The 288,358-nt window shown below is 42.0% G+C and overlaps 2 protein-coding genes and 1 pseudogene across 2 annotated transcripts; 2 read left to right on the forward strand and 1 right to left on the reverse strand.

The window, feature by feature from the left end:
* Positions 1-33,471: 33,471 nt before the first annotated feature.
* Positions 33,472-228,930, forward strand: LOC126169189 (protein couch potato-like). Its single transcript, XM_049920621.1, has 8 exons — positions 33,472-33,545; positions 39,281-39,334; positions 45,467-45,529; positions 65,265-65,406; positions 149,759-149,925; positions 172,630-172,841; positions 213,515-213,692; positions 219,816-228,930. The coding sequence occupies exons 1-8, from the start codon at positions 33,498-33,500 to the stop codon at positions 219,846-219,848; spliced, it is 897 nt and encodes a 298-aa protein (XP_049776578.1). The 5' UTR covers positions 33,472-33,497; the 3' UTR covers positions 219,849-228,930.
* LOC126099870 (5S ribosomal RNA) lies at positions 96,307-96,424 on the reverse strand (annotated as a pseudogene).
* An 18,478-nt stretch (positions 228,931-247,408) lies between the features above and the next one.
* On the forward strand, positions 247,409-248,230 carry LOC126164975 (uncharacterized). Its single transcript, XM_049920286.1, has one exon. It carries the CDS (start codon positions 247,409-247,411, stop codon positions 248,228-248,230), a length of 822 nt encoding a protein of 273 aa, XP_049776243.1.
* Positions 248,231-288,358: the final 40,128 nt, after the last annotated feature.

The raw sequence follows: 288,358 nt of genomic DNA on the forward strand, positions 1-288,358 counted from the left end.
GATGGTTAAGTAGTTAAGATAGTTGCAATAAGCGCAGAAGTCTGGTGTGGAAAGCAGGCCAGAATGCCATACACAGTCACACGCTTTCTCAAGATAAAGGTATATAGAAATTGCGGATTGTTAGTTGTTAAGCTGCTAGGATATGAGATGGATGAAGCATAGGACATCATCATCGTTGGAGAAACTGGGGTGGAAGCGACAATAATAACATTTAAAGGTTGCTCGTGGTTCAGGTGTTCATGGACGTGTGAAGAGAGGATGGATTCAAAGACCTTGCTAAACACTGAGTATACGGAGACAAATCAAGAAATTAAAAATGGCCACTAGAGACCGAAGTAGGCCAGCAGTGGCTTCAGCGATGCCATCTGTGCGTAACGAGACGAGGACGTTCTTTCAGCTCGTGGAGACGGAGACGGCAGTTCCCTGCTGCTCCTCCACCATCCCCCCTGGCAGCCGGGCGCCGTAATCCCGCACAGTTTATCTCGCTGTAAATGGGCGCCCGGCAGACGTCAGCGCCGCGCCGCGGCCGGCTGCGGAATTAAAAGCGGGCGATGGCGCCGGAATCGCTGATGGCTGCGATAAGGCCGCGGCTTTACCGGCTCAGCTCTCGGCAGTGCGACTGCCGACACATTACCCCGCCCCTCACCCCTTCACCACCTCACCCATTCCATCCCATCCCCTCCCCACTCCTACTTCTCAAGACTTACATCTACTTTCACGTCATTTCCGGGCCGCTGTCACCTCCCTGTTGAAACAATTACCGACACCGGAAATAAGGCACACCAACTCTTCCCTCCACGTGTGCGCCGTACAGTCTGACGCTGTTCCACGGACAACATAGCAACCATATTGAGCCTTTAGCGGCATGTAAATATCAAAACAGTAAAGTTTACTGCCTAGGAGAGATTGACGTCATTTTAGTAGTGTGTAACAATTAACTGTAGGGTTGAAAATACTGTAGGATTACCTTATTTTGTTCTGGTCTTCTAGCACAATTATTTCCACCAGTGGTGCAGAAATCAGCGATAGTGGGCTTTTACATTACTGCTTGTTACAACAGTTACATACTTATACGCAAAAACACAAACTACTGACGTTGTGCAACCCTGTATTTTTCTCGTTAAGCTGTTTTCGCCTCACAGGATCTTTATCATACAACTGACTGACGGATTGTAGTTAAACTTAATCGCTATATTCGATAGTGCAACCATAATAACGAAGAAATTGTAAAAATATTAACAATGATTGAGCTGTGTAGATGTGAGACAAAATTGCGTGTCAGTTACATTCTGTTCAATTAAATTAAATTTTTGCAGTAAGAAATAATTTTCATCGGACCAGGGTTGCACATGTACATTATCTATTATGTCATAGTTATCTAGAAAATAATAGTTTTACTGTGACAATACAGTATTAAATGATATGAGTGTCTCTAGTGGCGGTGTGAATAAATTATACTATGAAATAATAAATTTAGTACTGGTAGTACTAGTACTACTGTAGCCGCTGCTGCTGAAAGTGATAATAACAGTAATAATAATAATAATAATAGTGATAGCAATGATATTCGTAACAATAATTATAGTGGCAGATTTAAAAAGAGTTTATAGATGCCCAAAAGACTGTATCAGCTAAGAATATTGGAAGATGAAGAAGATCGGATTGGAAAGAGGGATGTACAAGGGTTAAGAGTGCGTGCAGGGCAATGGTAATTCTTATTGTCGCTTTAGTAGATATGTCATTATGCTGAAACGCGGTGGCAGATTAAAACTGTGTGCCGGGCCGAGACTCGAACTCGGAACCTTTGCCTTTCGCGGGAAAGTGGTCTACCATCTGCGCTACCCAAGCACGACTCACGCCCCCTCACCACAGCTTCAATTCCGACAGTACCTCGTCTCCTACATTCCAGACTTCACAGAAGCTCTCCTGCACTTTCCCGCGAAAGGCAAAGGTCCCGAGTTCGAGTCTCGGTCCGACACACAGTTTTGATCTGCCAGGAAGTTTCATATCAGCGCACACGCCGCTGCATAGTGAAACTCTCATTATCTCATTACCCTACTTCTGAAGCTGGAAATTACCTGCTCTCATAAATTTTAAGTTCGTTGGAGAACAATTTTTAACCAGGAATGTAATTAGTTTCATCTGTTTGGACGCTCACGTACATACAGGGTGATAATTATTGAACTATATAAAATAAAATCGTCATAACGTCTCAACACTTCGCGTGAGGACGTTCAAACTGCACTGTTGGCCGCGGGGCATGATGGGAATTAGTATGCGCATATGGTTTGGTTTAGCGACGAAGCCCATTATCATTTGAATTTGGGGGACTGAAACTCTGCATTTCGCGATCGAGAAGTCTCTACACCCTCAACAGGTGACTGTGTGGTGTACAATGTCCATTCATGGAATAATCGGTGCGGATATTCCTTGATGACACGATGACTACCGAAAGGTACGTGTAGGTTTTGCAAGACGATTTAATATCCATTATCAAAGTGACACTGATTTCGACAACATGTGGTTCGTGCAAGACGGAGCTCGACCCCATCTAAACAGTAGAGTGATGTTCTGGAGGAGCATTTTGCGGACCACACTCTGGCTCTTGGGTACCCAGAGATCACTGGCAAGGGCCACGATTGGCCGCCATATCCTCGCGATCTGAACACATGAGACTCTTTTTGTGGAGCTATGTTAAAGTTGTATCTTGAAAGGAGGATATAAGATGAACATCAACAAAAGCAAAACGAGCATAATGGAATGTAGTCGAATTAAGTCGGGTGATGCTGAGGAAAATAGATTAGGAAATGAGAAATTAAAGTAGTAAAGGAGTTTTGCTATTTGGGGAGCAAAATAACTGATGATGGTCGAAGTAGAGAGGATATAAAATGTAGACTGGCAATGGCAAGGAAAGCGTTTCCGAAGAAGAGAAATTTGTTAGCATAGAGTATAGTGTCAGGAAGTCATTTCTGAAAGTATTTGTATGGAGTGTAGCCATGTATGGAAGTGAAACATGGACGATAAATAGTTTGGACAAGAAGAGAATAGAAGCTTTCGAAATGTGGTGCTACAGAAGAATGTTGAAGATTAGGTGGGTAGATCACGTAACTAATGAGGAGGCATTGAATAGGATTGGGGAGAAGAGAAGTTTGTGGCACAACTTGACTAGAAGAAGGGATCGGTTGGTAGGACATGTCCTGAGGCATTGGAGGGCAGCGCGGAGGGTAAAATTCGTAGAGGGAGACCAAGGGATGAATACACTAAGCAGATTCAGAAGGATGTAGGTTGCAGTAGGTACTGGGAGATGAAGGAGCTTGCACAGGATAGATTAGCATGGAGAACTGCATCAAACCAGTCTCAGGACTGAAGACCACAACAACAACAACGTGTTAAAGGTGTACAGCAATAATACCAAAACCGTTGCTGAGCTGGAAACAGCCGTTCAGGTGGTCATCGATAGCATCGGAGTTCCAACGCTTCAGCGGGTCATGCAGAATTTCGCTAATCGTCTGCGCCACATCGTCGCCAATGTTGGCAGGGATATCGAACATTTCATAACCTAAATCCTAATACCTGTAGTGACGTTTACATGTTGAATCAACTGTATACACGCTGTAGTTTGTAACTAATTCACGGTTTTTTTCATAGAGTTCAATAATTAACATCCTGTATGTACACAAACGCTTTTTGTTGCTGTTACAGTTGTTTCACCAAGATAATTCTTACTCCGAAAAATTCGTCAAGACATCTCTCAGCTGTACTAATTTGACCACTATTGTCCATCAGCATTCCGTCAAGTCTGTATCCAAAAGTCAGTCTTTATCTAAAAATGGCCTTGTAACGAAGACTAATTAAGACCCAAACCCATTGTTGTTCGCTATTCATACTTTGTTTTCATTCATTTATATTATGGATACTGAGATCAAGAAAAAACAGTTCTGTTGTAATCTTTATATTGACAAACCTTAATTATAGTAACCAAGTCTGTAGACAGAAGATAGCGTGATCGTTATGACATACTTGTGTCTAACGTCCATACTATGGTGTCTAAAAACGGGAGGTAATTAGCTTTTACATTAAGACAACAGATTTTTGTATCACCCTCTGATGGCATGCGTACGACACATACCGGAGAGGTTAATTCTCCACAGTAGATTTTCTTTCTGAAGAAACAACTTCATAATTATCATAAATAGGTAAGAAAGAAAATATTATGTTTGGAATGTCACGTACTGGTGAGATTTCTCTATGAAATGTCACTAGGTGAGGCAGAAAACGTCGCGTCTCCAGTCTGTGCTCAGACTTTTAAAACATGGAAAGAGGAACGGCTCTTCTCTTTCCGCACAGGAAGCGAAAAATGACGATTTCACATGAAAAACGAACACCGGATAATTTCAATAGGCCTTCCACAATAATTACTACACATTTAGTATGGCTGAAAATGCGGATCAGAACTTTTTCATTCTTTTTACTTCGATGTGCAGCAGCGTGTGATTAAAAATGAACGCCAGGAAGAATTTCGTTCGTTTGTATCAGTCTAAGTATCGATTGATAGCGACGACTGGTATTTGCGCATATTAATTCATCCATCAAACGCGTTCTGAATTACATCGCAGGCCTGATAGCGATTGATAATGAATGATGGGACCCGTTTTGTGCGCAGTCGAGACAAAAGGGCAGGCCGGTCTTTCCGCGATGAATCTGTCCCACAGGCAGTCAACGCAACCGCGGCAGCGAGCGAGCACTGCGGGCAAGCATACCTCCCAGGCGCGCAAAAACATGGGCTTGCATTCCGTCAGTGGGCCTTTTGAATGACGCGTGCTAGCGCGCTCGGTTAAACCAGATCACGTGAACACTTTATGGTGTATAATGAACAATTGCCATACTTTTCCATCAAAATCAGTATTTTGCACACCGCAGATGTAGGTGAACATAGAACATCCCTGTCCAGTACTGCAATGTAATATACAAACCCGTTACCTATTATTATGTTGCGACCGGCGAGAGGTTAAAATGTTCTCCTGAAATCGGCACCCACTTAAAATTGCCTCAGTTTCGTATTTAATTATTTGGTATCTGAATGAAAATGGCTACGTCAATTGTATAAATCAGGGAACGGGTTTTATTCTCCCAAATACAGAAATGGCTTAGTTCCCTGTCTTGTTTTTGCGTCAGTGCAGTCAATGCCACAGCAAGAGCAAACGTGAACCTTATCTTTCATCTTCATTTTAGTAAGCTCGGAAGTACTTTTTGATCGCTGGCATAAGTCGGCTACGTAGATAAAATGAAAGAGACCTCCGCTTCCGCTGCTGCTTTCCTTCCTTTTAGGGGCCTTATCCCGTTATCTTCACTGGGTCCCATCCTTTCCCTATCGGTATGAAGTTTACGTACGTCCTCTGCCTGCCTGTACTGGTGTCTCATCTGAAAGTGTGAGAAGGTTTCCGAAGCGCTTGTGAATCGTAAAACTGAGGCGGGATGTGAGTACCAACACAGATGTGGAATACCGCGTAAAATCCACATCCAAGCTGACCGACGCACCTGTGCTCGTCGTTAATTCGTTTCGGCGTTGGCACATCTTCCCAAATCCCAGAAGCGGTGAGTTAACGCACCTGGCTATCTAGGCTGATCACAAAACTCAATGGACCTCATCGACTGCAATAGTAAAACAAGCACAAAGACTTTACTGACGCGAAACTGTGATTTTCACCTTACTTCGTCCACCCCGCACTCTCTCCTGCAATGCGTAGTAGCTTCGCAGATGAGTATTTGGCTTGCAGAACTCAGTAAGTTATACTAAATGGCGCATATTCGACAGGAACAAAAATAAAATCCAGCGAAGTCCGATGAAGTGTGCTGGGACGCATCATGCCCTGAATATAATAAAACATCTACCAATAGGACCAGTAAAAGTGTCACATTCATCGCTGAGAATATTGCTGTCTACAGAATAGTATGGTCGTTGGACGGTGGTGAGGAAATGCATCTGGACAGAACTGTCATTTCGTACAATCCAGCGAAACTTCAGGTTGGATATTCGATTCTGGCAATTATTTCAACTGCTGCTTTAAATCGACGCCATTTTTGCTGTAAATAACAGTTCTAAAGTAAATCTTTGCTGTAGTGTTTCATATATGTATATTTATGTCGGTTTATAGGCACTTCCCGCCCTCTTCTTTAGGTTTGGCCGTGATGTGCCTCGAAGGCAAATGGTAGTTTTGTTCCTATGAAAAGAGTGGGGCAACTTTTTTCCACGTCCTTCCTCAGTGCGAGATGTTACTCAGTCTCTATTGACGTCATCGCCGACGGGACGCAAAACTATTTTCTTCCTTTATTTGCGATTTATGGGTAGAAAATATAGTAAATAAAAGTAAGACTGCAGTAAATATGTAATTAACGCCAAAATAGTGTTGCCAACAGGCAGTTAAATGAGAGACATTGTAAAGACAAGATGACTGTGCCCTGATAGCTCAGGGACTAACGTAATGTGCAGAACAACAAAAGAAAATTTATCTACTATAGTGTTAGAAGCTATCTGTAGGCTTCATTCCCCTAAACGAATGCAGACGTAAAATTACACGTGATTACAAATTTTATCACCTATGTTGTGAAGAGAAACTAGCACAATAAATAAATGCTGTAATCCTCATCTTGTTGTATTCGCAGCATTCTTCTAATTGATCTTTTAATCATTCCTAAGTTCGTATCCTCATATTATAAAACAAGATGCCATTTGATAATCTCCTGTTTATTTTGTTTTGACACATATTAAGGTAAATATTAATCCCATCTTTTTTATATATGCTGCCTCTCGATGAATTTGACATCACAGCTTTGGAAAATTCTACACTACGAATTATACATTAAAGATTTTCACCACGGGCTCTTCTTAAAAGCTCTCAGAAGTGTTTTCTAGAGATGATCTTCAACATTGTTCGTGACAAGAAAAGAATACAATACAATATTTAATGTGACGTTCGTATATAAAATTTCAAACTCTCGGTGCCATTATATTGTTATTTTATATTAGAATATTTTTAAATCAATGATCGTTTCAGCTGGAACAGAGGACACAGTCCATTCTATTCAAACACCGCTCACACCGTTATGGATCCACCACCATCTTTCACAGTGCGTTGTTGACACCTTGGGTCCATGGCTTCTTGGGGTCTGCCATCAGCTCTTACCAACTGTACTATCAGCTCTTATCAACTGAAATCGGGACCCATCTGACCAGGCGACAGTTTTCCAGTTCTCTAGGGTCCAACCGATATGGTCACGAGCCTAGGAGAGGTGCAGCAGTCGATGTCGGCTGCCAGCAAACCCACTCGCGTCGGATGTCTACTGGCACAGCCGATCAGCGCCAAATTCTGCCGTACTGTCTTAATTGGTACGTTCGTCGTACGTCTCACATTGATTTCACACGATTGCGCTTGTCTCTTAGCGCTGACAACCCCACGCAAACGCCACGCTCTCGGTCGTTAAGAGATGGCTGTCGACCACTGCGCAGTGCGTTGTTCGTGGTGACAGGTAATGCCTGAAATCTGATATTCTCGCCACGCTCTTGATATTGTGTATCTCGTAATATTGAATTAACACCGACTTCCTAAATAGAATAGCCCATGTGTCTACTCCAACTACCATTCCGCGTTAAAAATCTGTTAATCCCCGTCGTGGGACCTTAATCACTTGGGAAACATTTTCACATGGATCCCGCGAGTACAGAAGACAGCTGCGCCAATGTATTGCCCTTTTACACCTAGTGCACGTAATACTGGCGCCATTTGTATATGTGCTTATAGCTATCTCATGATTTTTATCACCTTAGTGTAAAGCAAGCTGAAATGCCCTGCTTAACCAGCATGACAGGACAGATAGAAAAAACTGCGGAAAGGGCCCAAAATAAGGGGCTGTCAGTTACACTCGAACATACAACTTTATTACTTGATCAAACATTACAAGAGCCCAAAAATACTTTTTAAACACACAGCTTTAACCTTTGGGACTTAATTACCGTCTGAAAACCACTTTAATTTAAAAACGGCTGAAGGCCAATAACTTAAAACGCAAACATAATCAGAAATTTAAAAGGCAAGCCTTATCTTAAAACAGTTCTTTAGTTATGCTGAAGTAAACAAGTTAAATTCAAACCGGCTGAAGGCAAAGACTTAAAACTTCAGTAGGTTGAAATAAACAAGTTAAATTCAAGTCGGCTGAAGACCGAAGGCCTAAAAATTCAATTTTTTTAAAATACAAAAAGCTTACATGAAACAGTACTTTAAACTAGGCTGAATGCCTAAAGAGTAAAACAACTCTAATTTAAAACACAAAACCGGCTAGAAGCCATACAAGTACCAAAAAAAAGAACAAACTAAAAAAAAATAAAGCGGTCCACACAAGGGCGCCCATATGTTCGAGGGTCGACCTATAATTCAAACACAAACGCTCGGTTAGGTGAGACAGGCAGTCGCGCTAGCCATTCACGATCCGACGACAACCCAACCGACAGTCAGCGGACCCACCGACAAAGTAACTTCCACTTCACCCACCCAGGGCACAACAGGGAGTTCAATGGAACAACGTAGAAGATATTGGCGCCCACAACCAATCATACACGAAGCTGTCAAACTACACACCGTGCTGGACATCAACAACAAGACGAGGAAACTACACTGCCTGAAATTTACGTCAACGCCCAGGGCAGGTAACCGGAACGTTAACTGCCACAAGGCAGAAGATTCCGCTGATGCACTTCAATTCAGATAACCGTATATAGTGAAACTCCACCGGAGGGTGGCTAGAATTTTCCAACTTGAAAATCATGTTGTTGCTCGCGGAAATATCCCAACAGCTGACAACGAGCTCCAAACGACACAATGTGAACAGTCTTGACTTGCTGGTAGGTTAAATCCAAACTCAACTTTCGTGTCCAGGATCGGTGAGCCACGGATCTCGTAGCAATGGGAATAGCGCCACACTCTCCGACACTGCGTAGAGACCCTCAGCAGGTCCTGGCCAAACTAGGATTCCCCGAGAATTCCTCACTGCTCCACGCCAACCGACCGATTCCTCGCACACCACCCAGCCGGAAACTATAAGCGCCAGCTCAAAGAAAGTCCAAAGTGCGAATATCGATACATACCGCTGCTGCCACCCGCGGAAGGAGAGGATAACTGGATAATCGCCACAACCGCGAGAGACTAAAGACAGAATCGTAATGAACGTTTAATCCAGGGCATAGCATGACCCAGCTACGGCTCATTAGCGTAGCCATATGAAAATGGGTATAATGGCCCTGAACCGGTCATATCTGTAAAATAAAGCTTCTTCAGAACAATCCCCACTTTTGAAGCAGTAGATGAATCGCCTAATTACACAAGTGGGGAACGTTCAGTGGCATGCACCAGGCACTGCAGTTGCTGTGTGGAATGCAGCGACAGGTGCGCAACGAGTCGGCCGCTGTATTTTTGGAGCGAGCACAGTGGATTCCCCATCTGCAGTCGGCAGCCATTATTCATCTTTCAGCACAGCGGAGCGGACGTCTGCGTTACAAAGAAAGGCAGCGCCGGAAGAGGGGCCACCGGGAGAGAGAGAGAGAGAGAGAGAAATTCTACTCCGCCCCGCCTGGCACAGCACCGCGATATTGCGTCGAAGAAACCCTGCCGCGGCAACTTCGCTACAGTCTGTCGCCCCACTAGCTGCTCCCCGGCTCACACATCGTGTGCCACATAGGGCCGGCGTTTGCCTCAGAAGCCAATAATGGCGCGGGATGGCGAAAATCCCTCTCTCTCCACCCGGCTGCTAGCGTTCGACCCCACCCGCCGAGATATTAACGGCATAAAATTTCGCGGTATTTGCCTCTCTTATGTGCTCCTGCACGGACCTCGCCGAGCTGAAACGAAGGAATCGCCAAAGAAAGAGGAGGACGAGCTGCGCCAGTGTATAAAGAGGGGCGACATCTCCCTTGCGACACCTGTTTCGTCTCGCTGCTGGTTGCGCTTTCCACCTAGTCACTGTAAGCATTTGTCAGTTCTTTCGCTTCTACAGTACAGCCTCTTTTTTTCCACGGGTTTTTCATCATCGCTTTAAGGTTACGAGCTCATTTCACGTGCTACCGCGGTTCAGCTCACGGTTAGCATTACCTGGTGGTACCAGCCGGTAAAGTACAGCTAGCGTCAGAGCCATTGCGAAGTTGGTTTTCACGACAGAAATACTGGTTTATGAGGTGTCAGGTCGGAGGGGTGTTTTGAACACAATTTCGACACAAAGCACGTCAATAGGCTGTGGAGTGGGAGGGGTAGGCTAGCAATAGAACAGTGCATCACCATTGACTAGACACTCATTTACTGAACACATAAGTCAGGTATTACCCAAAAGGAACAATCAGTACAAATTACAAAATAATATTCTTTTCCTTTAAGTCACTCAAACATTTAAACAGGCAAATAGCAACCATTTAACTGATAGCCTTTTAAGAAAGCAAGACAAGAAAATTTGAATGATGAATTAAAATCATATTTAAATAGGCTCTGACCGAGCACATATTTTAAAACGAAATACTTCCTTTAAGGAACCAGCGATCAAAATTAAGTACATAATCCTCAACAACCATATTACATCCAAGACATTTAAGATTAAACAGTAATATATAACATCAGACAGCTGCAGTCACAAGTTTTTAGCAGCACGTTTCAGATGGACTGCACTGCAACAGTACAATACAAGTCCCTCAGAGGATCTCCCCACACAGGAAGTTATTGCCGCAATCGACAAAATATCAACATCATTCCATGTACAGACCTAAAACAAACTAAAAGCTCTCTTAAGTTTGGTACAGTTAATTCCTTTCAACATAACATACACCACAAGTCTAGCCCTAGGACGGCACCGACACCCCGCAATTTAGCACACGAAAGACTACAGCGATGCACTCATCACGTATGCTTATAAAATCCAAGAACAGAGAGCCGGCTCCCCAATAGCGGAACATTTAACCACGCGCAGCGTGCTGGTTTGCGGGATGCTGATCTCGCCCTTAACCTCAACACCAGTTCAAATACTAGTCAGCCTACAATCTTGAACCACCATACACATTCCTTCAGTTACTGCATAGGAAGCCAATGTAATAGGCAAACAGACCAGCATATGATAAAAGCTTAAGCAATTTGCTTTACTAGACAACCCTTATGAATAGTAGCCGTAATTTTTTTTAAACGTGAGCACACCCACAACCAAAAGAAAAACAACACCAATCATAAGGACAGTAGCACATAATCAAATAGCAATGGTGTAGCTTAGATTCGCTACAAAATCACATCGCGATTACGGGCAGCATGGGGTTCACGCCTTAGCCTCACGACGTGCGCTAGCAGCGCATGTCGGGTGTTTCAATCGTCAACTTCGCGTCTCAATATCTCGGGATGTAATGGGAATATTGCGATGCAATCAACGCCGTTGTGTATGTGCTTTGTCATGCTATGGATTGCTGAAGAAAAAATATAGGAGGTCCATTTAAAAAAACATAAGTTTGTGTTAAAAAACACATATGCTTTCGTTTTAGAATGTTTCCAAATATGTACATTCATGGGCCCCAGCCCTACGTTGATACCGGTGAAAGTCGTTTTCCAATAGCTGTTATTGTTCCAGAGATATTTTGGGCGGACAAGATAGCTGGGACACCCTGTATACCAGTATTCCACGAAGAATTGCAGCCGTACTACGAGCAAATGGGAGTCGAACCCCTTTTTAATAAACAATTCCCAAGTAATTACAGGTGTTCACATTAGTTTACCTATCCCCCGCATGTGTTCCATTCCAACGTGATCACTAATCAATTTGTTCATTTTCCAGTCTCCTAGTAACCTCTAACGTGCTAGCTGGGAAATCCTCAGTTTTCGACTACTTTTCGTCTTTGAGGCTCGACTGGCATTAAGTCAAAATTGATAGTACACACTGATTGAAAGCTACAATAGCTATGTAGTGGACGGAAACGTGAAGGCGTCATAACAGAAAAGTAGTAGAAAGTGGATGAAGATGAGATGAATGAAACGATACTTCGAGACGAATTTGAGAGGGAACTGAAAGACTTAAGTCGAAGCTATACCCATGAAATATCTTAAATTTACTCGTAACTATTAAGATCCTCCTGAGAACCAATCACTGGAATTTTGTCATGTGCAGCCACACGATGAAAGATGAGATGAAAAGAATGGATAGAGTCTTGAAAAGAAATTATACCATGTAAAGCAGGAAATGCCGCGAGCATTAGATTAGGAACTGAGACATTGGAAGTTTTAGGTGTGTTTTGTTATTCGGAGAGCAAAATAAACGACGGCAGAGGAAGTATAAATAATGTAAGATGGACTCAGGTAATCCCGAAGCCTGCTTTTCCGAAAAAATAGAAAATTTTAAGATCCAACGAAAACCTAAGATTTATAAAGACCGTTTTGAAAGCCTTCGTCTGGAGTGGAGCCTTAAATGAAGCCGAGCGATTCTAGGCGCTTCCGTCCGGAACCGCGCTGCTGCTACTGTCGCAGGTTCGAATCCTGCCTCGGGCATGGATGTGTGTGATGCTCTTAGGTTAGTTAGGTTTAAGTAGTTCTAAGTCTAGGGGACTGATGACCTCAGATGTTAACTCCCGTAGTACTTGGTGCCATTTGAACCTTAAATGGAAATTGTTGCTGTTGTGGTCTTCAGTCCTGAGACTGGTTTGATGCATCTCTCCCATGCTACTCTATTCTGTGCAAGCTGCTTCATCTCCCAGCACGTACTGCAGCCTGCATCCTTCTGAATCTGCTTAGTGTATTCATCCCTTTGTCTCCCTCTACGATTTTTACCCTCCACGCTGCCCTCCAATACTAAATTGGTGATTCCTTGATGCCTCAGAACATGTCCTACCAACCGATCCCTTCTTCTAGTCAAGCTGTGCCACAAATTAAATATGGATGATAAACAGTGAAGAAAAAAGAGCATTTGAGATTTTTAAATGTGGTTTCACAGAAGAATGCTAAAGACTGAGTGGACAGATCTAGTAAGTAATGAAGAAGCACTGTGCTGAATAGTGCAGTAGGGAGCAGTGTGATACTACTTAAGTAAAATAAGACGTCAGGGAACATTTAATTTGGTAATTGATTGAAGGATTGGCTCGGAGGGGACGGGGTGTCAAACTTGTAGATCAATACATGTCTACATTTAGCACGTTCAAATGGATGTGGCCTGCAGGATTCATGCGCATATGAAATGTTTGTCACAGGCCAGGTTAGTGAGTACAGCTGCATTAAGCCAGTACTCGAAATGAAGACCACAACAAGAATGCATTTTTCGAATTAGCAGTTGTAGAGATAACGAACGTGGGAAATGGACCGAAAACAAAAATTATATTGTCGCACATTTCTATAATCCAGTCTCCTGCAATCCATTCCAGTCGAAAAACAAAGCCAACATTCCCATGCTACGCGGTCGAATCCTCTCGGAATACCGGTGATAGCTTATTGCTCGTTGATCGTACCGGAATGATGCGGCATTTCTCTCAGTGGGTAGGCTTTTATTACTAATCCCCGATATCAGGTGAGGCGACGATACCCAACCCATCCGGGCAGTAATGGCGGCCCGCGAATTACTCCCACTGTGTAGAGGACGTTTTAAATTGCTCGCAAATGAGAGCGCAATTTTCTTTATTGAGATAGTCCCCACTCGGTGGTAGTATTTCCTTACCTGTTCCGTTCCGCCCTCGGCGCCTTCCTTTCTGTTTTCCAGTCTCTCTCTCTCTCTCTCTCTCTCTCTCTCTCTCTCTCTCTCTGCGTCACTCTCGACTTCGCCTCTCCTTTCTCTGTTTTCGCGCGCTTTGCCTGCGCAAATAAAACGCCGAAATAACATTTCTGCGAGCGCAGCAGGGCGATGTCTGCAAAGAGGTTTAAAAATGGGAGTGGAAATGTCCATTACGTTAAAGCCGGCGATAAAAGTCCAATGCGTTAGTCTGAGTCTTGTTTCCACGTAGATCTCTCGCTGCAGCCACTCGCTCCTCGATATAATGACGTCACCATTCTTACTCCGTAGCTTTCAATGCTGAGTCTCTAGTGTATAAAGCGTATGCGCGCACGTCACTCCTGGCCTTTACAAAAGCCCGCGAGTTCGTCTGACAGGTCTCCAGCAGTGCCAACGAAACTATTACGTGTCGGTGTCTATTATTAGGACAATTTTTTGTGACGCAAATCTTCTTTTCACGGAATTAATAAGCATGCTTCCGCGACCATATTACTTTGCTCTATGTAAGCCCTTATGTCATTTTTTATGCATCCACCATTTCATGGAAGCTGAAATTGGTTTTCTCAATAGATCAAGATTTTTTTCTTAAATGACCACGTCTGTATTTTAGATAAGTTGCACACTTCATGTTTCTTTGAATGGAAACTGTACTATATACAGGGTGTCACAAAAATATTGCGACGGACACCGAGGGATTGTTGAGGGAATCTTGAGGAATAAATCGAGGATAGGAAACCCTGCCCAGAAACGTCTAGTTACAGGCTCCGCCCCTTGCCACCTCTACGTCAGAAAGCGAGACTTTGTACGCTGACGGACCGTAGGCGGAACGTTTGCTTCTGCATCTACATGACACTCCGCAAGCCACCTAATGATGTGTGGCGGAGGGTACTTTCGGTACAACTATCTGATCCCTCCAACCGTGTTCCACTCGCGAATAGTGCGTGGGAAGAGATACTGAAGACTAAATCTGTCGTGAAGAATTAGAACTTTAATAAATGGAGAAGTACTAGCACAGGCACCCAGCGGAACTTGGCTATTTGAAACCTTTGCAATAAGAAGACAGGTTAGTAGAATATGTGATACGTTTTCTAAGCTCACTGCTACCGGGTTCCAAGACTACTCAGACCCATTTAAAAAGCCCAGTGAGCTGAGACAGCAACGAAAATCTGACCATGTTACAGAAACCAGTCAAGAGGAAGCGTCGCAGGAAACTATCCTACATGATGCTTTCACTCCACGGCAAACCCCCAGCTTATTCAGCCCAAGACACAGTCACATATACTGCTTATTCAGCCTATCAAATTGTGCCTCAAATTCCCCCCCCCCTCCCCCCCGCCGCGCTCCACACATGTTTTCCAAACATGACAGGAAATGACTTTGGTCACTTCTTCTTTCCTCTGATGAAGAAACCACACATGTCAGACATTTCCAGACTGTAAACGATAGGACTCGAAGTCGACAAAGGATGATCTAAGGGACTCCTTATGTTATGAAGAAATCTACTATACCAGTAGCTGAATACTGCCACCGTGCCTGGACAAGAGGTGGGATTCTTCCTGCACTCAAGTCAGAGGTTCTGAAGTTTGCGTAGTGTAGCGCTCAAAGTGGTTGCAGAAATACGAGGTGCATTCAAGTTCTCAGGCCTCCGATTTTTTTTCTAATTAACTACTCACCCGAAATCGATGAAACTGGCGTTACTTCTCGACGTAATCGCCCTTCAGACGTACACATTTTTCACAACGCTGACGCCATGATTCCATGGCAGCGGCGAAGGCTTCTTTAGGAGTCTGTTTTGACCACTGGAAAATCGCTGAGGCAATAGCAGCACGGCTGGTCAATGTGCGGCCATGGAGAGTGTCTTTCACTGTTGGAAAAAGCCAAAAGTCACTAGGAGCCAGGTCAGGTGAGTAGGGAGCATGAGGAATCACTTCAAAGTTGTTATCACGAAGAAACTGTTGCGTAACGTTAGCTCGATGTGCAGGTGCGTTGTCTTGGTGAAACAGCACACGCGCAGCCCTTACCGGACGTTTTTGTTGCAGTGCAGGAAGGAATTTGTTCTTCAAAACATTTTCGTAGGATGCACCTGTTACGCAATGGGTAAGGGTTACGCCCTCGCTGTCCCAGAACATGAACACCATCATTTTTTCAGCACTGGCGGTTACCCGAAATTTTTTGGTGGCGGTGAATCTGTGTGCTTCCATTGAGCTGACTGGCGCTTTGTTTCTGGACTGAAAAATGGCATCCATGTCTAATCCATTGTCATAACCGACGAAAAGAAAGTCCCATTCATGCTGTCATTGCGCGTCAACATTGCTTGGCAACATGCCACACGGGCAGCCATGTGGTCGTCCGTCAACATTCGTGGCACCCACCTGGATGACACTTTTCGCATTTTCAGGTCGTCATGCAGGAATGTGTGCACAGAACTCACAGAAATGCCAACTCTAGAGGCGATCTGTTCAACAGTCATTCGGCGATCCCCCAAAACAATTGTCTCCACTTTCTCGATCATGTCGTCAGACCGGCTTGTGCAAGCCCGAGGTTGTTTCGGTTTGTTGTCACACGATGTTCTGTCGCACCCACGAACGCACTTTCGACACATCCATAACTCCCATCACCACATGTCTCCTTCAACTGTCGATGAATTTCAATTGGTTTCACACCATGCAAATTCAGAAAACGATTGATTGCACGCTGTTCAAGTAAGGAAAACGTCTCCATTTTAAGTATTTAAAACAGTTCTCATTCTCGCCGCTGGCGGTAAAATTCCATCTGCCGTACGGTGCTGCCATCTCTGGGACGTATTGACAATGAACGCGGCCTCATTTTAAAACAATGCGCATGTTTCTATCTCTTTCCAGTCCGGAGAAAAAAACATCGGAGGCCTTAGAACTTGAATGCACCTCGTAAAACTGGAAATTTAAACGCCGAAAGGTGTTTTGATTTGACATTTTAATTAGAAGTTCTGTCATCGTGTATCCTTGTGCTGTCACTCAACGATGATACTTCCGCGTATACTACAGCGTCATCAACAAACAGTCACAGATTCCTGCTCAGATCATTTATGTAGGCTTGTATAGAAAACAAGAGCTGTCCCACCACACCACCCAGGAGCACTCTTGACGATATCCTTGTCTCTGATGAACACTCGCCGTCGAGGACAACATACTGGATTCAATTATTTAAGAATTCTCACAGCCACTCACGTATCTGAGAATGTGTGCCGCATGTTCGGACCTTCTTCAACAGTCTGCAGCGGGGCGTCGTGTCAAACGCTTTCCGGAAATTTTGGAGTATGGAATCGGCTTGTTGCCATTCGTCCGTGGTTGACAGAATATCATGCGAGAAGATGGCAAGCTGAGCGTATCACGAGCGATACTTTCTAAATCCGTGCTGATTTGTGAACGGAAGCTGTTAGTTGTCAAGGAAATTCATTATATTCGAACTCAGAATAAGTTCAACTAATCTGCAGCATGCCGATGTCAAGGATATTGGTCTCTTTTATTTTGCTGGTCCGTTCTTTTACGCATCTTGTATACTTCAGTCGCCCGTTGTTCTTTACAGACAAAAAAAATGGCTCTGAGCACTATGGTCATCAGTCCACTACAACTTAGAACTATTTAAACCTAAGGACATCACACACATACATGCCCGAGGCAGGATTCGAACCTGCTACCTCAGCGGTCGCGCGGTTCCAGACTGTAGCGCCTAGAACCACTCGGCCACCCCGGCCGGCTCTTTACAGTCGCTTGAGAGTTTGCGCTGAGCGAGGAACTCGCGATAAATGCAAGCTAAGAGGCCAATTCAGTAGATTACTCTCTCTAAAAACGATTATGGATTCCGTAAGCACTTGGCGACATACCGGGTGATCAAAAAGTGAGTATAAATTTTAAAACTTAATAAACCACGAAATAATGTAGACATAGAGGTAAAAATAGCCACACATGCTTGGAATGAGATGGGGTTTTATCTACATCTACATCCATACTCTGCAAGCCACCTGACGGTGTGTGGCGGAGGGTACCCTGAGTACCTCTATCGGTTCTCCCTTCTATTTCAGTCTCGTATTGTTCGTGGAAAGAAGGATTGTCGGTATGCTTCTGTGTGGGCTCTAATCTCTCTGATTTTATCCTCGTGGTCTCTTCGCGAGATATACGTAGGAGGGAGCAATATACTGCTTGACTCTTCGGTGAAGGTATGTTCTCGAAACTTCAACAAAAGCCTGTACCGAGCTACTGAGCGTCTCTCCTGCAGAGTCTTCCACTGGAGTTTATCTATCATCTCCGTAACGCTTTCGCGATTACTAAATGATCCTGTAACGAAGCGCGCTGCTCTCCGTTGGATCTTCTCTATCTCTTCTATCAACCCTATCTGGTACGGATCCCACACTGGTGAGCAGTATTCAAGCAGTGGGCGAACAAGCGTACTGTAACCTACTTCCTTTGTTTTCGGATTGCATTTCCTTAGGATTCTTCCAATGAATCTCAGTCTGGCATCTGTTTTACCAACGATCAACTTTATATGATCATTCCATTTTAAATCACTCCTAATGCGTACTCCCAGATAATTTATGGAATTAACTGCTTCCAGTTGCTGACCTGCTATTTTGTCGCTAAATGATAAGGGATCTATCTTTCTATGTATTCGCAGCACATTACACTTGTCTACATTGAGATTCAATTGCCATTCACTGCACCATGCGTCAATTCGCTGCAGATCCTCCTGCATTTCAGTACAATTTTTCATTGTTACAACCTCTCGATACACCACAGCATCATCTGCAAAAAGCCTCAGTGAACTTCCGATGTCATCCACAAGATCATTTATGTATATTGTGAATAGCAACGGTCCTACGACACTCCCCTGCGGCACACCTGAAATCACTCTTACTTCGGAAGACTTCTCTCCACTGAGAATGACATGCTGCGTTCTATTATCTAGGAACTCCTCAATCCAATCACACAATTGGTCTGATAGTCCATTTGTTCTTACTTTGTCCATTAAACGACTGTGGGGAACTGTATCGAACGCCTTGCGGAAGTCAAGAAACACGGCATCTACCTGTGAACCCGTGTCTATGGCCCTCTGAGTCTCGTGGACGAATAGCGCGAGCTGGGTTTCACACGACCCTCTTTTTCGAAACCCATGCAGATTCCTACAGAGTAGATTTCTAATCTCCAGAAAAGTCATTATATTCGCAGATAATAAGTGTTCCAAAATTCTACAACTGATCGACGTTAGAGATATAGGTCTATAGTTCTGCACATCTGTTCGACGTCCCTTCTTGAAAACGGGGATGACCTGTGCCCTTTTCCAAACCTTTGGAACGCTACGCTCTTCTAGAGACCTACGGTACACCGCTGCAAGAAGGGGGGCAAGTTCCTTCGCGTACTCTGTTTATTAGAACAAAAAAAAACAACGTTCACAAAATGTCCGACAGATGGCGCTGGACAGCAAAACGTCAGTGACTGCGCATGACAATCGTGTATTAAAGGAGCTGTAATGAGAGAGAGAATCAGATGCGCCAGCAGTCGCAGCATGTCGACGTCACCTGAAAAGGCGCCTTTAGTGACGCTGTATTATCAGAATGGGGAATGTGCTAGTTCAGCGTTACGATCCTATCGCCATAGGAAAGGTTTGAACGGGTAAAGGTCTGTTGACAAATGCAGCTGTGGCGAGAATGATTTCGAAGTTCGAAGCCACGGGTTATTTAGACGATAGACTCCGTAGTGTCCGACCGAGCACAAGGCGTAATGCTTCTGAGACAGTTCAGGAAGAAATGGAGACAGCAGCGGGTTCGTCTATGCACGGGGAAGTCAGCGTTCGTGCACTCGCACCTCGCACCGGCATTCCATACGCTACTGTTTGGTTGGCACTTAGGCGTACCCTCTGATGCTATCCGTACAAAATCCATCGCCATGATGAACTGTTACCTGGCGTTTTAGTGAAGCGGAGGGCATTTGCGGTGTGGGCGTTTCGAAAGATGGCAGAAGATGACGATTGGTTGAGTAACGTGTTGTGGACCGACGAAGCTCATTGCACGCTCAGAGGGTCTGTCAACGCCCACAACTGCAGAATTTGTGCTACCGAAAATCCTAGAACTGTCGTGAAAACTCCATTGCACGACGAGAAAGTCAAGGTATGGGTTGGATGTACCACATCTACCGTTATCGGGCCTTTTTTCTTTGAGGAAATGCGTGATTTTGGTTTTGTAACTGCTACCATGATGGGTGAGAGGTACACCGATATGTTACAGAATCGCATCATCCCCAGCCTGGCTGATAAACACCTGCTGTAACGTACGATGTTTATGCAGGATGGCGCTCCACCCCATATTGCTAGAGGCGTGAAAGATCTCTTGCGCCCGTCGTTTGGTGATGATCGTGTGCTAAGCCGCCACTGTCGTCATGCTTGGCCTCCCAGGTCCCCAGACCTCAGTCGGTGCGATTGTTGGCTTTGGGGTTACCTGAAATCGCAAGCGTATCGTGATCGACCGACATCTCTAGCGATGCTGAAAAACAACATCCGACGCCAATGCCTCAGCATAACTCCTGACATGCTTTACATTGCTGTTCACAACATTATTCCTCGACTAAAGCTATTTTTGAGGAATGATGGTGGACATATTGAGCATTTCCTGTAAAGAACATCATCTTTGCTTTGTCTTACTTTGTTATGCTAATTATTGCTATTCTGATCAGCTGAAGCGCTAGCTGTCGGACATTTTTTGAACTTTTGTGTTCTTTTTTGGTTCTAATAAAACCCCATGTGATTCCAAGCATGTGTGTCAATTTGTACCTCTCTATCTACATTATTCCGTGATTTATTCAGTTTTCAAATTTATACTGACTTTTTGATCATCCGGTAACTCAAGTCTTTCAGTAACTTCTCAGTGCCAGGGATGCTTGTTACTGTGATCCTGGTCAATGAGTTGTCTCAAGGAGTTCTCATGCAAGCGTTTCCGCTGTCCTATTAGCTTTGTGTTGATGCGTAGACAGAGAGATGTCTCCGGGCAGTATACTGAGAGGTCGGCTGCTTACCTGTTGGCTGTGTCACGTGTAGGGCTTGCTCATCTCTGTGAAGCCACATCGCGGCGCATGCTGAAGCCCCGCTCATCTCATCAATGCCGGGATTACCTCATAGAGCTGCAGGGACGAGCCCCGACTGCCCCTCTATGTCCTGGTAGCCCTCCAAGGCAACCGATTATTCACCAGTGCACTACGTCTGTGGAAATACAATAGTACAATACAATACAATATAATACAATACAAATAAAATAGTCCGTGTCTACAACAAAGTAATGTTACATCCTCTTAAAAATATCGCTTGTTTTAAGTTTTGGAGGGTCTGGAGCTCAACGCACGATTGATTCCCGTAAGTCTTTGGGTCCGTCCACTTGTCTGCCTATCTTCGTACGGTTATACAGTGATGATAAGTACGAGAAGTGGTTATCAAGTTTAATTTATTACCTCGAAATGATCATACTGCAGACATGAAACTTGGCGTTGCTCTCCTCTACATATGCGTCCTTCAGTGCGGCACATCTTTACCAAAGCTGAATTATTAATGACTTGGCGTGCGCTTTGGTGGCACATTACTGCATTTAGATTGTCCAGAAACGTCGATCTCTTTAATAATACGAGTAAAATACTGTATCGCATTTTTGTCTCGCATCGCATATTACGAAACTGAGAACCACATCTGAGTGATGTGGCGCTCCGTTTAAGTCACTGGACTTGCATCATGGAGAATCAGAGCTCAACTTTCCAGTTGACGAAATTACTTCAGGCAAATTAAGGATGGTTCATTAGAAAACGTCACAGCTGATTTCCTTCCCCATTCACCCCTTACTTCCAACTTATCTTGTGTCTCTAATACTATGTTTGAATTCTGATGAGCAGGGACGTCCGCAAAAATTTATCTAAGGAAGGGCACTGTGGGAAAATAGCCAATTTTTATATTGCTAATTCCTATCTCAAGAAAATTAATTTGACAGGAAAGCTATTTTATCTCAAACATTTGACAGTGATCCACTCAATATTTTTTGCTTCATACTTTTTTCTCTCTCTTTATAAAGCAGAAAGTAATATTTCCTCTTTGCGGCTAATGTATCTAGGTCCATAGACGAAGCCAGGTACAGTGTCATATGGCAGTGTTCTTGTGTGCCTATTGAAATCGCTCTGCCATGTACAAGGGCACAGTTTCAAGAAGGTTGGGAAGTCTTTCGTGCCTGCAAACAAATGGTAACCTACAGCTGTGATTGAGTTGTGGAGCCGGGAAAGAGGGTGCCCTTGTACGAACTGGAGATTTATTTCGGGCTGGTTCAGTTACGTTACTGTAGTGGTATTTATGTTGTATTGGTTGTTGCAACTGTTCTTCCTGGAGCTCTGTAAGAGGAGATGGGCGGAGCGACAGAGAACAGACTGGCACTCTGTACTGCCAATGTTGTGTAAAGGTTCGCATCCGCCAGGACTGCGAAACAGCGCCAAAAGAGCTCCAGAGAAAACGTATAATTCAGTGTTGAAAGAGTGAGAAGCAAAGAAGGCCAATCTATATACTGCTTTCTAAGGCCACTGGGTTTTGACAGTACTAAAGTTGAAGTTTAGTGGAATCACAGGCATCATTTCTAAAAATGTGTGAGAGTTTGTATACAAAGTCCGTGCCTCAGATTCCAGGAAGGGGCCAAGTGTCAGTTCGCCCCTCCCCCCCCCCCCCCCCCGTCCCCACCACCTAATGAACGTTTCTGACGATACAACGGGACCAAGACTAGCGTCATGCACAGAAATCTTTCCTTATATCCAGTGAAATTCTCCCGCGTTTTTATCACCTTATAGGGGATCGTTCAGATTTGTCTCTTGTTTTGATATTTTTCTTTTTTCGTTCTTTCTGTACGAGTTTCTGACGTGAATTTAGCTGCTGACATGAAGTAAAAATTACTAAAAAGTATTAAAAATTACTTTTCCGCTTCGTTTCTGCACTTGAAACTGCGTAATGTATGGCCATGAATTGTAGTGGAACGCAACACGCCATTCTGTTGTCACTGTTTCCATTGGCTTACGAGACGAGCACTGAATAACGTAATGAAACCTATTTAGATGTTACTAAACATTCGTAGAGAACTACAACTTTTATTTTATCCAGGAAGTTCTTTCTAAATTGGTAAGAGATAGACACAAATAAAGACGAGATTTCCAGTATGTGATCAATAACTATTATAAACATATGAAATATTCATAAACGCTGCTAATATATATGACATAACCTGAATTAGGGGTGACATTTGATTGCTCTTTGAGTCGCAGACACATTTCGACGGTTTTCCACAAAATGGGGGAGTTACGAATGAGGTCTGTAGCATATCAGCACGTTTGGAATTGTACTACACGTTTTAAACGCATATATGCCCAGAGGATCGATAACAACCCAGCTGCAACCCGACAAGGTCAACGAATTATTCTCAGTGGTCAGTCACAGAAGATGTGAGTTTTACAAAACTAAACATGTGAAAATGCGCTGCAAATGTAACGTTCATTGCATGACAAATGCTTTGCAGAGTTTCAAGCATAATGGTAACATGTTTCATATTCCAGAATGAGATTTTCACTGTGATGCGGAGTGTATGCTGACATGAAACTTCCTGGTAGATTAAAACTGTGTGCCGGACCGGGACCTTTGCCTTTTGCGGGCAAGTGCTCTACCAACTGAGCTATCCAAGAACGATTCACGCCCCGTCCTCACACCTGTACTTCTGCCAGTATCTCGTCTCCTACCTTCCAAAATTCCCTTTAGGCTGTGGCTAAGTCATGTCTCCGCAATATCCTTTCTTTCAGGCGTGCTAGTTCTGCAACGTTTGCAGGAGAGCTACTGTAAAGTTAATAGTTCATAACTTGTTATAATGAAGACTGGTTATCAAATTCATGTTAATAAACACTGACTAGCGTCCAACATGTTTTATTTTGATTATTCCTATACCAAATTAGCATACGACCTTATGTGCCCATAGGGTCATTGTCAACCCGCTGAACAAAACCCTTTCAGAACTCACAACTACAAATTACTTCTGCAACTGTTGGCTGTGGTCACTAACAAATGACACATGTGAAAATCATAAAACCCTATGTTAAAGAAAGTTCTGGGCATATGTGGATTGATCACAATTTATTGCAACTTAAGAAAACTGTCACTATGGTTCAAATGGCTCTGACGACAATTGGACGTAAATTCTGAGGTCATCAGTCCCCTAGAACTTAGTACTACTTAAACCTAACTAACCTAAGGACATCACACACATCCATGCCCGAGGCAGGATTCGAACCTGCGACCGTAGCGACCGTAGCGATCGCGCGGTTCCAGACTGTAGCGCCTAGAACCGCCCGGCCACTTCGGCCGGCAACTCTCAATATGCTAGGCTGGTAAATACAATCTGACCATCCTCCATCCTTTGTTAGTACTACCAAACCAACAAGCAAACATGCCGTCAAACAGAAAGCCAGATTCTGACACGCACGAAAAAATTTTCCACCACTGTGTCGAATTAATCTCCCAGGCGAGAACTTAATTATAGAAGCTCTTCCATAAGTCGGCGTAATCAGCTGAATCCTTAACGGTGGAGACATCTGTCGGGAGGTGCATGGCTGCCGCTCGCTAATTGGGTGCCGGCGCTGACGTCACGGGAGTTCGCGTCGCTAATTGGCTGCCGGACAATGGCGCGACCGCTGCGCCGCCGGTGGCAGGGCTATGAAGCAGCCGCAGTATTAATTATGCGCGGTGCCTAATCCGGCCAATTGGGCGGCGGGCGTCGGCCGAGGCGGCGGAATCCTGTCCCCTTGGCTTGCTGCTGCGAATCCCAGCGCGCCGCTTCTACCGCACACACCGCTACGCCGCTGTCCACGAGTTTACCCAACTGTCACGGAGTGCTGCAGGCCGCAGACGTCCCCCGGCAAGAGCCGCTGCTTGCTCTAGTGCTTGCACTATCTGAGGCCTTCCATGCGGAACCCGAGGTCTCCAACGACCCTCTTTCCTCGTCTACGGCGCAAAACACATACAGGCTTCTCATTACTTCAAGGGCCGAGGATAGTAGCGGGAGAGGCGGAAGAATGGAGGCAGGGAGAGATCACAAGTCCATCTGGCTACCTATCTCGTAAGGTTTCTCTGCGCCATTGTTGTGAAATGTGAACGTGATCAGAAAATGGATAGCCGGCCGGAGTGGCCGTGCGGTTCTAGGCGCTGCAGTCTGGAACCGAGCGACCGCTACAGTCGCAGGTTCGAATCCTGCCTCGGGCATGGATGTGTGTGATATCCTTAGGTTAGTTATGTTTAATTAGTTCTAGGTGACTGATGGCCTCAGAAGTTAAGTCGCATAGTGCTCAGAGCCATTTGAACCAGAAAATGGATAAGCATCGTTTCATTTAGGAGAACCAGTTTCTTAGCGTCTTTTTTTCCGAAACCGGCATCTGCTCATTTTCTCAACCCTGTGCTTTCCACTACAGAAACGAGGTTCTTACCTGCTAGTCAAGGGAAGGCAGGATTCGGTTACGATTGCGGACGGGGCTTTAATCAGTTACAATTGGTTGCATTTTACAGTCACACACAATTTATTTTAAACCAGTAACTCCAGACTCAGCAATAAATAAAAATACCACATGTTATTAATGAAGGAATAAACAACGTTTAGCCTTCTGTAGGGAGGGAGAGGGAGGGATGGAGAGGGAGGGAGGGAGAGGGAGCGAGGGGGAGGGAGGGGGAGGGAGAGAGGGAGAGACGTGCTGAAACATTAGCTACGTTCAACACTTGTAAACTGTTTGTTCTCAAGTGCAAATCTGCAGTTTGGATCCTCAGGGTCTTTGTTATAAGATGTTCGTGTATTCAGTCATAATAATATACGTCGTATAGTGAATTAATAAAATTTTCTCGGGCTTCCAGCCGCGTCTTCTTCTTCAGTAGCGCTACAGCCCTTGGTGAGCCTTGGCTTCTTCAACAATCTTCCTCCACACTTCTCGGTTATTTGCTGCTCCTTTCCACCCCCGGACTCCCATATTGGTAGTATCCATTATTACCGCGTCGATCCATCTTCTTCTAGGTCTCCCTTTTCGCATAACTGAATGGATCATACCTTTCATCATTTTCTTTGGAATTCTATCCTCCGCCATTCTCTCCAAGTGTCCTACCCATCGTATTCGCTGTGATTTCACAAATTTTGGTATGTCCCTGCTTTGTATTAACTCTTGTATTTCGGCATTGTAGCGTATTCTCCAGCCTTCTTCCTCCCTTATTGGCCCATAGATTTTGCGTAGTATTTTCTGCTCAATGCTTCTTAGTGCATTTTTATCGTGTTCTGTCAACGTCCATACCTCTGAGCCGCATGTGATAACTGGGTGGACTAGGGAATTATATATTAGCAGTTTAGTTTTTCTTGTAACAAGGCTATTTTTGAAAAGCTGCGTTTTTGCAAAGTAAGCTCTGTTTCCTGCTTGTATTCTTTCCCTTATAGCTTTTCCAATACTGTTATCATTTGTTATTAGGGCTCCCAAGTAGTTAAAAGAGGACACTCCATTGAAGCATTACCCATTGAAGTTTAGAATTTTAGGGGTTCTTCTAGCCACAGATTGTGACATTACCATATATTTTGTTTTGTTTTCATTTACTATGAGACCAATTTTTAAGGCTTCTGTTTCCATTGCCCGGTATGTTTCTAGGAGTGTATTGGTATTTATTCCCACTATAGCAATGTCATCAGCGTATGCACGTATCTGGTTAGTTTTCATAAAAATGGTGTCTCTTCCAGCCGCGTCAGGTGGTTGAAATCCCACGAGCTTTCGACCGAGCTCTCCCCGGTCATTGTCAAGCGGTAAGACTGACTGCTGTGTCCCCGTGGCCGCGTCGTTATACAGCCGCACTGCTGGCTGTGACGTCACTAGTGCTCTCTTCCTCGCCATATATGGTAATGTTTTCATTCCGCGTCCGTCGCGCCCGTTTTAACATCGCGATAGCCGGGTCCCAGGCTGTGCTGAGCTGCAAACCTCCGTTCTTGTTGATGGTGTTATCAGAGGTTTTTATTTCAGTGGCTTCTTTGATGACGCTATCCCAAAATCTCTTCGTCTTCATAACGACAGGTGTTTCGTCGGATAGAATTCGGTGTCTATTTTCTAAGGCGTGTTCTGCCACGGCTGATTTTTCTGGATAGCGTAGGCGTAAGCACCTCTCGTGTTCCGTCCGGCGTTGCTCCACTGTGCGTACTGTTTGCTCAACGTAGTAACAGCCACACTGACATCTTGTACACTCCAGGCGTTCTAAACCCTAGATCGTCCTACACAAGCCTCATGCGCTGACGCGGCTGGAAGCTCAAGAAAATTTTATTAATTCATATCGCCGCGAAACCATGCATTCATATATACATTTATAGTGATTATTTCCAAGAGGGAATAATAAGAGTGGACGATCAAGAACGCAGTGCTCGTATTAAGAAGGGTGTAAGACAAGGCTGTAGCCTTTCGCCCCTACTCTTCAATCTGTACGTCGAGGAAGCAATGATGGAAATAAAAGAAAGGTTCAGGAGTGGAATAAAATACAAGGTGAAAGGATATCAATGATACGATTCGCTGATCCTGGGTGAAAGTGAAGAAGAATTAAATGATCTGCTGAACGGAATGAACAGTCTAATGAGTACACAGTATGGTTTGAGAGTAAATCGGAGAAAGACGAAGGCAATGAGAAGTAGTAGAAATGTGAACAGTGAGAAACTTAACATCAGGATTGATGGTCACGAAGTCAATGAAGTTAAGGAATTCTGCTACCTAGGCAGTAAAATAACCAATGACGGACGGAGCAAGGAGGACATCAAAAGCAGACTCGCTATGGCAAAAAAGGCATTTCTGGCCAAGAGAAGTCTACTAATATCAAATACCGGCCTTAATTTGACGAAGAAATTTCTGAGGATGTACGTCTGGAGTACAGCATTGTATGGTAGTGAAACATGGACTGTGAGAAAACCGGAACAGAAGAGAATCGAAGCATTTGAGATGTGGTGCTATAGACGAATGTTGAAAATTAGGTGGACTGATAAGGTAAGGAATGAGGAAAATGGCTCTGAGCACTATGGGACTTAACAGCTGTGGTCATCAGTCCCCTAGAACTTAGAACTACTTAAACCTAACTAACCTAAGGACACCACACACATACATGCCCGAGGCAGGATTCGAACCTGCGACCGTAGCAGTCGCGCGGTTCCGGACTGCGCGCCTAGAACCGCGAGACCACCGCGGCCGGCAGGAATGAGGAGTTTCTACGCAGAATCGGAGAGGAAAGGAGTATGTGGAAAACACTGATAAGGAGAAGGGACAGGATGATAGGACATCTGCTAAGACATGGTACTAGAGGGAACTGTAGAGGGTAAAAACTGTAGAGGAAGATAATTGAGGACGTAGGTTGCAAGTGCTACTCTGAGATGAAGAGGTTAGCACAGGAAAGGAATTCGTGGCGGGCCGCATCAAACCAGTCAGTAGACTGATGACCAAAAAAGAAAAGTGATTATTTCCTAGTTTCGTTGTCACATACTCGCCCCTTTCGTTTGTACGTACAACAATCAAACAGTCTGTACATTTCCGGTCGCAACCGACGATAAATACCTGTATTGTTCCCTAACTTTAAGAAGTAATCAGTTTCACCTCACTTTAGTGTCAACCCACTACTGCAGCTTTCGCCCAAGACGTTAGAGCGCTAGTAGTCTCCAAGTCTGGAGGCTGTACAGGAAGACGAATGGTAAAATCAACTGCTGTTATACACGAATGCACGAGACTAACGAGGAAATTGTTACTGCAAATTCTCACTTTCGGCTAGCTGACAGATTGCTGGAGAGCACGGTGTGCGACCAAAGGGACTTGCCACCACAGTGGGTGTCAAATGCTAATGTTCAGACGAAAGCAAGTTGCAGTACTGTGAGGAGTTCCCCGAAAGCGGTGGGTGTCAGCTGTCTCAGGGTCCCGCGGGCCACTGCAGCTCCCCGAGAGGCCGTGTACTGTGTCTGCGAATCCCAGGGGCTGCAACTGACGCCTGACGACACGACACTCGGCACTCTCAGTAAGGCTCCCCTCTTTACGCACTGTTCTGTGGTATGGGAGCCTGCAACAGAGGTGACCTGTTACAAATACACTACTGTTCGTAAATAATTTGTACCATCGCGATACAAGACGTATAAAAAGCCTACTGGAGAAAAATTGGTCAACCACAGGAAACATCGCGCTAATACCACAGTCTAACAGATACAGCCACGACACTCTTGCTCCATCTTTGTCATTCACAGCGACAGGAGCGCTCCATGCGGACAGAAAGTTACACTTCTGAAAACAATATCGGATGAGTGCGAATAGTATCGTTTATAATCATTAATCACAGTTTTTACAACAGGGACCTATGTAGTGGCATAACAATCGGCACTGATTAAGAAGTAACACCACGTTAGTCTTGCCTTAGTTTCATAGGGACCACGGGACGGGTAACACGGTACATTACAGGAAAGGTTATTTACGATTCCATTACTCGTATTAGTTCAGAATTTGGTTTTCTTTTAAGAACGGAGTAATAGTTTTCAAAAAGAAGAAGACTTGGACTTTGGCAGAAAGACGTTACATGTCTACTGGACAACGTGAAATTATTCTCACTACACTTCCAATCAAATCAGTAAAGTTGGAACGTAAGAAACTTCTGCGGAATGCAAGACCTACATTATGTAACCTGACAAATAAGCCACCAAAAATTGAAGCTGAAGGGAAAAACCAAACAGATGTGATGATAAAACGTATATAGCAATAAAACTATTTCCCAGCACAGAAGAAATCAGTTCCTCATTTGTTGCTATATCTGAAACACAACTGGCAAGAGCATTTGCACATTAGACTCTGAAGAAAAAGAATTACACTTACAAAAATATTAGTGATTAGAAATTGGAGTGACATGTACGCACGTGCGAATCATTACATTCCACTCAAAACTGTTACGTATCACGTGAAGCGCATATGATAATAAGAACAGATAACAACAAAAGTGTATATTTTTCATACACAATTTCTTTTTATTCTCTTGCTTTCACTGGAATAAGGTGTATATTCATAGTCGAAAGTACTTCTTCATGAATAACTTGCAGCTTATGTCATTGAATCAGTTTCTATATTTATTTCACAATCATTCATGTCTTTTGATCATTTCTTAATGGATGGGACGCAAAAATATAATGACAGTTTCGGCAGCTAAGTAGAAAAACATTTAAGAATAAATATTAATCTTACGGCTGGTTTTCTCATCGCTAGGGGCGTTAGTGTTGTTCCAGCGATCAGAGGGTAGCAACTATGGCGCCGGTGACCGACGCTACTGTTTATGTTAGACTGTGCTTATACCGTGTAACATCGGCTGAAGCCTTGATAATGCTTTCTCTTTCGAGAGAAAGATGGTCAACAAGAGTCTTCAAGCTGTGACAACCAACTGAAGCTATCCGTTGATGGTTGAATCCCGTAGAATATCCAAATTTCCAAGATGTTGATTGTTACGTTTCACCTGCTGTTTCCAAAGACTCCCAGAATTTTTTGTCGTGTTAAGATCGACTGATTAAGTGTACCAGCGGAGGTTCAATACTGTGCCTCAGTGCTCAGCATATTAGAACCGTGTGTATTCGACCATACATGGCGGTCCTCTTCACATGTTATCGATTACGGGTGTGAAGTAACGGTTGCTATGTTTCAATTAGTTCCACTCAACCGTAATGTTTGTCCTAGACAAAACTTAACAACGCGTTTCGAGAGGTAATGCTCTAATCATCAGGTAAAAAAAAAGGGTTCAAATGTGTGTGAATTCCTAAGGGACCAAACTGCTGAGGTCATCGGTCCCTAGACTTACACACTACTTAAACGAACTTAAACTAACTTATGCCAACAACGACACACACACCCATGCCCAAGGGAGGACTCTAACTGTTTAGTTTCTGCTCAAATCGTTCAAACGGCTCTAAACACTATGGGACTTCACACCTGAGGTTATCAGTCCCCTATAGCACTACTAAACCTAACTAACTAGGACATCACACATATCCATGCCCGAGGCAGGATTCGAACCTGCGACCGTAATGGTCGAGCGATTACAGACTGAAACGCCTAGAACCGCTCGGCCACAGCGTTAGTTTCCGTTATCTGCGCCCATTCAAGACCGGTCTCTGAGAGCAATGCTTTGCGAGGTGCCGGAATCCACACGTGTACTGCATCCAGTTCCCTTTACAGTATTCCCTCCCAAACAGACTGATGTGGAATATGTTGGAAGGCTTCCATTGTTGGTATAATGTTGGATATTGTGCTGCGACATTGTAAACTACTAAAACAACTAATCTGCCGAAGTTCCGAACCACTTGCTGCTGTGCTCTTCAGGACTGTTCAGTGCTGTATACTGGTGAATGTCTTCCTTTATATATTGTGATTTTTGATTTTGTGGTGGCTACGGACGTCACATATCTGAAATGTCATTGAACAATTTGAAGAGGTTGTTACGGAGGGGTGACTGTACGGTAGGCTATTACCTGGACTACCCTGGTGGCTGACTGGAAGGCAGAAGGTAAAGTTCGGTTTTATGCTGCCTGTGCGACCCTTGTAAGTGATTGGTAGGTAAAATCTCGTTGGTGATTGGAAGGCAATGGCAAATCGGCATGGTGTTCTGCTACGTTGGTGAATCCGCGAGACCCATTAGCACTCGCGTTTTGTAGCATGAACGTTACGTACGACTCGGACAGAAAAATAAGTCAGCGGTAGCAGAACACCACCAGGAATGTGGCCGTGCTACCAATTTTCAAGAAAGTCGCGTGCCTGCTGGGCAGCCGTGGATGCAGAAACGGAAAATAAGAGAGAAGGAGGAGGAGATTAGTGTTTAACGTCCCGTCGACAACGAGGTCATTAGAGACGGAGCGCAAGCTGGGATGAGGGAAGGATGGGGAAGGAAATCGGCCGTGCCCTTTCAAAGGAACCATCCCGGCATTTACCTGAAGCGATTTAGGGAAATCACGGAAAACCTAAATCAGGATGGCCGGAGACGGGATTGAACCGTCGTCCTCCCGAATGCGAGTCCAGTGTGCTAACCACTGCGCCACCTCTCTCGGTGGAAAATAAGAGAGGCTACTAACAATATGAGCTGGGAACATGGCTACAAGTTACCAAGACCTGGTTGCTAGCGATTCCAGCACGGCGGACCGCGTGTTTTGACAACCAGCAGCACCACTTGACCCGAGTGTAACAATATAAACAGCGACCGAGAGAGAACTTTAGTGCGGCCCTAACACCTTCTTGCGGGAAAACTGTACCGTCTGGATATGAGCAGCCGATTTGCTATTTTCTTCATTCCAGTCCCCTACGAGATGTTGCCTGCCGGTCACTTATCAGAGTGGTACAAGCAACAGACAACCGATACGCTACCTCCCAACTATCACCTACTAGAGTTTCTTTCCTATCAGCCACAGACAACAACCTACCGTACAGCCTCCCCTCCATTACAGCCTCTCCAAACTGACCAATGACATCTCAGATTTGAAGCGTCGGTAGCCACTACATAATCGAAAATGACTGTATTTAAAGAAAAACATTCACCAGTACTCAACAACGAACCTCACTGAAGTCGACAATTTACTTGTTTTAGTGCCGCGCGGAGTAGCCGCGCGGCTAGAGGCCCCACGTTACGGATTACGCTGGCCCTCCCGCCGGACGTTGGAGTGTTCCCTCTGGCACTGGTGTGTATGTGTGTGTGTGTGTGTGTGTGTGTGTGTGTGTGTGTGTGTGTGTGTGTGTGTCGTTCTTAGCATAAGTTAGTTCAAGTAGTGTGTTGTAAGTCTAGGGACCGAAGACCTCAGCAGTTTGGTCCCTTAGAAATTCACAGACATTTGAATATTTTTTTGAAATTGTTTTAATGGTTTACAACGACACATCCCAATAGTCAAAATGACTGGTGTTACCCTGCATTCACTGAAACCAGCAGTTACTTTGTAGTACGAAACTGATTGTCACTGACAAAAAGTGAGACGAATCTCCGGTTCCTTCGCTTAGAATCACTTTACGACCACTGTTCTTACGCTGATTTACAAGGCTGCGTGTCGACATCAACAATACCTTCTGCTTCAGTTCTATATTATATTCCAGCAATTGAAGCTTCAAGTCTAGCGGTGCAGCAGATTCGTGTGCTCAATTGGTATGAGCATGTCCTGTAATTATGAGCAATAGTATTTAGTAAGAGACCTGCATGCATGAAGTTCCCGTTGTTCTGAAAAAGTCTTTTACACTTTCTAATAGCTTACATCTATACGACAGCTAGGTTAACTATACGCTTCGAACAGACAGATCGCTATTAGCAATACTTACCACTACGGATCTACACGATACTCCATCAGGTTGCTATGCATTAAAATAATATAGTAGCGCACAGTCGGCTAAATAAAAATTTTGCGTCGCAAGTTTATATCCTTGTTCGCAAAATTCTGGTGAAGAACATTTTATCCCACAATGGTTTTAATCGGTTATCTCTGCCATTGCGCTTCCATAATGGATATGGAGCAAATAATGATAAAAATATATTTCCATCACTTATTATATCGTTTCAGTATTCTTGGATCACTTTGCATTCATTCTGCGGATGATGTACTAACAAAAGGTTATCCGAAGAAAGTCTGACTGAGGGTTTATTGTTTGCAGGTGCGCACGCTGTTCGTGAGCGGCCTGCCGATGGATGCCAAGCCAAGGGAACTGTACTTACTCTTCAGGGCCTATGAGGTGAGTCTGCTGTCGCATGAATTCCACACTTTTACCTAGCTCAATTGCCGAGTATTCTTCCTAGTGCTTTGAAATTGTAAATAAATTAGTCTTGTCTGATTATTGATCACACTCTCCGATGTTTTACTTGAAAAAAGGCAAAGAAAGGTATTCCCATTAGAAGAATATTATCACATACACCGAAGCATATATCGAGTGAAAGAAAAAGACACGACCAAGAATCGAACACGGACCGGTAGTTTAGTAGTCTAACGCTTTAACAGCTGGACCACCTACCTCGCACTGCTGGTTGCTCAGAATGACGCGTAACCTAGCTACAGCATGACAAAATACGAATATTAATAAGTTCAACATTATTAACTTTGGCTCCCATATTACATTTAAATGTTTATTTAGACGATTGTACAGCACTGATAATACTATTTTTGGTAGACATCGACCTCGACTGTCTGAAAAACAAGGGAGTCTCTAGCAATAAGCCCGAAATAGGTGTCTCTTTGTTTTCAATGAAGATCGTCCTTGCTAAACTTGATTAAAATGTGTTACCCACACGTTAGACCCCTCACTGAGAGACTCCTCAGCGCTTAGTCGGCCTGGTTTGGCGGACAAGAAATGTTCGCGTAGATTGTTGGTACAAAGTTTATTTAACATGAGAGAGTACGTCTTATCCGATGTGTGTTTTAGTACATCGTAAGAATTAATCTCTTGCCAAAGACAACTACTTCATGAATAAGGAATAAACAGTATTGAAAAGAAACTCTCTTCTCAAGTAATGAAATTACGGTATCATCATCAGAGAGATCAAAGGCGCGAACAAAAACAGTCACTTTTTGGAAGAACGAATAAACATCAATATGGTTTGAAGACTGAAGGCCTTTTGGTAGGAAACAAACAGTGCTAGGAAACGTTCTAACTAGTAAATACACAATACACTTCGCTAGCCAAATTTCAGGTCCTGACGGGACAGTCCAAAATTTTGTACATTCAGACACGGTTCTAGTTAGTCTCAGAAGGACCAGTTTCTAAGTCCCAGCATGTGAAACACAGTCAAGAAATCTTCAAGTCCACTAGCTGACCACTGACATGAAACGTGGCGTCGTCACTGCGGTGGCTCCAAGGTGAGTTCCTGATTGATGGAATTCGGCACCTAGCCCAGTAAGTGCTGTCGAAATGAACTGCTCGTCGTCACTCCAGCTCCGGGATACCAAAGACACTGACCTGCAGAGGAGAACAGGACCGTGGTGTCAGCGATCTCTATAGGCGTTTGGGATGCCATCTGGTGACCGAGCGAACCACGGTCGAGTTGCGTCTGTCCGCAGGAAGGCTGGCCCCTGCGAGTTATGTGACCGCATTCCTCTGATGTAATGTTGGTGGCTGCCTGCGTAGGAGCAATGCCTACACACACCACTCAGAAAATATCTATCTACGCAGGCGGTAGCTTGTAAAACCCTTCTTAGGACGATGCTGGTCAGTTGGAGACCCTTGGCAGGTATTGTTCATAGGGAAATAGAGAAGTTCCAGAGAAGGTCAGCACGTTTCATCACGGGTTTCTTTACAAGGTTCGAAACCGTCACAGACATCCTCATCCAACTTCAGTGGCAGACCCTACAAGAGTATATCACAGAGTTGCTTGCTGCTGAAATTCTGAGAGCATATGTTCTTCGAAGAGTCAATCAGCACGTTGCTCCTACCACGTAAATCTCGCGAAAAGACTATGAATGTAAAATTGGAGAGTTTCTAGGGCATATGAAGGGCTACCGACTCTCGTTCTCCCCGCCTACCATTCCCGACTGTTACGGAAAAAGGGCGGAAGTGACAGTGAAACACGAAGTGCCCTCCTCCACACATTATAAGATGGCTTGTGGGATAAATGTAGATTTAGATGACAACCTTCACTGATTCGCTTAAGCAATCTCGTTCCTCGCCTTGCATATAGGAATGGAGCGGAAAGGAACCCTAATATTTAGTACAATTGGAAGTTCCCTCCGCCATGCACTTCACAGCAATGTACAAAGTATGACTGTAGATATAGACCTGACTTCAGACTCACCTGTGATTATCACCACATTTCCCCTTTCCCTGAGGCAGACAGGTAGCGAAGTTCCGCGATTGTACCCGCCACGAGCGTCACATCCCTCTTCTTTCCCTTCGGGTTATTACCGAAAGCTCAAGTGTTTCACTACGAACGTGCAGAACAGGGCGGCGGTGGAAGCGGAAGTTTCCGGTGCCTGCAGCCGAGGCAAGTTATGTGGGAAAATATTTACGGTTTGGTAGATCCCTTCTGCTGCGGCCAAGTTATGAAACAATCCGCAAGTTTCGGATTTCCATCTTCAGCTGGCGCAGGGGTGGGGCGGCAGAAGTTTATCATCGCCCAGATGCCGCTCTGTCCCCGTGTTTTGTAAGCGTCTCGGTCTGCCTGCAGCGCACAAGTTGCGCCGCCCAGCGGGAAACGAAATGGATAAGGAAAAAAGAAGTTCATCTTGACAAATGCCTTTTAAAAAAGCTGTTCCGACAAGAAAGAAGTGAAACACGTAACGCTATACCTTGGTTCCTTTTTTAAGAAAGATGTTAGGATCAGTATTTGTTCAACATGGTGGGATCTCTGGAAAACTCTGAATTGAGAGTCAAACGACAAGAAAATCTCTGCACCTACTGCAAAGACAGATGCATTTCAAATATAAAGTTACCTGTTAAGTCCACGCCTAATTCGGCTCAAATATTACCCATGGCCCATGGGTAATGAATTTGGTAAACGCGTGATGGTACCACGGAACATTTTTCTGACTATGTGGGTCACTGTGGGCCAAGATGGTTAAAGCCAGCTGGGCATGTGCCTTGGCCTACAATTTCACCTGACTTCAACCCTCTGGATTTTTCTGTCTGAGGCCACCTCAGACCTGCAGTCTTGTTGATGCGGTTGTAAAATGTGGAGCAGTGAGTTGTACAGCCCAGTCAAGATTCACAAGATTATATGGAAATGTTTTAAAGAGTCGGTATTTCACTGCAGATACGAGTGCAGTATTACATTGAACTGCGAGAGATACGTGAAGCAGTTCCTTTAATGGGTCCCAGTGTACAGTAAACTGTAATACGTCAAGTGCTGTAGTACTATCGTATTTATTGTTACAGGAGACTGTGGGTCAAATTCCAGCCCAATTAAATGGGAACTTAATGCAGAAGTTTTCATTTCATATCATTTTTACTACACTGTCCAGTCACATTAATGTCACCATTTGTAAAAAGCCTGAATAAAAACCTTTTACAGCGCATGTTGGTGCGAGACGTGCAGGTAGGAAGTCAGTGAGGTTCTGGAAGCACCAAAAGGGATGTGGAGCCAGCCGACCCCAGTGCCTTGTCTAGCTGCACCAGGATTTTCGGTTAACGATTCATGGCGCGAACTGCCCGATTGAGTTGGCCTCACTGATTTTAAATGCGGGGAGTTTGGTGACAAGGGGAGTACGTTAAACTTCTCCTGGACTTTTTCAAGCCACCTCGTCCCTGCGAACTATATGACACGTTGTATTGTCCTGTTAGTTGATGCCATCGTGATGACGTATAACAAACTGCATATGTTGTTGTTGTGGTCTTCGGTCCTGAGACTGGTTTGATGCAGCTCTCCATGCTACCCTATCTTGTGCAAGCTTCTTCATCTCCCAATACTGCAACCTACATCTTTCTGAATCTACTTAGTGTATTCATCTCTTGGTCTCCACGCTGCCCTCTAACGCTAAATTTGTGATCCCTTGATGCCTCAGAACATGTCCTACTAACCGGTCCCTTCTTTTTGTCAAGTTGTGCCACAAACTCCTCTTCTCCCCAATTCTATTCAATACTTCATACTTTAATACCTACTCCGAATTTTTCTTTTGTTTCCTTTACTGCTTGCTCAATATACAGATTGAATAACATCGGGGAGAGGCTACGACCCTGTCTCACTCCCTTCCCAACCACTGCTTCCCTTTCATGCCCCTCGACTCTTATAACTGCCATCTGCTTTCTGTACAAATTGTAAATAGCCTTTCGATACTTGTATTTTACCACTGCCACCTTTAGAATTTGAAAGAGAGTATTCCAGTCAACATTGTCAAAAGCTTTCTTTAAGTCTACAAATGCTAGAAACGTAGGTTTGCCTTTCCTTAATCTTTCTTCTAAGATAAGTCGTAAGGTCAGTATTGCCTCACGTGTTCCAATATTTCTACGGAATCCAAACTGATCCTTCCCCGAGGTCGGCTTCTACGAGTTTTTCTATTCGTCTGTAAAGAATTCGTGTTAGTATTTTGCAGCTGTGACTTATTAAACTGATAGTTCGGTAATTTTCACATCTGTCAACACCTGCTTTCTTTGGAATTGGAATTATTATATTCTTCTTGAATTCTGAGGGTATTTCACCTGTCTCATACATCTTGCTCACCAGATGGTAGAGTTTTGTCATATAGGGGTGGACATAGTCCACAATGGTCGATGCATACTTCCGGCGAGATAACCCAGAGAAACTGGCTATTGTTGAAGTACAAGTCAAGAAACAACAGCAGCGGCAAAACAGAATGCCACAGTAGGTTAAGTTGCGAAAGGTTTTATTTTATACTAAATAAAATATATTATAAACACTTTTTGCGTCAGATTTAAGCGTGATTTGGAACCAGATGGTAGGCGAAAGCTCGAAACATTTGTATCGAAAGCATGAAAATAAAAAAAAAATAAAAAATACGTATTTTACTCGTTACAGCCACAGATATAGATGCAGATAATTTATTCTGATAACTTCTAACTACCTATTAATTTCCTTCATATTGTTTCATATTTTCTCGTTATGAAAACCAGGAAAAATAATACATCTGATTAAGCTGTGGTGTTTGGGTTTAAGAGGGCACTGCATGTGCATATCATTTTTATAATTACTTCGAAAGCGTATAATCCTACCAATAAAATCGTTTCAATTTTATATCGCGGACGAAACGTGTATAATGCGACACACGGATAAACCAGGGTATTTTTTTTACTTTATTTGCTAAGTATGTGGTTCCCAGATTCTGAAACTAACTGTTCATTACATGTACAATGGTAATCTGATGCAGACAGAATTATATATTTAGCTATGTATTTCAACGTAATGGTACGTGACTCTCTGAAATCATGAAATCACTTGTCTGTACACAGTTTTATTCAGGAAGGGGTTTCTGTCAAATCTCAATGGTATATGATCTGATTAAACGATATAAGTACTAAACTGTGTGAAACTTAAATCAGAGATTTTTATTTCTTTGTTTACTGACTACAATATAGTGTTTTCCATGCTGACAGCACACACAAGGTTGATGTGTTATATATAAGATTCCATATTTGATAATGTGTGTAAAAATGATTGTAAGCGATTTTTCAAAATGATGTAACTGCCTGTCTTTATATAGAGGACACTTAAAATAAAACCTGGCTGAAAAGTGTCTCCATCATTTTGTGACAACGTAATGTTAACAGCAAAGAAACTAATCATCCAAATGTGGCCATTTTCAGACTCTCTGTAAAACGCAGGGTACCTTATTTCATTTCGGATTTCCGAAAATTTCTTGGTAAGTTTTGTGTTGCCTTGGGGTAGCTTAAGTACTTGATTAATGGGCATTGTACGTGTTACTCCTCCTACAAAACCTACGTCTAATTCCTTTTAAATAGAGTATATGTATTACGTATTATAGCATACCTTCTTTTGCTGTTGGTAAATGTTGAATACGTTGTTTCAGGGTTACGAGGGTTCACTGCTAAAAGTCACAAGCAAGAACGGGAAGACAGCTTCGGTAAGCTACTTATTTTAACTGATTGTTTTACATTAGTTCTGATGATGCGTTAGTTTAAATTCATCAGTACCTGTAAACGTCTCATATGGTTTTTTTGAAAGATGACCAAAACTTCCTTATCGAATCTGATTTCGTATTTAACACAACTAAAGTGCTTTGCCAAACTTCAAGAATTGCTGTATTATTAGAAATGCGTATGTCGTTTTTTAGGCATTAATCAAGATATTGTAGGGTGAGTGGTGTGAACTACGTTCGAAGTAACTCCAGGTTCTTCACATTTGCTCAGTTTTCATACTTTTCCGACAGTATAATGCAACTTACAACACTAAACTCTCACATTTCTGTAAATAAAATACAGACGTCAGGAACCTACTGTTGACTGCTGGTTGACTTTCGACAATAATGCTGGCACTAATTATAGTTCTGTAGATTAATTAAACTGTTTACAGCGGCAGATGTTCCTTCGTACTTAAGATGTCGAATGAATGTTCATTTGTTTCATTTTTGTGTCCACCCCATTCTACATAGGTATTTGTCCTCCCATTCAGCTACCTGCACCACGATGAGTGCTAAAAACAAGGTAATTTTTTCGATTTTCTTGTTCTTAACAAACATCATACTTTCATAATTAATCTTATAATTTTGGTCTAATTATGCATTCATAGTAACGCACGGAAAAATGTGAGATGGAAAACATCGAAATTTGGAACGATGCAATCGATTCGCGGAAGGGAAGAAATCTTTCTTTTACAGTAGCTTCCCTGTTAACAAATACTGAAATAAAATTGAGGAAGAAGTTTCTGTGGATAAAAACAGTCATCGAACTCCTTCACTTACCATTATAGGTTCGGAATCCGAATGCTCCGGTACTAGATAATTAGCGGGTTCTTGCATTAGATTTATCTGACAGTGAAATTTGTCACACAAAAGCTCCAGTGGAGTTGCCTAGACAGGTACAGATCCAAATAAAATTAGCTGATACAAGGAATTCACACTCTCTGTAGTACAGCCGCATCTATCTTACTGCCTTGTATCGCAGTACGTCATTAAATGTTCGAGAAGCTTTTTGTGTTTATTTCAATATTTACTTGTTTTAGCTATAAGTGTTGGTGACATGAGACTCCTTTTCGTTTTTAAAAACACATTCCCTTAACATGAAATGAGAAACGTGGCAATGTCACCAACAAACAGTCAAGAGAAAATTGGTATGGACGCTAATAAAGTCGTAATAATAATGTTAGTGGTAATCATAGTAAGGATATGGCATAGACGATTTGAGGCGTCACTTAGATTTAGAGTGTGGAATAATAATAATAATTATTATTATAGTAATGGGGCACGAAAGGTATATTTGAATTATGGACTGCTTGAGGAGTGAGTATGAAAAACCAAGAAGAAATGGTCAAGACAGAAGGATGTTAGAATATATGCGATGAGAGACAGAAAAAAAAGAGAGAAATTGACGAAACAGGATGAAAGCCCAGCGATCAGTATAGAAGATAGAAGAATTATGAGAGTATGAATACGGATTTCCTAATCTAGTGACTTAGAGAAGAAAACGTTTTGACGTTGTTCTGACTAAGCTACTGTCATTACAAGAGAAAGAATTTCAGGTTTTTTTATTAAATGTGACATTCCACTGTAAAACCCTCGACCTGTACAGATTTGACAGTACATAGTGTAGGTAGAATTCGTGGTAGTGTCTCAGATACATACCACAAGGGGACATCGTCCAGTGACTAAATGTCTTTTGTGAAAGTACAATCAGTCGCTTGTGCGTCTTATTGCTCCACTGAATAAATGTGGCACTTAAGTCTAACGGATGTATTATTGGAACTTTAATAGTAATGTTTCGGACGTATGGTTCTTGTGAAAACTAGTTAGGAACATTTCGAGAAGTGATATTGAATGTTCACTGCACAAAAAATTCTTCTCCTTCCATATATATCGCAGGAGTCAGAAAAATAAGATACGAGAGATCCTGGCACGCTTACATATAGATAAATGTTTTACCCTCTCTCAGTTCTCGAAAGGAATATGAAAGAAAGGCTTTTTCTGAAGGCCAAAATCAGTTTGTGGATCACAGGCTGTTTAGTTTATTGGAACAAGCTGAATGTTTACTTCAACATTTATTTTCCACTACCTCTCTCTTCTCTTAATGCATGCCCTACCATCCTTTGCTCCTTCTTGTCAATTCCTTCCTCGCCGATCCTACGGAGAACCTCCTCATTCCTTTCATTTTTAGTCCACCTAATTTTCAACGTTCTTTGTAGCACCACGTTGAAATTCTTCGATTGTCTTCTGTTCCGGTTTCCCCACAGTCCAAGTCACACCGCCATAGAACGCTGTACTCTAAACGTACTTCGTCAGAAACTGCTTCGTCAAAGTAAGGCTTATGTTTGATAGTAGTACATTTCTATTGATCAGCTGTCACAATATTCTCGTTAAAAGGTATAGTCTTACGTTAAAAGTGTCACACAATAATTTAAGTATTCAGTTTAGAAATTGTGTCTTCTGGGAACATAGCTTACGACGAGCTAATTACTCAGACGATACTCATCCAGTATCGTATTTAAGAATGTGAACACTTATCGACTTTGAGCAAACCTCCCTAATTTCAAACCTTTCCTAAACTTTTCCTTACTGAAGCCCTCCAGAAAATAATGAAAGCAAAAATATTATCGTCTACTACATTTTCGGTGTTCATGCAGCAGAACTTCAACATCAGGTATTACGTTTTAGGCTACTATTCCTTTACTACTAACTCCATTCGTAAAATATTTCTCAGACTGTATGCACTCATACCACTGAATGTATTGCAACAAAATTGTATCATTATACGCCACATAGTTCACTAGACATGACGTCATAAACTTTGAGATGCGTGAAATACTAGCTTACAGATTAGCACGACTACACCTATTCAGTATTTGATAACGACAGAACTTAACGACTTACGAAAACTTTAAACGTAATTTCAAAACTTTTTTCGATTACAGCCTCACGAAATAATGAAAGGAAAACAGTTTACATTACTAAATGTTTGCTGTCCAACTATAAAGGTCTTACATGCTCAACATTCAAACTAAACGATTGTCGGCTAAGATCACGAAAGTTGCGACAGCAAACAACACGTCAAAAAGAGAGCGGGAAAGCCTGTTGATGTTGGATAAAATCGTAATTTTTATCAGTATGCTGACGTTGAATATTACAGCTGCGTTTGGCAAAGGAACAAAACTAACTATGAATGCAAAGCAAGCTCCGAAATAAAAGTCCAGCTTGTTCTAATAAATTAAACACCCTGTGTTGCAAAATGTGATAGTGGCTAATATTGATATCAAGTACCCACCAACATGGGGTACGGAGTACACTGGGTGAAAAGAGGTAGAATACAAAATTTTACAGTGTTCAAAGGAAGTAAAAACATCACCTTTTTATATGACAAAAATGTCAGAGATGCATCGTTTCCCCCTTATGGTTCCATGAAGGCTTTGGCGCTAGTGATGTTCATAGCTGGTTTTCGCACTCCCGTGTCTCGAATATTGTCTTAGAGATGTTGCTGACCTCCTATAGAATTTTTATGGGAGCAGATGAAGCGTTTGATGTACGAGATACCGACACACCCTCCAGAAGTTCAGTTTGCCGCTTGGCTGAAGCAGCAGCCATTATTCGTAAAATACCAGCTTGTTTAGGGCGTATTAAGTAGTCATCAGCACGCAGATGCCAGTTCTACACCAATGTGAACGGATGACATTTTCAGCAACTTCTCTGAAACTATACTCATCACAAGGGCGTTTGAACACCATCTCTGAACATCACTAGGGTCGAAACCTCCACCTATTCCTAGCGGGGATAAGATGCATCGGTGACATTTTTCTCACATAATAATGTATTTCTTTTTTTCTCTTCCAAATACCTTGATATTTTGTATATTCTACACAGTGTATATGTAGACAAAGCAAGAACGTTATTCCATCATGTGAGACTGTTCTGCCCAAAAAGAGAAAATAATCTTCACACGCTATTCGAAAAGCATTTCTGATACACACCTTGTTTCGTGTATTTGTCCTAACGTCTTCAGTAAATTGTAGCACCATCAGTAAGTTATTTTATTTCTTCGTTTCAGAGTTTTTGCATTGTTTCCTGCAGCTAAGCTGCAGGATGGGCAAAATAAAACAGGCCCGAAATATACTTAATACGCCTGAAGATAGGCAACCCAACTTACTTCATGTGACTTCAATGCAGATGTTAAATTCTGGTGGCTATCTTAAGCTGAACAACGTGACAAAAAAGTGAAGCAACCAGACGGGGAGGAGGAAAGTAATTGAAACTTCATAGATTGATTATAAATCTAGTCAAATTTATAGAAAATTTGGCAGTATGAGCCCAGTAGTCAGAATGACGTTGCACTCCCTTGGCCTGAATGCACAAAGTGACTCGGTTAGGATAAGTGTTATAAAGCCTTTGTATCTTCTCCTAAGGAATGCTGGCCTTTGTATCTTCTCCTAAGGAATGCTGGCCCACAACTGTTGTATCTGGTCCTTGATACCCTGGATGTTGGCACTGGGACACAGTCGACGACCAAGCTGGTCCCATACATGTTTTATGAGAGACAGATCTTGAGATCTTACTGTCCGTTGGAGTACCTCAGCAATATGTAAACAGTTCCTGGAGACATACCTCATGTTTGTAAGAGCATTGTCCTGTTGAACATGGCATCACAACTCTGTCGCATATGAGGTAACATGCGTACTCTTGTGCTGTCATGGTTCCCTCAATCACTACCAGACGTGACCCGAATTAATACCCGAGGTCACTCCACGCTATGACGTGAAGACCTCTGTGCATCTCCAAAACAATGGAAGAATGGGACGCCTCCCCAGGCCGCTCCTATATTTTCTAACGATGGTCATTCAGGGTAGTGAAGAACCGCGAGTCCTCGCTGTTCACAATGCGACACCAGTCATCAGCAATGTAGGCTTCCCTATCATGGCGTCACTCCAAACACAGCCAATTGTCCTGTGGGGATAACGGCAAACCACACATGGAATAGTAATTCACTATTCCGGCTACTGCTTTGCCCCTACTGAAGGTACAGGATGACACAAAATATTGCAGAAAGTCCATTACTTGTTCTTGGATGGCAGTCACAGATGTCTAGAGGTTATGATGTGTTGGTGCTCAATAGGCTGATCTTTCCTTGTGGCGTTCAGACGTGGTCGATCTGAACCTCGAGGATGTGCAATCCAACATCGAGCCACAATCACATGTGAATGCCCCGCAAATCTGGATTCCAACCGTCCAAAAGGAGCCTCATAATGAGGCACCTCTCAAACACTGTCAGACGCTGATAACGCTGTCTCACACGACTACGCGGCATTTCCGTGTCGTTCACAGTGATCATTCTACATCTGACTCTGTCTGTCCGTCTTACACGCGTATACAACACCGGGTCAGATAACAGCAGTAAAGACGAACAAGACTTATGCATTCTGGTAGCCTTTCCTACTGTCACCGAGAATCGCAACTCCAATCATTTACATACACGGTGACTATGTTTGCGTGTACCACGCTCCGTTGACACCCGACCGAATGTACTGGGTGCTTCACATATAATATCAAGAAGTGTGATTTTTTGAGCCAGTTTTATTTTGCCCACCCCGGAAAACCTGGAATTCTCAGGGAATTACATTTTACCTGGTAAGAATCAGTGAAATCTCAGAGAGTTTCAGGAATTCCAGAGAATGTCAGGTAATTCTCTGTTTTTAACTTGGCATTGAAATTTATTTTTATTGAGTTTTATAAATCACAAAATTTCAAAGCATGTTAATTATGTGAATATATACCATATAAATTATAGATGCCTAGAAAATACTGTCAAACTTATGCTAAGGGTAGTATAAGCTGAGCGGCTGAGAGAAAAGGAAAGTTGTTATTGTGATATCCCCCTCCCCATCCGCTCACCGTTAATTTATCCTTCCAGTAATGAAAGTTTGAGTAGCCACTAGCAACCCTCTAAATAGTCACGATTTTTTGCGCCTCGTTAAGTGCTGCAGTTAGTCTAGTGAATATCAACGAGTGCTGTGAAGCTCGCTGTTGAGCTGTTGGTATATGTAACGTGTTCTGTTGCAGCCGGTGGGCTTCGTGACGTTCAACACACGAGCCGGAGCAGAGGCGGCGAAGCAGGACCTGCAGGTGCGGACCTCCAACTGCCACGACGCCGCCTTCCAAGAGGCATACCATTCCACAACCCTCACACCTAACCTCCCTCCCTATCTCACATTGTTGACGGAGCGACCTAGTCCTGTCGTGTAGCGACTACGTAGGAAGGATTGATCTAGACATATCATCAATCTGAAGCTCGGTTCCGTGTGTCTCAAAGCAATATAAAAGATCTTAGTTCGATTCCCCGAAACACGCAACAGAGAACTCACCTAAGCGTAGGAGATCAAGACATTCACTGAATTTGTAAAAAAATGAACAATGATACGTTAATTATAAGGAAAATGAAATATCTGAGAATAGGCCACACCTAATCTGTTTCGTCTGGCAGGTGGCAATTATCGGTCATCTGTTCAGATCCACAGTAATCGAGTAGTCGTCAAAGTTGATCTGCCGACGACAACTATATTACTATCGCTTGTAGCTGATAGCGCCATTATACATTAACACATACAGGGTGAGTCACCTAACATTACCGCTGGATATATTTCGTAAACCACATCACATACTGACGAATCGATTCCACAGACCGAACGTGAGGAGAGGGGCTAGTGTAATTGGTTAATACAAACAATAAAAAAATGCACGGAAGTATGTTTTTTAACACAAACCTACGTTTTTTTAAATGCAACCCCGTTAGTTTTGTTAGCACATCTGAACATATAAACAAATACGTAATCAGTGCCGTTTGTTGCATTGTAAAATGTTAATTACATCCGGAGATATTGTAACCGAAAGTTGACGCTTGAGTACCACTCCTCCGCTGTTCGATCGTGCATATCGGAGAGCACCGAATTACGTAGGGATCCAAAGGGAACGGTGATGGACCTTAGGTATAGAAGAGACTGGAGCAGCACATTACGTCCACATGCTAACACCTTCTTATTGGTCTTTCTCGCTGACGCACATGTACATTACCATGAGGGGTGAGGTACACGTACACACGTGGTTTCCGTTTTCAATTACGGAGTGGATAAGAGTGTGTCCCGACATGTCAGGCCAATAGATGTTCAATGTGGTGGCCATCATTTGCTGCACACAATTGCAATCTCTGGCGTAATGAATGTCGTACACGCCGCAGTACATCTGGTGTAATGTCGCCGCAGGCAGCCACAATACGTTGTTTCATATCCTCTGGGGTTGTAGGCACATCACGGTACACATTCTCCTTTAACGTACCCCACAGAAAGAAGTCCAGAGGTGTAAGATCAGGAGAACGGGCTGGCCAATTTATGCGTCCTTCACGTCCTATGAAACGCCCGTGGCCCGTGTTTGTTACAACACGCAACTGAACGTCGGAGGTTTCAAGCGTCAAATTTAGGTTACAATATCTCCGGATGTAATTAACATTTTACAGTGCAACAAACGGCACTGATTATGTATTTGTTTATATGTTCAGATGTGCTAACAAAACTAACGTGGTTCCATTTAAAAAAACCTAGGTTTGTGTTAAAAAACATACTTTCGTGCATTTTTGTATGATTTGTATTAAAAAATTACACTAGCCCCTCTCCTCACGTTCGGTCTGTGGAATCGGTTCGTCAGTATTTGATGTGGTTTACGAAATATATCCAGCGGTAACGTTAGGTGCCTCACCCTGTATAACTAAGCTCACCGGACAAAATATCACTCAACCCTCTTAAAAGAGCGCATTAGTCGTTTCGGAGCGCTATAAATGATGTAAAACTGGTACCATGAGATCATGATTGGTGACGTAAGTCATGGTAATGAGCTAATGTGTATGTGCCAGTCGGTTGTATGAAATCAGCGCGCTAAGATTAGAAAAGACCTATCGTGTTTGGATACGCCCATGATCACAGGGCGAATGAAATTATCCCATTTGACGTACAAATGCTGACTGGCCGACATGTCTGCGACGAATGGTGCATCACTCGGAACCATGCATCGCGGCGTAAAAACAGTACTCGTAAAAACATCCTAACCGACAGTGGCTGGAGACAATTGTCTAGCCTTGACGGTGACAATCGGTTTCAAACATAACGGCGATTGCTGCTATCAGTGAACGGAGGCCCATCGCAGTCAAATCAAACATTGCAAAGTGGTATTTCCAATGGGAATTTGCAATTAACTCACGAAAGGCCACACATACTGCTGCACATATTAAGTGGACCAGATAACACTGATTCTGGAAGGGAACTGACTGAAGGCGTGTAGCGTCATCTAACGATTAGCGGTTTTGCTTCTTTCCAAATGCTGCAAGGTTTCGAGTGCGCTGACTACACAATGAAACGTTTAACTCCTCACTAACTGGTACATTCATTTCATGCTGGATATCGTTCTGCGATGCTTTGGAAGTGTTTTTCGAACCGTTACTTGTGCTCACATTGGTTACCGTAATCATGAAACAGGCTGTTTATTCCAACATTGTCGGTGACCAAGTGTTGCCTTTCCTACCACACCATCAGGATGCGTATGCTGTGGACTGTCCTGTACTCCTAGATGACAACAGCCGCGTTCACAGGGCTGTTCGCTTAGACTATAGATGTAGCTATGGTCCAAGGCTGCACCCATACCCACCGTATCGCACCTTGACTGGCCCTCAAAATCACACAATATTAATCCCACAGAAAAAGTTTGTGCTCATTTGGAACAGCGAGTCAAACGTAATCATCAGCATCCCCGCAGTGTGGTAGCGGTGCGATGTCTAATCATCAGTGAAAGACTTCATCTGAGGATGACATATCTGAAGAAACGTGTAGACACTCTTCCTCGGCAAGCTGAGTTCACTGTCAGTACTAGATGGGCCTTTTGTCCAGTCCTTTTATGAATACTACCCTACGAAATGTCTCATTGGTCTACCTCCGCAGCTGAATGGTTAAGCACCCACCACGCGAAGGGCCCTCTAGTGCCAGGGATTTTTCCCTGCAGGGCGGACTACAATGGCGTCTTCTCAGACTTGTGATGCCAGTTGAGGAGCTACATGAATGAGAAATACCGACTTCAAGATTTCAAAAGCCGACAGCAATCGAGAGAAGGAGTTAGCTAATGGCAAGCACCTCCTTACCGCATTCAAATGACGTCATATGGCCAACGAGACATACGGGTTCTGTGACGTGTACCACAGCACGAGACGCTACAGGTCTTACCGGCTGCAGTGATCGCCTCTGGCGGGGAACGAGATGCTATTTCGCACCAATTTAACGGGTCATAATTTTAAATGCAGTCAAGCACTGGATAACAAATGACAAAGGTTAGGCTATTGGTCGCTACCTTATCATTCACATACTGATTTCCCTCCTGGCCCCAGGCGTATCCAAGCATTCACGACGTACGTCGGGCAAGGCAACTAGTGTGACGTCACAAGTTCGGTGAGGGGGAGGGGGGCGCATTCCTTATGGGCCTCGGTAGAGGATGACACGTCGAACAGTCGGAATCGTGCGATGCTTGGGTATGTTTGCAGAGGTTCTTTTGGATTCTGTACCACAAATGATAGCAACGGAACCCTTATACAATCAATTTATTGTCTATTTGTCTGTCCCTCTGTTAACACATGCCCACCTTTCTCGGGAACGGTTAGATCGATCAAGCTGAAATTTATTTCTGTTACTAAAATCTACGGTCCTAGACAGTGTAAAAGTTTTTAGCTGTGCAATCAGTACAGTCAGAAGATACAGTCATTTATGTCGTATATTTTGATGCTCGAAAACTCATTTATCGAAACCTAAAGGGTGCTTCATGTTGACCTAGAACCATAGAATTCGCCAAGAAGTAAGCTTTCACAGTAAAAATAAATGGCAAATTCGTAAATTATTAATTTGTAATCATATCATATAAAATTATTTTTTTGCCATTTTGTCCATCTGTCTTTCTGTCCGTCTATAAAGATCCATTTTCTCAGAAATGGGTAGAGGTAGCAAATTGAAATTTGTGTCAAATGCTAGTGTCTGTGGTACCTTGATGATGTAAAGCATTAAAACAATGTAATCAAAAGATACGGCGTCTTTCAAGACCCCTTTTTATCAGGAACGGGTAGGGGTATAAGGGTGAAATTAATGTCAATACTAAGGTCTACGTTCCCATGGCGGTGCAGAAAATTTAATATTCTATGTCAATGTAATCGAAAGTACGGTATTTATGTCAACTCACTCATCGAAACGTGTAGATGAACTCTCTGTATACACCATTAGGTTTACACGAAATTCTGAAAGCGCGAGCCATGCAGGCATATGTCCGCTCTTTTTATTTTTTTTATGAGTTTCGTAGAATAATCTGCCGTCTCACACGGGAAGCAGGTCAGTATTTGTACTGCCTTAGCGTTCTGTTACTGTAGAGAATGAACTTTTCGTCTATAAGTAGTCACAGAAAGACGTAGCTACGCTTTCTAACTGTGCACACACTCGTAATAGTTTAGATTGTAACACGGAAGTAAGTCCGCAGAAAAAAAATTAGCTACACGCTGTGTCGCTCCGTCACGTTATACTCCTAGACTCCTTTACTTAACCCGTAACTTCACTTTCATAACGATTTGGTATTTCATATTATCGTATTAATAACTCATAAAGAGATAATGTTTCATCCAGTAAGTTAGTCAGCATAAATTCTGGCAGATAATCAAGTATATTTATTTACGGCAATAACGCTGGAAAAAATTATGAGTTTGATGTATAAGACAGCCGCTTCATATGAAGTGACAACATTGAGAGCGGGTCCTCATATGAGGTGGTGTGTGGGCTGGCGCCGTGGAGTGTGCAAGAGGCCACTGGGTAAGTGACACAACATGGAGCGGCCTTCCTCCGCATGGTCCTCACAACGAGCTACTCCCGCTCTCACCAGATTTTTTGCAGCACCTTCTCAGAGAACAAAAGTGCACCTCGTTGAGGAAACGGTCGCCGGAGAAGCTTCGTAGGCACTTGTCAAGGCTGCAAGGCACTCTCTACCTCACTGATCTCCTTTCTGCGTCACGCCCTCGCGTTTCAACCCAACCGCGCCACAGAAGCAACTTCCATGAAATGGGATTCGTCACTACGAGTCAAAAATAAACCTCCAGCTCATAACTGACCACGGTCAAGAATAAAAAGTGAATTCAGCTCTTTGAAATGTAAAACTGCTCTTAACACACAAAGACGAGCATTGTTCATAGGATTTTGTTCTTCCCGTTTTTACATTTGTGGCTGATTTTTTCCTGTCAGTCATGCTAAATGTAATCTAACTAGAAAGTAACATTCTTAATGTAGGTTCAGAAACACTTTGTTTTACAACAAAGAAAAAGAACTTAATGTTAAACTTAATGTTTTTTATGTAGAAGCAAGGACTTCATTAAAACTTACTGGCAAATTAAAACTGTTTGCTGGACCGAGACTCTGACTCGGAAACTTTGCCTTTCAGGCAGGCTGTGCCTAAGCCATGTCTCCGCAATATCCTTTCTTCCAGAAGTACTAGTTTTGCTAGATCTGCAGGAGAGGTTTCCTGAAGTTTGGAAGGTAGGAGACGAGGTTCTGGCGGGTTCTGAGTCGTGCTTGGGTAGCTCAGATGGTAGAGCACATTAATGTGAAAGCCAAAAGTCCCACATTCGAGTCTCGGTCAGGCGCACAGTTTTAATCTGCCAGTAAGTTTCATATCAGCGCACACTCCGCTGCAGAGTGAAAATTTCATCAAGAACCCAAGAATGGGATTTAATCCAATCAGAATTTTTAATATTCATTAAGAAGAACCTTTTTCATGCTTCGAGAAAAGAGAACCATTGTGGGTTTAGTAGGTCAAATGATTATTTCAGTTTCTAGAAAAGAATATTTCTCGTTATTTATTTTTCTTTTGTTTTTAATTCCCATTACATAAGAACTTTTAATGTAAAACAAAAAGAAGTCGAGTTAGTAAAAAAATGAGTCATTAAAAAGTAGCTTTTCCATTATTCTTTCGTTGCACCAAGAGACGTATTCTGTTTTCATACACAGTGTGATAGAGAAGATGTCACACTACTTAATGAAAAAATACAGAAGAAAAAAATGCATAGGCAGCAGGGCTAAGTGAGAGTGAGGGCTATAAGTGGAGATGGAGGGAACCTTAAAAAAGAATGGTCAAGCAAACAGGAAGGAAGGAAATCTAACGCTCAGCGCGCTAATGAGGCTTTGAGCCATACCTGAATCGAATCTGTGCAGTGAATCTGTTAGAAGAGCCAGATTGAGTATGGTTTTAGGTGCTTTTCCAAATTCAGTTTTGCAAAAGATAGGTTAGTTCCCATTCTCCGCCTCAGAAAATAAGTCACACAAGTAGTTAAATTACGATAACACACAGAATGAAGGTTACACGATTTACTAATGGAGGGGCACTCGATTTTCTCCCTTACATTAAATCATGACTGAGGCTACAACAAGCGCATCTGAACACGAAGAAAGTAAGAAAAAAAGTTAGGTAAATCGTGATAGCATCAGACACCGTACGATCGAATAACCACTAGGAAAAAGAAAGTTAGGAAAGACTGAGTTAAGTGGGAAAAATGATTACAATAACAATCCTCAGCAGTTCCAAAACCCTTCTCATGGAGGGATTGCTGCAATTTTTGGAGAAAATGTAAGTGGACAGGGTTGGTAATTACTGCACTCGCATTGATTTAAATTTGGTTAGGCTACATTAGCAGTACGTGGTCATGGTGGTCTAAGGGGCAGAGTACAAAGACTCCTACCCTAGAGACACCGGGTTCAATAGTGGAGTGGTTCCGTGATTTTGCTCGTTCCAGTCTCTCCAAGACGGCACCAGGTCCACTCATCCTGCCATCAAATGAGTGCGGAATACCTCTCCCGAGGATAAAAGGCGGCCGGTAGGATGGGCTGTGCATTCAGACTGGCCAAGAGACCGGTCACAAGCTTCTGCCACAAATTTTACCTTTCCCTCTGCATCAGCACTATACCAAACTAAATTACTCTGGTAAGAAGTACATAAGTCGTTACATTCATCAATCTAGCACACACAACTTTGCTCACGCTACGTCCGCAGCCGACCATGTTACACACATTGCCGAACATACACTGTTGCTGTAGTGCTCGGGTACCATTCATCATTTTTTATAACAAAGTTTTCGTCCGGAGCAAGTTATTTCCTGATTCTCCTTAACGCGAGTCATCAAACCACCTAGGGGAAAAATAGGAACTGACAGTCTAATGCGGCTCACGTGTCCTTTCGTGGACGAAAAGAGGTAATATTCTGCAGGATACGTAAAGTCTGTGGCGCAAGCACGTGATCTGACTGCAGGCTGATTGCTGCTTTTCTTCACGGCGGAATTCGGAGGCGCGGGTGGCGCCCCTATCGCCCCAGTCTCCTTTTAACACGAGAAGCACCTGCGGTACTCGTTTGATAGCAGACTGAGTGGATCTAGAGCCAACTTGGAGAGACTAGAACAAGGAAGCTACTCTCTCGGGATCGAAAGCGTATGTTCCACGCTCGAAGTGCAATGCTCTACCCACTGGACCACCACGACCACCTTGTTATACAGGGTGTCCCAGCTATCTTGTCCACCCAAAATATCTCTGGAACAATAACAGCTATTGGAAAACTACTTTCACCGGTATCAATGTAGGGCTGGAGCCCATGAATGTACATATTTGGAAACATTCTAAAACGAAAGAATATGTGTTTTTTAACACAAACTTGTGTTTTTTTAAATGGACCTCCTATATTTTTTCTTCAGCAATCAATAGCATGACAAAGCACATACACAATGGCGTTGATTGCATCGCAATATTCCCATTACATCCCGAGATATTAAGACGTGAAGTTGACGCTTGAAACACCCGACATGCGCTGGTAGCGCACGTCCTGAGGCTCAGGGGTGAACCCCATGCTGCCCGTAATCGCGATGTGATTGACATGCGTAATCACACTTCCATACTTATCAAGAGGTCCGAAACGAATAATACGGTCTGCTGCGCGATTACGGGCAGCATGGGGTTCACGCCTGAGCCTCAGGAAGTGCGCTAGCAGCGCATGTCGGGTGTTTCAAGCGTCAACTTCGCTTCTCAATATCTCAGGATGTAATGGGAATATTGCGATGCAATCAACGCCATTGTGTATGTGCTTTGTCATGCTATGGATTGCTGAAGAAAAAATATAGGAGGTCCATTTAAAAAAAACATAAGTTTGTGTTAAAAAACACATATGCTTTCGTTTTAGAATGTTTCCAAATATGTAGATTCATGGGCCCCAGCCCTACATTCTCACCGGTGAAAGTCGTTTTCCAATAACTGTTATTGTTCCAGAGATATTTTGGGTGGACAAGATAGCTGGGACACCCTGTATACAAGGGGCAATCAAAAACTTTCCTTTCGAAGGCCGTACAGTCCAGAATCGGTATGACAATCAGGCAAAATCACCGGAGCATTGAAAGAATAATCCTGCCGACGCACCAGGTCGTTTGATAGTCTTGCTGCGTGAATAAGTCCGTAGCTGCCTGCTGCAAGTCCAGGTCCAACAGGAACTGCCGAAACTTTAAGGCGTAATAATCGCATGGAGAGAGATCAGCACAATAGGGCAGATACTCAAGTGTCTTCCACTTGAGTTGGATTAACTTCTGCTTTAAGACGTTTGTAATATGAGGACGTGTGTTATCATGGAGCAGCAGCACCCTTTGGCCAAGCATTACACAACGGCCTTCCCACACAAATTCAGTCTCCGATGGATATCTGTTGGTGTTTGTGCTTCAGCGGCTAAGAAAACCATAACAGCACATTGGTCCTGTTTGGAAGCATTTGGTAATAAGATCGGCACAGTTTACGTTTCCGCATTTACAGCATGCACATCGGAAACATACAAATGCCACACTAATTCCTCGCCTACCTGACGTTGCTTCAAGTGCCCCTTCTGCTGTGTTTTATATACCCCGCAACACCTCCAAAAACCACAAGCCAGATTTTCTTACTCTCTCAGTCGCTACGTGGTACAATAAGTACATAAGTACCCTCCGCCACACACCGTAAGGTGGCTCGCGGAGTATAGATGTAGATGTAGATGTAACTATTAGTCCTACAGAAAAAAATGTACAAGACATTTCTGAAGGAAATTTAATGTAATTAAATTTTGTAATTAAAGTTTGTACTGCTATATGTTTTTACAGGAGGCCACGGTTTTCGATTATTCAAGAAAAACACATTTGAATGTCGCTTTTGTACATCTTCCTTCAATAACTCGATAACTACAGCATCTGTTGAAAACATCTCCGATTACAGAATTTAACTACATTACATTTCCTACATAAAGGTCCTGTTCATTTTTTCTATTGGACTAATAGTTTGCATGTAGCCAGCGAGAGAGAGTAACAAAATTTTGCCCATGGTATTTGAAGGCTTTGCAGGTTGCATAAAACTCATAGGCAGGGGCAGCTGACTCAACCTGAGTTCCCACATCGGAGTTGAGCTACGTTGCTCATAACGCTGCAGCAGTGTCCTCAAAAGAAAACCTTTTGTTGCAAAGAACTCATGATAGTACATTTACTGGATTTTATTACTACTACTGGTTTCGGCATAATCCATCATCTGGTGCCTAACAACACAACATTCCAGTTTGCAGAACAGCATTAAGACAACACAAATTGGCGCCTAGTAGTCATTTAATAATATACTTACGAAAATCACATAAAACATTTCATTTGTCATGAATATTGAAACACAAAACACTGAATATTTTAATCCACATGAAACACGTAATAAAAACTCATTCAGAGCATTTACAATTGCAACAATCGTCCTATTCATAAGAGATTATAACAACAAATACAAAATGACTTGGCATCGCAGGCCAAAAAACTCGTTATGCTGAAGATGTACCTATGAAGATATATCGACATGTACATTATTCAATTACAAAACGTGACAAATAATGTAAAGGAAGCTAAATCTTGTCTAAAGTATCGTCATGCAGCATAGTAATTCTTTTAAATACATTTATGCCATCCTAACAAACAGAAAAAGACATAATGAAAAGCATACGTGAAGGTCTCAATTGACCTGGTCACTACGTAAAGACTGAGAATGAAAATTGTCTGAATTTCAGTATTACATTATTTCAAAAACCTAACATAAAAATGACCCAATAACAATCACGTACTTCAACTTAGTGATAGGATAAGGTGATATCTTGTAATTTTGTGGCTCATCCAAATTATTACAGATCCTGTCCGTAAGTTTTTCCAGCTGTATATAACTTACTGATGACGTAGATGACGTATACAAGATTCATTATTCTGTTAACGTACAGTAAAAGTACAGAGAGTGAAGAACTAGGATACTGGAATTGCTGAACCCATGGTAATAAGGTCAACAAACCACACCTATCTCCAAAGTATGTTCAAATATTAAAAATCTATCTTGATGACTAACCATTTGAGCGACATCTTGACGATATTTATCAAACTATCCGCACTCAAATACAGTAATTCAAAGAATAAAAATCTACCTATATTAAAAACTGACATTAGATACATTTATGTAAAAAGCATAATTTACCATACCTCAAACCAATTTTATTCATACTCTGAAATTTAATACGAGTGGACTATTACAGCTCACTGTATAAACCACTTCTGCATTTAGGATGTCATGATTGTATTAAAGAAAAAATTACTATGCTAATGACGATACTGGATGACATTTAGATATCTCTTCATAGTTATATCTTCAGCATAATAACATCTTTGGACTGTGGCGCCAAGTCACTTCGTATTTGTTGTTGCCATCTCATATGACTAGGACGATTGCAGAAGTTGTAAATGCTATGAATGACCTTTTTATTACGTGTTTCAAGTTGATTAAAATATTCAGTGCCTTGTGTTTCAATATTCATGACAAATGAAATGTTTTAATTATTTTCGTAAGTATGTGATTGCTAGGCGCCCATTTTTATTTTCTTAATGTTGTTCTACAAATTGGAATGTTGTTCTGTTCGGTACCAGATGATGGCTTACAGACGAAACAGGTAGTACTCATAAAATCCAGTAATTGCAGTTCAGTGTCGTTAGTTTTTTGAAACATATATCGACTGATGTAAATTGCGTTAAAAAAACGATATTCTTTTTATCGGCCCAGCCCTCTCACAAATATTACAGAATAAAGAACATTGGAGTATATAGCTCCTTTTCATGTATGTTTGCAAGCTTTCGTGGCCGTTGTCATTGAAGGTAAAATTGTCTAGGATGTAAGGACATGTCATATTGCTCTTCAAATTTCGTATCCAATAGTCAGCGTCTCATACAGTCGAGGACACTGGAACAGTCCTGAAGGAGACACCAGCAGAAGGGCTGAAACGTCAACAGTTGGAGAAGAAATTGAAGACGACCATGACGCAGCCTTACAACACAGATATTAACTCGAACCTTCTTTACATCTTAGTGAAACGGCCGCCCGCTGAAACACTTGTTGCTTGTTCCGATACCTTTAGAGACAACTACTATGAAGCAGCAGGTTTTGTCCAGAGTCGGGCAGGAAGCGTCTCGCATCGGCCACAGTCCGGGGTAAGAGGCTTTATCGAGCGCGGTCACACCTCTGCCGGCGGGAGCACCGGCCGTGATGTATGCGTCTCCGGAGCACCATCCCTCAGCCGTCGCCCTCTCGAGGCTGCGGAACGGAATACAGCGCCGCCCTCTCTCTACAACCAGCACCTCCGCAGCCCGGCCGGGGCTTAATGGTTTCCACACGCAACGGCCACTCGGCCAAGTTTTCTGCCCTCAACCCGTTCTCCACAACACGCGCCAGCTCTGGGTTTGCCACGAATCGTGAAAACTTTTATTGAACTGGGAACAACGTTGCCTGTGGACAGGTGGTCGGAAACAGTGTCTCACATTCTTTAAAGAAATATTAAGGGTCATCACCATAAAAATTATTACAAACGTATGTACAGGAACACTTGTTCAGATTGTTGTAGTGGTGGTTTTTCACTCTACAGACCGGTTTTATGAAGCTCTCCACACTAGTTCACCCTCATCTCTGCATAAGTACTGCAGTTTATAAGAGACGATCCAAAATGATCCATCTGAGGGCGTTGCCCCAGTGTATATGCAACATAGTGCGACTGAGCAGTGATGGTAGGCAAGGGATTAGTGTCTTTTCGACATGTGTACAGCAAATGAGAAAAATTGATGTATGGCGACGTTATTACCAAATGCGTCCAGACATGACCAACATGCAGTTTCTTTTTTTTTTTTTTTTTTTTCCTTGGATGCCGAAGGACAAACAGCGGTAGATATTCATCGGAGAATGGAGAATGTTGAAACATGGGACTTAGGGAACGACAGGATTCGGTGTGGATGGGGCCTTTACACAGTTATCGTTGGTCGCTCAGCTTTTTTTCTAACTCACGTACACTTTATTTGGAACCAATTGCAAATGAGGTTGACAATAAGGAACAATTATCAAATTTGACTATCAAGACACAATGTCTAATAAAAAAATTCCTAAGCAAGTTGCACTCACGGCTGAAGGCCTTATTAACAATCATCACAATGTGATTAAATCAAGATAGAAGTGGGCCTCAGACAGTGCTCCAAAGATCGACCCGGGAAAGCCGCTCAACTTCGTAAACGATGAGACAGGCAGCCAAGAGTTATATTCACTGGACTAGATGGCAAACAAACTAGTGACAGTTTAAACGCAGACCAACACTCTTACGAAATCTACCTAACGTCTGGTATCCGACACAACGATGGAATAACCCAGGCAAGGTGGAACTGGTAGACAGCACTCCGTCTTCAGAATCCAGTGTTTAGAACACCCAGGAGCAGAAGGAACCACTACGACCAAAGCAGTCCAACAGAAACGACATATCCGAACCACAATCAAGGAGGGTGTCTAACTACGCGCCTTACCGGACAGCAGCGGCAAGGCAAAGAAAGGTACACTGCCGCGAAAATACGCTAACCTGCAGGGCAGGTAACTGGGGCGTTAGCGACCACTAGGCAGAAAAATACCGCTGGTTGAACTTCACCAATAAAGGAATTCAATGACTAATAATAAGAAGCGGAGGATGGCTAACTAATTTCGCCAAATCCAAACACTCCACTTGTTGCTCTTCGTCTCAGCGACCCTGCAAGCAGCAACGCTCGAGGAAACGGCGTGATGTCAAAATAGTGAAGGTTTCACCACTGGGTTAATGTTTACTCAGCTCAAACGTCCTGGGTCTGGTGGATAACGAGGTTGTGGCCCTCGCAACTATAGCCCCTCGATCTGGCAGTGCCTGCGTGCCACCAACACTCCCGGCCTGTCTTCGCACTTCCGGACCTCACTGCTGCTCCATCCCAACGGCAACTCCCGTCACACTCGGATCCGGAAAACACTTTACGTCCCTCCCAAGATAGTACCACGGTACTAAATATCGATAACCGCTGCGTCTGCTGCTGCCACTCACGGATAACTCTAGCAATCGTCGAGTCGCCAGTAAACACAAGAAGGAAACGAGACGCCACTATCGCTATTACACGATGCCAACCTACCAACGGCACCAACGCGAGCCGCAACATGGCTCAAAAGTGTATGGGGCAGAATGTCTGTCGAAAACCAACTTTGTGGAATGGTGCACCAAGCTCCGTGATGGTCGCAGTTCGATACAAGACGCCTGTCGATCTGAGAAGCAAGCCTCATCCAACGCCGTATCAAGTGGGAGACACTGAAGCGCCTGCCCTATGCTCCTGATCTCTCCCCATGCGATATTCACGCCTTTGGTCACTTAAAAAACCGCCCTGAAGGGTCGACGATTCCTGTCGGGCAAGGATGTGCAGCAAGTAGTTACGGACAGGATAAGGTGCTGTACCAGACTGGTACCTTCAACCTGTTGAGTCGTTGGGATGATTACATCAATGCTCACTGCGATTTTTCCTGGTTGGCGTAACTATCTGGACTGTACAGCCTTCTAGCGGAAACTTTTTGATCGCCCTCGTATACCAACCTGAACCTGCATACTACAGTGAAGTCTTTAGTCTCCTCCAACTATTTTTAACCCTCACGCTTTCCTCCACTGCCAAACTGACGATTCCTTCTTGATGCTTCTGAACGTAAACTTCAACCTTTCAATTATTTAGCCGAGTTATGCCAAAAATTACTTTTTTCCCAAATTACATTCAGTGCCTCTTCGTCAGTCAACATTCTTCTGCTGCACCACATTTCAAAAGCTTCTGTTCTCTTCTTGTCCACGTTCACGTTGGTATAAGACTACACTTCAGAAAAACAACATGACAAAACACTTTCTAACATTTAAATTTAATTTCGATATTCCGAAATTTCTCCTTTTCCGAAATGTTTTTCAAGCTATTGCCAATCTGCATGTTATATCCTCTCTACTTTGGCTTTCGTCAGTCATTTTACTATCCAAATAACAAAACATGTCAACTGATTTTAATGTCTCATTTACTAGTTTAGCTTCCTCAGTATCACCTAGATTCCATTACGCTTGTTTCTGTTTTGTTGATGATAGTCTTAGAACTTCTTCAAGACGCTATCCATTCCAATCAACTGATCTTGCTAGTTCTTAGCTGTATGACAGAATTACAGCGTCATCGCCAAACCTCCAAGATTCATTTCTTCGTACTAAACTTTAGTACCCTTCCCTAAAATTCTCCTTGGTTTCTTTCACAGCTTACTCAATGCACAGATTGAATAACATCGGGGATAAGCTGTAACCATGTCCCACTTCCTCCTCAACTCCCTCCGCTCTTTCATGTCGTACGACCCTTATATTGCAGTCTGGTTTCTGTAAAAGCTGTAGACGAAATCTCATTCACTATATTTTATCCCCCCTACCTTCAGACTTTCCAAGAATGTATTCCAGTCAACATTGGCAAAAGACTGAACGAGGAGGACCAAATTTCTGGTGATAATGACTCATTGATTGTGTTCACTCATTACAGGAATCTATATATCATGTACGTGACCAAATCAGAAGGCAGTCAGGTGTGTTCGCATGAGTTAGTGAATTTTTTAAAAGGATGCTGGTGTGACTTATTCTTGAGTGCTGCTGAAGTGTTTGGGATCCGCACCGCTCGGAAGACATCGAAACAATTTAGAGGCGAGCTGCTAGATTTGTTACCGATGGGTTCGAACTCAAATGGTAATCACTGGAGGAAAGGCGACATTCTTTTCGAGTAACACTAGTGAGAAAATTCAGAGAACCAGCAGTTCAAGCTGACTGCAGAACGATTCTACTACAGCGAGCTCATATTTCGCCTAAGGACCACAAAGATAAGAAAGGAGAAATTAGAGCTGAAACGGAGACTTACAGACAGTCGCTTGTCCCTCGCTCTGTTTGTGAGTGGACCTTGAAAGGAAATAACTAGTAGTTGTATGGGGTACTCTCCGCCATGCACCGTAAGGTAGCTTGCGGAGTATGCATGTAGATGTAGATATTCATGTTTACAGTGGGTACTAACCACGCTGAGCAACCGAGTTTTGGCCTCTTTGGCTTTCGCAACAACAGAGTTATGGCTCTTATTTTAGCATTAAACCCATAAAGATAAAATTAACACTTAGTTCATTTTTGAATGAATTTTAAGAACACCCTTATAAGCCGTCATTATACAGGGTGTTACAAAAAGGTACGGCCAAACTTTCAGGAAACATTCCTCACACACAAATAAAGAAAAGATGTTATGTGTACATGTGTCCGGAAACGCTTAATTTCCATGTTAGAGCTCATTTTAGTTTCGTCCGCCTACGCTCAATGGAGCACGTTATCATGATTTCATACGGGGTACTCTACCGTTGCTGCTAGAACATGTGCCTTTACAAGTACGACACAACATGTGGTTCATGCGCGATGGAGCTCCTGCACATTTAAGTCGAAGTGTTCGTACGCTTCTCAACAACAGATCCGGTGACCGATGGGTGGGTAGAGGCCGACCAATTCCATGGCCTCCACGCTCTCCTGACCTCAACCCTCTTGACTTGTATTTATGGGGGCATTTGAAAGCTCTTGTCAACGCAACCCCAGTACCAAATGTAGAGACTCTTCGTGCTCGTATTGTGGACGGCTGTGATACAATACGCCATTCTCCAGGGCTGCATCAGCGCATCAGGGATTCCATGCGACGGACGGTGGATGCATGTATCCTCGCTAACGGAGGACATTTTGAACATTTCCTGTAACAAAGTGTTTGAAGTCACGCTGGTACGTTCTGTTGCTGTGTGTTTCCATTCCATGATTAATGTGATTTGAAGAAAAGTAATAAAATGAGCTCTAACATGGAAAATAAGTGTTTCCGGACACATGTCCATATAACATATTTTCTTTCTTTGTGTGTGAGGAATGTTTCCTGAAAGTTTGGCCGTACCTTTTTGTAACACCCTGTATAATCGTCATAGACTAATAAGCCCATTATCTCATAATTTTTCCCGTATAATACATTATGAAAACTACTACGTCATTAACATGCCACAATTTCTGCCATAAAAGTTTACTTTGTGTTGGTGAAAAAGGTATGACTATCCAAAACTTAGTTAATCTACAGAGAAGCAAAACAACATACGTTTAGCAATGTAACAAAGGAAAATAAACTTCTTGACCTGAGCATAACACAGAAAGTGAGAAACCATATCTCCATTTCTCCACGGTCGCTGTTCTTAAACGTTAGAGTTGGTGTAGTATTCGTGTTTCAGCGCCTTTGACGCACTACCGTGGAAGTCATAGTTAGGTTTTGATAGAAAGTTGTATAAACATACAGAACAAGCTTGTTACTTTCTGGCATTAGTTAACAGTACAAACTGAGATATCAAGATGTATTTGAAACAAGGGCTCAAATGACGCAGAGAGGAGACAATTTCTTAAAACTTTTTAAAAGTTGCTTCACGAAGTAATTAAAAAGTTCTTCAGCCTCTTTCTTTTCCCAGAACACCCTTGCACACTTTACAAAACTAGCCTGTACTAACAATGTATTTTTTGTATATAGAGCTACAGAGACCATAACGTTTTTTGATTTTTTTGTTGTGTTGTGTTGTGTAAGCAACCGACCGCTCACCAGTCCCACGCAGTGCTTTAAATGACCGCCGAATCTGGGTGCCACAACGACCACCACAGCACGCATGCTGGCCGGGACGAGCTCTCGCTGACCTCTGGAAGTATCCGTAGAGACCTCAGCACCGCAGCTTTCCAGAGGGCAAATCACTTGTGTCTGGCATTTAAGACTTCCGCGGAAACAAATCAGCACTGTCCGACCTAATCTCGCGCACAAAAATTATTTCAAAACGTTCTCGCCTATAAATGTGAACTGAAATTACACAAACCACAATAACTAATCCACTGAATTTTTTAATCCCAGAGTTCTACCCATTGCGTGAAGGTGACATATTCTTTTGTTGCCCAGCAACATTAACAACTCAGTTTTATCGACAATAGTCTGACAAGTGATCTGTTCATCTTCATTACACGCAGCTAGCGATGTTCTTGCAGCATTTGTTTATATTACAGTGCAAATAGTTATCTATTGGATAAACACAACAACCATATCCTAGATAATTATCACTTTATGGCGATATTCTAGACGCCTAATTGTATCGTAGAGATATTATTCAAGTACACGAGTGTTATACTATGTATGGAACTCTCTTGTACATTTTATGCCAGATGCTACACTGACTGAATAATGAGCGCAAAAAAGTTCTGTTGATGACTTAACGAAGTCGAGATTGTATATAAGCATACAATAGATAGTTATCTGGAACGCGCTGAAATGAAATACTATATTATTATTGATACCTGTAGGCTCCACTACACATTTAACTAAAAACTATTGACGTTCCTAAATGTGCTCGTTGCTTGGACTTCAAACGGACATGTCCTGCTTGTTTCACACACCACATTCACTAAGTTGCGATATAATGTGTCAACCAATTTACAGAAATAAACTGTTTGCTAGGTGACTCTGCAGTTACCCTTTACTTGAGTGACCTGTATTTAAAAGAAAACCACTCACCAGCTCTACGAGGAGGAGGAGTTCTAAAGTTTTTAATGACAACCTCGAAAAAAAATCCTGTCGACACAGTACCAAAGTATGGTACTAAAGGAGCCCACAAAAAAGGCTCAGCGTTTTTCCACTTTTTGTTGATATGAAATTGGCTTTCGGGACGTGTCTATACAGTCATTTCAACGGAGGAAGATACAACAGTGTAATTCGTAGGCTTTCGCGGCCGTGGTCATTTTGGACAAAATAATATTAGGTCACTGAACCGCTCTGAAGAGCACCGCAGCAACTCGGTTGAAACATAGTCGGTTTGGTTGTTTTAGTAATTTACAATGATGTGACCCAATATCCAAAATTACTTTATCCAAACACGAGAGTGGATTTCAAAAATTTAGAACATTCTCTAGCGCAAAGCCGCGCCAAGCTACAAAGTCACATTGGTTGAGACGTGTCATATGACATCATGCAAGCGATTTCGTGTCTGTTATGACGGTACGACAACACGACACCCAGTCAATCCTTTTCTTTTCTTTTTTTTTTTGGCACCTAAAACGCCGTGCAATGGTACTGTGTCAGGACGATTTCCGTTTGTTCCAGGAGGACTACAGACGGACAAAAACTTCACTGCATAAGTTTATTTTTCCTAGGATATAATTAAAACCTTTACGAATTCTCCTCGTGGAGTTGATGACGACGATATTTGGTTTGTGGGGCTTTCAAGAGCGCGGTCATCAGCGCCCGTACAAAGTCTCAGTCTTTACACAGTCCAATCTAGCTACTTTCACGAATTATGATGAAATGATGAGGACAGCACAAACCCCCAGTCCCTGGGCAGAGAAAAATGCCCGACGCTGGCGGGAATCGAAGCCGGGATCCTTTGATCCAGACCACGAGCTGCGGACTCCTCGTGGAGTTGAACAGACAGACTTTACTAGGCATGCTCCAATTCTAGATAGTATATATTTATCGTCCTCGGACCTTAACACTGGTCCATCCAGCGGACGCAAAGATTAATTTGTAATGCAAAATATGGTGCAATTCCTTCTTTTTCACGTACACAAGTCTCGGACGGGTGTGAATTTGGCATGAAGAGAGGGGAAAAGCCTAGTGCTGATCGGGAAGTGAAGCCTAAAACTCACACACACACACACACACACACACACACATATGGAATAAGAAACGTTCTCAAGCAATAATTAGAGCACCTAGTTTCCAGGTTGTTGTTTTTTTAATCTATCACCACCCTTAACTTAGTAACCACAACTTAATAACTGATAATTTACGGTTGCACCACACAGGTGTGATCAGAGTCAATGCAACGAGCACGACTTAAAGCATCCTTCACAACACCAGACGGAAACGGCTTGATTAGATTTCGCATATCGTCAACTGGTTGGACACAAGAAAATACATATTTTATAAACAGATTTGCACTGTCCTCTAAATCCTTGGCAGCTTTATTTCATATTAAACTCACTTCAAATTTTTCTCTTTACTCATTTCCCTACTGATAAAGAGGACCGCACTCACTTGTAAGTTTCCCCGTAATATAGCTCCTGTTGCTTAAATATTTCATTGTCAAACAAATATTAATAAAATAAACTGCACTGATTGGCTGTTAGAACACGCTATATTACATTACCACCCTGCTAAACACGTACCGAACGTCCTGACACCCATCTCGCTGTACTGTACTTAAACCCGCGACCCCGACAACTGGTGAACACTTGGCCGGAGTCCGGAGTCATTAAAAGCACTGCTTCCTGCCAGTAATTTTCTCTCTCTCTTCTTTTTGTTTCCTTCTCCACACAACTTTGTTTGCAGCAGGGCGTACGGTTCGACCCCGACATGCCCCAAACGATCCGCCTCGAGTTTGCCAAAAGTAACACGAAGGTTAGCAAGCCGAAGCAGCAGGCCGCGACCGCTGCGGGCACCCACCCGACTCTCATGCACCCACTCACAGGACGTAAGTAGCTAGAGCAGCTCATCACATCACATCTCACCTCACCTCACCTCACCACACCACACCAGCCCCGTCCCAACCCACTGACTCACTCGAGCACCAACTCTTCACCGCTAACCGCTCGATTGCCGTCGCCGAACGCACCTCGTCGCCAACTGTCACGCCTGCCACCTGGTGGTCAACTCGTTAACTCGTTGTCGCGACTACGTGTTGATTGGCGACATCCCTATCACAAGTGGGGCACTTGTTTGATTTTGTGACGAGTCAAAGGAGCAACTGGCTGTGAAGAAGCATCCCTGCATTCCTATAGTGCTATTTTGTGATCAGAGGGAGGATATTTAGAGGTATCAACATTGAGATTTTGTGAGACAGACGAGTTCACTTCGACGAGGACGGTCGCCTGAGACTTTGGTGTACTTACCATAAGCGTTTATGTAAACCACGGAAAATCGAAATAAATGTAGCTGGACGAGTGTTTGAAACACAGCCCTTCTGAATACATCACATTAACAACTGTGCCACCTCACTCTGTACAAAACTGAGAGCCATCTCAATGCAAAATAATGCAGCTGCCATCCTTAAAATTAGAGTTGTACCAGCTGGCGCAGTGACAGAAAAATGCTTCCAATCCATACATTCGAGTTGCTTGGGTCAGCAAATACGTTTTATCAACAATATTCAGTAAATGTTTCTGTGCATTTGCTAGGATTTTTAATGCAGATCCTAGTATCATCAGTTCTGAGCCAAACGTACCGCAATGTTTTCTAAATCAAAAGAACCATTGAAAATAAAGGTGGTTGCCTACATCCCTGACAAACCACTTTCAGATATTCTATGAACGAATCTGAAAGTGCTTGCACAAGCCTTTACTGCAGTAACATGGGTAAAGTCTTACGTCACCAATATCTGAGGCTTCCTTCTATTCACAATGGGCATTAGGTAGCATTAAGTATCAGTTTAAAACCTCACGCTAATGTATTAGTTTGTACAAGTTTATTTGAACGCTACTGTCCCTCACTGGATATGATCGTTAGCTTGGTTTGAGCTATGAAAATGAAATGAGCGTTTGGCGTCATTGGCCCGGCCGCCTTGGTGCAGGTCTTTTTACATTCGACGCTGCATTGGGCGACCTGCACACCGGATGGGGATGATATGATGATGAAGATAACACCCTGTCCCTGATCGGAGAAAATCCCCGATTGAGCCGGGAATCGAACCTGGGCTCCTGAGGACGGCAGTCTGTCACGCTGACCATTCAGCTATCGGGGCGGACGGTTTGATCTATGAAATGATTTCTCCCAACTGATGCGGGTGGACCTGTAATGTTAACCAACCCAGAATCAAAGTGGAGCGGTGGCAGAAATAATTAACTGTTAGCGATATCCTAGGACCCACCAGAAGTCTAATCGCGAACTTTTATTTTGTATTCTTACAAGAGACGCCACTATATCTACTGCATGGGGTACAAGAACGCAAACCAAAGAGGAGGGATGTTAAATTTATTTTGTAATATATAACAGACATCAGCAAGAATGACCATTACCATGAGGAGACACACATCCGTAAATCTGTGTTAAAGGATGGTCGTCCAATTGAAAAAGCTTTTTGAATATCGTACTAGTCTTTTACTTGGAAAGATGTGACATCAAACATATTCCACAGAGAACATTGTCCGTGGTTTTCATAAGTTACATGACATGAATGCTCGGATGTTTGCTCCAAGACCAATGGTTAGCTCATTTGTCCTTTCTTGTCTGACAACCTATCTCTCTGCGATATTTCAGTGCCTGTGTTACTCCGAATTACGACGCAAAGTTTCGTCGAACATGCATTTATGTCCGAAGAAACAGGCACTGCGGCTACTACTGCCGTTACTCGTATATCCATTATGTACACAGGTACAGAAATATCGTATTTATCCGCCGATACCGGGCAAGCCATGTCCTGCCTGTAGGGGAATATACGTAATGGATGCACGAATACAGGTTGCAGACGCGTGGTTGACGATATATTGAAGTTGAGGTCTGGCCATGAGCTGTGCTTTAATAGCCAAATGGTAAGAAGACCGCTCGCGATAAACGAGAAATTCCATTATACAGCTGACGGTTGACCATATTCGCAATGCGAATATATTTCATGTACTCCACTCTCTGTCTCTCTGTCTCTCTCTCTCTCTCTCTCTCTCTCTCTCTCTCTCTCTCTCTCTCTCTCTCTCTCTCGTGACCACCCTGAAAAGGAATTGTATACTCACAATTGAAAAACACGTACTTTTAAGTACAAAAAGGGCATTAAAATGCTGCTAGATTACCATCTTCCCTCACGTTACAGTTACAAGGTAAAGTGAAGTGTTTCCTCCTTTATCATGACAGATCATTTTGCAATGTGTGAAAGATATGATGAGGTGCGTTGGACGGCGATGCAATCACATCTCACCCCCATTTCATCCAACCCGCATTGTACAGTACCATTGTAGCTTAAGAATACTAGTGTAGCGCTGGGTTTTGTTGTATAGCATTTGTAAAACTAATCAAACTGTAGACACTGCAGCCTTTTGGATTACGTAGTGTATAATCTAATTCCATTTAATTTTAGAATGTCCGTCGTGCTACGGGGAGAAGGTAGGTGAACTCTGTCTATGACAAATGATGCCTAACTATGTGAATATGCCTGTATTGTTCCTTTACAAAAATTTGAACTTCCAGGGAATGATTTGTTAGTTTATGTTCGTGTATATGTACAGAGAAGATGTAACCGAATAAGGTGAGTGGTCTATATGTACACGTTAATTAGCTTTCTCGATGTAAATAGACTTAAGACTTTTGTAAATTGCAAATTAGTGTGGATTGACAGGTAGACCAACAGCAATCAGATAAGATAATTGCGCTTCTAATTTCTTCATTTCGCAGGTACCTCCTCGAGTGCTTCGATGACTACGATTTTTGTTATGTAACATTTAATAGAGACACTATGTAAACATGATGTGTCCTCGCCATAATTGTGGAGAAAATATTTCACACAGCCAAAAAACAGAAGTTACTCTTCCTTTCAAAAGGAAAACAATAAGCATTTTTTCATATGTTCAATCTATATCTATATATTCTTTCCTCTACTGATAACAAAACTGTAAAATCGATGTTTCCATTTGTTTGATTGAACTAGACGAATTTTTCTTTTTTTTTGGGGGGGGGGGGGGGGGCTTTCACAGGCAACATGATCGTACCCTGAGGCAGCGCATAGGCTTTATTTCATCAAAATCAGGTCACGAGAAGAAAAGAGATCGTGATCTATAGTTTCATCGAAATCGGTCGTGTCTGTCTGGCTGTTGGAACACGCTGATCTCCATAACTAAAAGACTAATTTTCGTGGGGCTGTCACAGGTAACTTGAGCATAGCTTGGGGCTCTACATCTTTAGTTTATGAAAATCAAATCATGGAAAAATGATATCCCAATTTAAAGTTGTATACATGCTAATGTTATAAATGCGAAAATAGGTCTGTTACGTTTTGACGACAAAGCCGCTGAACCGATTTCGAAGAAATTTGGTATGGAGGTAGTCTGAACCCTGAAGAAGAACACAGGCTATTTTAGAAAGTAAAACAAAAAAGAAACGACGACCTTTCATAAGATGGAGAGGGGAATGGAATATATTTTCAGACATCAGTAACAGAAACCATGTTAAAAATTATTAAATTTGTTACATAATATACACGTTATATGATGTATAGCTACTTCAATAGCACTATGCGTACATGTGCACTTCTGCCTATGCCCGCGTGTGTTCACTACTCGACAGTGACACAGCGCATGATGCTGCATCATGTAATGAGCGTATGGCGTTGGTGGCCGGGAGACCCCTCGCGGGGCGGTTCGGCCGGCGCTCCAAAAGTTCTTTAACGCCACTACGGCGACTTGCGAGTGAATGAGGATGGAAGACACACAATACCCAGTCATCTCGAGGCAGAGAAAATCCCTGACCCCGCTGGGAATCGAACTCGGGACCCCGTGCGCGGGAAGCGAGAACGCTACCGCTGCATCCCGTGTTAGGACAGCTGTGGACGGGGCAGGGCGGGGTGCTCGTCACGAGCTTCGCTTAATCGAACAGACAGACACATGGGTGGAGCTGATGTTATTGCAGCGTACAGTAGCTTACGTACTTACCATCACTTATCACAACAAAACTACCCGTATGTGATTGCAGCCGGCCGCGGTGGTGTAACGGTTCTGGCGCTGCAGTCCGGAACCGCGGGACTGCTACGGTCGCAGGTTCGAATCCTGCCTCGGGCATGGGTGTGTGTGATGTCCTTAGGTTAGTTAGGTTTAAGTAGTTCTAAGTTCTAGGGGACTTATGACCTAAAATCTTGTGTCCCATAGTGCTCAGAGCCATTTTTTTTGTGATTGCAGCTGTGGGTAACAGCTAGTTAATACGTAAGTATGTTGGCCGTTTCTTAAAAGCTAGAGCGGACGAAATACATCTTACTTCCAGTAACACATGGTACACAAATTCGCATGCTGAATACGGAACCAATCTCTAAGGCTGTTTGTAAGAATCTCTTCAAAGAGTATGAAACATAAATTTATATACAATATTGAGTACAGTGAATATTCTTATCTCCCCATGGCAAAAATTAGCAATGCAATAAAAAAATGGTTCAAATGGCTCTGAGCACTATGGGACTTAACTTCTGAGGTCATCAGTCCCCTAGAACTTAGAACTACTTAAACCTAACTAACCTAAGGACATCACACACATCCATGCCCGAGGCAGGATTCGAACCTGCGACCGTAGCGGTCGCGCTGTTACAGACTGTAGCGCCTAGAACGGCACGGCCACTCCGGCCGGCCAATGCAATAAAGTTAAAAGATTCATGTATTTAGTATAAGCGTAAACATGTTCGTTCAAATATTTGGACTATGAAATGTTGTCCCATTCGAAAATGTGTCTCGCACGGTGCCAGACTGTTGCTGCTGGATGCGGCCGTGTGGCACGAGTGTAGCCACAGTATTTGGGCATTTGTTACAGACGGGTGTGTATTGAACATATCAGAACAAGGCGAGTTAATAGACTATGAAAGTGGGATGATAATCGGTCAAGACACAAGGGTCATGTTACAAGATGTTTATAATTAAAGTTTTGAACATGACTGCGTGGTCAGCGACCGTTTACAAAGTAAAATTAAAGCAAGAAGCAGAAGAACCTTGTATTTCACTTTCTTGCTTAGGCCTTGTCTCTTGAATGTAAAGTCTGGCCTTTAGCGTATCTAAAGTTAATCAAAGGAGGTCGATTAAAGTTTTGGGTGTTTTGCATCCTTGTGTGATATTCTGCGTTGATAAATAAAGTTTGTATGTTGAGTGCAACTGACAGCAACAATTTTTGGCCCCTTTCCACAACTTAATCCGCTAGCTCAGGCATTTCAGAGATATTTTCATGAAATTTCGATCCCATTTTTTTTCCTTCGAATGCCAAAATTGCCTTCGTAATAAAATAAGAGAAATCGGAGCTCGTAGTAAAAGATTTAAGTGTTCGTTTTTGTACCGTGCTTTTTGTGAGTGGAAAGATTAAGAAATAGTCCCCAAACAGGTAAGTGTGAGCAGTAGAGTTATCACGTAGATGCAGATGTAAATGTGAAGTCTGGATGACCGGAGGAGGAGATTAGTGTTTAACGTCCCGTCGACAACGAGGTCATTAGAGACGGAGCGCAAGCTCGGGTGAGGGAAGGATGGGGAAGGAAATCGGCCGTGCCCTTTCAAAGGAACCATCCCGGCATTTGCCTGTAGCGATTTAGGGAAATCACGGAAAACCTAAATCAAAATGGCCGGAGACGGGATTGAACCGTCGTCCTCCCGAATGCGAGTCCAGTGTGCTAACCACTGCGCCACCTCGCTTGGATGATCGGAGTGCAATGTGTACCGTCCTCATCTCAAACGCCTGCCCACATTCTCAAGCACTGCTCAGTTGGCTCGGTGAAAGAAGGAGATACCTTACGCAACAGAAGCAGCACAAGTTGAAACTGTCGGGACTGCATTATGTTCTGAATCTCCCATTTACTTACACTTTGGAAATAAAGCAAAAGCTCAGATAGTTTCCTGCCTTAGAAGACTACCCTTTAACTCAGCTGCAAATTACACTACTGGCCATTAAAATTGCTACACCACGAAGATGACATGCTACAGACGCGAAATTTAATCGACAGGAAGAAGATGCTGTGATATGTAAATGATTAGGTTTTCAGAGCATTCACACAAGGTTGGCGCCGGTGGCGACAACTACAACGTGCTGATATGAGGAAAGTTTCCAACAGATTACTCATACACAAACAGCAGTTGACCGGCGTTGCCTGGTGAAACGTTGTTGTGATGCCTCGTGTAAGGAGGAGAAATGCGTACCATCACGTTTCCGACTTTGATAAAGGTCGGATTGTAGCGTATCGATATTGCAGTTTATCGTATCGCAACATTGCTGCTCGCATTGTTCGAGATCCAACGACTGTTTGCAGAATATGGAATCGGTGGGTTCGGGAGGGTAATACGGGACGCCTTGCTGGATCCCAACGGCCTAGTATCACTAGCAGTCGAGATGACTGGCATCTTATCCGCATGGCTGTAACGGATCGTGCAGCCACGTCTCGATCCCGAACAGATAGAGGCATTTGCAAGACAACAACCATCTACACGAACAGTTCGACGACGTTCGAAGCAGCGTGTACTATCAGCTCGGAGACCGTGGCTGCGGTTACTCTTGACGCTGCATCACAGACAGGAGTGCCTGCGATGGTGTACTCAACGACGAACCCGGGTGCACGAATGGCAAAACGTCGTTATTTCGGATGAATCCAGGTTCTGTTTACAGCATCACGATGGTCGCATCCGTGTTTGGCGACATCGCGGTGAACGCACATTGTAAGCGTGTATTCGTCATCGCCATACTGGCTTATGGTACGGGGTGCCATTGGTTACACGTCTCGGTCACCTCTTGTTCGCTTTGACGGCACTTAGAACAGTGGACGTTACATTTCAGATGTGTTACGACCCGTGGCTCTACCCTTTGATCCATGCGAAACCCTACATTTCAGCAGGATAATGCACGACCGCATGTTGCAGGTTCTGTACGGGCCTTTCTGGATACAGAAAATGTTCGACTGCTGCCCTGGCCAGCACATTCTCCAGATCTCTCACCAATTGAAAACGTCAGGTCAATGGTGGCCGAGCAACTGGCTCGTCACAATACGCCAGTCACTACTCTTGATGAACTGTGTAATCGTGTTTCGCTGTATTGGCAGCTGTACCTGTACACGCCATCCAAGCTCTGTTTGAATCAATGTCCAGGCATATCAAGGCCGTCATTACGGCCAGAGGTAGTTGTTCTGGGTACTGATTTCTCAGGATCTATGCACCCAAATTGCGTGAAAATGTAATCACATGTCAGTTCTAGTATAATATATTTGTCCAATGAATAGCTATTTATCATCTGCATTTCTTCTTGGTGTAGCAATTTGAATGGCCAGTAGTGTATTTCATACACTGCTTCTTCCGCCGCGAGTTTGCGAAAACTTTGGGCAAATTTTGCAGCCGATTTCCCGACAGTACTCAGCCCGCAGACTTAGCGCTCACAATTCGAGTCGGCCTCGTTCCATTTTCGCCGAGAAAAAAAAAGCTTACGAACTTGCAAGCTTCTGTCTCTCTCTCTCTCTCTCTCTCTCGTTCTCGTTAATTCACAATCTGCATTTTTTTCCATGCATCCCGGAAAGGCGCAAGTTTATCTCGAAAGTAAATTTAATTTTTCCGCCTGCAGGGCTGTGTCACCGGCACAAAGGAGCGGCGCGAGCAAATAGCGTTAGGCTTAATTATTACTTCTAGGCGAAGGTGAGGAAAAGGGTAAAAAGTTCTTTTGCCGTAGTGGGCGCAGTCAGGGATTCCTTCTTCCCCGCTGGCTCCGAGGCGAAGAGACTGCGTGGGTGGCGCTTCCGGCCCGGCAGATGGAGGGTGCAGAACTGTGGGGCGGTCTTCCCCCCCCCCCCCCCCCGCCGCCTTTATCCGGGGGCAGGCGAGCCGACCTCTCGTTTATTACTCGGGCTGTGAAAACTTGGCAACTAATCTCACGGGAGCGCTGGGGTTCGGAGCTGGTGGGGAGTGGGTGGGTGGCAGCACCTCGTCTGGACTCACATTGCTCATTAAAAGCCAGAATTACGATTACGCTAAATAATGTGCGGGAAGCGTGTTATGGCAGCGTTAATGAGGCGCTTGTGCGGGCGCAGAATTACTTGGGGGATGCGCCCTTTGTCGAGACCACCGACTGCACGCTGCAGCGTCCCGCCGTTCACCAGCGGTATCGCCTCGCAGCTCACTCCCCTAACCTACCAGTCCGTCACCCTGCGTTTCTTTGAACTCACCTGGAAAATTTATCTCCCGCCAAAAAGCATACTGGATCCGCTGAGAATAAACAAGCCTGAACCTTTCGGCTCAGTGACCGTGAATAGCGTTCAGCGACCGCGAGGCTATTACGGCATCTTTGATCACTGTCGTTGGACAAGAAGTCAATAAATATGGAAACATTTTTTCGTCAATCTTCTGACAAGTTTGATGCGGCCACAGTTGCTCTGTTGTGTCAAATCCCTCACAAGGGACACCTATGACTGCGAACACTCGGAACCGCACTAAACCATGCTTACATCAGTTTCGAGCATAAAAAAGCAGTGGTTGCATTCTACCACAAGTGACATTTTAATAGAGGAAAACAAAGTAACAAGATATGTGTACCACAGTAGGGAAATTATACGTAATTCAATGATGTCAGTGTACCATTACATTCTCAATCAACAATGCCAAATACAACAGCGCAAAATACACATATCCTACACACCCGATAGTACTTATATTAGCCCTCGTAGTTCAGATGCGGGATTTCGATGAAGTGGTTAAAGCAAACTGGAACGGACAATGTGCTCACCTCAGTAAAGACACGTTTCTACATTTAAAATCTCTTTCGCATTCAAGCAGTCCAATATGAAAAGCCACACTAGTTACATTTACTGATGATCATATTGGTATATCAATGTCATATCCTGCCTTTCGCCAAGGATATTGCAACACAGGCGTATATTTCGGTGCAGAATATTGATTGCAAATTACATAGTGAAGTTTGATAATGAAATAACGATCATGTCTCTTTTCACTTGTAGTTTGGCACATTGTATTCTTATAAAGTCAGCAATCCTTCTGATATATAGCTTATATTCCCTAAATAAATAAGCATCAGTGTGTTGGCAACATTTTTTTTTTCTTTTCGGTGGCAATATCTTCAGCATAAATTGGAAATTTGTGGTAAGATCCTGTGAGACCAAACTGCTGAGGTCATCGGTCCCTAACCTTACACACTACTTAACCTAACTTATGCTATGGACAACACACACACCCATGCCCGAGGGAGGACTCGAACTTCCGACGGTCTTCAGCATAACATCTTTGGAGAACGAGCATCTAGAAGGGTGCGATCTGTATGACCTGACCAGAAATCACCAACAGGCTACTTTCACTTGTCACATGTTCACCAAGGAGTTAAGTTATACAATGTTTCATGTGTTCTTTAGTTATTTTTGCATTTCGCTTGCTTCCACACGAATGTTTTGTGGGTAGGCTGTTTCAAGTTTCTGGAAACATTTGGGCCAAAAGTGTCTTGTACCTCTTGAAAACAGACGTAAAAATGGTTTGCTAGTCTGCCTATCATTAACAAAGTCACATCAATTGTGTAGCTGTGGGTAGAGCTATGTGCAGACTGAGATACATTAGCTATAGTTTTTTCTCCTCTGTGAGACTGTATTAATGATGAAGACAGTTCATACTGGAACCGACTCTTGGTCACTGTTCCGAAGACTTCCTTTCTCCACATCCCGCTGTGTCATAAACAGGCTCACTTTCTCCTCAGACTGCTGTGCCTTCGGAGTATACTATTACCGTCTTCCGTGCCCATAGGTGTGACAAGTGCAGTAACATGCCCGGATGAAATGCCATATTCAGCCTGAAGATTGTCGATAAAAGAAATCGAAGCTTTGATTGTCCAAAACAACCATTTTTGGCGCTTCTAGTGACCACATTTGCAGATTCCATAGGAAACTTTAGATCCATACGATCTTGCTCAGTAAAATTAATAATATTACATGCTCTTTTGTAGTCTGTAGTTGCGACAGTCTGTTTCTTTTAAAACGAGCTCCTGCTTGCCTTTTGTTACACACATAATTTTGAATTAATCTGCAATTTGATTTACTTTTAATGATCTTATAGTGCCACATTATTTTGCTAAAGTATCCAAAGCTACGATTGTAATAGTCATCATAAATGTTCGCTAGTACGCTGTCATCAATATCTTCTAAAGACTTATCTTCGAAAAGACTGGGTGGAGATAGTTCGCATTCACTTTGACTGGACTGTTTCTGTTGTTCTGGAGATGACCGTTGTGTGCTACTTGAACAACGATCTTCAGATACACGCTCTTCCTGTTCTTCAAAAACAGTATATCTATCCAGCGTAAAGTCATGCATTTCTCTGTCATCCCTATTATATCTCTGAATTATTATATTATTCATATATCCCTGAACTCTCTATCCTCGACCCCGATTTCATTTCGATATTCAAAACGTCGCAGCTTTGTCCCTCATATTTGGAACACAATGGTAGGATTAATTCTCTTCATGACATCGCTGTACATAACACAAATGCGAACACTCCAAGAGACATTCGCACTGCAGCTATACCATTCACGCAGCTCGAGCACTTGATAGTGCAGCTACAACATCTACATCTACACGATTATTCTGCAATTCACATTTAAGTGCTTGGCAGAGGGTTCATCGAACCACAATCATAATATCTCCCTACCATTCCACTCCCGAACAGCACGCGGGAAAAACGAACACCTAAACCTTTCTGTTCGAGCTCTGATTTCTCTTATTTTATTTTGATGATCATTCCTACCTATGTAGGTTGGGCTCAACAAAATATTTTCGCATTCGGAAGAGAAAGTTGGTGACTGAAATTTCGTAAATAGATCTCGCTGCGACGAAAAACGTCTTTGCTTTAATGACTTCCATCCCAACTCGCGTATCATATCTGCCACACTCTCTCCCCTATTACGTGATAATACAAAACGAGCTGCCCTTTTTTTCACCCTTTTGGTATCCTCCGTCAATCCCACCTGGTAAGGATCCCACACCGCGCAGCAATATTCTAACAGAGGACGAACGAGTGTAGTGTAAGCTGTCTCTTTAGTGGACTTGTTGCATCTTCTAAGTATCCTGCCAATGAAACGCAACCTTTGGCTTGCCTTCCCCACAATATTGTCTATGTGGTCTTTCCAACTGAAGTTGTTCGTAATTTTTACACCCAGGTTCTTAGTTGAATTGACAGCCTTGAGAATTGTACTATTTATCGAGTAAACGAATTCCAACGGATTTCTTTTGGAACTCATGTGGATCAGCTCATACTTTTCGTTATTTAGCGTCAACTGCCACCTGCCACACCATACAGCAATCTTTTCTAAATCGCTTTGCAACTGATACTGGTCTTCGGATGACCTTCCTAGACGATAAATTACAGCAAAATCTGCGAACAACATAAGAGAACTGCTCAGGTTGTCACCCAGGTCATTTATATAGATCAGGAACAGCAGAGGTCCCAGGACGCTTCCCTGGGGAACACCTGATATCACTTCAGTTTTACTCGATGATTTGCCGTCTATTACTACGAACTGCGACCTTCCTGACAGGAAATCACGAATCCAGTCGCACAACTGAGACGATACCCCATAGGCCCGCAGCTTGATTAGAAGTCGCTTGTGAGGAACGGTTTCAAAAGCTTTCCGGAAATCTAGAAATACGGGATCAACTTGAGATCCCCTGTCGATAGCGGCCATTACTTTGTGCGAATAAAGAGCTAGCTGCGTTGCACAAGAACAATGTTTTCTAAAACCATGCTGATTACGTATCAATAGATCGTTCCCTTCGAGGTGATTCATAATGTTTGAATACAGTATATGCTCCAAAACCCTACTGCAAACCGACGTCAACGATATAGGTCTATAGTTAGATGGAGAACTCCTACTACCCTTCTTAAACGCTGGTGCGACCTGCGCAATTTTCCAATCTGCAGGTACAGGTCTATCGGTGAGCGAGCGGTTGTATATGATTGCTAAGTAGGGAGCTATTGTATCAGCGTAATCTGAAAGGAACCTAATCGATATACAATCTGGACCTGAAGACTTGCCCGTATCAAGCGATTTGAGTTGCTTCGCAACCCCTAAGGTATCTGCTTCTAAGAAACTCATGCTAGCAGCTGTTCGTGTTTCAAATTCTGGAACATTCCATTCGTCTTCCCTGGTGAAGGAATTTCGGAAAACTGCGTTCAATAACTCCGCTTTAGCGGCACAGTCGTCGGTAACAGTACCATCGGCACTGCGCAGCGAAGGTATTGACTGCGTCTTGCCGCTTGTGTACTTTACATACGACCAGGATTTCTTCGGATTTTCTACCAAATTTCGAGACAATTTTTCGTTGTGGAACCTATTAAAGGCATGTCTCATTGAAGTCCGTGCCAAATTTCGCGCGTCTGTAAATTTTAGCCAATCTTCGGGATTTCGCGTTCTTCTGAACTTCGCATGCTTTTTCCGTTGCCTCTGCAACAGCGTTCGGACCTGTTTTGTGTACCATGGGGGATCAGTTCCATTTCTTACCAATTTATGAGGTATGAATCTTTCAATTGCTGTTGCTACTATATCTTTGAATTTGAGCCACATCTCGTCTACATTTGCATAGTCAGTTCGGAAGGAATGGAGACTGTCTCTTAGGAAGGCTTCTAGTGACACTTTATCCGCTTTTTTAAATAAAATTATTTTGCGTTTGTTTCTGATGGATTTGGAAGAAACGGTATTGAGCCTAGCTACAACGACCTTGTGATCACAAATCCCTGTATAATTCTTGATGCTCTCTATTAGCTCTGGATTGTTTGTGGCTAAGAGGTCAAGTGTGTTTCGCAACCATTTACAATTCGCCACTGTCTGATGGCGTAAGCAGGCAACTGCAGAGTTTTGCATGAAAATGACGCAAATCACTGAGGTTTTTATGATATAACATTAGTCTAAGTATAATTTCGTGCGGTTCCGAGGGTTCGAGGGTAAAGCCCTTATCAGAGTAGTACTTTCACTCAACGTCCTCAATTATTTGTTGAATACATTCTGTATTTTTCTTTCCGCTACAGCCTTCAAACTATCTGGCACTGTCTGGTGACACAGAATATATCTCCTGTCAAATGCAGACGTTTCGTGGTGCCACTCAACCTGTAATCTCTTCCCGGATTTCCATATTCTCGCCAGAGCCCGTCAAAAAACCCTCATAATAATTTGAACTTTCTCAAAGTCGAAAAGAAGGCGGTACGTTGCACAGTACGTCCTCTGGACATGTTACATTGCGATCTCCATCTTGTAAGCTGTAGTAACAATACACTTACTCAATAGCCACTTTTCATCTCTACAATTTTTTTCTATATTGAAGATACTGGAAATAATCTCATATGAGAACGAAAGCTCAAAACGTAAGATGGATCACGGAATATCAGCACGACTTAGTTAAGTGCTTCGTTGACTACACCACTTCTACTACTTGTATTCGCTCCTTGGCCAGCAAGGTCGCCGGATCTCTCCCTAATGGAGAACGTTTGGATCATTCGGCCAAGGCCCTTCAACCATGCCAGGATTTTGAAGATCTAACACGCCAACTGGCCTGAATCTGGCACGATTTCCCTCAGGGAGACATCCAATAACTATAAATTAACACCAAGTCTAACAACTGCTTGAATAACGGCCAGAGATGGACCAACACGTTATCGAATTGCTAATATCGTGAGGCTCTTTCTCTCGAATGTTGTTGTTGTGTCTTCGGTCCAGAGACTGGTTTGATGCAGCTCTCCATGCTACTCTATCCTGTGCAAGATTCTTCATATCCCAGTACCTCCTCCAACCTACATCCTTCTGAATCTGTTTAGTGTATTTATCTCTTGGTCTCCCTCTACGATTTTCACCCTCCATGCTGCCCTCCAGTACTAGATTGGTGATCCCTTGATGCCTCAGAACATGTCCTGCCAACCGATCCCTTCTTCTAGTCAAGTTGTGCCACAAAATTCTCTTCTCCCCAATTCTATTCATTAGTTACATGATGTACCCATCTAATCTTCAGCGTGCTTCTGAATCACCACATTTCGAAAGCTATTCTCTTCTTATCTCAACTATTTATCGTCCACGGTTCACTTCCATAAATGGCTACACTCCGTACAAATACTTACAGAAACAACTTCGTGACACTCAAATCTATACTCGATGTTAACAAATTTCGCTTCTTCAGAAACGCTTTCCTTGCCATCACCAGTCTGAATTTTATATCTTCTCTACTTCAGCCATTATCAGTTATTTTGCTCCCCAAATACCAAAACTCATTTACTACTTTAACTGTCTCATTTCCTAATCTAATTTCCTCAGCATCCCCTGATTTAGTTCGACTACATTCCATTATTCTTGTTTTGCTTTTGTTGTTCATCTTCATCTTATATCCTCCTTTCAAGACTCTGTCCATTCCATTCAACTGCTCTTCCAGGTCCTATGCAGTCTCTGGCAGAATTACTATGTCATAGGCGAACCTCAAAGTTTTTTTTTTCTCTCCACGGATTTTAATTCCTACTCCAAATTTTTCTTTTGTTTCGTTTACTGCTTGCCCAATATACAGATTGAATAAAATCGGGGATAGGCTACAACCCTGTCTCACTCCCTTCCCAGCCACTGCTTCCCTTTCATGCCCCTCGACTCTTATAACGGCCATCTGGTTTCTGTACAAATTGTAAATAACTTTTGATCCCTGTATTTTACCCCTGCCACCTTCAGAATTTGAAAGAGAGTATTCCAGTCAACACTGTTAAAAGCTTTCTCTAAACTTACAAATGCTAGAAAAGTAGGTTTGCCTTTCCTTAATGTATCTTCTAAGATAAGTCGTAGGGTCAGTATTACCTAACGTGTTCCAACACGTCTACGGAATCCAAACTTATCCCCGAGGTTGGCTTCTACCAGTTTCTTCATTCGTCTGTAAAGAATTCGCGTTAGTATTTTGCAGCCGTGACTTATTAAACTGATAGTTCGGTAATTTTCACATCTGTCAACACCTGCTTTCTTTGGGATTGGAATTATTATATTCTTCCTGAAGTCTGAGTGTATTTCGCCTGTCTCATACATCTTGCTCACCAGATGGTAGTTTTGTCAGGGCTGGCCCTTCCAAGGCTAGCAGTAGTTCTAATGGAATGTTGTCTACTCCTGGGGCCTTGTTTCGACTTAGGTCTTTCAGTGCTCTGTCAAACTCTTGCCCAGTATCGTATCTCCCATTTCAACTCCATCTACATCCTCTTCCATTTCCATAATGTCCTCAAGTACATCGCCCTTGTGTAGACCCTCTATATACTCCGTCCATCTTTCTGGCTCAAATGGCTCTGAGCAATATGGGACGTAACTTCTGAGGTCATCAGTCTCCTAGAACTTAGAACTACTTAAACCTAACTAACCTAAGGACATCACACACATCCGTGCCCAAGGCAGGATTCGAACCTGCGACGGTAGCGGTCGCGCGGTTCCAGACTGCAGCGCCTAGAACCGCTTGGCCACCCCGGCCGGGCCATCTTTCTGCTTTCCCTTCTTGGCTTAGAACTGGTTTTCCATCTGAGGTCTTTATATTCATACAAGTAGTTTTCTCTTGAATAAAGCACCCAATTTTTCTGAAATTGTAATAATTTGTTTGTCTGTACAAGTACATCGTATCTACTGACAATTCCTTCGTGGTGTGTCATTTTTCTTTCTTTCATCATTCCCTCCTTTCTTTCCTTCCTTCCTTAGAGTGTATAGGAGGATACTACGAGATGCATTCAAGTTCTAAGGCCTCCGATTTTTTTTCTAATTAACTACTCACCCGAAATCGATGAAACTTGCGTTACTTCACGACGTAATCGCCCTACAGACGCACACATTTTTCACAACGCTGACGTCATGATTCCATGGCAGCGGCGATGGCTTCTTTAGGAGTCTGTTTTGACCACTGGAAAATCGCTGAGGCAATAGCAGCACGGCTGGTGAATGTGCGGCCACGGAGAGTGTCTTTCATTGTTGGAAAAAGCCAAAAGTCACTAGGACCCAGCTCAGGTGAGTAGGGAGCATGAGGAATCACTTCAAAGTTGTTATCACGAAGAAACTGTTGCGTAACGTTAGGTCGATGTGCGGGTGCGTTGTCTTGGTGAAACAGCACACGTGCAGCCCTTCCCAGACGTTTTTGTTGCAGTGCAGGAAGGAATTTGTTCTTCAAAACATTTTCGTAGGATGCACCTATTACCGTAGTGCCCTTTGGAACGCAATGGGTAAGGATTACGCCCTCGCTGTCCCAGAACATGGACACTATCATTTCTTCAGCACTGGCGGTTACCCGAAATTTTTTTGGTGGCGGTGCGTCTGTGTGCTTCCATTGAGCTGACTGGCGCTTTGTTTCTGGATTCAAAAATGGCATCCACGTCTCATCCATTGTCACAACCGACAAAAAGAAAGTCCCATTCATGCTGTCGTTGCGCGTCAACATTGCTTGGCAACATGCCACACGAGCAGCCATGTGGACGTCTGTCAGCATTCGTGGCACCCACCTGGATGACACTTTTCGCATTTTCAGGTCGTCATGCAGTATTGTGTGCACAGAACCCACAGAAATGCCAAATCTGGAAGCGATCTGTTCAACAGTCATTCGGCGATCCCCCAAAACAATTCTCTCCACTTTCTCGATCATGTCGTCAGACCTGCTTGTGCGAGCCCGAGGTTGTTTCAGTTTGTTGTCACACGATGTTCTGCCTTCATTAAACTGTCGCACCCACGAACGCACTTCCGACTCATCCATAACTCCATCACCACATGTCTCCTTCAACTGTCGATGAATTTCAATTGGTTTCACACCACGCAAATTCAGAAAACGAATGATTGCACGCTGTTCAAGTAAGGAAAACGTCGCCATTTTAAGTATTTAAAACAGTTCTCATTCTCGCCGCTGGCGGTAAAATTCCATCTGCCGTACGGTGCTGCTAACTCTGGGACGTATTGACAATGAACGCGGCCTCATTTTAAAACAATGCGCATGTTTCTATCTCTTTCCAGTACGGAGAAAAAAAAATCGGAGGCCTTAGAACTTGAATGCACCTCGTATAGCGGTAACAGCTCGTCTGCTGCAGTTCCACATCGCCCCAGTCGCTCAGCCGCGCGCCCCAAGATAGCTCCCGTAGCTCCTCGTGCGGCCCTGGGGACTCGCCTGCCAGTATGAACGGAGGCGGTGTCGGGCGGGCCTCGCCAGCTGCCAGCGAGGCGATCGTTATTGGCTGACGGCGATCTGTGACGTCAGTAAGCCCCTTAGGCAAGTGCCGGATCAGGCAGCAGCCAGGTGGCGGCGGCAGAATTCCTCCCGCGAGGCCGGCCGCCTGCCTCTCCCGAAGCCGCAGCCCCCTAGCAACCCTTCCCCGCTTCTCTCCTCTCCGTCTTCAAGCACCCATCCCTGTTTCTGTTGCCATTATGTCCCGTTAATATGTTGCTCTCGTCTCACGTGTAATTAAGAGCTGCGCCAACACCAGTCGAGCAACATCTAACAAGGGGAAGCCACGACGTTTGGAACGCCGATTTACTGTAAACTTCGTACACTCGTAGTACTCCATGAGGACAACAAAATGTGTCAGCAGTAGCACGTACTTCTCAAGCGTTACTGAGAAAATCGCAAGATAGTTTCGGTCGTCGAATATACAGGGTGAGTCACCTAACGTTACCGCTGGATATATTTCGTAAACCACACCAAATTCTGACGAACCGATTCCACAGACCGAACGTGAGGAGAGGGGCTAGTGCAATTGTTTAATACAAACCATACAAAAATGCACGGAAGTACGTTTTTTAACACAAACCTACGTTTTTTTAAAATGGAACCACGTTAGTTTTGTTAGCACATCTGAACATATAAACAAATATGTAATCAGTGTCGTTTGTTGCATTGTAAAATGTTAATTACATCCAGAGATACTGTAACCTAAATTTGACGCTTGAGACCTCCGACATTCAGTTGCGTGTTGTAACAAACAGCTGCAACATACATCGCGTTTCTACAGAATGATCTGCCAACGTCGCTCTAAAATGTCCCACTGGAAACGCGTCGACGTATGTGGTATCAGCATGATGGTGCACCTGCACATTCCGCAATTAACACTAGGCTGACCCTTGACAGGATGTTCGACGGGAGTTTCATAGGACGTGGAGGACGCATAAATATGGCTAGCCCGTTCTCCTGATCTTACACCTCTGGACTTCTTTCTGTGGGGTACGTTAAAGGAGAATGTGTACCGTGATGTTCCTACAATCCCAGAGGATATGAAACAACGTATTGTGGCAGCCTGCGGCGACATTACACCAGATGTACTGCGGCGTGTACGACATTCATTACGCCAGAGATTGCAGTTGTGTGCAGCAAATGATGGCCACCATATTGAACATCTATTGGCCTGACATGTCGGGACACACTCTGTTCCACTCCGTAATTCAAAACGGAAACCACGTGTGTACGTGTACCTCACCCCTCATGGTAATGTACATGTGCGTCAGTGGAACAGACCAATAAAAAGGTGTTAGCATGTGGACGTAATGTGCTGTTCCAGTCTTTTCTGTACCTAAGGTCCATCACCGTTCCCTTTGGATCCCTACGTAATTCAGTGCTCTCCGATACACACGATCGAACAGCGTTGTGCCGGTCAAAACTTGGAGGTAACAAGTCGTTTCGGGCTCCTTCCAGGTATAAGGGATTTCTCAAATCAAGGACAAGCGTACATTTTCAGTATGACTTTATGCATTTGGTCGTTTACTAGTCGATATGAATATTATATTATTTGTGATAATAAAAATTAGTACACTGCGAAATAACATAAATTTAATAAAATTTCATCCGATTACACGTATTTTCCCCATTATATAAATTGTAATATAAATAATAAAGAAAATGACTTTGTTGAAAATAAAAAAAACTGACCAACGGAACTCGATCCAGCGATTCAGCGGCTTGAACGCCAAACACTTTTTTTTTTTTTAAATTGTTCTATATTGTTCGTTGAATTTGTTCAGGGCGGACGTCCGATGACACCCGTTCAGTTTGTTCGATGATCTGTTCGCACAGTTATTTTACTATAAAGGGTAGCTAACGCTCTGGCCAAACACGCTGCGCTACCGTGCCGTTATCATTCGGCTGCAGCCGCTTCATGGTTAAAATGGCCACGCACAAATATATATTCGACGACCGAAATTATCTTGTGATTTTCTGAATAACGCTTGAGAAGTACGCGCTACTGCTTACACATTTTGTTGTCCTCATGGAGTACTACGAGTGTACGAAGTTTGCAGTAAATCCGCGTTCCAAACCTCGTGGCCTCCCTTTGTAAGTTTGCCAACGCATGCTTCTCTGACAAACAGTAGCGCTTTTCAACTGTATTAGCGAATAATAAAATAATAAGCTGAACATCAACAAAAGCAAAACGAGCATAATGGAATGTCGTCGAATTGAGTCAGGTGATGCTGAGGGAATTAGATTAGGAAACGAGACACTTAAAGCAGTAAACGAGTTTCGCTATTTGGGGAGCAAAATAACTGATGATGATCGAAGTAGAGAGGATATAAAATGTAGACTGTCAATGGCAAGGAAAGCGTTTCTGAATAAGAGGAATTTGTTAACATCGAGTATAGATTTAAGTAAGTCGTTTCTGAAAGTTTTGTATGGAGTGTAGCCATGTATGGAAGTGAAACATGGACGATAAACAGTTGCACAAGAAGAGAATAGAAACTTTCGAAATGTGGTGCTACAGAAGAATGCTGAAGATTAGATGGGTAGAATAGGGGAGAAGAGGAGTTTGTGGCACAACTTGACAAGAAGAAGGGACCGGTTGGTATGGCATGTTCTGAGGCATCAAGGGATCACAAATTTAGCGTTGGAGGGCAGCGTGGAGGGTAAAAATCGTAGAGGGAGACCAAGAGATGAATACACTAAGCAGATTCAGAAGGATGTAGGTTGCAGTAAGTACTGGGAGATGAAGAAGCTTGTACAGGATAGAGTAGCATGGACAGCTGCATCAAACCAGTCTCAGGACTGAAGACGACAACAACAACATGCCAAATACGGGCAAACTGACGATAAAAACATTGTCTCTCCCTGTGCATGTCTCACACGAACGGTGTGCAATCGCTACGGGACGTAGACACTATTACGTACGGAAGCTTGGATCGGTCGGGGAGGTGAGCACGGATATCCGAAGTGGTTAAGCTGAAAGCTCGCGGTAAACGGGAAACACAAGTCCGAGTCCGGTTCCGCACTGTCGGCGGAGAAGCAGGCAAATCTACGTTTATAACATTTGTAGATTTAAAGAATGCTTTTGATAATGTTGTCTAGAATATGCTCTTTGAAATTCTGAAAGCAGAACGAATAAAGTATAGGGAATGAAAGTTTACTGAAACTTTCTGCGTCAGCCAAATTGCAGTTATAGTAGCCGAAGGGCATGAGAGTGGTTGAGAAGAAAGTGAGACAGGGTTTTAGCCTATAATCGCTGAGGCTGTACATTGATCAGACAGTGAAAGAAACCAGGGAGAGATTTGGAAAGGGATTAAATTCGAAGGTGTAGAAATCAAAACAACTAGATTTGCTGCTGAAAATGGTTCTGAGCACTATGCGACTTAACTTCTGAGGTCATCAGTCGCCTAGAACTTAGAACTAATTAAACCTAACTAACCTAAGGACATCACACACATCCATGCCCGAGGTAGGATTCGAACCTGCGACCGTAGCGGTCACGCGGTGCCAGACTGAAGCGCCTTTAACCGCACGGCCACACCGGCCGGCGTTTGCTGCTGACATTTTAACTCTCTTAGAGACAGCAAATAATATGGAAGCTCAGCTGAACGTCATGAATAGTGTCTTCAAAACAGAATGAATAGAAGTAAAACATGGTTTACTGAATGGCGGTGAATAAAATCTGGTGATGCTGGAGGCATTGTGCTAGGGAACGATACACAATATGTAGTAGATAACTTTCGCTAATTATTCAGCAAATGATGGCCGAAATAGAGAGGATAGAAGATGCAACGGGAAGCAAGAAAAGAATTTCTAAAAAAGATAAATCTGTTAACATCGAATACACATTTAAATACCAGAAAGTCTTTTCTGAAGAATTTGCCTAGAATGTAAGCTCGTACGGAAGTGGAACGTGGTCGATTAATAGTTCAGACAAGAAGAAAACAGAAGTTTTTGAAATGTGGCGTTACAGAGGAATGTTGAAGATAAGTAGAACGAATTAATGTTAAGTACATTTTAATTTGAAGATTTTTACAGTTAGCCCAGCTCCAGTGGTAATGTTTATAATGGATTTTACGTGGTTTTACTGCTGGTCACACACACCATCTTACTTCATATCTTCTCTGCTCCGAAATTTATCGTCACCAATATGTGATTTTTCGTGTACATATCTGTTCAACAGTAGCCGAACACCCCCACAAACATACGTCTTTCATATTAGGTGTATTGTGCTACCACCTACTGCCAGGTACTCCGTATCAGCGACCTCAGTAGTCAGTAGACATCGTGAGAGAATAGAATGGGGCGCTCCGCGGAACTCACGGACTTCGAACGTGATCAGGTGATTGGGTGTCACTTGTGTCATACGTATGTGCGCGAGATTTCCACTCTCCTAAACATCCCTAAGACCACTGTTTCCGATGTGATATTGAAGAGGAAACGTGAAGGGGCACATACAGCACAAAGGGGTACAGGTCGACCTCGTCTGTTGACTGACAGAGACCGCCGACAGTTGAAGAGGGTCGTAATGAGTAATAGGCAGACATCTACCCAGACCATCACACAGAAATTCCAAACTGCATCAGGATCCATTGCACGTACTATCACAGTTAGGCGAAAGGTGAGAAAACTTCGATTTCATGGTCGAGCGGCTGCTCATAAGCCACACATCATGCCGGTAAATGCCAAACGACGCCTCGCTTGGAGTAAGGTGCGTAAACATTGGTGAAAAAGCGTTGTGTGGAGTGGCGAATCACGGCACACAATGTAGCGATCCGATGGCAGGGTGTGGGTATAGCGAATTTCCGGTGAACATCATCTGCCAGCGCGTATCGTGCCAACAATAAAATTCGGAGGCGGTGGTGTTATGGTGTGGTCGTGTTTTTCATGGAGGAGACTTGAACCCCCTTGTTTTGCGTGGCACTATCAAAGCACAGGCCTACATTGATTTTTTACGCCCATTCCTCCTCCTCACTGATTAAGAGCAATTAGGGGATGGCGGTTGCATCTTTCAACACAATCGAGCACCTGTTCATAATGTCTGTGGCGAAGTGGTTACACGATAATAACATCCGTTTAATGGACTGGCCTGCACAGAGTCCTGACCTGAATACTACAGAACACCTTTGGAATGTTTTACAACGCCAACTTCGTGTCAGGCCTCCCCGACCGACATCGATACCCCTCCTCAGTGCAGCACTGCGTGAAGAATGGGCTGCCATTCCCCAAGAAACCTTTCAATAACTGATTGAACGTATGCCTGTTAGAGTCGAAGCCGTCATCAAGGCAAAGGGTAGGCCAACAACACACTAAATTCCAGCATTACCGATGGATCTCGCCACGAACTTGTAAGTCGTTTTCATCAGGGTGTCCGGATACTTTTGATCGCGTAGTGTAAGTAATTTTAATCTATTTTTTTTAATCTTATGGGACTTAACTGCTAAGGTCATCAGTCCCTAAACTTACACACTACTTAACCTAAATTATCCTAAGGACAAACACACACACCCATGCCCGAGGGAGGACTCGAACCTCCGCCGGGACCAGCCGCAGAATATATTTTATTTTTATCCAGTGACTTTGTACATCTCCAGAATATTTTTTCATCTATGATGTAAAAAGTTTGCTCTATAGATCTATGTATTCCTGAAGAAGACGATTTTACAATTGTTGAAACCATAGCCAAGGGTTGTCATAAACCTTCGCATATGCAACTGGTTGGCTGATTATTTCTAATATTTCATCAACTTTCACCGCTGCTGAACGTCAGCTATGTTCAAAATTTTAAAGTCAAATAGCATGTAAAATTAAGATCCAGTCTGATTAGTTAGTTTTTTTTATAGTAGTACCGGTCTGACTTTTTTGAAAAAAATGTGGTCGGTTAGTTGAAGAATATACCACAGCAAGATGTTTCAACATTTTCCCCCAACGGAAACTAAGACATCTGAGAGTCTTTAGAATTAACTTTTTCTGTTGCGAGAATCAAAACTTTGAACCTTAACCCTCGTTAGTCGTAAGACTCGCTCGTTAGAAGTTTGTTTCCTCTTAATAACAAAGTTTATCTCGTCGTTACTTTTTTTTTTTTTTTGCCCTCTACTTACTTCGCTTCTCTGTGTTGGGATCTGAAGGATGGAGTAGTGGGATGGCTTAGAGACAGCGAACAGGCAGGAGAAGTTCAAGATACAAGCAGAGAAAGACGACCACGGCCGAGCTGAAATACACTTTCTGATTAGTTCGTCAGTCCTCTTTAAGAAGAGCGTAACACGTGCGTCTTTTACGAGCCGCTGAACAGGTGACGATGTCTTCGCGTCTGGGAAAAAAGCTTCCGGTTCACTAGCGACAGATGTTATTCGGCAGAGTCGGCTTCGTGATGGCGGCAAAAGAAAAGATTTGACTGTCTCAGAGGAGCATGAAAGGGCTTCCTCTTGAATAACGCTCCGGTTGTCACAGGCAGTGGGGGAGAGGAGAGGGCGCTTCTGCAAAGCCAGCATCTTCCACGATTGAAAGTTCTGCTCCGACTTGTGACGCATCGAGCCATCTTCCTCCAACGCTTTTCCTTTCTCGTAACTCGAGCACTACTTGACTTCTTGAACACTTTTCTGCTGTGGTTAACCGCTCCATAATGCTTTGGGAATATCTAAATCGAGGTTAGTTATAAGACACCGCTTATTAAATACGAGTAGTAGTGGCTAGACCGATAGTCGAACTGCGGTACGCTTGGTTCTTATCATTTACTATCTACACATACTAATTTAAAACCGAATCACTAGCAACTTATAAATTTAGGAAATAATCGTGTTCGATATAAATGAAGATATCTACATTTATAAATGGCTCACACTCTCATGAATCTTCTTTAGCTGTATGGCTTGCAGTTGTGCCTTTTTTCACTAAACCCAGTCTCCTCGCAGAAAGCCACTGTGGATTTCGGAAAGATCGCAACACTACGACAGCTGTCACAAAATCTTTGCACCAAGTCTGTAGCTATCCAGATGAACGAAAGAATATTGTAGGCACGTTTCTAGATCTCACAAACGCTTCTGACCTGGCCAGCCATGCTCTTCTGTTGCAAAAACTGAGGGCATGCAATATCACACACACACATCTCTTGAATGCAAAACATCTTAATGTTGTCAGAAAAATCATCATTCACTATATGACTGAAACAGTAATGCGGGGTATGCCGCAGGATTCAATATTGGGACGATTTGTTTTTCTTGTGTATTTAAATGTGATTATACATCCTTCTAATTCCCATACTTATGCTGATCACATCTCTCTACCGTTTCATGTTGACAATGAGGAGAATATCGCATATTTTTCAACGTATGGGATATCTGAGGTGACTAAATATTTTAGCGATCAAGGCCTAAAAATAAATACCACAATATCACACTTACTGGATTACAAAGCAGGCAACTCAAGCCACAGATGTGTAGCAGGTATTTGTGGAATTTCGTCTACAGACAATGTAGATTATACATTTGTTGGTCTGCACTTGCATGGCATTCTTTGGTGGGAAAACCGTGTTAACTATGAAAGCAAGAAAATAAGCAGTGTATTTTATTTGTTTCACCAAATGTCCAAAACTGCGTGTAATAAAATACTAAAAACGGTGTACTATGGAACAATTTTCCCATTTATAAGTTATGTAACAGAGCTGTGGGGCATGTTGCTGGTGTGCACTTGAAAATAATACTGGTGCAACAAAAGAGAACTGTTAGGCTGATTGGCTGGTTTAGGAAAAACGGAAACCTAACGTAATGCTCTCATCAAAATAAATATCTCACTGTAAATTCGTTTATAAATATATATAACCACATTTTTTTCGTGCGGTAGCGTTCTCGCTTCCCACGCCCGGGTTCCCGGGTTCGATTCCCGGCGGGATCAGGGATTTTCTCTGCCTCGTGATGGCTGGGTGTTGTGTGCTGTCCTTAGGTTAGTTAGGTTTAAGTAGTTCTAAGTTCTAGGGGACTTATGACCACAGCAGTTGAGTCCCATAGTGCTCAGAGCCAGCCAACCACATTTTTGTAAACCGTCAGGATCCAGACCCAAATGCTACAATGTTCATAATCACAACAAAGGAAATAAGAAGGCCCGCATCTCGTGATCGTGCGGTAGCGTTCTCGCTTCCCACGCCCGGGTTCCCGGGTTCGATTCCCGGTGGGGTCAGGGTTTTTTCTGCCTCGTGATGGCTGGGTGTTGTGTGCTGTCCTTAGGTTAGTTAGGTTTAAGTAGTTCTAAGTTCTAGGGGACTGATGACCATAGATGTTAAGTCCCATAGTGCTCAGAGCCATTTGAACCATTTTTTTAAAAATAAGAACAGCTATTACAGAAAAAGAAAAAATTAAAAGTAACAGACGACAATCGATAGATCAGTGGCTCAGTGGGGTGCAACAAATTGCCAAAATCAATAAAAGTATGTACTGAGGATCCATTTAAAACAAAATTAAAACTTTTCTTAATAATTGTATGTATTCACTAAAAGAATTCTAAGCTGTATATTTTATATATTAACCTTTTTAATTAAATATCTTACGTGTTAAACCTTTGTAAATAAATATGATACATACTAAATCTTTGCAACAATATTACGTTTGCAAAAGCCATCATTTGACGACTACATGCTAAAAGAAATACAAATTAAATAAAAGTAAAGAGATAAGTAAATAAAAAATCATCGACAAGCATGACGAATCGCAAGAGGCACTTCACGGCACCACTGGTAATTATAAGACGTTTAATGGCTGCGTTATTGTCAAAGGAGCTTCATCTAAAGTAAGTTCACGGCACGAAACATTGGTCACTCTCTTAAAAAAGGACTCGGGTCACCTTAGCGCTCTATGGCAGTAAATTGGTATGCATGCACCAAGCATCAGCGCAGTAAAATGAGTCGACGCATAAAAGCGATATAATGCAACGATTTTCCGAGCGGACTTTTGGAAGGGAATCGCATGCGATAGACATTTGGAGTACGGCACCTCGCAAGAGGTAGTTGCTAATATTAGCACATAGAGTTGCTTTTCTTCAGTAGGGCAGATAACATCGAATTGGGGCAGCAAATGTGGTCCTATGAGATGCGGCTTTGCCTCCACTCAGTCATCGAGTGCGCCCATGGTCGAATGAGACGTTTAACCTGCAAGATGTGTAGATGTATTTCAGACAGGCTGTGGCACTGTGAAGTTTTGGAGAATGTTTTCCGTTCTAATTTATGTTACCGTGAACTTGAACGAAGATGTGTATTTCAACATTCCCGATGCGCAAGTGTTGCTCTTTCTTCCGTATCTTCGTGGTGACTGCGCTGTGATTACTCCATCTTCCAAGATGACAAGAGCGGCATTCACATTGATGCACGCATACGTTGTCGGTTCGACGAACAGCCAAGCACCCCATCGCATCTCGGCTGACCCGCTACGCCACCTGATTTTAATGACACGGAGATTGTTTGGGGCTATTAGGAACTGCGGCTGAAAAGTAGCAATCAATGTCCATATAATGTTATAGCTCTGCATGATCCAGTCATCAGTGAGTGGATCCAACTTGATACGGAATACGAGAGGAAACTCCATCGCCCAACTGAGACGATTATTAAGGATACAGGCGGTGACACCTCAAGGTGACTAATTTTTTTTCGAAAGTGCTAATGATGCTTGTAGGATAGCAAAGCCAACCAAGAACAGGTACTGATGGACAATTACAAATGAGTCTAAGCGTATAGGAAATAATTTGTAATCTTCATTGAAATATTTTTGCGGAAGAGACTAGCGGTTCTAATGTCTGCGTAGGAATCCCTCGATCGAAGGTTTAAGACGGACATTGATCGGAAGAATGCTATAGACAGGAGATAAAAGGTTGCATCGGTGTTCTTGGAAAGGAGAACGGAAAACATACCGAAGGAAGTGTTGCAGCAATTGCTATGGAGACATCTTGAAGAAAACTTTGACTGTGACCCCTAATAATATAAATTTTCGAAGAACATTAGAAAAATTATCTGAGCGTTCAACGTATGTAGCGAGAAGACAGAGACTGCTCGTCATCATCGATTTCGTTAAAATTTAGGGTGTATGCGAGGCTTGGCCAGAAATGAAAGTAAACAGAAGTGGGATCTCAGATGGCCAAGCGTTTAGAAAAACAATTTACGCTCCATGAAATAACAGCACATGCCCTCTCACCCTGTGAAGTTCCACTAAGTTTCCTCCTCCCGTTCAGGCTGCTCCACCTTTTTTGTCAAGCAGTGTTTGAGGCTTTTTCTGTTTTACTCAGGTATTTCTCGTGAATGTTTTAAGCTCGTGTTTTCTGTTCGTATGAAATTAATATATTTTAATTATTTTGTAGTTTGTTGGTTACGAGATACTCATTGTCTATCTGTTGTATTCGGTTTACCTTTGGTATGAAGCAAGGATTTAGGTCGAGCGGAAAGCGCCTCAACCACGAAAATATTTAACAAAAGTAAACAGTCTCGTTATTGATACCTGAGGATATTTAATACACCTAGGACAAGTGAACCAGTGAACAAAGAGAAGAACATCTCATTACCAAATTTAGTATTCCATAACAGGATGGAAGTTTGAAGTTTAATTTTACAATTGTGCAGTTCCGACCCACAGGGAACGGATGCTCAGATTGGCCCCTCGGACAATTAAAGCAACACTAAAAGAGAGGAAACGTGCACTGTATAAGGTGCATAACATAAAATCTTAAGGCCATCCACAATCGGCCACAAGTAACCTAGATAATTAAATTCTAAGGATGCCTTTTAACAACCAAGCAACAAGATCTTAAATAATGAAACCTTTAAGTTTACTTCGGATAGAAAAAAAATGTTAATACTAGGAACCTTAAAAGAAATTAAACAACAAGTAAAATTTAAGACTTGTGGTATTAACTGTGGGAAATGACCGCTTTAAGGACATTTAAATAACAGTGACCTACTGCAAAAATTCAACTTCACGAATATAACTAAGCTAAACTTTAAACCAAACTCAGTAACTCTGTTGCTACACCGCATCATACAAATGTTTTATAAAAAACAGCTTACGTACTTTTGATAGTGCACTAGAGTTCACAATGAGATATAGAAGTAGTCTGAGTTCCACAACTTACAGTTCCTGGTAATATTAGTGTTCAACAACTTAGAAATTAAGGAGAGAGCAAATAGTCTTCATAAACTAATAACTAAAACCCAAATAAAATACATGAACGATATTTAAGGTGAGTCCTTAGGACAATAACACGCGGAGCAAGTGGCTCAGGCAAACAGCTCGTTTTCAACGGGAAAAAAATGGTTCAAATGGAACTGAGCACTATGGGACTTAAAATCTGAGGTCATCAGTCCCCAAGGACTTAGAACTACTTAAACCTAACTAAGCTAAGGACATCACACACATCCATGCCCGAGGCAGGATTCGAACCTGCGACCGTAGCGGTCGCGCGCTTCCAGACTGAAGCGCTTAGAACCGCTCGGCCACAACGGCTGGCTTTTCAAAGGAAACACCTCACACATCGAACAAACGCGATGCTCACCTTTTGAAAACAGCGTCCAGCCGTTTGGGTCTACAGTTTCTGCAAACGATCCCCTCATCTGCTGCGGCCACCATACCGCAGAGTATACCAGGTCATACCTCGTTCCAAAATAACCAACTACGTTCGACGTCCGACAAATGACTCAGGTATACCAAGGCACCATCCCATCACGTAAATCACAAGTGATGCCTGAGTGAGAAAGATGTTTAACCCTTGCACGTAGCCCTTACGGACTTCGCTCCCGACTACGTAAGTAAACATTGACTTACGCCGACATCAAGGCGCAGACAAGGGGCAGAACCTTATTGCTTCGTTTACGGGGCCGACTTCTCGTAAGCGTCCCGGCTCAGTCTAGAAGGAGCCTCACCAAAACCCACGGTAGGCCACCAGAGTGGCCGCTGCAAACTTAGGCGAATGACAGCACATGTAAAATGAAATCGAACTGTCGCACTCGAGATCGAACCAGCACCAAACTAGCTCAGTCTTCTCCTGGCAGACCCGAAGATGGAGCGAAATCGATAGTCCGACGCTAGTTTGTTTCTCATCATTGACTGGAATTACGGAAAGAAGCTTTAAATTAAATTTTGTAATTTGAAATCACTAATATGTGTAAGTTTTAATAATCCTATCGTCGCATACAAAAAGGTAACTTGTGTGTCTACGTGTCCTTGTGTATGTGTTTCTCTCTCTCTCTCTCTCTCTCTCTCTGTGTGTGTGTGTGTGTGTGTGTGTGTGTGTGTGTGTGTGTTTATTCGAAATTTGGCAGTGGGGGAAGAGAAGACACGCTGATAAAATGAAAATGATACGGCATCGGAGAACTTACATGAGACAAAACTGGGGACCGGGAGGAATGACTCTTATTTCAATTCGCTACCGTCGTGCAGGGAGGCGGAATGGGAGGGGAAAGGGGCGGGGCCAGAGGACGTGCCGCTGCAGACGACGCAGCCCGCGGGGCCTTCTGCGGTCCCAGCCATCCGCCCCCAAACAATATCTCCGCTGCGACGCTTTCTGCAAGCGTCGGCCCCAAATTTATACGCGTCCCGTCGTGGCACAGCGAGCAACGACGCGTCTCACTCGATATCGTACCGTCCCCCCCTCTCCCCCACCCCCCACCACTACTACCGTCAGGCTCGTCCTCCACAAACGCCGCGACGCGTTTCTGTGGTACGCACCATCTGACCTGGAAACATTGCTCGAATTTTCTAAATAAAATTTCTTTGCCAGCATAATGCGTTCTCCCTCTCTTTCTCTCTCTCTCTCTCTCTCTCTCTCTCTCTCTCTCTGTGTGTGTGTGTGTGTGTGTGTGTGTGTGTGTGTGTGTGTGTGTGTGTCGCCCCCCCCCCCCTCTCTCTCCCTTTCCCTGACTAGAAACTGGAATTTTCGTTATTCTTAGAGTGATTAATATTTTCCTTCCTTCAACAGAAAAGTCAGATTGTTGCAGTTTCATTGAGAGGGAAAGCAGGAAGCAGAAAAAATTTGCTAATTGAAATATAGTGACGGAAAAAAATTTCAGTTCCAAAAATTAATTAATGTAGAGTAATGACGTTTCGACAATACATTTGTCTAGGTACTATATGTCAGTGATTAACATTGCAAGATCGATGTGAATGTAACCACGAGATAAGCCATTGCAAATGTGAAATGCAGCTACATTAATAACCGGTGTAACGGCCTGAATGTTGAATGCAAGCATGCAATCTTGTATGCTCTGTGTTGTACAGGTGCCGAGTGTCATTTTATGCCATGCCTGTTGCACTTGGTCAACATGCACTCCGTCTTCAGGCCACGAGTGGCCTACCGGGAGCATCCGACAGCCGTGTCATCCACAGAGGAGGATGCGGATAGGACGGGCGTGGGGTCAGCACACCGCTCTCCCTGTCGTTATGGTGGTATTCTTGACCGAAGCCGCTACTATTCGGTCGAGTAGTTCCTCAGTTGGCATCACGAGGCTGAGTGCACCCCGAAAAATGGCATCAGTACATGGCGGCCTGGATGGTCACCCATCCAAGTGCCGACCACGCCCGACAGCGCTTAACTTCGGTGATCTTACGGGAACCGGTGTAGCCACTGCGGCAAGGCCGTTGCCTACTTGGTCAACATGGGGGTGGTTAATGTTGGTTGCGCATAATGCTAGAGTCGTCGTCCGACAATGTCCCATATGTACAGGGTTATTACAAATGACTGAAGCGATTTCACAGCTCTACAATTATTATTTGAGATATTTTCACAATGCTTTGCACACACATACAAAAACTCAAAAAGATTTTTTAGGCATTCACAAATGTTCGATATGTGCCCCTTTAGTGATTCGGCAGACATCAAGCCGATAATCAAGTTCCTACCACACTCGGTGCAGCATGTCCCCATCAATGAGTTCGAAAGCATCGTTGATGCGAACTCGCAGTTCTGGCACGTTTCTTGGTAGAGGAGGTTTAAACACTGAATCTTTCACATAACTCCACAGAAAGAAATCGCATGGGGTTAAGTCGGGAGAGCGTGGAGGCCATGACATCAATTGCTGATCATGATCTCCACCACGACCGATCCATCGGTTTTCCAGTCTCCTGTTTAAGAAATGCCGAACATCATGATGGAAGTGCGGTGGAGCACCATCCTGTTGAAAGATGAAGTCGGCGCTGTCGGTCTCCAGTTGTGGCATGAGCCAATTTTCCACCATGTCCAGATACACGTGTCCTGTAACGTATTTTTCGCAGAAGAAAAAGGGGCCGTAAACTTTAAACCGTGAGATTGCACAAAACACGTTAACTTTTGGTGAATTGCGAATTTGCTGCACGAATGTGTGAGGATTCTCTACCGCCCAGATTCGCACATTGTGTCTGTTCACTTCACCATTAAAAAAAAATATTGCTTCATCACTGAAAACAAGTTTCGCACTGAACGCATCCTCTTTCATGAGCTGTTGCAACCGCGCCGAAAATTCAAAGCGTTTGACTTTGTCATCGGGTGTCAGGGCTTGTAGCAATTGTAAACGGTAAGGCTTCTGCTTCAGCCTTTTCCGTACGATTTTCCAAACCGTCGGCTGTGGTACGTTTAGCTCCCTGCTTGCTTTATTCGTCGACTTCCGCGGGCTACGCGTGAAACTTGCCCTCACGCGTTCAACCGTTTCTTCGCTCACTGCAGGCCGACCCGTTGATTTCCCCTTACAGAGGCATCCAGAAGGTTTAAACTGCGCATACCATCGCCGAATGGAGTTAGCAGTTGGTGGATCTTTGTTGAACTTCGTCCTGAAGTGTCGTTGCACTGTTATGACTGACTGATGTGAGTGCATTTCACGCACGACATACGCTTTCTCGGCTCCTGTCGCCATTTTGTCTCACTGCGCTCTCGAGCGCTCTGGCGGCAGAAACCTGAAGTGCGGCTTCACCCAAACAAAACTTTATGAGTTTTTCTACGTATCTGTAGTGTGTCGTGACCATATGTCAATGAATGGAGCTACAGTGAATTTATGAAATCGCTTCAATCATTTGTAATAGCCCTGTACTTGATGGGAGACAGATCTGGCGACCGAGCAGGCCATGTCAACACTCTGTATATATTGGGTTACAATAGCAGTATTTGGGCGAGCGTCATCCTGTTGGAAAACACCACCCGGCTTTTCCTCAACTGGATTCCTTCTAACCAACACAGGGCCTCAATGGCACCGAGGCAAAACCAAGTTTCATCAGAAAACACAACAGATCTCCACCCTGCCCTCCGCTAAGCTTTTGCTTGACACCACTAAAGTCGCAGATGGCATTAGTTTGGGGCATCTGACTCGTGGCTGTCCTTGAAGTAAACCATTTGTAACAGTTCGTTGTGTCACTATGGTACCAACTGCAGTTCAGATTGCTACTGCAGAAGCTATAAGGTGCGACAGAGCCAAACATCGAACACGCCGGTCTTCCCTCTCGGCAGTGCCATGTGGCTGCCCGGAGCTCGGTCTTCTAGCGAGCGTACCTTCTCATGACCACCGCTGCCAACAACCTTGTACAGTGGCTACATTGCTGCCTAGTCTTTCTGCAGTATCGCAGAAGGAATATGCAGCTTCTCGTAGGCCTGTTACGCGACCTTATTCAAGCTCAGTGAGATACTGATAATGGCGTCTTTATTGCCTTAAAGGCATTGTTGACTAACATCAACTCACAAGTCCAATCTCAAACGTAACTATCAAATTTCATTTACGTCGCACAACCCCTACGCCGTGTTCCGTTATTTATTTCGATAGTGTATATGCCAAAAGGTGTATTGGTTGTCGTGAAATGATGCTTACCGTTGTATAACCTCGTCCGCTCCTGTAGTCAAGTCGTCGGTGTAGATGTCTGACATGCGGAGAATCCGCGTTCGATTCCTGGTACTACCGGGCATCTCTCCTCGATGGGAGATCTGAAAGGCGGTACACTCCACCTCGTGATGCCAATATAGGTACTACGTGAGTGAGAAAGAGCTGCTCCGAGGTCTGCAAAACCGACGACAGTGGCCGGGAGAACGGTCAGCTGACCACTTGTCCGTCCAGACCGCACACAATGACGCCATTGGCTGATGGATGACACAGGAGCTTTCCTTTTATTGTGTCCGTTCTGGCGGATTCATAAATAAATGACAAAGTGTTATCGTTATTAATAATTTTTGAGAACGTTCGTCGTGGAGAAACAGTGGTCTGGGTAAAAGTACATTTAAAATGGGTTAAAAACTTTCCCGACTGCAATAATACATTTATTGACAGTGGTTACCAGCTTCGATCATAATGTGACCATCGTCAGACCACAGACACGGTAGGCAGTGCCGGTGAACGGAGCAGGTGCTCGGCTCCAAGAATCTCAGCTGCAGCAGCTGATGTTCCTGCCACTTTGCCTATTATGTATACATTGTCCCCATTTTCATCCAGATTTTTTCGTTAATTATGTTTCTGTTGCTGTGCAGTTCTTCCGCATTTCTGTGTTCAGTGTACTCATCCTATTCTACATGTGCTGTAATCCTTCCTCATTGTCACTGAGGATAGAAATGTCATCAGCAAATAGTTTAATTTATATCTGTACAGTCTTAATTTCAATCTCACTACTCAGATTCTTTCTTTTTTTTAATTTCAGTCATTGCTTCTTCAATATACTGGTTGAATAGCACAAATGCTCCATCCTTGCCTTTCACCCTGTGTCATCCGAATACTTTTGTTTTGGCGCCGTCGTACAACTGTCTCATGAGTCGGTACTGAGAATGTAACACACCAGTTATTAAACTTGTGATTTTCTACCACATTGTGTTTCTGGACTACGTTATCCCATGGTCAGATGTTATAAAACAAGCTTCCATGCCATTATCCACCGTCTAAAGTAGAAACCCAGCAACTAATAGGCATTGTCAAACATAAAACTCTTCCTAGAAAATCCATGCTGGAGTGTTACACTCATACGCCACAGTTGTAAACTAAAGACAGCTGCTTTTTTTGCTACTGAAGCCAGTACTTTCCTGAAAAGCATATGTAAATTCTACCATAAAATCTGTGAACATTATATGTCAAATCCTAGTAATTTCTAAAAACCAAAACTACATCTATGTTACATATAGAACGACCAACCGATGACGTTAAACTTGCCGCCGCTAATTCGATAAGTTGGTGGCTGCTTCCCAAGGAGGACATCGCTAAAGTGAGTCCAGAAATGCCTCTTGGACACATCCGTCTTCTCATATCAAACGCTTGCACACTGCTTTCTTAACGCGCACGAAAAAAATAATTTTGACAACCATGACCCTTTATCCTCAAAGTGAAATACCTCATACTGTCTGTGATGTTACTCAACGTATGCTGCTCATTATTGAGATGCTTCGCTACCGCCGATGCTGTCATATTCAGAGGATGTGGAGATTTTTTGGACTTTAGGTAAGGAATGCGTCAACGTGTGAAATTATAAGACAGTAGGGTCCAAAGGGCACCTCTGGGCCCACTTTAGCCTTGTCCTTCTTGGAAAGCAGCTACCAACTTATTCAAATTAGCGGCGGTAAGTTTAATGTCTCAGTTGATCATTCTATATGGATGCACACGATTCAGCATAGGTGTACTTTTGGTTTTCACAATTTGCTAGGATTTGTTATATAATGCTGACAGATTTTATGATAGACAGAAGCACTTGTTGGGGGCTGTGATGTTGGCATCCTTGGTAGGTGGAAGCCACTGCCATTAGCTTACAACTGTGCTATGAGAGTGTAACACGCCAACGCAAGATGTTCTAAGAAGAGTTTTATGTATGATAATTTACTTTTGGCGTTGCCTAATGGCATAGAAGCTATAAGGTATGTTATATACAAGACGATACAAATATTGTTATATGATTATCAGTACGTGTAGTACTGCGGTGAAGTGACTTGTTTCCTTGTTTTATAACGCTTGATAATGAGATAACGTAGCCAATCACTTAACTGTGAATCGAAAAGTAATCATGTAAGATGCCCATGCAGTAGAGAACCATGTTGTAATAAAAAAAAAAAAAAACTCACACGTTTGACAACTGATCCTTAGCATTCTCAGTACCACTTATCTTTTGGACTTTTTCGTTTTAATTGAGGATATAAGTGTCAACAGCGAATCTTATAATTTATATTCTTTCATCCGGAAATTTTAGTCCTGGTCTGCCTCGGTAGCTGCGCAGTCATTGCGGCTGATTGCTAAATGACTGGGCACGGATTCGATTCCCGGCCGGGTCGGAGATTTCCTCCGCCGGGGAAGTATGTTTTGTGATGTCCTCACTTTCGTATCCTCAGAATTGACAAAACAACAACAAGGATAAATTGCGTATTTATCTTAGTTCACTAACAACTAACACATACCTATTCTTTTGTGCATACCTCAAGGAAATGAAGGAGAAAAGAAAGGTGAATTCGTTGGTCCCAACCAAAATCAGTCAGTAACCGAAAAGTACGAAACACGACAGCAAAATATAAAGAGGTGCAATAATCGTAGACAAATACGATATACGAAAGGGTCTGAGGGAATTGAAGGGCCTTCGTGATGCCGAGAGTCGACGGCACAGGTATCCCGTACCAGGCGGGACGCGACAGGGCGTTCTGTTCACGGTATCACGTTACCCTCGGCGCTGGCAGCTCGACGGAATCCTCCATGCCGAGTCAGGGACAAATTAAACGGGAGACGCGACCCACCGCTGCTGGGGTCGACTCTACGATGCAATCTTGTCCCCGCCCGCTCCGGCTTTGAACAGCGTTCCGTGTAGGACAGGATAGGACAGAATAGGGCAGCGAGCTCTAGGCGACCAGCAAGCCTTCCACTACTAACTGGTGACCTGCTCTGAAACGCTGCATCGTATTTGCGTACCCCCAGTGCTCGTTCACGTGTAGAAAGCCTAGAGCTGAATAGTAATAGGGGAGAATGTTTCACCCAGACAACAGCGTACGTAGGAACTCACTATGTTTTCTGGCAGTTACTTCAGTATACTGATTGAATGAATGCTCATCAGAGACCACCATAAGCAGTTTCCACCATTTTCTACAGACTTTGTCGTGACACTTGTGGCAGTGTTTTGTGTAGCGTTTCAAAATATACTTCTGGCCATTAAAATTGCTACACCACGAAGATGACGTGCTACAGACGCGAAATTTAACCGACAGGAAGAAGATGCTGTGATATGCAAATGATTAGCTTTTCAGAGCATTCACACAAGGGTGGCACCGGTCGCGACACCTACAAAGTGCTGACATGAGGAAAGTTTCCAACCGATTTCTCATACACAAACAGCAGTTGACCGGCGTTGCCTGGTGAACCGTTGTTGTGATGCATCGTGTAAGGAGGAGTAATGCGTACCATCACGTTTCCGACTTTGATAAAGGTCAGATTGTAGCCTATCGCGATTGCGGTTTATCGTATCGCGACTCTACTGCTCGCGTTGGTCGAGATCCAATGACTGTTAGCAGAATATGAAATCGGTGGGTTCAGGAGGGTAATACCGAACGCCGTGCTGGATTCCAACGGCCTCGTATCGCTAGCAGTCGAGATGACAGGCATCTTATCCGCATGGCTGTAACGGATCGTGCAGCCACGTCTCGATCCCTAAGTCAACAGATGCGGACGTTTGCCAGACAACAACCATCGGCACGAACAGTTCGATGACGTTTGCAGCAGCATGGACTATCAGCTCGGAGACCATGGCTGCGGTTACCCTTGACGCTGCATCACAGACAGGAGCGCCTGCGATGGTGTACTCAACGACGAACCTGGGTGCAAGAATGGCGAAACGTAATTTTTTCGGATGAATCCAGGTTCTGTTTACAGCATCATGATGGTCACACCCTTGTTTGGCGACATCGCGTTGAACGCACAATGGAAGCGTGTATTCGTCATCGCCATACTGGCGTATCACCCAGCGTGATGGTATGGGGTGCCATTGGTTACACGTCTCGGTCACCTCTTCTTCGCACTGACGGCACTTTTAACAGTGGACGTTACATTTCAGGTTTGTTACGACCCGTGGCTCTACCCTTCATTCGATCCCTGCGAAACCCTACATTTCAGCAGGATAATGCACGACCGCATGTTGCTGGTCCTGTACGGGCCTTTATGGATACAGAAAATGTTCGACTGCTGCCCTGGCCAGCACATTCTCCAGATCTCTCACCAATTGAAAACGTCTGGTCAATGGTGGCCGAGCAACTGGCTCGTCACAATACGCCAGTCACAACTCTTGATGAACTGTGGTATCGTGCTGAAACTGCATGGGCAGCTGTATCTGTACACGCCATCCAAGCTCTGTTTCACTCAATCCCCAGGCGTATCAAGGCCGTTATTGTGGCCAGAGGTGGTTGTTTTGGGTACTGATTTCTCAGCATCTGTGCACCCAAATTGAGTGAAAATGTAATCACATGTCAGTGCTAGTATAATATATTTGTCCAATGAATACCCGTTTATCATCTGCATTTCTTCTTGGTGTAGCAATTTTAATGGCCAGCAGTGTAATTTAACTTCTGCACCATACATGGTGATTCAGATGCTCTTGCCGATGTTGTTATATGCAACCCCTAATTTTGCACTGAGATGACAGAAGTCATGTGATCATTCCTAACAATGTGTCGGACCTTCTTTTGCTCAGAGTAGTGTAGCAACTCGACGTGGTATGGACACAAGTCGTTGGAAGTCTTCTGCAGAAATATTGAGCCATGCTACCTCTGTAGCCGACCATAATGGCGGAAGTGTTGCCAGTGCAGGATCTTCTGCACGAACTGACCTCTCGGTGATGTCCCATAAATGTTCGATGGGATTCGCGTCCGGCGATCTGGATTGGCAGATCATTAATTGGAATTGCCCAGAATGTTCTTGAAACCAGTAGCGAAAAGTTGTGCTCTGGTGACATGGCGCAGTATCATCCATAAAAATTCTGTCTTTCTTTGAGATCATTAAGTCCACGAATAGCTGCAAATAATTTCGAAGCAGCCGAGCATAATCATTTCCAGTCGGCGCTGAATGTAAACACAGCCCACACCATTATGGAGCCACCACCAGCTTCCAGAATGAGATTTTCACTCTGCAGCGGAGTGTGCGCTGATATGAAACTTCCTGGCAGATTAAAACTGAGCTTCTGTAAAGTTTGGAATGTAGGAGACGAGATACTGGCAGAAGTAAAGCTGTGAGGACCGGCCGTGAGTCGTGCTTCGGTAGCTCAGATGGTAGAGCACTTGCCCGCGAAAGCAAAGGTGTCGAGTTCGAGTCTCGGTCGGGCACACAGTTTTAATCCGCCAGGAAGTTTCATATCAGCGCACACTCCGCTGCAGAGTGAAAATCTCATTCTGGAAACATCCCCCAGGCTGTGGCTAAGCCATGTCTCCGCAGTATCCTTTCTTTCAGGAGTGCTAGTTCTGCAAGGTTTGCAGGAGAGCATCTGTAAAGTTTGGAATGTAGGAGACGAAATACTGGCAGAAGTAAAGCTGTGAGGACCGGGCGTGAGTCGTGCTTCGGTAGCTCAGATAGTAGATCACTTGCCCGCGAAAGGCAAAGGTCCCGAGTTCGAGTCTCGGTCGGGCACACAGTTTTAATCTGCCAGGAAGTTTCACCACCAGCTTGCTCAGCGCCCTGTTGACAGCTCGGGTCTGTGGCTTCGTGGGATCTGCACCACTCGAGAATCGTATCAGTCAACTCTTACCGAGTGAAATTAAGACTTATCTGACCAGGTCACGGTTTTCCAGTCGTCTAGGACCCAACCGGTACGGTCACGAGCCTAGGACATGCGCTGCAAGCAATGTCGTGCTGTTAGCAAAGGCACTCGCGTCGGTCGTCTGCTGCCATTGTCACTTAAAGCCAAATTTCGCCTCTCTGCCGTAACAGATACATACGTGGTACGTTGTACATTGGTTTCTCCTGTTATTTCGCGCAGAATTGCTTGGCTCTTAGCACAGACAACTGTATGCAAACGTAGCTGCTCTTGGTCGTTAAGTGAAGGCTGTCGGCCACTGCGTTGTTCGTGGTGAGAGGTAATGCCTGAAATTTGTTAATCTCGGCACACTCTTGACACTGCGGATCTCGGAATATTGAATTCCTTAACGATTTTCCTATTGGAATGCCCCATACGCCTAGCTCCAATTACCATTCCGCATTCAAAACTGGTAATTCCCGTCGTGCGGCCATAATCACATCGGACCATTTTCACATAAATCACCACAATACAAATGACTGCTCCGCCAATGCACAGCCCTTTCATCCCTTGTGTACGCAGTACCATCGCCACTCTGTATATGTGCATATCGCTATCACATGATTTTTTTTCACTTTAGTGTATACTGTACCTGCCCTTCGAAAAACATTCGCAAGATTTTCATATTCTGTCGTTCGCTACGCGCAAACTGTTTGTCCTACAGAAAAATGAACAAGACCTCTTTGTAGAAAATTTAATGTAGTTAAACTTTGTACTGAAATGCGTTTTCGCAGGAGGCTGTAGTTATCGAACAGAAAAACGTACGAAACTGACCTTCAAACGCATTCTCACTCTCACATTCAGCCCCCACTGGTTCATGGTACTCCCTCCTACCAGTATTCAGAAATTTCCGACAGCGCGAATTATTTCTCACATTTGATCTTCTTTGGTCTTCATTGACTGTCGTCATTACGCCACCGGCTTAGTCGAGCTCTTACAAATTGTAAAATTCGATGTTTGTGCAAATTTTATCTAGCAATTTTCGTGATTTTTAACAGCATTAAATGAACAATTGCCTCCGACTAGGAAACTACTGTGCTTGTAAGGATTAAGTTTGACTCGAATAGTCAACGTAATTAGTTTTATCGTAATTTTTACAAAAGTCGTTTTTCTTTCATTACTCTCACAGGCACGTTTAAATTAATAATGTTGACGAAATATCCGACTAGGCTGGTGGCGTAATAGCCCAGTCAATAGGCGCCGAAAAAGTTCGAATATCGAGACTACTTCATGTAGTCGGAAATTTTTGTACATTGGTAGCAGGGAGTGGCATGAACAAAGAAATCCTGACTGATGAGGGCTGAGTAAATCCTGACTGGAGAGGAATGAGTGTAGGTGTTGAGGTGCGTCTGAAGATAACTTTTATAAGTTTATTTCGAATAACTCAAAAACCGTAAAATTTCCTACACGAATGTTCTGTTCATTTTTCCTTAGGACTAATAGTTAGCGCGTAGCGAGTGAGAGATTATGAAAATCTCGTGCATGGTTTTCGAAGGCAACATATAGAATTGCGAATTGCATAAAACGACATCGGTGGAGGCCACTGTATCACCCTGTATATTATAGCTTTTGGAATATATTGTTTATTCTTCTGTGGCAGAATTTTGCGGGAATTAAAATTTCATCTATTTCTGGAACTAGTTATATAACCTGGGGGCGGTAAAGTCATATTTCGGCGGTCGTGCATTGTCTTGTGGTTCAAATGGCTCTGAGCACTATGGGACTTAACTTCTGAGGTCATCAGTCCCCTAGAACTGAGAACTACGTAAACCTAACTAACCTAAGGACATCACACACATCCATGTCCGAGGCTGGATTCGAACCTGCGACCGTAGCGGTCGCGCTGTTCCAGACGGTAGCGCCTAGAACCGCTCGGCCACCCCGGCCGGCCATTGTCTTGTACCTCGAGAAAAAGGAGATCTTTTACCATGGAACATTGGATATATCCATATCAACTTAGTTTAGTTAATCTCTTAACAAGTTTGTCTTCACAATGAAAATTTGTGTTAGTTTCCAATAGCTTCTATTTAAAAACGTACTTAACTTGTAACTGGTTTTCGATAGTGCTTCTGCGTAAGTTCATTCCACTTTTTAATTTTTGGTGTGTAATAGACAAATATTGTAACAGGTAGACGATTAAGTACAGTACTGACAAGATTTTCTCGATTACAACGCTTTTAAATTTCTATAGAATATTTGTTCCAAGGTACATGGCCTTCAAACATGTTTTCACATTTGAAACAACCTTAATTTTCTTGTGCAGTTTTTGTAATACTGTATCAAAAAAATTATGCAGCGCATAAAAAGTTAAAGCCATCATTTAAAAATGCAACAAGAAAATTTGTCAGTCCTCTATTACAGAGTTGGATAGGGTGAAAGACTGGAAGGTGTTCAAAGGTGTAACACTCTCCCCTACATTTATCTATATTCACATCTGTTTGGTGCGAATCACTGTGAAGTGTGTGATTGAGGGTACTTTTTATTGTGTCATACACAAGGGCATGTCAATATCAAAAGGTAATTTTTTTTCTACTCTATAGTTTCATGGCATTGACTCAATAATAACCTCGCTATTATTCTCGAACGTTATCTGTGTTGGTTCAGTGAACAGCTCCATTCTTAGTGATCTCAAGACTCTTTATTATGAGTGCCCCATTTGTTCGTGTGCACCAGGGAAAGAATAAGAAGAGTGTTTTCTGTACTCTGAAGAGATTGACGATGCGGAGATTATGGGCAGAATTTAGCGGCAGAAAATTGGAATAGAGATCAACATAAACATCATTTCCGCTCTTTTTATTGCTCGTGAAATCCACAATTTGCATGTTATACACCATACAGCGAGACCTTGGGAGGTGGCTGTCTAGATTGCTATACATACCGGTACCTCTAATACCCAGTAGCACGTCCTCTTGCATTGATGCATGCCTGTATTCGTCGTACCATACTATGCACAAGTTCTTCAAGGCACTGATGGTCCAGATTGTACTACTCCTCAACGGCGATTTAGCGTGGATCTCTTAGAGTGGTTGGTGGGTCACGTCGTCCATTAACAGCCCTTTTCAATCTATCCCAGGCATGGTCGATAGAGTTCATGTATGATGTCTGGAGAACATGCTGGCCACTCTACTTGAGCGATGTCGTTATCCTGAAGGTGTGTATGATGAGTGGGGGGGGGGGGGGTGAATTGTCGTCCATGAAGACAAATATCTCGCCAATATGCTGCCGATATGGTTGCACTATCGGTCGGAGGATGGCATTCACATATCGTACAGCCGTTACGGCGCCTTCCATGACCATCAGCGGCGTACGTCGGCCCCACATAATGCCACCCCAAAACAGCAGGGAATCTCCACCTTGCTGCACTCACTGGACATTGTTTCTAAAATGTTCAGCCTGACCGGGTTGTCTCCAAACACGTCTCCGACGATTGTCTGGTTGAGGACATACGCGACACTCATCGGTGAAGAGAACGTGACGCCAGTCCTGAGCGGTCCATTCGCCATGTTGTTTCGCCCATCTGTACCGCGCTGCGTAGTTGCAAACATGGACCTCGCCTTGGACGGTTTGCAGCAGCAAAAAGCGTATCTCACTCTCTTATCGGGGGTGGTGTACATCACGAACAATTGCTGTACTCATGTCATCTACAGCACGTTCAAGGCCTAAGGTCACAGGATCATCAAGACAGATGGCCGTTCTGTCAATAGGTGTTGCAGAAGGATGTTACATATCCACTGTTCGCATCCAAGATTTTATTTATCGATGAGGTGGGGTTCGCAAGAGATGGTGTTGTGAATTTCCGTAACCAGAATGAATGGGCAGATGTAAATTCCGAAGCAATTCGGAAAAGTGGGCATCAACACCGGTTCTCAATCAACATACGCGTAGGCGTACTTGGCGATAGATTAATAGAGCCATACGTGCTACCACAAAGGTTAACGGATGCGCATTATCTGGACTTTCTCGTTAACGTATTGTCTGCCTTCTTGGAGATTGTGCCAGTTCAGCAACGAATACAAATATGGTTCACGCATGATGGCGCGCCAGCTCACTTTCGTCACAAGGTGCGTGCACATCTGACGTGTGGGCCAGGACTTCATACGGGAATTGTTGTGAGGAACTTTAACTTGATACCACTCGTACCCGTAAAATAACGTAGCATTCAAGATAAGTGGACTAGTACCGTTTCAGAACTTAACTTTGTTTCCACTATATACCCTCCAAGTGACTTCACTCTTGGCAGTGGCAAGAATAGCCTTTACTGCTCAGAAGAATTATGGAAGAAGTGTCTGTTGATATGGTATCTAATCTGGAAGACTCTCCAAGTACATATAAGTTGTTTGTTCAAATAACCAGAATCGTGTAAATAAACAATTAGTCAATTCATCCGAGCGTGTGTGTCTAGTGTTGGACATAAAACTAGTGAACAGTGTTCTCTCTCTTTTCAGTCATTATGTGTATTTTGCAGTCATTAACTGCATATAAGCTTGTGAAACCAGATTAATCTTTCCAATCACCCTGTTCAAATGGCTCTGAGCACCATGGGACTTAAAATCTGAGGTCATGAGTCCCATAGAACTTAGATCTACTAAAAACCTAGCCAAAGGACGTCACACACATCCATGCCCGAGGCAGGATTCGAACCTGCAACCGTAGCGGTCGCGCGGTTCCAGACTGAAGCGTCTAGAGCCGCTCGGCCAGAACGGCCGGCCCAATTACCCTGTATTATTATTTTCGTCAAATGATAATGAAAACGAATGCCACGATCTGTTTTGTAACGTCAGAATCACTGAATGAAAAATTTTGTAGTTATCAATCAAAAAAATGGCTCTGAGCCTTATGGGACTTAACATCTATGGTCATCAGTCCCCTAGAACTTAGAACTACTTAAACCTAACTAACCTAAGGACATCACACAACACCCAGTCATCACGAGGCAGAGAAAATCCCTGACCCCGCCGAGTTATCAATCAGATATTCAAAATCACCATTTTATCACTTATTACCGTTGTCACATCCTTCGGCAGTCAAGCCTGGACAGACTACGTCGGTTTCACAGTTTTGCATTATAATTCAAGAACAAATTGGCACAAGTATCCACAATAATTTGCATAAGTATGCATAAATCTTAATGACACGTAGGGTGAGATCTTTTTAACAAATACACGTTCACTTCATTCCATGTAGTTCTGTATTTTTTAGGCAGTCCAGTTAGCTGTCTCATTGTCAGATTACTCTTTTAAAACGTGGAGTGGTTTCTGCCGTAGATTTTGTGCCCTCTTTCCTCGAAATTTCATTAGTTCCAGGGACTGCGTTTTAGTATTTAGATGGTTGAACATTTTAATAGCTAGTGTTGGGAAACCCTCCCGTGCCATGGGCAGTCGACAGACTGGGATGTCTGTGTTTTCCTTATTGCGCGTGTTAATATTGTGGAGTTCACTTCTGCTGATGAATGTTTCATGATTTCCTTTCACCTGCATGCGACAGCTGAAGACATACTGACTGAAAATTTTCATGTGAGGACGAGTTGGCAGTAGTCCAGTTTTCTGCTTGCTGTTATGTTCCTTATTGCTTTTTTGTAATAGCAGTATTTTCTTGCAGAGTTTAGTGTGACCCCACAGTAAGATGCCATAGCTGATACGCCTGTGGAATAATGAATAATATACTATCCATAGATACTGATCATTTATCACATGCTTTAGTTTCCTCAGGAGGTATATAAGTCGTGACACTTTGTCATACCCCTGTGCAGGGTGTTCTTGCCAAGTTTTCTAGCCACCATAAAGAGTGAAGTGAACCATTACAATTACACAGCTGATAAAAATAAAGCTATATAAAAATTAACAAGAACCAACGGAAAGCAAAGAAAACGATAATCGATTGAAAACTATTCTCATATAAAATAACAATATAATGGTACCGAGAGTTTGAAATTTTATAGGCCAACGTCACATTAAATATTGTATTGTATTCTTTTTTTTTGTGTCACGAACAAGGTTGAAGACCGTCTATAGACAGCACATCCGATAGCCTTTAAGTAGAGCTTATGTTGAAAACTTGTATGGTTCGTAGCGTAGACTTTTCCAACGCTGTGGTGTCCAATTCATCGAGAGGCAGAATAAATAAAAACGGTGGCATTAACATTTGCCTTCATATGCGTCAAAACAGAAGATTATCAAATGGCATTTTGTTTTATAATAAACTATGTGATCAAAATTATCCGGAAACATCGAAAAACATACCTTTCTCATATCAGGTGCATCGTGCTGCCATCTACTGCCAGGTACTCCATATCAGCGAACTCAGTAGTCATTAGACATCGTGAGAGAGCAGAGTGGAGCGCTCTGCGTAACTCACAGACTTCGAAAGTTATCAGGTGATAAGGTGTGACTTGTAATACGTCTGTACGCAAGATTTCCACACTCTTAAACATCCCGAGGTCCACTGTTTCCGATGTGATAGTGAAGTGGAAACGCGAAGGGACACGTATAGCACAAAAGCGTACAGGCCGACCTCGTCTGTTGACTGACACAGACCACCGACATTTGAAGAGGGTCGTAATGTGTAATACGCAGACATCTATCGAGACCATCACATAGGAATTCCAAACTGCATCAGGATCCACTGCAAGTACTATGACAGTTAGGCGGGAGGTGAGAAACCTTGGATTTCATGGTCGAGCGGCTGCTCATAAGCCACACATCAAGCCGGTAAATGCCAAACGACGCCTGGCTTGGTGTAAGGAGCATAAACATGGAACGATTGAACAGTGAAAAAACGTAGCGTAAAATGACGAATCGGCAGGGTGGGGGTATGGCGAGTGCCCGGTGAACGTCATCTGCCAGCGTGTGTACTGCCAACACTAGAATTCGGAGGCGGTGGTGTTATGGTGCGGTCGTGGTTTTCATGGAGGGGGCTTGCACCCCTTGTTGTTTAGCATGGCACTGTCACAGCACAGGCCTAAAACGATGTTTTAAGCATCTTCTTGCTTCCCACTGTTGAAGAGCAATTCGGGGATGGCGATTGCATCTTTCAACACGATGGAGTGCATGTTCATTTTTTTATGGTAAGGTCGTATGGGACCAAACTGCGGAGGTCATGTTGTTCAGATGCTCATAGCAAGTTTGGAGGAGAGGATGCAAAGGACTGCAACTGAAGAACGTTCTGTGATTGTATAATAGGGACGTCTGAAACAGCAAGTTGAAAATAATGGTTAGGCGGTGCAAATGGTTGGGACGAAATAAAATAAATGTGAATCGAGATGTGGTAGAGGAGGTAAATTCTTTTAAATATTGGGTTTCACTACATCTGCAAATAACGTCAATACAACTTGGTAATACTACATCTTGATACAGCCGGATATATGAAGAAGCATCCACTACTTTCTCCCATCTTTCGGGCAGCATACGAATCCCGCGGCGGAAGAACTGAGCGTCTCTCGAGAAGATCCATGCATCGATCCAATTTTGCAGTTGTTCATATCACAGGAAGCTCTGGGCAGTCACGTCGTGTGCTATTGAACAAAAAAGTTGTTAGTCAAACGGAACAATGTCTGGAGAATACGGCCGCAGGGGTAGGACTTCCCATTTCAAGCCGGCCGAAGTGGCCGTGCGGTTCTAGGCGCTGCAGTCTGGAACCGCGAGGCCGCTACGGTCGCAGGTTCGAATCCTGCCTCGGGAATGGATGTGTGTGATGTCCTTAGGTTAGTTAGGTTTAACTAGTTCTAAGTTCTAGGGGACTAATGACCTCAGAAGTTGAGTCCCATAGTGCTCAGAACCATTTGAACCATTTTTTCCCATTTCAACGTTTCCAGGTACGTTTTGGCGGGTTTTTCAAAATGGTTCAAATGGCTCTGAGCACTCCGACTTAACATCTGTGGTCATCAGTCCCCTAGAACTTAGAACTACTTAAACCTAACTAACCTAAGGGCATCACACACATCCATGCCCGAGGCAGGATTCGAACCTGCGACCGTAGCGGTCACGCGGTTCCAACCTGAAGCGCCTCTAACCGCACGGCGCGGGTTTTTCGATATGGGGTCGAGGACTGCTGCAAAATCACCTTTTCATGTCTGTCACTGTATTGTGGCCGTTTGTCTTTCAGTGTTCGGCTCAAACACATCAATTGCTTTCCATAAAGATCTCCTGTGATTGTTTCCGTCGGTTGCAGTAGCATCGAAAGCTTTCTCTCTTTCACGACCATACCGGTCCTCAACGTCAAAATCACTGTTCTTGAAGCTTGGAAACCACTTTCTGCAATGTTCTGTCCGTATTATGCGTCTCATTATAGGTATTACCCAGCATTTTATGAGCCTCAGCAGCACATTTCTTTATATCAAAGCAGAAAATTAAAACCTCCCGCAGATGACGAGAATTTGTCTCGTAAGTCCACATATTCAGCCGAGAATAACTTTAGGGTGCAATCAAAAATCGACTAATATTCTGATGGCGTTATGTTCTCATATGCCTACGCTTACTGTATGACACTTACGACCTACGAATTGCACCACTACTTTCCACTAATGCCGTCTACTGCAAAACGGCGGAAGCAAAGTTGTAGACCTAATATAAAAAAGTACTGACTAACAATACAAGACAGATAGTACTTACATGTAACGTATAAATAACAGGCCAGAAGGGCTTTAGTCACAAAATATTTAAAAGGAATGTGTGAAGGCGAGCCTCTAAGGACTGCTCTTACCTGTACAGCCACAGGTTGCAACGGACTGCTTAACAACTGCTAAGAAGCAGACGTTGTTGGACAGGAATAATCACAGGCAATGATGGACGACATGAAACATAATACATAACCAATAGAGATGGAATGGTATATTTATAACGCAAATTGGTAGAGATTTCACAACACGAAAAAGCAGCATAACAATATTTAATGTTCGTGTTTGAGGTAGGTCAGACTACCGCCAAAAATGTCGATACCGAACTTACAGCAAGGAATACGCCCTCCTGAGGCAGTAATACATTCTGGCTATCGAATTGTTGAGGGGTCCTTGGGGATATTGTTCCACTCCTCTCTCAAGGCGGTACTTGCACGATTCGAGAAGGGGGTGTTCATAGGTTCAGTATCTTCACTTTCCAGTGAAGTGGTCCTTTGAGGGCGGGGATTGTCGTTGATAATAAGAAATTCGGGACCCGCTGCACACCTAACAAACAGACATGATCTAGAATAGTCTGCTGCCATATCGATATGCTGTAACGCTACCTCGTGCAAATATATACAGCGGTGTTCGGCCATCGTGCATAATGCCTGCCCACACCATAATGTCTAGGCTATACCGATGACGCTCATGAATAATCTGTGGTATGTAACGTATTCCCCCCTCCCTCTATAGTAATTGGTGGCCAGAATCACTTGCCACACATAGTGAAGCGGGATTCGCTGCAGAACATCACTCTGCACCACTCTTGCTGGCCCCAACTAACATGCTCCCTACATCAACGAACTCGTTCTTGACGATGGCATGGTTGAAGTAGGATGCATTTAAGAGGCTTCAGAGCACACAAACCAGCCTAATTTAACCGCCGCGAAATGATTCTCTGAGAGACATGTTTAACTGTAGCAGTTAAGTAGTTTGCAGGGATCGTCCTAGGAATGAGACGTCTGTTCCTTTTCGGCACTAGGACTACACATCGAGTCTCGTGCCATGTGGTAGTCTGTCTACGACCAACGGCATGCTTTCGCGTAGCATTTCCATCTTCAGTGCCATTTTTAATCACGAGATGTCAGTTTTGGACACAGCCTTTGCTGGGGCTTGGGCCAGCTTCGAACCGTTCAACTGTTCATCCACAATTGTAAGCAATCAAATGACATCTTCCTGGCATGCTGCCGTGCCACATGGAAGTCGAACGCATTAATGAGCGTTTGTGCACGGGCTTCGCTGCAGTTAACACTTCCCGCCTCCTACATTTCATTTTACTGGTCAGGTGTTACGTAACAACCATCCGTGGTTCCGCAGCAATTGGCACCTGTCCCCTAGCGAGTGTCAATTGTTCTTTAGCGACTGTCAAGCTGTGTAAAAAATGTTCTAAGTGCTATTTTTGCACAAAACGCGTTTTCAGTGCTGTTATGTTCTCGTACGCCATTGCATGTCCCGAGACTTGATCCATGTGCCAAATCATGGAGAAAGGGTTTTAAACATGCATCAGTAGATGGCGCATGATCTCTGTGCCAAGCTGTCCTTCCTTCTATTGTATATTTTACATCCTTAAAGAACATGCATTGCATTTTGTAAGTAACAAAAATTTGTTGATCGCTGGACTTACACGCTTTTGTGTAGCCAAACCAGTTATTTTTGATGCGAGTGCAGTTTACATGCACAAACATAAAAATTATACGTCATTACTGTTGTTATTCTGTACTCAATAGATAACGGTTATTATTGATAAATGTGAAAGTTGCTTACGAATAAGAGAAACATGTTGTATGTAAGTTCGATGAAATACTGAAGTGATACTTGATATAGTTTTGTTGCGTGATTTTTTTATTTCACTTTTTTGTTGAGGAAATTGCGTCTTCTTTATTGTTTTCTTTAATTTTACTACAACAACCCTGAGTTTTACGTTACAAATCAACAATTTTCTAATAAAACTTAAATTAAACATTGACAAATTTTTGTTTCTTTTATGTTAAGTAACAGACAGGAAGATGAAGTGGAACAAAAATGTTCCGCAGGTTACGCCGCCATTTTGTATATTCTCACTCAGTTTCGAGACGGTTTACCCCCTCCGTTATTAGGGGACTCTAGTAAGACACTGATCACATATGTAACGAATGCGATCGTTATGAAGTAAACCCCGATAGGCATGCAGCACACCTAACGTAGAGGTAATTTGAGTACGACCGTAACCGACCATGGCTGCTAGGAAAGCTACCCTCGTCTACGCTTACTTGTGATAGACTACGGTACCCTATTGTAGTTTTACAACGCTATACACATGGAAAGTCTCTGCGCCCTAGTACCGTAGCTCTTCGCTAGAGGAGCAGGTGTTGTGTGACGTATCGGGCAAGTCTAGTTGAATTCTTTAGCCGTCTGTATTGGTATGACACATCTCAAACACTTCTTCTGCTACTAAAGATCAATTACCGCGCAATACGTCACGCCAAGCCCGCGGCGTTTCGTCTCAGCTCCTCTAGGAGCGTGCTACGGTACTGGGGCATGGAGAGTTTACGCATGTACCAGGACTGCAGATATGTTCAAATGAACTAAGAATCAATTACTTTAGTTTATTTCCTTCCTTCTTTGATCGGCCAAGTAAGAACCGTGTGCTAATTTCAGTTCCTAATTCGTTGTTCTTTTCCTATCTTCCAGTGGTCTTTCATCTGTTTGCTATGATTTTTCTCCCTCTCTTCAGACCAGCTTTATCACTCTCTTGTCTAGAAATCTTCCCATATTCAATACTTTCCCCCTAAAAACTTCTTTGTCAATTATTTCATAAGCCTTTACATAATTTTTTCCTAAATGCTTTTTTACTTTGTGGATCCAATTGTGTTTGACTTCTTATCTCACAAATATTTTTGAATATTCTTTTGGTTAATCTACGATGCTGCATTCTATATAAATGTCAAAAAATACCAGTCTTCTTTTTCTCATTCTTGTATGTTTAATAACTTCGTAATTTCCAGTATTCTGAAGTTTTTCAGAGGACTAATATTTTTCTCATGATTCGTCTTTATAGTGTTTCTAATATACCTAAATTATGATTTAAAGCTAGTCACCCAGTTGTGTATAGACATTCTGGCTTCTTTACTGTAATGCAATGCCTTATTTTTGCATTTTTATATACATATTTGTATGTATCCTTCTGTCTAAAAGCAGCTTTTTCCAAACTTGCTTCTTGAACTATCTATCCACGATATCTGAATTTTTTTAACCTCATTGCCTCATGTAAATTTCCAATATCTGTTTGTAAAATTTCCGGTGTATTTTTAATGTTCGTTAAAAATTTGTTTTTTTTTTTCGCAGGTATTCTACTATTCCTTCTAACAGGTTAACTTGTATTGTGGCAGACGGTACATGTTTACAAAGTATAGCATAGTCATCTGCAATGCGAGAGAGTTTATGCAAAACATTATCTCGCCCCACACTTGTGTTTATTTCGAAGATCTGGGATATTGCTCCCATAAATTTCACTTTAGATATTGCGTCTTCTAAGTGTTTCACGAATTAGATTTGCTAATTCAGACTTTTACACCGTATTCTCGCATTATTTTATCTGTAGTTTCTCTGTCAAGAAGATCAAAGGCCGTTTTGAAATCAACGAAAATGACTATTGCATCTTCTGAAGTTAACAACCTTCGGCAAATGATTGATTTCAGATTAAGCATTCGCTCAGAACGTCTGCCCTTCATAAAACCACCTTAATATTGACCTAACTGAATATTTAGTCTTGTTTCTGCTCGGTTAGTTGGATTCTTGGAAAATACTTTACATGCAGCTAGATGAAAGGAAATTCCTCTGTCGTTGTTACCGTCTTGTCCATTGCCTTTCTCACGTAGAGGATATATGAAGACTATCTTCCATTCCTGTTTTTTCTGTTTTTCAGATTTCTTCAAGGATTAATTTTAGCTCATTTTTTTCCGAGATGATAATTACAACTATCTGACGTATCAACGCTAAGAAGACGGATGTAAGCTGACCTAAGGCATGATGCAGTCAACAGTTCCATATTTTTAGAACGGAATTTCAGCCAGAACTGTGCTGTGGAAGAAGTAAAAGACTGGAAACTCGCTGTTAAGTCAGTTTTGTCTATGAATGTTGACATGCTACTCGCTGAGTCGCCTACTACTCTTGATTAGCAAGCATAAAGCACTCTGTATAGAGCTGAGTTATACATTCGTTGAAAATGATAAAATTCCATGACTGAACGTATTCAAATCCATAATAACATCTACAATATCTACCTATACAGGGTGGTCCATTGATAGTGACCGGGCCAAATATCTCACGAAATAAGCTCAAACGAAAAAACTACAAAGAACGAAACTCGTTTAGATTGAAGGGGGAAACCAGATGGTGCTATTGTTGGCCCACTAGATGGCGCTGCCGTAGGTCAAACGGGTATGAACTGCATTTTTTAAAATAGTAACCCCCATTTTTAATACATATTCGTGTAGTACGTAAAGAAATATGAATGTTTTAGTTGGATCACTTTTTCCGTATGTGACAGATGGCGCTGTAATAGTCACAAACGTATAAGTACGTGGTATCACGTAACATTCCGCCAGTACGAACGGTATTTGCATCGTGATACATTACCCGTGTTAAAATGGACTGTTTACCATTGCGGAAAAGGTCGATATCGTGTTGATGTATGGATATTGTGATCAAAATGCCCAACGGGCGTGTGCTATGTATGCTGCTCGGTATCCTGGACGACATCATCCAAGTGTCCGGACCGTTCGCCGGATAGTTACGTTATTTAAGGAAACAGGAAGTGTTCAGCCACATATGAAACGTCAACCACGACCTGCAACAAATGATGATGCCCAAGTAGGTGTTTTAGCTGCTGTCGTGGCTAATCCGCACATCAGTAGCAGACAAACTGCGCGAGAATCGGGAATCTTAAAAACGTCGGTGTTGAGAATGCTACATCAACATCGATTGCACCCGTACCATATTTCTATGCACCAGGAATTGCATGGCGACAACTTTGCACCTCGTGTACAGTTCTGCCACTGGGCACAAGAGAAATAACGGGACCATGACAGATTTTTTGCACGAGTTCTATTTAGCGACGAAGCGTCATTCATCAACAGCGGTAACGTAAACCAGCACAATATGCACTATTGGGCAAAGGAAAACCCACGATGGCTGCGACAAGTGAAACATCAGCGACCTTGCCTGGTTAATGTATGGCGCGGCATTATGGGAGGAAGGATGCCGCGCGGGATTAGCCGAGCGGTCAAAGGAGCTGCAGTCATGGACTGTGTTGCTGGTCCCGGCGGCGTAGGTTCGGGTCCATCCTCGGGCATGGGTGTGTGTGTTCGTCCTTAGGATAATTTAGGTTAAGTAGTGTGTAAGCTTAGGGACTGATGACCGTAGCAGTTAAGTCCCATAATATTTCACACACATTTGAACATTTTTTGGAGGAAGGATAATTGACCCTCATTTTATAGATGGTTATCTAAATGGCGCAATGTATGCTGATATCCTACGTAATGTTCTACCGATGTTACTGCAAGATGGAGGAGGAGGAGGATATTGGTGTTTTACGTCCCGTCGACAACGAGGTCATTAGAGACGGAGCACAAGCTCCAATTAGGGAAGGATGGGAAAGGAAGTCGGCCGTGCCCTTTCAAAGGAACCATCCCGGCATTTGCCTGGAGTGATCTAGGGAAATCACGGAAAACCTAAATCAGGATGGCCGGACGCGGGATTGAACCGTCGTCCTCCCGAATGCGAGTCCAGTGTGCTAACCACTGCGCCACCTCGCTCGGTGCAAGATGTTTTACTGCATGACAGAATGGCGATGTACTTCCAACATGATGGATGTTCGGCACATAGCTCGCGGGCGGTTGAAGCGGTATTGAATAGCATATTTCATGACAGGTGGATTGGCCCGCACGTTCACCGGATCTGACGTCCCCGGATTTCTTTCTGTGGGGAAAGTTGAAGGATATTTGTTATCGTGATCCACCGACATCGCCTGACAACATGCATCAGCGCATTGTCTATGCATGTGCGAACATTATGGAAGGCGAACTACTCGCTGTTGAGAGGCACGTCGTTACACGTATTGCCAAATGCATTGCGGTTGACGGACATCATTTTGAGCATTTATTGCATTAATGTGGTATTTACAGGTAATCACGCTGTAACAGAATACTTTCTCAGAAATGATAAGTTCACAAAGGTACATGTATCACAATGGAACAACCGAAATAAATTGTTCAAACGTATCTACGTTCTGTATATTAATTTAAAAAACCTACCTGTTACCAACTGTTCGTCTAAAATTGTGAACCATATGTTTGTGACTATTACAGCGCCATCTATCACAAAGCGAAAAAAGTGGTCCAACTAAAACATTCATATTTCTTTACGTAATACACGAATATGTAATAAAAAATGGGGGTTTCTATTAAAAAAAACGCAGTTGATAGCCATTTGACCTATGGCAGCGCCCTGGCCAGCACGTTCTCCACATCTCTCACCAATTGAAAACGTCTGGTCAATGGTGGCCGAGCAACTGCCTTGTCACAATACGCCAGTCACTACTCTTGATGAACTGTGGTATCCCGTTGAAGCTACATGGGCAGCTGTACCTGTACACGCCATCCAAGCTCTGTTTGACTCAATGCCCAGGCGTATCAAGACCGTTATTACGGCCAGAGGTGGTTGTTCTGGGTACTGACTTCTCAGGATCTATGCACCCAAATTGCGTGAAAATGTAATCATATGTCAGTTGTTGTATAATATATTTGTCCAATGAATAGCCGTTTATCATCTGCATTTCTTCTTGGTGTAGCAATTTTAATGGCCAGTAGTGTCCACTGTCGAACGCTTTTTCTATGTCGACAGATCCTACTAACGTGTCTTGATCTTTCGTTAGTCTTGCTTCCATTATCAACCACAACGTCAGAATTGCTTCTTTGGTGCCTCTATCTTTCCTAAAGCCAAACTTGTCGTCATCTAGTGCATCCTCAACTTTCTTTTCCGTTCTTTTGTATCTTATTCTTGTAAGAAACTTTGATGCTTGAGCTGTAAAGCTGATTGTGCGATAATTCTCACACTCGTCAGCTCTTGTAGTCTTCCGAACTGTGTAGATGGTATTTTTCCAGAAGTCAGATGGTATGTCGCCAGGGTCATACATTCTGCACACCAGCGTGAATACTCGTTTTGTTGCCACTTCCCCCAATGGTTTTAGAAATTCTGATGGAATGTTATCTATCCCTTCTACTTTATTTGTCCTCCAAAGCTCTCGTAAATTCTAATTCTAATACTGAAACCCCTATCTCTTCTAAATCGACTCCTGTTTCTTTTTCTATCACATTAGACAAATCTACTCACCACGTGCCCTAATTTATGTTTTCCGTGATTTCCCCACATCGCGTATGTCGAACGCTTCCTTTGAAAGAGCACGGTCAGTTCCCTTCTCCATCACTCTTCAGTCCTAGATTGTGCTCCGTCTCTGATGATCACCTCGTCGAACTTTAACCTTCCTTCCTTCCTAACGCCTTCTCTTTGGTTTGTGGATATTTTTGGGCACATTGTGTTGTACCCTAGTGCATGAGCGTCACAGGAGTATGATAGCCAACTGAAGGTAGCAGCATTTCTAGGTGATTCATCTTCGGGACGCACGAGTGAGTGAAAGTGCAAAGGTACCCTAGGGAGGCGTCGGAGGCAGCGGCGGCGGCGGCGGCGGCAGCCCCTCAGACAAAGGCGTCGCGCTTCGCTTTTGTTCGGCCATGCCCCCGCGCCGCCCCCGCACCCTCCGGCCACCTGCGAGGCGCCCTACCTCTCAGGTCCAACACAGGATTTAATTTACTTAATGCCGTGTGTAATCAAATTTGCTCCGGTATTCCTGCGACTAACAACTAATACCGAATATTTTGCAAGGCGAAAATTTAATCTACTTAACGCAAGATTGGCCGAACTCTGGATTACAATCTCGATGCTTTTAATTCCACTTTTTTCCTACTACGTACCTCTTCTGAGGGAGAGTGTTTAGTGTCTCATTCGTGACAATTCGACAACTGCTGTGCATTTATTTTATACCACTTGGCAGTAGCCAGTCATTAAAGGATGTTTTCTTTACCGTATTCAGCAGCGAATCGCTTTGGACACACGGACTGTTGGTGTTTATCTTTGGGTGTTGCATGCAGTCAGAGTGAAGAGTCATCATAGACCAGACTGGCTAAGATCTACTCTCCCAGAGCGTGTGTGTTTGCAGCACACGACTACTTCTAAGAGACGAATATTGCATCATACTTTCATATACAGGATTTTGTTAAATGTTTTTATTTTGAACTTATTATTTTTCTGCCAAAGCAACGATTTTTATTAATTAATTAAATAAGTTCATTAGATACCGCTAATCGGCGATGCTTACCTTTTATACACATTTCGATTTTACAGTACGTGATGTATCGGTTATTACGGTTCGTGGTACAGTCATAAACGTGGAGTTACACAGACGAACATCTGTTAAACCAGAACGCTGGAAGGGCTTCGTCAAATCCATAACACAAAAAAGATAGTTTGCACACGTATGTTGACCAAGCAATGAAATAACTTTAGAAGCTTGTGTATGCAATCGACGATATTGCCCTTTGGGTAAAAGTCTTGTAAATACCAGGACTGGAGAAACAGGTCGTTGAGCTGGGTGCTATACTGTACGTCTGTCAGCTCAAGTTGGATGTAATCAGCCACATCAGCAACCAGAAACGGAAATTTCTGACAAATAAATCGAAATCAATCTTTGGTCATCCAATGTGTTGGAATATCTTTGAGAACTCGTGATGAAATGTTTCAAATACTGAAACGTAGTCGCCGCGAGGGGTAGCCACGTGGTCTTGGGCGCCTTTCCACGGTTCACGATGCTTCCCCCGTCGGAGTTTCGAGTGTGTGTGTGTGCTGTCCTTAGCGTAAGTTAGTTTAAGTTGCATTAAGTACTGTGGAAGGCTAGGGACCTATGAGTTCAGCGGTTTTGTCCCACATAAAATTACCACAAATTTCCAAATTTTCCTGAAACGTAGTCAGTTATATCTGGTCCACAAATGATTGCCTTGCCATCTGGGAAATGTCCAATGTCACGGACTTCAAGCTCATTTGTCCATAGAATTGTTTGATGGTATCCATCTTTCCCGTCATGCACTATGTGATCAGTAGTATCCGGGCACCTGGCTGAAAATGACTTACAAGTTCGTGGCGCCCTTTCTTCGGTAATGTTGGAGTCACGGTGGTATTGATCCACCCTTAGCCTTCATAACAGCTTCCACTCTTGCCGGCATACGTTCAATCAGGTGCTGGACGTTTATTCTGGAATGGCAGCCCATTCCTCACGGAGTGGTGCACTGAGGAGAGGTATCGATGTCGGTCGGTGAGGCCTGGCACGAAGTCGGAGTTCCAAAACATCCCAAAGGTGTTCCATAGCATTCATGTCAGGAATCTGTGCAGGCCAGTCCATAACAGGGATGTTATTTTCATGTAACCACTCCGTCATATACCGTGCATTATTGAACAGGTGCTCGATCGTGTTGAATCGCCATCCCCGAATTGCTCTTCAACAGTGCGAAACAATAAGATGCTTAAGATATCAATGTAAGCCTATGCTGTGATAGTGCCACGCAAAACAACGAGAGGTGCAACCCCCACCAACAAGAACACGACCATACCATAACACTACCGCCTCCGAATTTTACTGTTGCCAATACACACACTGGTAGATGACGTTCACCGGGCCTTCGTCATACCCAGACCCTGCCATCGGATCGCCATATTGTGTACCGTGATTCGTCACTCCACACAACGCTTTTCCACTGTTCAGTCGTCCAATGTTTACGCTCATTACACCAAGCGAGGCTCCGTTTGGCGTGATGTGTGGCTTATGAACAGCCGCTCGACGATGAAATCCAACTTTTCTCACCTCCCGCCTAACTGTCATAGTACGAGCAATGGATCCTGATTCAGTTTGCAATTCCTGTGTGATGGTCTGAATAGATGTCTGCCTATTACAGATTACGACCCTCTTCAACTGCTACAGTATAGTGCAGAAGGTAACTGGAAGAAATACGGATTGAGAGGAATAGAAGTGACGCTTTCATTCAAAGATTTATTCAGTGCGATTTGTAGTGATTCCCTGAACATTACAGACGCTGGGTCATGGTTCTTAATAGAGTGTGTGGTCACCGCAGACAGCAATGTATGCGCTGCAACGTCCTCCCACACTGGTCTTAAAGTTAGTAAGGAATTCTTGTGGTAACGCGTTTCGTTCCTCCACCAGCACGGATGACGACTGTTGTATGGTCGATGGTGCATGTGGACCTGCTCTAGTACGTCCCCCCACCGCATCCCAAACGTGCTCTATGGCATTTAAGTCGGGGAATTAGGTGGACCAGTCCATTCACCAAATGTACTCTGGTTCCAAGAGCTTCTCTGCTTGGGCTGTTCGATGAGGTCGCGCACTACCACCAAGAAAAATAAAGTCAGGGCCGAATGTATCGGAGAAAAGACACATAGAGAGAAGAGGTACAATGTCACAATAAACACTGACTCGAGAAAGTACTGTGTTGAAAGATTTGAAGGTCAGTACATTGCCGCAACATTATGCCACCACACATCATAACACCTAGGCCAACAAAACGATCAAGTTCGACTATACTCCTGGATGCATAGCGTGTTCCCACCTCCCGCCGTGTGAAGGTATTCCAGACTTGAACAGTTCTCGGGTATCCGACCGGGTAGCGTCGTAATTTCTCCACAATATTTCGGCAGACGTACACGCTGCCATCTTCAGGTGGTTCCTGAGGAATGCTGTGCTGTTCCTCTCGGCGCCCTACTAGCCGTTACCCCCTCCATCGTTCCTCTCTTTAGTAAAGCAGTCCCAGCGTTACTAAAGAGGCCATCGAAATCCGACTACAGGACGATCTAATTAATAAAGACAGCTGCCTTCAACTTATGCTTGGAACCCTGCACTCAGCCTGGAGAGAAAGATGCGGTCCCAGAGATCGAGGACCACCCCCGACGGCGGCAGCAGGGAGACTGCAAACCCCAGTTCAGACCCAGGCGCCGCTTCCCTCACCATCTCCAGTAGCCGCCGCGCCGGCCGCACCGAAGACACCAAGAGAGGAACGGTGGAGGGGGTAACGGCTAGTATATATAGGGCGCCGAGAGGAACAGCACAGCATTCGTCAGGAACCACCTGAAGATGGCAGCGTCTACGTCTGCCGAAATATTGTGGAGAATTTACGACGCTACCCGGTCGGATACCCGGTAACTGTTCGAACAGGAAATACGCCGGGAAAACTTCAGATCGCGTATTCCAGACTCACTACTCGGACTGAACCTGCTCTCATACCTGCTCTCATCCGAGAAAAGCACCCGGCCGCACTCCTCGCCTGTCGAGTTCCTGAGCTCCTGGCACCATCATAAACGGTACCGCAGATGTGTGGGTACAAAAGGAAATCAGCGCAATGGTCGTCGGATAAATAGACTACCGCCATGTAGTCGCCGTGAGACTGTGGAGGGTGAAACTGCGTACCTTCCAGTCCTGTGAGGTTGTAATTCCACCCGCTGTTTGATAGGGGTCCCTCCTTGTCTGTTGGAGAATGTAGCGGTCATCTGCTGCTGTCGTTACCGTGGTCGACCAACACCTCTTTTTTAAGCATCAGTGCCGGTGTTTCGGAATGCTCACCATTCACGAGAAAGAACGCTTTTAGCAATACCAGACTCGTCACGCTTCCTCCGTCTTCCAGTTTCCCGGTGATTCTTTCCCGTGTGAAGTCGCCAAAGTGTTGCTCGTGGTCACTTTGTAATAAAGGACTCCAGCACAATGTGCCGTAACTCCTTGCTGATTGGTGCACGCAGACACACACACACACACACACACACACACACACACACACACACACACACACACACACAAGTGCGCACACATTGCCTTTTCCTGTTCCTTCTACTCCCTACTTTCATGTACATACACTACTGGCCATTAAAATTGCTACACCACGAAGATGACGTGTTACAGTCTCGAAAGTTAACCGACAGGAAGAAGATGCTGTGATATGCAAATGATTAGCTTTCAGAGCATTCACACAAGGTTGGCGCCGGTGGCGACACCTACAACGTGTTGACATGAGGAAAGTTTCCAACCGATTTCTCATAAACAAACAGCAGCTGACCGGCGTTGCCTGGTGAAACGTTGTTGTGATGCCTCGTCTAGGGAGGAGAAATACGTACCATCACGTTTCCGACTTTGATAAAGGTCGGATTGTAGCCTATCACGATTGCGGTACATCGTATCGCTACATTGCTGCTCGCGTTGGTCGAGATCCTATGAGTGTTAGCAGAATATGGAATCGGTGGTTTCAGGAGGGTAATACGGAACGCCGTGCTGGATCCCAACGGCCTCGTACCACTAGCAACCGAGATGACAGGCATCTTATCCGCATGGTTGTAACGGATCGTGGAGCCACGTCTCGATCCCTGAGTGAACAGATGGGGACGTGTGCAAGACAACAACCATCTGCACGAACAGTTCGACGACGTTTGCAGCAGCATGGACTATAAGCTCGGAGAACATGGCTGCGGTTACCCTTGACGCTGCTTCACAGACAGGAGCGCCTGCGATGGTGTACTCGACGACGAACCTGGATGCACGAATGGCGAAACGTAATTTTTTCGGATGAATCCAGGTTCTATTTACAGCATCATGATGGTCTCATCCGTGTTTGGCAACATCACGGTGAACGCACATTGGAAGCGTGTATTCGTCATCATCATACTGGCTTATTACCCGGCGTGATGGTACGGGGTGCCATTGGTTACACGTCTCGATCACCTCTTGTTCGCTTTGACGACACTTTGAACAGTGGACGTTACATTTCAGATGTGTTACGACCCGTGGTTCTACCCTTCATTCGATCCCTGCGAAACCCTACATTTCATCAGGATAATACGCGACCGCATGTTGCAGGTCCTGTACGGGCCTTTCTGGATACAGAAAATGTTCGACTGCTGCCCTGGCCAGCACATTCTCCAGATTTCTCACCAATTGAAAACGTATGGTCAATGGTGGCAGAGCAACTGGCTCGTCACAATACGCCAGTCACAACTCTTGATGAACTGTGGTATCGTGTTGAAGCTGCATGGGCAGCTGTACCTGTACACGCTATCCAAGCTCTGTTTAACTCAATGCCCAGGCGTATCATGGCCGTTATTACGGCCAGAGGTGGTTGTTCTGGGTACTGATTTGTCAGGATCGATGCACCCAAATTGCGTGAAAATGTAATCGCATGTCACTTCTAGTATAATATATTTGTCCAATGAATAGCCGTTTATCATCTGCATTTGTTCTTGGTGTAGCAATTTTATTGGCCAGTAGTGTACTAACTCAAATTTATTAAAATTAGTACAGCTGTGTAGTGCGTTAGATCTATTAGAACATTAGAACTGCGAATGCTAGCTTTACGAAAAAAGTTACTTGGAGCCAAGATGTATAATATTTTAATTAACCTGCAATTTAGGGTACATCACTCTGAAGCGCACAATAGAAAATTTTAACAGACCTGCAGTTGTGTTGCTGAATGAGACAGCGCTGTAGGCGAGCTGCGAGGCGTTTATTCTCATCCGCATTAATAATACCTGTAGTTGGCATTGTGCGGAGCATATGAGAGCCAGACACGGCCGGTGTAGGAACTGCACGGAAGTTGGCCGGGCAGCTGCCCAGCGGGGCTTTATTACGGCAGTTGCTGGCGGGGGTGCGAGGGGCGGGGGCGAGAATAATTCCGCAGGCGTAAACGCGAGCACGGCGGAGTGGAATTTAACGCCCGTCCGCGCGGCGAGGACTCGCTCTTTATAAAGTAACGGATGGCACCGGGGCACCTCCTTAAGGCAGACCTCTAAGCCGGCAGGTGGAGTGAACGATCCGCGCATCACACCGTGACCAACCCGGATGCATTCTACATCCATGATCCCCAAGGTCTAGAAAAATTACAAATCTGACTATATTGTCATTGACAACTACATACCAGGTGGAGAAGTATGAAACCGGAATTTGTTTGCAATAATTACACGTCTGTTGTTTGAAACTGATAAACAATTTTTTTTTTCAAAATAATCTCCGTTATTGTTTAGTACATTTCTCCCACTTCTTTTGAAGCGAACCAGTCAGCGAGCTATTTTCGTACATTGTCATACGAATTGAAGAGTTTTTCAGCGGCAGCCTGTCCCAGTGATGCAAACAGATGATAATCTGACGGAGCCAAGTCTGGAGAATAAGCCGCATACCCTAGCATTTCTCAATTGAACACCTCGATCTTTCCCTGACCACTTTTGCTGTGTGTGATGGGCTTTCTCATGGAGCAATCCAACTGTGAGTTGTCTTTTTCCATACTCCAGTCGTTTTCCACATATTTCTCGATTTAAATCGATCATTTGCTGTTGTTAGCGATCAGTATTAACGGTTTCACCAGATTTTAGCGTCTCATAATAAATGTCTTCCTTCTGATCCCACCAAACACAAAGCATTGTGTCCTTTCCAAAGCGATTTGGTCTTGCAGTGCACGGCGATGCTTTGCCTGGATTCACCCATGATTCACGCCGCTTGGGATTCTCAAATTATATCCATTTTACATCACCTGTCACTATTCGATGCAGAAACGACTTTCTTTTGTATCTGGCGAGCAGCGTTTCACAAGTGATTGCTATCTTTCGTTCAGTACATGCGGAACCCATTTTCCCACTTTCTGCACCTTTCACTAGCTTTCAACCGAAGAGAAAAGGATTTCTGAGTCACATTCCATTCTTCCGCGAGTTCCTGTTAAGTTTGTGAATCATCTTCATCCAATAAAGCCTGCAATTTGTTGTCTTCGAACTTTGGTTTTCCGCGCACGTCGTTTCCCACGTCAAAAAATGAATTTTTTGAACCGCTGGAAACACTGTGTTTTCCCAAGAGCGCGTTTACTAAAAGCTTCGACAAGCATTCGATGCGATTTTGCAGCAGTTTTTTTTATGATAATAGAAAACCAATGCTGTTCGGAAATCGTAGTTCTTAGGCACAAAATGTTGTGTCGGCAGATTAGCCAACACAACGCACTAATTTAGAGAGGAGGCCGAAATGCACGCGTCAACTCACGCAGGCTGCATTAGGTCTGAAACAGGATACGTAATGAATGCTATAAAGAAAAGTACGTAGCTCCTGGAATACTTAAATTTAATCCATCATTTGTATACAGTATTCTTGATGATACAAGTGAGACTCTCTCTAGAAATGGTTAATGGCGCCTTGCTAGGTCGTAGCCATGGACTTAGCTGAAGGCTATTCTAACTATCTCTCGGCAAATGAGAGAAAGGTTTCGTCAGTGTAGTCGCTAGCAAAGTCGTCCGTACAACTGGGACGAGTCCTAGTACGTCTCTCTAGACCTGCCGTGTGGTGGCGCTCGGTCTGCAATTACTGACAGTGGCGACACACGGGTCCGACATGTACTAATGGACCGCGGCCGATTTAAAGCTACCACCTAGCAAGTGTGGTGTCTGGCGGTGACACCACACAAAACTCGACATCCAGAATGAGATTTTCACTCTGCAGCGGAGTGTGCGCCGATATGAAACTTCCTGGCAGATTAAAACTGTGTGCCCGACCGAGACTCGAACTAGGGACCTTTGCCTTTCGCGGGCAAGTGCTCTACCAGCTGAGCCACCGAAGCACGACTCACGCTCGGTACTCACAGCTGTACTTCTGCCAGTACCTCGTCTCCTACCTTCCAAACTTTACAGAAGCTCTCCAGCAGGAGCTCGGCTAATCCCGCGCGGCGTGTAACTTCGTACCAGCTTTAGGGTTGCCATATTTCCAAGTGAAAAAGCCGGTGGTTATGTCATTACAAAGGCATGTTATCGCTTCCTCAGCCTTCTTAAGTAACTCTTTCTGGATTTGATGTTATCATATTACTGAAAACAAGTCAGATCTTTATAACTGACGATCAATATATTCTTTACACAGTGTGTAAACAGTAAATTTTTTTCATCTAATAAGGAAAATATCCTCTCCAAAGCTGCATTGCGGGCAGGGACTACAAAAAATATTGCACAATTTTGAAAAGTCCTGAATATTCATCTCTAGAACGATTGTTCATCAGATCTATCAGATAAAGTTTTCTCTAAAAATGTTGATCTGGTTTCCGGTTGAGCTGTTCACTTAAAAACATTTTTAGCCACATTCTAAACGTCTCTACAACTATAATACCTAATTTCAATGACTATGCCATGACCATGGCCGACTCCATGCGCACTGCGCTACTCTGGATGATGAAAACTAAAAAGCAAGTCACCCTGTCAGGACATTCTACGATTGCGTGAAGTGTTGCCAACATAATTTTCTCTCTTCCAGTTTGTGTCCAAAATTTTAGTCCGTCAGATGACACTTGACATCACAGAACAACAATTTGACATGGAAATCCAAAAATCAGGGTTTGTCTACGGTTTTATAAATTACCAGCCGGCGATTGAGATAGAGCATTAAAAACAGGTGGAATCCAGGCGAGCCGGGTGATTTGGTAGCTCTAACCAGGGTAAGACTTAAACTTATGAATACCATGAACTGTCAAAAACCATTTCCAGTGTTGAGACGGCTGTATGAGCGCTTTCCGAAAGCGAATAAATTAGAAAAGAAACTCTAATACTTGGTACAATGGGAAGTTTCCATTGCCATGAACACAGTAGTCTGCAGAGTACATATGTACAGGGTGTTTCACAATTCATGTTACACACTTCTAGAGGTTGTAGCGGGTAGATAAAGTTTTACGTAGGAACCCATGCCTGGAAACGTCATATATATATATATATATATATATACTCCTGGAAATTGAAATAAGAACACCGTGAATTCATTGTCCCAGGGAGGGGAAACTTTATTGACACATTCCTGGGGTCAGATACATCACATGATCACACTGACAGAACCACAGGCACATAGACACAGGCAACAGAGCATGCACAATGTCGGCACTAGTACAGTGTATATCCACCTTTCGCAGCAATACAGGCTGCTATTCTCCCATGGAGACGATCGTAGAGATGCTGGATGTAGTCCTGTGGAACGGCTTGCCATGCCATTTCCACCTGGCGCCTCAGTTGGACCAGCGTTCGTGCTGGACGTGCAGACCGCGTGAGACGACGCTTCATCCAGTCCCAAACTTGCTCAATGGGGGACAGATCCGGAGATCTTGCTGGCCAGGGTAGTTGACTTACATCTTCTAGAGCACGTTGGGTGGCACGGGATACATGCGGACGTGCATTGTCCTGTTGGAACAGCAAGTTCCCTTGCCGGTCTAGGAATGGTAGAACGATGGGTTCGATGACGGTTTGGATGTACCGTGCACTATTCAGTGTCCCCTCGACGATCACCAGTGGTGTACGGCCAGTGTAGGAGATCGCTCCCCACACCATGATGCCGGGTGTTGGCCCTGTGTGCCTCGTCGTATGCAGTCCTGATTGTGGCGCTCACCTGCACGGCGCCAAACACGCATACGACCATCATTGGCACCAAGGCAGAAGCGACTCTCATCGCTGAAGACGACACGTCTCCATTCGTCCCTCCATTCACGCCTGTCGCGACACCACTGGAGGCGGGCTGCACGATGTTGGGGCGTGAGCGGAAGACGGCCTAACGGTGTGCGGGACCGTAGCCCAGCTTCATGGAGACGGTTGCGAATGGTCCTCGCCGATACCGCAGGAGCAACAGTGTCCCTAATTTGCTGGGAAGTGGCGGTGTGGTCCCCTACGGCACTGCGTAGGATCCTACGGTCTTGGCGTGCATCCGTGCGTCGCTGCGGTCCGGTCCCAGGTCGACGGGCACGTGCACCTTCCGCCGACCACTGGCGACAACATCGATGTACTGTGGAGACCTCACGCCCCACGTGTTGAGCAATTGGGCGGTTCGTCCACCCGGCCTCCCGCATGCCCACTATACGCCCTCGCTCAAAGTCCGTCAACTGCACATACGGTTCACGTCCACGCTGTCGCGGCATGCTACCAGTGTTAAAGACTGCGATGGAGCTCCGTATGCCACGGCAAACTGGCTGACACTGACGGCGGCGGTGCACAAATGCTGCGCAGCTAGCGCCATTCGACGGCCAACATCGCGGTTCCTGGTGTGTCCGCTGTGCCGTGCCTGTGATCATTGCTTGTACAGCCCTCTCGCAGTGTCCGGAGCAAGTATGGTGGGTCTGAGACACCGGTGTCAATGTGTTCTTTTTTCCATTTCCAGGAGTATATATATATATATATATATATATATATATATATATATATATATGGTGTTACAAAAAGGTACGGCCAAACTTTCAGGAAACATTCCTCACACACAAATAAAGAGAAGATGTTATCCGGGAACGCTTAATTTCCATGTTAGAGCTCATTTTAGTTTCGTCAGTATGTACTGTACTTCCTCGATTCACCGCCATGATTTCATACGGGATACTCTACCTGTGCTGCTAGAACATGTGCCTTTACAAGTACGACACAACATGTGGTTCATGCACGATGGAGCTCCTGCACATTCCAGTCGAACTGTTCGTACACTTCTCAACAACAGATTCGGTGACCGATGGATTGGTAGAGGCGGACCAATTCCATGGCCTCCACGCTCTCCTGACCTCAACCCTCTTGACTTTCATTTATTGGGGCATTTGAAAGCTCTTGTCTACGCAACCCCGGTACCAAATGTAGAGACTCTTCGTGCTCTTATTGTGGACGGTTGTGATACAATACGCTATTCTCCAGGGCTGCATCAGCGCATCAGGGATTCCATGCGTCGGAGGGTGGATGCATGTATCCTCGCTAACGGAGGACATTTTGAACATTTCCTGCAACAAAGTGTTTAAAGTCACGCTGGTACGTTCTGTTTCTGTGTGTTTCCATTCCATGATTAATGTGATTTGAAGAGAAGTAATAAAATGAGCTCTAACATATGGAAAGTAAACGTTTCCGGACAGATGTCCACGTAACATATTTTCTTTCTTTGTGTGTGAGGAATGTTTCCTAAAAGTCTGGCCGTACCTTTTTGTAACACCCTATATATATATGTGTATATATATATATATATATATATATATATATATATATATATATATATATATATATATATATATATATATATATATAGAAGCGATAGTACGAACCAAAACAAGGAAAAATGTCATTGTAAACATGGGCTCTAAAATGCATACCTGAGGAGCTATGACCACTCCTCTATTTGAACAATGCTCATAGCTCACGGTATGCATCTTAGATCCCATGTTTACCAGAAATTTTTTCCTTGTTTTAGCCCATACTGCCACCTCTGGAAGTCACCTATCCTACAGTCTTAACAACAACATTACCAGTATACACGTATGTATTCCTCTGTCAGAGGTATCAGAACGGTTTTCCTTTATAACTTCCGACTCGTTCGTTTCTGGTACAATGACCCTTACCTCAAATTGGTATATTTATCCTTCTCCATCATCCTAGAAAGTCTGTAACATCATCATGGTATCACCCTGTATATACATACATTTACAGGCGCCGGTGCTCAGTAGCGTCGTTGGCTGGCGTTTCCGGACATGGGTTCCTGCTTGATCTACCAACCCCCTCTACAACCTCTGGAAGTGTGTAACACGAATTGCGGAACACCCTGTATATACTGATAAATCGACACATACAACGTAATTATTGTGTCGTGTGACCTGATAGTGGCCAACGGTGCGAAATCAGCTAATCTCAACGAAACAGAGCGTTTTAAAATACACACATACAAAAAGTTTTGCATCACTCCAGTTCCCAGAACTCCTGAAGATAGACGGTGAGTGTGGATATTGTATCATAGACACACTCCCCTTGAATGTTCAGAGATGTCACTAAATCCGCCCAAAGATGTAAACAATCATGCATGAGGAGAGCCTATTAGACGGAGGGGGTCGGACAGCCGATCAATTCCAGTCATTCCAGCAGGAAGGAGGTACACGGCTCGTGTTGTCTGTAGTTCAACCACGCCTAGACGGTCAATACCGCGGTTCGATCGTGTCCGCATTGCTACTTTGTGCCAGGAAGGGCTCTCAACAAGGAAGTGTCCAGTCGTCTGGCAGTGAACCAAAGCAATGTTATTCGGACATGGAGGAGATACGGAGGGACAGGAAATGTCGATGACATGCCTCGCTCAGGCCGTCCAAGAGCTACTACTGCGGTGGATGACCGCCACCTACGGATTATGGCTCGGAAGAACCCTGACAGCAACGCCACTGTGTTGAATAATGCTTTTCGTAGAGACACAGGACGTCGTGTCACGACTGAAACTGTGCCCAATTGGGTGTATGATGCGCAACATCACTCCCGACGTCCATGGCGAGGTCCATCTTTGCAGCCACGACACCATGCAGCGTGGTACAGATGGGTCCAACAACGTGCCGAATGGGCCGCTCAGGATTGCCATCACGTTCTCTTCACTGATGAGTGTCAGATATGCCTTCAACCAGACAATGGTCGCAGACGTGTTTTGGAGGCAACGCCTTAGACACACTGTCTAGCGAGTGCAGCAAGGTGGAGGTTCCCTGCTGTTTTGGGGTGGCATTATGTGGGGCCGACGTACGCCGCTTGGGATCATGGAAGGCGCCGTAACAGTTGTACGATACGTGAATGTCATCCTCCGACCGCTAGTGCTACCACATCGGCAGCGTATTGACGAGGCATTCGTCTTCGTGGACAACAATTCGCGCCCCCATCGTGCATATCTTGTGAATGACTTCCTTCAGGATAACGGCATCGCTCGACTCGAGTGGCCAGCATGTTCTCCAGACATGAACCCCATCGAACATGCCTGGGATAGATTGAAAACCTCTGTTTGTGGACGACGTGACTCACCAACCACTCTGAGATATCTACGCCGAATCGCCGTTGAGGAGCGGGGCAATCTGGACCAACTGTGCCTTGTTAAACTCGTGAATAGTATATCATGACGAATACAGGCATGCGTCAATGCAAGAGTGCATGCTAGTGGGTGTTAGAGGTATCGCTGTGTACAGCAATCTGGACCACCACCTCTGAATGTCTCGCTATATGGCGGTACAACATGCAATGTGTGCTTTTCACGAGCAATAAAAAGGGCGAAAATGATGTTTGTGTTAATCTCCATCCCAATTTTCTATACAGGTTCCGGAACTATCGGAACCGAGGTGATGCAAAACTTTTTTTGGTGTGTGTATATGTTAAGAAAACAGCCACACTCAGAAAAGCGCCACCTTTTAAGGAACGTAACAAAATAAGCAGCGTCGATTGAGCATTACTCAATAGCGAGGAAGCGCATTTGTGGTGTAACAAAGGAGACAGAAACCCATGTTTACCCTTTTGCCTCGTAGAATACACTGTTTTGAGGCCTTCTCCACACCGCGGGCAACATTAATCCACGGAGAGCCTGTTCCGGCGGATCCGTCCCAGGCGCCGATGGAACCGTATCAGCGGGACGCGGGGCAGTGAATAAGAGACGGCGGTTCGGCAGGTGCCCCGTAATGAATCACGTGTCGACCCGCGGCTAACAAAGGCCGGCGAGCGCCCCTGCAGCGGTGCCAGGCGGCGCCGGGCCCAGAGTCCCTCCGATCCACCGCCGCCCTGCGCTTGCGCACCAGCCCGTCCGTGGCCCGAGTCGCCCCAGCGCGCACTTGCACCCAGCCGCTAAACCGTTGATACTTCGCAGAACATGGGACAAAAGTAGTGTTAAGCAAGACTGCTCTCTAGCGTAAACATACTCATGTTGATAACGAAGATGATGATGGTGGTGGTGATCATAACCACGTGAATTTGTAGCCGTAGACACGATTGTTTTACCAGTAGCTTTGGTAAGGTAAGGTCGTTACCCGCGTTACCCGTATGCTAGGTGTGTTGCATGCCTACCAGGCATTACGTCTTAATGATCACTGTCTTTACCTATCCGGTCAGTATCTTACTAGGTTCCCCTAAAACCTGGAAGCAGTAAACTGTCTAGAAACTGACTGTGGACATATAAAAGGCTATTTAACCTATGGAACGTTTTTGCTTTACTTAGTTTCCTCCTGTCTATTACTTTTAAAAAATGTGCAGTGTTGGCAGCCAAATTTAATTTTTTTTTTTTCATCACTCTTCCACTTGTTTTGATACGGCCCACCACGAATTCCTCTCCTGTGTTAACCTCTTAGAGTAGCACTTGCATCCGACGTCCTCAATTACTTGATAGATGTATTCCAATCTCTGTCTTCCTCTACAGTTTCTGCCCTCTACAGCCCCCTCTAGTACCTTGGAAGTCATTGCCTCATGTCTTAGCAGATGTCCTATCATCCTGTCCCTTCTCCTTATCAGTGTTTTCCACATACTTATTTCCTCTCCAATTCTGCGCAGAACCTCCTCATTCCTAACCATATCAGTCCACCTATTTTTCAACTTTCGTCTGTAGCTTCGATTGTCTTCTGTTCCAGTTTTCCCACAGTCCGTGTCTCGCTACCATACAATTCTGTACTCCAGACGTACACTTTCAGAAATTTCTTCCTCTAATTAAGCCCGATATTTGATATTAGTAGAGAGCTCCCTCTAGTACCATGGAAGTCATTGCCTCATATCTTAACAGATGTCCTATCATCCTGTCCCTTCTCCTTATCAGTGTTTTCCACATATTCCTTTCCTCTCCAATTCTGCGCAGAACCTCCTCATTCCTAACCTAATCAGTCCACCTATTTTTCAACTTTCGTCTGTAGCTTCGATTGTCTTCTGTTCCAGTTTTCCCATAGTCCGTGTCTCGCTACCATACAATGCTGTACTCCAGACGTACATTCTCAGAAATTTCTTCCTCAAATTAAGGCCGACATTTGATATTAGTAGACTTCTCTTGGCCAGGAATGCCCTTTTTGCCATTGCTGGTCCTCCTTGCTCTGTCTGTCATTGGTTATTTTACTGCCTAGATAGCAGAATTCCTTAACTTCATGTACTTTGTGACCATCAATACTGATATTAAGTTTCTCGCTGTTCTCATTTCTACTACTTCTCATTACCTCCGATTTACTCTCAATCCATATACTGTACTCATTAGAGTGTTCATTCCGTTTAGCAGATCATGTAATTCTTCTTCACTTTCACTCAGGATAGCAATGTCATCAGCGAATCATATCACTGATATCCTTTCACCTTCAATTTTAATTCCACTCCTGAACCTTTCTTTTATTTCCATCATTGCTTCCTCCAAGTACAGACTGAACAGTAGGGGCGAAAGGCTACATCCTCTTCTTACACCCTTTTTAATACGAGCACATCATTAGTGGTCGTCCACTCTTGTTATTCCCTCTTGGCCGTTGTACATGTTGTATATGACCTGTGTCTCCCTATAGGTTACCCCTACGTTTCTCAGAATTTCGAACATCTTGCACCATTTTACACTGTCGAACGCTTCTTCCAGGTTGACAAATCCTATGAACTTGTCTTGATTTTTCTTTAGTCTTGCTTCCATTATCAACCGCAACATCAGAATTGCCTCTCTCGTGCCTTTACCTTTCCTAAAGCCAAACTGATGGTCATCTAGCGCATCCTCAATTTTCTTTTCCATTCTTCTGTATATTATTCTTGTAAGCAACTTGGGTGCATGAGCTGTTATGCTGATTGTACGATAATTTTCGCACTTCTCAACTCTTACCGTCTTCGGAATTGTGTGGATGATGCTTTTCCGAAAGTCAGATGCTATGTCACCAGACTCGTACATTCTACACACCAACGTGAATAGTCGTTTTGTTGCCACTTCCCCCAATGATTTTACAAATTCTCATGGAATGTTATCTATCCCTTCTGCCTTATTTGATCTTAAGTCCTTCAAAGGTCTTTAAATTCTGATTCTAGTACTGGACCCCCTATCTCTTCTAAATCGACTCCTGTTTCTTCTTCTATCACATCATACAAATGTTCCCCGTCAGAGAGGCTTTCAGTGTATTCTTTCCACCTATCCGCTCTCTCCTATGCATTTAACAGTGAAATTCCTGTTGCACTCCTAATGTTTTCACCCTTGCTTTTAATGTCACCGAAGGTTGTTTTGACTTTCCTGTAGGCTGAGTCTGTCCTTCCGACAATCATTTCTTTTTCGATGTCTTCACATTTTTCCTACAGCCATTTCGTCTTAGCTTTCCTGCACTTCCTATTTATTTCATTCCTCAGCGACTTGTACAGTATCTCTCTATTCCTGAATTTCCTGGAACATTTTTGTACTTCCTCCTTTCATCGATCAATTGATTTCTTCTGTTACCCATGGTTTCTTCGCCGTTACCTTCTTTGTACCTATGTTTTCTGTTCTAGCTTCTGTGGTGGCCCTTTTCAGAGATGTGCATTCTTCTTCAACTGTACCTTCTACTGTGCTATTCCTCACTGCTGTATCTATAGCCTTAGAGGACTTCAACCGTATCTCGTCATTCCTTCGTACTTCCGTATCCCACCCATTTCTTTGGGTATTGATTCTTCAGCCTACTCTTCATCACTACTATATTGTGATCTTAGTCTATGTCGGCTCCGTATCAATGTTTATTTCAGATTTTATTCGAAAATTGTTTAATTTTAACGTGAAACTGAGGTATGTTGTGTAAAAATAAAGATTTATCATACAGCTCTAGAAGATGCACTAAAAGGTAAAATAAAAAAGCGCAAACCAAGAATATATCAAACATCACTTCAATATTTTGTCGAACTCATACAAAACACGTTTTTGTTATTCATAAAGAAGTTTCGCATTTATCAGTAATGACAGGAAACTTTTGCCTCCCAGATTGGTGAACATTTCTATTGAATACAGCATAACAACAATAATTACATTTCTGTCCATTCAAACTTTATTTGCGCCATAAGTAATTGCTTAGTTACATAACAGCACGGAAGTTACGCGATCAACTAATCTTTATTACTTGTAATATGCAACATATATTCTGTAAGAATATAAAATACACAATGGACTAATACTGAATGATATGCGGCTCTAATTATGTGCAAAACAATCAAACAAAGCAAAGGGAAATCACCAGCTGTCAGTTTCTCTCTTACACGTTCATTTGTTTCTTTCTCTACCAATGCTACCGGTAGTCCTACAGTACTGTACTTTTGGTAGAGCGCAACTCTATAGCGACGATAGCCACACCGGACCAGATATTAGTTACTCACAGGAAACACAGCACTAATACCGCTCCCAACCTTCATAATGGCCTCATTTCGGCGAGAAGAGACTCCACAAGTTTCTTCAGATATGCTGAAGAATTCTTCGATGCTCCAAACGGTCACAGACATTTTGCTTTGTACTAAGATCCGGTGATTTAGCGGGCCGGGCGAGGTACTTGAGTGTTCGACAAACTATGCACGTATGAGTGCAGCCCTGTGAATATTGCTGGCGTATTTTGGAAGAAGGTGGTGACTGCCGCATAAATTCCGCTTCTTCTTCTAATGTTTCGGATATGTACTGTCAGCCATCTTCAGAGAGCCGCAGGACTGGCGCTCCAACACTCGCTCAATCCATTTCAACTCGCCGACCGCGTCACTGAGCATGCAGCCACTGATACACAGGCGTCAGAGATGTTGATCGGCGGCAAAGAGAGACACGTCTCCATAAATTAGATCTGTGACGATCCACACTGAAATGTCAATGTGTCACTGTGAGTTGCACTGTGGCGACGTCTTTGCAAGTTTATTATAGAAAGCGCCGGATTCTATGACTTATCCAAACTTAGGCAGCCAGCTCCATTAATTAAAGTATTTTTACAACACCTGTTGCTTAGCCACTTCCAAATGTTTCACTTGCCGCTATTTAGTCATCACTATATTACTCGTTTTTGACTTAACCGGACGTGTGTTTGATAAAATCACGTTCTGTTGTGACTGGTAGCAGTTGTTTTTCTCCACCCTATAAAGCAACAGCCACGGAGCTCAGCTGCATCCATTATCGATAATATACAAACAATTGCTAAGAAAAAAATTCGATACGTTGCGACACTTCCCAGTTAATTAGCGTTGAACTTAGCCAACGAAGCCGTCAAGTGACCCCCAGAGACGGTGTCGCCAAAGATGTATTTTGTTTGGTTTTTTGAAACCGAACAAGAAAGCGAAACAAAAATTGGGGCGGTAGGAAGGATCGAACCCGAGCCAAAGGCTGAGCAGTCTCGTGCGCTGTCGTCTAACTATGAGAACACATGAAGCTAATCGTATCTGGCGGGTCTCTTGAATTTGCGCGCGCAACGGCGTGACTGGCTAACTTCAGGGCTCACTAACTCGTAAACGGCGCAACATATCGATTTTTTTTAAACAGTTATTTCACAGCACAACGTACAACCTATCTTGCAACATCCTTACAAGCTTTTCAGACTCACACTGTTTCTGACCACTTTGTATATGTACTTGTATTATTTTTTGAAAGATTACGCTATCCTGAGGACAGGATATAAAAAATTCAAGTGGGGCCTGCCCACATTTCATCTGACGTGGAGAGTAATGCTTAAACTTTGTATGGTGATTCGACTCAAGACAAAACTTTTAGTGTGGAGGTTTAATAGTGTTGGAGAATAACTTACATTTGATGTATTTGATTCTGCAAGTAGTTTCATGCTGGCCATTTACAGAAAATTGAATAGAACAATGTCTTCAATCTAATTAAAATGAACGTACCAGTCTTTCTCACTATTCGTGTCACAAGTGAAACACAAATTTGACAAGTTGTGTGCCGTATTACATTTGATTCTAGTATTTAACTAAGCATACTTTTACTGAATAGAAATAGTTGTCAAAAAAAATTGGTCCAAAAAAAAGATATCAGTATTTCCTTTGCTGCCTTCCAGAAACCTTACGCTTTATAAGTGATCAAACATTTTCTGCTGCATAGTAGAATTGATTCTGATGCCGTGTTTTAAATGATCTTTGCCAGTTCATAAACAGTGGTTAACGTGATTGAACACATCACAACAGACAGCCATTTCCCATTATCAAAGATGAACACACCACATGCCAAGACTAAATAACTGCTTTAATATCAATGTGTACTTCTGTTAAGTGTTTTTTTTTTCTTTTTTTTTTTTTTTTTGTATTTGCTTTCGACCTGAAAACGAGTACCCCATAAAATGTTGCTTTATTAAACATATTATTAAGCCAGTCAACAAACTTTTGTGACTGATAACTGTCTCTGAAAAAACCTTTTCATGTTTTTGATAAAGTTACAGTCGATAAACAGTCATTAGTCGGCCGAGGTGTCCGAGCGGTTCTAGGCGCTACAGTCTGGAACCGCGCGACCGCTACGGTCACAGGTTCGAATCCTGCCTCGGGTATGGATGTGTGTGATGTCCTTAGGTTAGTTACGTTTCAGTAGTTCTAAGTTCTAGTTGACTGATGACCTTAGAAGCTAAGTCCCATAGTGCTCAGAGCCATTTGAATTCAAACAGTCATTATGGCGTTAAAATGATTAAACAGTTCAACTTTGTTTCTTCTGTAGGATCATGTAAGAGGGCTATTCGGAAAGTAAGGGTCACGGAATGGAAACCACAGTGAAACGGTTTTATTTGCAACACTTAGCTACAAATTCCAGCTATTTATCTCCATAGTCGCTGATCCGACTTAGACGTTTGTCGTAGCGTTGTACCAATTTTCCAAAACCCTCGTTATATAAGGCAGCCGCCAGTGCTTTTCGCCAATTCTCAACGCTGGCCTAAAGCTCGTTGTCTGTGCCAAAATGTCTTCATAACCAGCGGTTCATGTGAGCAGAGATGAAACCTAGAGGGAGACAATTAAGGGCTCTATTAAGGTTAATCAAACATTTCCCATTGAAAACGATGCAGGAACATCTTCATTGCCTTGCAGAATGTGGCTGAGAATTGTCTTCAAGAAGAAAATGCACGACAGTTATGTAATGTTGACTGCATAGCTTCAGGCGAAATTTCTCACCAGACCCTCGTACTTGACGGGGGGCACTATTGTTTTAAGTATCTTTATGTGCTTCCTGTTTGCTCAGAACCAAAACGAACGACGTAACGCGATCGATGGGCATTCTAGAGACACTGCCCAACCCACCTGTGCAAACCTTCATCGGATTTTCACTGTGGTTTCCATTTCGCGACCGATCGTTCCTTACTTTCCTACTAACCCTCTTATTTATACTCCATGTTAATGATACTGCAGCTCAGTGGAATGGCTGTGTGGTTTGTAATTATTGTGTATAATGGACCTGTTACGCTTCTCTTTGAATTATTTAGCACCCCTTTTTCTTAAATATCTTAAGATGAAGAGCTAGAGTGGAAATTTCGGAGCACCAATAAAAGTTGTTCCACTATTCAGTCGTGTGGGGTGCCTTGCGTCATTTCTCCACAGTGAATACTATTTTCTTTTCTTTTTTGAAGTATTCGGCGCTACTTATTGCATTGTTTTTGTCAAGTACAGGGTATGCCAGAAATGTTGCCACAAACTTCGAGTGGTTGTAGAGGGTGTCTTGAAGAACAAATCGAGGATACGATCTCTTGCCCGGGAAAGTCATCCACCGATATTACAGACCGTTGAAGTCAAGGCACCGGCGTATTCAACTAAGCCACCCCCTCGGCAGCAAACGCGATTTTGTACAGTTGCGTAATGTAGGCGGAATGTCTCGCAATGTTGTTTGTTATTCAGTGATCGCCTATCGAGAAAATGGAGCTATTTGCTGTACAGACAAGCCTTGTCTTCTATGAATGCGCTGGCCTGTTGCCTTGGTGGATGATGGTTCCTGACACGGGCTTCAATCTGAAGTTTATTTTTCTCGTGCGTACCGAGAAACATTAGAGATTTTAGAAGTTCCTAGGAGAAAAATAAAGTGCGGCTAGAAACCCGTTTCCGAAGCCGTCATCCAAAGAGGCAACAAAGCGACGCATTCGTAGGAGACAAGGCCTTTCTACGCAGAGCTGGCTTCATCTTCTATGCTAACGATCGTGGCAATCAGTCGCAATGACTGAATAAACAACAAAATCGTGAAACGGTCCGTCTACGGTCCGTCAGGGTACATAGCCAAGTTTGCTGCCGAAGTAGTGGCCTAGCTACAGGCGCCGGCGCTATGCCTTCGGTGCACTGGACCGCCATTGGATGACGTTTCCGGACACGGATTCCTGTCCTCGATTAGTTCCTCTACACGCCCTCTACTCTCGAAGTTTGTCACAACATTTCTGGGACACCACATACAGTGACAGAAAAAGTCGCAATACCAAGAGAGATTTATGGGACATAAATGAAAGTTGGTAGGCTTGTTTCTACATCTGAAAGACGATATCTAATAAAATTTCAGTCTAGGAGCGTCACTATGAGGATACAAATCAGGTTTGCTTTAAATACACGCCGTAATGGTCGTGAGTGTTAGTTACCTTCGATTTTGGGTGTGGTGACTTGGTTGAAACGCCCTGCTTAAGTCCGCAGGACAGAACAGGTAGTTGGAACTGTGGAAAGGGGCCAAAAGGGGCTGTTAGTTATACTCAAACACATATAACTTTATTTAGTTGTTCAAACAATACAGCAAAAATTTTTGAACTTAGTTATCGGCTGAATAGGCCACACAATTTTATGCCGTAAGGGCACAATCACTTGAATTTAAAAACGGCTGAAAGCCATTAACTTAAAATTCAGACTCGAAACAGAATATTTTGAATGCAGAAGGCAACGCGAACGTAAGTTCTATAAGTTGGCTGAAGGACCAACAAATCTAACACTTGAAAAGCAAACAGGTTTAATTTAAACACGGCTGAAGGCCCATGATTTAAGACTGCAAGTAAAATTAATTTAAAAGAAAAATACAATGCACAAGGCCTTATCTTCAATTAGGCTGAAGGCCCCACACAGTCTGATCTTGAAAGACAAGAACTTTAATTTAAAAACGGCTGAAGGCTGGAGGCCAAACAATCCACAACCAGGTATGCATAAGCTGTCAAACTATACATACACATGCTGGACAGCGACAACACGGTGAGGAAAGGACACTGCATGAATTTTACGTCAGCGGCCAGGGCAGGTAACCGGAACGCTAACGGCCACAAGGCAGAAAATTCCGCTGGTACACTTGGACTTCAAATAACCAAAATACAGTTAAACTCCACCGGATGGTGGCCAAACTTTCGCTAACTCGAACACTCGCTGTTACTCACGGGAACACCCTCAACAGCCAACCATGGAAACCAACGTCACAATGTGAACAGTCTGGCTACGGTAATTAAATCAACCTTGATGTCCTGGGTCGGTGAGCCACGAACCCCGTAGCGATCGGAACAGCTCCCACACACTCAGACACTGTGTAGAGACTGCCAGCGGGCCCGGCCCACTGCGCCGCGCGGAGATTACACCAACCGACCGACTGCACGACCTCAGACACACACATCGCCAACTCATAAACGATCGGCGAGCAATCACGTCGTTCAGTAAGACGACCAACCGGCAATCAACCAAGACTGTCCCTATTGAAACCATGTCTGCCGGCAATAATTGGGGGAGTCTGCCGGCAATAGCTGGAGGAGTCATAGCTATGCGAACCTCACTGCCGCTCCAACCCGACCGACTCCTGCCGACCCCAACCATCCGACTGCCAGGTCCGAACTCTACTGTTGGCGCGTTGCAACTCACTGCCAGATACGAACTCCCCTCCCAACACACGACAACCAAGAAGTAATAACAGTCCAGCAAAGATAATAAGGCGGGGCACATATCGATAAGTGCTGCTACTGCCGCTGACGGGCAGGCAAGGCAGCAGCTCAGTAACACAATTCAATTAACAAAACGAGGTGGCAGTACAGTAAAAACAGAATGTAAAAAGAGAGAGAGGGCCCGAAAACGAACCACGCACAGCTCATTGGTGTTAGTCAAGGATGCCTTTAAGCCGACAAAGACGCCATTATCAACACCCCATTGAGTTTGAATGAGGTCGTGTACCAGGGCTACGAGAATCTGGATGTTTCTTCTGCACTATTACAGAAAGATCTGGCAGGAACGTAGCCACTGTACATGATTGCTGGCAGCAGTGGTCACGGGAATGTACGGTAGCAAGAAGACCGAGCTGCGGACGGCCACGTCGCTCGCACTACCTAGAGAGAAAACTATCGTGTTCGGCGTATGCCTCCGCCGCGTTGTACCTCATCTGCAGCAGCAATCTGAGCAGTAGTGGGCACCACAGTGACATCACAAACTTTTACACATCGGTTACTTCAAGGATAGCTACAAGTCAAACGCCATGTAGCGTGCATTCCACTGACTCCCAATCACCGCCATTTCTGACTTCAGTGGTGTCAAGTGAGAGCTCACTGGAGGGTATGGTGGATATCTGTTGCGTTTTCTGATGAAAGCTAGTTCTGCCTCGGTGCCAGTGATGGCGTTGTGTTGGTTCGAAGGAGGCAAGTTGAGGGCTAGCAAATACCAGTATGCGTGCTAGACGTACGGGATCTACATCTGGAGCTACAGTGAAAGGTGCGATTTTGTATGACAGCAGGAGCACTTTGATAGTTATCCCACGTGCCCTGACTGCAAAATTGCACATCAATCTAGTAATTCGACCTTTTGAGCTGTCATTCATGAACAGCATTGTAGGCGGTGTTTTCCAACAGGATAACGCTCGTTCACACGTCGCTATTGTAACCCAACATACTGTACAGAGTATCAACATGTTCCCTTGGCCTGCTCGTTCACCATATCTGTCTCCAATTGAGCACATATGAGACATAATCAGTTGGTAACTGCAGCATCATTCCACAGACAACATTAACCGTCCCTGTATAGACCGACTAAGAACAATATGCATGGTACGCGAGCCCACAAACTGACAGTCGGCAGCTGTACAACACAGTGCATCCACGTTTGCATGCCTGCATTGAGCATTCCGGCGGTTACACTGCTTATTAATGTACCAGCGTTACATATTTTCAATGGCTTATCTGGCACTTACAAACCTGAGATCTTGAAATGTTAATCACTTACTGGGGTAGGATGTAAAACGGGCCGACTTGGAGCAGAAGAGGTACCACAGGACGTTTTAATTTCCACTGTCTATACTGTTACAAATAAATTCATAAAACTTTGTCAGCATGACTAAGAAGGATTCAAGCTCAGTGGATGTTCAAAAACATAACACAATAATTTTTTTACATATGAAATTTCATCATTTTTCACTTACTATTGGCTCCATTTGTTGCTATAGGTACATTTTTCTTCATAAGTAAGAGAGATTCTTCGATGAATTTTGCACAGCATACAAACCATATTTACTGGTGTATGAATAGAATTTTCCAAATCTATTAAAACTGTGGTAAAATTGAGATAATTAACTAAAAAATTTGAGTTTTTTCTAAAGGTGAAATGTAAAATGTAACAGCTCATTCAGTTTTTCATAAATTAAATAAATTCTAGAGTTTCATACACTTGTAGGTATGGTTTGATTGCTGTGCAAAATTCACCGAAGAATCTCTCTTCCTTGCGAAGAAAACTGTACCTTCAGCAATAAATGCAATCAATAAGTGAAAAAATGATGAAATTTAACATGTAAAAAATTTATTTTTTTATGTTTTTGAACTTGCACTGCTATCTACATCTACATCTACATCCATACTCCGCAAGCCACCTGACGGTGTGTGGCGGAGGGTACCTTCAGTACCTCTATCGGTTCTCCCTTCTATTCCAGTCTCGTATTGTTCGTGGAAAGAAGGATTGTCGGTATGCCTCTGTGTGGGCTCTAATCTCTCTGATTTTATCCTCATGGTCTCTTCGCGAGATATACGTAGGAGGGAGCAATATACTGCTTGACTCTTCGGTGAAGGTATGTTCTCGAAACTTTGACAAAAGCCCGTACCGAGCTCTTGAGCGTCTCTCCTGCAGAGTCTTCCACTGGAGTTTATCTATCATCTCCGTAACGCTTTCGCGATTACTAAATGATCCTGTAACGAAGCGCGCTGCTCTCCGTTGGATCTTCTCTATGTCTTGTATCAACCCTATCTGGTACGGATCCCACACTGCTGAGCAGTATTCAAGCAGTGGGCGAACAAGTGTACTGTAACCTACTTCCTTTGTTTTCGGATTGCATTTCCTTAGGATTCTTCCAATGAATCTCAGTCTGGCATCTGCTTTACCGACAATCAACATTATATTATCATTCCATTTTAAATCACTCCTAATGCGTACTCCCAGATAATTTATGGTATTAACTGCTTCCAGTTGCTGACCTGCTATTTTGTAGCTAAATGATAAAGGATCTATCTTTCTGTGTATCCGCAGCACATTACACTTGTCTACATTGAGATTCAGTTGCCATTCCCTGCACCATGCGTCAATTCGCTGCAGATCCTCCTGCATTTCAGTACAATTTTCCATGTTACAACCTCTCGATACACCACAGCATCATCTGCAAAAAGCCTCAGTGAACTTCCGATGTCATCCACCAGGTCATTTATGTATATTGTGAACAGCAACGGTCCTATGACACTCCCCTGCGGCACACCTGAAATTACTCTTACTTCGGAAGACTTCTCTCCATTGAGAATAACATGCTGCGTCCTGTTATCTAGGAACTCCTCAAACCAATCACACAATTGGTCTGATAGTCCATATGCTCTTACTTTGTTCAATAAACGACTGTGGGGAACTGTATCGAACGCCTTGCGGAAGTCAAGAAACACGGCATCTACCTGTGAACCCGTGTCTATGGCCCTCTGAGTCTCGTGGACGAATAGCGCGAGCTGGATTTCACATGACCGTCTTTTTCGAAACCCATGCTGATTCCTACAGAGTAGATTTCTAGTCTCCAGAAAAGTCATTATACTCGAACACAATACGTGTTCCAAAATTCTACAACTGATCGACGTTAGAGATATAGGTCTATAGTATGAATGTGAATCCTGAATCCTTGCTTGTCATGCTGATAAAGTTTTGCGAATTTAGTTGTAAAAGTGTAGAGAGTGGAAATTAAAATGTCCTGAGTTGCCTCTCCTGCTCCAAATTTGCCCGTTTGACGTCCTACCCCCCTTAAAGACGTTATCTAGATATATGTATTCCGTAATTTCATTACTCTACATTAATTACCTTTTGGTGTTGCACCGGCCGCTGTGACCGAGCGGTTCTAGGCGCTTCAGTCCGGAACCGCGCTGCTGCCACGGTCGCAGGTTCTAATACTGCCTCGGGCATGGATGTATGTGCTGTCCTTAGGTTAGTTAGATTTAAGTAGTTGTAAGTCTGGAGGACTGATGACCTTAGATGTTAAGTCCCATAGTACTTAGAGCCATTTGAACCATCTTTTCTTCTTTGACTATATTGTGTTGGCATGTTACTCTTCCAAGGGACAGTTGTAAACTAAAGCAGTCGCTTCCACCTACCAAGGACAGTACATTCTTGCAACGCCTATGTCACAGTCCAAACCAGTGCTTTTGTCTGTTATAAAATCTGTGAGCATTATATGTCAAAAACTAGAAAATTGTAAAAACCAAAAGGACACCTATGTTGCATCGTGTGCATCCATATAGAATGATCAACTGAGACATTAAACTTACCGCCGCTAATTTGAATAAGTTGGTAGCAGCTTTCCAAGCAGGACAAGGCTGAAGTGGACCCAGAGGTGCCCTTTGGACCCTTCTGTCTTCTAATTTCACATGTTGACGCATTCCTTACCTAAAGTCCTAAAAATCTCCACATCCTCAGAATATGACAGCATCGGCGGTAGCGAAGCACCTCAAGAACGAGTAGCATACGTTGAGTAACATCACAGACAGCATGAGGTATTTCACTTTGAGGATAAAGGATCATGGTTGTCAAAATTATTTTTTTTGTGCGCGTTAAGAAAGCAGTGTGCAAGCGTTTGATATGAGAAGACAGATGTGTCCAAGAGGCATTTCTGGACTCACTTTAGCGATGTCCTCCTTGGGAAGCAGCCACCAACTTATCGAATTAGCGGCGGCAAGTTTAACGTCATCGGTTGGTCATTCTATATATAACATAGATGTAGTTTTGGTTTTTAGAAATTACTAGGATTTGACATATAATGTTCACAGATTTTATGGTAGAATTTACATATGCTTTTCAGGAAAGTACTGGCTTCAGTAGCAAAAAAAGTAGCTGTCTCTAGTTTTCAACTGTGGCGTATGAGTGTAACACTGCAGCATGGATTTTCTAGGAATAGTTTTATGTTTGACAATGCCTATTTGTTGCTGGGTTTCTACTTTAGACGGTGGATAATGGCATGGAAGCTTATTTTATAACATCTGACCATGGGATAACGTAGTCTAGAAACACAATGCGGTAGAAAATCACAAGTTTAATAACTGGTGTGAAACATTCTCAGTACCGATTTGTGAAACAATTGTACGACAGGATCACAACAAAAGTATTCGGATGAAACAGGGTGAAAGGTAAAGATGGAGCATTTCTGCTTTTCAACCAGTATATTGAAGAAGTAATGATTGAAATTAAAAAAAAAAAGAAGTTGAGGAGTGAGATTGTAATTAAGACTGTGCAGATATAAATTAAACTATTTGCTGATGACATTTCTATCCTCAGTGACAATGAAGAACGATTACAGCACATGTAGAATGGGATGAACAGTACACTGAACACAGAAATGCGAAAGAACTACACAGCAGCAGAAACATAGTTAACGAAAAAAATTGGATGAAAATGGGGACAATGTATACATAATAGACAAAGTGGCAGGAACCTCAGCTGCTGCAGCTGAGATTCTTGGCCGGCCGAAGTTACCGAGCGGTTCTAGGCGCTACAGTCGGGAACAGCTCGACCGCTACGGTCGCAGGTTCGAATCCTGCCTCGGGCATGGATGTGCGTGCTGTCCTTAGGTTAGTTAGGTTTACGTAGTTCTAAGTTCTAGGGGACTGTTGGGCACAGTAGTTAAGTCCCATAGTGCTCAGAGCCATTTGAACCATTTTTTTGAGATTCTTGGAGTCGAGACACCTGCTGCGTTCACCGGCAACGTCTACTGTGATGGTGTAAGTGGTCTGAAGATGTTCACGCTAGGCGCTTCAGTCCGGAACCGCGCTGCTGCTACGGTCGCAGGTTCGAATCCTGCTTCGGGCATGGATGTGTGTGCTGTCCTTAGGTTAGTTAGATTTCAGTAGTTCTAAGTCTGGGGGACTGATGATCTTAGATGTTAAGCTCCATAGTGCTTAGAGGCATTTGAACCGTTTTTTTTGTGTTGCGATTGTTTCCGTCGGTGTATAATGCAGACGGGTGAGGATGGCACAGATGGTCTTGGAGGAGACGTTTCAGATCATTGTCTTTGGTAAGATAGACATTTAGAGTGCTAGTTATAGTGTAGCGCAGTGAAACCTTTTTGTGCTGTTGGTCTGCCTGTCACTTAGGACGCAGCTCGCCTCATGTGGTGCGGCTGGTCCCGGCGGAGGTTCGAGTCCTCCTTCGGGCATTGGTGTGTGTGTTTGTCCTTAGGGTAATTTAGATTAAGTAGTGTGTAAGCTTAGGGACTGATGACCTTAGCAGTTAAGTCCCATAAGATTTCACACTCATCTGGACATTTTTGTCGCCCCGTGTGGCTACAGACGCGCCCTCGCTGTTGCAGACCTGGGCACGCCGTTCTTCCCCGGCGCGGCGGAGCTGTGGCACCACCCGCTGGCGTACTCCGCGGCGGCGGCGGCGGCCGAGCTGCCGGCGGCGGCCCTGCAGCACCACGCGCACGCGCACGCCGCGGCCACGCTGGTGCACCCGGCGCTCCACCCGCAGGTCCCCGTACGTTCCTATCTCTGACTATCCGCGGGCGCAGACAAGCCCGCGGACAACCCCGCCACGCTGCCTCCGCCGACACCCGGCCACCATGTTAGTCAAGTAACAACAACGACAACAACAACGCTCCGCTCCGCTCGCCACCCACCTAGCATGCCGTCCAGTGCCGTCCGCATGCGCACCCCGCATCACCACGACACTGCCAGCGTTACCGTGTGTCCCCCTTGTGTGTAGCGACACCGTAGAAGTGTGAACACGCCGAGTCTTACGGGCGTGCCGTCACTTTCGCACGTACACGTACACGCACAAAAGTTACCCACGTACTCACCACTCTGTGTAATCACATATATCACAGTGTACGATTGCACTTTCAGTCAAAAAGCAAAAAATCGACGCTAATACGACACTGCGAGAGTCAACAATTTGTAAACAACATAGAGTATAAATACACTATTGGCCATTAAAATTGCTACACCACGAAGGTGACGTGCTACAGATGCGAGATTTAACCGACAGGAAGAACATGATGTGATATGCAAATGATTAGCTTTTCAGAGCATTCACACAAGGTTGGCGCCGGTGGCGACACCTGCAACGTGCTATAAATAAATAAATGTTGTGTGACTAGCGCCTCCCGTCGGGTAGACCGTTCGCCTGGTGCAAGTCTTTCGATTTGACGCCACTTCGGCGACATGCGCGTCGATGGGGATGAAATGAGAACGATTAGGACAACACAACACCCAGTCGATGAGAGGACAAAATCTCCGACCCAGCCGGGAATCGATCCGGACCCTTAGGATTGACATTCTGTCGCGCTGGACACTATTTTTTTTTTAATCTCATTTTGTTCGTTTTCGTTCGTTGTATCTGCTCGGGGTGGACGTCGCAAGACACCCATTTCAGTTCGTCGTTGTTCCATTAACTCAGTCTTTTTTATTACAGAGGGCAGCTAACCCTCTGACCGAACGCGCTGCGTTACCGTGCCGACAGCACTCAGCTACCGGTGGCGGACTACAACGTGCTGACATGAGGAAACTTTCCAACCGATTTCTCATACACAAACAGCAGTTGACCAGCTTTGCCTGGTGAAACGTTGTTGCGATGCCTCGTGTAAGGAGGAGAAATGCGTACCATCACGTTTCCGGTTTGTAGCCTATCGCGACTGCGGTTTATCGTATCACGACATTTCTGCTCGCGTTGGTCGAGATCCAATGACTTTTAGCAGAATATCGAATCGGTGGGTTCAGGAGGGTAATACGGAACGCCGTGCTGGATCCCAACGGCCTCGTATCACCAGCAGTCGACATGACAGGCATCTTATCCGCATGGTTGTAAGGCATCGTGCAGACACGTCTCGATCCCTGAGTCAACAGATGGGAACGTATGCAAGACAACAACCATCTGCACGAACAGTTCAACGACGTTTCCAGGCCGGCCGGAGTGGCCGTGCAGTTCTAGGCGCTACAGTCTGGACCGCGCGACCGCTACGGTCGCAGCTTCGAATCCTGCCTAGGGCATGGGTGTGTGTGATGTCCTTAGGTTAGTTAGGTTTAAGTAGTTAAAGTTCTAGGGGACTGATGACCTCAGAAGTTGAGTCCCATAGTGCTCAGAGCCATTTGATTTGACGTTTGCAGCAGCATGGACTATCTGTTGTGGTTGGCAGGAGAGCCAACACCGTGTTACTAGAGGAGGCCGAAATGCACGCGTTTTAGCTCACGCAGGCTGGCGTGAGGTCTGGAACAGGACAGGGAAATTAGAATTTAGACAAACGGACATAGCTGGTGGAATACTTAACTTTAATCCATTAATGATGAACGTCGCTCTTGACGGTACATGATTCACAATATCAATAGTAACTGAATATGGCGCCTTGCTAGGTCGTAGCAAATGACGTAGCTGAAGGCTATGCTAAACTATCGTCTCGGCAAATGAGAGCGTATTTTGTCAGTGAACCATCGCTAGCAAAGTCGGTTGTACAACTGGGGCGAGTGCTAGGAAGTCTCTCTAGACCTGCCGTGTGGTGGCGCTCGGTCTGCAGTCACTGATAGTGGCGACACACGGGTCCGACGTATACTACCGGACCGCGGCCGATTTAAAGGCTACCACCTAGCAAGTGTGGTGTCTGGCGGTGACACCACACTATCAGCTCGGAGGCCATGGCTGCGGTTACCCTTGACTCTGCATCATAGACAGGAGCGCCTGCGATGGTGTACTCAACGACGAACCTGGGTGCACGAATCGAAGTTCTGTTTACAGCATCATGATGCTCGCATCCGTGTTTGGCGACATCGCGGTGAACGCACTTTGGAAGCGTGTATTCGTCATCTCCATACTGGCGTATCACCCGGCGTGATGGTATGGGGTGCCATTGATTACACGCCTCGGTCACCTCTTGTTCGCACTGACGTCACTTCGAACAGTGGACGTTACATTTCAAATGTGTTACGACCCATGGCTCCAGCCTTCATTCGATCCCTACGAAACCCTACATTTCAGCAGGATAATGCACGACCGCATGTTGCGGTCCTGTACGGACCTTTCTGGGTACAGAATATGTTCGACTGCTGCCCTGGCCAGAACATTCTCCAGATCTCTCACCAATTGAAAACGTGTGGTCAATGGTGGCCGAGCAACTAGCTCGTTACAATACGCCAGTCATTACTCTTGATGAACTGTGATATCGTGTTGAAGCTGCATGGGCAGTTGTACCTGTGTACGCCATCCAAGCTCTGTTTGACTCAATTACCAGGCGTGTCAAGGGCGTTATTACGGCCAGAGGTGATTGTTCTGGGTACTGATTTCTCAGGATCTATGCACTCAAATTGCGTGAAAATGTAATCACACGTTAGTTCTGCTATAATATATTTTTCCAATGAATACCCGTTTATCGTCTGCATTTCTTCTTGGTGTAGCAATTTTAATGGCCAGTAGTGTATATGTGGAATGCGCACGCAGATGGGCAGAACGAGAGTTCTGCCCGAAACATCTCCTGTAGCACAAGTCACGTGATTTTGGGAAGCCGCATTTTAGCCCGTACAGCGCTTAGCGTATTTCACGTGTTATTACTTCACTACTATAGATTATGACCTTCAGAAGTAACCTCTGTATACGCATTTTACAGACATTTTAACAATGGCTTAACGATGTGAAGAGCAATGCTGTTGTGCTTTTTCGCCGCGGTGTCATAACACATATTCCGCTTTATTTATGTTTTTTTCGGTAATAGGGTAAGAAGCGGCAATGAACAATATTTTTTACGCTTGCACTTATTCATATTGTCGAATCTCTGTTCTAACTGATTACGATACAATGACACTGTCGACAGCGCCGAAGATTTACGAAAAAACATCTCATTTGAAACTGTGAAAATGTTACTGAATTTGCACAAGCTGTTTGTCCATTATTATTTTCAGTTTTTTGACTTACCTTTCTACTTCTTATAGACAAGTAAAATATCTATAACATTTTTCACCATCTCACCAGTAAAAGTAAAATCATGCATTAGGCGCAGAAAAATAAAAAATACAAAATCAGTGCTCGAATTTTGGAGTAATAAAAGATGCGACAGCCAACAATATTTTTTAGGTGTTCTATTGCACTGAGTCATATTGTCGAATCTGTTCTAATTAATTACATTACATTGACACTGAATAGGAAACTGTCTCGTGCAAAAGTACTTTATATAAGCAAGACTTTGAAAACCTGTATACATTTGAGGACATTAATCAGACTGTTAAGTATAAATTTCACTGACTGGCAGTTTACTCAGAAACATTTCTGAATTTATCGAGCACATGCCTCACAAACACGTGACCATAAAATCGTAGAAATTACCTCTACAATAGCGTCGCTCGATATTTTTCAAAACATACAGTGCCTCACTTCAATATGACATTTACAGTTAGACATTTGTTGTACATACCTACGAAAAGTAAGTGGTCCTCTTTTCACATACTTCTCTTTACACTCCTAGCAACGACAATACCGCTCCACAGCGGTTACTAAAACTCAGACGTGCAAAAAGTATATAAAACAAGGCGAATACGCGTAATATTCAAGTTTCGACATTACTGCAAATTGTACACAAGTAGCGTCTTCCCAAAATCACGTGACTAGCTCGGTATGATGTGAGAACATGGGCATTAGACACTGCTCACTCCGCAGATGCACATGCTCTGTGGTAAATGATTGAGAACAGTGTTGTACAGAAGACATAGAAATGTGTGAAACAAATCATGTCTTAAATAGCGAAAAAATTTTAAATTGCTGACAGATTAAAACTGTGTGTCGGAACATGATTCAAATATGGAGGTGTTTACCGGCATAATGCTCCAACAACTTTTTACCTGCCAACATTTTAATCGTTTATTGTAAATATCTTCGCTGAAATAACAATGTAATCAGCAGTAATCAGTAAGCCTGCAGTTAACTTGCTATTTCCTCATTATTATTTTCTCAAAGATCTTGAAACTAATAGTATGAATCATTTCACTCACCACTTTAGCTCCCTGATCCCACGAACAGTTTTCACTTTCAGTCTTGGATGACACATCTGGAGGAGTGTTCAGCTCACCACTACGAAGCAATTACATGAGATTTAGCAATTTTCTTCGCATTGCTTCAAGCCTTGAAAGTTTGTGACACGGCTTGTGATCTAATTTTCCACTGTACACAAGATTATCAGAAAACTCTTCACATGAAGTGTTTCTATAAGAAACTTGGACCTTGTAGAATCAGTTGTGCAGAACTCTGCTTCAGTGTATCGCTTCCTTAGTAGCCTCAAGTGGTGGTAACTTTGCAGAGGAATGAATCACTTCTGAACAAGAGACAAAGAACATTTTTCGATTTCTTGGTTGCATTTAAAAGTTCCTTCTCATCTGACAGCTCTTCACACTGTGTATGACACAAAACTATCTAATCCTTTTCGAAATGTGCTCTTTCCTTCAAATTCTTTAAACGCCTCACGTGACATTTTTCTATGTCTTCCAAGTCTTGTAGTTCTTCATCTAATTTTCCCTCAATTTCTTTAATACGTTTGAGAACTGTACTTGTCAAATTAGACTGAGCAGGATCTATGACGTTTGTTCGTCAAGTAAATGATAGAATAACAAAGACTGTACTCCAGTTCGCCGTATATTGTATCCGCAGCACCTCATCTTCTACCTTCCAAACGTGACAAAGGCTCTTCTGCCTACCTTACAGGAGCATCATTCCTGGAACAAAGAATCTTGCGGAGAAATAACGTCACCACAGCATAGAAGGTTGTTTTAAGAATGAATTTTCACTCTGTAGTGGAGTTCGCGCTGATCTGAAACTTCCTGGCAAATTAAAACTGTGTCCCGTACCGTGATTCGAATCTCGAACCTCTGCCTCTTGCAAGCAAGTGCTTTGGATAGTAGAGCCAAGCACTTGCCCGCCAAAGCACACAGGTTTGAGTCCCAGTCCGGTAAACAGTTTTAATCTGCTCTGTAGCTCCAAATCAGCACATTCTCCTCTACAGGTTGAAAATTCATTCAGAAGAGCAAAATTTATTGGCTAAATTACTACTCCAACAAATTGCTCTTTTTAACCAGATTAGAGGGCTGTATGAGAAGCAGATGATGAAGCCTCTTTCCGTTATTTAGACTGGTGTTAGAAAAAGAGACATGTGGAGGGATAAAATCCAAGTCTTTCATGTATTGCTGTCACAAGACATTATTGGGGAATATGGGGAACTGAAGCAGGAAATCTGTCCAGCACCGCATAGTACGGAGAGCGGCGTATGGACAGGAACGGTATGGAGAGAGTAAGGAAGAAAACAAGGAAGGAACATGGGATTATTCAATCTCTCCCAGTGTAACTTATGATGAAATAGTTCACAGGTTCAGTAAGCATAGCGGTAGCTTCCAGGCGGTCAATTCATCAACGCACCTGATGACGACGTGGTCACCTGCCGAAATATTATCTCTGTTGGACATCGACGTCTGGCTGTTCACCTGGTACTATTTAGTCAAGGAATACTAGGTTTAAATACTCGTTACGACAAAGTCATTAGAGATTATACACTACTGGCCATTAAAAATGCTACACCAAGAAGAAATGCAGATGATAAACGGGTATTCATTGGACAAATATATTATCCTAGAACTGACATGTGATTACATTTTCACGCAATTTGGGTGCATAGATCCTGAGAAATCAGTACCCAGAACAACCACCTCTGGCAGTAATAACGGCCTTGATACGCCTGGGCATTGAGTCAAACAGAGCGTGGATGGCGTGTACAGCTATAGCTGCCCATGCAGCTTCAACACGATACCACAGTTCATCAAGAGTAGTGACTGGCATATTGTGACGAGCTAGTTGCTCGGCCACCATTAACCAGACGTATCAATTGGTGAGAGATCTGGAGAATGTGCTGGCCAGGGCAGCAGTCGAACATTTTCTGTATCCAGAAAGGCCCGTACAGGACCTGCAACTTGCGGCCGTGCATTATCTTGTTGAAATGTAGGGTTTCGCAGGGATCGAATGAAGGGTAGAGCCACGGGTCGTAACACATCTGAAATGTAACGTCCACTGTTCAAAGTGCCGTCAATGCGAACAAGAGGTGACCGAGACGTGTAACCAATGGCACCCCATACCATCACGCCTGGTGATACGCCAGTATGGCGATGACGAATACACGCTTCCAATGTGCGTTCACCGCTATGTCGCCAAACACGGATGCGAGCATCATGATGCTGTAAACAGAACCTGGATCCATCTGAAAAAAATGATGTTTTGCCATTCGTGCACCCAGGTTCGTCGTTGAGTACACCATTGCAGGCGCTCCTGTCTGTGATGCAACATCAATGGTAACCGCACCCATGGTCTCCGAGCTAATAGTCCATGCTGCTGCAAACGTCGTCGAACTGTTCGTGCAGATGGTTGTTGTCTTGCAAACGTCCGCATCTGTTGACTCAGGGATCGAGACGTGGCTGCACGATCCGTTACAGCCATACGGATAAAATGCCTGTATCTCAACTGCTAGTGATACGAAGCCGTTGGCATACAGCACGGCGTTCCGTATTACTCTCCTGAACCCACTGATTCCATATTCTGCTAACAGTCATTGGATCTCGACCAACGCGAGCAGCAATGTCGCGATACGATAAACCGCAAAGTCGGAAACGTGAAGGTACGGATTTCTCCTCCTTACACATCACAACAACGTTTCACCAGGCAACGCCGGTCAACTGCTGTTTGTGTATCAGAAATCTGTTGGAAACTTTCCTCATGTCAGCACGTTTTAAGTGACGCCACCGGCGCCACCCTTGTGTGAATGCTCTGAAAAGCTAATCATTTGCATATGACAGCATCTTGTTCCTGTCGGTTAAATTTCGCGTCTGTAGCATGTCATCGTCGTGGTGCAACAATTTTAATGGCCACTAGTGTACAACCATGGATTGGGGAAGGATGGGGAAAGACGCCGGCCATGTCCTTTGTAAGGAACCGTCCCAGCAGCCACAACAAACCTTTTTGGAAAATCATAGAAAGCCTAAACCTGTATGACCAGACGACAATTCGAATCGCTGGCCTGCTGAATACACGTTCGGTGTCGTACCACTGAGCCCCCTCCCTTGATGGGTTTAAGGAGTAAGCTAGACCTTCCTCGTGCAGTACCTCCACAATATATGATCGTATTTAAAGGGCAACGTGGGAAGTTAGGTTTCTGGATATCGGTGAGTCGACATTAACAAGTCGTGTTTCCGCCCTTCCCCTTTAAGACAATTTGAACGGTCCTGGGGGGCGCTTTCAGAGAGACGTAAATAAACCCCACACCATTACGGAGCCACCTTGCACAGTGCCTTTGTTGAAAACTTAGGTCTATGGCATAGTAGGGTCTGTGCCAAACTCGAACCCCACCATCAGCTATTACCAGCCACTGTTGGGACTCATCTGACCAGACCACGGTTTTCCAGTCGTCTAGGGTCCAACCGATATGGTCACGAGCCCAGAAGAGGTGTTTCAGGCGATGTTGCTGTTATCAAAGGCACTCGCGTCGGTTGTCTGCTGCCAGATTTCGCCACACTGTCCTAACGGGTACGCTCATCGTACGTCTCACATTGATTTCGGCGGCGGTTTGTCTGTTAGCACTTCACAACTTTAACAAATGTTGCTGCTATCGGTCGTTAAGTGAAGGCCGTTGCCCACTGCGCACTGCGCTGTCCGTGGTCAGAGATAATTCCTCAAATTTGGTATTCTATACTCTTGATACTGTGGATCTCGGAATATTGAATTCCTTAACGATTTCCAAAATGGAATGTCCCATTTGTCTAGCTCCAACTATCATTCCGCTTTCAATCTGTGTTAACTTCCGTCGTGTGGCCATTAGCCGGCCGTGGTGGCCAAGTGGTTCTAGGCGCTCAGTCCGGAACCGCGCGACTGCTACGGTCGCAGGTTCGAATCCTGCCTCGGGCATGGGTGTGTGTGATGTCCTTAGGTTGGTTAGGTTTAAGTAGTTCTAAGTTCTAGGGGACTGATGACCTCAGATGTTGAGTCCCATAGCGCTCAGAACCATTTGAACCATTTTTTTGTGGCCATTATCACGTCGGAGGCCTGTTCACATGAATTAGCTGCACCAATTCACTGCCCTTTTATACCATGTATGCCGCCTTTTGTATACGTGCATATCACTGCCCCATGACTTTCGTCATTTCACTGAAAAGCTGCGTTGTATTCAAACTGACCTATTGATACCTTTGCCGTTTACATGACTAGGAAATCCAGTAAAACTACGGAGCCCGTGTTGAAATCTCCCTTCTTAGAACCACCACCCCAAAGCAAAAACAGTCTCCTAAATTTGCAAATGTTTGACACACGAATGGAAAACTGAAACTTTGAATCTAGACGTGCTGAAAACTCTCACATCATGGAATCTCCTAAGGATGGATCGAGTTCGAGATCTTGTCCTGCATACTGTTCTAATCTGTCAGCAAATCTTCTTTAAGTATCTCTGGTGTAGAGAGGAACATTCCGATTCAGTGACGTAGTTGACGAAGTCGCTGTATGAAGCGCATGTGGTCACCTTCTACACCTGCGTGCACTGACAACAGGAATTAAGAACAACTCACCCTGTTCCCCTACTTTTTGAGGTACAGGTAGTCAGTCAGTCTCATGGAATCGACGAGCCGTTTGCGGAATATGACGTCATTTAAAAACGGTAAAATTGGAGTTTTGTTTAAAAAAACAACCATATCATCATTTATAGGTGTAGCAAAAAATTTGTACACTTTTCCGTGCAGCGTTCGACGCCACAGTACAAATATTGTAAATCTGACACTAGTAGAACAGATAGAGAGCGGTAGCGCTTTACATGATAGTAACAGATGAAGCTATTGCACTGTCATTATAGTGGTCCGGTTGTACGGAGGCAATCATGATGTACTATAATTAGCACAATGATCCTTAAGTAATTTGCACTTGTATGATTACAATGCAATTTGTCTGACAATAGTCAGTGTTAGCTGGTAAGTATCATTAGCTATAACGCAAGTGTCGGCTTTAACAAAATTGTGAATATACTTATACATCTTGTGCTTTAACCTGTCATTCTCCTCTGTTTCTAGTGTTGTCCAGTTTGTCTTTTTTCCTCTCGCTTCGATTTACGCTGTTTGTTAAAATTCCAAAAATGTGACACTTGCATGCTTATTGTAGTTAAGGCGCAAGCAGTAGTGTATCTCTATCTTGATTTGTGCGCCTGCGCAGTAACTTGGAGGTTACCCAGTAACATGGACGAAAAACGTTAGTAGTTTTCAGCCTGGTTCAAGGTAACGTCGAGTTCGCCCAAAGGGGAGCACAAAACTGATATAGTATGTTCCGGATAACCTAACTTAACAGCACCTCGATAACAGAATTCTGTTTTCAGTACGTGTCAGTGTTCAAGCAAATGCTATTTAGTCTAAAACTTTGTATCACACAATGTCGGCAATAAATTAATCTTGCGTGTCGGTAAATATTTTACAAAATTCGTCATAAATTCGTCATCATGTCTGTAGCAGCACGCAGGATTAATGGGGAATATTATAACTTCACTATTATGTCATGTCCCGGGTATGCCAAGACAGAAATATAAAGGAAGGAACATTCAACCAGTAACGATCTGCGATGTTCTCCTGAGGTAGATGCCCCAGTTTCCCGTTCCCGATCAATACTAAGGGTTACCCAAGCAGTGAGGTCATGCAAGGTGAAGAAATCGGTCACCATCTCCAACCACCGGGAGGTGTCCTGGTCAAAAGTTTTCATTGATATATCACGACATATTAGGATCTTAGGATCTTCCATGAGTTTCTCCTCTCTCTCTCTCTCTCTCTCTCTCTCTCTCTCTCTCTGACACGCACACACACACACACACACACACACACACACACACACACACACACACAACATTTACACTCCCGCCCTTACGCACCCACATCTAAAATCAATATTTCTTCTCGTGCCAAATTTACAAAAATAGAGCTTCTCACTCTAATAACTTTTTGTGAATAAAGCCGTTTAGAAAGCTTAATATATTACTTTATTTATAACTGAGTTTCGCTCACTGCCATCATCAAATCGAACCTAGGACCTGTAAAACAAGATTCAGTGTTCAGTTCAATAAAACCTATCTATGTTCTGTTGAATTTGGCACAAAGTTGTTTTACAGACTGTAAGTTTGGTCTGATGACGGCAGTAATCCAGATGTCGTTAAAAATAAAGAAATAAATTAAGCAATCTGGAGGGCTTTATCTACAAAAATCCGCAATGATCCCAGACAGAGTCAAGAAATTTGCTTAACTAACAATAATGTTTTACTGAAAATTATAGTTTGGCGCTACATGTTTCTCGGTTTAGCAGCGAGTCTGTAGAAAGCGGAATAGGCAACACACAGCATAACGGGTCGTATCTTGCCATTCAACACTGCGAAAGCTAACCCTTTCCTGGATTATTTTAATGAAGTGGCGCTTAGGATTTCCTTCTACCTGTTCTCCGCAGATTTCTCGTCAAAGCTGTTCTTGCAGTACACTGCATTAGTTTGCAGACCCAAACTGGTGACCTGTGTGGCAATAATTGGGAGTGCAGGTAACTAATCTATTTGAAGTAAATCCCGGGATTTGTTACGGTAGATTTATTAACGAAGACCGAAAAACAGTTTACAATTAAACAGTTGAAACCTTCCGTCTTACGAACTACAAGAAATCGAGAACATTTGTAACACAACTGGTACAGAGAACAGACTCGGCCTATAACCTATCGCTGATTGAGTAGACTGGCGCGTAACAGAAATCTCGCACATACTTCATATAAGCTTTTAGCTTTTAGTATGTGATCGGTTGATGAATAATTTTCATTTGTTTTCAGATTTAACGGGTTCATTGCACAGTGTACTGCAGTATCAAAGCTTTAACGAGAAAAAACAAGTGTTATTTCCACCCTCCATGTTCACCAATTATGGCGCCGAAGGACTTCTTTTAATTTCCAAAAATAAACGTTCATATCAAGGATCTATACTTCGACGGCATAACCTGCATTCAAGCATTCAGTTGAACAACATCGTTGTATGAACGTCCTGTGCGCTGTACGCAAGTGAGGTGGGGGGGGGGGGGGGGGGAGAGGTTGCGTAACGCTTAAAGCACTAAAACCGTCTTTTCTCTATTTTTTGTTAATCCGGTCTCATAAGATGGGGTACAGGTTACGCACAATCATCCACCTATGTGATGTCACCCACACCAATTCCAACAACTTTCCCTTATATTAAGAACAAGACCAGGAAAAGGAATGCTAATTTCGAACAAAACTTCACTTCATTCTGTTATTTTATTACAATGTAGTCATAAGATAACTAAACACGCAAATTTCATTTTTGTAGTCTACTATAAAGCTTTACGCCCACTATATTAGTGTTGTTCAAATGAACACCTGCATTAGTACTGTTCACCGTCCATATTTTCTCATCTTGATAGCAAGCGAATGATTTATGGCTTTTGCGTCTGTTTGTACATAAAATTTCATTAAATCTAAAATAAAATCACTCTGTCTAACGCTGTGTATCACTAGCTTGTACTTTTTTATCTTACGGTTTTTGGCTTCGTTATTACAGTTAATTCTTTTGACGATCGTTAAAGTAACATAAAAAATTCATGCTAGTGGTGAGTGCGACATCATTACTTTAAAGCATTTTCTGACCACTGCATAGTGGCCTTGTTACTTTCACACGTTACTGACCTCTGAGGTGATCTGTTTGCAAACTGTGAGTGTCATGATAAGATGTGTTTACAACTGCAGTCTGTTTTCATTAGTCACGGTCCAGTCGATACTAGACGACTAACACAATGAAATAAAATCACTCGTTAATTATCCACTGGGGGTCGTATTTCACATTTTGCGAACATATGTGAACAATCTCTGAAACTGCTCTGTAGAGGGAATATACATTCTTTATAAGGTGAGATTTGTGATTATAGTTACAAGATATACCCCATGGAATATCAACAGCACAACTGGATAGTTTATAATGAAATGAAAAACTTTGAACCGATAGGATTGCAACGCTTTATTGCATAGTCAGCCTGGAATGTACGGAAGTATACGTTGTATCCTGCCTCTCACAAGCGGTTAAACATATTGAAACAATAATTTTGCAAAAAATAGTACGCCAAAGAACTAGTATTTATCTGTAGGTTTAAGGTAGGTAACTCCATTTCGAATTTCTAAGAAAAATGGAAATAAGTTATAGGAAAAGATGGTAAAAGAATCAAGAGGGGATAATAACAATGGAAGATCAAGAACGAGGTGCTCTGATTGAAAAGGGTCACAGATAGGGTTATAGTCTTTCGCCCTTACTGTTGAATCAATACACCAAAGATGCAATAACGGAAACAACCCAAGGTTCAAAATTGGGATTAAAATTATAGTTAAAAGAAATCAGTAAGATTCCCGGATGCGAAAGACATAGTCAGTGAAACTGAAGAAGAATTACAAGATGTTTTGAATGGATCGAACTGTCTAATGAGTACAGAATATGGATTAAAAATAAACTGCAGAAAGATGAAAGTAATATGTGGTAGCGGAAACGAGATTAGCGATAAACTTAACATTAAAATAGGGACTACTAAGTAGACGATAGCGAATTCTGCTACTCTGGAAGTAAAACAGCACATGACGACGAATGTCACAGCATTGTATTGGTAGTTAATCTTGGCCTGTGGGAAAACATGAAAAAAGAGAATCGAAACGTCTTAGACGTGATGCTGTAGAAGAATGTTTAAAGTTGGGCGGACTGATAAATTGAGTGGACTGGTAAGAAAAGGAATGAGGAGGTTCTCCACAGAATCGGTGAAAAAAAGAACATATTGCAAACTGACGAGAAACAGGGGCAGGATAATAGGATATGTGTTAAGACAATGGGGAATAATTTCATTGGTACTAGAGGGAGCTGCAGAGAGGAAGAACAGAGACTGGAAAACAGAGATTGGGATACATACAGTACGTAATTGAGGACTTAGGGTGCAAATGCTACTCTGAGATGAAAAGTTTGGCACAAGAGAGGAATTCAAGGCGGGCCGCGTTGAACCACTCAGAGCGGTGGTGAGTCAAAAAATAAATAAATAAAATGAAAAAAATATCCAGTTCATCTCGCCGTTTGGATTCAAAAAGATCTTGATCATATCTGACACGTTAAACGTATTATGAGCTCTTGATGCAACAGCAATGTAGAAAGTATACTACGATCACTTATGTATGTTGTGCTGAATATGGTTGAGCTGTAACGATGTGGAACTACGACGAACTTTTGGAGGTACCATCGCAACAAGGTCCCCTATAAAAGGATTATTTGGAATTTCTCGCAACAGACATGACGCATAAGGGCATTTTAGTTATCTCAGATTTGTATACTTCCTACCGCATCCCCGCACTTAAAGCGAAGGCAAGTAACGGATTGGAAGAAGAGTGGGAATAATCACGGCCGTGGATGGGTCGCTATGACCTTTCGTCATAGCAGATCATGGTTTCTAGAGTGGACTTAATCGTCCAGTCAACGAAGGAAAATTAGCAGAACAAATCGTGTAGTCGCAGTTTTTTGAACAGTGGTAGGAGGGAGTGTCATTAACTACATACCAAAACTCCTGACCGAGTTCGGGTGAGTTTAAGGATCATTTTTTTACGTCCTTCACGAATAATCTGAAACCCTCGAATTCTAGCGAAAATGTTTCCCAGTACAAAATCAAACTACATTAAATTTCTTACAAAAAAATCCATCACATTTTTCTCAGAGATTAGTAGTTTCCGCTACGCAGAGGCTAGAAAAATCGTCGATTATTAAAAATAGTGTTTTAACAGTACAAAATTACTGTTTACTGTTAAATTGAGTTAAGAACAAATATTAAAAGTGTGTACCACGTCTTTATAAGTGCAGTAGAGCCGAATTGAGGGATAAACTGTGTTCTGGGGGGAGGGGGGAGGGTGGGAGGAGGATGGAGACCAAGGGGGTGGATGGCAGAAGCGCGAGGGAAGGTAGGTCGCCAAACTGTGGTCTCGCACTTGCGTGCTTCATGTTCTGCAGACTGAAGTGTGAGCATGTGACTGCCCATTCTATCCATCCCATTACGGCACAAGAAGTAACTGCAATGTGTTTGTCAAAGTTATACCGACCCTTCACACCACGCCTTGTGAATCGCTGGCGACGCAGTGTGCAGACGTGTTGGGGGGGGGGGGGGGTATTTTTCACAAAATGCGTTAACATCACGTGGACTACAGTTATGTGTCACTAATATACTGAAGCGCCAAAGTAACTGGTATAGGCCTGAGCAATCAAATACAGAGATATGTAACCAGGCAGAATACGGCTCTGTGGTCGGCAACGCCTATGTAAGACAACAAGTGTCTGGCGCAGTAGTTAGATCGGTTACTGCTGCTACAATGGCCGCTTATCAAGATTTAAGTGGTGTTATAGTCGGTCCACGAGTGATGGGACACAGCATCTCCGAGGTAGCGATGAAGTGGGGATTCTCCTGTACGACCATTTCACGAGTGGACCATGAATATCAGGAATCCGGTAAATACTAATTCTCCGACATCGCTGAGGCTGGAAAAAGATCCTGCAAGAACGGGACCCACGATTGAAGAGAATCATTCAGCGTGACAGAAGTGCAGCCCTTCCGCAAATTGCTGTACATTTCAATGCTGGGCCATCAACATGTGTAAACGTGCGAACCATTCAACTGAACATTATTGAATTGGGCTTTCGGAGCCGAAGGCGCACTCATGTACCCTTGAGGACTGCACGACACAAAGCTTTATGGCTCGCCTGTGCCCATCAACACCGATATTGGACTGTTGATGACTGGAAACATGTTGCCGAGTCGGACGAGTCTTGTTTCAAACTGTATCGGGCAGATGGACGTGTACGGGTATGGAGAAAACCACATGAATCCATGGACCCTCAATGTCAGCACAGGGCTGTTCAAGCTGGTGGAGGCTCTGTAATAGTGTGGGGCGTGTGCAGTTTGAGTGATATGGGACTCCCGACACGTCTAGATACGACTCTGACAGGTGCCAGGTACGTAAGCATCCTGTCTGATCACCGGCATCCATTCATATCCATTGTGCATTCCGACGGACTTCGGCAATTCCAGCAGGACAATGCGACACCCCACACTTCCAGAATTGCTACAGATTGGCTCCAGGAACACTTTTACAAGTTTAAACACTTCCGATGGCCACCATACTCCCCAGACATGAACATTATTGAACATATCTGGGATGCCTTGCAACATGCTGTTCAGAAGAGAAATCCATCCCCTTATTTATGGACAGCCCTGCCGGATTCGTGGTGTCAGTTCCCTCCAGTACTACTTGAGACATTAGTCGAGTCCATGTCAGGTGGTGTTGCAGCACTTCCGCGTGCTCGCGTGGACCCTACCATAATAGGCAGGTGTACCAGTTTCTTTGGCTCTTCAGTGTAATACTAACCCAAGAAACGCATATGGATAGAATTTATGTAAAAATCTGCAAACTGATCTGCGGTGCAGAAAGGGGAATTGATTCTTAGTCATCCTGCACCGCAGCTGCAATGTTCTTCCTCGAAAGGCAACTTCCTCCCACCACAAGCACTGCTCGCTTTGCCGACCGGAGTGGCCGTGCGGTTCTAGGGGCTACAGTCTGGAACCGCGAGACCGCTACGGTCGCAGGTTCGAATCCTGCCTCGGGCATGGATGTGTGTTATGTCCTTAGGTTAGTTAGGTTTAAGTAGTTCTAAGTTCTAGGGGACTGATGACCTCAGAAGTTGAGTCCCGTAGTGCTCAGAGCCATTTGAACCATTTTTGAACTGCTCGCTTTTCACTTTACAGACAGAGTACACCTCCTTAGCATTTCTTGTCCAGTTCTCTTACCTGAGCAGACGAAATAACTTCATTAAGGTCTTGTTTACATAGTGGAGTTATTTCCAGTTTATCAAATGACTAATTATTTGCCGTTGTTAATTGAGCTTTAATGTTAAATAGTTCCTATAAACAGTGTCTGTTTAATTTTTAAGTTGCCAGTGACCTTCGTAGTATTATTGGGAAAGGGACTGGATTGGTAAGTGTGGTATCTTGCTGTGGCTACCGCTGACAGTGGATTGCAAAACCATGTAATTCTGTTGTAGCCACTTGATGGTGAATTAATGAATGACAAGAAAGGTACTGCACTTCTCTCACGATTAATTGTGTTACTAGTGGACTGCATAAATCTCTCTCGTTCAGCAATTGCTGTGGTCTGCACAGAGTGGAGCCACTTACGGTACGCCCACCGTAATCTTCGAAGATGGATGTGAATGTGTGTGATTGCATGCGACTGATCATGTTCAAGCGTAGAACAGTGTAACCTGGCGTAATGCGTTGCCTGACTTAAGATGAAATATTTTAGATTCAGTAATAACTAGATGACCTGCTCCTGTCGGCGAGGAAGACAGTTTAAGCGTCTGAGCCTTTCAGACAGTGGGAGAGCTGAGGCTGGGATGATGTATTTGTAACCGCTGATGTTGTGAAAAGTGGTTCAGTCTGTGATAATGGTTATAACAAAATCAACATTGTCGAATTCATATTGATATCATTTTACACTTGGGATATGATGTTCAGTGTGGTAGAATGTTGAGAGCGCCAGTTGTTGGATGTTTTCACATAATATGTCACTTAACAACTGCAGGTAAGTACTCATTTAATAAACTGAAAGTAACTCCACTGAGTGGAGCTTTTTTTGTCTGCTCATGTAAGAGAACTGGACAGGGAATGCTGAGGAGATACGTAGGTCTGTAACCTAAAAAGAGAGCAGCGTTCGTGGGGGTGGATGGGGAATGAGGAAGCCGCCTTTGTCGTAACAAAGCTACAGGATGACTAAAAATCAATTTCCCCTCTAGCAGTGTAGAGCAGTGTGCAGACGTTTATGTAAATTCTGGACATACTCGTTTTTTTTTTGCCTTAGTAACAATAGTGACTCATATGTATTTCATGAAGTGCTAACGCACTTTGTGGAAAACACCCCACCAGCACATCTGTGCACCGCATTGCCAGTAATTTGTAAGGCGCTCTGCGAAGGGTCAGTATAACTTCGTGAAAGACACTGTAGCTTATTGTGGTGTAGAGAGGTAGATAGAGACCTGCTCGCTCCTTATTTTGCGGGTCTGTGTAGGAGGGAAAAACATGAATACAATCTGATGACCTACGTCCCCTGCAACGCGGAAACTGTTAGTCCTGGTGCCCTGGTATTCACTTACAGCTAGTGTCCCATTACATACAATCTCCAGTGTGGATTCATTCGTTCCACTCTCTCTGGGTTTTACAACGGTCACGAACTTAAGACTGCATTTGTGGCAGCTCAACGTCCATGTAATAAAGTGTTGCCTGTAAGCTCATATTAATTTTATCCACCGTCAATGATTATTTTAGAAACTTTGCAGGTGAGTCAATAATGATTTATAAATAAATGTGTGATAGGTCTACCAGTTATGTTTTCCCATGCACAATGTGTTTCAAGACCTTATTCTCATATACTAGTGCTGTTTGGGTTTATAGCACTTTTAACGTGGTGTCTGTGGGAGTGTTGTATCTCTTTTTACCTGCAGTCGTCTCTGTGTTATCCCTGCAAACGTAAAATTTAATACCTTGCAAAATTAGATGGTAAAGTTAAGTGATTATATTTTTGTAGATCTACTTAGAGCTATTGTGCCTCTTCTATCATACAAAAATCTTAATATCGTTCATAATATGGTTATTTGCATGATAAAATAATACAAAGATATTGTGACAGTATTGCTTGCCAAACAGTCAGATACACTCATAGACAGATTTCTTTTTTCTTAACTTGCATTGAAGTACCACTAAGATCTACCGCTAACAACAATAATTTTAAATGAATATTATGAAATTAAAAATAATTTTTTCTAATATTCTAATACGTTAAGATGTTTACAAATTATTAAGATATTATACATATATATTCATACATTATATGTACATATTTTACACATTCTACATCATATTAAGGTATTTTACATTGAGATATTTGTATTTCGAAAGATATTTACATTGCGGTTATAACTATGGAACACGAGGTTAATACTTCAAAAATTAGATTTATTACAGTTTTTAAAGGCAAAATTGGTGCATTCACTCCTTATGAGCTCTAGCTTGCCTGATTTTCCCGTAGTGGTCACTTTGCGAGACATATGGAAGACATATGGCAGAAAATAATATCTACCAGCCTGTTCTTGGAATGTATGCTCTGAGAACTTCAACGGTAAGCCGCTCCTTGATGCACAACGCCTTTTAGAATATGTCGCTGGAATTTTAGTTTTCGCGCTTACTAAACTCTCCTGACACGAAAAGCTTTGCTCTTCGTTGGGTCTTTTGTACCTATTCAACCTGATAAGCGTCCAAGATGCGTAACAATCAAGAATTAGTCTTACAAGCACTTTGCAGCACACTTCTTTCGTGGAGAAATTACATTTCCTTCACATTCTTCCAGTGACTCTCAGCCTGGAATCTGCTTTTCCCACAGTCAGTTTCATGCGGTCATATCACTCCTTTGTTTATTGCGGTTGTTATAGTTTCCAGACGTTTATCGCTTATAGCGTACAGAGTCCTATCTCCGCATCATCGCAGCCGAAATGTATTTAATTATACACTATTGTAGACTTCCTCAGGTTGCAATTATTAGTGTAGGGCAGCCAAAACGTTTTAAGACCTTCCACACAGCTTCTCAGGGCACTGTATCAAAGGCCTCTCCTAGGTCATAGAACAGAAATAATAAAGGATTACGTTGTTCCTTGCACTTCTCCTGCAGTTGTCCTGTATATAACATAATAAAAATTGTACCTCTGAAGAGGCGAAATCCGTGCTGAGGTTCAGGAAATGCAGCCTCGGAAAGAGTGTGGAGGCCATTCAACAGAATTGTAGCAAACATGTTACCAGTCACGGAGAGCGAGGATATGCCACATTAATTACCATATACGCTTCAGTCGGCTCTTTTAAGGATGGTGACAGTTGGTTCTTATAGGTTGCCCACTTTATAAGAAAGAGAGGGAAGAGTCTGGTTTTTAGAGCACGCCACCACTCTGAATGATCTCCAGCGGAATGCTATCAGGTCCAGGTGCCTTCCTCGGTTTTATGTTATCTAGAGCCTTGGTGAATTCATGAAATGTCTGTAGAGCCTTGGTGAATTCATGAAATGTCTGTGGGACTGCCACACAAAGTCGTACTGGATGTTCGAGAAATTTGTCAGCAATAGTAGAACTACAGTTTAAGAGTGAGATAAAATGCTCTTTCCAGCGATTCATGATGTCCTGACTGTGAGGGAGGATGGACTTGCAGTCTGCTGCTTTCTGAGTTCCTGATGAGGAACGGTCAAGCCCACAGTCTTTTTTATCCCTGCATAAAAACTCCACAGGTCCCTGGCATCTGACTGACTTTGGAGTTCCTTAAATTTTTGTTGCCACGAGATGTTCTTGATTGTTCTTATTTCAGTTTGACATTTCTGCTTTAACTCTTGAAAGTGTGTTTTCCTTTCCATGGAGGATGGATCTCGCGCAAGCATCCCGCTTGACACTTATGAGGTTCTTATGTCGTCAAACCAGTCATTTTTCTTCTTTGTATCAAAACAAATGACTCCTCTGCAGTCTTCTTGATCGTGTTTTTTTTTTAAAGTAGACCATTCCCGTTCAACATTTGTTGTGTTAACTGGGATGTTGCTAATTCGCTCCAAAAGCGTGTCTTGCAAGAGAGAGCGAACAGTTTCATTATGCATGCCTTGATGTCGAACTTTCTCCTAGAAGGATTTGAGAAGTGGGATCGTGGTATGCGATGGACGAGGATCCTCAGAGGACTAAACAGCAGTTTGTGATCAGCCAAGCAATCATCGATATTTCGGACTGTTTTTGTGACCAGGATGTCTTTAACGTCGCGCTGCGGAGTGTTGAGATAGTCACTAAGATACCAGCATCTTATAGCGGTTAGGTAAGCGGAATGCTTATTGGTGATAAAAAGTTCGCGCCCTGCTTAGAGACCTAGAACTAACAGCCCATTTGCATTACTATTTCCGTGACTATGATTATCCATAATATTTCCCCAAATAATATTCTCTCTTCCCACTCTAGCAGTCACACCTAGTAACAAGGCTTTATCTTCATTTGCTATCCTGATGAGAACATTGCTCAGCTGATGGTAGAACTGGTTCTGTGTACACTCCTCACTGCCTAAAGTGAGAGCATAGGCAGATATGTGACGAAGCTATCTACAGCTAGAGGAATTGGAAGAGTGATTACATTGTGAAGAGATAAGGTATTTGTACATTAGTTTGATTTAATCAACTTTTTAAGCCATATCTGTGGCTGATTGGTGTTAATAAAAGCTATAGTTGAAATTAAGAGTCCACGACTGTCTGAGTAACAAAGGCAGCGGCCTGCAACTGAGTCAAGAGTGGGACCGTGTACTAATCCGACAAAGGCAAGGCGTTCGCATTCAGTGAGGCTCGCAATCCGAGGTAGTTGGCAGGCAGGCGTCGCTCTCCCCCCCCCCCCCCTCACCGTAGCGGCCACATGGGCGCTCCACATGAAGATGTGGAGGAATTAGACCCGAGCAGAGCAACAGTCATCAGACTGTCTGACGAAATACCGTGGAGAACACACGACGTGATACGTGAGAACTCTAAACTACTGGCCATTAAAATTGCTACACCACGAAGATGACGTGCTACAGACGCGAAATTTAACCGACAGGAACAAGATGCTGTCATATGCAAATGATTAGCTTTTCAGAGCATTCACACAAGGTTGACGCCGGTGGCGACACCTACAACGTGCTGACGTGAGGAAAGTTTCCAACCGATTTCTCATACACAAACAGTAGTTGACCGGCGTTGCCTGGTGAATCGTTTTTGTGATACCTCGTGTAAGGAGCAGAAATGCCTACCATCACGCTTCCGACTTTGATAAAGGTCGGATTGTAGCTTATCGTGATTGCTTTATCGTATCGCGACCATGCTGCTCGCGTTGGTCGAGATCCAATGACTACTAGCAGAATATGGAATCGGTGGGTTCAGGAGGGTAATACGGAACGCCGTGCTGGATCCCAACGGCCTTGTATCACTAGCAGTCGAGATGACAGGCATCTTATCCGTATGGCTGTAACGGATCGTGCAGCCACGTCTCGATCCCTGAGTCAACAGACGCGGACGTTTGCAAGACAAAAACCATCTGCACGAACAGTTCGACGATGTTTGCAGCAGCATGCACTATCAGCTCGGAGGCCAGGGCTGCGGTTACCCTTGACGCTGCATCACAGAGAGGAGCACCTCCGATGGTGTACTCAACGACGAACCTGTGTGCACGAATGGCAAAACGTCATTTTTTCGGATGAATCCGTTTACAGCATCATAATGGTCGCATCCGTGTTTGGCGACATCGCGGTGAACGCGCATTGGAAGCATGTATTCGTTATCGCCATACTGACGTATCACCCGGCGTGATGGTATGGGGTGCTATTGGTTACACGTCTCGGTCGCCTGTTGTTCGCATTGACGGCACTTTGAACAGTGGACGTTACATTTCAGATGTGCTACGACCCGTGGCTCTACCCTTCATTCGATCCATGCGAAACCCTACATTTCAGCAGGATAATGCACGACCGCATGTTGTAGGTCCTGTACAGGCCTTTCTGGATACAGAAAATGTTCGGTTGCTCCCCTGGCCAGCACATTCTCCAGATCTCTCACCAACTGAAAACGTCTGGTCAATGGTGGCCGGGCAACTGGCTCGTCACAATACTCTTGATGAACTGTGGTATCGTGTTGAAGCTGCAAGGGCAGCTGTAGCTGTACACGCCATCCAAGCTCTGTTTGACTTGCCCAGGCGTATCGAGGCCGTTATTACAGCCAGAGGTGGTCGTTCTGGGTACTGCTTTCTCAGGATCTATGCACCCAAATTGCGTGAAAATGTAATCACGTGTCAGTTCTAGTATAATATATTTGTCCAGTGAAGACCCGTTTATCATCTGCATTTCTTCTTGGTGTAGCAGTTTTAATGGTCAGTAGTGTACAAATGAGAATACACGTTTGAAACGTGTTGTGCTATGAATGAAAATGTTGTGGAAAACCTTGTTATTTTACTTAGTAGAAGGTAGGCTGCGATGAGAGGAGAGTAGAGGCGCGCCGTGAGCGGCCGGTGTGGTGTGGTTGCAGCCGCCGATGGCGATGGCGCACCCGGCGGCGGCCGCGGCGTTGACATCCATCCACGCGTCGCTGCCGCACTTCCTGCCGTCGCCGGCGCTCGCGTCGCCCGTGGGCTCCTCCTCGTCGCAGCCGGGCGTCAGCAACGCCCCCTGCTCCACGCTGTTCGTCGCCAACCTGGGCCAGTTCGTGTCCGAGCACGAGCTCAAGGAGCTCTTTAGCAGGTGCGTGCCTCTACCTACACTAACTCACCAAACCCCTACACCAGACTACATTTCTTATGTGGCCTCGAGCACAGAGGGCAGTACGAAGGTCATTCCGAAACTAATGCCGCCCATTTATCATCGCGGAAACTACAAGAGGGGCCAAATAAAACTGGCCCATAAAATAATATGTGCGCCAGAAGATAGGCCACCCAACTTGCATCATCCGCATCTGTAGTTCAATTCTTTTGTCTTGGCGGTTCGCGCATGCCCGCCCAGACGCGGGAGATTGCTGCGTTGCCAGTTGCACGCGCCAAGAGAACAGCGCCATAGTATAGTTCGCAAACTTACGTATAGGGGGGAGCGCGCAGTTTATGAAGTAAAGCCACCACGGCCGCATTAACCCTTTCGCTGCTACAGATACGTGCTCCCCGCATTCCGGGCTGTGCGAGATTTTGTCATCACTATACTGCTCGCCTGTGCGGACACATGGCGTTTCGACTGCTTTGACACACTTTATCATTCGATTTCACAAAAACTATTTGGCCCAAAAATTTGATTTTTACACATCTTCTTGACTGATACCATCCCCACATAAATGACTTAATTTTGTTTGGATGTTCAATGCAGTTATTGTGCAGCATTAGATGTAGTAAACCACTGCACGAAATTTTGAAGAGTTTGCAGAGGTAAGAGTCCATAGGGTATACTTTCCATATGGTCGATTTTAGTTGCCACTACAAATTTCAAAAAATTACATTCAAACGAATAAAATTCATAAAGTAAGACACTTCGATATCGTTTTTAAATAAAGAAAATATTAAGCATCGAACAAGATTTGAACTCACAACCTTTCGCTTGGCAACCAAAAATCTTTAACCATTACGCTAACGCAGCTCATCCTTCAATAAATATCCGGCAGAACTTTAAAATGGCACGCAAAATACCGACGAACACTGCTGGTATGACTATGAATTACTCACGTTTCGTCGAAGTACAATAGGAAATAAACAATTACCGCTCTTCTTTATTGCGAAAAAGAGGTCAGTGAGAATGATACAAACACCTTTCCTTGTTATCGCCTGAATTGGAGGCTTATTGCTTGTTTGTTTTAATTAATTAATACAATATGAAGCAATTGGTACAAAGAATGCTTTTTCCAAACTTACTATAAAAGAAAGTCTGCTATAAAGACATTGCTTTTGTTCAATCACCTTATTTATGATTGAACGTTTCTAACACTGAAGACACTCGTCCGTGCTCTGCACTGCAGTCGAGCTCTGGCAACGTCGTTCCCTGTTCATTGGTTGACTGTGTTTTGTGACGTCAGATGCGCAGAACGAACCTAAACTCGGCCGCCGTCGTAAATGACGCGCACTTTAGGGCATATGATGTAAGCTGGGTTGCCGACCGACATTAAGGTAAATGTAATATTCTTACGGGCCATTCAGAATAGTAACAGGAAGTACATGGTGATCAAAAAGTCTGCTAACATTTGAAAATTCAATACTCCACGGAAATATTTAGATAGTGGAGTAAAAATTCACACACGTTATTGAAATAACATGGAGTTTCATTCAAGCCAAAAAAGTTTATAATGAAATAAAATGCAACCAGTTGCATAAAAGAAATTTAATTTCTTTACTGGGGGCATTTAGTGCCCTTCTTCAGAGGGTTATACCTATCGTATTATCTACATCCACATCCATACTCCGCAAGCCACCTGACGGTGTGTAGCGGAGGGTACTTTGAGTACCTCTAACGGTTCTCCCTTCTATCCCAATCTCGTATTGTTCGTGGAAAGAAAGATTGCCGGTATGTCTCTGTGTGGCCTCTAACCTCTCTGATTTTATCCTCATGGTCTCTTCGCGAGATATACGTAGGAGAAGGTGAAGGTATGTTCTCGAAACTTCATCAAAAGCCCGTGCCGAGCTACTGAGCGTCTCTCTTGCAGAGTCTTCCACTGGAGTTTATCTATTATCTCCGTAACGCTTTCCCGATTACTAAATGATCCTGTAACGAAGCGCGCTGCTCTCCGTTGGATCTTCTCTATCTCTTCTATCAACCCTATCTGGTACGGATCCCACACCGGTGAGCATTCAAGCAGTGGGCGAACAAGTGTACTGTAACCTACTTCCTTTGTTTTCGGATTGCGTTTCCTTAGGGTTCTTCCAATGAATCTCAGTCTGGCATCTGCTTTACCGACGATTAAATTTATATGGTCATCCCATTTTAAATCACTCCTAATGCCTACTCCCTGATAATTTATGGAATTAACTGCTTCCAGATGCTGACCTGCTATATTGTAGCTAAATGATTAAGGATCTTTCTTTCTATGTTTTCGCAGCAATAAGATGCATGTATCAAAATGCGACGGTCATGTGCTTCATAGTGTATGTACAAAATTTGCGTACAGAAGCGAAACAACAAGTGCAGACATCATGCCAGAACAGGAGCTAATCATCTTCTAGATCTCTGAGGCGCCTTGGCTCAGTTCGCGCGGCTCCCCCCGTTGGAGGTTCGAGTCCTCCTCCGGGCATGGCTGTGTGTGTTGTCCTTAGCGTAAGTTACTTTAAGTTAGATTGAGTAGTGTGTAAGCCTAGGGACCGATGACCTCAGCAGTTTGGTCCCATAGGAACTTACCACAAATTTCCAAATTTTTCCAGCTCCTTTATACAGATTTTGTACAGACACTATGAATCACGTCCGCAGCTCGTGGTCGTGCGGTAGCGTTCTCGCTTCCCGCGCCCGGGTTCGCGGGTTCGATTCCCGGCGGGGTCAGGGATTTTCTCTGTCTCGTGATGACTGGGTGTTGTATGATGTCCTTAGGTTAGTTAGGTTTAAGTAGTTCTAAGTTCTATGGGACTGATGACCATAGATGTTAAGTCCCATAGTGTTTCAGAGCCACTATGAATCACATGACCGTGGCATTTTGCTGTGTGCACTTATAGTTGACACTTTCCAAATGATGCGGTAGGTATAACCTTCTGAAGACGGGCACTAGGTGCCCGAAACCGGTAAAGAAATTAAATTTCTTTTGGGCAACTAGTTGCTTATTATTTCATTATATACGGCTACAGGATGGATAAATACTAAGCCAAAAAAGGTACACAGAAGGCCACCAGATGATACAAGAGCAGTAATTAACATAACAATTCACTTGTAGCAACGACGGTGTTCTTTATAATGCTCCACATGTCATCCGTCATTCATCAACAATACCTGTAGTCGACGGACAATGTTGTGAATAGTACTGTGCAGCGTATCAGTAGGTATGGTGAGGAACGGCTGTCAGAGATATTCTTTTAGCATCCCTAATGAGGTCGGGCAATCGCGGTAGACTTGCAACTTCAGGTAGCCCCACAACCAATAATCACACGCATTGAGGTCTGTGGACCTGAGAGGAATGGCGGCTCAGCATGCAATCGTCACCAAACGATGTTTGCAAGAGATATTTAACGCGTGTGGCAATATGGGGTGGAGCGCCATCCTGAATAAAAGTTGTACCTTGCAGCAGGTGTTTATCGCCCAGACTGGGGATGATACGATTCTGTAAGAGATCGGCACACCCCGCATCCGTCTCGCCGCAGAAGCAGCACCCGCATTTCCTCGAAGAAAAAGGGTCCGATCACGATCGATGTGGTAAATCCACAGCACACTGCGACTTTCTCGTCATACAATGGTGTTTCTAAAACAGTTATAGGATTTTCGATAGGCTAAATTCTGCAGTTGCTGGTGTTCACTGACCCTCTATGCAATGGGCTTTGTCAAATCAAATGGTTCAAATGGCTCTGAGCACTATGGGACTTAACATCTGAGGTCATCAGTCCCCTAGAACTTAGAACTACTTAAACCTAACTAACCTAAGGACATCACACACACCCATGCCCGAGGCAGGATTCGAACCTGCGACCGTAGCGGTTGCTCGGCTCCAGGCTGTAGCGCCTAGAACCGCACGGCCACTCCGGCCGGCTGGGCTTTGTCGGTCCAGCGTCATCTGTTGGCAGGTTTTGCACTTGCTTTTGGTTTCAATAAAACCCCATGTCATTTCAGGCATCTCTGTCAAGTTTTACCTCTCTACCTATGTTATTCTGTGAACAGGCTCATTTACAAATGCTTACGAACTTTCGGGTTATCCTGAACTAGAGGAAGATTTTAGGGACATACTGTCATTTTTCACATAATCATTATCGTTCGTACTGAACTTTTCCCAACGATGAACAAGGGTCTGTGCGCCGTGCTCATAAAAACCTGAACCAGCTGACGCTGTCCTGTTTTCCAGCATTGACGACAGGATCAGCAGGTTGAAAACCGTGACTACGTAGTCCACCTGTCGTAGGCTCAAACGGGTCGATGTCGCAGGGGGTTCCACGTGGACTGCACAGTGGTCACGATAGTGCAGTCCAGTGAAATTCGACAATGAGCTCCGTGGTAGCAAGACTGTTGTGGGACCATGTGTTATCAAGTGACAGTTTGGCTTCTTTTCTAACCCGACAATGTAAATTCGGGCATTCAGTCGTTATAGTGTCGTCTTGTAGTGTTGTGAATTGACTGTTCTTTTAGGCTCCATTGCATGCAAAACAACCACACGCTACCTGTCCAGAAGATGTTCACGTCATTTTTCATGCAGATGACTGTGTCTTGAAATTCATATTCAACAACATTCGCATGTCGCCATTCTATCGACCATCTTCTGGATTCCAGCTTATTGCAGTGACACCACGTCTCATATCCGGTGACGATATTTTTTCAAGACTTGTCACCTTCGGCCTAGTAGTTGTCCAGCTGGTCGCAACAAATTTCCAGTCGATGATTTTTTCGTGTCTTGTAAGCAATTGCGGGACCCATCTCGCGCGCACTTTTGCCGTAACAAACGCCGCGAAACGTCTCATCTAAGGCATTACGACTGACATTCAGGAGCGCACACATTTCTGTGTCGTAAACCGCCAAACATCATGGATTAGTTGATCGAGATGCTATCAATTACCAGTGTTGGCACCTGAGTACAGTTCACCAAGGCACGGTCTGATGTGCATATCCTTTACGCCGCTACTGAAACGCACTACCCACGACCTCAAATTACTCATGTCTACTCTTTCGTCTCCATATACCTTTAGCAAGCCCCGATGGAGTTCAGTTAGCGTAACTTGTTCAGCAATGAGGAATTCAATAGCATATTTCTGTCTGATGCGTAAATCGACGCCGGATTCATTTTTAGGACATTCACCCGCTGCTGCTATCTGCCACAGTAGAACGAAACCAAGTGGATATTAGCGGAAAGATACAAAAGTTACTACTATATCAACACAATCTGGCTCGGACACACAGAGACAACACAAAAAAGTAAGAGGCATTACTTTGAGAATGACCATCGTACTATACTGGGTTATATAAGACAACATGGGCACTCCACTGATATGATGTAGATCCATCTTCGGCGTTCACAACCACTGATGGGCTGGAAACTGATGCACATAAAGCCTCAATGGTGGGTATACGATTTCGTATGATGTCTAGAAAAGGAACAGTTTCAATCCTCTGGAAGATGTTAATGGTCCCTTGAATGTTTTTCCAGTAGCGAATACAGTAGGTTAAACACTGTTCCGGACAGGAGCGTAATCATGGCCCAGTCCTGGAGTGAGAGGAGGAGTGGGGGAGGGGGGGGGGAAGGGGTAGCCAGGGGGAGCACAATTTGTTAGTGCCTCGCCCCTCCCCCCTACTCCCCCAAATATTACTTCCAGTCACCACACTTTTAACATGCCACAGATGCCTAGCATTTCAATAATAATAGCATTAAAATAGAGAACATACTTTAACACAATAACAGTAATCTGTGCTTAGTACATCGCTTTTTGTATAACATCCAAGAAATTGCAATTGAGAGTAATACATCATTTGAAAAGCTTTCGTATTGAAAATTAGAGAAGTACATCTGTGATGCAATTGAGTTTAGAGCTGTAATAGTAGCTTGTTCAAACAACTTCCTCAACCTCATAATTTACACGACATAAAATCCAAGCGTGCACTCCCTGGTATCAGTATTTCAGTTAGCACTACGATTCTGAACAAATGTCTGCAGACTGCTTCTTTCAGTCGTTTCCTCCCAAGTTTGAGAAAGTCAACCTTTCTATTATCCTTAGTGAAGGGTCTTCCCCTTTCTGTCTTGGCAACTTCCTGTCTTTTCTGGTTCCGCCTCCTGACTCAATAAAAACGTCGGGTTCGTTGTTGACGTCAGGTGTGGTCAACTTTGAACGAGTACCTTCTGCTGTCTCGGATTTTTTCTGCAGTTGATCAGGCTGTAACACCTTAGACATGCGATTGGAAAGTATCCTACGACCCACACAGTTTGTAATTTTCCACAATACCTCTCCACTTTTAATTTTCATGCAACCTTATCCTCCTAAAGTTAGCTGAGAAACCTGGAAATTAATATACATAAAAATATAAACCCTTTCAATAGAATTACCCTTGAAGTGAAGTGGCGAAGGTCGTGACGCCCATATCGCAATCCCCGCCCCCACTTTCTTGGATCCGTACCTGTAGTGGTAGTCTCGGGCCCGAACCCAGAACCTTTTCTTCCGATGACAATCCTCTTACCCACTCAGCTATCCAGGTGCGCCCTTAAAGCTTCACTTCCGCCAGTGCCGCTCTCCTATATCTTCCTTCTTCAGCATATCTTGCTGGACTTCCACTTTTGGAAGAAAAGATATACAGTCAACAGGATTCTGATAGACTGAAAAAAAAAATCATTCCAATTACACTTCCTGGGAAATCAGAAAATCTAAAACCGTAGATTTCAACACCTCACTGTCTCCATATATTTTAAGAAAAACTGTCAAAATGTTTTGTGCGTTATTCCTTGGAGTAGCTCTTCTCTTGCTTACTCTCTGTCCTTAACTTCTCTATCCCTAATTTGTTCATTACTACTATCGCATTACCACTTTCTTGTTTCTTACGCTGGTGATAAAAATTTTGTTTATGGTTCAAAATATATATCTCTGTGTCCTTATTCGCTAAAATACTATATTTTCATGGCGTGCTTGTGACAGCAGTAACCAGGTTTCGGTTTTGTAATCAGGGCAGAGAATTCTCAACCGAAACGTCGTTGCCTTGCGACGTAAGGACTAAACGAGGTAGTGCAGTAGTAAGCACACGGCTCGCATTCGGGAAATGACGGTTCAAATCCCCGTCCTGCCATCCTGATTTGGTTTTTCCGTGATTTCTTTTAATTGCTTCAGGCTAATGCCGGGATATCCTTTGAAAGAGCACGGTCGATTTCCATTCCCATCCTACCCTAATCCGAGCTTGTACTCCGTCTCTAATGACCTCATTGTGGACGGGACATTAAACACTAACCTGCTTGCTTTTTTGCGACATAAATGGAAGAAGGAAGACGTCTAGTTGTCTGACGCCGAGTTTCACGTCCTCCTTTCTACATGACCAACAACACAGATAAAACACCTCACAGGACTGCCACGCGGCTACGTCGTAACCTGGACTTTTGTCGAACTGGCACGGCTTGAAAACCGAGCGGAAGATTCCGGCTGCCACTCCTGTGCAAAACACTTACTCCTATGACGTAATCGCCTTTCGTTGCGTGTATGCTTTTCGCGGTATTTTTCGTTTGAAGCTGACTTTAGACGGAAATGTTTACTGAAGTTTTGTTTGAAACAAGCTAGGTGTGTCATGTTCATATACCGTAGCAGCTCGCGCAGTGCAACGTTTCGTATTAGTAACTTCCAAATTAGTCTTTATATTAGCCTTGAGTTGCCCTGAGGTATCAAACAGAGTTAATGAATACCCAGCAAGGGTAGAAAGGCTTTGCGATTAAAATCTGCAAACTGGAATGTTTGAGCATCGTCCGACATTACTCAAATATTTGAGCTGCGCAAAGTTATTTCACAGCAAATATTATTCCTGTTGAACTGAATATAGAGGTACAACTGTGATGTCTGCTATGAGACGATACGAAACGATTCAATAATGATAATACTCGTATTGATGTAATGTTGAGCTCAATTACAATTTTTATCTGCAGCATGAGCCGTTTCTCTGCAGCTTTTCCCGGTGCCGTATATTACGTGCCTGCCAAATGGAAGTAAATATCGGTTAATGTATGCTCTAAGAATGAATCATTCCTAGTTAGCAATTTGATGGTGGTTTAAAGGTTGTTTCAAGAACTAAAAGTGCTTGAACTGGTTTGCATCTTCAGCAGTCTATTTCATCATTTTTTGTAGTTCAGAGAAAGCAGAAAGAAGAAATACATCAGAAATGAATATAAGCAATAAAAAACTTAAATATTTAAGTCTGACTGTTGCCAAAAGCATAGTTCAGTTACAAAACCATCCTTCAGATTACTTGAAAGTCATCTTTCAGTTATCCTCTAGTCACATTTTGTTGCAACTTCTTTCATGTGTATGTTTGCACACACTGAGAAATAGTAGCCATGTGCCTTGTCTGAGGCTTTCTCTTGAGTGTTACATTTCTGTTCTGCTGAATCACTCCTCATATTTCAAATTATTAAATGGAAAGTGGAGGTACCGCAAAAACCACTACTGGATGATACAAGTGAAAGACCATATTTCTGCCGCAAAAGCAGTGTTCTACAAGGCCACTATAAGTTAAAAGAAAACCTTTAGTGCGCCACAAAACTTAATGAAAGAGGCATTTAACGTGTTTGTATGGTTTTGTTTGCCTGACGGATTTCACAGATCACTGGTATTTCAGGACAATGGTAAAACTCCAAAACCTGGACGTTGGTTTGAACACAGCAGTACTTTACAAAACGTGATCCACGGTATTGATAGAAGCCGAAGAAATGCATTAAAATTTGTGCCACGTCCGGGACTTCAAACGAATCTCTTTCCTTACTAGGCAGGTGTGTTGGAAGGGGCTTGCCCTTGCCTTATTCTGACTCAGCCAATTACAGGGGATCACGCAGTTCAACAAGGACGCTGAATCAAAGAGCTACTTACCATTTTTCACATATACAAATCACTGCCAGAACTGAAAGATGCCTTATAAGCTGGAGAAAAAAACTCTTAGGACCAACCAAGGATTGAACCGCGATTTTTTGAAAGATGTGGAAGGAAATTAACCGTGTCCTTTTCAAAGGGACCATTCCGGCATTTCCCTTATGTAATCCAGAAAAACCATGGAAAACCTAAGTAGGGACAGCGGAAGAGATACTTGAACAGCCTTCGTCCAAAGTACATGTTCAGTGTCTAACACATAGAGCAGGAATATCCATGGAGTGAACATTACGTGTACTGTGCAAGACGAATTTTTGAAAGATGTGGAAGGAAATTAACCGTGTCCTTTTCAAAGGGACCATTCCGGCATTTCCCTTATGTAATCCAGAAAAACCATGGAAAACCTAAGTAGGGACAGCGGAAGAAATACTTGAACAGCCTTCGTCCAAAGTACGTGTTCAGTGTCTAACACATAGAGCAGGTATATCCATGGAGTGAACATTACGTGTACTGTGCAAGACGTCAACATCAGACTGAACTTCTTACGTGACTTCTACATAACGCTGATTGTTAACATTTTACGCTAAGACCGAAATTATAACACATATACTGCGCAACAGAAATAAAGGATTACTTTCTCGAAACCCCATAATTCCCACCCATTGTTACTGTTGTGGTTGACAGGAGAGCCAACACCGTGTTACTAGAGGAAGCCGAAAGGCACGCGTTTTAGCTCACGCAGGCTGGCGTGAGATCTGGAACAGGACAAGGAAATTAGAATTTAGAAAAAACGGACGTAGTTGGTGGAATACTTAACTTTAATCCATTAATGGTGAACGTCGCTCTTGACGGTACATGATTCAGTATCAATAGTAACTGGTAATGGCGCCTTGCTAGGTCGTAGCAATTGACGTAGCTGAAGGCTATGCTAGCTATCGTCTCGGCAAATGAGAGCGTATTTTGTCAGTGAACCATCGCTAGCAAAGTCGGTTGTCCAACTGGGGAAGTCTCTCTAGACCTGCCGTGCGGCGGCGCTCGGTCTGCAATCACTGATAGTGGCGACACGCGGGTCCGACGTATACTAACGGACCGCGGCCGATTTAAAGGCTACCACCTAGCAAGTGTGGTGTCTGGCGGTGACACCACAGTTACATTTAAGTCTGAAATTTGGCTCAGTGGTGGGTACAACCTTCCTCTGAAATGGCACCCTGTGACGGCGTCAATGTCGGGCTCGACGGCGCTTCAAACATCAAAGTGTCGACACATGTGAAAAAAATGTCGCAGCTCGGAAGCTCATGTGACGTATAAGATGGGTTAATTATATACTAATATGGATATGGTGTCTGTTCTTTCGGACATGTCCGAAAGAACGGACACCATTAATGACCTGCAGACGTCTAGAACGAAATTAGAATCAATACCTTCAGCTGCTGACGGGCATTGCTTCAGCTGCTGAAAAGCATTGATATATATCATCTGGGCCAAGTGAAAATGTGTGCCCAGACCGGGACTCGAAAGCGGGATCTCCTGTTTACCTGGCAGACGCTCTTTCAGCCACTGAGGGCACAGAGGATAGTGCGACTGCAGGGACTACGTCGCGCACGCCTACCTCGAGACCCACATTCTCACCTTGTATGTCCACATACTACTTTCGTAGTGTCCCTACCCAACACACCCATTACCTGTGGAAGATATTCTTACCAAGTCCCGTAAGAGTTCGTGTAATATGTGTGCATCCGCACAGAAAAAGGAGGTCATGGCCGGTATTGCCAGAACTATATACATATAAGGCATGTTGGAGTTGTTGTGGTCTTCAGTCCTGAGACTGGTTTGATGCAGCTCTCCATGCTACTCTATCCTGTGCAAGCTTCTTCATCTCCCAGTACCTACTGCAGCCTCCATCCTTCTGAATCTGCTTAGTGTATCCATCTCTTGGTCCCCCTCTACGATTTTTACCCTCCACGCTGCCCTCCAGTACTAAATTGGTCATCCCTTGATGCCTCAGAATATGTCCTACCAACCGATCCCTTCTTCTAGTCAAGTTGTGTCACAAACTCCTCTTCTCCCCAATTCTGTTCAATACCTCATCATTAGTTATGTGATCTACCCATCTAATCTTCAGCATTCTTCTGTAGCACCACATTTCGAAAGCTTCTATTTTCTTCTTGTCTAAACTATTTATCGTCCATGTTTCACTTCCATACATGGCTACACTCCATACAAATACTTTCAGAAACGACTTCCTGATACTTAAATCAATACTCGATGTTAACAAATTTCTCTTCTTCAGAAACGATTTCCTTGCCATTGCCAGTCTACATTTTATATCCTCTATACTTCGACCATCTTCAGTTATTTTGCTCCCCAAATAGCAAAACTCCTTTACTACTTTAAGTGTCTCATTTCCTAATCTAATTCCCTCAGCATCACGCAACTTAATTCGACTACATTATCCTCGTTTTGCTTTTGTTGATATTCATCATATACACTCCTTTCGAGACACTGTCCATTCCGTTTAACTGCTCTTCAAGTCCTTTGCTGTCTCTGACAGAATTACAATGTCATCGACGAACTTTGAAGTTTTTATTTCTTCTCCATGGATTTTAATGCCTACTCCGAACTTTTCTTTTGTTTCCTTTACTGCTTGCTCAGTACACAGATTGAATAGCATCGGGGAGAGGCTACAACCCTGTCTCACTCTCTTCCCAACCACTGCTTCCCTTTCATGTCCCCCGACTCATGTAACTTCCATCTGAGTTAATCATACAGTAAAGCTGCGTACCCTCGGGAAAAATCACGGCTGTAGTTTCCCCTTGCTTTCAGCCGTTCGCAGTACCATAACAGCAAGGCCGTTTTGGTTATATAAGACATATAAGGTGAGAATGTGGGTCTCGTGGGAAGCATGAGCGAGATAGTCCCTGCAGTCGCACTATTCGCTGTGTCCTCGGTTGCTCAGATGGTTAGAGTGTCTGCCATGTAAGCAGGAGATCCCGGGTTCGAGTCCCGGTCGGGGCACGTATTTTCACCTGTCCCCGTTGATAGATATCTACGTCCGTCAGCAGCTGAAGTATATATATATATATATATATATATATATATATATATATATATATATATATATATAATTCTCATGGGGTTAATTATATTACATTGGCACCAAATTTCACCAAAATTCTGCCAAATGCTACCGTGGACGTGACACATGATCGGAAGATCGGCACATCCCCTCTTACCCACAATTCACCCGTTCCTTCGACGCCTCTGCGATGGAGGTCAGAACCGCGACGTCCAGTGTCGAAATCACCCGATTTTCTTATGATTGGTCGGGGAAAGCATTGCAGACATACCGCCGCTCAGAATCAGCGCCAAAATGCCGCAGAGGGTAAAGGTGGCGTGGCATAAATGGCGTCAATCAAATCACCCCTTTCCCTAGGCATTGATTTCCACACATTTCGCGGTAACGACAGTTCGCAATACAATGAGCGAATGGAAGACGTTCTTTACACCGTTTGACGCAGCCGATACTCCCGAGCGTTTCAAGGACATCGTGGGGATACTCTTGAGCGTTTCAAGGACACAGTGGGGGTGCATAAAAAATGGTTCAGATGGCTCTAAGCACTAAGGGAATTAAAATCTGTCAACAGTCCCCTAGACTTAGAACTACGAGTACTTAAACCTAACTAACCTAAGGACGCCACACACATCCATGCCCGAGGCTGGATTCGAACCTGCGACCGTAGCAGCAGCGCGGTTCCGGACTGAAACCCCTAGAAACGCTCGGCCACAGCGGCCGGCAATGAAAAGATCGGATGGCATTGTTGGCCGGGAGGCCCCATTCGGGAGCTGCATCCCAATCGAACATTATCACATCAATTTCAAGCGCAAGGGACCGCATTTTCTGCTCTCGTGTACTGGTCGGAACCACTAGGGACCGTTCAATACCATTCGACTACATCTGAACGTAATCCGAAGCCTCTAAGGGAGCTTATGCTTTCTCGGCGCTCCTATTTTGTATCCTCCAGTGGCTTGATCACGGGGGGATGCCACACTGACACATGCGTGAATAAAAAGGCAAAGGGTCCATCTAAGACCCTCCAGTTCGAAAAAACCCTCGATACCACACACCAGTCTTTGTTGAGCACCTTAAAAATGCACCTGTACAGACAGAAACCGTGTAAGGAGTGCAGGCACGCGACACTGCTGCTCTTTCGCCGATACACTGCTGCTCTTGGGGCTGAAAGTAGGCCATTTTTTAAAAAAATCTCAATAAAGGTGGGCTGGTACCAGCGAGGGTTTTGCCGAACTGGGAGGAGGGGGGACTCTTTTTCATTCACGCATGTGCCAGTGTCACATTCCCCGATGGTCACGCCATGGGAGGATAAAAATGGGAGTGCTGAAAGAGGGTAAACACATATATTTGCTTCAGACCACATTCAAATTCGTCAAAAGGTTCAATTGGCTCTGAACACTGTCGGACTTAACATCTAAGGTCATCAGTCCGCTAGATGGTTCAAAGGGCTCTGAGTATTATGGGACTTCTGAGATCATCAGACCCCTAGAACTTAGAACTACTTAAACCTGACTAACCTAAGGACATCACACACATCCATGCCCAAGGCAGGATTCGAACCAGCGACCGTAGCGGCCGCGTGCTTCCGCACTGAAGCCTCCAGAACTGCTCGGCCACCACGACCGGCTCAAATTCGTCGAATGGTGTATGAGAGCAAAGATTGCGGCTGCGCTGCGCTCCAGATGGGTGCGATCACGTTCGATAGCGATGCACCACCAAAATGTCCTTTGAGAACGGTTGAAACCCCCAAGGGTATCAGCAGTGTGAAATGTTGCGATGAACGCCTTTTTGCTGCTCATCGCATTGCTAACTGTCGTTCTCGGCTGCGAAATGTGTGGGAATCAACGTCCAGGGAAAGGGATGGTTTCATTGACACCTTTTATGCCGCCTCCCCCGGCCTGAGTGGTGGTGTGTCTAGAATATTTTTCTTGAACACTCTTAAGAAAATTGCGTGGTCTGACCTCCATCGCAGAGGTGTGAAAAGATGATGATTATCTTTGGTTTGTGGGGCGCTCAACTGCGCGGTTATCAACGTCCGTTCAAATGCCCAACCATTGCTGAGTCCAGTCGCGCTAGTTTTATGAATGATGAAGATGAAATGATGAGGACAACACCCAGTCATCTCGAGGCAGGTGAAAATCCCTGACCCCGCCGGGAATCGAACCCAGGGCCCCGTGTTCGGGAAGGGAGAACGCGACCGCGAGCTGCGGACTAGGTGTAAAAAGAAGGGGTGATATTTGGGGAATGGGGTTGTGGCGACCTTCCCAATGTGCGACACGTCTACGGTGGCTCTGAGCAGAATTGTGGTGAAACTGGGTGTCAATGTGACATTATTTACCTACCTTACACGTCACATGAACTTCTGAGCTGTGACCTGTTTCTTTCCGCATGTGTCAACACCTTGCTGTCTCAAGCGTCGTCGAACCAGGGGGTGACGCTTTTGCACGTTTACAGAGAAAGCCAAATTTTAGTTTCGCAATGGATGGAAATTGCGGGATTTAGAAAAAGCGATCCTTTAATTCTCTGCAAAGTGTGTTTACTCCTCTTTTACATATTTGTTTATTGGTAACAGCAGTGGTAATAACAGTTTCTGTCACGAATGCAAATAGAATGGTTATCATACTAGTCTGAGGCGTTTTTCCTGTTGAAAAATATAGCCACACAATGTAAAGATTGCTTGGCTGTATACAGGGTGTAAATTTTAAGTTGACAAACCAGAATAACTCGAAAAATAAGCTTCACACAAAAAAATGTGTAGAATCGAAAGCTGATTATCTTCAAGGGGGACATCTGCTGGTGCTAAAATTAGCCCGCCACCCCAGCCCCCTGGGATTGGGCCGGGAGGCAACCTTAAAATTTCAAATGGGAACCCCCATTTTTTATTGCAGAATGAGATTCCACATTAAAAAAAACTACGTACATTTTGTCTTAAACATTTGTTTTGATTCTTGGTAGTTGGCGCTGTAATTCAAGAAAATCCATGTTCTCATTTTTGCGTGGAAAATGGTTAAGGATAAAAAAAAAAGTATTTATTTACTTCGTAAATTTTGATTCGCTAAAACTAAAGCTCTCCCTCTCTCCCCAGAGGATGGGGTTTGAGAAAGAGGAATTAGAGTTTTACAAATGTTGACCCAAATATTAACTTTTTCCGCAGATTCGGATAAGTGGCTCAACATTTGTAATGCTAATTTTAGCACCAGCAGATGCCCCCCTCGAAAATAATCAGCTTTCGGTTCTACACATGTTTTCGTATGAAGCTTATTTTTTGAGCTATTCTGGTTTGTCAACTTAAAATTTACACCCGGTATAGGTTGTTTAGAAAAAATTGTCACTTTTTCTTACGGGAGGTATTATTGTTGAAAACTAGTACAAAATTTCCTGTAATGATGTGTCCGGAAATAAATACATGCTGAGGGATGGAGCATTGAAGATCCGCAGGACTGCAGCCTTCGTTTTATTGACAGACGAAGCAGGATTCACAAGAGAAGGCATACTGAAGTACCAAAATACACACTTGTGAGTGGATGCAAATCCTCGAGCAGTCATGCAGGTGAGGCATCAACATCGTTTCAGTATCAATGTATAGGCAGGAATTGTGGGTAACAGATCATGATGCCGCACACTTTACTGAACAGGTTCATAGGTATCACTGGTTTCTGCGAGATGAATTACCGGCGCTATTCGAGAACGTTGCGCTTGCAGGGTACCGCCCCATTTTCTACGGATCGTGTGACAGTATCTCACTGCAACTTTTCAAGGGCGATGGGTTGGTAAAGGAAGTCATAGCCTCTCCGTTCAACAAACCCATTCCGTTGGATTTCTGGCATTGATATATGCCCAACTCACGCACAATACGCAGACGTTACAGGTGCGTGTGACCAATGCGTTTGACACAGTCCGAATAAAGCTAGGTGTATTTGAAAGTGTGCGTCATTCACTATGAACAAGGGCTGAAGAATGTATCAGGATGCGCGGTAAACAAATGCAGCGAAGCCTATAGAGTCTACTTCGAGGTAACAAGTAGATAGGAGTCAGAGGACAGACAGGTCACATATCATTATTGGAAACTTTCCTCTAGTTTTGAACAATAGGGCCTACTAACTCCTGTAGGAATATGTGACACTTTCTTAAAAACTCCCTGTATTTACAATACCTGGATAAATTCGGTAGTGTGGACGTGTACCATCAGTCAGTCCCTTCAAGAAATACAAAATTCGAGAAGTTTGCACCTCCAGACAATGTATGAGAACCTAATCATTACCTCTGGATTACACAGGCCTCCGAGTCAAAGCAGTCACAATACGGAACTCTATCGCTATTGTATCTATGATGTGGACAGTGTCCATGTATGATTAATATTTTAGTGTCCCTAATGACGAACTAAGATTAAAAATATGGTACCTGAAGTAAGTAGGGAGAATTTTGTCCCCCAAGAAAAATTTCGAAACACCTGTCATAGCTCCAAATTCGATGTTTTTTGGGATATTTCCATTTTGGCTTACTAGGAAGTCATTTTGCGGTGCCGCCTCAGAATAGTTCATTGCAACAGAGACTGGGAAATAAGGAAAAGTGCATTACAAAACCAAGAAAATAGCAGTGGCTATCATTTTTTTTCCACATAATAAAACAAGATAGCGATATATGATACCTGTCACAGACAACTGAAACGCTCTTGCGTTTCTCTCTTCGAAGCATTAAGCCAACTTCATTGTAGATATTGAATGCAAATTGTTGACATACCTATGAATAGTGTACGTAATATCCACAGTACTTTTGTGCGTGTTCTATCCGTACTAGTAATGTAACGACTTTCAAGGTCTGCTGGGAGATTGCAGCTAAACCTTATTCGGTGAGTAATCATGTGATCTTGAAGTAGTGATGCTTATTATGAAAACCCTGTTCTGCGCGTCTCATAGCTCACTCCAAAGATTTTCCCGCTCTACGGTGTTACCACTGCGTCTATCCAGCATTGGTACGAGGCAATTGCTATGTGCTTGCGTGGTATACCATGGAACGGCCGTGCGTCTCCAGATACGTCACTGAAAGTGTTCGGCACATATTGGGGGTGTACAAGGTAATTTACAATCCGTCAAAATAATACACTTGCTTTCTGTTAGAATGAGTCAAAGCATCCTACTGAAAGAATTCAAACGCTTCCACATTCAGTGTGTCCCAAATTAGTAAAAAGGATCTACTCAAGATCAGATGCTGTAATTGCGGCAAACGGAAGTCCTGCAAGGTAGTGATTGCATTTCTGACACCATTAGAAAGATCAAAAGTGAATTTTGCCCATATTGTATACTTTACAAACATACCGGCGTCCCTCCGATTTGATGCGACGTTGAGAAGACAGTTTTGCAAGAACTTTGGTTATACTCACAAAATGCATTTGTTATAGCAGCATTGTCATCGTATTCATCTGAAAGTTTAATGTTTACTTATATTACAATTATTCATTCGTAGTATAAATTTTGTTGGTTTTCACTGAATTTCCCCAGGGTGAAATAAGTTTTTCTTTTCCCAGAAATGAATTTAATGATCACACTTTTTACCAGTATTGTTATAAGCGCTGCATCATTCCACGATAATGCATGTTTCTCCAGCTGGTATCATGCCAGACAAAAACCAACGGCAGATTAGCATTCCTAAGTTACATGTAGACAGGTAAAAAACACACAATTGTAGCGCACAGTAATTAAGAGTGAACACAGGAAACAGCTATTCCAGGGAACCCGTTATTCCGAAATCTACACCAGATGACTTTCTTGGTGCACAGTCTTGAGAATGTTGTAGTGCCTTCTGTAGCCTGCCTCACTGATCATCGAAAAAAAAATAATAATAACTGCACGCTGTAACTGCACGATGTGTTGAATAACTAAACTAATGCAGACGTTTCTTTTGTCTTTGCTAGAGGCCCGTCTCCGAGACGTAGCCCCATGTTCTGACGCCAGTAAGTAGTCACCGACTCTCTGCACTCTGCGTCCTTGTGTGCACTTTCAGTTTGGGGTTGTGGTCGTCATTACACGGCTGTGTGTGCTCTGCACGTGTTTGACAATTCACTAGTTTCCTGCAACTTCTCCTTAACATGTACCGTTTTAGTGACAGCAAATTGAAAAAAAAAAAAAAAATGTTGAAATTTCCATTTGTTTTTCAGCACTACGGAATATGCGGAAGAAGTACACTGAGGTGACAAAAGTCATGGGATACCGATATGCACATATACAGGTGGCGGTAGTATCGCATACACAAGGTGTAAGAGGGCAGTACCGTACATTAGCTGAACTGTCATTTTGACTCAGATGCGATAATGTGTCCGACGTGATTATGCCCGCACGACGAGAATCAACAAACTTTGAGCGCGGAGTGCTAGTTGGACTAGACGCATGGCACATTCCATTTCGGAAATCGTTGGGGAATTCAATATTCCGGGATCTACAGTGTCAAGAGTATGCCGATAATACTAAATTTTAGGCATTACCTCTCACCACAGACAACGCAATGGCCGATAGTCTTCAGTTAACGACCGAGAACAGTGGCCTTTGCGTAGAGTTTCAAGCGTTAACAGACAAGCAACACCGCAAAAATCAACGTGGGGCCTACGATGAACGTATCCGTTAAGACGTTGCGGTGAAATTTGGAGTTAATGAGCAGACGACCGACGCGAGTGCCTTTGCCAACAGCTCGACATCGCCTGCAATACCTCTTCTGGGCTCCGGTGGACGTATTGTTTCGACGCTAGACGACTGGAAAACCGTGGCCCGGTCAGCTGAATTCCAGTTTCAGTTGGTAAATGCTGATGGGTGTGCTCGAGTGTGGCGCAGACCCCACGAAGCCATCGACCCAAGTTGTCAACAAGGCACTGTGCAAGCTGGCGATGGCTCCATAATGGTGTTGGCTGGGTTTACATGGAACGGACTGGGTCCTCTGGTCCAACGGAACCGATCATTGACTGGAAATAATTATGTTTGGCTACTTGGAGATCATTTGCTGCCACTCAAGAACTTCGCTTTTATGAATGGCAGTGCGCCATGTCAAGGGCACAATTATTCACGATTGGTTGAAGGACATTCTGGACAATTCGAGCGAATGATTTCACCATCCCGATCTCCCGCCATGAATGCCATCGAAGTCTATGGGATATAATCTCGCACAAAATCCAGTACCGGCAACACTTTCGCAGTTGTGGTCGGCTATAGAGGCAGCATTTCTGCAGAGGACTTCCAACGACATGCTGAGTCCATATACTACGCCTGGCAAAAGGAGTTCCAACATAATATCAGGAGGTATCCCATGAATTTTGCCACCTCAGTGTATATTATCACCCAAACAAGCAAAAATGAAAGCAGACAGATGAAGACCACATGGGTACATTTTTTTTTTATCTCTTCTGAGAACACATTACATCCTTACTCTTCCACCAGAAGAGCAGCGGACATTTTGAATCCTCAGCAGATTAACATCCGAAGTCTTCAGAAGCACAGAGCTGTTATTCTTTTTTATTATTTATTTAAAGCTCATGTAATCATTTGGGAAGAAGTACAGCAACCGACTGTCGCTGTCGATCAGCTGTTGTGTATTCAACGATGCTAAGGCCGAGTTTCCACATGCAACTTAAGTGACGCCACAGCAAGTGGTATGATGGCTGATACGGCAGTGGCATCGTGCACAGCTGTTCCAAAACGCTCCAAAAATTCCAGTTCTTCATTTTTCAGTAAAACGTCAGACGAGATTATTTGGAGAGACATTCGTGTTGTCATTCTGCAAGTGACACTCTGATAATTGACATCTGGCGATTACCTATGATCTCCCCAACATTTAGGGCCTATGTCATGTTCTAAAAACTACAATTTCAATGTTTTTGTGCAATGTGTTTGATACTATTTGCAATGCCCTGAAGACTCATTTAAGAGCTAGTATTTTCATTCTTGCACCGCACACCAGTTAAATACAACGAAACATTTAAGCCATTCTGTGTCGAATTTTGGAGTTATATTTCGTGGAAGTGAACTAAGAGACAATGTAATATTGATTTCCTTTACTAAAAGCTATTGTACACACGCAAGGAAACATCACCAACCCGACCTCTTATTTCAAAGATCAAAAAGTACACTTGCAAGATATCAGCTCCAGCAAACGACCAAACTTGAAAAGTCGGGCCCAGTTCTGATAGTTCGCAGTTATTGACTTCCTGTAAGGATGGCTTGTATTCGCACTCAACAGTTCTTTGTCACTCGCTCCGCTCGATCGCAGCCGCCTAATGCCCCAACAAAATGGTTCAAATGGCTCTGAGCACTATGGGACTGAACATCTCAGGTCATCAGTCCCCTAGAACTTAGAACTACTTAAATCTAACTAACCTAAGGACATCACACACATCCATGCCCGAGGCAGGATTCGAACCTGCGACCGTAGCGGTCGCGCGGTTCCAGACTGAAGCGCCTGGAACCGCTCGGCCACTAGCGGCCGGCAATGCCCCAACATTTATACAGTGGAGTGAGTAAGGGGTTTGTGTGAAGCTGGGCTAGATCACCTTTCTCTGGGCATTTTTATGCTGTGATTCACAACTCCAGTGTAAATGAAACGAAGTATTATGTTATTAAACAAGTAGCGTAGCGGTATGTTATTATTAACATCGCTGTTGGGCAATAGTAAGCTGGTGCCATTAAAGTAAAGTACATTTGTAAGAGATGCGTTAGTCTTCAACGTGATTGGCATGATTAAACTGTTAATCACAAATCTTTTAACTTCATTTCATAATAACTCTTCAGTTGCTTAGGTCTGTTCATTTTGATTTTGAGGAATATATAATTAGCTGTACTGTGTAATGTAAGAATATTGTTGAAGTACCATTGAATGTGCATGTGCCTGAGGATGACCATTTTGTACTAATATCATGTACAATTTTTTGCATAGAATAACATCTTCTTTAACAAGATTTCAAAACATGTTGGGCAGATGCACCCACCTCTCACCACCTCTCCCCTCGTCTTCGACTCCCCACGAATACTAGGGCCTACGATGTCATTCTGATATACAAGATTTCGCACTCGGGCATTATGCTGCTGCACTGGGGCAGAGCGAGTGACAAACAGCCGGTGCACATGAAAGTTTAAAAGCTGTACTTTCAGGTCATAATGCATACTACCAGAATTATGGTCCAAAGTTTTGCACAGGATCGATTGTTGGTGCTGATAGCTTGTAAGTGTGCTTTCTCTCTCGATAATTGGTGCTGATATCTTGTAAGTGTGATTTTTTCTTCTTAAAATATGAGGTCACATTGGTTCTGTTTCCTTGTCAGTCTGAAATGTTACTGCCAACACAAATCTTGTTGCTTCCTTTCTCAAATACAGTGCACAAGTGTTTAACAGCAGTGACACTACATGTACCAGAATCTGAGTACACTGCTAGCATTGCGTTAATTTTCAACACATAGAGAATTAAGTGAGCTGCTGTGAAAGTATTACCTTTCACTAATTACTCAGTAACATGTTAACATAATATTCTGTCGGTTCTTAGTAGAACAACATTATAATAAATGAAAAGCACTAGTTTCCTTTTGTTCTTCAGTATTGATATTTATTGTGTTAAGCAGTTTTCAGCTTACAAGGCCAAACTGGTGCTTTTCATTTATTAGGCAGTAACACTTGCTTACTTACACAAAAATCTTATTCATGCATCATATAATGGAAACATCTCATGCTCTCACAACATACATTAACCGTTATGTGTTCATAAAGGTTTTATACAGTGCTGTCACCCTTCCTGCCTCTGTAGCACAACAAACCATACTAAAAATGATGTATTTTGAAGAGATCTTGAATGTGGTGTAGTACTGAATATAATACAAAAGTATAAATACTAAAATCAGCAAATACGCATGTTATTTTTGGAAGCACAGAGATCTAGGTGGCTGCTGCTTGATATGCTTCTGATGTTAATTGAAATGGAGGGTAGAGGGGGTTTGTTGGGTCTCAAAGTTGAAGCATCATTAAATTTTGTGGCACAACTGAAGTGGCATTACTCGAGTGGTGCCACAAGCGTTTGAGCATTTCTACACACAGTTTCAGCGATTTCACTCAAGTGGCGTCGCTGGTGTTCTGTGTGGAGACCCACCTTTACTCCCCCTAGCAGTAGATTGACAGAAATCAACTGTGACTAGTGGACAAAAGAAAAAAGAGTCATCAATTTCAGCAAGTATAGGCAGACACTGATTTGAAAATTATTAAAAGACTAAAGATGTCCACCGCAACTGTGAATGAAATGTCAGTATCTGGTACATTTATTAATCACTTTCACTAATCTGATAAAATTTCACTTTTCGCAAAAATAATAATAAGTTATTGGTATAGAAAACTTACATTCAATTGAAACAGTCATATTTTATGTGTCATTTGTAATACTGTATTTTGCTGGCTAATATAAAAATATACTGTAACTGACAGAACATCTCTGTGAATACCTGTTTATCACCATCATCATAAGTCGTCATGCTCATTGCTGAGCATCATGACCGCATGAGCCAAGTGTCTCCATCCCGGGTGGTTGCCAGCTTCTCTTAGTGCCTGCTGAAAAGGTAGACCGGAGACCTTCATGATTTGATCTATCCATCTCTTCGCTGCTCTTCCTCGTGGTCTCATGCCCTTGATCTTTCCTTGCAACACATTTTCTCTTCTCACAGCATGCCCAAAGAACTGGAGAATTTTTTTGATGACTCGAAAAGAAAGGCATCTGGACATACTGAGTTGTTCAATAATGGACACATTTGTTTTTCTTTTGGTACATTTTATGCATATAATCCTACGCCAGCACCACAGCTCAAACCCATCAATGCACTGTTTGTGTCTGGCCTTAAGTGTCCATGTTTAGCAATCATAAAACAAGACAGAAAACACGAGTGTTTCAACTAGCTGGATCTTTGTGCTATTTGTTATTGGTCTGCTCTGCCACATCTAGGTGAGCTCCTTCGTAGCCACTTGCCTTAGCATGATCTGTCTTCTTATCCCGTCTTCACAACTTACCGTGCTGAAGGTGGTTGACTCAAGATAGATGAAGGAATGCACGACTTCCAGCTTCTTTAATCGACTTGTGAGCTGGATCTGTTCTTCTCAATCAATTACCATGAGTTTGGACTTGTGGAGGTTGATCCATATGTTTATCCATATGTTAGAGTAATGGCCTTTATTCTTGTTAGTAGCTCAGCAAGTTCATCTTCGCTGTTGGCTAAAAGCACAGTGTCATCAGCAAAATGGAGGTTGTTGATAGTTCTCCCACCAATTGAGATGCCTTTGGTCCAACCATCAAGAGCTTTCCTACTGACATGTTCTGCATAGATGCTGTACAGTTGTGAGGATAGGACACAACACTGTCCCACACCTTTTGATACTCCGAAGGAATCAGATGCACCAGCGAAGTGATTATTGTATAGACTTTTGATCATTGCTATCAAGTGGGGTGGGAGACCAAACTCTGCAAGCACCTGCCACGACTTCCCAGACAACACAGTCAAAGGTTTTCTTATAGTCAAGGAAGAAGATAAAAACAGAAACACAGAACTCTTGCAATTTTTATATTATCTTTCTTATGTTGAGGATCTGTTCATGAGTTCATTTCCCTTCAACAAAACCTGCTTGTTCTGTGGATATATGAGGCTGAATGTATGACTTCAAACATACTCTTTGTATCCACAAAACAAAATTGAACATACAGTTGTAGCAGAATGCAAACTTTGGTGATTTGCCTACCGCATGGCCAGTGGTAACTGGGAGGTTGCATGGTTTAGTAGACTCCTGTTTGTTCATGTTACAAGCTGTAGACATTTCCTCCAGGTAACTGACACAATTCATTGTTGTTATCAGGACTATTTTATTCCAGATACAAAACTTGTCATCCTGGTTCCTCGTCTCACGTAACATATTCTCATCCAGTGTACCTCTGAATCTTTTTGGAAATTAATGTTTGGTATAATAGCTAGTATTCCATTTTCATTACTTTTTTGTGTATATCATGTGAGTACGTTGAAATCAAAGTACATGAAGAAGCACGAAAATAGAGTCACACGTGCTTATCTATGAATAAATTGACAAGATACTGATTTCCCTGTGATATTGATATAGGTTAAACAGTGATTTCACCAGGTAACCTATGATGGCAGTTGAGGATACCATCATGAAATCTTGAGTACAAATGTACAAAGAAAGACTTCCTACAGAAAGGAATGGAAATATAGTATTTCAACCATGAAACATCATTCAAAGTTGATACATTACAAATAATGGAAACTAAGAGGTTGCCCAACTTGGATAGTGGAAGACATGCCACCTGTCTGCCTCCTGGGGGAAAAAAATCTTTGCAAACTGAACTCGGATCCTGCCCCACCAAAATGAAAGAAATATCAATTCAGGATCAGTTCAAAAATATCCAGACTATGTTGTGGAGACTGACTAGTAGTGAGTGTACCCAGTGCCATGTGTCATGGAACTTCAAAACTGTTTCATCATTTACAGATAAACCAACATCATTAGCTCTCTTCCCTCTAACCCCCACCCCCACCTTCCACCCATTCCCTTTCTCATGGTCTGGATTTGTTCTTAACACAAAGTATAGTAAATTATTTTATGCTGAGTATGGTGCCGGACCAGTAGGAAGCACAATATATTAGAACAGAAAGACAAAGTGCTACATGGGAACCCTCAAGATGTAGTAGATAAGCATCACCATACAAATGAAACAAGGTATAGTAAACTGCTTCTGTTGATTTCATTAACAACTTTTATTAACTGTGAGTGGCTTAAGGCATTTTTTATGTGCAACTGTAACACACTAATTGTACTTACAGAGTACGTAAATTAGCATTTTACATAATTAGCAGAAAAACTGCTGAGATCCAGATTAATAAAATTCGCATGCTGTTCATCCATAGTTTACTTTCTTAATAGTTATGGTGAGTGCATCAAATACTGTCAAAAGTTGACAGTTACAATGAAAGCTACTGTATGAAATGAGAATTGTTTACAAGAAAATTTCAAACAGTGGGAACTCCAGGTAGAAATATCAATAATGAAGGAAAAGATAGATTGCTACTTAGCATAAAGAAGACATATCAAGTTGCAGACAGGACACTTAAAAGACACTGACATATATCTTCCAGCCACAGCATTCTTCAGTAAAGAGGGGCACATACACAACATTCACACACAAATACAAGCAAGCACACGGCCGCCAACTTCAGCATCTAGAACCGGCCTGAGATGCTGGAGTTGGCTGTCATGTGTCCGTGAGGTGTGTTTGCTTGTGTTTGTGCATGAATGTTGTGTGTGTGTGTGTGTGTCTTTACTGATGAAGGCTGTGGCTGAAAGCTATACGGCAGTGTCTTTTAATCATGCCTGTCTGCAATTTGACATGTCTTCTTAACAGTAAGTAGCAATCTGTCTTTTCCTACTTTTTTACAAGAAACTTTTTTGTATAGTGCTTCTGCAGATGTAATGTAATAACATCAAAACTGCAAGACGATTCGTGGAAGGGATGACTATAATCATTTTTAACACCATTACATTATTTCCTGAATTATGCATAAGGGCAAGTTATTGAAAAATATTTCATCGCAATAATGAACTCAACATTGTAAGGTGAAAGGGATACATTTATTATGTTCTGTTGAAGTGATTCATGTTACTTACCAAGAACAACACTAAAAAAATCATTTTTATCGGCATATAAGTGTAAGAATTGCCCCTAACCAATTCAGAGGATGCACTATGACCAATCTCTGAGGGCATAAAGATTGTAAATCATGTACCAATAGTCTGTTACCAAAGTACACACAAAAACATAACACACAACTAATCTCAGGAGTTATTTAGCAGAAAACAAGTTAAACATGAGGCAAACAAAGTTTTATTCCCATATGATAGCTGTTGCTGAATGTCACCATATCAAAGTCATTCACCTGAAGTGTCAAGTATTATTACTGACAAATGGCAGCAAATATTTAGCCTACTGAAGAGTAACAAAGTATTAATGCATTAGATTTCCTTCAGCAGACACAATTAATGCCACTGTCGACATTCTTTAAAAAATACACTCCTGGAAATTGAAATAAGAACACCGTGAATTCATTGTCCCAGGAAGGGGAAACTTTATTGACACATTCCTGGGGTCAGATACATCACATGATCACACTGACAGAACCACAGGCACATAGACACAGGCAACAGAGCATGCACAATGTCGGCACTAGTACAGTGTATATCCACCTTTCGCAGCAATGCAGGCTGCTATTCTCCCATGAAGACGATCGTAGAGATGCTGGATGTAGTCCTGTGGAACGGCTTGCCATGCCATTTCCACCTGGCGCCTCAGTTGGACCAGCGTTCGTGCTGGACGTGCAGACCGCGTGAGACGACGCTTCATCCAGTCCCAAACATGCTCAATGGGGGACAGATCCGGAGATCTTGCTGGCCAGGGTAGTTGACTTACACCTTCTAGAGCACATTGGGTGGCACGGGATACATGCGGACGTGCATTGTCCTGTTGGAACAGCAAGTTCCCTTGCCGGTCTAGGAATGGTAGAACGATGGGTTCGATGACGGTTTGGATGTACCGTGCACTATTCAGTGTCCCCTCGACGATCACCAGTGGTGTACGGCTAGTGTAGGAGATCGCTCCCCACACCATGATGCCGGGTGTTGGCCCTGTGTGCCTCGGTCATATGCAGTCCTGATTGTGGCGCTCACCTGCACGGCGCCAAACACGCATACGACCATCATTGGCACCAAGGCAGAAGCGACTCTCATCGCTGAAGACGACACGTCTCCATTCGTCCCTCCATTCACGCCTGTCACGACACCACTGGAGGCGGGCTGCACGATGTTGGGGTGTGAGCGGAAGACGACCTAACGGTGTGCGGGACCATAGCCCAGCTTCATGGAGACGGTTGCAAATGGTCCTCGCCGATACCCCAGGAGCAACAGTGTCCCTAATTTGCTGGGAAGTGGCGGTGCGGTCCCCTACGGCACTGCGTAGGATCCTACGGTCTTGGCGTGCATCCGTGCGTCGATGCGGTCCGGTCCCAGGTCGACGGGCACGTGCACCTTCCGCCGACCACTGGCGACAACATCGATGTACTGTGGAGACCTCACACCCCATGTGTTGAGCAATTCGGTGGTACGTCCACCCGGCCTCCCGCATGCCCACTATACGCCCTCGCTCAAAGTCCGTCAACTGCACATACGGTTCACATCCATGCTGTCGCGGCATGCTACCAGTGTTAAAGACTGCGATGGAGCTCCGTATGCCACGGCAAACTGGCTGACACTGACGGCGGCGGTGCACAAATGCTGTGCAGCTAGCGCCATTCGACGGCCAACACCGCGGTTCCTGGTGTGTCCGCTGTGCCGTGCGTGTGATCATTGCTTATACAGCCCTCTCGCAGTGTCCGGAGCAAGTATGGTGGGTCTGACACACCGGTGTCAATGTGTTCTTTTTTCCATTTCCAGGAGTGTATTATACTGTTACAAAATCACAATTCTTCTGGTTGTGGTCATATTGCGACTACTGTATTAAACTCTCCACTGCCTCAATAGGAGTAATCTTGAGTTTCCTTCATAATCAGTCGATGGACCAAGCGATCTTCCCTGAGTCAAATATGCAGTAGCGATACTCATTTATTAAAAATAAATATATGACCTCTGATCACAGTCCCATTTCACTTCCAACTGTCTTTTGAGAAAATGACCAGAAACTGACTCATTTTCCTCAGCATAGCTTATTAACTGCCTCTTAGTTTGGGTTTTTGAAAGGATAGAGAAAACTAAATATGATCTCATAAATGAAGTCTTGTGAAAGCTAAACAACAAAAACAACCCTTTTGACTGTACACACCATAAAATTCTACTTTTCAAGCTAAAATGTTGATGGAGTCTTACCTATTGATCATAGTAATTAACTGCACCACTGAAGTAAAACTGCGCCCAGGATGGGGGAACACAAATCACGGAGTCTCTCAAGGTATGTTATTAGATCTGATCCTGTTTCTAACTTTCTTAAATAACCTTCCAATTAGAACTCTAATATTTGCTGATGATATGGCCATACTAATCAGGGATCTAAACTCATCCCTACCAGACACATCCTAGATGACAACTGAAAAGATCTACATGTGGTTCACAGCATACAGCATAAGTCCTGATCTAGCACAAACTCAAGTTGTGCAGTTTGGAACTAACAAAAATAACATGTTGCTTCTGAAAAATACATTAATAACCTCACTCTAAATGAAATACTTGTGGAAAATTCCTTGGAGTTAAGGTGGATTACAAGTTAAAATGGAGTCAACAGATTGAAAAACTTATCAAGGAGCTTAGTTCAGTATTTTTCACACTTAGAAATACCTCTGAGTTCATCGAATACCAGTGTGCTGGATTCTTTTGCATACTTCCACTCACATTAGTATAAAGAATTATATTGTGAACCTATGTAGCTAAAGTAAGCAAAATGCTTATCAGCAGAAGTAAGCAGTAACAATATGTGAAAAGTCGATACTACAAGATGTTGCAGAGGCATCTTAGAACATTTTGTATTATCCCTATCATTTCTTAGGATATTTACTCCTTTTTGGTATTTTCAGTTTAAATGTTATTTACACAATACATTACAAGACAGAAAAGTAATTCACATGTAGTATTTGCCGCTTTATGTATTTTTCAGAGTGCAGTTGTATATGCAGACTCATACAAAGATATTCAACAAGGTCACTTCTCAGACTGATCAAGAAATTTAGAGTCCCATAAATTACAAATAAAGTTAGAAACATACATTATTAGCCACTCATTCAGCTTATTGTCTGCTTATATAGATTCTAGGTTTTAGAATTTTCCAAAACTCCATGGTAATCAACAATGCTCGTTATAAATAGACTCCTATTCTTACAGCACAGAAAAAATTATTGTTGTATAGTATCAATGTGGTTATGTAGATACGAAGCTTGTAGTAAACGATAACTATTTAATACAACTGAAAAAGCAACAGCTGTTTGGGAAGAAAGCTTCTTCCCTCTTTTTTTGTGTGTTGAAGTTACCTTGAACAACCACAAATAGTTTCTAGCAGTTTAACAATACTGATAATCATTAATATTATTTACTCTGCCAGTGATACCTTGGCTTGTTCCTCATACTTGATGGTTCTTCATCATGGAATCTACAGAACTTTATAAATTAACGAATTTATTATTCCATAAGATTTCAGTAACTAAAAGAAAGCAAATCAACCCACGATTTTGTTTGAAAATCATGGTTGTTTATTTATTTAATAATGTGAGAAGAATATCTCTCAGTGAAGTCAAACCATTAGCACCATACACAAATACATGTTGTCAAATCTAGTACACATTTTGTCTATATATATATTTAAGATGTGTTACACTGTATTTTCTTTTGGTTTCTTAAAAATGGAGATATATTCATTAGATTAATAGCAACAAGTGCTTGTGTTATTTGTTTAAATTTAACTTTCAAACTGAATTTGAAAAATTAATTAGTAACCAATTCTATAATTTTATTGCCATATATCCATTTCTTATCCAAGCTTCACTGTGTTATGATTATGTGCTTTTAACATTATATATGATATAGTAATTTAACTGTCTAAATGCAGTGATGTGAATGACATGTGGCCCAGACAGTGTTGTTATGCTTCCCCCCCCCCTCCCCCCCCATGCGGTCTGAGGCGTCATGCCACACATAAGGCATGTTTTTGTACTCTAATACGTATCTAATTTTTTGGCAACAAATTTGTACAACATTGCACAACACAATTATAGGGTTACTTTTCTGAAATTCCATAATTTTTTCCCATTGTAACGCAGAATTTTGAAATTTGGCCGAACCAGCCTGCTTCCTACCTCATTAATGTTGCAAATGTGAGGCACCCTGTGAAGTCACCCTCAGGCTCAGAGATCCTTCAAACAGCAAGGTGCTGACATATGCAAAAAAACAAGGCCAGAGCTTGAAAACACCTCTGGGAGTGACATCAAGGGCGTCAATGAAACCACTCTTTCATTTGGGGCATTGACTCCTACATACTTTGCAGTAAAAAACAACAGTCCAAAGTGCGATGAGCAACAGTACGACATTCTTGACAACCTTGCTGAATTCAACCCTTCTCTAAGGACACTGTAGGTCTGGAACCCCACTGAACATGATCACACACCTTTCGAGTAGAGCACAACTGCTATTCTTGCTCTGATATACAGGGTGAAAGCATTTGTGAGCACTGAACGTCATTTGACAAAATTTAAATGTGATCCAAACAGCAAAGATTGTTTATGCTTTCTCAGCCATCTTGTTTTGTGCCCTCCTGTGGCCTGATGGAAGTGTGTGCGTCACTGATATGTGCATGAATAACGTATAAAAGAGTCCCTCTAGGCCCCCCTGGCTCAGCAACGTCTTCAATGCCACCTGCACACCTTTGTTGAGGGCTTTAAAAATGTACCTACACAGAGACAGCCAGTCACCAATTATTAGGCACTGGTGTGACAGACGTTCCTTTTTGAGACCCCTTAGTTTTTGGAAGCAGCCAGGAGGCACTAGTTCAATGAGAGTGTACCACTCAGTTCAGGTTTGTCAATATCATTGCCTGTCATACCAGCATCTAGTAATCAGTGACTGGTTGTCTTTATGTACATACATTTTTAAAGTGCTCAACAAAGATGCGTGTGTGGCATCAAGAGTGTTGCCAAAATGGGTGGTTTTAATGGGGCCATTTGCCATTTTATTCCTGCATGTGTCACTGTCACAAACACTACAGGAGATTGTGAAAGAGGAGGCTGACAAAGCATAAACACCCTTTGTTGCTTCAGATCATGTTCAAATTTTGTTGCATTGTCATTGGTTCCTCTGCCCTGTATACTAGAGCAAAATTTGCAATTGTGCTAAACTAAACAGGAGTGCAATCACTTTCAGTAGGGTTACAGGCCCACAATGTTCTTTTAGAGAAGAGCTAATTCATCTGGGCAGGTATCAGAAGTGTCAAAAACTGTCAAGGTCATCATTCAGTTGCTCCCCGCCCTGCGAATTGTCATTTGTGATCATGAAACATGGGGAAATCAATGCCCTGTGGAAACAGTAATTTCATTGACACCATTTACTCCATCCCTAAAGGCCTTTACATGTTGACACTAGTGGCAGTGTGCCACAAATGTTTTCATCACTCATCCACGAGACAACTGGGCGTTGGAATTCTGACCTCCTTCGCAGAGGCGTGAAAAGGAGGGATGAGATGTGGGTAAGAGGGGGTATGATGACCTTGCCATAGTATAACATGTCCACGGTGCCATTGTGCAGCATTGAGGTGAATTTTAGTGCCAATGTGACATCATTAACCCACCTTGCACCTCACATTAACTTCTGAGTTCTGTTCCATATGTTTCGTAACCTTTATGTTTGAAGTGTCACCAAGCCTGAGGGTGACCTCTCAGTGCAGCATACCTTTGCACTGTTACAGAGAAAGGTTGTAGGACCTTTGAGCCAAATTTCAAACGTCTGCATTGCAACGAGAAATGATTACAGCGTTTTGAAAAAGTGACTTTTTAATTGTGTTGCACAGTGTAGTTACAATTTTATTTTTCAAAATCAATTTACTAGAGAAATTTAAATGAATAATAAAAATTCTTAGTGCTATTAATTCATTGAATGTAATTCAACTGAAACAAAAGGGAAAAAACTGGAAAGGATCATACATGTAACAGATTGAAAATATGTAAAGTTGTATAGAGTATTTTATAATGTGTATTTATGTCTAGTGTTAATGTAATAAAACTGTTGATTAATGCAATGCATAATTATAATTTTAGAAATATGTGTATTGAATTTTATTAGTAGGCAGACAAAGTGACAGATTGCAGCTTCAAATCAAAGCCCATTTGAACAAGAATGAAATCTTGAGAATGGGTCTGCATACCCAAAACAAGTAGTGGAGAAACAAACAAATAAGAAAATAAAGTGTAACTGTGGAACTCTCAGAAAAATACTTCCAGCTGCTGAAACCCACATAAAATTTTCCTTATAAAATAATGGGGAAGATCACAAAAACCAGATTAATGATGCTAATTGCCAAGTGTGATGTGGTTCATAATTAGCCAAATATTTATTTCATGTTTTTCTCCATAAAAGTACTCTTACCTGTATGATAGGCTAGCCACTTGTAAAACATAAAGTGTTCAGTAATGTACTTGACTCAACTGAGACAATAATAATCAGTAACTATGTATTTTTACAATTCAATAAATGATGAAGACAACATTTTTCTGCATTGGTAGCTCTACAGAAAATTGTGCTGCTGGGAGCTTAGTGTTGTAACTTCATATTTCTACATCATAATTTCGTGTGTGTCCATTTTTTTCATTTGTTGTTGGGCACAACACTTCCTGATTTTGTGCGCTATGTACCTGATGGGCACAGAAAAGGCAATCATGTTTTAGCATAGTTTCTCAATTTTACTGTCACAGACATAATTATTGAGTTTGATAGAGATCTATAGAAAGAGGACATATGAAAGGAGATGCACTAAAAATCCATTTTCAGGGCATAACTTTTATTAAACAGTAAAATTAAATAAAAAAACTTCAATTTTAAGTTACTTATATACCAATTTAGATCACTCTCATTCATGCAGAATCAGTGGAATAAATGCATTGACATAAAGAGATGTATTGTTAGAAAACTGTATTTGCATGTGACATGCAAATCACATTCTGACATCCTTCTGTGATCCATCTTTGATACAAGGGAGAAGTGGTGCTTTATCTTGATATTCAATATATAGAAATATTTTTTGGGCTGCCTGGCAGCCTGGAAAGAATAATATTAGTTTTCATATTTCTTAAGTATAGCTGTCTGAGAATAAGTTGATGATCTGACATTTTTGATACTCTGCTCTAATCAGTTTCCCAGTTGATTGCCTCCCTGGGAACCAGTAACCACATTTTTTTCTCACATGCAGCATGTTGGAAACCAAAACCTTCTCATCATTACACCCAAACATATTGCCAGATCGTTTCTACCCATTTACATCAACAAAATCTGAACAGCAATTGCTTTTTATTTTTTCTAACATTTAAACATACAACACTTTCTTTGTCTTCAAATTATCTTCAGAACCAACATCAGAAAGTCACTTATCAGTAGTAATATTGTGACCAGATCCAGACACAGGCTTAGCCATTAACTTTATTACTCCTCTTAGCTTGCTGCTGGCACAGAAAGAACATGTTGGCTACCATCGAATATAAAACTCCAAGTTAGCTGTGTCAGCTATCATGCATCAGTGAGAGTAAAATTTGGTTGGTTTTGAGGAAACACACATTTGCTTCAAAAATCCAAAAGCATTTTATCTATAGTGACATTACCACCATCCAGTAATTTTTCTGAGAATTTTCCATGAATGTCAAAGATTGGGGTTTGACCACACTTAACCAGGAACATTAGTGATGATGTGAGATCACTGGTCTGAACATCTTTACCCACATAAAAGTTTCTTGTTTTGTTGTTCTTTTCTTCTTCATCTTCATGAGCCTCCTTATCAGGTTACTCTGTTGCAGAATCCCCTGCACATTCTTCTGCCTCATCTTGAGAATCAATGTCACTCTTTTTTCCCAAACCCAGTCTCCAATGGGTCTTCTTTGCTGTTACACATCATTAAATTTCATTTACTTTTGAAATGGCATGGGTTAGGCAAACCACAGAAATTCTTGAGAGAAGAACAAAGATATGTCAGCTATGCCAGTCAGGTTGGTTGCGTAACTTTTTGAAAATGCTGTTAATTCACACAACGATAACTGTGCCATTATTCCTATTGTATGAAATTGTTTTGAAAATACTCTTTTATGTTTGTTAAAAGCCATGCCTAAATTTTCTCAGGGTGCTATCGCCAGAAATATCACAAGTGTCCCAACGTGAAAACATCCGTCTTACTCATGATGGATTAAAAATCTTTCTTTAATATTACGTGATAATCCATTAAACACAGTGTTTTTTTTCCTGTGAGGCTTGATGCTCCAGGATATCTGTCTATGTGCAGTGGCAGTGTAAGCATTTATAGAAATTATTGTAAATAAAGAAACTGTGCCTCTTGTCTAATATGAAAAATATTACAAGATGCCATTTTCCATTTATGGAGATTATTCATTTTAATACTTTTAGCATGAAATGAGTATTAAAAGAGCTTATACAATTTTTATCATTAATGGCATCACTACAACAATGAGCCTACACAAAAATGGCCGGGGCAACATTTAATTATTACGTAACTAAATCACATTCAGGAAAGGAACTCGCTACAGACAAAAACACATTTTATAACCAGTAGTTTCATATATACTGAAACAAATTCTAATATTGCTATAGATAATTGTATGAATTACAGACTGTGAACAATAAGCATCTGTCAGCTAGAACATTCAGAATCGAGAAGACAATGAAACAAAAGACGCTCATTCTTTTTATACAAATGCACAAAGATCTTAATTATTTCCATTGAGCTCAGATCACGCTTCTTTATTGTTGTGTATTGATAACCTATTTATACTACTATTAGTTTTGGAGGCTGTGCTATGTTGGCCGTGCCAGTCAGGTTGGTTGCACTCAGCAGATGGTTAACTCAAGTTTTTCTCTTTTTGTCTGGACCAACTATATTTCCACATGTAATTCACATACATGTGTGGACTTTATGCCTTATCTTTGTGGTTATTATTGCAATTAGTACATGGTTTTGTATAAAATAAAGTAAACCATGCTGATCATTGTTGATACAACCAGATTATGTTAAGCTAGTTTTATTTTGCTTATGTTCCCACTGAGGGTTCACAGAATGAACAGTGTTCATCAGTATTAGAAATATTAATGCTACAAACATTATTTTCTCCAGTTCTAATGATTTCCATATTGAAATGAGTGACACAGACTCCTTTTGTCTGGAAAATTATCATTTTCCATATTAATGACACACTTTTCGATTCACTTAATCTTTGGCTTTCTCAAAACTTTCTTAGTCCTTAGAAAATATCATGTAAAGGGATAGATAAAAAACCTATTCATCAAGTGGTGGCAGGAGAACACACACACACACACACACACAAAAATGTTTAACATTTACAAGCATTTGGAGCCAGCGGCTCCTTCTTCTGGCAGCAGAGTTGAAGGGGAAGGGAGAGGTTGTAAAGGAAAAGAACTGGAGAGGTTTAGGAAAAGTGGTACATTTCAGAAAAGTCCCATGATCTGGGGTTCTGGATAACTCTTCTGAACAGCATCCCTTTTCCTAAACCTCTCCAGTCCTTTTCCTTCACCCCTCTTCCTTCCCCTTCAACTCTTCTGCCAGAAGAAGGAGCCACTGGCTCCAAAAGCTTGTAAAAGTTAAACGTTTGTGTGTCTGTGTGTGTGTGTGTGTGTGTGTGTGTGTGTGTGTGTGTTTTCTCCTTTTGCTAGTTTGTGAGTAAATTTTTTATCCATCCATTTACAAAATATCAGTATGATTGGAGTAAAATTGGCCAAGTAAAAGATGACATATATGCTGTTGACCTAAACTGGTGTAATGTAATGTGCACTACAAAATAGATGTAGATAGTATATGAGGGTGGTTCAGAAAGTAACAGCTGTTCTAACATGGCACTATTGTTCATGTGCACAGTGCTGGCATTGTCATATATGCATGTACTCTGATTCAGTAAGTTTCCAGCTCTGAAAGCATAAACTTGTTCTTCTTATAACATCAAAACGTGTATGCTGTAATAAAAAATTCCATAAAATATGAAAGCATTTCAGCAGCAGACATTCATCATCAGTTGTGTACTGTATATGGTCCAAATGTTATAGTGAAGGTGCTATGAGGCAATTTGTCTGATTTTTCAAAGTGCAAAACAAACTTTCATGATGAAGACAGGAGTAGTAGGGCTTCTCTTATGAGTACTGATTTTGTTAAGAAAGCTGACATACAACCCAGTCTTGGCACCATTGATTTTCCATCTTTTCACTCACATGAAGAAGTGGCTTGCATTGCAGCACTTCAAAAATGATGACAAACTTCAAAATGTCATGAAAAGCTGGCATCCAAGTGGCCAAGTTTTATTCAGGAGGAGTAAATTAGTTAAACACACTGAACAAACACTTAAATTTAAGTGGTGACTGTGTTGAAAAGTAGCAAAAATCTCTAATTTCAAGGTATACTAAATTATTTTTTTCCATGAAAGTTTATTATTTACAGCCAAATGGACACTACTTTCCAAATTGCTCTCATATAATCTCTTGAGTATGTAAATTGGACCTCAAGTCTTATTACTAAAGCATACACTAAAGTCTAATTTCAGTGAGAGATAGAAAGTAATAAATATAAATTACCATCACATGAATGTGAACCTCAGTGTGTGGCATATCAATTATGTTCTTCAAACGTAGCATACATGGTGATATCACAAGTGGTTTTTTTTTCCTTTTTGATTTGTGAATCTGAGTGTAACAAGATCTGACTTCAAAATGATTTCCAGTTCCATCATTTCGTTCTACTCCCAGATGCTGCTACATAATACGGTGCATTCTCATGTTAATAAAATCATAGTCTCTGAATTGTTCCTCACTGTGTGCAGTACATATTGCTGTAAAATGTACTTATATCCTCCTGTATTTACGTAAGCATAATAACCAAACCACACACTAATCACAAAAATGCCCCCATACTGTGACACCAACTCCTCCATACTTCGCTGTTGGTACTACACATGATGGCAGGTAAGAAACTCTAGGCATTTGCCAAACACAAACCCTTCTATCGCATTTCGGCAGGGGAACAGACTGACTTTTTACTCCAAATCATTTGTTTAGAGTATTCTGCTGTCCACATTCTTGACATCAACTCAAGTGTCACTTAGCACTGGCTGCAGAAACGCTTGGTTTATGAGGAGGTGCTTAACCATAGTGCCTCATTCTTTTTCACTCTCTATACACAGTCACTGTGCTAGCTGGACAGTTTATAGCACTTTGGAACTCAGCTGGTAGCACTTTGGAGCTCTTGAGAGATTCCTTTCACTGATTTCCTGCAGTACTTTACATCCACCCTTGCCAATGCTTGACAGTTCCTTTCCATCAGTATGTGAGATCTGCCTGGTCCTAGTTTAGCTGTGTTTCTTTCTTTGTGTTACCACTGCACAGTCACATCACCAATAGTTGACTTGGGCAGCTTTATAAGGATTGAACTGTTCCTCGCGTATTTGTTGTTGAGGTGACATCCAGTGACTAGTCCACATTTGAATTCACTGAGCTCTCCTGGCTGACCCATTATTCTGCTACTGCTTCTGTACTGACAACACAATACTTCCTGTCTCCTTTCATATTGGTTGGTCTGCCTCTCGTCACATCTAGTGGTCAGTACCACATTACACAGGGGTGTCCATACACTTTTGATTAGATAATGCTTATTGTTATAAAATTATCCAGGTGAACATCTAATATTCTGTGTAACCTGCTTGTTTGCTTTTTTTTATACCTCTTTTCCCATCAACCACACTGTTCACAGTTGATGGATGCACTAAACCACTGCCAGTCACACTGTACTCATTAATGTGTTGTTTCTGCATAATTCTCTTTGATTTAATAAGAAAGATAGTCACTTTGATTGTTTTCTTCAGTTCCACAAGCTTCTTATTTCCGTACATTATTCAGTAAGTATTACTGTTTTTGCCAAGTAATGCCATCTACCTGGAACATTATTACATGAGATAGGTTGCCCTACTATCTTCACTTTTTGCCATGATCACAGTCAGTGCCTGATATGTGAGAGTTCCTGCACCTCTGATAAAAAAAAAGCACTTAAATAAAATTTTAAGACATGAAAATTTACAAAAAGGAAAACTACTCCCACGAGGTCACAGTACCAGAACCTCCTTTTCTACGAAAGCACTAAGGGCACTGAATAATAAAAACTTAAGCCCATAGTTTCATTCATATTGTCTAACCAGTAACATTTTGAAGCATTTCAGGATTTGGAAATGAAAAGTTTCTGATATCCTCTGGGTATCCATATTCTCACAGCAAATTTTTTTAAAGAGGGTGTTTTCTTCATTTACTACACTTTATCCTCCGAATGTGACAGAAGTAATAGCTAGTGGCATATAAACTGGGCTATAGAAATGATAGTATAATGTAAAAGTCCTTCATTTCAGACACCATGCATACTGGAAACTTTCAGAAGAAATTTATGTTTGCATTATTGGCACGAAGTTGTAAGAACTAGAGTATATGACCCATTATTCCAAAGCAGTTTATTTTACTCATTTCGGTATTTCAGGGTTTCCAAAAGTAAGACTTCTGAGACTACCACCAAAGTTAAGCTCATAAAATTGTTTCCCATAGCCAACACACCTCATGACTGCACTTGAAGGTCATGTATCCTCTAAAATCCTTCACTTTTTGACCTGCAACTTGTTCACAAAATGAGGACAAAGTCCGATGAGATATTAAGGTGACATATGAATAATAAAGTAACATTTGTAATTGTAAAGGCAAAGTAAACTGCCATGGCACCACAGTACAATCAAAGTAAAATCCAGAATGAAATGTAATTATAACTATTACCTATGAGGATAAACCATTTCTCACCAAATAGTAGAGGCCCTGAGCAAGAGACTGGCATGTAGGAAATGTTAATAACTTCCAAAGTGTAGCACAATCTATTGTCTACCAGCGTTGCAGCTTGATTGGATTGCAGCACTGGAAGACAATATTGACTGCTCAGTGTTCACTAGTTTTTATTAGGTGAATAGTGAACTCTACTGACATACATTAAAAGTGCATTTAATTATGATTTGCTTGTGCAAAAGGGTTATCTGACAAAGACTGAAAAGCAAAGAAGTACAATGAACAGCAATTACATGATGTACATCATGAAGAGGGGAAATCGTGAGATGAGAAAAAGCAACACTCAGTGTGTTCCAAATGTGTAAGATCTCATGCTTTGACAGCATTGATTATGTATAATATACCCCTGATACTTCAGTATGTCAGAGAACACCTAGAGCACAACAAGCTGCATTGTTGACATCAAAATATTGTGCCAAGAAGACACAATAATCTGGCAGCATACCTGCAAAAACATTATACATGTGCTAAATGTGTTGGTATTATGAGTACTTGCAAAATATTCCTGTTGTGAAGCTACCTAATCAAGTTTTAAGTGTGCATTTTAATTGTATAGCAATATGACATGAAGTTCTTGTGGGAGGCAAAATTACTATTATGACTTTTATCTAGGATATATGATGCAACTAATTAATGGCTACACAACACAAAATAATTCATGATTCTGTATCTATCATAGTCCACATATTTACTTAATTTTCCCATTCAGTTTTGTTTAACTTCTTCTGTCAATGAGGAATGTTGCCTGTTTAAATTATAACTAAAGGGCAATCGTAAAATGAAAAAATATATATATTAGAGGAGAAAACACACCAAGCAGAGAATGTATTTTTAAGTGGATAGAAAATATTTTCAGTGCATTTAAAAATAAAGTTAAAACTATTTAGTAGTAACCTTACAACATATGTAAATATCCATAAATGCCACATTAAGTTTTGTGTGTGTGTGTGTGTGTGTGTGTGTGTGTGTGTGTGTGTGTGTGTGAACACCCATGTGTGCTCGCGCTTGCATACATATTGTGAGTTGTACCTGTGTATTCACTTTGCAGATTGAATGAACTAGTGTATTTTATTGCATCTCTTATTCACAAAATGACAGTTTTAGTACTAAATAGAATAGTTACAACAAGAGGAGATGCACTTGCATGTGGTTGCCAACTTTGTTCCACACTATACTGTACAGCTGCGTCCTGTAGAGTAGTATCGTTGGGCATGTGTGTTGGTCACTGTTGTTGTACTAGTTCGTCCTAAACATCTGAAAGCACACCTTAGTCCTCATCAAATGCAGGAAATTAATGTATGTTTCACTTCAAATTTGCTGGGGTTCTATCATATTTCTGTTGCAACAAACGCAATTATATCACAATTAGAATTCTGCAGAACAGTGCCCATATTTTGTCGAATTATTTGTTCATATAGATGGACTAACATTTCACACCTGCTTAAAAATACAAAAACAGAAATTTAAAAATTAAGAGGACAATTGTTTGTTCTTTGTCCTGTTCCTTTTTCATTCTGAAAAAAAAAAGTGACACACAGTAAAACAGAGTATTACACTTTAAATTTTGATTTAAGACATTGGAACACTCCAAATCTTTCTTAACATAATCCTGATTCATGAAATACAAAATTGGAAACTCATGCCTAGCTTCATGGCATCATGTGAAATAAACAGAATAAAATCTGTCACATAATTTTCCCTGTTAGTGTAAATTATTAACTTATTTAATCTTTAATTCCTCCTTGTAAGCTACCTCTGCATGCACTTTTGGGTTTGGTGTGGTGGCTTAGCTCTGTTTTGTGTAACAGCAACATAAATTAAATGATTTACAAACTGCAACGCAAAACTAAAAATCAATACCTCTAAGGGTGTCCTAACATTATTCCTGTGGATAACATTCAATTGGGAACTTTCAGATGTTTGGGCATGTGTCCCCATCCTCTTCCTAACATGGCACATTCTTATCTGTGTGCACAGCTTCCCCGGCTTCTGTCGCCTCCGCATGCACACCAAGGGAGGGTCCCCCGTCGCTTTCGTCGAGTTTCAAGATGTGCGCTGCGCTGCCCAAGCCATGGCCAACCTGCAGGGCTCCTTCTTGCTCTCCTCTGACCGGGGAGCCATTCGTATCGAGTACGCCAAAAGCAAAATGGCAGAGGTTGGTAGGCTGGGTGCTCACAAACTTAGATCAGAACAGGAAGAGCTGAAGAGAAATGAGATATAAACTAGTTCTAAAGATTTTTTTTTGAAACACTTAACACTGATGCTGAAACATAAACAGGGAAATTACAACTGAAACATTGTAACACAAAAGGGGTCACAGAAAGCAAAGAGTGTGACATCTTGATAGATACACAAATAATCATTTACAAACCAAAAAATGCATAGTTTTGGGCTGAAGAGGAAATAAAGGAAAGAAAGTAAAGTGTCAGGATGGTGAATGGGCAGGTCGCTGTGATTCAGCAACAGTCAGCTAGCTGCACAAGAAGCAGTTGCAGTCCAAACAGAAGGAAAGACAAATGTCCTATGTATTTACTATCTGACTTCTCTCCTCTATTCAGTACATCCATTACCATCCAGTTCTGAATCATCTGTACTCATTACCCTTTGGATTCTACTGTTTTTTCCCAACTCTGTTTAGCTTTAAAAGGTCAAGAATCTGATTGACTGTGTTTGAGACAGTTATTATGATCTTCATCTTTGATGGTACACATTTTCTGTATATCTTTCATTCTGCCATGTGAGGAAAAATTATTTTTTATTTATGTATTACTTATATTATGGATGCTACTTATTTCACACAGGTTCCTATCAAACTCTGCAAGCATGACGGAGAAGCAAGTGAATTTTTGGATGAGTTACATTTATAGTTGTTGGAAAAAACCCTGACCATTACTTTTTTTTATTATACAGATTTGTTGCCTTCTAGTAAATTAATTACTGTAGAGAGTGATGCTCTGCACATTGCATTTATAATTAGAGCACCAAATAAATACCCACTTTTGCATTTAATGTAGTTCCCATAACTGGATTTCAAACCACACATATGCATCATTTCTTGAAACATGTTTTGAATTCCATTACAGCTACATTTACTCTTAGACCCTTCACTGGCATGTATGGTGACATGCTGCTTGTATAACACTTTTTCTGCAGAATTTGATTTTCTTCCTTGTATTGGATGCAGTAAACCAGATGTGATCAGTAATAAAACAGTTGCTGTATGTGTTTCTGAAAAGTCCATAAAACTGCTTGCTCACTAATATCATTAACAACTACACTCCCATTCCTAACAGTACGTACATGATTCTTTTAGCATATTTCCCTGGCATTGCCTCCTATCTTTGCTGTAGTATTTGGGATGTTTGTGTCATGTTGGGTAATTAATTAACCATAAGTATACCATATTTGTAAGTATATGTAATTATATGTTATATTATACTATATCACATATTTTGTCTACACAAATTTTAGTTACTGCATATATTTATGAAACATTGTTTTCTTATTTTTTGTGTGTTTTCATGTCTGTGGAATATTTTAAAGAAGCCACACAATATTTTTCTGTACTTATCAATTAGCAGTAATTCTGATTTGTTATAGCAACTACATTACCAAAGATGAAAAGGGGAGTAAGCTTGAAATCATGGAATTGGGAGTACATAACAGCACCTACATTACAGTGACAGTTGTCAGAAAACTCCAGGATCAGATGTATAATTTATTTTAGCTATGAATCAATGATACTGACACATATTTTATGATAGAAACAACAGCCCTATTTATGTCCATTTTAAAATGGAATATAACATTTCAAATTTACCTATGTGTTACAGTGAAAACATCACTGATAGGAGCTTTTGGAAGATTTACTCTGATTCCCGATCATATTAGCTTTGGTGACATTCAAATCCACAAAGATGAATAAGTTCTGGAATGGTCAGTATTATTCACAGAGAGAAGAAATATTGTCTTCCTGACATGAAAAATCAAACAAATATAATAGTAACAATAAGAATCTTTCTGGCAGCTTGAAACTGTGTGCTGGACCAAGATTCAAACCTCAGCATTCCAGGTTCATGTCATGGTCCGACACACAGTTTTAATCCACCAGGAAGTTTCATATTGAGGTTCACTCTGCTAGAGAGTGAAAAACTCAGTATGAATTGGACAGATTGCTAATCACCACATACAGGAAGCTCTGAGCAGCAGCTAGGCACCCTTAGTTGAAGACTGTTGAATATTGTTAGCTGTTGAACAAAATTCTAACAGACACACACACACACACACACACACACACACACACACACACACACACACACACACGGTTATTTCCAGGGTGAGGAGTGATCTCAGCTGTGGTGGGTAGTGGGGTTGAAGAAGTAAAGAGAAGGCATGGTGTGGGGATGGGGATGGGATAACAGGGTAGTGGTGAAGGGAAACGCTGTGTAGTGCTGCCTGTGTGACTGTGCAGAGGCATGGCAGGGAATGGATGGCGGGCTCCCAGGTGCAGCAACTGGAATCTGTGCTGGGAAGGTGAGCTGGGGGCTGGGCCAAAGGCGCTATTGAGGCTGGAAAGGAAACAGATAAGGAGATAAAGGCACACGGGATGACAAAACTAGAGAAGCTTGAGGCCAAGAGAGTCACAGGAGCAAAAGAGAGTTTCCACTGGCGCAGTTGAGAAAATCCAGTGGTCATGGGAAGAACCCAGAGGGCAGCAGCTGTGAAGCAATCACTGGAGTCAAGCACACTGTTTTGCACAGCATGCTCAGCAAGTGGATGGTCCAGCTGCCCTTGGCCACTGCCCAACTGTAACCAAGAGATAACAGACAACCCAGATGTCAAGCAACGTGCTATGCTTGACTTCCATGATTTTTTTCAGAGCCCATTCTATCTGGATTCTTCTCATCACCTCTACCTTTTCTGAATTTCAGAGAGGGATGGTTTCCCCCTGCAACACATGCTCTGTCCGTGTAACAGGACTGGCCTCAACCTTTGGCTGTCTCTATGATTTATCCTGTGCACTTGCATCCAGATGCTGCACCTAACAGCCTTCCATCTTGTCCCCATCACTTCTTTTCACACAGGCAGCACTCAACATTTTCCACCATCCTTACCTTCCTTCCTCCCCGCACCTCACACCTCTTCTGTGTTGACATTACACTAGTCAACCCAGTTCCCAGAGACAACAGTGGATGTGTACTTTAACAGTACTACTGGTTTCATCATGTTTCAGCAAAGTGATTTATCATAAACTGTACCATGGTAACCACTGACGTGACTGAAGCTTATCAGTTATGGTATGATATATACCCCAGAATCTGCCAAAGAATAATTTTGTGGACTTGTTTCCAGTGAAATATTTTAGGAGTATCAGCCCATGACAGGAGACTGTCAGAGTAGATAAAAGAAGGCAAGTGTAAGGGATGAGGTACTTGCCTATCATATATGCAAGAGCTGTGAATGAAAGAGACCACATGCATTAATGAATCTTTTGAAAAACTGGCCTCCTGCTATGAGAGGACCAAGTAAATAAGGAAAGAGAAAAATTAAATTGATAAACAGGGTAGTGACACTAGTGACAGATAGGGGGTCAGCTCTTACCATGTCATTGTCATAATGTTCCTTATCACCATACTTGTCCTGGATTAAACTCTGTAGCATCACCTGAAGTGTGGGCATGTGGCATTGTTGATGGTTTTTATAACTTCCTTGCATGCTGTGTGGTTCTTTAATGAATACAGGAGTGAGGAACAGATGCTGTTCATGAAATGCGAATTCAGATTTTTTTTATTCTACATCTAATATCAAGTAGTAAAAATAATACATAACTTTGTTCTGTAATTGTAGCATCAGTTGCCAACAGTAGCTTTGAAAGTTGAAACATATACAGATACCACAGATTTGCAAATCAGTCAGTCTTCAATACAATAACTAGTCAGTAGATCATGAGACCTGGCCACTATGAAAGTCTGTAAATGTTATTCAACTGGCAAACACACAAAATGGGCTCAGTGCATGAATGTTCGAACATAAGTACACCTGCTGCTGTAGTTCCAGAGAGGGGATGCTTGCTTCTCATTGGCAGTGGGGTAATCATTCATGGCAGTGCACTCGTACCGTGGTGGAAGCTGAAGGAAGCACCGGAACGAATAGCTGGTGGTGTGCATATTTGAAAGTACAGCTGACCAGATAGTGGCTGATACCGCATTGGTGATCCACCCACTCCATTGGGATGTTAAACTTATTAGTCTTGGTGTATTCAAGACAAGTTGGATAAGTGCTGGCAATGTGTTCATCCTCACCTTGTCTCATCATCATCATCATCATCATCATCATCATCACCACCACCATCATACAGCACAAATATGACACTGCACTATACACACATAATTTACCGTCACTTACATTCAATAAATGAATTTAACACACCCCTCTTATACACCATTTGGTAAGGGGTCATTGTGCAGTAAAGAAGTTCTTTTTTTCTGCCCATGAGTTGTGACTAAAACTATCTGTCACATTCAGTTTTTAGGTAATTTGGAACCTTTTCAAGTTGTTACCTTCTCTAACATTATCTCTAAGTAGTAATGTAATCTTCCAATTCTTCCTACATGCACTGCAGTTACTTACACCTTAATGAATGGATGTGTCTTTACATACTCTGCAAATGCTAATTGCTGCCATAATTAAATCTCCTACCTCAATACTGGAACACTACCTGCATTTCTTCAACTGAATTTTGTATGCTATTTCTTTCTTGCAAGTGAACACCCATTTAACATTTTCCAAGCAATATAGGTAGAAATATCCCTGCACCAAGACCATGTTGAAGTAGACATACTTAAAAGATAAAAGTCAAATTTGTGGGATGTTGATGAAACTCAAGAAACAGTAAAGGAGAAAATGATTTGGAAGATGAGTGACATTACCAAGGTATACAATAGTAGATGAGTAGATGAAAGGGAGATAAATTAAGGAGCAGAAAAGTTAGTTTATATGCACAAAGTAGCATCAGCATTCTGCAGACAGGATTAGTTTCCAGTTGTTGATTAAGTTATTTTGAACATTGCATTGTGCCTTATCAAAGTGTTTCATGAGAACATAAAATACTGCCAAATATTTCATTGTCTCGTCTAGCAGCACAACATTTAGTTGTTTTCATCTTGTGTTTATTTGGTCAGCTTTAGACATCAATTAACAAGTTGCTCATCAGGGGTAAAATGCACATAATGTTGTTTTTTCATGATACATTACTGAGCGAGGTGGCGTAGTGACTGGACTCGCATTCGGGAGGACAACGGTTCAATCCCATCTCCGGCCATCCTGATTTAGGTTTTCCGTGATTTCCCTAAATCGCTTCAGGCAAATGCCGGGATGGTTCCTTTGAAAGGGCACTGCCGATTTCCTTCCCCATCCTTCCCTCACCCGAGCTCGCGCTCCGTCTCTAGTGACCTCGTTGTCGATGGGATGTTAAACACTAATCTCTTCCTCCTCCTCCTCCTCACGATACATTATTATTCCAACTCAAATTTCAGCAAAACTGGGTGTTTTCTGTTGCACTGACATTCATATTGGAGGCAACAGATTATGGCTTTCCACTAATGAGGCTGAAACGAAGACATGTTCAAAAGTACTCTGAATATGTTACCATAAAAATAAATTATACATGAAATAGGCCTCAGTGACATAGAATTGCATTTAAATCAGAAAATGAAATAAAGTTTAGAAATAATAGATGCTGCCTGCTACTGCTTATCAAGAAATGAGCTGAGACAAAAGTGACTGAAATAAATTAGCAAAAAATTATCTATTTCTGTTGCAAAATAAATTCAAATTATTTAGATGGTGATCATTTTCATTATTGTATTAATATGTTACATAAGTTCAGTGCCTACTTTGTTTATCAGAAGTAATTCTTACCTCCGTTATTCAGAGAGAGCACTAAGTTACTATGGATTTATGGTCATATTATCCACTGTACAGCTTTGTATTTATATCAAATTGTAAATAATTTTACTACTATTTCATTGACATTTTCCCAATGTTTCTAAAAGAACATAAATTAAATGCATCTTCACAGTAGTGCTGGTTTCATCATTGTACTGTGGTAATACACCACAAAACATTGTTCTGCAAGTTGCTACATGTATTATTTGAAAATTGTTAAGTGCACACTCACTATCAGAATCATTTCAAAATGGCATTACATTTGCGTGATATGATAGTCCTAATTTGTTATCATTTTAAGTTTCCAATCTTGATTGCTTTTTCTTTCTAGGGACCCAAGGGAGAAGAAAATGGACAATCTTAATTATCCTTACCTCCAGCTGAGCACCTGACATGAGCATCAGCAACCTGGCTCTGGTGTTGCTATGCCCTCATAGGCCTGAATTCTTGAAGACAGCAAGGCATCTTGATTAAATATGAAAACATAAAATGGCGCACACTGTGCCATTACCATAGGTCAATCTGTTAAAATCTTAAAATTTTGTTATTTTATTCTTCTTTTGATTCATCAATAAGAATATTAACCACAGTAATGATAAATTAATAATAAATAATGTTAATAAATGAAAAAATATTGTTAACGAGAATGGTAGTATGATAAAATCAAGGCCTCTTAATAAATGCCTGTATACCTCCAATCTTACACTTGAAAACGAAAGTGTCTTATTATCATTACTATTGTTATTATTTGTTTAAATTAAATGGTTCAGAAAAATCTTGATTTATATGATACATACATCTGGTGCTTGCAGCTCTTTTATTTATTAAATTCATTAAATAGTTCATTCAGTAAGCTTCAGACTTAGTTCATATACATTTCCTTTCAGAGTAACACATTTATTTTTAAAGAAAAAGAAGAAAATAATTTTGAAACAATTAACATTTTTAAGTATACCGGAGTGCTTTTTTGATAAATTTCATAGTTGACAGAACTATATTACTCTTGCTGTCAACTAGCTTTAAAAAAATGAATGTGAGTAATTTGACATCTTTAGGAAATTGTAAACAAAAAAAATTATAAATATAGCAGTTTGTTGCACTTCTGCTTTGTCATTCAGATAGCACAGTATATCATGTAGTTCTTTATGAGCATGAGATATGAGAATTCATTGATGTTTTTCAGCAATAGGTATGCTGTGCTGTTGATTAATGAATCACTAATGTTAAAAACTGAGATTAGAGCTTGAAAGGCAGTGTAGGAAATACAGAGAAAATTGCTATTTACTTATCAGGGGATTAGATAATTATGAACGATTATAATTTACTTGTATATGGCATATTTCAAGAGACCTTGATGAATAGCAGACAATGCTTGATACCAAAGGTGCCCTGAAAGTTATGTTTTAGATAACTTATTTGAAAAAAAATGTAGGTAAACTAAATGTATTCATTTAATTTTTCTTATGGATGGTGTAAATACCTCTTTTAGAAAATACTAAATCTTGAACATAACATATTGTGCAGTAGCATGCCATGTGTCTGGCTGTTTATGTGCAGATAGGGTTTACATGCTGTAGGCTACTATCACTATACATAGGATTAATAAAATTAGTCTGGTTGAAAAGAAACTCAGTGTTAGAAAAGCTATATTTGTTTTTCTAGAGGAAAAGAGAATTGGATCAGACATTTAATGTATTTCTTATTCATAGCAATAAACCAAAAATCTGTATGCTATACTCTATTTCCTTTGATAGAAGGAAAAGAGAGAGAGAATACAAGTAAACTCAGTCTGAGAGTGAAGCAAAAGAATATCATGCATTCATATCAAATAATAAGAATCTTTTCTCTTCTCCTCCTATCAGCACAATTACTCATAGAGTTAAATTTCAAAAGATTGTAGTTTGAACTTCATATCCTTTGAGCATTAGCTGATTTACCTGGTCTGATGGGTAAACTGTACGAAATGTACTTTATATAAACATATGGTAGTTTAATTATTTGTATATACAAATATGCATATATCATCTCATCTAGTTACTTTTAATGAGTGTAATCATATAATATTCCAGTGACTACATGACCACCTGTCTGTAGTTTCTAGTTAGTTTATGTAAGCAATTTAGAAGTGTTGAATCTAACAAATCAGTAAAGAGAGAAATGCTGCGCATTTTATCAATAATGTTTTTAGTTAGTAATGGAACAGTTATTTATTAATAAGTGGTCAAGTTTTTAAGGTAAAACTGCTGAGGATTGAGCAAGTCTGGGATTTTTTGACTGTATACAAGTGTATATAGCTAATGTGTATGAACCAAAGTAGAGACTGACTGCTTTAGTAGCCAGGACAATCCAAAGAGGCAGCATTACAATGCCACATAACTAGCCTGGTGTTATGTTGCAGCTGGGAATATAATTTCCGTTTGTTAAATATCTCTTTGAAAGAAATGACAGATTTATAGAATCTTAAATGTAGTTGCTTTATGTGTAAGGATTGATGTGATATGAAAAGAAACTAACATTTTGGTACAGCTAGTGACTGGAGGAGTAACATTGCTACTAACATCTCAGAGTTTAATAACAACACTCTGCCTTACACAGTGTGAGTTTATTAATGCTTCGAATGTATTTTTCGAGCAATTGGAAACTGGAAAAAATATCCATACTTATGTAACACCTATTCAGTACCTTAGTATGAATACACAATTACAATATGTATGAGATGCTAAATGCTGACAACCAAATGATTCCTCCAGAAACTAGCTAATTTTGTAAGCAGATTTATTAGATCTGTCGGCATTGTGTAGACACAGAAATAAGTGTTCTTGTGTATATCTGTGTACAATGTAGATTAAGTAACTTTTAATTTATACAATTAATTAAAGTAGCTATCTGAGGATTTATATTACGTGTACTAGATTCAGAGTTTGTTTGGTACACTTTTCTTCAGATAAATGTAGTGACACTATCTTAAAAAAGAATAATTTGATGTGAATTCAGTAATGCTTGATATCTGAAAATAAATATGTAAATCCTCAGTGCTGCTAGCTTTCAATTTTTGCTCTCATTAAAAGATGAAACAATTAAAGTTTCTTTGTACAAATGTATCATGATGTGGAAATTGCTTAGAGTATGATGTAACAGATTTTTAATTTTATCAGTAGTGTAAGATACTTGTTGTTGATCTGCATGTGTGTGCTATGAGCTGTCTACACAGTGTGGCAGATCCACTCTGAAAACTTTTCCGTCCATTATACGTCTTTAGAGAGACAAAACGCAGCTCAATGCTACAAGGGGATGCTAGGAGGGAGGGTCTGAGGAGACGGTGGCACCCTGCGGAGTGCGGAATAAACATATCAGCTTAAAATACCTGTTATGCAATCCGAACCTTTTGACTGTCATATTTCTTGTACATCTGTTTGTTTTAATACTGCAGTAGTGTTTTAATGTGAGTAAGTGCTCGTAATAATTAAATGTGAAAGAAAATATAGAAATAAAAAAAAGAACAGCTATTATAATGGGGCTCAAAGGATGTAAAACTAAAAAAAAAGTTTGTTTCTTGTTCACTACTCCATTATCTGTTATGATCTTAGTGATACTGACATAATCAGTGAATCTGTAGGAGTTGACATTATCATTTTTATGGAATATTTTTGCATGTACTAAAGGAAGTACAGTAAGTCAAGCGCTGTGATGTATATCTTTTGGAATAATTTATTAAAGTCTGCAATAAATTCAGTGCAGACCAGTTTTTATACTGTCATCTATAGTGTATTTTTTTAAATATTGAAGAAAGCAAATAAGGCATAGATGTCATAATTTGGCATAGGTCAATATTATCATCTTAAATAGATGCTCATGGTAGTTTTATCATTTCATAGAATAATTGAAATCTATTAAAATTCCACCTAAATTCATGGAAATTCCCAAAAACATTTCTTAACACTCAGTGAAATTTAGAAAACTAAGAAAATATTTTAAAAATGAAATCAAGTGTTTAGTGTATAAGGAAAATGAAAACAAAGAGACTACAAATAGCATATCATTTACGCAACAGATGCAAAATCGGATATATGTGTGCTTGTACTGCACAGAATACATATTTTATAGAGCTTTCACCCAGTTTATTAACCCACATACATTTTCGTTTGTGCATGCACAATCACTGCCTAATGCTTCTTTTTGAAATGAGAGGTAATTGAAAACAGTTATCATTCAATGGAATTTTGTCTACTCAGTTTATCTGGTCACATGTGTGTCATGTTTCTGATGTCACGAATTCCCCTCAGTTTGACGTTGTCCATGAAGACTCTTCTGTTTGCCTGTAAATGAAATATAAATTGCTTTACTAAAGCATGTTACTTTTTTTAAAACTTCTTTAGAGATGTCAATGGGGATAAACTTCCTTTGAAATGATAAAGAAAGAGCAAACTGATTACAAAAATATGTTTTTTGTGCTAACTTCACTTAGTAGAATAGAAAATTTGTAATAACATAGTCTCTATAGCACTCAAACATTTGCATATCACTGCTGCATGACTTATTGTACACATTATATTCTGTCAACCTCTTTCTGTTGTGTTAGATGAATGTAAGTGCATGAATGTTGAGAGTGTAACTTTAAATAATCAGGGCTATATGTAAAAAAAAAAAAAAAAAAATACTACAAAGCTGCCTGTACCGTCAGGTCAGGAGCCTCTCATGAATATTGCCTTATTCTGCTCGAGCTTTGCGAGGCAACAAGATATTTGTAAGCAGCATTATATAAATGTATGTACGTATGTATGTCCTTCATATGATATAGATATTGCAATGATACTTCTAGCTTGCTTAAAGCTACTTCATTCCTTATTGTGCTGTGAAAATGCTTTCTCAAAGGCTGACCAATCATTTATATCATGAATAGATTTTTCATACTGAAATAATTTAAATAGAATTTTTTAAATCTCTAAGTATAAATTATTTATTACATTCCATTGTCTTTACAGATGTTGAAGCTTTGGTGTTCATTGTTAGACAAGTGTAAAATGCAAAAATAAATTATGTACATTTATGGTACAATTAATATGTAACCTACTACTCAGTAATGAGTGAAAAGTTCATCTTCAAATGAACACAATGTGATTGACACTAAGACCATTTATCTTAACTCATCACCAGTTTCACATTTATGCTTTTTTTTATTGATCATGAAAATAATAACCTCCCTCGTATCATTTATTATGTGTTATATGACTTACAGCACAAATGTCTTGTATGTCTTCTACATATCCTATCACATTCTGTATCATATATAATGATTATTTGTACCAGTATAGAGAAGGTGACTGCAGACAGACATCTCTCATATTGAGACATGAATAAGCTATGTGACAGAGCACCTGCTGTATTAAACTGTTTTCATTTTGTTGCAGGAAAGACATTGAATTGGAGGTAACATCCTCCTCTATAATACAATCAGAACAAATTTCTTTTCTTTTATGCATCCATACAATTAAATATCACATGGATCACACATATAGATAACTGTAACTTTCTGTAGTATCAGCTGTGTTGTTTATGTATGGAGACTGAGGGCATTGCTCTGCCACCTTTAATCACATAACTCTGTGTTATAATTGACAGCATTACGAAACATTGATTCAATGTTTTAAGAATCTGCATTCCAGCATATACTGCAAGTAACATCTCAATGATTACCACTACCATTATTGTCAGTCACAGACTACATAAGAGTTAAAGTGGCTTATTTCATAAAGTAAGTCCTTCTGCATACAGATATTTACATGTTATAGAGTGAACCATAGCATTCAGATATGGCACTCACTTAGAGACATATATGCGATTCATTATACATATCCATAGAGGAAAAATCATCAGGATTTTTGCGATTGCAAGTAATCTATGAAGATCTGAGCTGTCAGTGACTTTAGCATAATGCTGCTGGATAAGGTTTTGCATTTCTGCAAGACATGATTTGTATGTCCAGCTACATTGCTTTTCTTAATGTCTCCTATATAAACTGTGATACTGTCTGCATTTCCTTCCCATTTGTGCCTTTAATAAAGATTTTTGTTTCTTGTGATGTGTTAATATAACTGTAATCCTTCTAACTTTTTAAGCTCTTCTTCATCTCAAATACATTCAGCTGTTTGTTTTAGTTGTCTCCAAACTTTCTCAGAGCTTTGCACATTGTTTTATGTACACAGTACTTTTTCATGTACATAAACTTCTGTAGAAAGAATTTGCTGAACTGAACATTCCAAATTCTCTTTAAAAGTATTTTGCTTTATATCTGTTGTTAGTTTTTCATGTGTTCTCATAAGCTTTCAAATAACTTCTACTTTATGTTTAATATTTCCCATTTGTTGATGTTCTACATGCTGTCCTACTGCTGTACTTTTGTTGAGTTTGAAAGACCCCAACCTACAGATATTGGATGTTTTGTTAGCCACATTTGCAAAAGTTTTTGTCTGAATCTGTTCTGTAAAGAGAATATAGTGTTCAGTTTGTACGATGAGTTATGATAGAGTGATGATTCAGTAAGCTGAATTTTTGAGAAATCCCTTTGTTGACTTTACAAGAGTGCCTGTGCTGATGAAAACACTTTGAGCCCCAAGCTGTAGAATGTTGAGTGTTTCCAAAAGATATGTCAAGAATTAGATACAGCAGGAAACATGTGATAAAATATATATTGTAAATGGGAAACTAGCCATTCTCGCCTTCTTTAATTAACCTGCTTTAGAACATAGGTTAAAAAAAAAAAACACCACTTTCTAAACATATCATGATCTGTGCCCCTTTACAAAGTGACATTCTTAAATTTTAACAAGTAATTGTTAATAAAGCAAAGTTTGATATATATTAAAAAACAAGAATTTACAATGAAAAACAAATCCTTTTGTGAAAGTGAGGATTTTTGAAGAATTTCCTATGCGATAAATGTAATTATTACTATGTATTACTACTTATATATTATATTTATGGGTTTTTAAGTTGTTATTGAAGGTTTGGCATATCACTGTTCAACAGTGTATGTATGTGTGTGTGGGTGTATCCATGTGTGGTTGTGTGTGTGAAATAATATTGCAATATTTTATTTAAGCAAATTGAAAATGTATTACCGCATATCTTTTGATGGAGAGATGGGATAGTTTGATTTTCCCTTTAGCATGAAAAGATACTTCGTAGCCTTAGCCAGAACATTACACATTAAATTTGGCTGATTGTTGAAGACATGCTGCAGTTCATTGGTAATCCCCTTGCCATATTATTAATCTGTTTTATGTAACAAGCACAAAGTGCATATATCTGAGAGTATCACTTCATATTTTTATTGAAGCTGCTATGATATGCAATGACATTTATGATATTTAAAAATATAAGAATTTCCTTAGAGATTATACAATACATCAGAAGAAAGTGTGAATCAGTAACGCAGTTTGATAAAGGCTGCCTCAAAGCTATATAAAAACTGTATCGTGTAAGGGGAAAGATAGCCATAGAAATGTTATCTTTTGTACCATCTGACAGAACTTTTATTCTCTTCGTATACAGAGAAATTGCATATGTTGGATTTAAAGAAACTACCTGTGTTTATGATGAGTGAAATAGCAATTTAAAATTAACATATTTCTGTTGATTAATATGTCTGACCAGTCTTCATGATAATTTTTCTTCTGGGTATATTAGAGAACTAGATGTATGCATCCAGCAAATATTCTGCAGAAAGTGGTTTTTTATACCTCAGATTTTTATATAATGTGTCAACCATAATAAACTACTTGTGCTGTAAATAAAAAATATATCGATCACAGCATAGAGTTTATTAGATGCTGTATCTTAAAACAGAAATCTCTTTCAAACCCAATTTTCAGTCAATGTTAGCATCATTTTCGACAAGCAGGGTGTCTCATGAACTGTAAAGGAAAATTAGATGCATATTACATAAAGTATTTAATACATTTCTGATTTGTAGTTTCTTACACTGTTTTTCAGTGCCTCTATTGGTTTGATTTGGCATTATATTTTTTTGATAGTATCTTTTGATTTTAGATAATATTATAAATTTCAGTTTATGGTCATGTTAACCATTTACAGATACTTTTTTACCATAATTGTTATCTGTACTAAAATATTATCATATTAAAAATACTATAAGCTAGACCATAATAATAGTTACATCAAAAGAAACCATCTGATACATTAATAATACTGAACTACCAGTCAGACACTTTTTTTTTAAATTAATACTAAAGTGACCTTCTCAGAAGCTCACAAATTTTAATGCGAATTTGCAGTTGATACTGATGGTGAAGTACGCTGTTACAACAGTCTGTCTGTCTGTCTCTCTCTCTCTCTCTCTCTCTCTCTCTCTCTCTCTTGCCCCCACCCTACACCCTGTACTAGATAGTACGCCAATTGAAACTAAAAAGTGATTTAAAGCCAACAACAGAGTGATGACATAAAGCTGTTGTGCTAATTATCTGCAGTTTTAGACTCATAGTCATGTCTCTTTCGCTGTACAACACAGCCATAATCTTTGACATAAACACTAAGTTAGTAGGCTACCTTCATAGTCTGATACTGTGTTCAGTCAATAACAAGACTATTATTGAAATAGGTAAAATAAAAAGGAAACATACAGGTTTATTCCCACATTTTCCATAGACAGAATGACTCTTTTTGTTATTCATAATGTGACTACAAATTACCATAACTGATTTTCTCACCTACTTTGTAACAACATAGACACTAAAAGCAATGATAAGTTTAATTTTTATAATCTCAGTTAAGGCAATAGTAGATAAAGAAGTACATCATGTCACTTTGTAGTTGCAGAAATGAGGGGATGCTAAAGTTATGAACAATATTATTCTGATTTAGAAGAATGTTTTGAATTAAAATAATGTTATAATTTCAAGGGCATGGGTCAGTGCTACAACAGAATTGTGCTCATATAATGAAAATGACAGATGTGCTGCTGTATCTGAAAACCACTAAAAGATCTCAGCTGTGTGTGTGTGGGGGGGGGGGGGGGGGGAGGGGGTCTGGTTCTGCACTTTTTTAATAAAGTTCTTTATATACTTTTTCTCCACAAGACTTCACTCTTCTCTGCGGCAATTCATTGATTGGGTTCCTACAGTTTTATCTATTAAATAACATTGTAAAATTTTATTTAAGCAAATATAATGTATAACTTCTGATGAGGGAGGGACCAGTTTCATTTTCCCTTCAGCATGAAAAGATATTTTTCGCAATTGTTCTTAAGATTTAAGTTCACAATAAGGACTTTCATAACCAATTTACATAAAAACTGTCTTTCCCTACAGATGATATCATTAATAATTACAAAAAATATCAACACATTTAATGAAGTTGATGAAGTACTCGAATTTTGCCTGTCCATAAAAAAAAAAGATGCAGCTGTCCTTTCTGTTCCCTCCTTTAAGTTCATTATCAGAAAAAGGTCACTTCAAATGAAAGCTGGCATTTATTAATGTGGCCAATCATTAAGTATGTTTCATAATGAAATTCACAGCTCAGTTTTTTTCTGAAATATATTCCACAGTTTCTGAGAAACTTAACATCTTTAAATAAAATCATATTAAACATGTCATTTATTTTTAACAAAAGTGAGAGCAATTTTCGTTTATGTATCATGATCTGGTGGAGTCTTTCCAAAAGTTTTGCAAGACTTCATTATAAAAGATGGCTGACACGGAAAAAGTTGTACAGTCCCAAATTACCAGTTGTAGTGCTTATTACAATACCCTGCGTTGATATTTTATGTACAGTTATTTCATTCTTTTTGGTGTTCAGAAAATTCTTCATGACGGAAGACCATTTTAGTTCCAGGTGACATTACTACTATAGGTTTTCCTTTCTGCACTCTATTGCTCAAATTAATTTACATGCAGTAACACATTCCCTTAAGAGTATCCCAGTCAGCAATTCTTCAATTCATCGTATGTAACCAGCGGTATTCATAATGCCGAGGGTTCATTTGAGGGGGGGGGGGGGGGGGGGGGGGACTATGTTTCTGATCACGACAGCAGGAAAATGGACATCAATGAGTATGTCAAAAAGTATAATATACAAATTTGTGATGCTATCTCAATAAAGTAGGATCCAAACAGCACATTTTTGCTATTCATTGTTACATGAAATCAGGCTAGAATAATTACTTCAAGAAATGCAGTCCACCAAGTGAATACACATTAATACAGCCATAGGCTATTCATTAAATATAAAATGACACACAAAATATTTCTGCTAAAGAAAGACCTCTTTTGTGCATTGTCAGTCATAGCAGCTTCATTTAATAAGCTTGTAGTATTTAAGTAAACAATTTGTATTCTGTAGCATGTTTAATATGTTTAATTTACAATATGTAATTAAAATAACATCTGCTGAATCAATGAAATGCAAAAAAAGTTTCTGTTACACTTATTCTAAAATACTGTTAGTGATACTAGTCAGGTGCAATTTGTTACCATACTCTGTTGTATGCAATTTAAATGAACTTCAGCATTCAGGTCATGCATTTGTGAATGTACATGATTTATCAGTAAGAGATTAGCCAATAAGTATATAAATGCATAGAGATATAAATTGTATAGGGTCCAAAGGGAGGGAATAAATGTGTAAAGAAAAATAAGACAAATGTATTGTCTGAACTAGACTTTTGCCCTTGATATTCCTGATTTTTCCTTCCACAGTCCACAAACAGTGTTTCACCACTTTGTATTTATTTTCAGTATTTTGTATTGTTACTGTAGACACAAAAAGAGAGAAAGAGTGGAACACTTTGGAAGGTGTGTTTATATTTCTGTATACAGTATGGAAAAGTACAGTGTTGTGTTGTATAGGTTATATATGACTAAGTTCAGTGAGTGAATTATTTCCAATTGTCTTGCTACTTATCGGTTTTTATTAGCAGTTCAGTTCACAGTGACTAGAGGTGTTATCAATCATAACAAGGATTTTCATTGTGTTACAAGTATCTCAAAATAAATCGTGAGAAATTGTGAAATGGAATCGAACGTTTTGTAATTATTGCAATGCTGTCATGTGAAAAGATAGCATAGCAGATGTTATTCTTGCACTCCAGAACTGTACTCTAGCAGTGTTGAGCTGTTGTGACAGCGTAGATGCATTTGTCCCATAAGCTATAAAGGCAATGATTTTGTAGATGTACATTTTGGCCGGTACATAGTCCGGTCCATAAGTCCACACTCTTCCTCTCTTTTGCAGTCTTCAACAGAATATAGTAAAAAATTATAAACAGATAAATTACTCTGAAATACCAGTTAAAACAGCATATTGTACCAAGCTACAAAAGAAAAAACTGAAGGATACATATAAATAATGGAAGGAGTAAAAGTAACAACTCACCATATAGTCGAAACATAGAATGGGTGATTGGTGCATAAACAAGTTTGAAAACAATCATAAGCTTTTATACAATGTCATTCAGAGATAACTGCAAAAGCACATACATCTTAACAGCTACATTGCCCCATCGAACTACACTGTATTGGCACTACAGCTCAGCTGGGATAAAGTAGCCATATAAGCGTATGTATGTGTGTGTGTATGTATATTCCACAGTTAATCCTAATAAAGAATGTCACCCAGAAGCTTAGCAACATTTTCATTCTTCCAGAATGAGATTTTCACTCTGCAGCGGAGCGTGCGCTTCTTGTTTATGTGCCTACTGACCACTCAACAGTACAGTGAGTTGTTACCCTTACTCCTGGTATTCATATTCAGCAAGGACTTTCCATTATGCTACAGATAGATGTATAAATCATAAAAGCATTTGTGGATGATGAATATCTCCAGAATGAATAGAATATGGAAAAAAACAGGGCATCAAGATCCACTTCGCAGGCCTAACAGACACTTCTGTAAGTTTTAAAACACTTCCTTAAAAAAAAAAGGGTAGTTCAGTAATACGTCTAGGCAAATGAAGAAAGTGAAATTCCAAATATGGGAAACCTTCAAAGTACAGAACAAAAACCAATTCAATTATTATTTATGTTTATAAGATGCTCCTTTTAAAATCACAGTTAGAAGGTACTGCAATGAACACATTGGCAATTATTATTTTTAATCAAAATAATTTCAGGAAATTTGTTATTATGTACATAGTTTACTACAGAGTACCCAGTACCAAAATTAGGTTATTACTATGCAAATATGATAACGGAAAATCATGAGTGGAATAAGGAAGAAGTAAAGGTAAGAAGTCACCTTATATTTGAGGCTTCGAGCAGTTGATTAGTCCATGCACAAGACTTAAATGTTTTGATGATCTCCTTCCTCAGAGCGAGCTGATAAAGAACACATACATCACTATGCTGTTCTGACGAGTTTCATTGTATCAATGCTGCAGTGCTGATACAATGTAGTTGGCCCAGACAATGCAGCTTTCTGTGTGTGTGTGTGTGTGTGTGTGTGTGTGTGTGTGTTTGAGAGAGAGACAGAGAGAGAGAGAGAGAGAGAGAGAGAGAGAGAGAGAGAGAGAGAGACAGCATCACTACTTTCACTCCTCCATATATTTATTACTATGTAAGTTGTAGATATAAAAAAACACTGTGAATAAGTAGCAAACAAAGAAAAGAAGAAAATAAAAGTGAAAATGGGGAACCTGATATTCATATTGGGTCTCCAGACAGAACATAAACATCATCCTTACACAATATTTTGGTGATCCACATGGCCACCATCTTCATGTGAGTAAACCATCTCCAGCCCCCTGAAGTAACATCTCCTCACTTGAAAGAGATGTGATCCGGTCCTTCAGAGAAGACCAGAATTTAGTAGTTCTTCCGGCGGAAAAGGGCAATGCAATAGTTCTTCTTTCAAGGGACAATAGTTTTGGTAAAATACACTACTTGCCATTAAAATTGCTACATCAAGAAGAAGTGCAGATGATAAACAGGTATTCATTGGACAAATATATTATACTGGAACTGACATGTGATTACATTTTCACACAATTTGGGTGCATAGATCCTGAGAAATCAGTACCGAGAACAACCACCTCTGGCCATAATAACGGCCGTTTACGCCTGGGCATTGAGTCAAACAGAGCTTGGATGGCATGTGCAGGTACAGCTGCCCATGCAGCTCCAACACGATACCACAGTTCTTCAAGAGTAGTGACTGGCGTATTGTGACGAGCCAGTTGCTCTGCCACCATTGACCAGACATTTCCAGTTGGTGAGAGATCTGGAGAATGTGCTCGCCAGGGCAGCAGTCGAACATTTTCTGTATCCAGAAAGGCCCATACAGGTCTTGTAACCTGTGGTCGTGCATTATCCTGCTGAAATGTAGGGTTTCGCAGGGATCGAATGAAGGGTAGAGCCACGGGTCGTAACACATATGAAATGTAACATCCACTGTTCAAAGTGGTGTCAATGCGAACAAGAGGTGACTGAGACATGTAACCAATGGCACCCCATACCATCATGCAGGGTGATAAGACAGAATGGCGATGACGAATACATGCTTCCAATGTGTGTTCACCGCGATGTCACCAAACACGGGTGCGGCCATCATGATGTTGTAAACAGAACCTGGATGCATCTGAATAAAATGATGTTTTGCCATTCATGCACCCAGGGTCATCATTGAGTACACCATCGCAGGCCCTCCTGTCTGTGATGCAGCGTCAAGAGTAACCGCAGCCATGGTCTCCGAGCTGATAGTCCATGCTGCTGCAAATGCTGTCGAACTGTTCGTGCAGATGGTTGTTGTCTTGCAGACATCCCCATCTGTTGACTCAAAGATCGAGACATGGCTGCACGATCTGTTACAGTCATGCAGATAAGATGCCTGTCATCTCGACTGGTAGTGATACGAGGCCATAGGGATCCAGCACGGTGCTCCATATTAGCCTCCTGAACCCACCGATTCCATATTCTGCTAACAGTCATCGGATCTTGACCAACGCGGGCAGTAATGTTGCAATACGATAAGCCGCAATCACGATTGGCTACATTCCAACCTTTATCAAAGTCGGAAATGTGATGGTACGCATTTCTCCTCCTTACACGAGGCATCACAACAATGTTTCACCAGGCAATGCCGGTCAATTGCTGTTTGTGTATGAGAAATCAGTTGGAAACTTTCCTCATGTCAGCACGTTGTAGGTGTCGCCAAAGGTGCCAACCTTGTGTGAATGCTCTGAAAAGCTAATCATTTGCATATCATAGCATCTTCTTCCTGTTGGTTAAATTTCACACCTGTAGCATGTCATCTTCGTGGTGTAGCAATTTTAATGACCAGTAGTATAGATCTTTTTCTTGCAGACTCTGCATATTGAAGATTACACAACAATCCAACTGAAAATGTAAAACGCAAGGCCCTTTCACTTTTGAAAAAGATGTTCTTAAAAATCTTCAACCTGCAGCCCCGCTTAGATTATACAGTTTGACTAAGGTAAACAAGCAAGAGGTTTCTCATCAGCCTATTGTTAGCAATGTGGGTACTCCTACTTACAACTTGGCCAAGTATTTAGCATCCATTCTCAGTTCCCATTTTGAAAAAAGCAAACATGATATTTCCATGCTTTTTATTCAGCATTTGAAGTCTTTGTGTCTCAGTTGCATGAATTTGATCATTAGTTTTGATGTTGTGTCTCTTCTTACCAGAGTTCCTCTTGAAGATTCTTTGCAGTTAATTGGTGAAAAATTGGATAAAGAAACAACTGTGCTTTGTTGCCATGTGTTGACATCAATGTATTTTGTTATTCAGTGACAAATACTTTGAACAAACTGAAGAACTGGCTATGGGGGAGTCCATTATCTCCGACAGTCGCCGATTTGTTTATGGAAGATTTTGAGGACACGGCATTCTTAAAACCAACGTGTTTTTGGAGATGTGTCAACAATGTGTTTATGGTATGGCCATATAATAGGGATGCTCTGGATCGCTTCCTAGATTGTTTTAATTGTATGCATCCCAATATTAAGTTCATGATAAAAGTTTAAAGGGATGGAAAACTTCTGTTTTTAGATATCTCGGTCTACAGGAGGGATGATGGGACATTAGGACAGAGTGTTTACCATAAGCCCACACATAAAGACCAATATCTCCATGCATCAAGTTGTCATCCATTGTATAGACACAAAGGGGTCCTAAGTACATTTGGAAAATGAGCTTATGCCATCTCAGATGCAGATAGCTAGATACAAGAACTGGATCATCTAAAAGTAATGTTCAAGCAGAATGGTTATACTGACAATCAGCTCTGTCATGTCCTACAGACTGGACCTTCAAGGGAATCTACAGAGGATACAAGCAAATCAGTGGCACTTCTACCTTTTGCAGGGAGCCTATCTTCAAAAATAGGAAGAATTTTAATAGAGATTGATATTAAAAGTCTATCCCATCTGACAGATACAACTAGATTACTGCTGAGCTCAGTGAAGCATGTTTAGGGTTTGAGGAAGCCTTGTGTCTACAAACTTCCCTGACATTGTGAGAAAACCTGTATTGGACAAATGATTCATATGGTCTCCAGGATGTGTGGAGCACCATCACCACATGTGTTTATTTCGACCAGCAAAATCTGTGGTTCCAGAACATTGTCCTACTGAAGGACATAAAATGCTGTATGATGAGACCAAGTGGTTGCCCCTGCATCATGTTATTGGGACTGTGTAGTTGAAGAAGCTATTGAAATCTGGCTATCTGACAATATTATAAACAGGATTAAGGGCTATCATTTAAGCAAGAGTTGGAACCCTGTTTTGTTTGACAATGAAAAACAACAGCCTTTGTTTCGGTCATCAAAAGGTGCCAAAAGTTATTGATATCAGTTTATGATTTCCACAAGCTTTCACCACTGGCGTGCTGTCGTGCTTTGTGCTAGAGGGCAGTTATATTAGTACATGCTCAGTGGACCTACAGGCAGTGTATATAAGAGCCACAGCTGCATGTTTGATTTGAGTTCTGGTGACTTAGTGCGATGGCTTACTCACCTGTAGATGGCAGCCAAGTGGACCGCCTAAATATTGCGCCAAGATAATGTTATGATCAGCTGGAGACTCAATATGAGTATCATCAATTACTATACAGAGAAAGTTTACAGAACCACAAAAATGAAACCTCTTTCACAGACCACCTTTTGTCACCTAAAAAACTGAAGCATTTGGGTGTCTCAGTTTCTCTACAGCATCTATCACAGCTTAAATGTACCAAAAGAAGAAGTCTTTTGAGCAAACTACAATATTATAAAGCTGTGTAGTGAGTGACTGGCCAGTTTTTACCTTCAGGAGGCAAAATTTAGCACTGTGACAAGCACATTTTAAAAGTGAACAAACATTAATCCTAGCTTTTAGAACTATTCGTTTCTTCCTGAAGGAGAAATTTGTAAGTTAGTCAGGCATATTCCAATGACTGCTGAACTATCCCTATATCGACTTTCTTCATAGGGTTATTTGTTCTCAGCAACTTTTCCTTCCGGCAACATGTAAAAAGACTTGCTCGTGGCAGGTGTCAATTTGATTCATTCACATTATGGCTGTGCCATGGATATTTCTGCAATACATTTTCTCTCTATTTGAGTTCTGGAATATCCAGTAACTGCCACCAGTATATTGGCCTTGTGTATGAGAATACCAGAGACCATTGCGTATTCTTAGACATATTCAGCAAGAATACATGACCTGATGAAGACTGATAAAAATTTCATCTGTTTATATGTTATTCCAGGATATGATCATCTTATTAACCTACTGTGAGAATAATATCTGAAGAATTTGTATAAGCATTCTGGCAAAATTATTTTCCTAAACACTGAGAACAAAGAGGGGCACTAGAGATCATCAAATGCTCCAGCAGCTTCTGTCATGATGACTACAGCATACTTGTCATCATTATTATATGCTGTTATGATATCCTGATTCACAGCATCATCAGTCAACCATGCTCTGTTTCATACATTAGCCATATGCAATGAATGGATTTAACTGCCAAATAGGCCTGTGCAATCCAGAAAATACTGGGTCTCTGTCCATACCTTGCGTTTCAATAATTGCCTCTCCTACGTCCAGATGACTGATATCCCATCTCTAATCTGACAGACTAAATGTATCATTGTGGGCAATATTTGTTCTACAATTGTTCTACAGTTTTGAGAACAGGGGCTTTCTACGCCTACATCCACTTTCCTGCTGTCTTTCTACTAGTAGCTGGACAAAAAGCAAGATGAGAGATTAGAGTTTCATCTCCAACTGAGGTAATGGTCATTGAGCACTCCTGAGATTGACCTCTAACTCAGATACAGAAGGGAGCAGCAATAATGTTAATGGAGCCAGCCCAGGAGTTACCAGCAAAGGGACACCACAGAAAATCCAAACCTGGTAAACAGATAGGGCATTTGAACCCCTTTCCTACTAGAAGAGTTCAGTGTCTCACTTTGTTACTCAGAACAGTGCAAGAAAGAGGGAAAAATCATGTTGATGTAGACAGTGGACAATAAAGGAAAAAGAGTAGTAATAACTGCAATAAATTCTTCAGAATAAAATATGCATGTCAAACTTAAAATAACATATGAGGAGCAACTAAACAAAAGATATAGTCTCTATTGCTTCAAATTTTGCAGAAGAAGCAAAAAACTGATATGTGCTAAACTATTCCATAAAATATAATGCTGTTTTCACAATTAGTTCTCTGTTCAGGTACTAAATTTGATTTCACATTGCAACAGATCAAAATTTTAGTAGGGAGGTTAGAAAATCCATTTATGTTTTGGTCAATATACTTTCTGATCTGTCATTTTCATTAATTCATGCTAACTTTAATAACTGAAAATGTTAATTTTCATTTGACATTCAATCACTTCATGTTAATATATCACTTAGAACAACACAAGATTAGTATTTAGTTCAAGGAATGTTATGAAGCCTTAAATTACTTTGAAAAGCTGGTTCAACACAATAATTTGTTACAGACTATGTACTATTGTGTACAATAAATTTACTGCATTTTGTTCACTCCAGGTCCTTCATATAAACAATCACAATCAATATGTTCAGGTGTGAATCTACTGCATGGAAACCTTACAGCCCATGGAAAAAAAATCAGTTGCTATATGGCGAGAAATCTGTTCACATCTTTCCTTTTCTCTTCCTTTACCTTGCTCAATAATGTTGTTATACGTCTTTCAGTGGCAGAGAGCATCTTACGTCCACATTTTGCCGATGTTGTGAATGATTTACAAGGGTCATCAGAATAATACTGAAGTTCTGTTTAAATTTTCGAATCCTGATCACTGATGCCCTTCAACTGTGACTTTTTCAAAATTATTCTTTTTTACTTCACTGATGCGATCTATTTTCCCCATGCCTTTATAATTCTTAAGCTTCCAATCTTTGGAACCTCTGCTAATCACTGGGTATGGTCTGTCATATGGTGTCTGTAATGGCTTGCGTATGGCATCATTGCACAAGAAAACGTGTGTGCAACTCTCAAGATCTGTGAACACAAATGAGTGTCTCCGAGCCTGACTTCTGGGCACCATTGGTCTACGAAGATGTATGTGCTCTCATAATCTAGGAGAAAAGTCTGATGCATCAACTGTATCATCTGCCATGCAGTGCAATAATTCTCCTGGCACACATAGCATTTGCCCATTTCATAACTCTGCTGCTGTAGCTTTTAGATCAATTTTGAATGATGCCAATTGTCTGAGAAATACAATAGGTAGTGCCTCCATCCAATTCTGCATCGTGAGACATTGTGCAGCTGCTTTCAGTTGGCTATGCAGGCATTCAACTATATCATTTGATGCAGGATACCAGGCTGAGCTGCGTATATGCTTCATGCCTAATAATGTAGCTAATGCTCTGAAAAGGTAGGCTTCAAATTGTCATCCCTGGTCAGTGGTAGTCTGTACTAGTATGCCGAAATGGGAGATCCAACCACGAATAAATATCTGCGCCATGGTTTCAGCTGTGATATCCTTCACAGGGAATGCTTCAGGCCACCTAGTAAATCAGTCTACAATTGTAAGGCAATAATTATGGCCTTCTGAGACTGTGAGCGGGCCTACAATATTGATGTGCACATGTTAAACACATTGATTCAGTGGCAGAAATGCACCTAGCAGTGCTCTGACATGCTGCGTAATCTTGTTTCTCTGACATACAATCCATTTCTTGACAAATGTTTTGCAGTCTGCACATTCCAGGCCAGGCAAAACTTTGTTTTACCAATCTAATAGTGGCTTGTACACCTAGATGCGCCAGATTGTGTACTGATGCAATTGTTTATGTTGTGGGACAAATGGACGTGCTTTCACTCCAGATAGGTCACAATACAATTCAACATTTGCTTCAGGCATCATGACACATTGTAACTTCAGTCATCCTGGTTGTTTCAACAAATCTTTTAACTCATTATCACATTGCTGGGCCTGTGTGAGGGCACCAAAATCAATGGGAGCTGCTACAGCTTCAACATGTGATCATGTGTCTGCTGTCACATTCACAGCCTCCATATTCACAGCATCCACTGGTATGTCCAGCTTTCCTTGTATATAAACAATACAGGTGATGAAATGGCTAATTTAATCTAAATGGCGTAGTGGCCTCAACAATGTGTCCTCTGGTTTTACAGTGTAGATGTACAATAGCAGCTTGTGATCTGTATAAGTAGTGAACTGTCAGCCCTCTAATAAATGTCTGAATTTCTTGACTGCAGCATAAGCTGCATACAGTTCATGGTGATAGGTTGCCCAACATTGCTGTGAAGGTGACAACTTCTGGCTGAAGAATGCTATGGGCTGCCAACAATGCTTGACTTGTTGTTGTAGTGCAACACCAAAAGCTGTAGATGAGGCATCAACCATAAGTGCAAGTGGAGCCTGTGCCATGGGGTGTGCTAATTGTGCAGCCTCTGCAACTGCTGTTTCTATGGCTTGAAAAGCATCATCTGCTTCACCTGTCCAATGCAACTTGCCATTTGGCTTTGGTGTGCCCTCAAGAAATTCATTCAGGGTCGTTGTTATCAATGCATAATTGTATACAAATCTTTGGTAAAAATTTATGTCCCCTAAAAACCAGCACAGCTCTGATTGTAATGGGATGAGGGTACTTGTTTATAGTTTCCACTTAATCTTGCAGTGGTTGAATACCATGTGCATCTACCATGTATCCCAGGAATTGCACTTCCCTTGCTCCAAAAGTACACTTTGAAGGATTAATTACTAAGCCTTGTTTGCATAAACGATTAAATATCTGAGCCAGATGATGCAAATGTTCTTCTTCCATTACAGACATCACCAAAATAACATCTATGTAAACATATCAGAAGTCTAAGTCCCTAGTGATCTCATCCATGAAATGCTGAAACTTCTGTGCTGTGCTTTACAGACCAAAGGCATCCTAGTGAACTCGAATAGACCGAAAGGTGTTGTCACTGCTGTCTTGGGGATATCTTCTACAGCAACAGGAATCTGATAATATGCCTGGACTAGATCAACGATGGAAAATATAGTCTTACCATGAGCGTTTGCAGAGAAGTCTTCTGTATGTGGCACAGCGTACCAATGGTAATCGCCACATAGATGCCATCCATTCTTCTTCTTTGGTACCACATGAATTGGGGCTGCCCAACTGCTACTCAAAACTCTGAAAATGCCCAATGACAGCATGCTGTGGAATTCCTGCTTCACCACTCACAAGTTCTCTGGCGCCAAACGTCTAGGCCTAGCATGAGATGGCAAGCCTGGCATGGTCAAAATGTAATGTACCATTGTGTGTTTAATTGGTGGGAGAGTATGCAAATGTTGCATGATTTTGGGAAATTCTTTTAGTAATCATGTGAATGGTGTATCCCCTGCTAAAGTAAGTACGGTCATCAGAGTGATGCAACGCACGTTCCCCGGACTATGCAAGTTTGTTGTGGAATCAATCAGCTGCTTGCATCAGAGGTCAGGTTTCAGATCATAAAAGGATAAAAAAATCAGCTCCTATGATAGGCTGTGCTATATCTGCTACTGTGAAGCGCCACTCAAATGTGCAGCATAGTCCGAGGCTAAACAACAATGTGACCTGACCATATGTTTTAATCTTAGAGATTTTAGTGGCAAGCACACAAGAATTGTTGCAGCTCTGGTGTGGTACATGAGTTACCGGGTACAGGGGCACTTCTGCATCTGTGTCCACCAGGTATTGCACTTTCATGCTGCAGCCTGTGACGAAAAGCTGACATGCACTACTGGTACGAGTAGTTGTTGCTGCTACATTTTCTGCTTCTTGTTTCCACTTGCATGGTGGTGTACACTTTCATGCATTGTTGCCAAATTTCTTGTGGTACCAATACAAATTTTGCGCCAATGGTGAGTGGTTATGGCTTTTTGATGATCAGCAGCGTGGTTGACGACTTGTGTGTGTCATTTGTAATGCGGCTACTTGCATGGAAAGCTCCACTAATTGTGACTTGAGTGGTGCTGATGTGACTGCAGATGTTATCTCTTGCTGTGGTGTCAGTGTTGACACATTTGTCACAGGATACATCTCGACAATCCTGTCTGCTGTTTGTGCTAGTGCTTTCAAATCATCTGCGCACACTATCAGAATTTTTTGAGTGTCAGAGGGTAATTGGGACAACCAAATATTGCACAGCAAGTCACTGCTTACTCTTTTGCTTGCCAGTGTTCAGAGACAGTGTAAAAATTGTGACAGGGTTTGATCACCAAGCTCCTCAGTCCATAAAAGCTTCTCTAGTCACTTGGCTTCCAATTGTGATAAGCCCGTCACTAGCATGTTCTTAATTGACACATACCATTTGGCATTAGGTGGTGCAGCAAGGATATCTTGTACCTCAGTAGTTAAGTGTTAGTGCTGTGACTACATAGCTATTCATTGTTTCATCTGCTGATATCTGTGCAAGGACGAACTGCCTTTCAAGCTGCGCAAACCACAACACCAAGGTATGTTGCTAGAATGGTGGGGTTTCATAGTAACCCTGTTAACTGTGCTGCTTGTAGCTGCCTCTGCGGTGACTGGTGGATAGTCTATTTTCGTGTGAGAAGAAGCACAGCATGGCTGATGCAGAAGTAAGGAACGTTCACATTATGATGCAGTGTGGAACACTGAAGCCGATATGGTCGTGTTGTCACTGGGGGTCACCAAATAATGTGGTATCTGGTAGGACTGAACATTTATTTTCACATAAAACACATCTATACAGGATAGCGTGCAAGTGTAGAAGGCTGACCACTCAACTGTTAAGACAGACATGGAATCGTCTATATCACTAACATCAAAGTGTAACTATAATGACTAATACTAGTCACATATAATGTTTATGCACCACTGTACACTTGTACTTGCAGGGACAGAATGAGATGCTACAGTTCTATACTTAGAAGACAGGGTCTGTAGTTTCTATATTTGTTACACAGAGCTATCAAATGCTATTCATCAGACATAATACACTTCTCTAGTATTCTTTTTCGGCAGAGGCTGGACTTTTTATAAGTCAAATGCAAAGACTTTGCTTCCATGTGACAATGGATTCATTAATTTATGAAATGTTTTCAGCCAATGAGCACAAAGTTCTTCCATTAACTTTTGATTCTGATTAGTATCTATCTAGAAGAATGAATTCTGTTTTCCTAGTAAGAGGGTATAAACCAGTAATTTACCTGATTTCAGTTTCTGGCTTCTCAGACCATTGTCAGGTGACAACTGGATGTCTCAAACACAGATAAACATCACGTGTAACTTACATGCATATTATTTGTACTAAAGACACAAAAATGACAGAGTGTTTATGTAAGAAAAATAACATTTCTTTTCGGTCACACAGAAATAATGGCTTTACCTAAAAAATGGGAGTAAACCAAATTTTTATGTGGAGATAAATTTAACAAGTGACAAGAAATAAGATGAATTTACAGTCTGAATCTGATACTTTTAACAAAAACTTAATTTCACAAACAGGAAAATTGAAACTGAGTCTGATCGCTTAATATGAGATAGGCATTTGTGCGTTATGTTTTTCCTGACAGATTGTAAAACTTTACATTCTACAACATATGAATGGTTTTCTGCTAAAAATGATCAGCAAAGATATATTTATTTATTTATTTATCCGTAAACAAATTTCTTTGTATGGATGTTATCATTGTACATACATGTGTACATTATTTTGTCATATAAGGTAATGAAATACAAGCTATATATAATAAATTCATAATATATATATATGTATATTACACACACAATATATCATTGGATTACATAATGCAGAAGAACCTGCTTCAATCAAAAGAAATATATCACAAGACTCCTCTAATACTTTTATGGGTAAATTACAATCTATAATGTCCACTTTATAATTTTTTAACCTGATTATTTATTTATGCCAATTTTATGCTGCATGAATTCTCTAATCGAGTAAAAACTATTTTTTAATAAATATTCTTTAAGGAATGCTTTAAATTTACAGAGTTCCTTTATGCTTTTGATTTCTTTTGGCAATTTATTGTATATCTTGACACCTTGGTAAAACATAGTGATTTGGGTTTTAGTTTTATTCATTCTGTCTAGGTACAAGCAATTACTGTTTCTGGTTTGGTGATCATGTATGCAGCTGTTTGCTAAATATTGCTCAATATTTTTGTGAATAAAAACTGTAGTTTGCAAGATATATTCACTTGGGATTGTCAGAATACCCCACTTTTTAAATAGCTCACTGCAATGTGCTCTTTTGTGACTCTTGCTCATTATTCTGACAGCTCGTTTTTGCAATCTGAACACATATTTCACATTTTGGGCATTTGCACCCCAGAATATTATGCTGTAACTTATTATAGAATGTATGTGTGCAAAGTATGTCATTCTCTGGCATGACTAATATTCGTAAGGCATAGCATGCTGTGCTAATTTTTTTCCCAAGCATCCTAATATGTTCATCCCATTTTGATTGTTGATCAACATACATACCCAAAAATTTTGTGCTGGCTACACACTCTACAGTTTCATTTTGACCTTTAAGTTTTGTCATATTTGGTTTTTTCTTTATACAGAAGTTTATGTCATTAGTCTTCTTCACATTAAGGGTTACTTTGTTGTTATTTGACCAGTCGTGAACTTCCATAAGTGCCTTTTCAGCTTTTACATTTAACATTTCTGGTGTCCTGCTGTCATCAGCAAACAACACTGTTTCTCCTTGTGTTACCCACTGTGGGAAGTCATTAATATAAATAAGAAATAGTATTGGGCCAAACACACTCCCTTGAGGTACTCCAATGTTCAAATATTCTTCATCTGAAAGATGTTTCACTAAATAATTTGAGCTACTTGAAATTTGAGATACCTCCACCCTCTGCACTCTGTCTGCAAGGTAAGATCTAAACCATTTATTTACAACCCCCCTGATTCCTAGTATTTCAAGTTTACCTAGTAGTATTTCATGGTCAACTGTATCAAATGCTTTGCTGAGGTCCAGGAAAATGCCCGTTACTTGTTCTCCTTTATCTAGGGCTTCTAGAACTACTCTTGTAAATTTTTCTATAGCTGCTTCTGTTCCCTTTCCAGTCCTGAAACCAAACTGTTCTTTGCATAGAAGTTGGTATTTATTTAAGTAGTCCATAAGTCAGTTTTTCATAATAGTATCCATTATTTTTGAAAAAGAAGACAACAATGAAACTGGTCTGTAATTCTCTATATTTTCTGTATCACCTTTTTTGTGTATGGGAAGAATTTTTGCGTGCTTTAGATAATTAGGGAAGCAACCTGATGAGGATGACTCATTTATAATGTCTGCTAAGGGTTCTTTTATGCTCCTAATGCAGTCTTTTAGTATACACATTGGAACTTCATCTAGACCTGTGGATGATTTACTCTTGAATTTATGTACAATGCTACTGATTTCATCTCCATTGGTGGGTAGTAGTAGCATTGTGTGAGATACATATTTCTTTGCCATTGTGTGTTGTGTTTTAGGAAGCTTTTCTTGCAGTTTTGTTGCTATATTACTAAAGTAGATGTTTGTAAAGTTTGCCAGGCCCTTAGGATTATCTATCAAATTACCTTTATTTCTAATTTTTATGTCCATCTGCTTTGATTTAGAGTTATTAGTTTATTGTTTTACTATATTCCAAATGGCTCTGCTTTTATTGTTTGAGTTCTGTATGGTCTTTTCATTTTGGATTCTCTTTGCTTCCTGCAACAGTTTTCTGTATGTCCTCTTGCACCTGAGAAAAAACTGTAAGAAGGCTGGGTCACTCTTATCATTTTTGATAGATCTCAGATATTTGAGTGTTTCAGAGGATTTTCTGATACCTTTTGTTACCCTAGTAGAGAAAGTACTACTTTAGGAAATGTTTCCTTAAATTTTAACTTTAGTATATTCATGAATTTGTTGAATTTTTCATTTATATGTGTTCCTGAATATACTTGCATCCTTAATCTCCAGCTTCTCTCATGTTTACTTAGCCTAACTGCCACAACTCTGCTCAACTGGCCAATGTACACTTCTTCACATTGCTTGCAAGTAGCTGTATATACACCACTCTGTGCCAAGGGCTGCAATTTGTGTTTAGGCCTACTGTTGAACAAAAATGTTGACATGCCATTGGTATTATAAAATGCAAATCTGTTGTTGCAGGACTTTAACCTTTCTGCAGGGTTGTCTGAAATGTTGCTGATATAGGGAATGCACCAGGCTTTGTAACTACTGAGTGATTGCTGTTGGCCAGTGTACAGAAGTGATGTAATTTTGTACATTTTCTTTTTTTGTGGTATACTATCATGATGTAGAATTAGAAGTTTGACATTCTGTCAAGAAAAACAGAAAGATGACCATACTGGAAATGAATAAACTTTTGACACAGAATGCCAACCTGGTATTAAATGATCAGACTCAGTTTCCATTTTCATCTTCGTTAAATTAATTTTTCATTATAAAGACTAGATTCAAACTCTATACTCATCTTATTTCACATCATTTATTAAATGTATCTGCACATAATACCTTTGTTTATCAACCAACTAAAAAGGTGATGTAATAATTTCTATGAGACCAAAAATGTAAAATGTCTCACTTTTAGCACCTGAAGTTTAAACTAGGCTTTCACTCCATTACTCCCTCCATCCCCCACAGAGTGCCTCTTCACATCTAGATTTTGATGTAATCTTTTTCATCACTTCGAAACCCCACCTATCATTCCTTTACTTCTGTTTGGTAAAGGAATCCCTTTAAAATTGGTGAAAACCAAAGACCCAACGTTTGTTTTCTCATTTGCATGTCATTAGTTCTATTTTAGCCATTACTATGTAAACACTCAGCAAGTTAATTAATCTCTTATGTCCAAATGTCTTTAGGTTCATAGATAACTAGTGACCTGCCCCTACTTTACATAGATAACACTAAGTATCTAACCGATGATCCCCATTGTTAAGACAACAGCCCACTGAAACATTGGATGCCACCTGTGGTAAAATTGAAGACATGCTGACAGCTCCAAACCACCTGCATTCTTTCATGCTTAATGTCTTCCCTGACGGCACTGTCATATTTCAGCAGCATAATTGTACATGTCTCAAAGGTCTCAGAGGCAGAACCATGCTACAGTGGTCTGAGGAGCATTATAGTGAATTTATGTTGATGTCTTGATGACCAAATTCGCCTGATGTAAATTCTATACAACCCATCTGAGTGTTAACTATTGGGTGCCATCACTGCCTACACAAAAAAATTAGTGGGCCATTATTTATGTGAATTACTTGACCAGTAAATAGACATCTATTTTTTATTTATTTATTTATTCATCCGTGGAACAATAAATATTGTATGGATGTCGTCAGTGTACAACACATGAGCACACATTTACATTTACAACATTTACAACAAATGTTCGATATGCAACAAATTCTGTGTGTATTATGACAGTACATGTATGCCATGTTATATTATCGCAAAAGTAGACGCAAAAAAAACCTGGTAACAGGAAAATGTTATAATCAGGCATCTCATCCAGCAAGTACTTCGACTCATTCGTGGAAAATGGTGAACTCTGATACAACATGCCATTGCAAGAAACGTGTTGTAAAAGGTGTAATGTGCTTAAATTGTAAAACGGTTTTTCATTATTCGTGTGTTAATGTCAGTCCTAAAAGGAAACTATGGTTCTGCAATAGCTGTTTCAAAGGCGACTTAGGCCAAAAACCTAATATGAGAAACACCAAAGACGAAGTTATCAGTGCTCTACTGGAAGAGTTTTCAGTTATAAAACATCACGAACACGAACAGTATGAAAAAGAAGCAAGGAGGCTTAGCGTTTTACCTCAAGATACTGTAACTTTTGTTAATAACAGTTCTGTTGTTTATGTTTGTAGAAAGTTCGGGAAAAACACAAACACTGGTGTAACCTGTTGCGAGTGCGAAAGAAAACATCAGTCTAAAACTCCCGACCATGTTCCAAAACTTTACATTTTAGGCGATAGCCACAGCCGCGCTATTGTCTCACGCATAAATAAAGCTTCAAATGTGAAATCGATGAGCTTTGTAAAGCCTGGGGCGCCCCTCTCAGAAATAAGAAAACTAGTTGTTTCTGAAGAAATAAAAAAGCTGTCTTCGAAAGATTTTGTTGTCCTCTTTGGTGGATCTAATGACATTTATCAAAATGATACATCTAAAGCCCGCTGCGAATTAAACAAGTGTTTATCTGAACTAAGTCATACAAACGTTATCCTCGTAAATATACCACAAAGGTACGACTTGATGTCCTGGTCATGTGTAAACAAGGAAAATAGTGCCGCCAATGAACTTTTTTCCAGTATATGCAAACAATATAGAAATGTTTCTGTTGTTAATATTAATACCATTGGACGCAGATTCCACACTACTCATGGGCTGCACTTAAATGGCCTTGGAAAGCAACTTGTTACATTAAAGCTAATGGAAATTATTCAGAGACTGCAATACTTACCAACAACATCATCAGTGGTACCTGTATCATCATCACAGAAAGTATCTCTAGGAGTGACTAATGCAGAATCAGATACAGTAACAGAAAATGCAGCAGAAGTACCTAAAGAAGCAATACTAACAGAAGTAGAATCAACAGCAGCGTCAGAAGAACCACGCTCAGTAACAGCAGAAGTAACTCCTCCAGCATTAGAACCAGCTCCTACAGCAGTAACACCATCTACCTCACCAGCAGTAGCAGCACAAACTACTTCACCAGCAATGGCAGAAGAAACACCATCAGCAACAGCAGAAGCAACTCCTCCAACAGTAGAACCAGTTCCTATAGCAGCAGCACCATCTCCCACACCAGCAGTAGCAGAACCAACTCCTTTACCAGTAATAGTAGAAACAACTCCTCCACCAGCAGCAACTAAACCAACTTCACCAACAGCAGAAACAGTACCAGCTCCTCCTCCATCACCTTCAAGAGTATCAGAAAAGAATAGACCAGTCACAGTAAGTAAAGTATCATCCTTGTCTCATGATGAAGTGATACCAAATGATTTGGGAAAACATGTTCCTATAAAACTTGTGGACAGTAAAGTGAAACAAACTTCCAACCGTGTTTCAAACAGACCCAAAAAATTACCAAAGAGAAATGAAGATTTTTTATGGTTTATCCCAAGGAAGTCCAACCGCCACCCAACATTGATTCCAGGGCTGAAAAAACAATTAAATGTTCTCAATTGCCCCATAATACTGTACTCCTACCATCCTGTGACAGTATCTCTATCTTATTTCTACACTTAAATGTCAGGTCTCTGAAAAATAAAGCTGATGTGCTTGGTATACTATTAAAAAGTAACAAAAGAATGATTTTATGTATAAACGAACATTGGTTAAAGGAAGAGGATATAAAACTGTATGTACCATCAGGTTTCAGATTAGCTACATACTTCTGCAGACCCAGTGAATCCTATGGGGGTTCATCCATATACATTAACAATGATCTAGACTTAAAGTTTTCTGTTCTTGAAGTTAGTGACCTATGCATTAAAGGTGTTTTTGAAGCAGCTGCTTTTATTATACCTAGTATACAGCTCATAACTGTGTCTTTATATCACACTCCTGAAAGTAATGTAGAACAATTTATAAAACGTTTAGAAAAACTTGTGATCAGTATACAAAAATATACTAAACACAAAATTTTAATCTTTGGGGATCTAAACATAGACATTAGGAAAATGACAGACAGAAATGTTAATTTAGTAAACATGTTAAGATCCTATAATCTCTTTTGTGCTAATGAAAGTCCTACAAGGCACTCCTCCTGTCTTGACAATCTAATAACAAATGTATACAAATGTGATTTTGAGCTAGGCTTATTTAATGTCGATTACCTGTCAGACCATAGAGGTATATGGGTGAAACTAATTACTAAAAAACCAAAAGAAGACGAGGAACAAACTCAGTGTGTCAGACTATCTACAGATACAAATATTAGCAAGTATAGAGAAGAACTTAAGTCTATAGATTGGAATACTGTTATACATTCCTCCAGAAATGTTGATGAAGCCTTCAGCACATTCCTCAAAATCATTTCTGAAATCTTCCACACATGCTGTCCACTGGTTAAAAAACAAAGAAACAAAAAAGTTAGGAAACCTAGCCACTCAACTTTACAGAAGTGGTTTTCACCCCAATTACAAAAACTGAGACTATTGGTAATTACTTGTCACGATAAGGTCAAAAAGGGAGCAGTAGATAAAGAAACTTACAAAAACCTGAAAAGAAAATATAGATCTGAAATTAAAATAGCCAAGTGTAAGGCAAATGGTGATTTCATTAAAAAATAACACAATAAATGTAAGGCTGCATAGAAAGTAATAAAAGCAGAGCTAGGTATGGATATAAACTACAAAGACAACACAAATGCTGCTAACGTTACTGCTGATGATTTCAATCACTTTTTGTCAACTCTGCCAATCTTAGCCTTCCAACCCACAGCAACCAGAATTCCAATTCAACACATACACCTATTTCTCACCCCATATCTGGCAGAAATTTTCAATAAAACATTACATAGTGTCAGCTTGTAAATGGAGAGAAGTACAAGTAACTGATATAATTACAGCAACCTCTAAATTAGGATACTCTAGATCTGAAGATGTGTATGGCCTGTCAAACTATGTAATCAAAAAAGTTGTAGATCTCATAACATATCCTCTTTGCATACTGATAAACTGGATGCTCTCGAGTGGACACTTTCCAGAATGTCTAAAAAAAACAGTTGTCATACCATATACAAAAAGGGTGACAAGTCCTGTATCAATAATTATAGACCAATTTCACTTGTGCCTATTCTCTCAAAAATAATAGAACATTGCATACTGCAGCAAATATGCATACACCTATCAGACAATAATATATTAAATGATTCTCAGTATGGATTCAGGTCAAACTTATCAACAGTCAAAGCAGTTGAAAACCTTATCTCTTTTGTACTAAGCGCATTTGAGTCAGAATTAACTGCTGAAGCCATTCTAATTGACTTGAGTAAGGCTTTCGACTCAGTTAACCACAAATTATTATTAGATAAACTGTGTTCCTATGGAATCAAACACTTGGAACTCTCACTAATTGAATCATACCTCAGCAATAGAAAACAAATAGCAAAGCATAATGAGCAACAGTCACAGACTTGAAGTATAAAACGAGGTGTTCCTCAGGGCTCAGTGCTTGGCCCTCTACTATTTATATTGTTTGTAAATGACTTTCTGAATAACTTACCCTGTAAATCTATCCTCTATGCTGATGACACAACATTAGCTAATTCTGGAAAGGATATAAACATATTGAAGGAGGAAAGTGAAGAGTGTCTCAAAATATCTAATATCTGGTTTAAAGCTAATGACTTATCTATGAACCATGAAAAGACTGTCAAGATAATCTTCAGTTTATCAAACAGTAACATGGAGTTATCATCTGTTAAACTACTAGGAATACACATTGACTCAAAATTAACTTGAGACACACATACAGATTATGTATGTCGAAAGCTATCATGAGTTATCTACCTACTAGCCAAACTACAAACAAGTGTTACATAAGATTTATTGCTTCAGTCATACTATGCCTTCTTTCATTGCCATCTACAATATGGCATTCTTTTATGGGGTAACTCTCCAGGAGCCAAAAAAATTTTCACTTGGCAGAAGTAAGCAATTAGACGTTTTTACGGAATCACTGACAACAAGACCTCATGTAGACCTTATTTTAGAGACTTAAAAATTCTCACAGTCCCATCCCTTTACATATATTGTTGCCTATTAAACATAAAAGAAAACTTAAACCACTACACTATAAGGAAATCAGTTCATCAACACAATACTCGACAAACAAATATGATTGATATACCCACAACCAGGCTTAAGAAAACCCAATCTAGCTATGAATACATAGGCATAAAATTATTCAACACTTTACCCGTACAGGCTCAATTGGTTTCAATGGATATTTTCAAAACTAAAACCAAAGTGTGGATGAAGAAAAATACTTTCTACAGTGTAGAAGAATTTCAGAATAGTTGTAAAGATGATCTAATTTATTGATAAACTAAGGCTTACTGTTATGTATAGTTATGGATGTAGAGGCAGCTAGCTATAAGCTAATAGGGTACAACACTGTCTTTTTTTCCATGTAATATTTTTGTTATATGAAATATAATGTACAAATAGCTATAATACTTCTGACAACATTGATTGCATGTTAATGCTGATAAATTATGGCTTACTGTTATGTATGGATTTAGGTGTAGAGGCTGTTGTAAGCTAATAGTTTACAACATTGCTATATTTTTACTATGTAATATTTTGGTATGTAAAACATAATGTACAAATAGCTGTAACTCTTCTGACGACATCGATTGCATGTTAGTGCTGAAAGATGGATAAAATAAATAAATAAATCAATAAACAGGTTTCTCATATTTTGCGTAGTATTTAACTAGACATACACACATTTATAATTACATAATATTTTGGTGATAATGTCATATGTTGCTAATAATCTACATCTATGTTAAATATTCTTTTACAGTATAACAACTTTTACTTACTAAAAAGGTTTTAAGCTTTTGTCTGAAAGTGAGGGGCTCATTTATTTCTTTAATTTCTTGTGGTAATTTGTTATACAGTTTTATCCCACTATAAAATATACTTTTTTGCGTCTTTGCCTTGTTCTTTCTATCTAGATGGAGGTGGTGACAAGCTCTTGTTTCATGCTCATGTATTAGGCTGTTTGTGTTGTACATGTTGAGATTTTTCTTAATGAACATTATGTTCTGAAAGATATACTCACAAGAAACAGTTAGAATGCCTAGCTTTCTAAATAATTCTAGACAGTGGGCCCTGTTGTTGCTGTTTGTTATTATCCTTATGGCTCTTTTTTGTCACATACCTCCACAAACCTTCCAACAAACTGTAGGATTCATGATATGCAGAATCAGTGATGTATTTCAATGCAAAGACAGGCAAACACACTATTGAGCAGGTGTTCGTAATGTTTTGGCTCATTAGTATATGACCCAATGACTTGCCTGGCAGAGAGGTAAATTATAGCCACAAACCCTCCACTTGAATCCATCTGCCAATTAGTGAAAACCATACCAAAATCACTATAGTAATTTCTGAGATTGGACTTCACTTACAGACAGAAAAATACAGTGGGGGACTTTATTACGTAACGATACATGTAAATACCCTAAACAGTACATTTGAAACGTATAATACAACTGATTTGAGTTTTACTGTACTGACTGTCTAGATGTCTTACGCTGGATAATAATCTTCATAATTTGCCCCAAATTAATACAACAAATGTAAGTTACACATGTGAAAGGATTCTATTTAAGATGAAATTTAAAAGAAAAAGAAAGAAAAGATATCAGTTACCTGCTAAAATTGGGTACCAACTAAGAACAATCCACAGAAAGGGGAGGTTCAGTTCAATATTCATCAGGCAGTGAAGTCAGAAATCAGAAGAGGATTAGACAGACAGTACACAATCAATTGGAGGACGAAAGTCAAGCCATCAAAGCATACTATATTGAAAGGGACTATTAAACAGCTAAGAACATACAAAATGCAAAAAATCAAGTAAAATCAAACAAAGAGCAATGAAAAGAAATAATCTACAGATCATTACAAATTTGGAATAATTTGTGAACAGTGTAATGTCCTTCCAATAATGTTAAAGATATTGTGGTTCAATTTTTTCTCCAAGAAGTAAGTTAATGTGTGTGGAGTAGATTCATTCAGCATGTCACACATGCCACCATAAGGAGATCCCTTCGGAATGTAGTAGATTCAAAATATACAATAACAATATGACGCTGCTGTAGTGAATAGTACTGATAATAAAATGCCATTAAACTTCTACAAGTTATATTTGCTTGCTCAAGCTATGTTTAACATGGTAACTGTAACAGGTATCTTTTCTTGCAACTATAAATCTTACTTGACCAAAATGATATTTACTGAAAAACAAAATAGATCTGTGTGCTGTAAAGACTTGTGTCAACTAGCAAGTATACTTCTGCAAGTCCCCCCCCCCTCCCTCCCTTCAGTTGGCATCCACAGATTTCATCAAGTTCCACACAAGTTAGTGGAAAGCGGTACAAAAACATCAGTGTCAGAAAGAGAGAAATATATTTGGACTAGTGAAAGAATGCAGTTGTCTATTCAGAAAGTGGAGTGCTTTCCTGTATTGTGAGGATGAAAAATGCAGATTTTAAGAACAGAGTTATAAAGTGGGATGCACTAGAAAATATTGCAGTTCAGCTATTGAAATACACAAAAAATCCACAAATTGCTGGCTCTGTACAGAAAACAAGTTATTAAATAGTCTCAAAAACTATATCCATTTCTTCATTCAAATATTTATTATTTTATTAACTTTCCTTGTCATTATAATACACTACTGGCCATTACAATTGCTACACCAGGAAGAAATGCAGATGATAAACGGGTATTCATTCAACAAATATATTATACTAGAACTGACATGTGATTACATTTTCACGCAATTTGGGTGCATAGATCCTGAGAAATCAGTACCCAGAACAACCACCTCTGGCTGTAATAATGGCCTTGATACGCCTGGGCAAGTCAAACAGAGCTTGGGTGGTGTGTACAGCTACAGCTGCCCATGCAGCTTCAACACGATACCACAGGTCATCAAGAGTAGTGACTGGCGTATTGTGACGAGCCAGTTGCTCGGCCAGCATTGACCAGACGTTTTCAATTGGTGAGAGATCTGGAGAATGTGCTGGCCAGATCAGCAGTCGAACATTTTCTGTATCCAGGAAGGCCCGTACAGGACCTGCAACATGCGGTCGTGCATTATCCTGCTGAAATGTAGGGTTTCGCAAGGACCAAATGAAGGGTAGAGCCATGGGTCGTAGCACATCTTAAATGTAACTTCAACTGTTCAAAGTGCCATCAATGCGAAAAACAGGTGACCGAGACGTGTAACCAATAGCACCCCATACCATCACGCCGGGTGATATGCCAGTATGGCGATGACGAATACACGATTCCAATGTGTGTTCACCGCGATGTCGCCAAACACGGATGCGACCATCATGACGCTGTAAACAGAACTTGGATTCATCCAAAGAAATGACGTTTTGCCATTCATGCACCAGGTTTGTCATCAAGTACACCACTGCAAATGCTCCTGTCTGTGACGCATCGTCAAGGGTAACCGCAGCTATGGTCTCCGAGCTGATAGTCCATGCTGCTGCAAACGTTGTCTAACTATTCGTGCAGAAGGTTGTTGTCTTGCAAACATCCCCATCTGTTGAGTCAGGGATCGAGACGTGGCTGCACGATCCATTACAGCCATGCGGATAAGATGCCTGTCATCTCAACTGCTAGTGATACGACACCATTGGGATCGAGCACGGCGTTCCATATTACCCTCCTGAACCCACTGATTCCATATTCTGCTAACAGTCATAGGATCTTGACCAACGTGAGCAGTAATGTCACAATACGATAAACAACAATTGCGATAGGTTACAATCCAACCTTTATCAAAGTTGCAAATGTGATGGTATGCATTTCTCTTCCTCACACGAGGCATCACAACAATGGTTCACCAGGCAACGCTGGTCAACTGCTGTTTGTGTATGAGAAATTGGTTGGAACCTTTCCTCATGTCAGCACGTTGTAGGTGTCGCCACCAGCGCCAACCTTGTGTGAATGCTCTGAAAAGCTAAGAAAGCTAGCAACAAGAAATTGTATACTTGGAAGTCGCCTAACACAATGTTGGGTGAATTCCAGATAGACCATGTGGCCATCTCCAAGAGATACACAGCAGAAATTCTGAATGTGAAAACGAGAAGAGGATTTTTTGACTCAGACCACTATCTCCTACAGATAAAGACCAGATTACAACCCAATAGAAAAAAGCCAAAACTAAACAAAGTGCTGAGACAAGACCCCGAATACATAAAACGCAACAAGGAAAACATCTTACAGGAAATTAGTCAGACGAACACCACAAACTGGACAGAACTTGTGGACGTCCTCAAATCCACGATGAAATTGGGTCAACCCCTGAGAAGGAGAAAACACAGGTGGTGGAATATAATATGTGACCAAGCAATAGAAGAAAGGACCAATGCCTGAAAAACTTCAATAGTCACAAAACTTCAGGAAAATGGCAACAATTTCTAGTAATCCGAAAACAGACATCGAAAACTATTCGGAGGGAAAAAAGAAATTATGACAAACGGCGACTAGATGAGATAGAACAAGACTTTAAGAAGAACAACACCAGGAATTTTTATAAGATGTTTAAAGAACATATTGCAGGATACCAGCCACCCAATCTTTGCTTCAAGAAATCAGATGGTTCACTAGAAACTAACACGAAGAATAACTGCCAAATCCTCGCAGACTATTTCAACAAACTTCTCAACTGCAAAAGACCTACAGAGGATATTCACTACCAGACATCTACACCAAATCCTGACGCTAAACCGCCAACCATCAACAACATAGTAGAAATTATCAAGACACTGAAAAACAATAGAGCCCCAGGAGAAGATGGAATTATTGCAGAACTATGGAAACTAAATGATGAAAGATTAACAGGAAAAATTCACAAAATCATATTAAACATTTGGGAAACAGAACAGATTCCTTCTGAATGGAAATGTGCACTCATCTATCCACTCTACAAAAAAGGGGACAAAACTGAACCAAATAATTACAGGGGTATCTCACTCGTACCGGTCACATATAAAATCCTATCAAAAGTTCTCACGAATAGATTAGAAGAACAAGCTGACCCACAAATAGGAGAATACCAGGCTGGTTTTCACAATGGACGATCATGCATAGAGCAGATCTGGAATCTGAAAATGATTCTCCAGATGAGAAACACCCGAAACACAGTGGTCACTTTTGTAGATTTTAAAAAGGCCTACGACTCAATAGACAGAGTAGCGGTCTGCAAGAGGCTGGAAGAATTCAGCATTGACAGAAAGACAAGAGCAATCATTCGGGAAACATTAACTGACACAGTCTCCAAGGTTAAATTTATGGGGGATATCTCAGAACCATTTGAAATCCAAACTGGAGTGCAACAGGATGACGGACTTTCACCATTACTCTTTAATATCATTCTTAAAAAATTTATCAGGATATGGGAAAAAAGGTCAAAGGAATCCAAATTGGCATTAGAAAAGATAATAGATTCAATGTGAAGTGTTTAGCTTTTGCGGATGACCTTGCAATCCTCACAAATAATAGAAAAGAAGCCACTAACGCCATAGAGAAGTTACACAAAACTGCAAAAAGAACCGGCCTGCAAATCTCATATGAGAAAACCCAGTACATAGAAAGAGTGCCACAAGACAAAATGCCTATTGTGACAACCCATGGGAAAATCGTACAAGTACCACTTTTTAAGTACCTGAGAGAAATCATCCAGCCATCAGGGATCAACCTAAAGGCCAATGAGGAAAGAATAAAAAAACTACAGAAAGCATATAAACTCATGTGGAACTATTATAACAAAAAGTCCATATCTATTAACGCAAAATTGAGGCACTACAACAATGTCATACTTCCGGAGGCTCTGTATGCATCTGAAACAACACAAATAGGTGGGCAAACTAAAATCAAAGAAATAGAGAAACAAGAAAGGAAAATTCTCAGGAAAATTTTTGGCCCAATACAAGAGCAAGGAATCTGGAAGAAGAGACCAACATCAGAATTATATAAATACACAGACAAGATTACAGATACAATAAGAAAAAGAAGAATGCAGTTCTACGGACATATCCACAGGATGAATGAAAACTGAATTTCAAAGCGAATTCTTTAAGTCATCAACTCAGGCAGGGGAAAAACAAAATGGATAAAAGAAATTGAAGAGGACCTCAGACAATCACACATAACAGTAGCTGAAAACAACAGTAGCTGAAAATAGAACTGAATTCAGGAACATCATCAAAAAACATAAATTTGACATCACAACACAGAAGAGACCAGGATGCAAATGGACAGCGGAGCAAAAGAAACAACACAATGAACACATGAAGAAAATTTGGGCTCAGAAAAAACATAAACAATCATCATAAAGGAATTCAAGTTCAAACGCTCTCTTAAATGGGAATAATCGAAAATAATAATAATAGTGCAGCAATGGTGGCAGCTGATCTGATTTTTAAGAACAAAATTACAAACTTCCACTCACCTGTTTCATGTTACAACTCCAGTGGGGGCGGGGGAGGGGGGGGAGTGGAAAAGAGAGAAATAAAAAAAAATGATGGTCCTCAGTGGAATAGAGTAATGTGTAGTGCTGGAATGGACACAGGGAATGCACTACGTGGGTAGGGACAATGACTAACAAAGGTTGAGGCCAGGAGGGTTACGGGAATGTAGGATATATTACAGGTAGAGTTCCCAACTGTGCAATTGAAAAAGGCAGCTATTGGTGGGAAGGACCCAGATGGTACAGGATACGTATTGGGTGGTGTACTCAGCAACAGGGTGGTATAGCTGTTTCTTGACCACAATCTGTCGGTGGGTTGAGTACAACCAGGTGAAGCAAATGAGAGAGAAGGTGTTCAGATTCTGGAGGAATGAGGATAGGGTGTCCCCACCCTCAATCCAGATCACAAAGATATCACCAATGAAACTGAAACATGTGAGGGGTTTGGGATTGTCAGGGTTTAGGAAGGATACTTCTAGATTACCCGACAATAGGTTGGCATGGGATGGTGCCCTGCAGGTGCCCATAGCTGTACACCAGATTTGTTTGTAGGTAATGCTTTCACAGGAGAAGTAATTGTGGGTGAGGATATGGTTGGTAATGGTGACTAGGAACAAGGTTGTTGGTTTGGTATCTGTTGGGCATTGGGAAACATAATGCTTAGTAGTGGTAAGGCCATGGGTAATAATAATGTTAGTGAAAAGGGAGGTGGCATCAGTAGGGATGAGCAGGCCACCAAGTCGTAAAGGAACAGGAACTGTGGAGAGTTGGTGGAGGAAATGGTTGGTATCTTTTATATAGGGCAGTAGGTTGTGGGTGTTGGTCTATGACAGCAGAGATTCTCTCAGTGGGGGCACAGTAACTGACCACAATGGGGTGTCCTGGATGGGTGGTTTTATGGACTTTAGGAAGCATGTAGAAAAGTATGAGTGTGGGGAGTGGTAGGAGTGAGGAGAGAGATGGACTCTGGGGAGAGGTTCTGGGATGGGCTAAGGATTTGAGGAGAGACTGGAGATCTTGCTGGTTTTCTGGAACGGGGTCATTATGGCTGGGTTTGTAAGTGCATTGAACTCACAGCTAGGGGAGTCCATCTGCCAGAAATCCTTGCAGTTCAAAACAACAGTGGTGGAGACTTTATCAGCAGGTACAATTATAAGACAGGGATCAGCTTTTAGGTGGTGTATTGTAGTTCTTTCTGTGGAATGTAAGGTTAGTTTTCATGTTGACCAATTTGGGGAATGACAGTGTGGCAAGGTTTGAGGTTAATAAATTCTGGAAAGTTAACAAGGGGTGATTTGGTGGAAGTGGGGGTGGATCACAGTTGGATGGAGGAGTGAACTGTGTCAAGCAGGGTTCAACATTGGTCTTTGTTTGTGTCTGATTGGTAGGTTTGGTGGCAAAAAAGTGTTTCCACTGTAAGGACTGGGAGAAGGAGAGAAGGTATTTAACAAGTCCTGCTTGATAGAATTTGGAAGTGGGACAAAAGGTGAGGCCGTTTTAAGGACTGATTCTTTTGTGGGGCTTAGGATTTTGGAGCAAAGGTTCATGACTATGTTTTGGGTCTGTTTAGGTTCTGGATTCAGTATGGTGGTGGAAGGGAGTTTTCCAGGTGGATAAATGTAGAAGGTCTGCACAACAGGGTTTGTCAATTATGTGTGGGTGTGGAGGAGATTTTGAGGTTTTTGAAGAGATGGTAGACAAGGATGGTCCAAGGTGGGAGTAGGAAGTGAACAGGGTGGAGAGCAAGAGTTTCAATGTGTAATATGTGATCCAGGAATTTCAGACTGCATAGCAGGAGAATTTTACAGATGGAGAGAAGGTATTGCAAGGAGGTCTGCACTTGATTGACATGGTTTTGCTGGACTATGTTGGTGAGAGTTAAGGATTGGGAGAATCTGAGCAGATAAGAGATCACCGTGGAAGAAAGGATGGCAGCAGGTGATGTGTAATTTGATGGTAAGGCCATTTGGGGGGATTCCATGAGCAAAGCAATAATGCAGGAACATTGTGTAGGACTGGGTTCTGGTTAGGGATAAGGGAACTTCTCTGTCCCAACGTAGACAGAAGAAGGAAGGATTCTTGCCGGTGGACAAAAACACAAAAAATATGTAAAGAACATGAAATTCTGTCCGAAAAAAATCGAAAAAATACACCCAAACACATGAGAACAATCAAGAAAAGGATGGAATGGATGAAATATGGGGAAACAGGATGAAATCTGAGGGAGTAGGCCATTAGTGAAATGCAAAAACCAACTGGAACTGGCATGAAGACACAATGAGATCAAAGAAAAAACAAATAAAAAATATTGTAATATGGGCTGCACATCTGTGGGTGGATAAGTGTGAAGAAGGACGGCAGCACAAGTGACTAGATTAGGTGAAGTTAGTAGGTGTGAACTAAAATAGACAGGAGGAGGATTGGGGGTGGGGGGGGTGAGTAGTTGGTAGGATGAAATACAAGTCTGTGTGTCACGGGGGGGGGGGGGGGGTGAGTAGTTGGTAGGATGAAATACAAGTCTGTGTGTCACAGGAAATGTATGGGACATAACACCCAAAGATATGCAAATGTGATGCAGGAAAAATGATCAGTCTGAAGGTATAAGATAAATGATATTGGCGGGAGTAATGTGGAAGACCAACAATCAGAGTGGTCTTGAAACCATCTATTGTGCAGAGTCAAAACATTTGGTACAGTGTGCACAGTAAGTATAGCATTAAGTGTGGTTTTTAAGGCAACAAGTGAAACAGAGGAAAGAAGAGAAATTAGGACAGGCAGTGAGTATAGTAATGCATTAGAAAACAGTAACAATGGAAAACACCACTGTGTTACAGCATGGAAGATAAGCAGTCAGGTAAAATCAAACAATGGAAATGCCAGGATGGATTGTAACAATATTATGAAATGATAGTTGCTTCTCACCATATAGTGGTGATGCTGAGCCACAGACAGAAACAACGGAAAGAACTTTCTTGAGAACAGACAACATACAGACACATATTCACACAAATGCAACTCTCACACACATGACCATGGTCTCTGGCTGCTGAAGCCAGACTACGAGCAGCAACTGAAGATGGGAGAGGCAACCAGTGTGGGGGTAAGAAGGACACTGGGAAGGGGAGGGGAGACATAGCAGGGTAGGGGTGGGGTGGGGCACGGTTAAGTGCTGCTTGTGGCACATACAGGGGTGAGGTGGAGAGATTTTTGGACAGCTAGGTGCAGGTTAGACAGCCTGCGGAGAGTGGGAGGGGTTGTAGTGGGAAAAGAGAGATGTTAAAAAGCTGATGATGTATTGATGGAGTAGAGGGCTGTGTGGTGCTGAAATGGGAACAGGGAAGGAGTAGATGGATAAGGACAATGACTAACAAAGATTGAGGCCAGGACAGTTACAGGGACATAGGATATATATCACAGGGAGAGTTCCCACCCATGGAATTCAGAAAAGCTGATGTTGATGGGAAGGACTCAGATGGCACAGGCTGTGAAGCAGTCACTGAAATGAAGAATGTCATTTTGGCAGCTTGCTAAGAAATGGGATGCTCCAGCTGTTGCTTGGGGACAGTTTGGCGGTGAACATTCTTGTGGACAGAAGGCTTTTTGGTTGTCATGCGCACATAGAATGCAGCACAGTGGTTGCAGCACAGCCCATAGATCATATGACTGGCCTCACAGCTAGCCCTGCCTTTCATGGGATAGGTGATGCTTGTGACTGGGTTGAAGTAGGTGGTGGGACTGTTCTTGCATCTAGGTCTATTAGAGGGATATGAGCCATGACACAAGGTGTTCAAAGTAGGGGTTATGTATGGATGGACGAGGATACTGTGTAGGGTCAGTGAGTGGTGGAATACCACTGTGAGAGGGATGGGAAGAACAGCAGGTAGGTCATTCCTCATTTCAAGGCATGACAAGTGGTAGTCGAAATCCTGGCAGAGAATGTGATTCAGCTGTTCCAGACCTGGGTAGTACTGAGTCATGATGGGAGTGCTCCTCTGTGACTGTGCAGTGGGACATTGGAGGTGATGGGTAACTGGAGAGATAAGACACAGGAGATCTGTTTTTGTACAGAGGGTAATTATGGTCTCTGAAGGCCTGAGACCCTCAGTATATTTCAAGAGAGACCGCTCATCACTACAGAAGCATCAGCTGTGAGTGACTAGGTTGTATGGAAGGGACTTCAGGTATGTAATGGATGGCAACTGTGAAAGTGGAGGTATTGCTTGTGGTTGGTAGGTTTGGCATGGACAGAGTTACTGAGGTGCAGGTCAATATTGAGGAAGATGGGCTGTTCGGTTGAGTAGAACCAAGTGAAGCAAATAGGAGAGAAGGTGTTGAGGTTCTGGAGGAATGTGAATAGGATATCCTCACCCTTGACCCAGATCATGAAGATGTCAGCAATGAACCTGAAACAGGTGAGGGGTTTGGGATTCTGGGTGTTTAGGAAGGATTCCTCTAGGTGGACTGTGATAGGCTGGCATAGGATGGTGCCATCTGAATGCACATAACCATACAATGGAATTGTTTGTAGGTGATGCCTTCAAACAAGAAGTGTAACTGTGGGTGAGGATACAGTTAGTAATGGCAACTAGGTAGGAGGTTGTTGGTTTGGTATCTGTTGGGCATTGGGAAAGGTAGTGTCAATAGTGGTAAGGCACTGCATATTAGGGCTGTTAGTGTAAAGAGAGATGACATCAATAGAAATAAGCAGTGCACGATGTGGCGAAGGAACAGGAAGTGTGAATCTGACAGCTGGTGGAGTCTCTCTGCCAGGTAATAAGTGCTGTTCAAAACAAAAGTGGTGAAGCCTTTATTAGCAGGTAGCATTATAAGGTCGTGATCAGATTTGAGGTGGTGGATTGTGGTTTTTTCTGTGGATGTGAGATAAGTTTGTATGTTGAGGGATTTGAGGAATGATTGTGTGGACAGTTCAAGGTTAAGAAATTCTGGAAAGTTAACAGGAAGTGATTTGGGAGCAGTGGGGTGGATCATGGTTGGGAGGAGAAGTGAACTGAGTCAGGCAATGTTCAACATTGGTCTTTGGTTGAGTCTGATTGGTAGGGTGGAGAGAGGGTCTTTAACAAGTCCTGCATGACTGAATGGGGACTGGGCTGAAAGGTGAGGCCTTTGGAAAGGACTGATACTTCTGCAGGGCTACAGCTTTTGGAGAAAAGGTTCTTCACTGTGTTTTGGGTCTGTTTTGGTTCTGGACTCTGTATGTTGGCGGAAGAGAGTTTTTGAGGGTGGATAAATGTAGTAGGTCTGTGAGACAGAGTTTATCAGCTATGAGGGACTGTGGGGGAAGTTTGGAGTTTCTTGTAGAGGTGGTGGATAGTGGTAGTCCAAGTGAGAGTAGGAAGTGAATAGGCTGTAGAGTTTTCTGAGGTGATGTGCATGTTGCTCTAGTTCCTGGAGGGCAATAGTTTCAATGTGTGATATGGGATTCAGGAATTCGGGATTACATAGCAGGACAATTTTGTGAATGTGGAGAAGTTATTGCAAGAAGGTCTGCACCTGACTGATATAGTTTTGTAGAACCTTGTTGATAAGCGTTAAGGATTGGTGGAAAATGAACAGATAGAGGTCATTGTGGAGGACAGGTGGCAGCTGGAGATGTGTAATTTATTGCTAAGCCCATTTCGTGGTTCCATGAGCCAAGATATAATGCAAGAACAGTGCATGGGACAGGTTCTAACTAGGGATAAGGAAATTTTCTGTGGTGACACAGATGGAAGGAACAAGGATCGATGGTGATGGATAAAAACGCGTAAAAATACGTAAAGAACGTGGAATTATGTCCGAAAAATTCGAAAAAATACACCCAAACATCCAAAAAATATCACGAAATAGATGAAACGGATGAAGTAATGGGAAACAAAATGAAATCTGAGAGAGTAGGCCAATAGTGAAAGGCAAAAACCAAGTGAAACTGGAATGAAGACACAATGAGATAAAAGAAAAAATAAATAAAAATATTGAAATTAAGTTTGAAGGAGGAGGACAGCAGATGTGACTAGATTAGGTGAAGTTATTTGGTGTGAAATGGAAGAGAGGGGTTGGTAGGGTGAGGCACAAGTTCATGTAGCACAGAAAAGGTATGGGGAAATAACAGCTGAAAATACTTGAGAGTGATGCAGGAAGAGTGATCAGTTTGAAGGTATTGGATTAGTGATATTGGCAGGAGTAATGTGGGATATGAGATGTTGCACCAACAATCAGCACAGTCTTATAGCCATCTGTTAAGTATGGCCAATATGGTTGACATAGTGTGCCTCGTAAGTATAGCATGCAGTGTGGTCTATAAGATAAAAACAGGAAAGAGGAGGAAGTAGTGAGGACACTGAATACAGCAATGCATTAGAAAATAGTAACAGAGGAAAACAGCACTGGATTACAGGATGCAAGATAAGCTGTCAGGGAAAATCAAAATGTCGAACATCCAGGATGGAAGAAACAGTATTATGAAAAGAACAGTTGCTACTCACCATATAGTGGAGATGCTGTGTCACAGATAGGAACAACAAAAAGAGCTTTTGGCCAGCAAAGCCTTTGTTGAAAATAGACAAAACACACACACACAAATGCAACTGACACACACATGGCCACACTTGACCACAGTCTCTGGCTCTTGAAGCCAGACTGGGAGCAGCAGAGTGTGATGGGAGAGGTAACTGGGTGATGAGTTTAAGGAGGAGACTGGAGTGGGGTGGGGAGGGATAGCAGGGTGCGAGTGGGGGACAGTAGAGTGCTGCTTGTGAAGCACACAGGGATGAGGTGGAGAGAGGGTAGGGCATCTATGTGCAGAGGCAGAGGAGGGGGGGGGGGGAGGGAGGGGAAAGTGGCATACAAGAAAAGGAGAAAAGTAAAAAGACTGAGGATGAGTTGGTAGAATAGAGGGCTGTGCAGTGCTGGAATGGGAATAAGTAAGGGACTAGATGGGTAAGGACAATGACCGATGGAGGCTGAGGCCAGGAGGGTTATGGAAGCATGGGATATATTGCAGGGAGACTTCCCACCCACACAATTCAGAAAATCTGATGTTGATTGTAAGGATCCAGATGCCACATCCTGTGAAGCAGTCATTGAGATGAAAAACATTGTGTTGGGTGGCTTGCTCAGCAATGGGGTGGTCCAGTTGTTTCTTTGCCACAGTTTGTCAGTGGTAATCCATGTGAATAGACTGGTTGTTGGTTTTGATGCCCACGTAGAAAACAGCACAGTAGTTGCAGCTTAGCGTGTATATCACATGACTGGTTTCTCAGGTAGCCCAGTCTTTGATAGGATAGGTGATGCTTGTGCCCGGGATGGAGGTTGTATGGTACAGGTCTTGAATTTAGGTCTATTACAGGAATATGAGCCATGACACCAGGGGCTGGGAGCAGGGGATGTGTGAGGATGGACAAGGATATTGTGTAGGTTCGGTTGGTGGTGGAATGCCACTGTGAGAACTTTGGGAAGGCTACTGGGTAGGACATTCCTCATTTCAGGTTAAGATGGGAAGAAGTTGAAACCCTGGCAGAGAATATGATTCAGTTGCTCCAATCCTGGATTGTACTGAGTCATGAGGGGAATGCTCCTCCATGGCCAGACATGGGACTTTGGGAGGTGATTGGTGAATGGAGAGATCAGGTACAGGAGATGTGTTTTTGTACAATGTTGGGAGCGTAATTACTATCTGTGAGAGCCTCAGTGCCACCCTCAGTATAATTTGAGGGGGACTGCTCATGACTACAGATGTGCCAACCCCTCGGTGGCTAGGAAGGTATGGAAGGGACTTGTCAGTATGGAATGGAGGCAGCTGTAGAAGTGGAGGTATTGCTGGTGGTTGGTGGGTGTGATATGGACAGAGGTACTTATGTAGCCAGCTTTGAAGTGGAGGTCAACATCGAGGAAAGTGACTAATTTGGTTGAGTATGATCTGGCGAAGTGAACAGGGGAGAAGATGTTCAGATTCTGGAGGAATGTGGATAGAGTATCCTCACCCTTGATCCAGATCATGAAGATGTCTTCAGTGAATCTGAATGAGCTGAAGGGCTTGGGATCCTGCATGTTCACAGAAGGATTCCTCTAGATGAGCCTTTGATAGGCCAGCACAGGGTGGTGCCACACTGGTGTCCATAGCCGTCCCAAGATTTGTTTGTAGGTAATTCATTCAAAGGAGAAACAATCATGGGTGAGGGTATAGTTGGTAACGCAACCTAGGAAGGAGGTTGTTGGTTTGGAATCCGTTGTGTTTTGAGAAAGGTAGAGTTCAACTGCAGTAATGCCATGGGTATTAGGCATGCTGATGTAAAGGGAAGTGGCATTAATAGTGATGAGCAGAGCACAAAATGGTAAAAGAACAGCAACTGTGGAGGGTCAGTGGAGGAAATGGTTGGTATCTTTTATATAAGAACATAGGTTGTGGATAATAGGCTGATGGTGTTGGTCTACAGGAGCAGACATTTTCTCCGTGGGGGCACAGTAACTGGCCACAATGGAGAATCCTGGGTGGTTGGCTTTACTTTAGGAAGAATGTAAAGGTAGGAGAGTGGTGAGTGGTAGGATGAGGAGAGAAACAGACTCTAGGGAGAGGTTCTGGGATGGGCCTAAGGATTTGAGGAGAGACTGGAGATCCTGCTGGATTTCTGGAATGGGGTCACTGTGCCAAGGTTTATAGCTGGACGAATCTGACAGCTGGCGGATTCCTTCTGCCAGGTAGTCCTTGCAGTTCAAAACAACAGTTCTGCAGCCTTTGTCAGCAAGTACACAATGTGATCAAAAGTAGCTGGACATCACCAAAACCATATTTTTTTCATATTAGGTGCATTGTGCTGCCACCTACTGCCAGGTACTCTATATCATTGACCGCAGTAGTCATTAGACATCGTGAGAGAGGATAATGGGGTGCCCCGCAGAACTCATGGACTTCAAACGTGGTGAGGTGATTGGGTGTCACTTGTGTCATACGTCTGTACAAAAGATTTCCACACTCCTAAATATCCCTACATCCGCTGTTTCTGATGTGATAATGAAGTGGAAAAGTGAAGGGACACGTACAGCACAAAAGTGTACAGGCCAACCTCGTCTGTTGACTGACAGAGACCACTGACAGTTGAAGAGGGTTGTGATGTGTAATAGGCACACATCTATCCAGACCATCACACAGAAATTTCAAACAGCATCAGGATCCACTGCAAGTACCATGACAGTTAGGTGGGAGGTGAGAAAACTTGGATTTCATGATCGAGCAGCTGCTCAAAAGCCACACATCACACTGGTAAGTGCCAAATGATCCCTTGCTTGATGTAAGGAGCGTAAACATTTGACAATTGAACATTGAAAAAAACACTGTATGGAGTGACGAATCACGGTACACAATGTGGCAATCCAATGGCAGGCTATGGGTATGGCAAATGCACGGTGAACGTTATCTGCCAGCGTGCGTAGTGCCAACAGTAAAATTCGGAGGTGGTGATGTCCAGGGCATACCCAGGATCTGAACTGGGGGGGGGGGGGGGAGGGGGGGGGCAGTTCATACTATACTCAGGAAACAAGGGCTCGAGATAACATATAGCACTTCTTATTAAATAAAACACTAAACCAGTGAAAAACAGCTTTTAATAAACATTTTAAATACAAAAATGCACTTGTACAATCCGCATGCAGCATTTCTTATTAAATAAAACAGTAAACTAGTGAAAAACTGCGAATATCTTCTAGAGGGGGGGGGGGGGGCACCTGCCCCTCGCTGGGTATGCCCATGGGTGATGCACCCCCTGTTTTGCGTGGCACTATTGCAGCACAGGCCTACATTGATGTTTTAAGCACTTTCTTGCTTACCCCTGTTAAAGAGCGATTCGAGGATGGCGATTGCGTCTTTCAACATGATCGCGCACCTGTTCATAATGAACGGCCTGTGGCTAGTGGCGGATTTAAAAATTTTGCGCCCCTAGGCACACTATATTATATGACCACCGCCCCTCCCCCCCCCCCCCCCCCAAAAAAAACATGTTTTAAATAATAGCTATTACCCAATAGCTTCACAACTGCCGTTTTGGGTGGGAGCACTGTGAGCTGTTTCCGTCCTCTGCTATTCGTTCTTCTGAAGGACGCGTCAGCGGTTTAGTCGCGTTCAATCAAAGTGTAAAATGGTTCTTGAACTGTACTTGGTGTATGGCAGTGGATACAACAAACTAAAAACTGCATTGTGTTAACACATTCTTCTGTCGAAAGACAACAGAAACGAACACAAGAAAAATAACTTTTCTTTTACGGCCTAAAAATTAAGCAGGGCATGTAGGAAACAACGGATTTTTGTTATAGGCCTACATTCACTTTTAATATGTTCTTTTACACGAAACCGTTGAAAATGAAAATAAAAAAGTTGTGTTACGATCTAAAAACTGAAGCAAACGTGTCATACAGTAGAAATTAATAGTACTTTTACAGAGATGCATTGAAAATTAAAATTAAATTGTCGTTTTTCGACCTAATAAACTGAATGTGTTGCAGATAAAAAAAACACGTTCGGTATTAATATGTGAATCTATAGGAAAGCATAAGAAATGAAAATGAAATACAGATATTGGTGCACGAAATAATAAGTGAATACAGCCAAACAAACACTGAACCAGATTTGCTGTTACATAATTTTACAGACTAGTGTGGAAAAATCAAATAGTTAACGTGTAAAGCGCTAAGGTCTATGTAGCTGGAAGCTGCGTAATAAGTGCACACAATACCTTTAATCCATGTAGGGGCTGAACGTATTTATCGACAGAACTGAACTACATTATTAATTAACACTTTTTCGTCTGAGCGTACTCTCCGATAACGTATATTTCCACTATAACTATACATTTCAGCAGACCAAAAATATACATCGGTTGAAATATACCTGTACTACAAGTATGTCAGCCAGGATGGCCGAGCGGTTTGAGGCGCTACAGTCTGGAACCACGCAACCGCTACGGTCGCAGGTTCGAATCCTGCCTCGGGCATGGATGTGTGTGATGTCCTTAGGTTAGTTAGGTTTAAGTAGTTCTAAGTTCTAGGAGGTTGATGACCTCAGAAGTTAACTCCCATAGTGCTCAGAGCCATTTTTTAACTACAAGTATCAGCACGACTTGACTGTACAGTGCCTTGCGGCCTGGGTCATTCGGGTATTATTTAGTATTGTCAGGCACCTTTGGTCACGTCTGCACGTAAACGAAGTTTAGTTCCGCTTTTTGCCATCAGAAATTGTAAAATAAACAGGTAATACGTAGTTTGTAAATCCAATGAATGTGCTTTAAGTTATAATAAAAATCACATAATAATCTTAAATTTTTAAAACTAACATGAATAAATAAACTAACTCACCAGTCAGCAAAGTTTGTGTCTGGCTTTGACGGCGAAAACTCAATCATATCTTCATAGTTCAGATGGTTATCAGTTAGGAGGTTGGCTTCGATGTGAAGAATGGACAAGGCATTCAATGTCTCCTCAGATAACATAGAATGTAGGTACGATTTCAGTCTTTTAAAAGCCGAAAACGAGCATTCTGCTGAACAGTTTGTAAGTGCCATAAATAGAAATATCCTAAGGGCAATGTCAACATTTGGAAACAATTACTATAACCTCTCTTTTGGTAAAAATTTAACTCATTTCGACTGGTATATCACTAATCTCAGAAGATTTCAAAAGTTCCGTGAAATGTACACATTCACTAGGGAATGCTGTTCAAGTACCTAGTCTTGTTGGCAGTTGATGTATGTGTTGTCATTTGTGTGACACTACTCTTATGTCTACACGCAGATGCACCTTTTGTTCAAACATAAAATAAAAATAACCTTTCCTTGAAGAAAAAAAGCTTAGTTAAGAAGTTTAATATAAAATTTACAATGCCACGTACTGTTCCATTCCATAGAGTGGGAACTTCGATATCGTGCAGGCTGCAGCACAATAGATGAGGCAAATAAAAGTTGGTTTCTTCTTCTTTTTTGGTCAAAATAAGTAACTAAGTAAATAAATAAAATTTTTAAACTGTTGTTTAACTGACTGAGACGTGTAAGCAATGGCACCCCATACCATCACGCTGGGTGATATGTCAGTATGGCGATGACGAATACACGCTTCCAATGTGCGTTCACCGCAATTTCGCCAAACACGGATGCGACCATCATGATGCTGTAAACCGAACCTGGATTCATCCGAAAAAATGACATTTTGCCATTCCTGCACCCAGGTTCATCGTGGAGTACACCATCGCAGGCGCTCCTGTCTGTGATGCAGCGTCAAGGGTAACTGCAACCATGGTCTGCGAGCTGATAGCCCATGCTGCTGCAAACGTCGTCGAACAGTTCGTGCAGATGGTTGTTGTCTTGCAAACGTACCCATCTGTTGACTCAGGGCTCCAGACGTGGCTGCACTAACCGTTACAGCCATGTGGATAAGATGCCTGTCATCTCAACTGCTAGTGATATGAGGCCGTTGAGATCCATCACGGCGTTCCGTATTACCCTCCTGAACCCACCGATTCCATAACCTGCTAACAGTCATTGGATCTCAACCAACGCGAGCAGCAATGTCACGACACGATAAACCACTATCACAATAGGCTACAATCCGACCTTTATCAAAGTCGGAAACATGATCCTATGCATTTGTCCTCCTTACACGAGGTATCACAACGACATTACACCAAGCAACACCGATCAACTGCTCTTTGTATATGAGAAATCGGTTGGAAACTTTCCGCATGTCAGCATGTTGTAGGTGTTGCCACTGGTGCCAACCTTGTGTGAATGCTCTGAAAAGCTAATCATTTGCATATCACAGCATCTTTTTCCTGTAGTTAAATTTCGCGTCTGTAGCATGTCATCTTCGTGGTGTAGCAATTTTAATGGCCAGTAGTGTAAATCCGCCACTGCCCATGGCAGAATGATTACACGACAATAACATCGCTGTAATTGACTGGCCTAAACAGGGTCCTGACCTGAATCCTACAGAACACTTTGAGATGTTTTGGAACGCCGACTTCATGTCAGGACTCACCAACCGACATCAATACCTTTCCTCAGTGCAGCACTCTGTGAAGAATGGGCTGCTATTCCCCAAGAAACATTCCGGCACCTGATTGAATGTACGCCTGCACAAGTGGAAGCTATCATCAAGGCTAAGGGTGGGCCAAAACCATATTGAATTCCAGCATTACTGATGGAGGGGGCCACGAACTTCTGGTCACATAGTGTAGGATTACACGGTCAGGATCAGTTTCTATGTGTTGGATTGCAGTTCTTTCTGTGGGTGTAAGATTAGTTTGCATATTGAGAGATTTGTGGAATGATGGTGAGACAAGGTTCAAGATTAAGAATTTCTGGAAAGTTGACAGGGGTGGTTTGGGGGCAGCGGGTGAGAGGGGGGGAGGGGGGGTTACAGTTGGATGGAGGAGTGGTGCAACCAACGTACTGCATTCACTGTGCACATGGCAACCAACAAGCTTTCTGTCCACATGAATGTTCACCGAGGAACTGTCCCCAAGAAACATCTGGACCATCCCATTTCTTATTACACCGCCCAACATGACATTCTTCATTTCAGCATTTCAGTGACTACTTCACAGCCTGTGCCATCTGGATCCTTCCCATCACCACCAGCTTTTAATGAAATGGGAACTCCCCCTGCAATATATCCTATGTTCCCGAAAACCTTCTGGTCTTAACCTTTGTTAGTCATTGTCCTTTCCCATCCAACTCCTTCCCTGTTCCCATTCCAGCACTATGCAGCCCTCCATTCCACCAAAGCACCCTCAGCCTTTTTTCTTCTCTCCTTTTCCACTATTTTGCCCCACTCCATTAGCCATCTGATGATGGAGGTCTTGTGGGCCAAAAGCTCACTTTCTGGCAGTCTTTTTGTTATACCTATCTGTGATTCAGCACCTCCACCATATGGTGAGTAGGAACTAATCTTTTCATAATACTGTTTCATTCCATCCTGGATGTTCCAATGTTTGATTTTACTTTACAGTTTATCTGCCATCCCGTAACATAGTGCTGTTTTCCTTTGTTACTATTTTCTAATGTGTTACTATACTCAGTGTCCACCCTGCATCCTCTTCTTTCCTGTGTTTCTCTTTTTGCCTTGCAAATCAAATGCACACACTGCTTACAAGCCACATTGTATCAGCCATATCAATGACTCAGTCTGCTATTAGTTAGTTGGTATTTCAGAATACATTGATATTTTATCACCAGTTGCCTTTTCATCAAATGTAAATTTTATGTCCCTCTTAATATATTTCTTCCAGCTTCTTGCTAGGAATTCTAACACTTTGAAGTCTACATAATGTCTATGACTGTATGAAGATTTGTTTCTGCCAAAGTTGGCATGTAGGACAGAAATATGATGCATATTATTCAGTTTCTGCAATACAAATTACCCACAAAAAGACATTTTTAATATAAGGAAATTGGCTGTGCATTCACCTGGAGCAGTTTCGCGAAATCATGGGAACTCTAAATCTGAAGTCACCAGATGTAGGTCCTCCCAAATGTGAGTCCAGTGCACTAATCACTGTGTGAACTCCTTCAGTTGCTCTGATAGAGCATGTCGACACACATAACAGGAAAAAGTGTTCTCTAGTTTACAACTCTGTCTGGTAGAAAGTGCACACACACAACCATACAGAGACCCAAAAGCACACAACCTCCTTCTGGTGACACTGAATATTGATTATCGATTACTGAGAACAGTTACTTGGACTGATGGAGGGAGTAGGAGTAAGGAAGGATGCACAAGGCAAGGAGGGAACAGCAAGGTAGAAGTAGGAAAGACAGATGACTCAGTGGCTCCACAACAAGACAGAAGACATTCTGAGGTGATAGAGCATATAAGAGATATGGAAAGAGGGGGGGGATGAGAGGAAACTGGAGACAGAAGGGGAGATGGGTAGAAAAGGGGGAAGAGGGAGAGTGACAGAGAGAGAGAGACAGAGAGATAGAGAGAGAGAGAGAGAGAGAGAGAGAGAGAGAGAGAGAGAGAGAGAGAGAGAAAGAGAGAATGCCCAGTTTTTTGGGGGGGTTGGGGGTGGGGGGGAGGGTTAAGTTGCAAGAGAAGGCAATACATGAGAGGTATGCAAAGGAGTGGTGGGGAGAATGACAGAAGGGAAAACGGAGAAGTTAAAGTAAGGTGGTGGAGAAGAGGTTAGCAGAGGTTTAGGCTGGGGGACTACGAGACTTCAGGATGTGCTGGAGAGACAAGTCCTTCCTGTATAATTAGGAGAAATTTGTACTGGAAAGGAGTATCCAAATTGCACACATAGTGAAGCAAATGTTAAAGCAATTTGTGTTGTGAAATGCAGCATGTTCAGCAAATGTACAGTATAGCTAGTGATTGGCTACATTTTGGCAGTAGCAGTTCATACGAATAGATGTTTGGTTACCTGTCACATCTACTTACAGTGCTGCACATTAAGTGCAGCATGGGATACATATAGCATGTCTGCTTTCATGTATGGATCTGCCTTTTATCAGATATGAAATGCCTGTGACTGGACTGTGGTAGGAGGTGGTGGGTGGGTGTATGGGACAGAACTTGTACCTTGGTCATCCACAAGGGAATATCTCATAGTGTGCAGGTTTGGGAGCAGGACTGGGATAGAAATGGACAAGGATATTCTGTAGGTTGGGTGAGCAATGGAACACTACTTTGGCTTATGTGGGTAGGATATTCTGTATGATACCCCTCATCTCAGGGCATGAAAAGAGGTAGTTGAAGCCTTAGTGAAGGAATGGAGTTGAGCTTTCAAAGCCAGGGTGATAACTGGGTAATGAAGAGTGCTGGCTAACAGGTTTACTGGTGTCACAGGATGAGATGACTTGGGGAATCTGTTTATGGCTGAGCTAGATTGGATTCTGTCTGTCAATAAAGGTTCTGGTAAAGTTACTGGTATACTTTGACAACTTGCACTTTCCACTATAGGTTTGGCATCCATGATGGAGAGACTGTGAGGGAGAGACTTTTTGACAAAGTGGACATACTGTGGTGACTGGTACACTTGAAGCCCTCTGACAGGTGGAGATCAACATCTAAGAAGGTGGCTTGTTGAGCTGAAAAGGGACAGGTGAAGTGGATTTGGGAGTAGGTGTTGAGGTTATGGAGAACAGAGCCAAGGTTGTCTTCGCCATGAATCCAGATCATGAAAATGTCAACACAAATGTCAACAAGACGACAGATTTTTGGTGTTGACTGCATAGGATGGATTCCTTCAGCCGATCCATAAATAAGTAGTGTAGGATGGTACCATGTTAGTACCCATAGCAGTACTAAGCGTATGTTTGCAGATTTGGCCTTCAAAAGTGAAATAATTATGGGCCAGTATGCAGTTGGCCAAAGGATTAGGAAAGAGGTGGTGGTGTGCATAAGGGATGTTTGTGTACAAGAACATCACAGCCACAGTGACCAACAAGGCATCTGGGGTAATAGGACAGGAACTGTGGCAAGACAGTGAAGGAACTGAGCAGTGTCTTGGTTGTAAAATGGGAGGTCATGGACAATAGTTAGTTACATAGTTTTATGTTCCAAATCCATTTGCATGATAAATTATAATGAAATTACAATGAAATCCAGATCTTTAGCTGCTTACAAGCATTGATAAATATCAACAGGGACAGTTGAAAATGTGTGCCCTACCAGGATTTGAACTTGGGATCTCCTGCTTATATGGCAGATTCTCTATCTGACTGAGCCACCAAAGACACAGAGGACAGTGCAACTTCAGGGACTTATATGTAGCATGCTCCCCGTGAGACCCACACTTCTAATTTTCTGTTCACACACTACAATTGTAGTGCCCCTGCCCACTATACTCATTACTCGTGGTCAATCTACCGATTCCCATAAAAGTTCGGGCAACGTGAGTGCATCCACAATGAAGAAGATAATTGGCCAGTATGTGTTATCTATATGAAGATGATATCTGTTCTTTCAGAAATGTCCAAAAGAACAGATACCATTGGTGATCTGGCAGCTCTCGAGGAATGAAATTACAAAGAAATCCAGACCTTTAGCTGCTTACAGGCCTTGATAAATATCAATGGGGACAGTTGAAAATGTGTGCCCCGACTTTCATACTTCATCTTTGGAGTTAAACATATCATTTGATAAAAGAAATTACCATTTTCTGTGGTAGAAGAAAGGAAAAAATTGTAAAATTTCAAGGTGGAAAAGAAATCTTCTCTCCAGGGATTCAGACCTTCTCTAATTCCATTGGATGCAATGCACTGCCAAAACAGTCACAGAGCTGTGAATTGTGCTGTACAATAATGTGCCATACTGAAGAGATGAGGACAGCCTTGGTTCACTCCTAGGTTCCTGTAAGTGAGTTAATCAGGTAATTTGACAGTGATTTTGGGAGACTTCCCAAATTCTTCTAGTTGAATGCCAATCCTGGGTTACATTTTTTCGAACCAACCCGAAAGATATAGCTTTCAAAACACATTTTATACACTTCAGTTATGACAGTCAGAATTTAAGTGTGAAAGTAATGCAAAAAAATCCATTACTATGATGAAATGTGAAGGTTTTGTGAGCAAGCAAACTGTTTTTTAAAACTTTATTAACAGAGTACCCAGGATTCTGCAGATATGCATTTTTTTTCCAGTCTTCTGTTAGTCCATTTGTTCCTCCCTATCTATCTGTTCATCTCCTCCTTCCCCTTCCTCTGTCCATCTCCTCTTTGACCCCCCCCCTCCCTCTCCCTGCCAATTTCCTCTTCCTCTTCTTTCCGGCCATTTCCCCCCCTTCCCTTTTCCTGTCCATCTGCTCTGGCCCCTGTGTCCATCTACTCCTTTCCTCTCTGTCCATATTCTCCTTCCTTCTCTAAGTCCATGTCCACCTCCCTTCTCTAAGTCAATCACCTCCTTGCTCCTCTCTCCCTGTCCAGTGCCTCCTGTGCCTTTTCTCTGTCCATCTTCTCCCCTTCCATCTCACTGTCCATTTCATCCTCCTATCTCTGTTCATCTCCTTCTCTTCCCTTTCTTTGTCTATTTCACCTCCCACTCTCACTGTCCATCTCCTCCTCTTACTCTCTGGTTCCATCTCCTCCCCCTTTCTCTGTGAATCTTTTCCTCCTTCCTCTCTCTGTCCATCCCTTCCTCTTTCCTTTCTGTCTTCTTCTCCTCTCTCTGTCCATCTTTAGCTTTTTACCAATGGTTTTGCCAGCTTATGCACATGTCACATATATTTCAGATATATTTAACAGATTTCACACAAATTTGTATACATAGTCCACCTGTATCTCTAGTGAACTTTGTCCTGCAGTTTTGTTTTCACACAGTTCAATTGTTATGACATCATATCTTCTTAACTATGTGTCATACAATTTTTGCAGGTATATTCAGTGATATATATTTGTACTGTCAGCAAAATATGTTGCAAATACTGTAAGTAGTACAGAAGTAATGAATTAAAACAACATGCCTGATAACGCCAGTTTTACTGCAAGAGCAGAAAAAGTGTAGTAAGAGATAAACTTTTTCCCATTCGTCATTTTGTGGGAATTTTCAAATAGAAAAAGTTTCTTAAAGGTTTGAAATTATGTGTAAAGTTTGTTATAAGCTTCTAAGTGCTGTCATTCTCAAATAGTGGATGAATAAATTCAGGGTATTGATGCGCTGTGGGCTACGCTTCTTTTTCACCCTCACCTCTACCACTCTGATAGATAGGTGCTTCTTACCCCAGAGAAATTCCTTCCAGACAGTCAGTGATACATGGACAAAATTTGGGTTAAATTGGTCCATTGGTTTGGGACGAGATGTGGAACATTCATACATTTTTATAATATGTATGTATGGATTCCTTGTTTCTGCACTTTGTGAGACATTAAAATTGTATTTTTTGTTGATTATTTCTATTGATATCCAAAAGAACTTTCTCATTTGTCCTAAATTTTTATACTTACAATATTTAATTTCAGTGTAAGCCGTATATTATTGGAAATGAATAAATTTTGTGTTACCTTGGATATAATGAAATGATTATATAATTACAATCAGTTGAATAAAAAGGGTAGAATTCATATTCATATTAATCATGTCAAAAGATTGCATTTGCTACAGAAATATACATACTGTTTCAGTATCAAAATAATCTATCTTAAAAGAATGAAGTGGATAATTATCAGTGTTTTGAAATGTAATTACTTTTGTATATTTCCAGTTAAAATTAGTGCTTAGAACAAGACATCTTTTGAAACTCTCTGGATCAGTTGCATACAAAAAGGCAATTTTACAATTTTGTCCCCACTCATTTCTGGAGATGCTTACATATTCAGCAGATGGATACTACAGGTGCGCAAGGTAGACATTTGTGTGTCCAGTCACACAGACAGCCAGTTCAGTGGTGGTCACTGCTATATAAAGGCAATGCAGGGAACACAAGTCAGCTAGTGAGCAACATGCATAATTTCACATGTTGCTCTGCATTTGATGTAACATTTAACAGTTGTCTGGCTAGAGTAAGTGCTGGTGATTGAGTGGATGGGTCTGTGCAGGTTTCAATGCACACTTAAATTGGAGATGGATTGTGAACTTATGTAGCATGCTGGATGTACTGGTATGGATGATAGTAATCTCTTGGTTCTTTGTCTGATATCTGTTCACCAAAAAGTTTGTGAAGTTGTGCTCTGCTAATATATACAACTGTGAATAATAAAGTTGTTCCCATCAGAAAGTGTGTGTTAGTGAATCTTTAGATATTGTTCCCCAAAATTGTAGGGAGAGAAATCCTGGCACAGTGATAATACTCTTGGAATGGTTTGATAAGGATGTTTTAGAGGTTAGAAAACCATGGAAAGTGTTAGTGGATGGTGTGGAGAGGATATCAGTGAGAAGTGATCTCATTACAGGACTTGACCTGAGGGGGTGGAACTTGGCAGAACAATGCATTGATGCATATGATGCCTGGGTGATGAGAGGGATGTTTCTGGCCAATGCAATTGTAGTTGTGTCAGGCAGCAAAGGAATTGCAGTTGAATGGAATGAATAATGGAGGGGCACTACCTGATATATTTATTTGTTATATTAATAATCTCTCAAACTGTGTACTGAAACTTAAGATATTCCTACTGGTATCTTTTACATGCTAGAATATTTATCTTAGTTTTCTTTTTCCTCTTTTTTTTCCCCCAGAATCATTATTGTCGCATAGCATTTAAAGAGCTGCTCAATACAGGGACACTAACCTACAGGGGCTGCAACTCGATGTCAGTTTTCATTCACCTGCAGGTAACAGTTCAATTTCAGTGATATCCAAGAGGTGTTTTGGTCAGTGTTATATATCTTCTGATATTCCACTTTCCCTTGTTAGGCTTACAAGATTAGTTTAGTCTATAAATTACAATTAAAAGTAACATTCATAACCAAAGAAGAAAAAGTACTAACTGTTGCATGTCACTTACAAATTGAGAAATAAAGCTTAGTACTTTATGTCTCCACAGATTTTCAAATTTTTCCTGAATTGAATTTACTGCTATATCAACAGCACAAATGTAGAAACAAGTCAATACTGACCCTACTGCTTATCCCAACATGCTGCAGAAACGACAAACCTACAGTAAAGCTTTTGACAATGGTGGCTGAACAACACACTTTCAAATTTAGAAGGTTTTACCCAATCCCTAATGTTATTAAATATATACACAAAGTAAATGGTAAAGGAAAAAGGAGAAATTTGGAAATGGAGTTGAAGTTCAGGTAGAAGAAATAAAAACTTTCGTTCCAGACTGAATCCTCACTCTGATTTGATTTGATTTGATCTGATTTGATTTTTTATTGGTCCAGTTTTATCATATAGCATAAATTGTACAATTGATGTTGGACAGGTCAAAGATAAGTTACAATAATACATAGTATTAGCAATTTAAATTAGGTACCTACTACAATTAATTTTGTTACTTATTCAGAAATTCTCTGACAGAATAGAAACAGTGCTTTATTAGAAATGCCTTTAGTTTAGCTTTAAATATTGGGTGAGTAGTATTTTTTATTTCCTCTGGTATCTTATTGTGTAATATTACACCAATTACCCTTCTGGTACTATAGTTGTGTACACTTTTGTTCTGTAGCAATTTGCCTGTTTACAGGAGGTAGTCCCTAGTGAACAAGACAGTTTCATAAATGAATAAACTTGGAACATTTAGGACACCAAGCTCAGTAAAATGGGATTTACAGGACTCCATCTTTTTAAGGCCACAAATTATTCTTAAAGCTCTTTCTTGCATTCTAAAAACCTTTACACTGTGAGTTGAGTATCCCCAGAAAATGATCCCATATCTGATTAGTGAGTGGAACTGTGCATAGTATGCCTGCAGTACTGTTGTTTTGCTTGTTGTAGCCTTTAAAATTCTTAGGCCATAGCGCACAGATGATAGTTTGCTACACAAATTATTTATATGTGTGTCCCACTTTAAGTCTTGCTGAACCCAAAGACCCAAGAATTTTGTGACACTTACATTTTCTAGGGGATCATTTTCTAATTGGACTTTAATAGACATTTGATTAGTTGGAGGAATTAAATGAAAATCGACACACACAGTTTTTCAGTATTTATAATGAGTTTGTTTTTTGTGAACCACTGAGAAAGTCTTTTCATAGAACTTTCTGCTGTGGACCGCAAAGTTTCTGGACTGGATCCAGTGAGCAATATGCTGGTGTCATCGGCAAACAGGATAGTTTTTGTGGGACTCATATATTCAACTAAGTCATCCACAAAAATCAAGAAGAGTAGTGGACCTAAGATTGAGCCCTGTGGTACACCGTATTTTATTGGTAATTCCCAAGAAAGAAAGGAGTTGTTTCTTGTTTTATTCATTTTGTTGAATTCATACTGAAGTGATACTTTCTGTCTGCCATTTTTTTAGGTATGAACACAACCAGCTATGCATGGGGCAGAGACTCAAACCGGAGACATTTGCCTTTTGTGGGCAAGTGTTCTACCAACTGAGGTATCCAAGCACATTTTATTAGCCATCCTCACAACTTTACTGCCACCAGTACCTCATCTTCCACCTTCCATACTTCACGGAAGTTCTCCTGTGTAACGTATGAGACTAGCATTCCTGGAAGAAATCATTTTGGAGACATGGCTTAGCCACAGCCTGGAGGATTATTTCCAGAATGAATTTTCTCTATGATAGAGTATGTGCTGATATTAAAGTCTGATGTTGGCCAACATCATTGTAATTCTGTCAGATGCTAAAGGAAGAGCAGTTAAATGGACTGGATAATGGCTGCTCAGGGTAGCCATGCAGTCTGAGGCATCTTGTCATGGTCTGCATGGCTCCCTCCATCAGGGGTTTGAGTCGTCCCTCGGGCGGGGGTGTGTGGTGTCCTTAGTGCAAGTTAGTTTAAGTTAGATTAAGTAGTGTGTAAGCTTAGGCACCAATGACCTTAGCAGTTTGGTCCCAAAGATCTTACCACAAATTTCCAATTTCCAACTGGATAATGTCTTGAAATGAAGTTATAATATGAAGATCAACAAAAGTAAAACAAATGCAATGGATCATACTCAAATCAGATAATGTTGAAGGAATTAAACTGGGAAATGAGACTGTAAAAGCAGTAAATGAGATTCTCTTTGGCTAGCAAAATAACTGTCAACTGCAAAATTGTAGAGGATATATAATATGAAATGGCATAACATGAAAGCATTTCTTAGAAAAGAGGAATTTGTTAACATCTAACATAAATTTAAGTGTTGTTGAAGATTAGATGGGTATGTCGATTAACTAATGCAGAAGTATTGAACTGAATTACAGAAAAAAGAATTTTATGGCACAATTAGATGAAAAGAAGGGATCAGTGGATGGTACACAGCAGGTGTTTCAAGGATCAGTCAGTTTGGTAGTGAAGGGAATTATAGCACCCAAACACTGTAGAAGATGACCTGCACTTGATTATAGTAAGCAGGTTCAAATGGATGTAGGTTGCTTTAGTTGTTCAGACATGAAGAGGTTTACACAGGATAGATTAGGGTGGAGTGTTGCATCAAACCAGTCTCTGGGCTTGAAACAACAACAAAAACAATAATTTCATTCACATTAAATTTGATAGCCAGGGAGTTTTATAGAAACTAAGGAATGTCATCCTAGCTTACCTATTCCTTCCTAAGCGTCAACAGTATTTAGAGTGAAAATAGATGTGATATCTGGAATTTGTACCAACACTAGTATTATTAGAAGACTCTGGTGCAGAAAAGATTTGTGGCACTAGCATCTTCACAGAATCAGACCAAGATGGTATGAGTTAACTGTCTTCCTTAGTCCACTGTCCGTGCAATTCCTCTGCAATAAAAACTGATTTTAACCTATTCACTGAGTCTATGGTAGGCAAGCTGCATATGTTGATGTGCAATGTCTTTTTAAGATGTATAAGGTTATCGTAGAGCAACTATTTGGCCACTCTAATGGCTTTTGGATTGTATATGATGTATGTTAACACACTTACTTGATCACTATTTTAAAAACAAATTAATATTTGGCAGTATGTCTCTTGGATCCTGTAGACTGAACCTTCTGGGTTTGTATGCATAGGTCTGGATGTTGGTAGATACTTCATCACTTTTGAAAGTGATATAAATTTTTTTTGTGGTAGATGCAATATACATCTTACAGCTGCTGTGCAGTAGTTTTATTCAGGTCAGCCTTAAAGGTGGTTTGCATTACAAGCAGTGTTCAGAGGCATTATATCTGAGGGAGGCCTTTATCTAATGATTAAGTGCCCTACTAGCCAATTTTCTGAAGGCCAGTAGGCTGATGTCTGAATTTTGTGCATTCCTAGAAGTGTTAGAATGTCTTGAATAGATGAAACTTGAATTGTTGTCCTTGATTGGTAGGTTTATAGCAGCAGTACACCAAACTGTACTGTCTGTCCATTAAAGGATGTTATGGCTGAGGCCTGAACTGTGGCACCTTTCATCAAGAAAGCTCCTGGTCAGCGTGAAAAGAAATCAGTTGCCATCAAGCATTATGTGCAGCCCTCCGAAATTAGTAGTGGTGCAACAGCACCTATGTGGACAAAGTAAAATAGCTGGTTGGCAGCACGAAAGTTGCCAAGCTTGGACTAATTTTATTCCAATGGCTTATGTCACATTGCTGGACAAAATGCTTGCAGTCCTTTTGAATCTTTTGCCAAATGAATATTCTGTTCACTAGACATACATTGCTTCAACTATTATATGAGACAAACTCTGAAGTGAGGAGATGGCATGATGTTGGAACACAGGCAAAACAAACAAGCATGTATTTGGTGTTGATGCATTAAGTATGCCTTTTGTTTGTGTTTGGTTTGTTGATGTGCCTGAGTTGCAGTTGGGATAAAGAAACAAGGAGGAACTTCAGCTCACAGCCCGCCTCCTGTATGCTGCCAAGATCTTTACGGTCTAATTGCTTTGCAATGTCACAGTGTGGGAAACAGCAACTGCATTCCACTAACATATCTAATATCAGCAGTGAACAAGGCAAATCTGATATCAGCAGTGGAGTAAGGAACATACATGGGAGGCAGGTGTCTGGCGAAATCTCACCAAATCTCATTTGAAGAGGGGGTGGGGGAGGAGGAAATGAAAATCTCATGTCACCTCATTAATTGACAGAATTTGCATTATTATAAGGTAAGGAATTTTCTTTAATATAAGTAATCCCAAGCATAGATGATATTAAAATGCCCACCAATTGTTAAGATCTCTCTGAACTAAACTGAATGTTTTATACACATGCATGCCTGGGATCCCTCATTTAAAAACAAGAGCCACATAGGTGTTAGACTTCATTCAGGGAGTTCTCTGCTACACTGACTGAAATCACTGCATGTCAGTCAGTGAGTCGGTTATAAAGTTCTGTGACACATATAAAGCCAATGTTATTGTATCGAACATGAATTTGTACAAAAACTCTTACAATGCCTTTGTTAAGCAGTATGCCAACAAGTTAAAACAAAAGTATGAACAAGAAGTTAATCATTTGTGGAAGGAAGCTAAGCTGAATTTCACGAACAGTAATTCCCTCAGTGATCAGATAAATCAAGAGAATGAAAAGCTATATAACCATGTGGTCCAAAGGAAGAGATAATGTTGTCTTTCATCTCCACAGTAAGTAACAGTTCAGTGACACTTAATGTATATAATTTACCAATAAAAGGTCAATTTTGTATGGAACCATCAAATGGTTAAAACTATTTTTGTGAGTCTTTATCCTTCTGTTTCTGTCTGTCTGTTCAAATACTACTCAAGGTTGGTATGTTTAAATTAAAGTGTTTTTAATTACGTGTTTAAAAACTGTTTAATACACTTTCTAAACAAAACATGGTTTTATTAGTGTTTTAATCAATGTTTGAAACAAATTTTTTAAAAATCAATCTTGTCAATGGGGGAGGGGGGAGGGGGAGGAGGTCAAAATTTTAAAGAAAACCCATCATGTAATTAATGGCCATACCCTAACTGGGCTAGAGCAGGACTGCAGTTGTTTCTATTATATTTCCCTATATTTAAATTGTCAGATCATCCTCTTTATTGGTGAGGTCTCTAAGGTTTTGATGGGATGTACTGTAAGGCTATTCTTTCAGAGCCTTGGATCCATTTATAGTGCAGTTTTCCTCTTTAGTGTTTCAACAGTAATTATATTAAATCTATAGCTCTGTCTTTCAGAAGAACTTACCCAAAAAGTGGGATTGGGGTAGGCTGGACACTGGCTTGGTCAGGCTGGATGTAGGTGTTAATTATTAGCAGAGGACTCTTACTAGAAGCATTCACATGTATACAATGTTACATATCACGCTACTGTGTAATGTTGAATACATCAATCAGATGTGGCTTAAAACAGTGTTTACCTTGTAATAATCTCACAAAGAATTCTGTAGAAGTTCTTGATAAACTTGTCCTATGCATCACAAAAATTCTACTTGTCAAACTAAATTGACAAAACGACACTGACGGACTGTGTCACAGACATGAAAATAACCTTTAGTGGGGGAACATAATATTTGGAGGCCCACATATATCTGTACTGGGTCCCTTCTTGTTCTTATTCTGCTGCCACAAATGTGGATGTTTGTATGTCAGTGTGGTTTTTTGTATAATATGTGTGTGTGTGTGTGTGTGTGTGTGTGTGTGTGTGTGTGTGTGTGTGTGTGTGTGCGCGCGCGCGCGTGTGAGCAAGAGCCTGAAACCTAGTGTTAACTGTTTTCTATTACACGTTTCTGTGAGCCATGCACCAATCCTCTAGAGGTACATGGTTACCATTTCCTTATTTTACATAAATGGTCTTCTGGTGACTTAAAACGACGGTTTAAAAAGTATAATGTTTGCTGATGACTCTAATGAAGTAGTACAACGATAGCAATGAATTACTCTAAAGAAGGCTTCAATCAATGTCTGAAAAAAGGTTTCATGTAAAAATGTAGTATTCTTGTTGCAATAAGAATGAACATACATTGGACGAAAAGCTCAAGACCAGGAATCTTTGTCTCTACCAGGTTCAAAAGTTTAAACTAAAGACATGTAAGATGTTAGTCACAAAGGTGATAAGCACAAGGATCCCAGGACTATTGCAGAAAGTACCAAATTTGTGCAACTCCAGCCAAGTGATTGTGCCTACCCATCATTTGAGTCAGACAGTTGGCATCAGCACTGAATGTGAGTTTGAGATGGGTCAGTAAACAGTTTTTCTACTGCAGAGACTAGAAATGTTCCAGTATTAGAGAAGCCAAAAATTGTAAAATGGTAGGTGTTCATGGAGAAATTATGTTCACATAGAAGATGTTGGATGCACTAGATGGTTCACACACACACACAAGCCAAATACACATACTAGCATCGAATACACATGGCTTCCCCCAAACCCTTGCATGTCATATGCAGTGCACTATTCCCTTCCTCCCCCTTCTGTTGGCCCATGTCCTCCTCCCTACCCCCTCTGTCCATTTCCTCTTCCCCTCCCTCTGCTGCCCATTTCCCCTTTCCCCTTATCACTGTCCATACTCTTCTCTTTATTTCTCAGTCCATTTATTTCACACACTCTCTCTACCTGTCTTTCCCTTGCCTCGTCCCACCCTATTTTCTCCTCCCCTCCTCCTGTCCATACCTCCTCCTCTCCCTTCTCCCTGCTCATCTCCTCCCCCCTCTCTCTCTCTCTCTCTCTCTCTCTCTCTCTCTCTGTGTCCATCTGCTCCTCCCCTGTCTATCCAACTACTCCTCCTCCCTTTGTCTCGGCGCATCTCCTCCTCTCTCCTCTCTATCTCCTCCTGCTCTGATTTGTCTTCCTACCTAACTCCTCCTGCTCTCTCTTCCTATCCATCTGCTCCTGCCTCTCACTCCCTACCCATATACTCTTTCACCCTCTTTCTATCCATCTCCTCCTGCTCCTCTATAATTCCATTTCCATCCCCCCCCCCCCACCTTGCCTATCTCTTTTTCCCCCTCTGATCCATCTCCTCCTCACCCCCTGTCTCCCCATTTCCTCTTTGCCCTTCCTCTCTGCTCATCTATTCCTACTTCCACCTCTCTCTCTGCACACCTACTTCTCCTCCCCCATTACTCTCTGTCCATCTCCTCCACCAGTTTCTCATCCTCCCTTTTCTCCTTATTCATCCTCTCTCTCTCTCTGTCAATCTCTTTCTTTCCCTTCTCTCCCTGTCCATTCCCTCCTTCCTCCTCTCTCTGTCCATCCCTCCTGACCCCTCTTTCTGTCCATCCACTCCTGCATGACTCTGTACCTATCCATCCCCCTCCTCTCCTGTCCATCCCTTCCTCTATTCAGCTCGACCTTCTCCCCAGCCATGGGACTGAAAAACCATTTCTTTCACCTGTTGCATAGGATGACCGACAAAGCAAGTTGATAAGGTAGGCCAATACTACCCCCTCAGAAAACGTGTGTCATGAAGGGCATCCTATATGACTAGGGTTAAATAAACACATTTTTGCTCATATTTCCATTGCTATTTGAACTAGGTGGTAATAAACCCCAGAGTACTGAACTTGTGATGTTGCTGTTTGGTGTCAAGTTTGGTTGAAATTGATCTCATATATACTGTATATGTATATATATATCTTCCCCACAGCTTTGCCTGCTTACATATCCTACACATGTATTGAGCATATCTCCTCCTTCCCTTTCTGTGTCCACTTCATTCTCCCATCTCTATCTACCCATCTTCTCCTCCCCACTCATTACATCTACATCTACATCTACATCTCTACTCTGCAAACAACCTTGAGATGCATGGAAGAGGGTACATCCCATTGTACCAGTTATTAGGGTTTCTTCCCGTTCCATTCATGTATGGAGCATGGGAAGAATGATTGTTTGAATACCTCTTTGCATGCAGTAATTATTCTAATCTTATCCTCATGGTCCCTATGTGAGTGATATGTAGAGGATTGTTGTATGTTCCTAGAGTCATCATTTAAAGCTGGTTCCTGAAACTTTGTTAATAAACTTTCTTGAGATAGTTTAAGTCTGTCTTCAGTTCCTTCAGAATCTCTGTGACACTCTCCCATGGATTAAACAAACCTGTGATCATTCGTGCAGCTCTTCTCTGTAAATGTTCAATATCTTCTATTAGTCCTATCTGGTATGGGTCCCAACACTTGAGCAATATTCTAGAACAGGATGCACGAGTGCTTTGTACACAATTTCCTTTGTAGATTGACTGCACTTCCCCAGCATTCCACCAACAAACTGAAGCCCACCACCTGCTTTACCTGTGACTGAACCTACAAATATTTCATATTCCTACAAAGTGTTACATTTAGCTATCCATATGAGTTGCCCAATTCCAACAGTGTGTCATTGATATTACAGTCATAGGATATTACATTTTTTCATTTTGTGAAGTGCAAAATTTTGCGTTTCTGAATATTTAGAGCAAGTTGCCAAACTCTGCAGCACATTGAAATCTTATCAAGATCTGATTGAATCTCTATGCAGTTTCTTTCAGGTAATACTTCATTATAAATAACTCCACCATCTGCAAAAAGCCTGATTTTACTATTAATATTGGTTACAAGGTCATTAACATACAACATGAAGAGCAAGGATCACAACACACTTCCCTGGCACACACCTGAAGTTACTTCTACATCTGATGATGACTCTCCATCCAACATAACATGTTGTGTCCTGCCTACCAAAAAGTCCTCAATCCAGTCACAAATCTCACTTGATACTCCATATGATTATATGTTTTATAATAACCTTAGGTATAGTACTGAGTCAAATGTTTTTAGGAAATCAAGAAATACCGCACCTACTTGATTCCCTCGATCCAAAGCTTTCCGTATGTCATGTCAGAAAAGTGCAAGTTGTGTTTCACATGATCAATGTTATCTAAATCCATCCTGTTTGGCCATGAGGAGATCATTCTGTTCAACATACCTCATTATGTTTGAGCTCAGAATATGTTCTACAACTAATCAGTGTCAAGGGTATTAGACAGCAGTTTTGTGGATCACTTCTACTAACCTTCTTGTAGACAGATGTGACTTATGCCTTTTTCCAAGAACCAGGCATGGTTTTTTGTCTGAGGAATCCACAATAGACTATGGTTAGAAGAGGGGCTAACTCAGCTGCAGATGCAGTATAGAATCTGACAGGAATTCTATCAGGTCCTGGAGCTTCATTTTTTATCTAGTTTACTGAACATATATATCCTCCTATTTTTTTTTTAGTTGTCCTTTATACTTTGGTAATCATTCTTGCCACAACTATCTTGTGGTCACTCATACCAGTTTCGATGTGGATATCCCCAAAGAGGTCAGGTCTATTTGTTGCCATTAGTGGGGTCCCTGACTATCTGTTCTAGGTAGTTTTCAGAGAAGGCATTTAACAAAGCTTGACAGGATATCTTACCATGCCTGCCACTAACAAAACTGTAATTTTCCCAGTGAAATGTTGGATGATTAAAGTCCCCAGTGATTACAGTATGATTGAGGAACTTACATACACATTAGCTAAGGTTTTCTCTAAAGTTTTTGTTTACATCAGGAGATAAGTCTGGTGGGTGATATAAGGATCCAATTATCATTTTATTCCCACCCCTGACCCAAACAGTCTCATATGCAGCTTCAGTTTCTATCATGGTGGATCTGAGTTTCTTGTCTGCTGCAACAAATACACCACCTCCATTTTCCATTTGCCTGTCCTTCTGATATACATTTTTTTTACCATTTTCCCCAGAAATCTCACCACTATCAATTTCAGGTTTCAACTAGCTTACTGAAACTATTATTATGTGAGCTTCACTGCTTTTCATGAGCACTTCAAACTTTGGCACTTTGTTACAAATACTGTGTCAGTTTACCATTAGGATTTTCATACTCTTGTCAGTGGGATGCATTTCTTTCAATCTTACACTGATACTTCTGGATTCCCTGCAGCTGTCATGATCTGGATTGGATGGAAGGTTGCCTGATGTAATCACACCACACACTGTCAGTTAGCTGAGCAATGGCCTCTGACCCATTTAGGAAGAACTTACAACCCTATGGTTCAAGTCCAGGAAGCCATAGCTTAGCTTGTCATAGAACCTTCAAAGCCTCTTGTTCAGTCCTTCCACTAGATTCAAACCAAATAGCCATGATCAGTTCTGGGGACATTTCTGCAAAATGTGAGGTTCTTTGAAACTCCTTGCTCAAGGCTGGTTTCTCAACCTTCTCTGACAGTCGCTGAAATGACCTCAGAGCCCAGACAGTCGGTATCATTTGTCCCAACGTGTGCTACCATCTGCAGTTGGTTGTACCCTGTTCCCTCAATGGCTACCAGAATAGCCTCTTCAAAATGTTGAATGAGGCCCCAAGGCATACACACAGTTCACCTAGTGTCCTTTCCTACCTCTTGCTGCCATTTTCCTAAGGAGTACCAACATTCGGCATATGCTCGAACTGCTGACGATTATTAGACCCCTATCCTTTTGTGTTTGCCTCCTCCTGACACTGGGCAAAACAGGTTTCCCCAAAACAGGTGATGTGAGTCCCACTGGGTCAGTTAAAGTGAAAGACAGCATCTCAAACTTGTTTGTTATGGCGTCAGTACAACACCCTGAGACCTCCTTGGTCCCCATCCACCCTGTACAGGATGCCTAAATCTACCTCTGACATGCCACTTGCAGTTAAGTGGAAGAATAATGACAGATCCTGTAT

Source organism: Schistocerca cancellata, chromosome 1 (genome assembly GCF_023864275.1).
Source record: "Schistocerca cancellata isolate TAMUIC-IGC-003103 chromosome 1, iqSchCanc2.1, whole genome shotgun sequence".
NCBI lineage: Eukaryota > Metazoa > Arthropoda > Insecta > Orthoptera > Acrididae > Schistocerca > Schistocerca cancellata.

What these genes read in the sequence shown, in the direction of transcription:
- LOC126169189 (XM_049920621.1), top strand. Translation starts at nt 33,498, where the DNA reads ATGGATGCCAAGCCAAGGGAACTGTACTTACTCTTCAGGGCCTATGAG. An exon ending in CATGCACCCACTCACAGGAC is followed by an intron (nt 65,407 to 149,758) that starts GTAAGTAGCTAG and finishes TCGCTGTTGCAG; the next exon opens with ACCTGGGCACGCCGTTCTTC. An exon ending in CGCTCCACCCGCAGGTCCCC is followed by an intron (nt 149,926 to 172,629) that starts GTACGTTCCTAT and finishes GTGTGGTTGCAG; the next exon opens with CCGCCGATGGCGATGGCGCA.
- LOC126164975 (XM_049920286.1), top strand. Translation starts at nt 247,409, where the DNA reads ATGGAAATTATTCAGAGACTGCAATACTTACCAACAACATCATCAGTG.